The sequence below is a fragment of the Parambassis ranga genome, chromosome 18, assembly GCF_900634625.1.
Source record: "Parambassis ranga chromosome 18, fParRan2.1, whole genome shotgun sequence".
Classification (NCBI taxonomy): domain Eukaryota; kingdom Metazoa; phylum Chordata; class Actinopteri; family Ambassidae; genus Parambassis; species Parambassis ranga.
In genome coordinates this window covers 8,879,200-9,103,855 of record NC_041038.1, presented here as the reverse complement: position 1 = coordinate 9,103,855, position 224,656 = coordinate 8,879,200, and the positions used below count along the sequence as shown (strand labels likewise).

At 42.0% G+C, this 224,656-nt stretch overlaps 21 protein-coding genes and 2 pseudogenes across 37 annotated transcripts in view; 10 read left to right on the top strand and 13 right to left on the bottom strand.

The window, feature by feature from the left end:
- The first annotated feature begins 6,016 nt into the window (after positions 1–6,016).
- On the top strand, positions 6,017–15,417 carry polr2a (RNA polymerase II subunit A). Its single transcript, XM_028429126.1, has 29 exons — positions 6,017–6,343; positions 7,067–7,199; positions 7,291–7,427; positions 7,516–7,689; positions 7,769–8,050; positions 8,153–8,314; positions 8,393–8,613; positions 8,693–8,825; positions 8,910–9,034; positions 9,130–9,340; positions 9,429–9,638; positions 9,709–9,877; positions 9,965–10,059; positions 10,151–10,354; positions 10,440–10,662; positions 10,749–10,932; positions 11,022–11,193; positions 11,278–11,383; positions 11,654–11,859; positions 11,951–12,214; positions 12,286–12,493; positions 12,583–12,683; positions 12,766–12,870; positions 12,957–13,139; positions 13,237–13,440; positions 13,525–13,711; positions 13,795–13,908; positions 13,996–14,145; positions 14,267–15,417. The coding sequence occupies exons 1-29, from the start codon at positions 6,257–6,259 to the stop codon at positions 15,415–15,417; spliced, it is 5,901 nt and encodes a 1,966-aa protein (XP_028284927.1). The 5' UTR covers positions 6,017–6,256.
- A 3,326-nt stretch (positions 15,418–18,743) lies between these two features.
- Positions 18,744–25,858, top strand: capgb (capping protein (actin filament), gelsolin-like b). The gene is made up of 9 exons (XM_028429172.1): positions 18,744–18,900; positions 22,146–22,339; positions 23,594–23,748; positions 23,932–24,090; positions 24,175–24,324; positions 24,407–24,493; positions 24,705–24,837; positions 25,292–25,383; positions 25,551–25,858. Exons 2-9 carry the CDS (start codon positions 22,147–22,149, stop codon positions 25,614–25,616), a joined length of 1,035 nt encoding a protein of 344 aa, XP_028284973.1. The 5' UTR covers positions 18,744–18,900; position 22,146; the 3' UTR covers positions 25,617–25,858.
- A 350-nt stretch (positions 25,859–26,208) lies between these two features.
- On the top strand, positions 26,209–30,597 carry LOC114450788 (E3 ubiquitin-protein ligase TRIM39). 2 transcript variants are annotated; one of them, XM_028429174.1, is made up of 10 exons: positions 26,209–26,282; positions 26,842–26,895; positions 27,084–27,238; positions 27,321–27,419; positions 28,031–28,162; positions 28,245–28,370; positions 28,461–28,589; positions 29,120–29,198; positions 29,295–29,321; positions 29,397–30,597. In XM_028429174.1, the coding sequence occupies exons 2-10, from the start codon at positions 26,862–26,864 to the stop codon at positions 29,927–29,929; spliced, it is 1,314 nt and encodes a 437-aa protein (XP_028284975.1). In that variant the 5' UTR covers positions 26,209–26,282; positions 26,842–26,861; the 3' UTR covers positions 29,930–30,597. The 2 variants fall into 2 exon arrangements, with proteins under 2 accessions (XP_028284975.1, XP_028284974.1); XM_028429173.1 differs by having other exon boundaries at positions 28,028–28,162.
- On the bottom strand, positions 30,321–32,754 carry LOC114450801 (CD209 antigen-like protein C). 2 transcript variants are annotated; one of them, XM_028429191.1, is made up of 6 exons: positions 32,610–32,754; positions 31,825–31,926; positions 31,576–31,695; positions 31,301–31,485; positions 31,011–31,135; positions 30,321–30,474 (listed from the first exon to the last, which is right to left on the bottom strand). In XM_028429191.1, exons 1-6 carry the CDS (start codon positions 32,719–32,721, stop codon positions 30,357–30,359), a joined length of 762 nt encoding a protein of 253 aa, XP_028284992.1. In that variant the 5' UTR covers positions 32,722–32,754; the 3' UTR covers positions 30,321–30,356. The 2 variants fall into 2 exon arrangements, with proteins under 2 accessions (XP_028284992.1, XP_028284993.1); XM_028429192.1 differs by having other exon boundaries at positions 31,301–31,461.
- Positions 32,755–33,176: 422 nt separating this feature from the next.
- Positions 33,177–38,088, bottom strand: LOC114450771 (fibronectin). Of its 2 annotated transcripts, none has more exons than XM_028429146.1 (12): positions 37,387–38,088; positions 37,253–37,289; positions 36,844–36,944; positions 35,693–36,527; positions 35,358–35,609; positions 34,964–35,209; positions 34,715–34,838; positions 34,508–34,641; positions 34,161–34,415; positions 33,749–34,012; positions 33,509–33,606; positions 33,177–33,402 (listed from the first exon to the last, which is right to left on the bottom strand). In XM_028429146.1, exons 1-12 carry the CDS (start codon positions 37,405–37,407, stop codon positions 33,319–33,321), a joined length of 2,451 nt encoding a protein of 816 aa, XP_028284947.1. In that variant the 5' UTR covers positions 37,408–38,088; the 3' UTR covers positions 33,177–33,318. The 2 variants fall into 2 exon arrangements, with proteins under 2 accessions (XP_028284947.1, XP_028284948.1); XM_028429147.1 differs by having other exon boundaries at positions 37,253–37,294; positions 37,387–37,419.
- Positions 38,089–38,222: 134 nt separating this feature from the next.
- Positions 38,223–41,909, bottom strand: tp53 (tumor protein p53). Its single transcript, XM_028429176.1, has 10 exons — positions 41,799–41,909; positions 41,624–41,702; positions 41,314–41,502; positions 40,117–40,291; positions 39,902–40,014; positions 39,671–39,780; positions 39,458–39,576; positions 39,290–39,378; positions 39,140–39,210; positions 38,223–38,555 (listed from the first exon to the last, which is right to left on the bottom strand). The coding sequence occupies exons 1-10, from the start codon at positions 41,864–41,866 to the stop codon at positions 38,471–38,473; spliced, it is 1,098 nt and encodes a 365-aa protein (XP_028284977.1). The 5' UTR covers positions 41,867–41,909; the 3' UTR covers positions 38,223–38,470.
- Positions 41,910–46,376: 4,467 nt separating this feature from the next.
- LOC114450784 (solute carrier family 2, facilitated glucose transporter member 1-like) lies at positions 46,377–54,337 on the top strand. Its single transcript, XM_028429167.1, has 11 exons — positions 46,377–46,674; positions 48,007–48,102; positions 49,327–49,487; positions 50,437–50,561; positions 50,685–50,800; positions 50,878–51,040; positions 51,136–51,323; positions 51,477–51,581; positions 52,030–52,131; positions 52,211–52,414; positions 52,502–54,337. The coding sequence occupies exons 1-11, from the start codon at positions 46,642–46,644 to the stop codon at positions 52,730–52,732; spliced, it is 1,524 nt and encodes a 507-aa protein (XP_028284968.1). The 5' UTR covers positions 46,377–46,641; the 3' UTR covers positions 52,733–54,337.
- A 3-nt stretch (positions 54,338–54,340) lies between these two features.
- LOC114450792 (Y-box-binding protein 2-B-like) lies at positions 54,341–57,751 on the bottom strand. 2 transcript variants are annotated; one of them, XM_028429178.1, is made up of 11 exons: positions 57,609–57,751; positions 57,121–57,204; positions 56,955–57,018; positions 56,524–56,557; positions 56,360–56,449; positions 56,029–56,271; positions 55,865–55,953; positions 55,586–55,796; positions 55,365–55,493; positions 55,216–55,289; positions 54,341–54,985 (listed from the first exon to the last, which is right to left on the bottom strand). In XM_028429178.1, the coding sequence occupies exons 1-10, from the start codon at positions 57,685–57,687 to the stop codon at positions 55,254–55,256; spliced, it is 1,059 nt and encodes a 352-aa protein (XP_028284979.1). In that variant the 5' UTR covers positions 57,688–57,751; the 3' UTR covers positions 54,341–54,985; positions 55,216–55,253. The 2 variants fall into 2 exon arrangements, with proteins under 2 accessions (XP_028284979.1, XP_028284980.1); XM_028429179.1 differs by lacking the exon at positions 57,121–57,204.
- Positions 57,752–59,522: 1,771 nt separating this feature from the next.
- On the top strand, positions 59,523–65,124 carry LOC114450807 (eukaryotic translation initiation factor 5A-1). 2 transcript variants are annotated; one of them, XM_028429200.1, is made up of 6 exons: positions 59,523–59,926; positions 61,846–62,015; positions 62,334–62,438; positions 63,351–63,482; positions 63,633–63,705; positions 64,580–65,124. In XM_028429200.1, exons 2-5 carry the CDS (start codon positions 61,848–61,850, stop codon positions 63,693–63,695), a joined length of 468 nt encoding a protein of 155 aa, XP_028285001.1. In that variant the 5' UTR covers positions 59,523–59,926; positions 61,846–61,847; the 3' UTR covers positions 63,696–63,705; positions 64,580–65,124. The 2 variants fall into 2 exon arrangements, with proteins under 2 accessions (XP_028285001.1, XP_028285000.1); XM_028429199.1 differs by having other exon boundaries at positions 59,525–59,926; positions 61,843–62,015.
- Positions 65,125–66,967: 1,843 nt separating this feature from the next.
- gps2 (G protein pathway suppressor 2) lies at positions 66,968–69,976 on the bottom strand. The gene is made up of 11 exons (XM_028429183.1): positions 69,802–69,976; positions 69,319–69,436; positions 69,096–69,205; positions 68,878–68,990; positions 68,703–68,782; positions 68,540–68,619; positions 68,266–68,437; positions 68,114–68,197; positions 67,956–68,032; positions 67,757–67,852; positions 66,968–67,543 (listed from the first exon to the last, which is right to left on the bottom strand). Exons 2-11 carry the CDS (start codon positions 69,410–69,412, stop codon positions 67,451–67,453), a joined length of 999 nt encoding a protein of 332 aa, XP_028284984.1. The 5' UTR covers positions 69,413–69,436; positions 69,802–69,976; the 3' UTR covers positions 66,968–67,450.
- Positions 69,977–70,650: 674 nt separating this feature from the next.
- On the bottom strand, positions 70,651–73,339 carry gabarapb (GABA(A) receptor-associated protein b). Its single transcript, XM_028429201.1, has 4 exons — positions 73,112–73,339; positions 71,764–71,842; positions 71,553–71,671; positions 70,651–71,434 (listed from the first exon to the last, which is right to left on the bottom strand). The coding sequence occupies exons 1-4, from the start codon at positions 73,199–73,201 to the stop codon at positions 71,354–71,356; spliced, it is 369 nt and encodes a 122-aa protein (XP_028285002.1). The 5' UTR covers positions 73,202–73,339; the 3' UTR covers positions 70,651–71,353.
- A 1,486-nt stretch (positions 73,340–74,825) lies between these two features.
- Positions 74,826–83,030, bottom strand: LOC114450802 (CTD nuclear envelope phosphatase 1A). Its single transcript, XM_028429193.1, has 8 exons — positions 82,293–83,030; positions 79,477–79,543; positions 77,426–77,544; positions 77,265–77,336; positions 76,970–77,086; positions 76,759–76,870; positions 76,188–76,272; positions 74,826–76,053 (listed from the first exon to the last, which is right to left on the bottom strand). The coding sequence occupies exons 1-8, from the start codon at positions 82,407–82,409 to the stop codon at positions 75,993–75,995; spliced, it is 750 nt and encodes a 249-aa protein (XP_028284994.1). The 5' UTR covers positions 82,410–83,030; the 3' UTR covers positions 74,826–75,992.
- A 353-nt stretch (positions 83,031–83,383) lies between these two features.
- elp5 (elongator acetyltransferase complex subunit 5) lies at positions 83,384–88,032 on the bottom strand. Of its 5 annotated transcripts, none has more exons than XM_028429189.1 (9): positions 87,897–88,032; positions 85,703–85,817; positions 85,557–85,617; positions 85,364–85,444; positions 85,027–85,232; positions 84,733–84,908; positions 84,557–84,652; positions 84,357–84,457; positions 83,384–84,266 (listed from the first exon to the last, which is right to left on the bottom strand). In XM_028429189.1, the coding sequence occupies exons 2-9, from the start codon at positions 85,755–85,757 to the stop codon at positions 84,158–84,160; spliced, it is 885 nt and encodes a 294-aa protein (XP_028284990.1). In that variant the 5' UTR covers positions 85,758–85,817; positions 87,897–88,032; the 3' UTR covers positions 83,384–84,157. The 5 variants fall into 5 exon arrangements, with proteins under 5 accessions (XP_028284990.1, XP_028284988.1, XP_028284989.1 ...); XM_028429187.1 differs by lacking the exon at positions 87,897–88,032 and adding an exon at positions 87,495–87,624; XM_028429188.1 differs by lacking the exon at positions 87,897–88,032 and adding an exon at positions 87,411–87,535.
- phf23b (PHD finger protein 23b) lies at positions 86,194–89,745 on the top strand. Of its 2 annotated transcripts, none has more exons than XM_028429181.1 (5): positions 86,194–86,712; positions 87,926–87,957; positions 88,061–88,153; positions 88,243–88,855; positions 88,948–89,745. In XM_028429181.1, the coding sequence occupies exons 1-5, from the start codon at positions 86,685–86,687 to the stop codon at positions 89,139–89,141; spliced, it is 960 nt and encodes a 319-aa protein (XP_028284982.1). In that variant the 5' UTR covers positions 86,194–86,684; the 3' UTR covers positions 89,142–89,745. The 2 variants fall into 2 exon arrangements, with proteins under 2 accessions (XP_028284982.1, XP_028284981.1); XM_028429180.1 differs by lacking the exon at positions 86,194–86,712 and adding an exon at positions 87,475–87,633.
- A 5,282-nt stretch (positions 89,746–95,027) lies between these two features.
- On the top strand, positions 95,028–101,116 carry LOC114450798 (phospholipid scramblase 1-like). 2 transcript variants are annotated; one of them, XM_028429184.1, is made up of 8 exons: positions 95,028–95,404; positions 95,862–95,950; positions 97,432–97,715; positions 98,247–98,289; positions 98,412–98,632; positions 99,930–100,091; positions 100,471–100,632; positions 100,717–101,116. In XM_028429184.1, the coding sequence occupies exons 2-8, from the start codon at positions 95,938–95,940 to the stop codon at positions 100,774–100,776; spliced, it is 945 nt and encodes a 314-aa protein (XP_028284985.1). In that variant the 5' UTR covers positions 95,028–95,404; positions 95,862–95,937; the 3' UTR covers positions 100,777–101,116. The 2 variants fall into 2 exon arrangements, with proteins under 2 accessions (XP_028284985.1, XP_028284986.1); XM_028429185.1 differs by lacking the exons at positions 95,028–95,404; positions 95,862–95,950 and adding an exon at positions 96,774–97,359.
- Positions 101,117–102,794: 1,678 nt separating this feature from the next.
- tnk1 (tyrosine kinase, non-receptor, 1) lies at positions 102,795–109,742 on the bottom strand. Of its 3 annotated transcripts, none has more exons than XM_028429152.1 (15): positions 109,477–109,742; positions 109,282–109,372; positions 107,597–107,775; positions 106,938–107,008; positions 106,660–106,851; positions 106,432–106,584; positions 106,074–106,351; positions 105,867–105,993; positions 105,596–105,742; positions 105,422–105,516; positions 104,872–105,156; positions 104,654–104,718; positions 103,739–104,181; positions 103,564–103,659; positions 102,795–103,121 (listed from the first exon to the last, which is right to left on the bottom strand). In XM_028429152.1, the coding sequence occupies exons 3-15, from the start codon at positions 107,757–107,759 to the stop codon at positions 102,945–102,947; spliced, it is 2,292 nt and encodes a 763-aa protein (XP_028284953.1). In that variant the 5' UTR covers positions 107,760–107,775; positions 109,282–109,372; positions 109,477–109,742; the 3' UTR covers positions 102,795–102,944. The 3 variants fall into 3 exon arrangements, with proteins under 3 accessions (XP_028284953.1, XP_028284951.1, XP_028284952.1); XM_028429150.1 differs by having other exon boundaries at positions 108,989–109,372; positions 109,477–109,741; XM_028429151.1 differs by having other exon boundaries at positions 109,282–109,742.
- Positions 109,329–128,961, top strand: trmt44 (tRNA methyltransferase 44 homolog). Of its 4 annotated transcripts, XR_003672140.1 has the most exons (14): positions 109,329–109,399; positions 109,712–111,293; positions 111,366–111,483; positions 111,581–111,800; positions 111,876–111,944; positions 112,295–112,402; positions 113,031–113,102; positions 113,785–113,891; positions 114,186–114,369; positions 115,053–115,401; positions 120,096–120,212; positions 120,863–121,146; positions 121,283–121,314; positions 121,354–121,648. XR_003672140.1 is itself a non-coding variant. In XM_028429160.1 (13 exons), exons 2-12 carry the CDS (start codon positions 110,957–110,959, stop codon positions 121,096–121,098), a joined length of 1,917 nt encoding a protein of 638 aa, XP_028284961.1. In that variant the 5' UTR covers positions 109,329–109,399; positions 109,712–110,956; the 3' UTR covers positions 121,099–121,146; positions 128,868–128,961. The 4 variants fall into 4 exon arrangements, 3 of the variants coding, with proteins under 3 accessions (XP_028284961.1, XP_028284960.1, XP_028284959.1); XM_028429160.1 differs by lacking the exons at positions 121,283–121,314; positions 121,354–121,648 and adding an exon at positions 128,868–128,961; XM_028429159.1 differs by having other exon boundaries at positions 121,283–121,648.
- A 6,396-nt stretch (positions 128,962–135,357) lies between these two features.
- On the top strand, positions 135,358–140,341 carry LOC114450795 (G-protein coupled receptor 26-like; annotated as a pseudogene).
- Positions 140,342–142,131: 1,790 nt separating this feature from the next.
- Positions 142,132–147,254, top strand: LOC114450777 (carboxypeptidase Z-like). The gene is given in 12 exon segments (XM_028429156.1): positions 142,132–142,280; positions 142,282–142,294; positions 142,754–142,783; positions 143,133–143,507; positions 144,258–144,479; positions 144,556–144,791; positions 144,908–145,069; positions 145,169–145,327; positions 145,748–145,883; positions 145,982–146,121; positions 146,196–146,295; positions 146,366–147,254. Coding segments are annotated over 12 exon segments (1,992 nt in total). The 5' UTR covers positions 142,132–142,220; the 3' UTR covers positions 146,725–147,254.
- Positions 147,255–170,516: 23,262 nt separating this feature from the next.
- LOC114451216 (homeobox protein HMX2-like) lies at positions 170,517–171,487 on the bottom strand. The gene is made up of 2 exons (XM_028429794.1): positions 171,277–171,487; positions 170,517–171,040 (listed from the first exon to the last, which is right to left on the bottom strand). Exons 1-2 carry the CDS (start codon positions 171,485–171,487, stop codon positions 170,517–170,519), a joined length of 735 nt encoding a protein of 244 aa, XP_028285595.1.
- A 1,307-nt stretch (positions 171,488–172,794) lies between these two features.
- On the bottom strand, positions 172,795–174,358 carry LOC114451215 (homeobox protein HMX1 pseudogene; annotated as a pseudogene).
- A 21,305-nt stretch (positions 174,359–195,663) lies between these two features.
- LOC114450973 (alpha-2 adrenergic receptor-like) lies at positions 195,664–196,954 on the bottom strand. The gene is given in 2 exon segments (XM_028429443.1): positions 195,664–195,939; positions 195,941–196,954. Coding segments are annotated over 2 exon segments (1,290 nt in total).
- A 20,866-nt stretch (positions 196,955–217,820) lies between these two features.
- LOC114451214 (protein Dok-7-like) overlaps positions 217,821–224,656 on the bottom strand; it is an 18,809-nt gene continuing 11,973 nt past the window's right edge. Inside the window, exons 9-10 of the mRNA XM_028429792.1 lie at positions 221,237–221,416; positions 217,821–219,069 (exon numbers count right to left, since the gene is read on the bottom strand). Coding sequence (XP_028285593.1) covers positions 218,933–219,069; positions 221,237–221,416 — 317 coding nt within the window. The 3' untranslated portion in view covers positions 217,821–218,932. The remainder of the gene's footprint in view (positions 219,070–221,236; positions 221,417–224,656) is intronic.

Here is a 224,656-nt window from a genome sequence, read left to right as displayed (position 1 = left end):
AATACTGCACCTCTCTTTCCTGCAAGACAACACGGAAAGCCTGAAACATACACAGCACTCGTGGGGCTGTGCTCAGCAGATGTCCTCAACCTGCATGCTGCAAAGTTTGTTCCATAATGAAAGCAAGGGGAGGATTCATTGGGTTAGGGTTTGTTGACAAGTTATGTTCGACAATTATATAGCTGTGCTAGATGTGCCTGGTAAAACTGGTAAAAAAAAACCTGGTAAAAGTCTGAGAGGCCTACTTCAGTAACCTGAAGTGGACGCACCACCAAGCTTAACAAGTATGTTTGTGTGAGTGGTTTGCTGAGTCACATGAACTGTCCCTGAGTGCACGGGAGATAAAATGCTAAAAACAAGGTGGATTTAGCTGGGTGTGGGCCACATAAGAGAGTTACAGCGTGCAGTCAATTTGCAGTTTGATATGCAATAAACCACTGGCAAAATGTGGTTGTGTAACAGGAAAGGAAAAAGCGGAGGAGAGGAGGAAGAGCGGGTTTGGAGAGTGGACGTTGCCAAAGGAGACTAGAAAGGATAGGTGGAAAATCATCTGGGAGGGGTGCCTGATACGGTGTGGAGAAGGGAGGGGTGGACGGCTGGTTTTTCCACTGAGGGAGAGAGAGAGAGAGAGAGAGAGAGAGAGAGGACGGCTAAATCAAATTAATTAGCTCCTTCATCTCCAGGCAGCTACTCAGGCATGCTCTACTGGCAAAGAGAGACAGTTGGAGGGAGAGGGGGCTGCAGGCATAGGAGAATAGGAGCAAGCAAGATAGGACATGGTGGAGGGGTGAAAAGCCTGCTGTGTATGTGTGCCATTCAGGACGACGGGCAACAGAAAGGGAGGGGTGCGCATAATTCTCTGATAAGCATAAGGGTTGTTTTGCTGGAGCGGCTGCTCGGCCATGAGAGGAGGAGGAGGAGGAGGAGGAGGAAGTGGCTGCATGTTGGCTGACGCTGTGTGCTGCTGCGCTTCGGGGCGACGGTACTTCCTGTTTCTAGACAGTCTGTATTTTGCGTGCACTGTAAACAACCCTGCTTTTCTGCACGCCTCTTTAAATAGAACACAGGCACTTCAATCAGAGCCGCCACGCAAAAAATCGGAAGCTGAGAAAAGAAAGAGTTTTAGAGTTAACATGAGGCATAAACACGTATCCTGTGATCAAAAAAAAAACACACAATAACTCACAAACTGTTGCACAGAAGGAGAGCGGGGAAGAAGAAAGCGAGGCAGATGGTAAGAGGCAATGGCATTTTGCCAGGGGAAGCACAACAGCAGCAGACGAGAAATACAAAACTGAGAAAAGAGATACGTTCAGGGAACATGTGGCCATCTCTGTGGCTTTGCGTGTTTGTCAGGATGGAGCAGGAAGAACGAAATACAAAGACATTAAAGCAATCATGTGAGTACAAGGGTGGACTGTACCAAAGCTGATTCACTGTGAAAAGCATATAAAAAGAAGCGTCCCTAAAGCTTAACAATGAGCAGGATGAGAATGATTGTGAACAAAATATGCTGGATGGCAAAGGGGAGCAGAAGAGACCAGTGCCAGGGGTCAAAACCTTGAAAGAAGAGAGCAGTGGACAGCTCGGTGAGGCAGTGTCGCCCAGACAAGACTTGGCTGCACTGTGAGAACCCAAGATTAGCACTAAGCCGATTGCAACGCGAGGTGGGATCAGGAGCAATTAATTTAGCACCCAGATAGTTCCAGGAAGAGACTGAAAGAACCTTAACAAAAACACAGATCTCCCGCAAAACTTTGTGTGTCCTCTATGAGTCAAACACAAGCTGACTTAACATTCCTACTTCCACTGTTTTTCTAAAAATGAGCCACCTGGTGAATGAAAAATCCAGCAGACGAGAATCTGGAAGGCTTGAAAGAGTATTTTGGTGATAAAAGAAAGATGAAGAAGCTTGGCAGGGCCTGACACCAGCCAACACAAACACCCGAAGAACAGGACATTCTCTTGTGGACAGAAACGGGCCGGCCTGTTCCAATAGGCCTGCAGCGGAACATGCCTCTGATCATGCGTCACCCATTTATATTAGAAACACGACATCATGGTGCATAACTTAGGAGGGAATACCATTTAAAGGTGATTAATATCACTATGTATGCATACATGCACTTCAGTTGTCCACGCAACACAGAAAAGTTATGACTGGACTAAAAACATCTATTTTATGCTTAACAGGGATGTCTGAAAAGCAGTGCAGCCTTCGGGACATGTTGCTTCCTTTTCAGTGTGTGGAGGAAGTTATCCATAAGTTATTTTGTTTGAGGAGGGGAGTAAGTTAGTAACCAGAGAGTAATTCTGGTTCAAGCTTTTTGATTGTACATCAGACCGCTTCTACTGACATGCTCAGCATCTGCCTGTACCTCTGCCTTCCTTCTGGTTCACCTACCTCATTGTGCTACAAAGTCCCCTCCTCTAACCAACCCCTGAAAACACACACACTCACCAGACAACAGCTCCCCCTAGATACACGAATCTTCACCCCTCACAGAAATGAACTCCTGTGTAACACAAGGTCACTACACTGACAGCAGCCAAATCAAACAAACCAATACAAACTGTAACACAAAAAAAATTCCAAGGCTGAAATGACATCTTAGATAACTATAACTATAGCCATAATGGATTTAAGATTTTATATATGAATTACAATTGACTAGAATAAAAAATCTGACCAATTAAATTAGCAGAACATACCGACATTAAAGCAACTCTAAAAATATTAGCTTAAACAGCAGACTTGGGACAATTTTAAGCTAAATTTAGGCATCAAAAGCCCTAAAATTAAGTATCATTTCACAAATTTCAAGGGCTTTTTAGAGTAACAATCAACATTAAATAAACTTAGAAAATGTATTATGCAATAAATACGGTTAAGACGGAAGAAATCTTGCTTCATTTAAAGAAAAGCAGCAACAGAGAAATGTAATTAAATATATTAATCAGGTATTTACTGACAAAAAAAACATCAGAAGTAAAAGTGCTAATTACACAAAACAGCTGTTTTTTTAATGCATTACCTGTATCTATAATGATTATCTTTAACTAATATCTAGACAATTTATAATTACTTTATCCAAATACCCCTTCTTGCCAAAACTCCCTTCTAAAATAGAAACAAATTGCAAAACAAACACTCACATTAAGAGTTCAAGGAAGTCAAATTTAGACATTTAGTGTTGGTGATAAATGAATTCATCTCACACCAAGTCTCTCTGCACTAACCTCCTTTGACCAGTAGAGGGAGCACGACAGTCTTCTGAGAGCCACTTCTGCATTGAAAATGTGGTTGTGCAATGTCTTTGCAATGCTGATCATTCTCACTATAAGCCAGAGGAGGGTGCCAACTGGTCAATAATGAATCCTTTGTATAGTCATGGTATAGCATGGCACATGGTGAACAAAGTGATGTACTGTCACATTATTTTTCTGTCATTCCTACCTGGCTGCTTTATTTAAAGAACTGAAAATGTTACGACCCATCTGGACACCGCAGATGTGGCATCTACCCTTTCTCCTGAGCTCCAGTGCCGCTTTCCTCCAATAGACCTGTCAAAATAAAACACATGGTGGCACAGACTGGTAACAGCTGAGAAACCCATCCTAACAATGTCTATGACATGACTGTGTTACAGAATCAAAAGGGATTTTTAACAATTGTCAAAAATATATATATAAAAAAAAAACACACACACACTCCATCATTGTGTTTCAGTGTCTTTATTTAAACAACAGGCAGTAAAAAAAGTGTAATACAACATGACATAATTGTTCAAATGTTGGCCACTGTAAGAGACTTATTACTTGTAACAAGCTAAACAGATTGAGATTATGTAATCTGTGTGGCTTTTACTTCCATTTCCTTGATACATAATTCACAAAAGACCAACAGATATTTTAGCACCTCACACTTTACCAATATACTACGGATGCAATTGGACATTTTACGTTTATGGCTCTCAAAATATAAGCAGTGTAACGTTTTCTTTGTGTCCAAATCTTACTTGGTTACAGTGAACTGTGTAACAAGGCATTTCCTAGTCCCCATGTAATTGTGATTAATACATAAACAATAGCCCCCAGACTTTAAATTAGCATCCAGTGAGGGTGGTACGCTATTCTTGTTGTCAATACAACATTAATACTTAACCTGTTTTCTCCCTGTAACAGACTAAAATGCACGTAGTTAGCTACCAAAATGGTTTCAACTTCCATAGACCGACGCAGACTAATGAAATCCCCCATCTAGCAAACTTCTCGGCAGTTTCGATAATCAACGACTTATCACACTGAAATGAAATGAAAGTTCAAATATTCATATAGCTCTTAAGTTTGCCACGGACCTCGACGTTTTTAAATAATTAGTAGTTGTCTGGCTTGTTAAGTTAGCCAACAAGAATATTCCAGACTCCATCTTTCCTCGTTAACAACAAGAAGCCTATCACCGCCATGTTGAGCGCTAACAAGAACAAGCATGCTAGCTTTAATAGCTTTAGGTAAACTCCCCAAGTGTATCATTATAATACATAAGAGTAAATTTCCACTGTAAAATAACACATGTAAAACTCAACCACATCACTGAGTTGTTCATTTTTTCATTAACCGACCGGCAGCTAACTTTTAAGCTAACGTTTTGTCCTACTGACGTACAAGGCTAAACCAGCAGGATACTTTGTTCTAAACAAAAGATATATTGTAAACCTAATGTATCGATAAGTCAGTCCTGCTTACACAGAATCAATACTGCTATCAAAGCTACAGCAGATATATGCTCATTAAACTGGATAGAAGGTATAAAATATGTCTCATCGACAGGAAACATACTGTCGGCGATTAAGCTAACAGGATCATCGGTTGAAATTCTAAAGAAAGAACGCCAAATATGAACATTAGCATTAAAATAGGATCGACTAGCTTATGAGCGAGTAATAATCACGACTCCGTGGTGTAATTCCAATTGGTGGCGAATTCAATAAATCGACATATAATGTTAACTAACCGCCAAAACCTTAGCATTTCGGGCTGCTTAAGAAACGTGGCCTGCACCAATGTTTAGCTTTTTAACAAAAATACAAAAAATTCCCCAACAATACAACAACCCAAACAAACACAAATCACACAAACAACATGCGTATGTAAAAACAGTCAAGTTCCGCAACACAACGAACACGAAATCAACAGTCAAGGCTTTCCCGAGACTTTCCTATAAGGGGTGCGGGAAATCCAGTTCTCCAACCGGCCATCCTTCGCAGTCGAGTCCGAGGCTTCCAAAAAAGTCCCAGTGATGCAAAAATCCACTTGACAAAAGGGGAAAAGGTCGACATATTCCTAAAAGGTCTCGAAAAATAATCCACTATATAACACTTTGAAATTAAAATATAACGTGTTTCGACAATTATCTCCTGTTTATTCAAAGACCTCAATAGGCCTCAGCTCTGAACCTCTTTTCTTAGAGTCCAGGCTGATCCAGAGCGAGACGAACGAGGGAACAGAGATTTTTTTTATTTTTGCTCTGAGGGAAGAAAACCACATCGGCCACATTCGGCAAATATCGGAAAAGGGGCGGGTTTTGTTGAAATTATTCTAAGAAGGTTCGTTTCTTCGCAGCCATTGGTCGTCTACGTTGTTCTACTACATATTAATGAGGAGAAGGACGAATCCAGGCTTTTTGAATTAAATATTTATAAGTTGTAAGCAAAATACACTTCGCACCGCCCATTCTTTTTTATTACAGCCAATAGAAATTATTTCTGATTAAATCAGCGCCCGCCTTTAGTTTTAATTCGTTGAAAAACTAAACGTGCGCTCTGATTGGCTGTACGTATGACTAAATTAGTTATTCATGTGGCGGTCTTGAATGGCCAATGAGCGTTTTACTACAGAGATCCATGTCCCACCCTCCGAAGACCCAGTCCTTGCCTTTGTGGGTATGTAGCCCCGTAGTAGGCACTCAGTCTATATAACCTGGCGTTGGGCAAGTGAAAGCTCAGAAGCGCTGAGAGCGCTCCAGAGTGTAGATCAGAAAAAGGGAGGGGAACAGTCGGTCGCCGGGTTACATAGGACCAAAACATAAATAATTGTATTCAAAAGGCAACCGACAACAGAGGTCCCTGGAATATCGCCTTCGGAGACTTTCCGGTCACCGTTGGCGGCCTGACCAGAGTCGTGGTGGCAATTTAAAGGCTGTTCCTGCTCACAAAGCGGCGTGCCGAGGAAGGACGCGTCTCTTTGAATAGACAGGATGCACGGACCGCCCTCCGGCGACAGCGCATGCCCATTGCGCACGATCAAGAGAGTTCAATTCGGCATCATCAGCCCAGATGAGCTTGTAGGTTTTCTTTTTGGGGAGTGGGGATTTTTGTATTAATTCTCTGTCGGATCACACAATACTCTTACAGTGTACTGACTAATCGTGTAGATTAATATGTATAGCAAAAGACATGGTTCAGCTTACAACGAGGGAATCTTGCTGTTAGCCTAGCCTAGCTAGCTGTAGCAGGCTGGAGCTTGAGCTAACTAGCATGTTGCAGGAAGTTTGAAAAACTTAAAGCACAACATTAACTAAGCGAATCCTTGATATCACATGAATTAAACCCCCCTTTTATTTATGCAACGTCACACTTAGGCCCACTAGTAAGTGAAGATTTTGATTTTGTAGCTCTATGTCATGTACAGCCGATGCAACTTTTTGATTCTGATAGCGATGTACGCAATGGCCCGTTTTAACGGAAAATAAAGATGCATTTAATAAACGCAGCAATGCATGATTTCAAACTGAGACTGGCTGTTTATACCTCTACCAGATTTACGGCATGTAGTTGAATATTAGATCCAAAAAGGATATGAATGTCCTTTTTATGCTATACTGAAGTTATTTTGCACCGAATCATAATTTATACACGTTACACAATTGTTAATCAAACTTAGATATTTTGCATTTACTGAATTTTGTTTATTACTAGATGGGTGGATGAGTCACTTTTTTTTTTAAAGCAATTTTACATATTTTTTTTGCCACAAGTTTTTGATGTTTTAGCACCTTTCTCTTCAGAAACGGATGTCAGTCACAGAAGGGGGAATCAAATACCCCGAAACAACAGAAGGGGGGCGCCCTAAACTTAGTGGCCTCATGGATCCAAGACAAGGAGTGATAGAACGAAGTGGAAGATGTCAGACCTGTGCAGGTACAGAGTTATGTCAGGATATATTATTAATCAGTTATTGCCATCTTAAGTCATCACCTCATGTTTATATGTGTTTTTTTTACTCCCTCAGGCAACATGACAGAGTGCCCAGGCCATTTTGGGCACATAGAACTAGTAAAGCCTGTTTTCCACGTCTGCTTCATAACGAAGATAATGAAGGTTCTTCGATGTGTTTGCTTCTTCTGCTCCAAACTATTAGTGGATTCAGTAAGTTATATACTGTAAACTGCTATATCTTAATATTTGTTGATGGTTTTTGCAGCTTGGATGCTTAAATGTCTCTTTTCACTTCTAGAACAATCCCAAAATCAAAGACATCCTGGGCAAATCTAAAGGGCAGCCTAGGAAGCGTTTGACCCATGTGTATGAGTTGTGCAAGGGAAAAAATATCTGTGAAGGAGGAGAGGAGATGGACAACAAATTTGGAATGGAACAGCAGGAGACAGAGGAGGACATCAGCAAGGAGAAGGTACGCAGGGTTTTTCGTCTTGTGAAAGACATCTTTAGACGGCTTTAGCGCTCATGTTTTTGCTCTGCGCCTCACTCAGGGCCACGGTGGCTGCGGACGCTACCAGCCACGCATCAGACGCTCCGGGTTGGAGCTGTATGCTGAGTGGAAGCACGTCAACGAGGACTCGCAGGAGAAGAAAATCTTGCTGAGTCCTGAGCGTGTGCACGAAATCTTCAAGCGCATTGCAGATGAAGAAGACATCATCTTGGGTATGGACCCCAAGTTTGCCCGACCAGAATGGATGATTGTAACCGTGCTGCCTGTGCCTCCGCTGGCTGTGAGGCCTGCTGTTGTTATGCAGGGCTCTGCTCGCAACCAGGTAAAGTAATATCATCCTGACTTAATGTGTTAATGTTAATAGATGTGTTAAATCTATGTGTGCCTGGGCCTCATAAAAATGAATTAACTTCTGTTTTTAAAGGATGACTTGACTCACAAGCTTGCCGACATTGTGAAGATCAACAATCAGCTGAGAAGAAACGAGCAAAGTGGTGCAGCTGCTCACGTCATTGCTGAAGACGTGAAGCTGCTTCAGTTTCATGTTGCAACAATGGTTGACAATGAATTGCCTGGCCTGCCAAGGGTACGTGTGCACCAATGATATATTTCGACTCGGAATTTTTTTTCTTGTTGCTAAATTGAAACTCCTTTTCCCTCTCAGGCAATGCAAAAGTCTGGCCGTCCTCTCAAATCCATAAAGCAGCGTCTAAAGGGGAAAGAGGGGCGAGTGCGAGGTAACCTGATGGGGAAGCGTGTGGACTTCTCAGCACGAACCGTCATCACCCCAGACCCCAATCTACAGATTGACCAAGTGGGTGTACCACGATCCATCGCTGCCAACATGACCTTCCCAGAAATCGTCACTCCCTTCAATATTGACAGGTAGCGTATATCTGATAAAACTGTTCTCTAAAATCATTTTAATGTCCACTAATTCTTTTTTTTCGGTGACATGTATTAGATTGCAAGAGTTGGTGAGAAGAGGCAACAGCCAGTATCCTGGAGCAAAATACATCATCCGAGATAATGGAGACAGAATTGACCTGCGATTTCACCCTAAACCAAGTGACCTTCATCTGCAAATTGGCTACAAGGCAAGATATTAAAATCAGTATGAATAGGTAGCATATGTATATATAGTACTATAAACATGATTTGACCTATATTTCTCTGTGCAGGTGGAAAGACACATGTGTGACGGCGACATCGTCATCTTCAACCGGCAGCCCACACTACATAAAATGTCCATGATGGGGCACAGGGTTCGGATCCTGCCGTGGTCCACATTTCGACTCAACCTTAGGTACTAAATGAAGACAAGGTCTTGCAAAATATTTTTCCCTAAATACTGAACGTATTGTCCGATCTCCAACGTCACATTCTCTTGTCTCCATCCAGTGTCACCACCCCCTACAATGCTGACTTTGATGGGGATGAAATGAACCTCCACCTGCCGCAGTCCCTCGAGACAAAGGCAGAGATCCAGGAGTTGGCCATGGTGCCGCGTATGATTGTCACCCCACAGTCAAACAGGCCCGTCATGGGTATTGTGCAGGACACCCTCACAGCTGTGCGCAAATTCACCAAAAGAGATGTCTTCTTAGAGAGGGTAAGGATGCTGTTAAATCACCAGCAGCTCCTGATGCCATTTTCTGCAAAGGAAAGCATGCTAAATGCTAATGTTTTCTTCCTCACAGGGTGAAGTGATGAACCTCCTCATGTTCCTGTCCACATGGGACGGAAAGATGCCTCAGCCAGCCATCCTCAAGCCGCGCCCCCTGTGGACAGGCAAGCAGATCTTCAGCCTTATCATTCCAGGACACATTAACGTGATCCGCACTCACAGCACCCACCCTGATGATGAAGACAGCGGCCCCTACAAGCACATTTCACCTGGTGACACCAAGGTACGAAGCCCAGAGTGTAGATTTAAAGAATCAGAAAATGACCGCAGGCTGACGATGAGTTCTCTCATAGGTGATAGTAGAGAACGGTGAGCTGATCATGGGCATCCTATGTAAGAAGTCTCTGGGAACCTCAGCTGGCTCCCTTGTACACATCTCCTACCTGGAGATGGGCCATGACATCACCAGACTGTTCTATTCCAACATTCAGACTGTGGTTAACAACTGGCTGCTCATTGAGGGTAAGAAATCCATAAATGTTGAAACATTTTCCAGTACTTGGGCAATGAATCTTAGTCTTAATAAATGACACTGTGTTATGTTAACAGGTCACTCTATTGGTATTGGTGACTCTATTGCTGATGCCAAGACATACCTCGACATCCAGAACACCATTAAGAAAGCCAAACAGGATGTGATAGAAGTAAGAACAAGATCTGAATGATTCTTCATCCCAGTTTGGTAAAAAAAAAAACCTCAAAAAAACATTTCCTATGTGTTTTTGTAACCTCCAGGTCATTGAGAAAGCTCACAACAACGAGCTGGAGCCGACCCCTGGTAACACCCTGAGGCAGACCTTTGAGAATCAGGTGAACCGCATCCTGAACGATGCTCGTGACAAAACTGGATCCTCTGCCCAGAAGTCTCTGTCTGAGTACAACAACTTCAAGTCCATGGTGGTGGCTGGATCTAAGGGCTCAAAGATTAACATCTCACAGGTAAAAAACAAAAAACAAAAGACATTACATCACTTTAGACAACTTGAGTTTAGGTCACCTGACTTAATTTTTCTCTCTTATCCAGGTTATTGCTGTGGTCGGGCAACAGAACGTGGAGGGTAAACGAATCCCCTTCGGCTTCAAACACCGCACTCTGCCTCACTTCATTAAGGATGACTACGGTCCTGAGAGCAGAGGCTTCGTGGAGAACTCCTACCTGGCTGGGCTGACACCAACAGAGTTCTTCTTCCACGCCATGGGAGGCAGAGAAGGTCTGATCGACACGGCTGTGAAGACAGCTGAGACTGGTGAGTGCAGGCAGCCTGTACAAGGAAACTGGCAGAGTTGTCTAGTTTAATTTGTTCCAAGACTCAAAAAAAAATTCACCTTCCAGGCTACATCCAGCGTCGTCTGATCAAATCTATGGAGTCTGTGATGGTGAAGTACGACGGCACAGTGCGGAACTCAATTAACCAGGTGGTACAGCTGCGCTATGGCGAGGACGGCCTTGCAGGAGAGAATGTCGAGTTCCAAAACCTGGCGACTCTGAAGCCCTCAAACAAGGCCTTTGAAAAGAAGTAAGTCGCACACAGTTGAATCACATTATTTATTGAATCGTTTCTTCTAGACACTGTTTTAACTTGTCTCTTATCGTGTGTCCCTCTAGGTTCAAGTTTGATTGCACCAATGAGCGAGCACTGAGGCGGACACTTCAGGAGGACGTGGTGAAAGAGGTGATGACTAATGCCCATGTGCAGAGCGCCTTGGAGAGGGAGTTTGAGAAAATGAGGGAGGACCGGGAGATCCTGAGAGCCATTTTCCCCACTGGAGACAGCAAGGTGCGCAATCACACCCCCGCTCTTCAACTGTTTCTTAATGTACACTGAAATTAAAATACTCATCTTTTCTACGCCTGCCTGCAGGTGGTGCTGCCATGCAACCTGGCCAGAATGATCTGGAACGCTCAGAAGATCTTCCGCATCAACCCTCGGACCCCAACAGACCTGAATCCTCTAAGAGTGGTGGAAGGTGAGTTGCCGCTCCTTTCTTACTCACTTTTCAGAGTTTCAGCTCAGCTGTAGAATTACAGCTAAGACGTTATAGCCTGTCCTCAGGTGCTCCTCAAAGCCTTTTAAAGCCGCCTGGTGAATCCTGCCTGTTATGTAACAGTAGATCAGTTTTGGCTGCCTTTTTTTTTCTTTTAGAGAGAGAGATTAAAGTATCGTGAGGAGGAAAGGTTAACCCACTGTTGGCTCCCTGTAGCTTTGGCTAAAATTTGAGTCTTTTTTGGGTCCTCAGGCACTCACGAGCTCAGCAGGAAGCTGGTGATTGTGAACGGCGATGACCCTCTGAGTAGGCAGGCCCAGCAGAATGCCACTCTGCTCTTCAACATCCATTTGCGCTCCACGCTCTGCTCCAAACGCATGACCGAGGAGTTCCGCCTTTCTACTGAGGCTTTCGACTGGCTCCTGGGAGAGATCGAGACCAAGTTCAACCAGTCCATTGTACGTTTTTATTATCCACATTTGTTACTTCAAAGCCGTTAGAATCGCTGAAGTTTTTTTTAAAAAAAAACACATTTTCTTCCTCTCTCAGGCTCACCCTGGTGAAATGGTGGGTGCTCTGGCTGCTCAGTCCCTGGGAGAGCCAGCCACCCAGATGACCCTGAACACCTTTCACTATGCTGGTGTGTCAGCTAAGAACGTCACCCTTGGTGTGCCCCGTCTGAAGGAGTTGATCAACATCTCAAAGAGGCCCAAGACGCCCTCGTTGACGGTTTTCCTGCTGGGTCAGGCGGCACGCGACGCCGAGAGGGCGAAAGACATCCTCTGTCGACTGGAGCACACCACCCTACGAAAAGTGAGTAAAACTCTCCTAATTTAGCGTTCACGTTTTACAAACCGGACGTATAAACAAACCATGTCTTTCAGGTGACCGCAAACACCGCCATATACTACGACCCCAACCCACAAAACACAGTGGTGGCCGAGGACCAGGAGTGGGTGAACGTGTACTACGAGATGCCGGACTTTGACGTGACGCGTATTTCACCGTGGCTGCTGCGCATCGAGCTTGACCGCAAGCACATGACCGATCGCAAGCTGACTATGGAGCAGATTGCAGAGAAGATCAACGCAGGTGTGTTGTGTACACACTTTTGTTGTTCAGTGTTTCAACAGGGAAAAAAAGTACGTTTCTCTTACGAGGTTGAGGTTTGTCTTTGCAAGGTTTCGGAGATGATCTGAACTGCATCTTCAATGACGACAACGCTGAGAAGCTCGTGTTGAGGATCAGAATCATGAACAGCGATGAGAATAAGTTCCAAGAGGTAAGCTATTATATTATACCATCAGCAATTAATGCACTGCTGTCAGTTTTCATTTTAAAATGACACGATATTCTTTTTCTAGGATGAAGAGGTGGTGGACAAGATGGACGACGATGTGTTCCTGAGGTGCATCGAGTCCAACATGCTGACGGACATGACTCTGCAGGGCATCGAGCAGATCAGCAAGGTAACGGCGTCAACATTCATTTATACATTCATATCGGATAAGCCTGCCTGTGGCCACGAATCAAAGGTCAAACTCTTCTCCCTCAGGTGTACATGCACTTGCCCCAGACTGACAATAAGAAGAAGATCATCATCACAGAGGACGGTGAGTTCAAGGCCCTGCAGGAGTGGATCCTCGAGACAGACGGCGTCAGCCTCATGAGAGTGCTCAGCGAGAAAGACGTGGACCCTGTCAGGACCACCTCTAACGACATCGTGGAGATCTTCACAGTAAGGAAACCTTAAAAAACACCAGCACAACTTCAGGTAGTCTTTTTTTTTTCTCTTTCTCCTTGACATTTATTCTCGTCTGTTCTCGTCTGTGTAGGTCTTGGGTATTGAGGCTGTGCGAAAGGCGCTGGAGAGGGAGTTGTACCATGTCATCTCCTTTGACGGTTCCTATGTGAACTACCGTCACTTGGCTCTGCTCTGCGACACCATGACCTCCCGCGGTCACCTGATGGCCATCACGCGTCATGGCATCAACCGTCAAGACACAGGACCGCTCATGAAGTGTTCCTTTGAGGAGACGGTACGAGAATAATCCGTTTATCCCCCCCCATCAGGTGACTTTTTCCTTTTCGCAGTTTTTTTTATATTGCAATCCTTCTTCCAGGTGGATGTGTTGATGGAGGCGTCCTCCCATGGTGAGGTCGATCCCATGAAGGGAGTGTCGGAGAACATCATGCTCGGCCAGCTCGCCCCAGCAGGGACGGGCTGCTTTGACCTTCTGCTGGATGCTGAGAAGTGCAAATACGGCATGGAGATCCCCACAAACATTCCAGGCATCAGCGTGGCTGGACGTAAGTGGAGGAATGATTGATTATGATGAATAACCAATGGAGGAACTTTTGGTATTCATGCCTTTTTTTTTTTAAATTTGCAGCCACTGGAATGTTCTTTGGCACGGTGCCGAGCCCCATGAGTGGCATGTCTCCTGCCATGACACCCTGGAACACAGGAGCCACTCCAGCCTATGGCGCCTGGTCCCCCAGCGTTGGTGAGTAAATGCCATTGTTGTTTTGTCTCCACGTCTCCCTTTTGTTTATCTTCGCTCACGCAGATTTGCTGCTTTTCTTTTCTGCAGGAAGTGGCATGACTCCTGGAGCTGCAGGTTTCTCTCCCAGCGCAGCATCAGATGCAAGCGGCTTCTCTCCGGGTTACTCCCCGGCCTGGTCCCCCACTCCTGGGTCTCCAGGATCTCCGGGACCTGCCAGCCCATACATTCCATCTCCAGGTTAGACACGTCAGACATAATTCAGTTCAAATTTAAATGCAGAAGCTTTCAGCATTCGCACCCATGAAAATGGATCCCCGAGTGTTTTTCCTGCCGTTAAGTCTCTTGTTTCCTTCCTTAGGTGGAGCCATGTCACCAAACTACTCACCCACCTCCCCTGCTTACGAGCCCCGCTCTCCAGGCGGCTACACCCCGCAGAGCCCGGGCTATTCCCCAACATCCCCCTCCTACTCCCCCACCTCTCCCTCTTACTCCCCCACCAGTCCCAACTACAGCCCGACATCTCCTTCTTACTCACCCACCTCGCCCAGTTACTCACCCACTTCTCCTTCGTACTCACCCACTTCTCCTTCTTACTCTCCAACTTCGCCCTCCTACTCCCCCACCTCTCCATCTTACTCCCCCACCTCTCCATCCTACTCTCCCACCTCGCCAAGCTACAGCCCGACATCACCAAGCTACAGCCCGACATCTCCCAGCTATTCACCCACTTCCCCTTCATACTCGCCTACCTCACCTTCTTACTCTCCAACATCTCCATCTTACTCCCCCACCTCCCCCTCGTACTCTCCCACCTCTCCTTCCTACTCGCCGACCAGCCCAAGCTACAGCCCTACATCACCAAACTACACCCCCACCTCACCCAGCTATTCACCGACTTCTCCCTCTTACTCCCCGACGTCACCCTCTTACTCTCCAACATCCCCCAACTACACCCCGACCAGTCCCAACTACTCTCCCACCTCTCCCTCATACTCCCCCACCTCTCCATCCTACTCCCCCTCCAGTCCACGTTACACCCCACAGTCGCCCACCTACACACCCAGCTCGCCCTCATACAGTCCAAGCTCGCCCTCCTACTCCCCCACCTCACCCAAATACACCCCGACTTCACCTTCATACAGCCCCAGTTCCCCGGAGTACACCCCCACCTCCCCCAAATACTCCCCCACCTCACCAAAGTACTCCCCGACATCGCCGAAGTATTCGCCCACTTCTCCCACTTACTCCCCAACGACTCCGAAATACAGCCCCACCTCTCCTACCTACTCTCCCACTTCCCCCACCTACACCCCCACCAGCCCCAAATATTCTCCAACCTCGCCTACTTACTCCCCAACTTCACCCAAGTACTCCCCTACCTCTCCTACGTATTCTCCAACTAGCCCCAAAGGCTCCACATACAGCCCAACCTCCCCCGGATACAGCCCCACTTCACCCACCTACAGCCCGGCCATCAGCCCCGACGATAGCGACGAGGAGAACAACTGATGAGCCAAGAAGACGGGGAGGGAGCTGAAGAAACATACTCGTTGTTTGACAACTGAAGGACAGTACCCTTTAACTAGCTTGAGGTGGCGGAGTGTCAAGCCTATGTGGGGTTGGTCCCAACTGTGATTTTTTTTTTTTTATCTCAACCTTGGGACATGTCCCTTCACCTTTACCTACCCCCCTCCTGAAAATGCCCAAAACCATTATGTGAAAGACTTGAACTGCTTTGCCTGAAGGAAAAAAAGGCTGCCTTTTGAAATAGTTTTTTTTAATTCTGAAATGGGGTGTTGAAGCAAAACTAAGAGGGAATGAAAAAGGAGAGGAAGATCTGGTGAACAGTCCCTTTTTAACTTTATAACATACTGCAGCCAGTCTCTCTCTCTCACTCGTGTATATATATTTCCAACAGATTTTCTGGAAAGTGGATTATATTCATCACTAAAGAAAAACATGGCAGCAAGGCCCAGATGCTATTTACTTCATATTTCACACAGATGTTGCTGCTTTTTGTAACAGTACAGTGGAAATATGAGAGAGAAACTGGACTGCGGTAGAAAGACGTCTCCCCCCTCTGAACATTGATACTATATAGGTACCCTCCCCTCTTCCTCCTTCACACCCCATAGACCTGAAAGATGTCATTAAAAAAAAAACACCCACCAGCATCCTCTTGTCCTCTTACGATTTTTGAAGACTTGTGCATCAAAAGCAAAAAAAAAAACTTTTCCAAAAAAAAAATGTTTTCCCTTCACTGGCTGGGAATTTAAAGATTTCTATTAAAATAGTCAGAATGATGATTCTGTCTTTAATTTTGAATCTAGGAGGAAATGGGGCACTTGTGGATGAGGGATACTAGTTTTGCTTTTGTCATCCTTTGCATGAGTAGCACATGTTCATATGTTTTAATCAAGCGTTAGGTTGAATTGTTTTTCAGATCCCTCCCACTTCTTACTAATCGTCGTCCCATTTCTGATAGCTGACAGATTTATTTGGACTGTTCAGTTTAATTTAAGATTTAAAAAGAACTATTCTGTGTGAATATGAATAGAGAAAACATTTAATTTTTTTTTGGCTTTTCTCTTGTTTGCTTTTGGTGACTTTGTAAACCTGTTTGCAGGAGGCTCGTGTTTATAACTGTGGATGAAGGGGCAGGGGACGGAGGGGAGTACAATGTTTTTAATTTCCATCCCTTATTTCCTCCAGTTTTTTGCTTGCGACGGCGGACATTTTGCACGCCGTCACCCCGTGGAGACTTTATTTCAAAAGTAGCTCAGTGTTACGCTCGGTGTTGCCTTTTTCTTCACAAGAGTGAAAATTTACCAGAGATCGTCCAAAGAAACAACACTTTTGGCCTCTCTTTAAAAAACAAAAAACAAAAACCCAACCCACTACATTAGTTTGTCATGATTCCTCTATGTCTGTATACCTGATCTCTTTCAGAGTTTATCGCTCTAGCTGTGTCTCCTCCCTCTTCCCCTCTTCATCCACAAGTGATCCTCATTTCTGAAACCAGTGTTTTTTTGTTTTTGTTTTTTCTACCAGTGTATGTACCTGTGATGAGGGGAATCAAGGGAGGGGCGGGGGGATAGGTACTGGATCTGACTGGGAGTCCTGAAGACATTAAAACATCTACTTTTGTGAAACACTGCTTCCCAGTTAGCTTTGAATTGAAAGGACGGCACCTTCTGGCCTTCTTCTAACATAAAGCAGGTATGGTAAATGCACTTAGTAAATATATGCGGTGGACTCTAGACATAATATTTTATCCACTATAATTTGCATCCAATCCTGTTGTCTTAACTGTGTGCTGCGGTCCCGTCAATTCAAGCCGGTGTCAGGACTCCCAAGCTGAATGAATGTCTGAGTGTGTGTGTGTGTGTGTGTGTCTGAGGGCGATGCAGGGTTTCAAACTGAGAAGAGACCTTACATGTATGGGCAAAGGAAGGTTTAACTTAAAAGTTGCCACTGTATAGAAATCAAGTCATTATCTCATTCTATGTATCTTTGTTCTGTTTGTTTTTTGACTTGGAAAAAAAATGAATAAAAGTTTTACTATATTCACGTCTTATTGTCTTATTTTTAATATACTGAATAAACATAGTGCTATGTTTTCTACAATTTGTAGAATATTAGAATTTTTTGCAGATATAGAGTAGTATGAGGACGTTAAGATCATTTAAGGGCAACAGATTTTTGATGTTTTATTTAGACCAGCACACAAAAAACACCAAAATGCAAAGTCTATGAAAGCAATCAATCACTGCTGTGGACCATAAATTCAGATGCCTCCAGGGGGCGCTCTTTGCTCAGCTGACAGGAAGTGAATCCGTGGAAGTCACGTGTGTGTGAAATCTTCTGGAGGGGAGAAAAAAAACAGGTAAACTATTGAAAACTGAAACTTTGTCAGAGAATCTTCAGATTTATCTAAACTTTACTTCATCTGATGACACTGGTGAAGCTAAACACAATGACAGAGGTGAGGACAAATGTAAATGTGAACAAACATATTAGCATCTTACTCCAAAAACCAAGGAAAAATGACACCGGTGGTATCCATGCTAGTTTAGCTTACCTCTGTGTGTGTTGTATTCTGGCAGGTATACCTGCAATTACTCTCACTGCCAGAAGGGGGAGACAAAGGAACCTCATGATATCATTACTTTTTTACTTAAAATACCCATGTATTTTAATGCATTATGGTGTAAATTTCAGACTCCATCTTTTTGTTCGAGTCATCCTATAATTTAGAAAATACAGAAAAGAATTTAAGACGCAAAATTATCACTTCCATGCAGCCACTTATCAGGAAGGCAGTAAAATCTGTGTCCATAGGTCTGTGCACAGATAAGTGGTCGTACCTGTTTCATAAGGAGGAGATCCCTCAGCATCGTGGAAAGGATGAGTCACACTCTGACTTCATACACGTCAAACTGCTGTATCATTATCTATGGGTGTGTTTGACTGGGAGACTCTATTTATCACTAATATCTGTGTTTGGGTCAGTTGCTTTGGTGATATTTTACCAACCACGGTCAAGCTGATGTTGAATCATTCGGCAGGTCACTGAGGTTAAAAATGTAAAGATGTCTGTGTTTAGGCTGCTGTTGATAATTATGCCTGAAGGAAATAATGTTTTTCTTTTCATGTTTCTGACAGATTGATGAGGGTTTGCAGACTAATCTGCACCTCTGCTCTGCTCTGCTCTGCCTGCACTGTAGGCCCTGATTCAGTCAAGTTTCTGTTGTTTTTTTTTTGTTCTTTTGTGGTTGAGTCAGAGGGCGGGTTAAAGCCTGCCACAGACAGAGCCAGGAAACATTGTGTGTGTGTGTCTGTGTGTCGGAGAGAGAGAGAGAGAGAGAGAGAGAGAGAGAGAGAGAGAGAGAGAGAAGGAATTTGTGTGTTTAAAACTTGTTGCTCCTTGCATCACTTCTTCTCTCTCCACTCTCTTCTCAGTTGTGTCCCAGCACTGAATCACTCTCCAAGGTAAGTCCTAACCCGAATCTCTTTTTTTGTTACTTATTCTTTATGGATATTTTTTTCTTGTTTGTTCATCACATTCCTCCTCCTGAACTTTAGCTGAGGAATGAACAATGACTCTTTTCACTTCAGCCGGTCTGTTTTTCATACAAACATATTCTCCTCACTGTCATCCTGTTATCAGCAGAGATGGAATACACACACAGTTGTAACTTTGGTTTACACCGTGGCACTCCTGACACATCATTTTATTGCAGTTTTTAAACCACTTCCTGGAAGTAAGGGTGGGGCAATAAAACAGCCTCTAACCTGTAGCACAGTTCAGACACATAAGCTGGTTAAAGAGCCACTTTTTTAACATGTGTTTTACCTTAAAGATGCTATATGTAAGATTTGTATGCATATCAGGAGAGGAAGCCACCTTTAATTTATAAAAAAACATCCAGGATTTATCTAGCTTGCTGTTTAGAGATCATTGTATCTGATCATGTTTTATCAGCTAATGTCATAAAGTAAGTGTATCTACTGACCTAGCGGCCCAGCCTCTCACATTCGTGATACTATATTTCCTCTTTGTTTCTCGACCCTCTCGGTTTCTCCCAGTCGTCATCCTTCTGTCTTGATTTCAGTTTAATAAACGTACAGTGCACACACACACACTATGCACGCTGATCATCACTGACAGATCGCCCTCCACGCCTGCCACTCTGTGTGCCCACATATCGTCTGCTCTCATATTTCTGTCTGCTTAACAACGCATGAATGACTGATAGGTTCAGCGACCCCTGCAGCCAGTCGGTGACCTTCTAAACTCTGTTCTCTCTGTCTGTCGGCCATCGTTCTCCATCCAACCAGACGCCACATGACGCTCCAGTAGACAAGGTCAAAAAGGGCATCTTTGTTATCGTCTAACCTCCTGAGCGGCTTCTGTTTGTGAAACCTTTGAGTTTTACTCTTATTACTCAGCTTGTTTCCTAAATATAAACGGCCTTGATTGGATAATATGTAAAAACTTCACACTTCTATATTATTATAGGTTTGTGCTGACAGCTCTGACAGCTTGTAAGTGGACCTCAATTAATTGAACATTAAAGCTACAGTGTGGGAAGTTTGTCTCCCCCTGCTGGCAGTGACAGAAATTACACAGACGCTTTATGTTCTCTTCATTCAGTCAATGTGATGTATGTCAACATATCAGTGTGTCAGTGCGCGAATGTCTTTATAGAAACCACATTTTGGTGTGCTGCAAAATACAGATTAAATAGAGATTAATCTGGCGCCGATCGTCTTAGCCAGAACCGTCTGAACTTGTTTTGGTTTGGCTTGAGCTCTTTTCAACAAGGTACAGCAACATTAAGTTGTGTAATGCCATCTGTGGAAAAAAATGGGCAGAACTTTAACTCACCAGTTCAACAAACAAAGACCTAGTGATTTGAATTATGGACTTTAGGAGTGGTGGTGGTGCAAGGAAGGAAACAATGGACATGTCTGTAATAGACGGTCCTCCCTCTTGTTTGTTGCTTCAGCTCCAGGGTACGCAGGGACAGAGCTAGAGGTAGGGAATGAGTGGAAAGATGAAGGAGCTGGCACTGCCTCTAATTATCGGCCTGGTGTTTAGCTTTAGCCAGGAACCAGGAACCCGACTCTGCTCCCCTTACCCCCCCACCACCACCACCACCATGCAGCGTCCTATCCGCAGGCCACAGGTAGGCTTTCATCACTCCGGCTCCTGTTACCTTCCACATATACGCTAACCAGGGCCAGGTGAGCTCAAACACTCCTCCTCACCAGACCTCTCGACACACAAACACACACTCCAGTGGACACACAGAATGGAGCCGGAGTCAGACAGCATGCCGGAGGTACCAGAGGAGATCATACAGTTAAGTGGACCGGGCCTCTTTTTTTTGTGCCTCCTTATTTACTCTTAGAGCTGCTGTCCAAGCATTGTAACCTTAACCTGAGGGCCTCTGCATGTGCCGCCTCTCTGTTTCCTCTCCCCCCTCTGCGCTCAGATATTCACTTCACTGCACCGTCACTCTCTCTCTCTCTCTGGCTGCTTTGGTCTATATAATGTTGTGTAAAATTATTTTCAGATCAGACAGAGTGAAGAGAGAAAAACTTAAAAACCAAAAAAGGAAGAGGAAGTGCTGCTGAAACCCCGTGTGACTGACCACAATGCAGATCATCATTTCCTGTCGCCTAACGACTAATTTTAACACAGAAAGTTTCCCATCAGCGGATCAGAGTTCTCAGTCGACTGTTATCTCTTGAATCAAGCTAATTATCTGTCATCCTGTCTCAGTCATGGTTGCTGCATTCCTGGAAACATCACAGTGAAATTTGAACATAAAGTCCTCGTTTATATAACGAGGATGGCTTTTGAAGAAAGTGTGTTAAAGGCTCCACCTGTGTTATGTTTTGTTTAACACTGCGATGTTTAACTGTACGGCTTTTAGAGATTACTGCTGACAAAGCTGTGCTGAGGTTACGGTATGATTTAATACGTGGAAGTAGTAAACATTGCATGAAATCAATCAATTTCATGCACATGTTTGATCAAAAATATACATCATCCTCATCCTCAAGTTTTTGAAAATTTTAAATTTAGAGAAGTTGAAGCATTCACTGCAACAACGTGCTCTGTGAAAATACATTTTTTTTTGCTATTTTTATAGACCACACAATTTTTATGCTTACATTCTATTTTTTTATGTATAAAATGCCTGGAAAGAAAAAATCAGAGAAAGCCACTGTGACCAGCCACCAGGGGCTTTTCTACAACTTCTACAACAAGAGGACACAGTTGTGTTTGTTCTCACACTTATGTGAAAATGTTGCATTGTTTCACTTCCTGTGTGACTGGGTGGGAAAAAGGCACAGATACCATGTTGGTTTGTCTTTATCTAGGACATGAACCAGCTTGCATATAGCCATGCCTAGTTTTGAACATTGACACTTGTGTGTTGTGTGTGTGTGTGTGTGTGTTAGCGCAGCATGGGGTTGTGTTGCATAAAAAGTGATGTAACCCCTGGTTTTGTGTCAAGTCTAAGTGTAATTGCACTCAGCACATTCTCATATCTTAAAGGGTCTGTGCTTTGTTGGTGGAGAGTAGCCGACTACTCCCAAAGCCCGTTGCACATCATTTCCTCTTTCTGCAAACGTGTTCCTTTTTTTTTTTTTGTTGACTGGATTGGGACTGATTCAGAGGGTTATTTTAATGTCTGTCCTTTTCTTTTTTCTCTGTGCAGTATGCTCCACTTCCAGGCAGCACCAGGTCAGTTTGGCCCAGAGGTCCGGCAGCCAGGTCTCTATGTGTGGAGGGTAGAAAAGATGAAGGCGGTGCAGCTGGACCGCTCAGAGGTGGGAGCGTTCTATAATGGAGACTCCTATCTGGTGCTGGAGAACCGTGGCGACCAGGGGACCGACCTCCATATGTGGATCGGTGAGAGACTGGAACACACATCAATTATGGGAGAACAGGAGCTGATGAGGGGGCGATGAGCTCATAACATGTTTCACAACACAATGGAGACAAACTGGCAGCAATGTGGTGTGTTTTTGTGCGAGCTGAATCCCACTATTCAGATCAACAGAACATACAGGGGAGCAGTGACGAGGAAACACATGTTAGCCAGCAGCCAGTGTAGCATACCTTAAAGTTAGCATGGTGGTTGCCATCTCCATAAAGAAGGACTGTAGATCCTCATATCACTTCATCCATAGCTGCAGATTAGTCTGAGATGGATCGTTTTTCAGTATTGTAGCCCAGCAAGGTAACTATTTAGCAGGACAGCAGGATTAAATTAGACGATCTAGTCTGCTCCTGTCGCCTAGCAACCTACAGCTGATGCATGAACATCTAAAAGTTCATTGGTTTCAATGGTTTATCTGTTGCACCATTTGTTTAACAGGAAAATGAAGGATTAATTTGTTGCAATTGCTCATCATTATTGGCCTAGAAACCACCGAACCAAGACACAACTCAAATCTGACTCTGATCTTTTTACCGGAGGCCGTTCAGGGTCCTCATGAATAAGCAGAACATACAGTCAGGCATGGACAACCAGGAGCAAAAGGAGATCTTTGGTTTTTTAATAAGGGGATAATCTGAGGACAAGATAATCTGATTAAAAGTGACATGAGTCCAAACTTAACCATGACCCCACTTGGAGAAAAAGAATGGACGCTTCTCCTGTTTCAATTCTACTCAGTCCAGCAAAAGAGCTTCACCATTGTCCGGTTCTTACTACACACCTCAGTACTGCCAGTAACCCTCCCACAAACAGCAATGACACATGAGACACAGGGCTGACCTGCTGCATCACAGCATGAGCAGAGAGAGGGACGGAGGCAGGACGAGGAAAAAAGATGTCCCCAAGGGGAAACGGGGATGGTTTTTGAGCAGGGCTCATTAAAAATGCAGGAGGACTGTTACAGTACTCAAATGTGGCTGTTGTTTCCAGCATGTATCCGGTGCTTAGGTAACACTAAGCTGATTGTCACAGCTTGGAGAGCGTTCTCTTTGCTCAAGCATGCATCTCTGACCTCCTCCCCCCTCCTCTACAGTCGATGAACCCTTTGTGTGTCCCTTAAGAACTCATAGAACGTCTTTCCTAGGAGGAAGATTTAAATGTTTTACAGTGCTTCTTTCATGTTTTGTTCTTTTTCTTTTTTTCCTTCGACAAATCTCTCACAGGTGAGAAGTCGTCCCGGGACGAGCAGGTAGCCTGTGCCATGCTGGCCACCCAGCTGGACAACTTTCTAGGTGGCGACCCTGTTCAGCACCGGCAGGTTCAGGGCTTTGAGACACCTGAGTTCATGGAGCTCTTCCCCAGAGGGGTCAGCTACAAGGTGGGGAGTGAGAACAAGATCTGGTTCTGGAGGATTCAGAGAGCCTCTTTAGAGCTAACAAACTAATAAATGAACTTGTAACTTTTGAATGCAGTTGCCTTCAAACATGAATGCATCTCACATCTTTTTACCACTGTCATCCAGTTTCAGTTTCAGTAGTTATCATGGATGTTTCTCTCACAGGAGGGTGGTGTTGAGTCGGGCTTCAGGAGGCCTCAGGGCAGCGGGACTGTTCACAGGTTGTACCAGATCAAAGGAAAACGCAACATCCGTGCCAAGGAGGTGGAGCTGTCCTGGAAGAGCTTCAACAAGGGGGACTGCTTCATCCTCGACCTCGGAGATGTGAGAAAGAAACATGTTCAGGAACAAACAAACAAATCTATGGAATGTGATGTGCGCAAACTAAACACTTGTTGACTCTTTCAGACTATCGTGTCCTGGATCGGATCGCAGGCCAACATCTTTGAGAAGCAGAAAGTACGTGAGATCGCCTCGCTGATCCGAGACACGGACAGACATGGCAAGGCTCGTATCGTGGACACCAACGAGGGGGACGAACCCGAGGAGATGGTGAAGGTAGATACAAACATGTATAATATAATGATTGATTCTAAACCACGTGAAGAAATGCACAGATTTGGATGTATTGTGTTTGCAGGTCTTGGGACAGATGCCTGCGTTGGCAGAGAGCACGCCAGAGGAGGACAGCAAAGCAGACGCTTCCAACTCTGCCTCACTCTACAAGGTTCATCGTCTATCACCACCACCTCACCTGACTTCCTACATTTTTTTTCTAATAGTGGGCGGGGTTTAAGAGGCAGTGCTATGATGATAAATTTAGATTAGTGCAGTGGTACTAGTCTCACCCAGGTGTAAATAGACACCTCCACATTGACATTTTAAAGCACCAATGTGTGTTTGTTTCTAAAAACTCAAAGTGTACCGTTGCTCCTCAGGTGTCCGATGCGACGGGCTCCATGACGACGACCAAAGTGTCGGAGAAGAGCCCGTTTGCCAAAGAGCTGCTAGTTCGTGACGACTGCTTCATCCTGGATAACGGCGCCAACGGAAAGATCTTTGTCTGGAAAGGTGAAAAAACTGGTGCTTTGATCTGTAAACACCTGATTCTCATACTGAGAGGGAGGTGTTAGTTGTTAGAAGTCACACATAATCAATAACTAATTTAATTATATTAGCAAAATATAATGACTGATGGAATGTCATAGTTAGAGATGAGTTAGAGATGAGTTAGAGATTGCGTCTCGCAATTTCCCCATTGTGGGACTAATAAAGGTTTCTTAATCTTAAATTCAGACCTGTTTCCTCCTCCTCTTTGGCGACACCTGTGGTGATAAGAGGTAACTGCAGGTGTAATTGTCTGCAGCTTTGAGGGGAAATATTTCCACAGACACTATCAAATATGAAATAAATATTTTTATATTTATTTTTTTGCAGTCTTGTTTTTGTTTGCGTGGTGAACAGAAAACATCACAACAATAATTTAGCCGTGACACTAATCTGACATTTATTGATCTCTCATTAGGTAATGGAGCTAACGCTGAGGAGAAGCGGGTTGCCCTGCAGATGGCAGACAACTTCATTGAAAAAATGAACTACCCCAGGATGAAAACACAGGTACCACTTATAACTGAGATTAAACATTACAGATCATAAATCTGATACGGCCTCTTATGTAAACTGTTATATCCGCACCATATTACAGCAGCTTTTTATGAATTTAATTGATCACTGGCAGATGTGGATGACGGTTATTGTAAAGGTTTTTTTTTGTGTTGGTGCAGGTGGAAATTCTGCCTCAGGGGAAGGAGACCATCATCTTCAAGCAGTTCTTCAACAACTGGAACTAAACAAAGGCGCTGTTTTTTATATGTATTTACATGTACATATGTTTGTATGGCACCACGCTGCAGCTTGCTTTGGTAGAATCAGAGACGTGATGCCACTTTTATATTAAAAAAAAGTTTCTTGTGGTGAGAGCATAAAGAAAAATAAAAGTAAATAAAATGAATTTGATTTTTTTTTACATTTGTTCAAAAGTGTCACAGATTTGCCTGCAATTGAAAATAAAACAGAATTTTATTGAAAATTGTGTTGGAGTTGGTTTGATTTTTCTTAATTATGCTTTTACCACACCTACTATAACTTTCATATAACCTTTATAATCATATCAACGGCCTGCAAAAAATTATCACAATATAACTGACAAAATTCTGATTGCTTTAAAATCATATTTAAATAACTCTAAGTTTATCATGTTTTAAGGCCCTCACACTTACACAAACATATTTCAGTCTGTGCGTCATTCTCACAAATATCCAGCAGTTGTAAAAGCTGCTCTCCCGCTGACTGAACAGCAGGCAGTGTGCAGTGTGTCATGTCAGAAAGTTTCCTTCGCCATAAAAAGTCCAAAGATCAGGGAGACGGGGAGAGACAAATAGATTGGACGGACTGCAGAGGTTGTCCAGTCTTCTCCACCTGCAGAGCTGCACCTTCAGCGCTCCATCTGACAAACGGTACTGTGACAGACTCTATATGATTATTGATTATTTTAAATCTTCGAATATGTGTTTATATCTGTTATTTTATTTTATTTTATTTTATTTTATTTTATTTTATTTTATTTTAAAGATTAGGCTTGAATGTATATCCATATTTGTAAATTCTAAACAAATAAAACTATTTTATTATTATTTGAAATAATGTTAAATATTACATAAAAATATATCCCATGTAATATTATACTAGCCCCATGTATTTTAAAGCTTGAATATAATATATACAGGGCCGGCCCAAGCATTTATGGGCCCCTAAGCAAAATTTCATACCACCACCTCAGCATCAGATGCTTCATCATCCTATAGGCTGCACTGTGTGTAATACACGCTACTGAATGTGTAATATCATCTCGTTTGTATTAATTAATGTTATTTTTTTAAATATAAAATAAATATTTTATCATCGACTTTTGGTGCTCTTGGGGGCCCTAAGCGACAGCATATTTCACATATGCCTTGGGCCGGCCCTGCATATATACATTGTGTAATATACATCCTTTATGTGTGTTCCATACAGTAAGGAGTGAGGAAATCACTATGGAAAAGAAAAGTATCCTAAAGCCTGAAAAAAGTAGGTGTTTTTATATTTTCACATAGTCACTGCCACCTTTACACACACATGTTTTATCATCACCAGCCTTTACAGCCCTGCAGAGGGCTGATAATGGATCCTTATAAATACCAACACCACACCACCAATCATACTGAGAATCAAAGTAGGTGGTTTATTTATAATAATCATGTTAACCCACGCTGTAGGGGTGAGCATACTGCTGAAGGCCGAGGACAGCAGCACCACCCAGAGCAGCTCCATCGGGGCCGTACGCTGGACCCTTCCTGATGAGAGCGTCCAGACTCACAGCTCGGCCCCCAGCAGGCAGACCCCCCCGAGCTACCTCACGAAACACTCACAGGTAAAATCCACATTTAAACACTTTTCTCCTGTTGCTGTGTTGTGTGTTTGTGTGTGTCTGTAACCTGTTGTGTCTCCTGCAGCAACACCCTCGTCAGAACAACCTGAAGGATCTCCGCAGCCTGCAGGAGTGTGTGCAGTTCATCCAGCACTGGAAGGAGCAGGTGGACCAAGTCTGCAAGGTAGGATGGGGAAGAATGAGGAAAAACATTTTAATGGGGGCAAACAAAAAGTATCCATGTTTAAGAATTGAGTGCCAACTCAAGTGAAAATGTTTAATTAAAGTGAGGCTGGATTTATGACCTGCTGCACAGATCGGATAATCGTTCCTATCGGATTGACAGTTGCGTGTCAATGCAGAAACGGAAGATGGGGTCAATAGGGCGGGAAGGAACTGATAGGATTTATTTACAGCCTGGTTTCCCACAATCAGGTGGAGCATCAGTCACAGTGGAGCATTAACCTTTTCAGATCAGCATAGAGTTGTTATCAGCGGGGAATTAGCTTTAGCTGGTTTAGCTCACTTTCGATCACCTCTACGTAAACAAGGTTGCACTGTAAACCAAATACTCAAATCTCTGTAAAATAAGTTAATTAACATGAACTACTCTTAGAAAAAAGTCACTTAAAAATGTATTGTTGAAGTAAAAGCTTTTTATTATTATTTTTAATGCACTTTTAAATAAGTTACATTGTGTAAAATACTTTTTCGCCAGCCACCTTTTGGTAACATGTTTTCCATGAGACCATCGCACTCGGATTTATATCTAATGGACTGATATGTCTCCAGCAGGGCAGCAGTGACCCTGAAGAAGGCCTCAGCACAAAAGAGAGCCAGAGATCAGACCAGCGTACAGAGCGTAGTCTGGAGGAGAGCAGGAAACTGATCCTGGAGTGGGCCGAAGAACTCCGCCACGTTGATAAGGTCAAGACTTACTCCTGTTGACATATATAGAGGATTTTATACTTATAATCTAAATACTTAATCACTAAATCTGCATCTTTAGCTCCTGAAAGTGAACCCCTGGCCCTCTGAGAGTCGAGAGGATGAAAGTAAAGATGACAAATATGCCAGTGAGGACGCCCAGATGAGGATCATGGAGTGGGCAAAGGAGCTGCAGAAGGCAATTGAGGTGAGGAGTCTTTTCAGCCAACTAGAAACAGAAAGTGTGCCAGAAAGTGACTCCAAATCTCACATCTGACATGTGTCTTTATATTTGCAGAGCTGTGGAGTGCCAAGTGAGGAGCTGGGCAGGGTGCTGCGTCTGCTCACCCTAAAGAAGAAAAAGCTTGTGAAGCTGCTGCCTCTGCTGGAGTTCATCACCTGGTCTCTGCTTAAGAAAGACAGCACGGTGAGTCCATGCTGGCTCAAAACGTCACCCAGTAAATGAAATAGAAAGCATTGTAACTTATCAGAATTCCCTGGTTGCTCTGATAACCAGAGGTGAAGCTGTAAAGCACAGTTGGCAGAGCAGATGTTAATATTTGATGCCATGCAGCCTGGACATGAGCGGGTTATAAAAGGATTTGTTATGTGTGTATGTTACGTGCGATATGAGTGAACCCTGCCCTTGCGTGCAATGCATCAATAAATAAACTCAGTGATTGAGTTTATACAACTGCCCTGATTACCAAGAGCATCTAAAGTCTGTGATGATTGACAGTAAAGAATCCACAGACAATTTATCACCCTGTTCGCTGATGATGCAGTGCTCTACATGCTAGAGCGGATCCCCTTCAGAATGTGTGCACACCCATGACCATTTAAGATTTAGTTACCGTAGTTTAAAAGAAGAGCTTTTTGTCAGCTAGCCGTATTAGCCATACTGCTAATTAACAGTGTGAGGCCTCCATCTGAGTCTGTCAAATGTTTCTTTTTCAGAGAATGATTCCACAGTTATGGTTACTGGCAAAGCAAAGGACCTGGACAGCAGGAATTCCAAGATACATCCCCAACTCAGGTGTGGATTTTTTAAACATGTAAACAAGAGTAAAATGATTCATTTAAACCTGCTGTTGTTGCCTGTTATAATAATTCTGTGTGTCTCTGCTTCCAGTGTGGAGTTGGATTTGCAGTGCAGGAGGTAAAATCAGCTTATATGACAGAAAACCACCAAACGGTGACAGCTGATTTATCTTTTTTTTTTTTTGCCTGACAGCTGATGTGATTCTGGACCCCATGACCAACCATCCTTGGCTGCTACTCTCAGACGACCAGCGTAAAGTCCAGGAGGGCCACACGGAGTCCGACCCGCCTTACAGTTCCCAGCGTTTTGACAGCTGGCCCTGCGTGCTGGCCTGGGAGGGATACGGCAGCGGCCGCCACTACTGGGAGGTGGACATAGCCAACAACGGCTACTGGCGCATTGGACTAACGTCTGCTGATTCTAAACGCATTGGGCGTTTCCCCATGACCCCAAAGCAGGGCTACTGGGTCCTGTGGCGCAGCACCAACCAATTCTACGCTTGCAGCAAGCCTGAGACGCTGCTCCCCATCGGCCTTGTGCCCCGTCGGATAGGGATCTACTTAGACTACGAGGAAGGTCAGATCTCCTTCTACAACGCAGAGACCAAGTCGCACATCTACACCTTCACCGGAAGCTTCAGAGGGAAGCTGTACCCTCTGTTCGCCCCTATGGACGGCCGCACACTCATGACCGTCATCCAGCCACACAAAATCTCAACAAACTGAGGAAATGACATCAGAAAGTTTCTATGAATGTTACTTAAAAAAAATGTATACTGACTCATACTGACTTTGGACAGCAAGTGATGACCATAAGGGCTAACAGCTGTTTTTACGCCACAATAAAACACAATTTTGAGTAAAAACTTTTATTTTGAAATTTAAAAATTTGAAGAATTTATTGTCCAAAATTGAAGCTGGATATGCTAAAAAAAATGTCCTATTACAATTTTACATTTACAAGGGTGTAAAGATGTGCGTATGCAAACACGTGTTCATTTATCTTTCAGCTATGCACAGAGTAGATTTTATATATATGAATAATAGTAATTTATTGATGTATCACACTTCATAACATGTATTTCAGACAGAAGCTTGTGCTGTTATTCTGTTTTAGTCAGTGATTTGCCAGCTGATGTGTGTGAGCTGCCTGTCAGGAGGCTCTCTTGCAAACCCAGGGTCCATAAGCCTCACAGTCAGCAGCAAAGACGCTCCCATCTCCCCTCAGGTCTGCACAGTCCCTGTGATCAGCATCCCACTGGACCTCCAACCTTTAAAACACACACACAGAGAGAGAGAGAGAGAGTGAGAGAGAAAAGTTGTGTTATTGTATATATTGTATGTATATGTATATATATGCAATAATGTTGTAATAAACCAAATCTAGACCTAAATATTTTGAGGTTTAAGTAATTTTTTATGGTAATTCTATGAATTAAAGTGTATCACTTGGTATTCTAATGGTTAACAAATTAATATAATCTAAAACAATAATCAAAATGTCTAGTTTTTTTTTTACTAATTTGTATACTTCATTTTGAATATTTAAAAATATATTGTATTTTATTTCATACAGTGTTTTTGTTTTATTAATTGTATCAACAAATAAACCTACTGCTTCACAGTAACGTCTCAAACATTGATTTTTAAAGGACCACTTTGTTGTATTCCAGTGACATCTAGTGGTGAGGTTCAGATTGCAGTCCATGGTAGTGGCTCAGTCTAGAGCCAGTGTTCACAGGAGGTGGAGATTAAAACTTTTCCACCAGCAAGTCAGAAAGCACCCTGTAGTAGATAGGGGACTTACGGCATGTAGTGCTGGACGTCTGTCCCGTCCTCCCATAGCCACTGACCCTCCTGCTTGGTGTCTGTCAGTCCCACCCACAGGAAAGGAACCTGGGAAAACTTCAACATCTCTCCTTGAATAAAATCCTGTGGTGGAAGCATTCTTTATGTGTTTAATTGTTGGGCAACTATGGAAATGAATAAGTAGTTTTACGTTAACAGACAGCTTTTCTTGTTATTACGTCTGTCTCTTTCTTTTTTGTGGGGTTTCTCCACAATAGGAGGAACAGTTGTTTTCTACAGTGCAGTTACCATCTCTGCAGAGTCTCTGATTATCGCCAGGCTGCTGTTGTGTTGCTGGCAGAACTCAGTGCTCTCATTCCACTGACGATTTTCCTGCAGTCCAGATGAGAAGAAGTAGCAGTGACCGCCCCACCAGAGCCAACCGTCAGGACACAAACGGCACCTGGAGTCTTCCACGCAGAGATCCCACAAACCTTTGGTTAATACTGGTTTCATGAGAGCTTCGCCTGTAACATCTCGTCCACACAAAAAACAACCCAAAACTTGCAGCGAGTTTGAATCACCTTGAGTGACAGTGTGAAGCATCAGGTTGAGATCATGGCGCTCTTTGTGGCACTGCTCCAGCAACTCCGTCCCAGATACTATAGAGGACTGATCCACTTTGGGCGCAGCTGTCCATGTGACTGACAAATGCAACCGTTCAATCATCAGCTGAGAAGGCTATGCAATGCAGTAATAATGTTCTGCAACTGTGTGTGCTGCATATATTTATATTATTTATCAACATGTATATTTGACACTTCTGTACTCACCAAATAAAATGAAGAATATGAATATTCCTATAATCACTGATATTGTTGCCATGGTAACAGTAATCCCAGGTGTCAGATGACAACGTTGACAATATCCTGTATCTGTAAGGGGTAAAAAAAAAAAAGGTTATGTAGATGTGTACATTACTTTTTGACTTTCAAATTCATATTAATATTGTCACAGTCTTTCATCCATAATTTTAGCCTAAGTACTTAAAGAACACTCTGCTTATTTAAAGGTAGGGTAGGAGATTTCATTCTGATGCACTTTTTGTTAAATTAGTGTAACTTCTCTTTACAATCTGATAGCAACCGATTAGTTCAGCAGTTTCACATTAAAATGAAGAATATGAATCATCTGTGGAAGCTATAAAACGCTAAAAACATCAGCCAATCCTCCGGGTGGACCCTGCATGGAGTATTGGCTGGTTGTCACTCTCTTCCTGCTCTGCGCGCACCAGAGAGGTACGTGCATGATGGCCGAAGTCACAGACCTGCAGCTCGTCTTCTGGTAATGCGCGTCCATGTGATTGGGAGGCGTGGCTTCGGGGTGAGCTCCGAGAGAAAGGGGCATGTGTTTACTTTTGAAATCTGGCTGACTCTCACTGAGTTTTCAAAATCTCCTACCCTACCTTTAAAGCTCCATCTGTTAGTTTTCACCTTCTGACACTCATTAAGATAAAACTACAGCTTTGCTTGTTGTTAATCTGTCCAGTAGGTGCCTTCCTGCCCTCAACTTATGACACAACCCACATAATAAACAATAGTTCTCCTTAGAAGCCAACCTGTCAGTGTCTCCCTCTTGGCATCGTCCTCTTGGCGTCCCAGTGATGAATCCATGCTGCTGCTGCATGTTCTTTCACATCTGCTGTTTTTCTTGATTTGACATATTCTCATTTTCACACATTTAACCACTCCACCCCTTCCTCATAGTCTCTTCATTGCAGGAGAATGAAAATAAAACATTTAAAAAAGGGAAACTGGCAGCTGGGTGTTAACGCCACCATGTCAGAGACGGTTATAGGTGTTACATAATATGCTGTTAGTTGTACAGTGTGTTCAGGCTGCCGGCTCAAACCTGAATCTGATAACGCCTCTGTCCGTTTTTGTTGTTTTTTTTACGTGACTTTTGTGTTTGTAACTGCTGACCTGACCTCATCTCGTCAGGTCAGGGTGATCCTTGCTTTATTATTGATAAAAGCAGCAAAACTGCATTTTTCTTCCAAGTTTCTTTATTTTTTTTGTCTGCGCTGTACATACATACATTTTATTTGTTTTATTAATGATAAATTAGACATCTTTACCTTGTTAGAAGTATACAAGAAGAATACATTTATGTATGATAAGCCATCTAAATTCAATTATCATTCTGCAGCTTAACATTCTCTATTCTTAATACACTCTAACTAATAAAAGAAGTTGCTGATAAACATCTAAAATATCTGTCAAACACACCTTCACCAGTACAATCTGGATACAAACAACTTAATGAAATCACACTGTGTCTGTGGGCCTTGTCACGTTTTGGAACTTCCAAGAAACATCGCCTCCGAGTTTTGTTTGAAAATGAGCCCTCCACTGCAAAAAAAAAAAAATCTTTTTTTGTTTTTTTTTTTTTTTTTAAACCACATCTCCCTCCACTTCACCTTCTGTCTCATTACATTAACCTCCCTGATACACCTACCTGTTTAAACAAATTTTCTCTTGTGGTCCGGCTGTCACAGAGGAGAGCGGTCGAAGAGGAACACAGAACTGACAGAGTGACTTCCCTTTCGTCTGGTTCTGTGGGACAAACAGACAAACAGAGTGGTGTGGTGTTATCAGCAAGCTAGAAAAGCATACACTCCACTCATTTTACATTTTTCAGATTTGCATGTGTGTAAATACTGTCCACAGTGCTCTGTTAGTTAGCGGAGAGTCTCACCTGTATAAGCGCTCACTGTTGTCGGATTACTCCGCAGGTCACCTGCCCATGTAGACACTTCAAACGTGTAATTGCTCCCTGATTTCAAACTTTCAAATTTATAAATGGTGCCTGTTACAGTAGTATTCCGAGCAATGTTCCAGAAGCTGGAGGAAATAGTGACAAAGTATGTGGTGCTTCCAGCATTCTTAGGGGGTTCCCACTCAAAAGTGATTGTGTTTTTAGTGGTATTAATGGCTTTGGCGCTTCTAGGCTGAAGAGGGGCTGAAAACAAAGACAGAGAGAAAACGATCAGATCATCATCATGAAACATAAACTGAGAGTGTCACGTTTTAAAATTGAACAATTACAAAGATCAATATAATGATAATAAATGACCACATTATCAAATACATGTATAAAAGCAGCTCACTGGTAAATTTAGAGCTCTCCACAGGAAACCCTTTGATCCCTCCGCTCACAGCGGTGACAATGACAGTGTAGTAGGCTGCGGTCTTCAGACCCGTGAATTTATAATCATTCTCTGTAACATTTTTTTCACACTCCACTGCTTCATTCCACTTGACCTTCACATTGAAATATATGTGAATAGCATTAGGAAAGCTCCAGGAGGCTGCGATTGAGTTACTCTCTGAAGTCAAAGTCAAGTTTTCAACTTTTCCCGGGGCTATGTAGAGGAGACACAGAGTGAGTTTCAACACAGCATTAAACAGTTTCTGTTTGTGGCAAACAAAAAACAAAAACTAACTAAAGAATTACCAGTGTAGCCATGGATGGTTTGGTTCTCTCCGTTCTGCTCGTCGTGGTTCCGTGCTGCCACAATGAAGGTTATGTTGGTGGCCATCTGCAGCCCGGACACTTTAAACTCAGGTCTATTCGTCATATTGAAAGTTCTGCCAAAAAGAGAATCAGTTACTGATCTGGCAAGAGCTTTTATATATGAATTCATCACAAAAATATACATACAGGTTTCCTCCGTTTATTGTCCACACCACATAATCTTTGACTCCCCCTATGGGTTGATCCCATGTAAGGCACAGTGACACGTCTGTGTAATTAGACACTTTGAGGTTGGACACTTTACCAGGCTCTGAAAGGGAACAAACAGCCGTTAGATGGTGCTTCTGATTTTGCCTGTGCTGATCTGAGCACACTTCCTGTTTCAAGTTCAGTATCACTAAACAACACGATCTGTTATCTGCGATATGCACTCACTGGTATACACTGTGATGTAACTTTCTTCACTACAGGTAGAATTGTCCTCTACTGCTGAGATGACAGTGAAGGTGTAATTGCTTCCAGGTGTCAAGCCACTAACGTCCACACGCTCCACATAGGTTTTAATCTCCTTATCGTACTTAACAAAATAGAAACCCAGGTTTCCAAGCGGTTTGTCCCAGCTCAGAGAGACAGATGTGTCTGTCACATTGCTGTATGAGAGGTTTGCGACTTTGTTAGGTTCTGCAAAAAAAAGGAGACATAAACAGAGTTACAATTAGGTGTTGACGCTAATAAACTACTGCTCTGACACCCCCATACCCCCTGTACTAATACTATACATACTAATACTAATACTAATACAATTTGAGGGCAGCCAGCTGACACTCACTGGTGTAGAAGGTGACATTCCCTGGGGTGAGATCTCTCTCACACTTTACGGGGATCACCTGGACTTTGTACTGGGTTCCTGGTTTCAAATTGAAAAGGTCACAGGTCAGATTAGGGCGCTGCTGGTATTCCACCGTGTCGTTCGGATTGACCGCAATACGGTAATGGCTGATGCCATCACCAGCAGACTCCCACTTCAGGGTGGCGTTGTTTGCAGTCACCAGGGTCATGGTGACATTGCTGTAGAAACGATCTGAAAAGGAGAAGATGGAAGACACGTAAAAGAAGGTAAATAGATCCATCGCTATGATGGCAGGCCTTTACCGACAGTCCTACCTTCGTAACAAATAAAGGGCAGCACCTCCAAACAGTTCTTTTCAACCCAAGGCCCAAAGCTGAGCATCGCCACACAAGAATCTTCAATGTAATTGTCTTCGGCCTCTGGGACGTCTGGTGTCGGCATAGGTGAGCGTGAACATGTTGCTTCTATCGGCAGTTCTGTTGTCGTGTAGGGAGTGGCCGTGGTGAATGACGTTGTACTGTTTGTGCGAGGTCGTAAAGTTGTCGTGCTGTTAGTGTTGTTGGAGTTAACAAACGAAGTGAAGTCTGTCACATTTTGAGCTGTGAAGTCAGTGAAGTCGGTTAGATCAGTTAAGTCGGTTGTGTTGGGTATGTCGGTTGTGTTTGTAGTTGTGCTTGAATTGGTGATATTCGGTCTGTTTTGGGTTGTTGTAAATTGTGTGTATCTGGTGGTGAAGCTCGACATAGTCGGGGTTGGTTTTGCTGGACAGGTGCAGGAACAGCTGCAGCAGTCACTCTTTGGGATGGTGGATTTGAACACTGGCCAACCAGGGTACCAGTTCTGGAAGGCAAGAGGATCACCATTGGCCCATAGAGTCCAGGACATAGTACGGGAGCTGGTTGAATTGCTAGTGGTGTTCCTGGTCGAGTTGTTCATTAAGTAGCTGTTGGAGCTCCAGGTAAAGTTGCCGTTGGAGCTCCAGGTAAAGTTGCTGGTGGCGTAGTTGGTGGTATTGCTGGTGGAATTGCCCGTGGAGTTGGTTTTGGGAATGATGGTCTTGCGAAGGCCGATCCAGTGGTCGGAGCTGATCCTATTGGCGATGGCCTGGCTGTTTTCAGGGGTCAGAGTCACCAGCTCTTTGAAGCAGACCTGACAGGACGAGGAAGCTTCCAGTCAGTCTTTGACAGGTGAATCAACGGTCAGAAAGCAGCAGAAGAAGTACCCGGCGTCCAACTCAGGACGGACTTTGTCACCATGGTAACCAAGTATACAGCAGAAAAACCAATCGTAGGTGTGATGCTACTAACGCATAGCTGTGGGAATCCTATTAAGATTTCTCCGTTTACTCTTAGCAGGGACACAAATGAGTGGATTTCGGTTTCACGATGGCATCAAAGATACCACCAGTACTCACAAAGGCTAAGGTCTACTTCCACTCATACAACCTAGCACTCGGGTGTTGTACCTGGCAGTGGTTCCTGGCGTCGTTCCAGGTGAGATTCATGTTTGGAATAAAGTACTGTCGCTCTGCGGTGCTGTGCAGTAACATCAGAGCCGAGGAGAGGCCTACAGACAGGAGGCAGGAGTCTGAGTATGTGTCCACCAGAGGTTCATCTTAAACCAGGAAGCAGTGCCGGTGTTTTTATATCTTCAGATTTGCATTTAACAACAGGATTAATAAATGCAAATCAAATGTTATTTTTTAGAGTTTAACAACTGACTTCAAAACATGTTGGAAACAGAATCTCACAAGCAGCTACATACATTTTATATTTATTTTTTATTCTAGTTTCCTGAGGCTTCAGTTGAGGCAGACAATTGACATAAAAGAGGGATAAATGTTGATCATCTAATCCAGAAAAATAAATACTTACCCCAACAGATTAACACAAACATTTTCTGAAGCATAGGCTGCACTGAAACAAAAACAACCACAGACTGAACACAGGATCATTTTTAACACTTAAATGTGTAAAAAAGAAACATAATGTAATGTGCCGTCACTCACCCTAGTTAAGAGATGCTTCATCTGCCCGTGAACGGAAGGAAATGACCTGTTAACCCTGTTGCATGATCATATAATACTTCATAGGCACAGCACATTTGACTGGCATCACAAGGCTCCATTGATTCAGAGAAACACCCCCACCTTCACAGACAGCCTGTTCTCCACCCACGCTCCCAACATGCAAAGTGATAAACATTTGTGTGATACAAGACACATTTATTTGTGGCTTAACGCTCTGACATAAATGCAAATACAAAAGCCATGAAAAAATGACAAAAATATAGAAACAAACTTCTTATATAAAAAAAACTAAAGTTCTAAAATAATCTATAAAGATACAGAAACATAAAAACATAGTTTTATGCATAACATGCAGGCAGTGTAAAAACAAGTGGTCTTGGCGTGGGACAGTAATTGGTCACATTGACGTGAAGTGCTGATCATACGTCATCTATGCTGGGAAACTTTTTTAAAAAAGTCACAGTGACAGTTGGACCCTGAAATTTAATGGTGTATATAATAATCCATATACATGAAGGGGGTTTGGGCTCAATAACACAAAATTCTATTTTACATCAGGAAACATTGACACACTGTTGTGTATAAAAATTATGGGGTAACATGTTATTGGGGTGATCCAGCCAGCCCCATCAGCTACTAAAGCTAGTCTGAAAAAAAAAAATCCTGACATACATGTTTACAGCTTGTTGAGACAAGAAAATAGGATTTCTTAATACCATGAGCATTAATATTGCTTTACTTTAATCTTTAATTTTATGCAATGTTTAACAGACTTGGCCATAATTCCCAACAGACACACAAAGAACGGATTATTATAAAAAAAAATCATCAAAAAGGAAACCAGTGTCTGAACAGGGAAGTAAACATTTTTTCAAGTTTTATATGTGTTTTTTTTTTTTAAACTGGCAGTTTCTTGTTAATGATATAAAATCCCCACCCACATACACCTCATTTGCAGCTAGACAGCAAAAAAAATAAGAACAGGCAGAACTTTTAAACGATGATTTTGAGGCGAGAGGTGATTTGCTGTTCTTAGGTGGAAAAACAAAAAAAGATGCGATCTTTAATCGCTGTCAGAGCCTCTTTGCATCAGTCGCTTCCCAGTTGTCGGGGCAGGGTGGGCCTCCAGCTTGACTTTAGATCTTTTGCTGGAGTGACAAAAACACAGTCAGGAAAAAAGGTCAAACATGTTCTATTAAAGGTAGGGTAGGAGATTTCATTCTGATGCACTTTGTTAAATTAGTGCAACTTCTCTTTACAATCCGATAGCAACTGATTAATTCGGCAGTTTCGCATTAAAACGAAGAATATGAATCATCTGTGGAAGCTATAAAACACTTTGGGCTTCGGGGTGAGCTCCGAGAGATAGGGGCGTGTGTTTACTTTCAAAATCTGGCTAACTATATATATTTTCAAAATCTCCTACCCTACCTTTAAAATGTGAATTCAACTCTGTTTCTGAAACAACCGTTCAAACACAAATTTATACACATCTTTAATAAAATATTACAGCTGATTTCATCACTAACGTAACGAGTTACAGGGACACTATCATTGGGTTGTGTAAGCTTGACCTCCTCACCAACACTTTTATGATGCAGCAATAAACATAAACGCAGTACAAGGACACACATTTCCTTGGCGTGCATGCAGAGCAGGTTTAACAACCACACACAGCGACCTCTAGTGCTGGTTTAAGAGACACTGGATACTGTTAAAGGGAACACCTTACCCTTCTTTATCCAATAGCTCAAGACCGTCATTGATCTTCTTCAGCATCTCGAATCTTTCTTTTCCTTTGATCTAAGAGGAGAAAATAATGTTATTCAAAGACTTTAAGAAACCTTGTGAAAGCTGTGTAAATGTACGTAGGCTTACTTACATGGAGGACAAAAACTTCTTTGTCTTCCTCATCTGCGCTGGAGGAAGATTTCATTTTCTTGCTCGTTTCAGTGACAGTCGGTGCACTTTCTAAGAAGAAGAAAAAGGAAATTAACAAGGAAACCAAAGCAAAAGATGAGACATTAAATATAGACGTGCAAAACCCTACTTCGCTTTTTGGTCTGTTTTGTGCCGCTTGGTGTTTTATTGTCCTCCTCAGTTTTCCTGTCCCTGCCTGGGCAGGCACAGATCCGGACCTCAAAACACATCCTTCCCAGCACAAGTCCCCTAGAAAAACAAATGGTCAGCAGTAAGAGTTAAAAGGCTGCAAAACTATCGCCACAATATAGGACATTGTAAACACCCACATGTAGTTACTTACTCCAGACTTTCAAGGGTCAGGATGGTCAGAATGGGCCTGCGGTTCATGCCACCCATGCAAGAACTATTGCACATGAAGCTGAGGAGGACGGTGGTCATCTCAGAGCCAGGCTGAACCAGGACAAGAGTTGGTATTTCATTTTAGACAACATTTTGATAACAACATTCAATTTAAGCAATAAATAGTATTGTGCTTTGTCAGCAACACAAAATAAAAGTGTGCCGATCATACCTGTGGGGGCTCGTAGGGGACGGTCACACTCTGCCTTTTTGTGTGCAGATCCTCGTAATACTGAGCCCTCTGGCTGCCTTCCACTCTAATAAGATGGCTGCGATGCTCCGCAGCTGAACAGAAGACACGGCAGCAAAAAAATTTGTATTAAAAAAAACTGCATTATTACATGATGTAGTAAAAAAAAGTTCTTAGTAGTAAAGAAAAGTTCTTACTGTCTTCGTTCTGGTGATGGGGACATCTGCGGACTACATCCGCCACATGTTCGGTCTTCTTATAGACTGCTGTGGCTCTGAGAACAGAACCCTGAGGAGGCTCTTTGCTCACCAGCACTTCAATAGGAGTGGTCTTTGCCAGCTGGCAATAGAGCTTGTTGAGAATCTCAGAGAACTAAAAGGAAGCACAAATGAAAACCTGTTTAGTCTATTAGCTTATAATAAAAAAAACACTATTCTATAACTACTCTTTAAAAAAAAATCAAAATAATTACATGTTGAGATCTCCATTAACCACGAGGACAAAATCAACTGAGTGAAAATTTATTTTACCTTTCTTTCTTTTTTTTAACCCTTCCTGTGCTGACGGAAGACACTGCAGGAACATGTCCCGTCATGTCAGCGCTGCGCTTTACAACCAGATAGCACTGCTCTCAGACCAGACCACAAGCTGCAGAGGGGGGTGGGAGTATCAGGGATGACCACCCTAACCTCAACAGGCCTAACCAACCACACTGCACTGCTGGGTGACTCAGCGCAGAAACACAAATGCCATTGGCTCATCGGAAAGACTGACTGAGTCCAGAACTTAAAATTTAGCGAATCGTCACAATGAATAAGATTCCACATGAACGCCGCCACAACAGATTAGAATGAATGGATTTGTGAACGCAGCTGCAAAGGTACGTGATTTTATCACTTATTCAGAGAATTATTGGTATTTGGTTTTACTTGAGGTAGTTTTGTGGGTAAAGATGAGACCACCTGTGAAATGAATATTAAAACTTAAACGTTTCAAAAGCTTAAATAAACTTCTGTTCTGTCAAAATGTAATTTTCTGAGTAAAAATAACCAACAGGAGCAAAGTTTCTAGATTAAAATGACTGAAAATGTGCTTGAATTGTGCTATACATACAAGACCGTGCTGAATTCCTTTGTCTGAAGCAAAGGACTGACGCAGCAGACCTCTCGCTCCTGCCATGTTTGGTTGCACTATCAATCCAAGTTTTAAACATTTGAGCAAAACGTTTGATATCAATTGTACAGTAAACACATATCTCTATTAGGAGGAATGTTTATAATTATTCAATTAAAGACAATGCCTGATTAATACACTCTTGAAAATTGTATGCAATCCATATTGTTGATAAAATAAAACACATAAGGAATTTTGTAGGCAGACAAATGTAAACTTACAGTGGAAGTGACAGACTTGGCTGTGCCAGACTTCTGAAAGCGAAGCTGGAAGCCATATTCCCCTGGGTAGTCAGTGGTAACGGGGACGGTGGAGGACGGAGGGGTGACGCCATCTTTAGGCGACACCTCTGCGGGTAGCTCAAACAGATTCTCATCAAACCCGTCAGCCAGCACCTGCTCATTCATAAACTGAAAAAGGAGGGACACAAATACATTCAAACTGCAGATCCTACCATACGACTATTTAATCTTTAACAGAATGTTCTTTGCAGCAATTCAGTTTAATGTTTCTTGGCGCGGACCGACTTACCAGCATCATGTCTCCCTCTGGCCTCCATGTGTCGCTTTCATTAACCTGATTTGGTATGGTGGATATTGGGGGAGTTTGTCTGCAAAATAAAATTAAAAAAAAAAGGAGCTTGTTACCTTTTTGAGACTAAACTGACATTTTCTTACACTCTTATCCATTGTGAAAAGTCACTTACACACTCTCCCACAGCGCACTGAAGGTGTCCTGGCTCAGCTGTAGACCTTCAAAACCCTGTTGGTCCATCCTGACCTGCCCTCCTTTCCGGGTTGAGAGAAAATGAGGAAGACCTGAGAAGCAGGAGTGTGGGGATACACAGGAAGCCAGGACATTGAGACAGCGAAGGTAAATAAAGCCGACAATTAGTCAAAAGCTTCACAAATCACACATTTGACAAATTAAAGTTTCGAACACTAACATGATTGTTGTTTTTGAAAAATGGTAAATTACACTAAAAACATTTGAAAGAGCTTGAAAACGTACACAAAAATACATATTAATTACAAGAATTCAAGAAAAATAGAAAAAGTTTGAATCAGGAGATTAAACGTAAGAAAAAACAGAAAGGCTGAGATATGTATTGTGAAGTCTAGTCAGAAGTAATCAACGCAAAGAATTAAAACACATAAAAACACCCATAAATATTTAACCCATGCAAATTAAGCAGCGCTAAACTTTAAAATTTAGTTGCAGCCACACAGGAAATGAGAGTTCGTCGAGTTCAAAACAAGGCCTTTTCACTCAAACTGTGCTAGCTAGCTGCTAGCCTTTGCAGCTACCGCTAATAAAACACACATTTCTAGTTAACACCTCAAACATTTATAGTTTAAAAGAGAAGTCCGTGAATTACTTTTATCGACCAACGAGGCGGCACGGGGGGGAAAAAAATCAAAGCAACATGCTAACGCTAGCTGTCGTCCATTTTCTGTCGCGACGAAGGCCCTCACTAATTGAATGAAACTAGCTGCAATTTGACGTCAATGACTCAGCAAACACACATTAAAGTGCACACGAAATATGCTTACACATAAATATCCACCGACTGTGTAACAATACATCAGTCCGCAGACGTACAGTTTCTAGCTAAACTACGCCCTAGCTCAACAAGCTAATTACGTTAGCGCGACGTTTTGGAGTCTGACCGACAAATGTTAGCTAGCTAAACAGTCGCAAAACTTTCCTAATCGTACAAATAAGTGTCTTTTGCACGTTTGGTTTCACGCAGGTTGCATGTGTGAAAACGCAGATACCTTAGTAAGTCCGGCTGCCGCTCTCCAAACGAGATGAGTCACAGATAACAACAGAAGAAACGGACTGAAGCTGTCGAAAAAGCCAAAATATTTTGAGACGAACACGGAGCACGTTGTTGTTTTGGGGATTCCCACAAAAAGGAGAATGGGAGGGGCCGCTTTTATCGCCATTGATCCCAGCCAACCAGAGAGCAGCTCTGCTCTCCTGATTTTATCCAATGCAACACACATTCGCTTCTCTGTGAGCTGCACAGCCGAATCACAACGAGTGATGCGTTCACGGCTGTGGGAAATAAGGCAATTTAAGAGCGACCGTACAAAACAATAGAATAGACAGGTTACAATTGGACTTACAAAGCACAAATCTAATTCTAACTTAGTTTTTAGGGATTTGACAAGATTGTTTGCTATTTTTTTATTTAGATATTTGCCAAATCTAAGACAAATACTAGATTGTAACAATTATTGCTGCTGTAGTACTATACTAATCAACAAAAACAGTAATTGTGCATTGAATTTCAGCTTACTTCCAGTCATTAAGCACATTAAGAACAATTACAGTGCGAAGTGAAAACACCTGCAGCAGCAGTGAAGTTTGACTTTGATTTGTGAACCCTGCTCACCCCATTTACATTTACACTGTGCACAGATTTGGATTGTGTACAGTTAATTCAGCAGTTTAACTACTTTAGAACCCTAAAATTATTTCATGATCTGCTCTAATAGGCTGAATGAGTTAAACTATCACCACTGAGGTGAACTCCAGCACACAGCTGCGTGCAGCCATTTGTGTCACGCTGCTGATTTTCTTGTCATGAACTGGAGTCCCATCCAAAGAGTACTACGCATTAAATGTTGGTGCTTGTCCATCTTTCAGAGCGCCACTTTTGGAATATGCGGCTGTTTGACCTTTGAATGAATGGGGCCAATGAGTACGCTCTGAACTTGAGCCAGATAGGTCCTATATATGGATGCTGTACAATAGTAAGTCTAACAGGAGCGGGGCAGAATGGGAAAGAGAATTTCCACAACAATTTTTAATTCTAATATGATTCTGTGAGTTCATATTTGATTAATGTGGATGTGACTTTTTAAACTTGCTTGTGATTTTGTGAGGACATTATACTGTTCAATAGTCAGTCTATTTCAGGGGTGTCAAACTCAAATTGATCAGGGGCCACTCCATACCTTGTGGTCCTCCTGTAACTTTAAGTAAACAATAGCTTCCTCCCAGCCTTTTCTTTAAGTTGAGTTAAACTTCAATTTAACGTCACCAAGAGCTCTACCGTCTCTACAGTCCCCGGGTTTACACCTCTCTGGTCTCTCTATCACGCAGAGAGTTCGCCCCAATATGCGCAGATACAGACACACTTACATCCACACATGGCAGGTGCGTAAATACGCATGACTCTCTCTCCCTCTCTCTCTTTGAATAAACGTGATAAGGTTGCACTTATCACTCACTACTATTGGTACTCACCACGAAACTGACTGTATGAAGAAATATGTTGCTAAGATGTTAAGCTCCTCTGCAGCTCTGTTTCTCGTTCTCCCTCTCTGATCCTTCTGTTCTCCGTGTTAATTTGAGTATTTACACTTGAGATTATTTTCCTTTAGGACGCCTAAAATGTTTGTAGTAGTAGTAATGTTTGGGTAGTTTAAATTTGTATGAAAAATTTAAATCTTACATTTACAAAAAAGATTTGGGCCGGATCAGAACGTTACTGCGGGCCTGATTTGGCCCGTGGGCCTTGAGTTTGACACATGTGGTCTATTTCTATGTTGTTGTCTCATGATCACGCTGTGTGATGCTAGGTGGAGCTAGAGTGACTTTTTATTTTCTGAAGATGCCATTAGGTTTTTTTGTCAACAGTATTTCAGGATTTAAAAAAAAAGGCATATGAAACTATCAGTCTATTGATAAATAAAAATAAATATTTATGTTAATTTATGCGCATCATGGGGTGTGCAGAAGGGAAATTATTATTACAGTTAAAACCAGCAAATGATAAAAAATAAATTCCCTCATACTGGAGATATTATGTGCACTAAAAATAGTATTTATATAGTAAAGCTTGGCAGTGATGTTTGTTTCTAAAGTTTTTGAACATATACATTTTACATTTTCTCCCAACAAACAGCTGGTTTGGGTGGACGATGCTCCCTGTGCTCCAAATGTGACCATCAACACCTGTCAGCCGTCACATGACTTTATTCACAGTGTCATGATTTTAAACCAGGTGACCCCACCAATCACACACACATCACACACAGGTCATTACAAGGAGGAATGATACTTACACCCATCTGGACAGTGACAGAGGACAGTCACATGTTGTTTGCGTCACCGTGGTGGTGTGATGTTTTGGGTCAGACAGCGGATTTGGGGACAACACAGGTGGCATTTTGAGCAGTTTTTGTTACTGAGTAGGGGTCTTTGCTGAGGGCAGGTTGTGAGTGTCTGTACTTGACGTTCTTGGCTCTGTCTGTATGAATTCATGTGATACTTTTTGGAAACATTATCTTGTCTGTATCCCCCCCTGGTTGCGTATATAAAACCCTTTAACTGGCAGGGGCTCCTCGCCACTGTTCTGAAGGTGTAGAGTTTCTCTACATTTAGTTAGACTCACACATGACTGTGCTTGGGGCCCTAGCGTTGGATGAGGGGTGTCGGGTTCTCCGAGTATGAGGACAGCAACAGGCAAAGGCAGAATAGGGGAGAGTGGCGTGAGGTGGGGGTGTGTCCGCAAGGAGAGGCCGTGATTCACTTTATTATGGGGGGGTCTGGAGTAGATATTTTCCTACTGAGGACTTAGTGATTTGTACTCCTCCCGCCCATCCCACCACACACCCCCTTTAGTCCCGTCCCCAAACTTCCCCTGACCCGCACTGCTAACTCAGGTGGCCCGGCCCAAATTTAGGGCCCACCTGTTGTCCGATGAGATTAGGCTTTGTTGTGTGCAACAGATAGTGGACAGGGAGGGTTTGTGCAAGAGCGAGCGGGGATGGTGTGTGACCTCTTTGGCATGTGATCTGAAATAGAAAGGGATTTGTGACGGACAATGGCAAAGGGAGAGACGAGCCCCTCTTTTGCTGAGAAATGTTGAGTCACTCTGGGTTTGCCTGACGTTCTTGTTTGTATATTTATTCATGTCTCAGATTTAATTGCAAGTTTTGCGCTTTATGAAGAAGAAAGAAATGTAAGCGGGTCAGTTCTCACACTGGCTTGTGGACATCATGTAACACTGCTCATAAAAGTGGGCTTTATAACCAAATTTGGCCCTTTGGAGCCCCAGAGACTGATGAATGATTGTTGATACAAAGAGGAATCTTAAAATGTAATCACACCTCTTATGATTCAGTGCTTCACACAACAATAAAAACCAGACACCCTTAGCATTGCACAGCATGGTCTCCCCCCTTCAACCAATAGTAATATGATCAAGTGAGCCTCCTGCTTGTGTCTTGACCTCTGTTGCAGGAACTCAAGATCAGTCCTTAACGCTCCCAACCCCTCTCCTTTAAACGAAAGAGAGAGAGAGAGTGAGAGAGAGAGAGAGGGAAAAAGAGGCGTGCACGTGGGTGTGCTGCTGTCACTATCCCAGCTGGACGGAGAACACAAACTTCAAAAGAAGGGAGGACAACCTGCGGGACAGGACACAGCCGACAGATCACTTTCGGCTTGTGGATTTATTTTGTTTTTGGTGCTTTAACGTTCACGCTGGGGGTTGGCCTTCATTCCCACCTGGAGTTCTTGAGGTCGCCGCAGCCATGCCAGCTGGGTTTCAGCAACTCGGAGGGGAGGTTGGTGGTCACATGTGAAGAGTTTAAAAAGCGAGTGTGTGTTTTATGAATTAGCTGTTGATTTGAAGCTTACATAACGTGAAGGATGTGAGTTTACACTGAGCTTGACCTGGTTGAGGTTGCACACTTTACTGTGTGTCAATTTGTCAATGCTAAAAAACAATACACGGAAGATAAAAAAGAAGTGTAAGCAGAACAGTCAATGTATAAAATAAAATGACCTTCAAATACCTGCGTATACAACTCAGGGCTCTGGCCACCTATTCAGCAGTTTGACTGGTTCCTTTTTGCCACCCCTTACAAACAAAAGCGGTGTCTAATCCTCACTACACCTCTTTCTGAGAAACCATTTCCAAGCATCTATTTCCATGTAAAGCAGTTGTTCTTATATGTATCATCAATGGATCAGTAATTAAAAAGCATATTGTAATTCTTGATCAGATTACTGTGTGTTCTGGTGACATAAAAATGAAGCATATCTAGGCTGAACCTTTACCTTTTCTGCAAGGACACACACACACACACACACACTTACACTTTTGTTTTGGTTGGTGAATACTAAACAGCACTTTGATAGAGACTCAACAAAGCAAGGTCAAGACGCACTACTCAGACAACATACGTTTAAAAATTTAAAAAGGAAATTATACTGTTGCATTGGCTGGATTTAAACAAAAATGCAAATGTCTACAGGTTGATATATAAAAATGTTAACAATGCATCAGGTGTATGCTCTGATTTCTTCGCAATACAAACCTTTTTTTTTGTACACATATGAAATTAACCATTAAAGCTTGTTTCCCTGTTCAGGAAGTGACACTGGCTTTTTATCCAGCAGTTTTTAAAAAAGGCTTTATAAGCTCAAATTTGACACTTCACTAGCATAAAAACCACCCCACTCCTTTAGTCTTTTAACGCTTAATGGGTGGCCCCTTATCTGGTATGGATTGAACACACTTTGTTTGAGGGGAAGCCACATTTCTCCAAGGACATCTTGTCTGTCAGAGTGGAGACAGGTGCTGCTGGCTTGATGAGAAACTCTTCAGGGTGGGCGCCTGAACTTTAGCAGTAAAGTAGCCTGGACGGGACCAAAGAGAATCTTCTCTCATCAGGATAACAGTTTTATATATATATATATATATTTAGTTGGTGTTAGTAGAGCAGGGACATGTAGTGTAATTGAATACAGGCTGTCCAGTTAAGCTCTCGTACTATTTGCCATTATTACAAGACACTTCTCAGATATACTCACTGTTCTGAAAATAGATGCCAGCTCTCATTGTGTGTGTGTGTGTGTCTGTGTGTGTGTGTGTGTGTGTGTGTGCACCCCAGACGGTGACCGGAACCCTTGCTCTCTCAGTCTTCACTGCTGTTTTGGGATCTCTGGAGTTTGGCTACAACATCGGTGTAATTAATGCACCTCAGAAGGTAAAAATACAAAGAATTCATGCTAGGATAATATGTGAAACAACCTGGAAATAACATGTGTAACCGGTATGTTGAATAAAAGGAGAAAAACAGCATTAAAGGGGCAATATGTACATTTCAAAAATGAGGTTTTTTGTTTGGTTTCTGAGCCCAAATGTCCTTAACTTCCTGAGCCCAATGAGACTGTATGTTTATTTCTACTATTGCTAATCTTTGCTACAGAACAGAAATAATCCAATAACCAACCTGCATGACCAGGCCTCCAGCGCTAAACATCACCTGCTGTCATTAAGCCAGCTCAGACCTACACATGAATATGCAGCTGTGCTGGTCTACAGCATTGAATATGTCCACTATAAAGGCTCAGATGCTGGCAATTTCTGTTGGTTATGATCTTATTCCCACATAAAAATCCTTTGTCCAAGCACATTTTATGCTAAGCTAAAATGAGCTTAAACCATTGTTGAGTTTCATTCATGCAAGTACATAAATTAGTACCTGCTGCTCAGCATGGTAACTTCTTTGACAGCTGTTTTTCTTTATATTCTGTTTACTGACAATCTTACAAACTGCACCTGCAGTTGAAGTGCTGGTGTAATATGCAGGTTGCTGATGCAGTGATATTTAACCAAACATAAATAATAAGCACATTTCCTGATTTAATTTGACACCATAACAACCTTCCCCTGCTGATAGTGTTCAGAAAATAAACGTGTGAGGTGGAAAGCTGTGCACATGATTCTGTGAAGCCATCCAAATAAATGTCAGATGATTCCATTTAAAAGAGGAGAATGTAATAGTAGAGAATCTATATAACAGATGCAGGAAGGAAGGGATTGTCTGCTGTGCACACATATAGATCCTTCAAACACAAACACTGCATGTACTGTACTGTACTGTAATGTAATGTATATATAGATGGAGGCACATGACGTTAAAAACGTGACTTGCTCTCGCCATAAAACGTGTCACTGCTCATGTTCCAGACACATCTGATGTTCCGGTGTGGCGCTACAGCACGGAAAAAATGCATCCAGTATGATTTACAAGTGCCTAACTACCACAAGCATCACAGTGTGTTACAGGACATCACAAAACCGCCGCTTAAATTACACATATCAATGTCACGCCATACTGAACAGGGTGCCTGAAGCATTAACAGTCAGTCAGGGACATGAGTAACATAGAGGTCGGGTAATAACGGTTTCTTTGCACCCCCTGCAGATTATTGAGGAGGACTACAACGCCACATGGCATCACCGGTACGGAGAGTCCATCCCCACAGGGACCCTCACCTCCCTCTGGTCACTGTCTGTGGCCATCTTCTCCATCGGGGGCATGCTGTCCTCATTCTGTGTGGGGTTTGTCTCTGAGTGGCTGGGCAGGTAGGAGAGCTCACGCTTGATGTCTTCATTTTAAAACAAAAGTTTGCCTGATGAACCCCATGTGTCACAAAAACAATCCAGCATGGACCCCAACATTCATTCAAGGGAAACTCCGTCCAGAATGTCACTCGTCGACCCAGTTTCCTGCTGTAAAATGAGCCGGGATTGCAAACTGGACAGCTTCCCCTGTCTGAAAGGGGAGCTGAAGTAGCACTGGGCCAGGAGAAGGTGTAGGCCAGAGTGGGTTGTAGGGGTGCACTCAGAACAAGGTCTTCCTAAAAAAAGCCTCTACCAGCTGGCACCAGAGCTGCTGTGACCTCAGAGGTCAACGTGATTTAGATGCAGCTCCTGTGTCCTGTAAGCACAGATGTTAACTGTAGATCTGATTGTTTTTTGGGTGAATCATATCAATTTTGAACATAATTACATCCTCATTCTGTCTGGAGACACAAAAAATAAGCAGTTCATGTTTGCAGCCCCTTATGATGTCAAAAGGGGAAAAGTCTGGGATCGTTCAAACATGCATTTGTTCTGCTGCATCATTTTGGACAAAGTTCTCATGATGCACAGTCAACTTTTAGAAATGGGCGGGGCCAGAAGCAGCATTTAAAGCTACAGACAACTCGTGTATTATAGCATGTTAGAATGAATGACCTGTCTTTTGAATATTGGTCATAAAAGTACTCAAATTAAAACAGAAATTGCATAAACTTCAAACTAACACATTTGCTGAACTCTTCTTTCTGTGTTGTCTGTGTGTTTTTATAACATTTTGCACCATAAATAAAAAGGACTACATACTGTTTCCAGTGCCACTAAAACCTTCAGTGTCTCTGCATGTTGCTGCCCTCTGGTGGCTGAAATATACCTGCATGTCATGGTGATTTCCACACAGTAATGATGGAGTATATATAACATGTGAGTAACTCCAATGATGCCTTTCTTCTAGGAGGAAAGCCATGCTCATAAACAACCTGTTTGCCTTCATTGGTGGGAGTCTGATGGGAATGTCAAAGCTGTGTCGCTCCTTTGAAATGATGATCCTTGGACGCTTCGTCATCGGTGCCTACTGTGGTGAGGGCATAATTTAGTATCTAACTAACCTAAAAATCACAGAATGACACATTGTTTGCCTGTTTCCAGCTGATGTCTTGCCTGATTTTTTTTGTCTTTCTTCCTGGTGTTTCCTCTCTGCAGGGTTGGCCTCCGGTTTGACACCCATGTATGTTGGTGAGATAGCACCTACAAGTCTTAGAGGGGCACTGGGCACACTGCACCAACTGGCTATAGTCACTGGTATTCTCATAGCACAGGTAGGCCGCTAGTAGATGTCTTTAGGTCATCTCTTGGCCTTCAACCGACAATCCTGTCTTTAAATCATTAATTGCAGGTCCTCGGTCTGGAGTCGTTACTCGGCAGTGAGCACTTGTGGCCCGTCCTGCTGGGTTTAACTGTTGTGCCGACTGTACTTCAGATGGCCCTGCTGCCCTTTTGCCCCGAGAGCCCCCGATTCCTCTACATTGTGCGATGTAAGGAGCACCACGCCAAGAGCGGTGAGTGACACAAACCACACAAACTGGATTAATGTCCTTTAAATAAAGCAGTACAGATGAAGCTAATGATCCAGTATTTTTCCCCTTTTGCACAGGCCTGAGGAGGTTAACAGGGAGGCAGGAGGTGGGTGACATCCTAGCAGAGATGAAGGAGGAGAAGAGGAGGATGGACATGGAGAGGAAGGTGTCCATCCCAGAGCTCTTTCGCTCCACGCTTTACCGTCAGCCCATCATCGTCTCCATCCTCCTGCAGCTCTCTCAGCAGCTGTCTGGGGTCAATGCAGTGAGTCAAGGGTTCTATTTATGGTGACTGACACACAGCTAAAAACGTTACATCTATCGCAGTGAGATCATTGTGGCTTAAATATATACATAATCATCTTGCAAATCATCCAGATCAGTGCAGTTTATACTGATCTGTTTGCCCCTTTGGCAGATTTTCTACTACTCCACCAGTATTTTCATGAAGGCAGGAGTCCAGAGTCCAGTTTACGCCACCATAGGAGCTGGAGTGGTAAACTGTGCTTTCACTGTGGTCTCGGTAAGACATGTCTTCATTTCTTTCACACGCTCCTCCATTACTACACTCAAAAGTGGTAAATCCTTTGTGAATCTACTTTGATAAAGTCTACAGGCCAAACATGTGCCACAGCATTGTCTCTATTACTGTTTAACACGTTTATCAAAGAGTAAATAAGAGGAAGCAGGTCACCCTTTTTTTCTGCCTTTCCAGTACTCTTGAATCCAAGTAGGCCAAGTTTGGTTTGGCAGGTCAAGATTTTTCAATGTCATTAAATAGGGCATGGAGGAAGCATGATTTTAGTCAGCTGGTCTACTAGTTAGAAAACATACCTTCAAACTAACATGTCATGAACATAATTTTACTTCCTCAGTATTTTTCTGACAAAGCGAACTAAAATGAGACAAGAGACAAGGTTGCTACGGAGGAAAGCAGCTTGGCTGTTACCATGTTTGCTTCTTATTCCCAGCTCTTCCTGGTAGAAAGGATGGGTCGGCGGACGCTCCACATGCTAGGATTGGGAGGCATGTGCATCTGCGCCATCATCATGACCACGGCCCTGGCTTTACTCGTGAGTGATCCAATGATCCAGTGTTGTGGGCGCACCAGTCTTCACAAACCTCTGACTCCTCTGTTCTTCCACCTGACAGGACAGCATTCCTTGGATGAGCTACATCAGCATGCTGTCTATCTTCGGCTTTGTGGCCTTCTTTGAGGTCGGCCCGGGTCCAATCCCCTGGTTCTTTGTAGCTGAGCTGTTCTCTCAGGGTCCGAGGCCGGCTGCCATGGCTGTGGCGGGTTGTTCCAACTGGACCGCCAACTTCATCATTGGCATGTGCTTCCAATATGTTGCTGTGAGTTACCTTCCAAAGATACAATCAAAGATTAGCTCTTATTCCACTCCTCATCACCTCATGACCTTTCTCCTCTCTGTCCCTCAGGATCTTTGCGGGCCATACGTCTTCCTGATCTTCGCTGCCCTCCTCCTCTTCTTCCTCATCTTCACATTCTTCCGGGTGCCAGAGACGCGGGGCAAGACCTTCGACCAGATCGCGGCCAACTTCCACCAGCACTCGGCAGGAGGGCTGATGGACATGGACATGAATATAGACATGGACAGGGACAAACACTGCACAGAGTTGGACTACTTGGGGGACGAAAGCATCAACTGAAGAGTGAATAGTAGGGGTGGAACGGTTCACAAAATCCACGGTTCGGTTTGTATCACGGTTCTGTGGTCACGGTTTTGGGTTCGGTTCGGTTTACACTGTTGAGGTTTAACCCTGGAAAAACCATAGATGACCACTATATTGCAAAAAGTATTCACTCATCCATCCAAATAATTGAATTCAGAAATTTCCTCATTACCAAATAAGTTACAAAGGGTGGGCTGACATCATATGAAACCCTATGGATTAAAAATGTGGCTTAAGTTTATATGTGTGTAAAGATAGTTAAGCTTCAGAGAGATGCTCCAACTCCTCAGTAAGAAAAGTAGCTATTGGCTGTCCCACTACATGACGTCATTGCATAATTAAAAGTGTTCGAATTACCAATGTTTTTTTGAATTTTGCCATTGAAACATGCTAATTACATCCTGTTCTGTAAGCCATGACAGGACCAGCAGCAGCTTTGTGCAAGATTGGACGCAGAGTGGTGTGGGTCTCATCTGTGCTCTGACTGCAGAACGACAGGTGCTTTCACATTAGTCTCCAAAATTCATCAGAGAAAGCTGCTAGATTTGTCGCTAGTTACTTGTGAGAAAAAAAAATATTTGAAAAGTCACCAAGTTGCACATGTCCAGAACCGAACAAAACACACCCTGAACCGTGACACATGTACCGAAAAGTTATGATTTTTTTTTTTTTGCTGAACCGCCCAATGCCTACTGAATAGTGGAGAAAAGTCAACCATGAACTGTACGTACTGGCCTGACTCAGACCTTTGTATTTTATTCTGACCTGTATATTGAGGTCTATTCGTTAAGATTGTGGTGCCAAAGCAGTGTTAAAAAGTGTGTGACATATTGAGGTGTTTTGGCATTTGATTAAGGTTAAGAATTCAGGCTATAAAAACTAAGCAGCACATAAGAACGATACTGTATGTCTGGACTGCCAGTGTGGCAGGGTTTGATTCCATGGTGATGCACACGGTTGCCATATTGACAGACGGAGGTGGAGAGACTTTGGAATTCCTGCACTTTACAAAAACAAAGACATCCAAAGTTTCTAGGAACAGAAACAGTAGGATAAACAGGCATGAAGGTTTTAAATGAAGATGGGAACACATGGCATGCCTATTTTTACGATTTAGTCTCAATACTTCTAAATATGAGATGCCAGCTGTCTAATCATGTGTGTTCCCAGCTTTAAGTGTTTTTTTTTTCCTTTTTCCTAATCATTGCACAATCTGCAGAAATGCTACTTTTAAGAGAATCTATTTTGGTACTTTAACGTGTATATAAAGTGTGATGCTTGGTTGTTGATGTTTAAAAAAAAAAAAAAGGTATGAGGGTCTAAACGTTACAAATCTTGATGCACTCCAGCTGGCGTTTGGTTTTGTAAACAAAGGCTCCATATACTGTACCGAAGTGAGACGTGCAATCACAAGTGTAGATGACTGTCTATTTTTAAATACTGGTGTGTATCACTTTTTAAGATCTGTAATTTATATTGAGTGAATATTGATGCTGTGGTCAAGTACTGTAAATAATGTTACTGAGAACACCTGAACGCCTTCATTAAAATTTATGAAGTCAAGGAGAAATAAGACCTAAATCCTGAGATTTGCAAACATGATTTATTAATTGGCGTTTTAAGTACTGACATTGCACATAATCCCCTCCAAAAAGGAAAAAAAAAGCACACACAAATAAGAACAACAAAAGAAATAAAGGTTTTCTTCTTCAATCCATCCTCAACTGAGGAGATGAAGGGAGTTAGCTTGTTTCAAGAAGAGACTGAGGTGACAACTAAACGGACTCCCATAATGCAACACCACCAACTGCACATCTGCTTGGGGTTCCCTCTTCAACCAAATTAAAAAGCAAAATAAACAAGGCTGATTCCTCTATATAAACGCTCTAATCTGCCCCATCTGGTTAATTAAAGAAAATTTGTTTCTAATCAAGGGAGGTTGGAATAACTGGGCTTCCAAGCAGACCGTCCATTCTTTCCCAATTTTTCTTTTTTTTTCTCTTTTTTTTTTAAGTCTAAATATGTACCCACCACCCACCCGTTTCCCTTTTCCTTTCTTTTCACCAACCCCATCCCATCCCCCTCTCCGAATGTCCGAAGACAAGACGAAGGCGGGAAGAGGAGGTCTGAGGGATGACCGAAAGAGAGCGTGGGTTGGAGGATGGGGGGGGGGGCAGGGGGGAGTGCAGTGCATGTGTTCCGAAATGTCCAGTCCTCCAACCCAAAGACCTAAGAAACACAAAACAAAGAAATAAAAAAATGTACAGGCACAGGGACACAAACGACACCTGAAACGAGGATTTTCCCCTTGAACTCCTGCCTTCCTAAAGTCTCAATATAAAGACATCCATGAAATCTATTCGCCTAAACAGCCTATTAATGTCCATCATGTGGCACAAGAAGTGTAACCCTACACCCTCATGTGTCCACCGTTGCACTACTTCAGTGTGGGCTCCCACCTCTTGCCAAGGGTCATGGGACTGTCCTCTCACGGACGTCACTCAGTCTGTGCTGGGACTGTTGTGGCAGCTGCCTGCAGAAGGAAAGGAAACAGGACGTGTGTCAATGTGACAGAAAAACCAGATGATTAAGTGTTTCAGCGCCTTACCTCAGATGATTTTGGCGTTTTAGGAGACATTTTGGGGGATGACTTCGGTGATTTTGATGCAGATTTCATTTCGGTTGATTTTGTCTGAGGCGGGGTACCAGGCTCTGACGCAGACTTTTCTGCATCATTCTTCAATAAGTGCAGAACAGGTGTCAAAAACACATCGTTATCTATCAGAAATCATTCATCTGCTGTAGTTCCCTTCTTGCACCCTCACATACTTTTGAGGTGGAGGACTCTGAGTTTCTTTGCCTGCGTCTTCTTGTCTGGCGTCGCTGTTTCTGGCCTTGGTCCTCAGCTCCCTCTCCATTGGTCTGTGGGCCCTCGGAGGCCTCCGTCTGTTTCACCTCACCCTGGTCGTGACCGTCCTCTGGAGCAGCCATCTCCTGGCCATCTTTAGACTGATCAGAAGGTGGGCGAGGGCGGAAAGGTCTGAAGGTAAGGGAAAGAGGATTAGAAAGTTCCCTAATTTAAAGAAACAAATGCTTTTGCCAAATTACCTGCGATATCTCCGCCAGAATCTACGGCGAGGCGGCCGCTGTGTCTGGTCACCCTCGATGTTTTCATCCTTCTGCTCTCCATTTTCACCCTGATACAGGGAAAAGTATAGATTTTAACTTCGACAAAGAACCTCCCCTTTCGCCAACAAATGAATGTTGCTTACATCTTGCGCCTCTGGCCGTGGCCTACGCGGCCGACGGCGGCGCTGCTGAGGCCTAGCTCCGCCATTCTCCCCTGATCCGTCGGCCTCAGGAGCAGGGGCTTGTCCATCAGCTAGCTTGTCCTGGTCACTGGGCCGAGGGCTGCGAGGGAAGAACCGTCGACGGAAACGTCGTTTGTTGGGTGCATAGCGGCTACCTTTAACCGGAACACCGCCCGGTCCGGTTACATTGGCTGCTTCTGAGCCCTGCGAGGAGCCATTGACACCCACCATGATAGTGGACTGATACAGCAGTATCTAAACAACATATGTACAAACATTCTACAGTTTTTACCTTGGCTGACTCCATCACATCAAACTCCACAACTTCCCCATCTCCTACGCTGCGGAGGAACTTCCTAGGATTGTTCTTCTTGATCGCCGTCTGAGGAGAGGAGTTCAGGATCACAGAAGGCGGCACCATCAAACAACAGAAACATGAACGGCTGCTAGTCTTACCTGATGAACAAATACATCTTCTTTGGTGTCATTTCTGTGAGAAGAGGTGAACATTGCAAACTTTGAACAAGCTTATCAATACAAGGATTCCAGACAATGTGTGCAAAGAAGAGGAAAGTGGGGAGAAATTATAGCATTACATAGGGAGAAACATATGCTTAATGCCTCAGTTTATCAGAATTTAATCTCACTTTGAAGCCTCTGAACATCCATTTGCAGTATCAATTTTTTTAATTAGGCAACAATCACAGTGCTTTCTGGGAGTTTTTCTACCTTTTGGACAAAAAAAGAAACTCATTTTAACTTTTTTCTGTTCTTATGGCAAAGATTTGAAACATTTTCAGACAAATCTTGTAAAGGAAAAAGTCTTTTGAGTAATAAAATGTCCCCTTTTATTTATGGAAATCAGTAAAATAATATTTTAAATTTACCTGTTTATGAAGCCATATCCATTACGCACATTGAACCACTTCACTGTGCCTTGGACTGACGTGGCTGCAACAACACATGAGCACATATTTGAATATATGTAATCACAGAAAAACACCTCACTTACAGCCATTCAAAGAGCACAACAGTTATCTTTATCTTGCTTACAGGTGAATGGGAGTTCCGTGTTATCAATCATTAACAATAAGACTTTGAAACCAGGTCTGCACTGTAGGTCACGAGGGAGGAGTCCTAAACAACAATGTGTTAAAAAGTGGGTTAAAAAAATAAATAAAATAAAATTCAATAAATGCTGATACGAGACCTGCGCGAGTAGTTTCATTTAAACTACCTGTTTAATTGTCTCGTTCACAAGAAAATGATTTGCAGCTGTGCGCGCAACAGCTGATAAACAGCATATGTAGGTCACGCAGTGAAAGGGTTAACTTTGTGTTAACTCTCACACAAAACTAAAACGTGTTACTGTCAATACAGAAATGTGACTTCAAAGTTAAAACCACGCAGCACGTGTTGACTAAAAGTCCCGACATTTTCACTCATCTTCACGTGTCAGTTCAAATCCTCCAGGTGAACCACACACACACACACACACACACACACACACACACATCACCTGGAGCTCCTGTAACACCCACCTATAACTTTCCTCTCTGGCTGCGGTTTGTCTTCCACCGGGGCCGGTGGTGGAGCGCTGTGCGCCTCGGCGTCACTCATGCTTGCTTTTCGGATTACTACACTTCCACTCCCGGTCAACCCACCCTCCCAACTAAATTTTTATCCCGACATGCCCTCGGGTCGCCGGGCGGAAGATGCGCCCTCATTGGTTTGACAAGAACGCGAACTGGGCTCTGATTGGCCGCGTCACGTCGGCAATTGGGAGGGAAAAATGGACAGGTGGAGGACAGGTAAGGCTGAGAGAGGACGGGAAGTGTTAGGTGCAGCAAAATGACCGCTATTCAGTGGGAATTAGTTCTTCGTGTAACACATAAACTCTAAAAAACATGATTTAATGCTGAACTATTGATTAAGTGACTATTGATTTACGTGATTGGTTCTAAATGACAGGTTGGTGCTGGTTGCACATATTGTCACGATGTCTCATGATCCCACGTATTAGCTCAGATTTCTATTTTTGTAAGTGAAGCTAAATTCCCAAAAAATCCTAATATTTTGATACAACCGAGAAAAAAAGAAAAAACACAATACTATAATACTAATAGTATATAAAGAAATAATTATATGGAAGAATACACTGTGGTCAAAATACTGTATATTAAAAACACAGCATCAGTCCTTTAAATATAACATACATTATACACTATGGAACATTATGCTAATGGTATAAAATCACTTTCTGTTTCTTTCATGGTTGAAATATGAAAGAAAAAAAGTCTTGTAAAAATAGATCAGTATTTTCCCATTGAGATATCATAACGTAATATAAGGTTTAAACGTGACAAAGTGTTATTTTTGTTTACTTCTTTTACTTTTTATTCCCACCTGTTGAATCACTAATAAGAGGAGCGCTGCTTCCAGCCAGTAGGGGGCAGCACAGGTTGTGATTTGATAACCTACATGATCTTTTGAGTTTTAACGTGACTGGATGAGCTGTCCGCGCATGTTTCACTGACATTTTATATAAAAACTCTTCATCCTGATAATATTGTTACTACAATGGCTGACTTTTTTGTTTTAATTCTTCTGTGAACTTACACGACAGAAATAGGTTAATTGCATTTTAATGTTAACTACGCCTTTAACTGCAGCCCAGGAGTCGCAGGACTCCAGTTTCACCGCACTAAATTTAACCTTGCAGCTCTAAAGTCTGCCAAGTTCAGCGAAACCATTCACTGTGCAGGGAGGCCACGGGTCTCTGGACACAAAGAAAGACTCTAATTAGAAGTGTGATTAGCAGCAGAGGGAATCGCAAGCTGCTGGGACTCTGTGGATTAAGTTTTCAGTGATGCAGGGTAAAGAGATACGTGGAGCTGCTTTAAGGTCCTGTATACATCCCGATCTATACTTTCACTATACAGTGCGTGCATTTGAAGGCATTGGGAGTATAAACAGATAAACAGTGCGCTGTGCGCATTTTCAAAATGTTTGTTAATATTTTATATATGACAGAAAACTTGTGAAGTTAAATGGCAAAAAAGGGCGAAGTAAATAAAAGTAAAAAAGCGCAGCATGGAGCGCTGGAACCAAAAGGCTGCGCATGCGCAGAACTCGCTAAATTGCCGAGGTTGGTTTTATAGGCATTTACAATGAAGTCAGCATCATCCAGCATTAAGTTAGCGAGCAAAGAACCGGAACACACAATACTCCGCCTTCAGTATAAAAGCATGTCGTTGTGTTTATTATAGGACAGAAAAAAATTGACATTAAACGTCAAATAGTTCATAACATCATTAATAATTATAATATTATTTTCCGTCTCCATGGCAACTGTAAATTCCATCCTTTTGGTATTTTATTTTTATTGTGTATTAAAGTGATAATATGAGGTTTTATTGAGGCTTTTATTGTGACAGTTCTAGGAGTAAGTGCTGCAGCTGTCTAATGTTTTTTCATGTCCTGACAGCGGTGAGGAGCTGGATGAGGGAGAGACTAGAGAAGGTGGACTATAGGGTACAGACAGTACACATACACAGCGGGGTTCAGGGTTCTGGTTCTTTTCGGCCCGGCGGCTGACTTTACCTCTGTGCGAGGTTTAACTACAATCTGGACCACAGAGGCGAGGAAGAGGAGAGGCGAGTGGAATGACAGAGTAGGAATAAAAAAAGAGAGAGAGAAAGAAAGGGGGGAAAAAAGGGAGCGACATCCCAAAACAACCAAGGAGGAAAACAGAACCCGGCCAGGCGACCCGTTAGCACGGATCCAGAGAGGCAAAGAGGAGGAGGAGGAATTAAAGGGAGACTCGGTACCACAGCAGAGGAGACCCATTATCAGTAGGGTGAGTTCCTTATCAAAACATCCAATAGACGGGGCGTGTTTGCGCCTGAGCAGACGAGTTATCCTATGCACATGTCTGTCTGGAGCTATATTCCCTGTTAAACCCCCACAGCGAGGCACAAACTGCGGGCTGTTCCAGCGGAGGACCCCCGCATCCCCTAAGCTAACTTGTCACGTCCTAAAGGGGAGCTCCGCGCTCGCCTGTTAGCTAACATGGAAAACTACCCGACGCCCCCTGCGCTGTTTTCTTCTTAAGTTTTTACCACATGCTTGCATTTCATTTTTGTAATTGTGTTTTTTTTTTTGCACTAAGCTCGGTTAAAGTGGCTGATATCATCTCCTCGGAGCGCCGCTGCGCGCCGTAGCCATCACGAGTATTAGCTTAGTCATTATTCTACACGAACGGGCCAAAAAAATTTCCGTGTCTGTGGGCGTGTTACCGACCCACAGGAGGGGCCGGCGTCCACACACCAAGTCCACGTTAATGCTAAAGAGGGTTTGCGTGCGTTTAAATGATGCCGTTTTCGCCCCGGGAGCTTGGAGGGCCTCGGCCTCTGTGCAGTCAGTGCGCATGGATGCGGGGACACCGACCGCGGACGGGCCGTGGCACGCTCCGTGCGCACTAGGCCGCACCGCAGTCTGTTCAACACTGCGGACACACTCTCTGTAACAGCCTGACCACGGTGGGGCTGAGTTTATTTCGGTTTACAGCCTAAGAGGTTCCTGTCAAGTCAGTGACGCCGGCTTGAAATTTGATTTATGGCTTATTAGCGCGGATTAACGTCCCTGATCTAACACCAGGTGACCATCCCTCCTAATTGAGCACTTAGTGCGCACACCGTTATCAGATATGAGTGAGCTGTATAGCGGTGAAGTGGCAGCTGTGTACTCGTGGCAGCACCGCCAGCACAGCACGGCGCTTTAAAAAAGTTTGACGCACAGTTTCCTCCAAAACACTGATAATTAAAGTTAAACTCACTCACTTTTATATGTGTGTCTGTTTTGTACAGTAGAACTTTTTTTGTGTTGCCTTAGTGTAATAGAGGTGACAGCTCTCACTTTTGACTTTCTCACTTTAAGGGATTCCCATATATTTATATAAATATTAGCCATTGCATTCAAGCCCTCCATTAAATGAGGTACGTCTGTTTATTTCATTATTATTCTAGAGTTTTAAAACTGGTGTCTAACATCAAATGTAACCACAGCAACGGAGACAAAGTCTCTGTGCCCACATTTATGAAGCCACTTACAAACTGCATGTGCTGCAAAAGCAAAACATCGACTCAGTATTTGTCTCCAAAATAATACACAGACACCTAAACGTGTGTCATAATTAGGGATGTCCCGATCTGATCACGTGATTGGAAATCGGGCCCGATTACGTGATTTCAGACTCGATCGGAATCGGACATTACCTCCCGATCAGGACTCGAATATATGTTTATTAGGACTCTCAAAGTTAACGCCTTCTGTGCAGGGTGGTTCTGTGTGCGCAAGAGGTCCTAGTTCGAGACCTCGATGAGTCGCTGCGTCTGTGAAATCTCCTAGCGTGTCTGGACACACACACACACACACACACACACACACACACACACACACACACACACACACGTACACACACGTTTTGCTAGGATCGGATCGGGACTCGGTATCTGCAGATACTCAAAATCAAATGACTTGGACTCGGACTCGAGGGCAAAAAAACCTGATCGGGACATCCCTAGTCATAACACATATTTGTATGTACACATTGGTAGAGTTTGTGTAATTACCCTCCCTGCCAGAAGGGGGAGACAGAATGTCTGTGCTGTAGCTTTAAATCAGAATATCAAACATACCTAAATGAAACAGGTGGATAAGTCTTATTTTCTGTATGTATATCTGAACCTGTTTCCTGTGTCTTGGCTTCTGCAGCAGGCATGGCAGATGCAGAGCTGGACTTCACGACCGGTGATGCTGGGGCATCCGCCACCTACCCCATGCAGTGCTCTGCCCTGCGCAAGAATGGTTTTGTTGTGCTGAAAGGTCGACCCTGCAAGATTGTCGAGATGTCCACCTCCAAGACCGGCAAGCACGGCCACGCTAAGGTCAGTCAAGGGACCAGGACTGCAAAATTTAATGATTTGAAAACACTTTCAAATATAGTGCTGCTGAGACTGTGAATTATCACTGTGCTTCCATCCATTCTCCTCCTGAAGCAGACACAAGGTCACTCACATTAATATTAATGCACATTAATGGACACTTCAAGGTTGTACAAAAACATTAATGTGCCTCTGTTAGGTTACTGTGCCAATTCTAAAGATTCACTTTAAGTAGTTTGTGTGTTTATATTTGTTAAACATGGCATTGATACCCATTGTAACCGGCCTCTCTCATTGTGTGTCCCTGTGCTGCTGGTGCAGGTTCACTTGGTTGGAATCGACATCTTCTCTGGTAAGAAGTATGAAGATATTTGTCCCTCCACCCACAACATGGACGTCCCAAACATCAAGAGAATGGATTACCAGGTGAGACGGATGATGAGTGGTTATAGTTTATGTAGAACCTGCTCTCAAGCACAACAAATGTCCACACATGAAAAAGGAGTTCTCATATCTAGCATGAAATTTTGATTTGATTATGAGGAATGTATTATTTGGCCCTTACTGGGAAATGATGGTCATGATACCACAGTGATAAACACAAGTATGCTTTGGTGTCTAATAAGCAGAGGACATTTGGATAATTGTGCATGGCTGCTGGGGGACGGTTAGCAGTCGGAAGGCTATTTATAAAAGCAGCAAGATTATTGTATAATGGAGCATTCCTTCAGTGAGAAAAGATTTACAGACAAGAGAGAAAAAGAGAGCCAACATGCCATGTTTATCAGAACAGGAGATATGAATCTGAATTTGACTGTGAGCCCGTTATTGTACTTCATGTACACATAGAACACTGCACAGAGCGATCAACTTTTTACTGTCTTCCAGCTCATTGTTTTGGTGTTCAGGCCACAGTGTGACTGTTTTGCTTCAGTCTCAGCGCTCTTAGTTTGTTTGATGTTCTGCTATAAACCAGATGAGTGTTTGTTTGCTCCACTATCAGTGTGGAGACTGGGGAGAACCTGATATGTTGCCAGAGAAGTTGTCACTCGTAGCTTTCCAAACTGAGAATGGTGCAGGATTTCCTGCAGAAGGGAAACCATTTAGTCCCTGGTGCCCCTCATACACTCATGTCAGGAAGTCATTCACATTGACTAAGCGGATCACCCCACACACACACATACATTTACACAGCATCATCTTGCTGAAGTGTAATAGTGGAGATGCTTTGTAATGATGCCGGGCAGAGCAGGAACAGGAACAGGAAAAAAGCCCTAAGTGAATCACAACTAGCTACACGCTGACTCTTCACTGTTCACTTGTATCTCCTTCTTCAAGCTGATTGGGATCCAAGATGGCTACCTGTCCCTGCTCCAGGACAGCGGAGAGGTGAGAGAGGACCTGAAGATCCCTGAAGGGGACCTCGGGAAAGAGATAGAGAGCAAGCACGAAGCCGGAGAGGAGATCCTGGTGAGTGATGATGCCTCACTTCTATGGTGTCAGTAGGTTTAAGCAAGTGCAGCTGAGATAACTCTCCCATCTAATAGTGTGAAGCAGTTCATCGCCTGTGAGCATTGTTGCTGTTTAGTGAACCACCATGCTCTGATGCTCCTCCTCCAGATCACTGTTCTAAATGCAATGGATGAAGAAGCTGCGATTGGCATCAAAGCCTTGGGTAAATAAGCCACTGCAGGTAAATACAGAGCTACAGCTGTTTCCCCTCCTCTACACAACTACCGCCTGACCCAAGCCTGCCTGAAGAGGAGTGCATGTTTGTCATGTAAAAAAAAAAAAAATGCGTGTGTGTTTGGGTGTTACACCACCAGTCACTAGCATGTGTTTATGCCAGTGCAGTGTGTGTGTGAGAGACATCATGTACAATGGAGAAAAGGGGAAGGCAACTCCAATGTTTGACTCCAAAGGTTTAATGTTAGTGTTATTTACAGTTATGCATCTCCACCATACTGGAAATATCACTGTTTTTCATTTTAACGCATTACATAATTATAATTTTATGTAGATACATGTTTGAACTGGATGTATTAGCAAAGGTTTAAGATTTAAAATCGACAAAATCCAGTGACATTTTAGACTGCATGAAGTTACTGAGCAGAGTGCCACTGTGGATTTGCCTGCCCCTCCATATACTTTTAATTCCATCTTAACACTATTACGAACATGTGTATCATTCTTATGTAGCATTGAAATAATCCACTTTATTATTTAGGGAGCAATGTTATCATTCGTTCTGTGAGTCGCACTTCATTTTACAGCCTAGCCAGTCAGTTCCTGTATTTCTTTGCTCTTAAGGAGGTTTTCTTGTTATTGTTCTTATGCACTTTTTTTGGGCCGCGACTCACCTGCACACTGTGGGCTGTAGAATAAAGTGTCCACAAAAGATATGTTTAAATCTGTTGGGTGTTCTCAGATTTCTCCTGCAAAGCCTAGTTAAAGCACCTTTTTATTTTTTATTTTTTTTTTAAATATATTTCTCTTGTGCTTACTTTCTCTAATCCTTCCTGGACTTTTCTTTCTCCTTCTTTTTCCCCCTTGTAATTCTGTTTCAGGGGCAATCGTGATGCACTGGACCTGAGGGGAAAGGAGGGGATATTGCCTCGTCAATGCTATTCTCCCTCTCTTTTCTTTTCTTTTTTTCATACTCTACCCCCTCTTCACTCTTGTTTTTTTTTTTTTAACTCTCATTTGGGCTCAGTTTAAACATTTTAATAAGTAATTGGAAAATATCAAACTGTTAAATGCACACAGGATAAAACCACATCAGAGTCTGGATGTAGTGGAAGGATTGAGGTCTACAAATACAATAGAGTGTAGCTACCTTCCTTCAGGGGAAAGCTGTTAATAATGTCACAAATGTTTTGTTTTTATATAAATAAATATATATATATATGTTCCCGATTTATCAAGGGCTTCAACTCTAGATCTGCATTGTTCTGTTGAGGCTTGTTCAGTGTTTCGCCATACAGGGGGTGAATACAGGATTTTGTATTTCTCTATGGCACCGTTCTTTTAGCAGTTGATCTGAACAAGCCCCCCTCCTTCTGCTGTTTATCACCTGAAACTTGTCTATTAAACAAAGGTTACCAACATGGCACACCAAGGTTCAGTTGTTTCTTTTTTTTGCATCAAAATGTGTCAAAGAGAAACAAGACCCTGCTCAGGAACATTCTCACATACACTCAACAAAAATATAAACGCAACACTTTTGTTTTTGCTCCCATGTTTCATGAGATGGACTTGAAGATCTAAACTTCATTCCAGATACACAATATTACCATTCCTCTCAAACATTGTTCACAAATCTGTCTAAATGTGTGATAGTGAGCACTTCTGCTTTGCTGAGATAATCCATCCCACCTCACAGGTGTGCCACATCAAGATGCTGATCTGACATCATGATTAGTGCACAGGTGTACCTCAAACTGCCCACAATAAAAGGCCACCCTGAAATGTGCATTTTGTTTCTGCTTTATTGGCGGTCTGGGGACTCAGAACCAGTCAGTATCTGGTGTGACCACCATTTGCCTCATGCAGTGCAACACATCTTCTTCGCATAGAGTTTATCAGATTGTCTATTGTGGCCTGTGGAATGTTGGTCCACTCCTCTTCAATGGCTGTGCGAAGTTGCTGGATATTAGTGGGAACTGGTGCACGCTGTCGTATACGCCGGTCAAGCACATCCCAAACATGTTCAATGGGTGACATGTCCGGTGAGTATGCTGGCCATGCAAGAACTGGGACATTTTCAGCTTCCAAGAATTGTGTACAGATCCTTGCAACATGGGGCCGTGCATTATCTTGCTGAAACATGAGGTGATGTTCATGGATGTATGGCACAACAATGGGCCTCAGGATCTCATCACGGTATCTCTGTGCATTCAAAATGCCATCAATAAAATGCACCTGTGTTCTTCGTCCATAACAGATGCCTGCCCATACCATGACCCCACCACCACCATGGGCCACTCGATCCACAACATTGACATCAGCAAAGCGCTCACCCACACGACGCCACACACGCTGTCTGCCATCTGCCCTGAACAATGTAAACCGAGATTCATCCGTGAAGAGAACACCTCTCCAACGTGCTAGACGCCATCGAATGTGAGCATTTGCCCACTCAAGTCTGTTACGGCGACGATCTGGAGTCAGGTTAAGACCCCGATGAGGACGACGAGCATGCAGTTGAGCTTCCCTGAGACGGTTTCTGACAGTTTGTGCAGAAATTGTTTGGTTATGCAAACCAATTGTTTCAGCAGCTGTCTGAGTGGCTGGTCTCAGACGATCTCGGAGGTGAACCTGCTGGATGTGGAGGTCCTGGGCTGGTGTGGTTACTCGTGGTCTGCGGTTGTGAGGCCGGTTGGATGTACTGCCATATTCTCTGAAACGCCTTTGGAGACGGCTTATGGTGGAGAAATGAACATTCAATGCACGAGCAACAGATCTGGTTGACATTCCTGCTGTCAGCATGCCAATTGCACGCTCCCTCAATGCTTGTGGCATCTGTGGCATTTTGCTGTGAGACAAAACTGCACATTTCAGGGTGGCCTTTTATTGTGGGCAGTTTGAGGTACACCTGTGCACTAATCATGATGTCAGATCAGCATCTTGATGTGGCACACCTGTGAGGTGGGATGGATTATCTCAGCAAAGCAGAAGTGCTCACTATCACACATTTAGACAGATTTGTGAACAATGTTTGAGAGGAATGGTAATATTGTGTATCTGGAATGAAGTTTAGATCTTCAAGTCCATCTCATGAAACATGGGAGCAAAAACAAAAGTGTTGCATTTATATTTTTGTTGAGTGTATTTAAACATCTGCTGTTCAGAGATATTATTATTATTATTATGATTAACTTTTGGCATTCTTCCTTTTGTTTTTATATGGTTGGTTCAAAGAGCAGTATGTCTCCAAACAAACATGACACAAACTGTTGGATGTGGCTTATTGTTTATTTAGCAACATTTAAGCAATTGCTTAAAATTAGACCAGACAATGCGAAACACTGGAGAGGCTCCATTTTGCTAGAAATTGCAAAAAATAGTTTTTCCGTTAAGCCCGAGCGTAAGCTGTAGTAGTGCGTGACCGTATTGAGTTAATCCACATGCTAAATGCTCCTGAATGTTGTGATGATGCATTCTGACTTTATACAAGTTATTAACACTTTGTGCACATGAGCACCTCCATCTTAGTTCCACAGTAGGAACAAGTAAGAAGCTATTTTACAAATTAACATTCGAAACAGAAGCGCATGAGTCGAAACAAAGCTCGTAAGAAAAAATCCTATACAAGGAAAAAACAAATTATACAGCATAATGCAGTCTAATTTGTGTTTTGATGTCAGTCCATTACACGTTGAACAGGATTTCCAGAATCTCAAGTGAAGCAGTGAAATCTCTGAAGGTTTGGCTGTGAGTTACTTGCCATGGTGGTAGAACCTTTGGCTGCTCTGGCTGTGTGGCAGGAAGCTGTGGCGAGGAGCACCCTGGGGGGAGCTCTGGAATGGGGCCTGGTGATGGAGAGAGGGACGGAACATTAGAACAAAAACACAAGCCAGTGTTTTCTGCCCTTAGTAAAGTAACAAGATGGTAAAAGCTTTGGCCTCTGGGTGGCACCAGAGGAAACGTTGCATGGTCCCTTTTGTCACGGACTCCTTAAAGGAGCTGAGTGGAGCGAAACGGTAGGAAAAAAATGAGGAGATGTGATTGTTTTATTAGGTCACCTTTGCAGAAGGGATCTGAACTGTCATTGATGGGGTGGGGAGTAGGCCTGGAGCAGAGGGATGCATGGCTGGGGGGTGCATTGGCCTCAAAGCTCCCTGAGAAAATAACAGGAAAAAGAACAAACAAACAAATGAGGTGTAAAAAAAACAGAGCAGGTAGGCTGTTACAGTCCAGTTGCTGTTAAGACTTTGCTCTTACTGCATCAGTGAAGCCAGACTGCTGGTTGGCGTGCTCCAGCTGCTTCTGCAGGGGAATTCCTGCTCCAGGGATGTATCCTACGAGGGAAACACATCAATAATTCTTGGAGGTGTTTGGCAAATGAATACCTGTTTACAAAGACAGTTACAGTGACTTACCTGGCTGGGAGGTGAAGTGGCTGTGAACAGGGTAACCAGCCTGCTGGTGAGGCAGGTACTGCATGGCTTGAAAAGCAGAAGCACCTGTGGGAGATTGATTAAATTATTAATATGAACTTTCTCATTCCAATTTGTAACTAAAAGTTATTTACCTCTGATCTGAGAGCTGCTTGCAAAGCTAACTGGTACAGAGGGTCCAGGGGCGTAGGTGGAGGGATGCTGAGCCTGAGTCACTCCATAGGGCTCGTGGACCCCTTGGCCTCCACTGAACTGTCCATGCTCTGCTGAGCCTGAACTGAACCCAGGTGTCTGATAATGACGTGCCTACAATATCACGAGGTGCAGATATAAGTACTTACACATTAACATGGTACGCAAAGAGTAGTCTGTGGATAGTTTATGACAACACAATAGTTCTTTACTTACAGGGATCACAGCGGCTGGAAACAGCTGTTTGCTACGTTCTCCAAGCAGGGCACCAGGTCGACTGTGACTGACTGGACTTCCTGAGACAAGAAGACAAAACAGAAAAATTATCCAATTAATAATAAGACAAGGATAATTACAATTTCCACCAAACAATTAATACCTTGAATACTGAGGAGGTGCTGTCCCGAATGCATGGGCAGACTGGGTTGGTAGCTGGCAGACGTCAGTGTTGTGATGTCACTAAAAAGAAGGACAGGAGGCCACACAAATGTAACTACGTAAAATCTACGTAAGTATAATAGCAGGCTAAATAAAAATAAATAAAAAAACACTACCTCTGTTCCTTCCTGCGCCTCTTTTCCTCCTCGTGGAGAACTTTCTTGAGCTGCAAAAAGAGCTGATGCTTCTCTTCTTGGAGGCCTTGAAGTTTTTCTCCCATCTTCATCACCTGTTAAATTCACATTATAGAAATGAATCACAGTATGAGTGAAACACATCGGCACGCACTTATTTTACTTATCACAAAGCAGAAACAGAAATGCAGTTTTCTAACTTGTTCTTTGGTTTCCTCCAAGGACATCCTCTCTTCAATCTCTTTTGTCCTCTTTCTCTCCTCCTCTTCTTTCATTTTCTGCTCCATCATTTTGTCCACCTCTTCCTCCTCTGAAAAAATATCGTAATGATGACAATAATGTGTAAAAACAAGGTGTATTTATACTCACGAACAAATATTTGGTAGTAAATCTGTTTACATCGCCACCCAGTGACAGACAAACCTTGTCTCTTGCGCTCCCTCTCCCTCATGATGTGTTTGTGGAGGGCTCTGGCCATCGCGTTGGACAGCTTAGGTCTCTCCAGCAGGGCAGGCATGGTGACAGGCAGTGGAGGGGCCAGCTGGTGTGGGCAGAAATATCAGTTGTAAGAGGCGTTACTGTGTGGTATGGTGCTTTCGCGTACTACACATGTCTTCACTGGAAATACCTCAAATGGTACGCTCACAGGCCTAGCTAACTAGCTGCTACGGGCTAACTGCTTAGGTAGCATATTTAGCAGTACACCCGATGGCTAAGAGCATGTTAATCATAATTTGTCACTTTAGTATCTAACATAAAGATTTATACATGTCAAATGTGTAAACCACTGTCAAGAATATTTAAACACAGCCCTAAACAAACCCTTAGCTAGCTGCTAAATGCTTCGCTACGCTACGTATTTTATGGGTTGTTTCCTGTCGCAGTGATAAAATTCAAAAAGCTTACTTTTATTGATTTGTGGGTCGTTTAATAAGAATCTAACCGTCTTGCGGTTTTCAATTTGAGGCGATGAGGCTGTGTCTGGAAGCAGCTAAAGAAGCTAGATGCAAAACTTCTCCCTGAAAAATAAACAGACGACTTCGGCCCGGTTGATAATGTTGCACTTCCGGCAAAGCGTTGAACTATGGGAATTGAAGTTTCTCCGTGGTTTTTGTGAAAGCTTGATTTTGTAAGCACACGCTATGAAATCCCTCCGTTTCCTTTCAATTTCTTAAATTAGGACGTAGCTCTTGTGTAATTTATTACATTTTCATACACATTGCACTACAAATACTTATATATTGTTCTACAGACTTTCATAACCTGATCTTTAATCGCTGCATTGTATTTTACTGTGTAGATATTGCGACATGTTCAGACTTTCACTTACTTAAAAGAAGCTGGTTGAAAAAGCAAATCTTACATTTAAGTCAAACAACCCTCTGTCACAAGAATCCTTGTGTGGCCCTCAATGACTTTGCAAAGCTTGTGTTATCTGAGCAGCCATAGAAACTATGAATCAACCTTAGCAAACATGGAAACATTTCTAGAGAGGCTCAACTAAACCACTTGTTTGTGGCTTTGCATGTTATGCAGGATGTATCATCCTCATGACAAAGAAAGAAAATTGTAATTTTTACTGTCCTGTGACCAAATGATCTGAGTACTAAAAAAAAAAAAAGACAAGAAGCACGCATAGCTTTTCATCACATTTTATCATGTATGGTCATGAGTGGAGAGAAAGAGCCAGTAATGCAGCTGTATACAGAGTTCAAATCGCATTTTTTTTTAAAAAAAAAAGAAGACGACAAACTTAAAAAAAAGAAAGAAAATTGCACTCAGCTTTACAATACCTTTAGAAAGTAAGCCATCTAAAATTAACAATAACAACAATAATCATAGTAGCAGTCAACATAATAGTCTTACCACTGAAAGCAGGGGATGATTACGTCTGAATTCTATTAAACTCCATGATAAGGTCAGATATGGGACATGACGGTGAACAAAAACTAGTCGCTTTAGTTTTTTTTGTAGGAAGACAACTGCTGCAAAACAGTTATCCTTTACTAACAAAATTTTTTATATTCATAACCTATACTTAACACACTTGCAATTCAACAAAACAGAACAACCCATAATTATGCTCATTGTCAATAGGAGCTGATTTGAACTCAAACATTATGCCTTACTTCCCTTAACCCTGGACTAATAGTTCTAACATCAATATTTTATCTTTTTCAGTAAAGTATGATTAATGATGATACTAGAAAAACAACTGGCCATGAGACCACTTAACCAGAGTCGCTACTGAAAAGAAAAGCGGAGGCAAATACAATTCAGACTGCAGAATAATAAAGACATAACTCGAAGGGAATAGGGTGATGTATGGGTGGTAAAAGTGCATTTGACATATTTACTCTGGGAAGTCTAGGCTGCTGAGCTGGATTTAATATTTAAATGAATGAATGGTGGAGGTCTCAGAAAGGTGGGTAGTGGCTGAAGGGGGATGGTGGTGGGATCAGATTTCCCTTTGGCTGTTCCCATACACGCTCTCATCACTGTAGGCAATGTAGAGGAAAAAGTCCTCTTCGTGATGCTCCTGAGAAATACAGTGGGGGGGGGGGGGGGGGGGGGGGGTTATTGTGGCATTAAAAATGTATTTAACAGAGAAACACACTACTTAAAACACAGTGTGAGAGAAGGTCTGAAACTCGTACCTGGTACAAGAGTCCCATGGTGGCTGAGGTGGGTGGAATGACGTTGTTTACAAAGAAGAATAGAGCATCCTCAGCTCGCAAGTGGATTCTTTTCCGGATGAGGAAGTAAAACTGGCCCACTGATAAAAAAAAGAGCACAAATAATGTAGATGTGACATGTAAATGTTTCTTAGTCTATAGTCAGTGACAGTTCACATGAGGTGATGTTTACCTGTCAGGTCGGAGGGGACAAGGTATTTCTTCTTGTCCAGATCTCCTATTCTGGCTTTGGGGGCTTTCTCCACAATTACCTGAAACAAACAAAAATAAACCACACCAATGACATTTTGCTAAAGAAAGAAAGAAGGTTGTGTTTTGTTTTCTTCAGAAAAAGGATCTGAGAATAGTCAGTCAAGCACGGTCTGAAATATATTTGACCTTCATTTGAACAGTGTTATAATGACTAAAAAGAGTTACGGGAAAACCAGTGTGTTTGTACGTGGTAGGGAGCACACAAATAAAACTGTGAAGTTACTTCTCTTCAGTTTCAAAACAGGATGTTTAAAATGCTATCCACACAGCAGTAAGCAGCCATATAGTACCACAGGCCTTAAATGAGAAAGACAAAGGGCAGAAATTGAGTTGTATTCTGATGGTTTAGTAATCGTTTGACATTATCGTCTGATTTTTAGTTGAGTCACTAACAATTATTATTATGTTTGAATGTTAAACTGCATACGAGAAAACATTTTTATGCCTTGGCCTCTGGAAACATTCAATTATATATTGACTAAATAGATTAAAAGTAAAACACTGTAATAAAAATCAATAATTTATTTAGATGCACATAATATCTATAAACGTGAACAAACAGTAGCTGGTTATGTAAGAGAAGTGTGTCACACCTTGTATTAAATATGTGACAAAATAGAAGACAGGAATTTTCTACCAGCTTTGACCGAGTCAGTCCTGTTAGGTCAGTTCCGTGTCGCAAATCCAAAGGTTGTGGACTACACAATCAATCTCCAACGGCCAGAGCGATGTAAACAGCTGCCCTGTTTGTTGACGCTAACTATTTTAAGGTACACTGCTGCTAGTATTTCAACAAATAGCGTGAAACTACACCCAGCTCCCCCGTCCAGACCACAGCCTGTACGCAGTCTTTCACAATTACTACCATCGCTGATATTGTGTTCATTCTAAACCAACGATTTTAATTTTGAGTTTTATATGACACTGTATTTAAAATAAGAACAAACGGGACAATTACAACATACACATTAAAACACATAACAATGATTGGCCTGTTCGGAGCGGCCCTATTTTTTTTGTTGGTTAACCTCTAGCGTCGTTAGCTAGCTACATGAAGTGCTGTTTACTAACGTGGCAGTCAATTGTGAGTAAAACGAACGACAATCACATTTAGTTACAATTTGACCACACAATTGTACTTGGATTTTAAGTGCGTATTAGATGTTACAATTAGCCAGTGGCTCATAATAATTTGAGATTAGAATCATCAAAGAAGCTACTCGCCAAAGTGCTAACAACATATATCGAAGCTAGCGTTAGCTACTTACTGGTACCCTATCGGGATACTTCTTCCTTATTTTCTCGCCTTCAGACCGCCTTTTCTCAAAAGGGTGCTCTTCTTTGTACTGAAACTTCATCGTTAAAAGAGATGACAGACAAACGCGTCGGTCACTCCTGGGTTGTACGATAGCGGTTTTTTCTCAAGGTACGACTCAAATCGCTGACACACTAACACAAACGATGCTAACTAGCTTTAGCTCGCCCCAGCTGTTTTCCTAGTGCGACTGCGGCGGAAGGATACAATAACAACATGACGTAGAAGAGAGTCTGATTTGTATGGTGTACTTCCTAGTGTTTTAAAACACACCGACGGCGATCGTATAGCGATACTCGATATTTATTAAAATAAAAACCTTCAGCTGTGATATTGAAGATTTTTAAAGTGTTTTAAAAAATATGATGCAATTTTCTGTGGGTCTATTTTATTTTTATCACCCGCTGCGCATGGAGACGTAAGGCGGAGTAGTGACGAGGCATCTGTCCTTGTCATATGACCGAGGCCCTGTAGTTTGGGGCTGGAGAGAGAAACCAAAAACATGCACATGTATCTGTATATTTCAGGCTTTTACAAGTCTGCGGCAATTTAAGCACGGACCAGAACCATTTATCTGAATATATTTGATAGCGCCAGTCAGTGTATTCACTAATAATAACTAATTCGACATGAAGTAATTACATTTAAAAGTGAAATAACATTTATTTAGGTCTCATAATCTTATCAATTTTATATGTAGATCACTGACATATTTTAGACAAGTTGCTACCGTTTCAGTTGCATGTGACCTACAGCTCCATGACTCACACCTAAGCTCATGTGATACCTCTGTGCTTCCTTGTCCTATGTTGTTTTGTTTAGTGTAAGGTGACAGAGGCAGACTGTGTGAACCTAAAAAATCCATGATGTGCTCACACATTCTGAACTTTGACTGAGATAAATGTAAAAGGGGACAAAAGACTTCCTCATTCCAAGTTAAATGTTGATGAATGTATGTAAAGTCAGATACATGCCTGTGTGGGCTTTCTTGATTAGGAGATAGCATACCTGGGGAGGGGTGGGAGGAGAATGCAGTCCTCGCTGGAACTGTTGACAGATGGGAGGTGGCTGGTGGGAGCGAAAGCCAGTCTAACCTTATGGACTTTTGATTTGAGGTGTAACCCATTATCAGGACGAAGCAGGAATCAAAAACCAACACCTGAAATACTACCAGTTTACTCCTGACAAACCAGAGCATGATATCATTGATTCATGTTTGCCGTGCTAAAAATGCTTAAAAAATAGACAAACTCTATCTGCTAATAAAAATCATGGTTGAAACCTTAAGTTCATCTAAACTTCGTAAAGACGTCATGAAGAAATACATAAAAAAAGTTGAATGATCTGAATGATTAAAATAAAATTTTCTACAAATTTACAACAGTGATAAATAAAATAAACACAAATATTACATAATGCTGCATTGATAAAAGATGACAGAACTATTTAAAGGATATTCTAGTTTACAAAAACAAAATAAGGTTAGTTTGTTGTTGACATTGCAGTTTCCTGTTACACCACAAGGTGGAAGCAGATTATAAGCCAAAGTGTTTTGACCCATTTCTCATCCCAGTGCAGTTAAGACAGTCGGCAGGCTGCAGGATGTTACAGCTTAACCACAAGCGGCAGAATTATTTGCGTTAAAAGAAAACAAGGTGAATAGTAACTGGTCGATACTGACAAGTGTTTTATTAGTAACACAGACCTGGAGACAGAGCCAATAAGAAGCCGCTGTGAGCCTTGAAAAGACTGACATTGTTCAGAAGGCATTTAAAGATGGAGGGTCTAATAGTTGAACCCATACAGTAAGGAGAGTGAGTAAAAACAGAAATGGGGAAGAGGCTGCAAATTTGAAATACAAAACCAACTGCAACAAAAACAGAAGGGGGGGGGGGGATTAAGTGCAATTCCTGTAAGATGAAATCAGGATGGCATCAAATGGCAAAAAAGAAGGGGGAGAGCAAAAAGTCATGGTATGCAGAAGTAATATTATCATATATGGTAACAGGGAAACAATCAGATATGGAAAGGCGGCACGGCAGTCCACATGTCGTTACAAGCCATTTTTTTTCTCACAACTGTTTTGCTCAAGTCTTTATCACTGAGTCCCATGGGGAGTTTTAGGGAAATAAATGGTGGAGGGGAAAGGAACTTGTTGGGCTGTTTGTCCAGAAAAATGCCTGTGCATGGTGTGTTGCAAGCAAAAGAAGAAAAAAATAAAATAAAAAAGGTACCTCAGAATCAATAAATCACCGCTGGGATATGAAGACAATCTAAAAAGGGGCATTTTTCTATTTTCCCCTACTCCGAGAGGTTAAGACAGTAAATGGATGAGTTGTCAGTTGCAGTACAATGTCTGGTGATGATGGAGCATAAGAAGAAATAATAATGCAGAATTGTCTCTGTTGCTTTGCTGATTCTCCTCTTTCCCTCCCTCCCAATCTTCAAAAAGTTTAAAAAGGACTAACCAACCCAGCAAGCATACTCCAACTCATGGACACAAGCTCACCTCCATACGCACACAGTCAGTATCAGGAGCGATAAGGCAGAGAGGCTCCGTTTTGTTTTGGAAAAAAAAAAAAAATACAAATAAAGAATCAAGAAGGAAAAAAACAAGCTGGCTCCCACTCCCTCCCCAGTAGTTTCTGGACTCTGGTGATCCTCATACTGTTCATCCCGTGTTAGGCGGTCGCCCCAACCCTCATCTCCTCAGGACATGCCTGAGAGGCTCAGAGAGGGCTGGTGGGTCGTCTGAGTGGGAATGGAGGGCAGGATGGAAGCCAGCAGAGAAGGAGAGGCTGGTCAACAAGCCCCATCCCTCTCAATTCATCCAATCACCAGAGTCGGTGCTGGTGGAGGTTTCGACTGAGGACGGAGCGGACATCAGCAGTGAACCTGTAAGAAAGGAAAAACGAGGATATTTTGCCACTAGAAACAGGTCCATCGTGTTAACAAAGTACTTCAATTCAGGATGCATGCCTGCAATTCTAAAATAAGGGGCAAAGGCTGAGTTGGTGAGACTGTTTCACCTTAGTGCATCCAGCATAGGCAGCAAGTTGAGAAGTGCTGTGTCACTAGGGTCGCTGAACCAGGACTTGATGGGTATTGCATTGTCTGGAGGGAAGAAAACAAGCAGTCAGTCGTGTCAGAGAAATGGACATGGTGGCGATTTTACAAAGGCCTTGTTAAACACACAAATAGAACACAGTAGACGGCAACATTTAAGCTCTAAAATGTTTAACTCATGACCACAACCCTCTTTAGTGCTGATGTGTGTAATGCAATACTGTATAATGTGTCACTTAGTAGAGGCAGAGGTCAATTGTGTTTGGGTGTATGATTCTGCATGCATATTTCATGCGCTTAACCCTGATGCTTCCTTTTAAAGGTACGTACACAGCGCATAGCCAAAAAGACACAGGTGGAACTAATAACATCAGCCATTAGCTGATCAGATACGCCTGCGATTGACACAAATCTCTGCTCTTAATAATTCTTGCTGTTTGTGCACATGCATAGGCACATATAGCCCATGTAGATTCCATTAAAAACACAAGGTTTGGAACTTGATGTTTATTAAAGTAAAAGGTAAAGTCTTACCTGGGTGGCTACGATAAGCACCAGGCGAGTTGTCCAGGATAACAATACTGGACAGGTCATTGTGTACTACAGACAGGTCTTTAATATAACTACCTAGATCCAATGTACAGTGCTGTCAAAGGGCAAAACATCATATAAAGTCAGACACCAATGAAAGGGAGAGAGAAATAATACATATGTAAAACGGTTTAAATGCCATTTACAGCAGTACCTGTCTGTAGTATCTGCGTTTCAGAATGTTTCTGTTGTTGTCCAACTTGTCTGCCACTGCTGAGCCATAGATCTCCATACTGGCTGTAAAAACCACCAGCTCATACCACTGGCTCACCTGTGTACACACCACAAACACAATAACATAAGAACACATGTTCAGTAAGTCACGGAAGACAAAACAAATAGGTTTTCTGACACCAGGTGGAGCGATGAATGGCCTAAGACATGATAGAAGGTGAGCAGTGGAGGCGTGTTTGCTTCTATATAGAGCAGGCTGTTCGACTGACACTTACCACTTCTAAAAAAAAGTCAACATGTGGCCTTTTATGTACGAAAAATCTGACTGGGTGCTTATCAATGACGACCTGCAGGGAAGAAGGAACAGAAGTTAATTAGGACAAAGCCGTACTTAGACTCATACATGTTCATACGGTTTGTGTCTGATCGCTTGTACTTTGAGGATGAAGTCTGGCGGCGTGCCAGGTCTCACTGTGGGCCGGAGGACCCCGTCATGGTGAGAGTGGATCAGCGTCTCATCCAGGTCCAGAACTAGAATCTTCCTCTTTACTGCATCTGGAGTTTAATGCACAATGCAGATATTTTTAACCACAGGAAATCATTACAGCCTGCCAGTAATCAAATTATTTTCAGTGTATTAGTGACAAAACTAATCTTTTTCCTGGTCTTCAGACAGCAAAGTACACGGAGAGGCTCTGAGTCACACGATTTTCTTATGGCAAATGGCTTCTTGGGACCACTTTTACTTTAAGTTAAAAGTTTGTATTAAGGATACTTAATCTTATTGCAGATTCTTGCACATAAAAACCACATAAATGAGTCTGTGCCTATACAGCAGTAAAGGCTATGATATAAAAGCAGTCAGATCAGTTACTTAAAGAGTATAGACTCCTTTATTCCTTTGCAAATACATCTAACTGATCTTATACAGTAACACCCTAATATTGTAGTTTACTTGGACACAGTGTTATTTTTCGACTTCAGGGCCTTTGAGTGAATGTGGATCACACCTCTACATACAACGACAGTCCGCCAGGGACTACTAGTCGGACCCATGTCCGCCAGGGACTAGTCGGACCCAAGAGGCCAAACAGTTCTCTTCTACTTTCCTTATGACAAATATTATTAACTACGGCCACCTGCTGTTATAGAGACTTATTTCCTTCCATACAGGTAAAAAGAACTTCACACTCGCTCATGCTACATCCTCATTGGCCGCTGAGGTGCATTCAAGTGCACTTTAGTGGTCAAGACACAAGCAACATGTGGTGGTGTTAGCCTTTGTTGCTGCTGGTTCTTTGATGTCTGCCTAGTCTGTCTGGGCCTTTAGGGCAATGAGATGCAAACATATAAGGATCTTGTTTGGCACTGTTGCTTTACCTCTATCTCCATCAGATTATAGCAACCATTTGCACCAAATGAATGTAAAGGAATTCACTGGAGACTGGAGATCTCCAGCTGAGGTCAGTGAAGTGAGTGAGACACAAGTAAAGTAGATCTGAAATACAATCCTTCCTCTAAGTCTAGAGTGTGTGCTGTTGAATGAGCTCTGTGCAGATGGGAAGGAAAGTTCATTCAGAGCACAGACCAGTCCATGCGGGTGTATGTGTTCGCACTTTCTTTTCACCTACACAACACAAACATGTACATCACAAAAGTCTTTTTTGTAAACATGACTGTGTTAAAAGTAAACTTGTATTTATCAATAATAAAACAATAATTCTTATGCAAATATTTCTAGCTTCTTATTTACTGAGCAGCTGACTCAGCGGCTCACCATATCAGTCAGTCTTTTAATTTTAGCATTGTGGTCAAATATTCTAGACTATTAACACCATTTTTATATCCAGCATGACTGTTACTTATTGTTATGACTGTATCCATCTAAAATCCCACATTTATAGGTGTGAAAAGCAATTACATTTGCTCCCACTGCACCACATGCTTTTCATGCAACATAGTTTTGGCTTTTTTCCTTTGTAAGGATGTCAGTAATGAACTCATCTCTCTAAACCAAATACCTGACAAGCAAAAACGCTCTCTGTTGTTATGCTATTAAAATGTACACAATAGTCAACCAATGTAGCACAACAGGTTTAGCCGAACAATTGAGCAGGAAAACACACACTGTATCTGTGGTCTCCTCATCCACCCGAGTTAAGCTATAACCCAAATCTCATGACACATACACGATGGTTTGTGACAGCATGTTTAAATGCATAACAAGATGGTGCACAGTTTTTAAAATGTGCATTAAGGGCTGGCCATTTTTTAATAGATAAGGGAATGTTTGTGAACAATCACTTCCTACTTGACAAACTGGTTTGACCTAATTTTAATTTTTTAGAAAACAAATATGTTGAGATAGTGTTGCCATTTCATGCTACCACACACACACACACACAAAAACTGGTAAAAGCACAAAAAATAAATCATGTTACAGAGGTCAGGTCAGATCATTTAGCATGAAAACAAATGTTTACTCACTGAGTCTGTTTCTGGAGATGGGTGACAGAGGCAAAGTGTCGTATCGCACCGTCTGATACTGGATTATCTGCAAAGAATATAGAACAGTGAGGCACTGCTCAACAGATCCTGCTAAAACATGGAGATATGGTGCATTAACTGGACCATGACAAGCTGCACTTTACAAATGCTAGGACAGATTTGTGTGATTTTACATTAGATGATACATTTTGGCATTGCTAAAGAGTTCTTTTGGACAATACATTCTTGGGAAACCAGATAGAAAGGAAGCAGAGGGAGACACCACACTGAAATAATGAAGCTGTCTGTGTCCACCCTGCGGCTCTCTCTCTAACTTTTCTTGCCCTGCTCCGATCAGAATGACTACAGTCAGACAGGATCCTTCCCAGTGGCACTCATGCCCAGGGGCTCTGCACTTTTCTTCACAGGCCTATTTTTATCACTCCCCCCCCCAGCTGTCAGTGGGTGTCAGCGGAGCATGGGGCACACATAGAAAGGGAGCTTTGCAGGGTGACTTTGACAGAGCCTGGGCTGCTCCTGAGCTTTGGACAGGGCCTCCCTCTGTGTGCCCTCCCTCTGCTGCTTGGCAGAGTGAGCTTGGGGGAAGCCTATTGGTGGCAGCAGCTGCTGGGCACCACAGGGGGACCTCACCCTCTGCAGCTCCCTGCACCTCTAAGAATGTCCATCTGGACCCTTGCCCTTCAGGTTCAGTCTTTTACTTCCAGACCTTAGACAACTAGGGATGGTACGATACCAGTTTTTCATGTCCAATACCGATAACACAAAATTTAATATCTACCGATACTGATTCTAATCCGACACCTTTTTCTAGTCTTTTTTAAAAAGTGTTAAATAATATATTTATATGGATTCCTACACACTAGTTTGTTCCTACAAGTTAAGCTAAACATTTGCATGATATTTTACATGATACTGGACTCAAAGATTGTTTTTTGAACCATCCAGGGGACCGGTTGCCTAGATTCAAACTCCTGGAAATGAGAATGACCTGGATGAAAGAGACATCCACAGACCATAAAGTTTTATTGTCCGATATCCAATCCTGAAATTACCGATGCTGAATATCGGATCGGTACAACAAACCTATAAACCATCCTTTCTGCTTTCCCAGCCTCACCAACAATCCTGGAATAAGCACATAGGAAATGACTATATTTACTATATTTAAATTGTTACAGAGCTTAAGTTTACATATTCAGACTTGAATATGCTTGTGGTTTGGTTAACAAATAGCTTGAATTTTAATAAAATGAATGAAGCTAATTTAGGACATCTTTGTCTTTTAGAAGTGACACTTAAACCATGAAACAGCTGCAGATTTATTTTGACGACTGATCATTTGTGCTGATTGCCTCTTTGTTTCAGCTACCTTTGGCTACAAGCTGTCACTGTAACATGCCGGATAACAAGCAGAACCATTATGCAACGTATCAGTGCGTTTAATAAACAACTCTCTCCCTCTCTCATCACTTGTTGACACAGAGTAGCGTGCATAGGATTATGACCGGAGCCCTATACTCATAATCCAATAAGGGTTTATTGATCCAAGGTTTTTGGTCATCCTATGTATTGTGGCCTGTTTCACAGACGGTAACAGAGAAAGTTATTATTTGATTCACAAGGCATTCAAGCCGTCTCTTGATCACTGTGTTTTAAAGGTAATAAATAGGTTACAGCTTGAAATCCTCTGTTCAAATGTTTTCATTGATACACCTGTCGTGTCTATCCACAGCATCACCTACAGTGCAATGGTTGTGTCGTTTAGCTCTCCCCAGATCATGACACTGTTTCAGTGCATCACAGGCTGTAAACAACAGAGCTAAACTGTGAGTGAGAATGAGAGAAACGGAGGGAGAGTGAGAGGGAGAGGGAACAGTACACTCTCTGTGCTGACATAATCCCTCTCACTTCAGCCATAACATGGTCTGAACTACTCACTCTCAGGGCCTGCTGACAACTCGCAAGTGTTTCTACCACACAATAAACTGCGGACAAACGGCAAGATTATTACAACACACAGGGCACTGATCCAAGCTTTGTTGGTTTGATACAGAGCTAGAGTCGAAGTCCACTCATATTACACCACATATGCATGTCTATTAACGACTCAACAACACCTGCGTGTATGACTAAGTTACAAGCAGGCAGATAAATGCCATGTTTATTGTGGAGATGTCTGTGGGCAATTGAAGGTAACCTGCAGGCTCGTACAAATGGCACCTTAAAGTTTCCACTTTTCACTAGAGACAGTATTTGTATCCATTTATAGATCATCTGCAACAATTTGATAACTGATCACCTAATATCATTTAGGTTTGAGATTTCAGACAATGATAAAGAAAAGCTCTAACAATTTGACCATGGTTGATTCACCATCTGGCAATCTGATTGATTAGAATAACAAATTAGTGATCATATGCAGCAGTTTCACTTTGAAATTGGCAATGCCTGACTAATTTAGGTGCAACATCCTGTGCAAAACGTCTTCTGTTGCAAATGTGCAACACTTTCAATTAGTTGTGTACTTTTTAACACTGATGCAGCTATCTTTGTCCAAAAGCAATAGATTTTATATGAATGTTAATTCACAGGGAGTCTTCTCAGGTACCTTATTTTGTTCACACAATTAACGGATTATTAGCAAAAGCATCATGGTAGACGCACATAATGTGCATCCAGGTCGGAAACAAAGGTAATCTGGCTCTCTGAGACTCTTATTTAAGAACACAGCAACGTGAATACTTGTCACAGACACACAAGGACCAACATTAAACATCTTCTAGAGCTCTTCTCACCGTTCGTAGGTGCTTCCTGAGGATGTACATGATGAAGCCCCATATTCTGGACGTTACACCGAGAAAGGTGCGGATGCCAAGTAAACACTGCCGGGTCTTCAGCATGTTGACGAGCATGCAAAGACCCCCACAGAAACTCAACTGCAATCCTCAGCTGTTAACACGCTTTTGAACCAAGCTGCTGTGGTAATTCCTGGAGAGAACTTGCTTGCTTACAGAGTCAAAATCCGTCTGTAGCTACACAGCCACCAAACTAGCAATTCAAATTAACAAGAGGCCAAGCAAACGTGTGAGTACCTCGCTCTGCACACTTGTGGCACAATTAGCTTCAAATTGAGTGCATTCGCAACGTAACGGTGACACAAAAACGTGGACGTGGTCAAAAGAAAAGCCGCTGCACGACTACTGCTGCTGTATGGACCTTAGCACGCAGCTCGTTGACAAGCTAGCTCCAGAGCTAGCCGTATGTGTGTACTAACTACCGTTAGCTACTAGCGACCAAGCTACCGCTAGCTCGACAGGGTGACCACCTTGAACCTAGGACAAAAATACCCCAAAAAAGCTGGGGGTCCGTTCGTTGACAAGCACCGGTTCAACGTGACTTTAGTCTGTGCAGCTTTAGAAGAGAGGCGGTTTTACAAAAGTTCCCCAAAGTCTAACCGGTCCGGTTAAAATCAGTTTGTAGTCCAGTGGAAATCCGGAATGAAACTGCGAGCCGCCATCGCCGCCTTGCCGTCACTTCCGCGACGAGCTCTGTGGTTGCGCGCAGCACGTCCACGTGGAAAGAAAACAAACAGACGTGGACGAGCAAGTGTGTGTCCGCCAGTTAGCAATCACATTATATTGTAGTCATAACATTATCTTTTAAATGCCAAGCTACCTAATTAGTGGCTCCAGCTAAGTTTTATACACACACACACACGTCACTTCTGGTAAGACATTTTGTGTGCATAAAGTTAAATTCAATTTGTTCTCATGCTGACTATCGCTTAATTGGTACCAATAAATCCAATATGACTGGTTCCATGTTGTAAAACAATACATGAAAAGAAATAATAGGATGTCTGAATTCTTTTACAGGCACTTTATTTTTACATTTATTATTTGTAAAAGAATGTCAATTGTGTTATGACATAATAAACCAAAACTATTATCATTTAAAATGAGACCATTTTAATTTATTGATACCAAAAGGGCTGTGACACCCAATTACTCCAAAGAAGTAAATATATCTCCTTTGCTTCTATTAATAATCTATATATAAAACAGTCTCATTGAAAACTAATATGTATAAAGTACAAGTTATGGACATTGTACTAAATGAAACACAAGTATTTTATAAATATGCAATCCATTTTTAAAGGATATACTCCACCAATATTTTACATAAAAATTCCAAAGGTGATGTAACTAATGAAATTCACTACATATCACCAATGAATCAGTATGTCAGGTGAAACATACACAGGTACCAAGATGTTATACAAAAAAATCTGTTATTTTGTTGGATGTTTTTGTTCCTTCTAACACATAATCATCTGTGCGGCAAAAAATCCATCACATGCCTGAGCCACTCAAGAGGAGCAAAGAAAGTAACAACAGCAGAACTTTCTGTGTCAACATCAGACATCATGTGCATATCTGGTGAGCTCAGAGGATGGTTTTGGAATCAATGATTTTGTCAGCAGTGGTGCAAGAGACCACGATGGATGTGATGAAAACGCAGTATGTGCTAATTGTGTGCCTAATGCTACAACAATGTTTTCAAGGTAAAACCGTAGAAGTAGGTGATTCACAATGCGAGGTCTGCAATGGCAAGCATGTCATAAAACATGGATCTCCTGCGCCTTGAGTTGGCTTGAACCCTACACGTCAAGATCATCATCAGGGTCCTCCTGGTCATAGTCGTCGTTAGCATCAGGTTCATACAAGATTCGTCCTGAACCCAGGCCTGAATGAAGCAGTGCTGTTTTCCTGTTGAACCGAGAAAAAGACAGCATTTAGAAATGTAATACATGGAAAAAAAAAACGCTAGTGAAACATGTGTTTTAAATAGTTTCTGACTTCTCTTTGCTGAAGACAAATGGAAGTGCCAGTTTTTCTCTGGCCTCGCGTTCTGTGTCAGACAGTCGAAGGTTGAAGGTCAAGTTAGCTGTTGGGTCAGTCTACAGAAACACATACAAAAAGGAACGTTTTTACTCCAGCTCTCTTTACTCTGTTCATCTGCATTTAGTGTGCAGGTATTACACATGTTTACAGTTTACCTGTTGCTCTTCAGGCTCAGGTTGTTTGTGTCCAAGATGGCTGGGCTTGCCCTGAACAGAGACTGTTAGATCCTCTTTGATGCTGAATATCTCCTCCTAAACACACACACACACAAAACTGAATATATAACAGTGCACAAACATGAAATTATCCTTCTATTAAAAAAACAACTTACATCATGCATTACTTTCCCTGATTTGGAGCGCTTTGTTATTTTTGCCACTGCTTCATCACCCTTCATTCCAGATGCCACAGAGATGACTGAAGTAGCCAAGTGACAGACACTTCCCACAGTTCCTCTCTGATGCATATCTGCATGGAGCAGACCAATAATTCCTCTTACAGCTCCCCCTAATGAAAACACAGAAAATAACGGTTAAAAAGAAGTGCTTGACATCTGAAAAGACATCTAGTAAACTCCATAAAAAAATCACATATTGATTAATCTATGAGGAACATAGTTTATCACCTTTTTTAAGCTGCAGAAGAGTCTTGCAGACAGCAGGTGGACTCACATGTCTCAAAATCCATGACAGAGAGTCAATTACTAATGTAGGTGGTTTGGATGTTTGCTTAACCAGGTGTGCAAGGTCTGCCAAAGAGAACTGGTGAACTGTGAAAGCTGGCTGCTCGCTCCACCCAAGGGGATCCGAATAAGCATTGTGGAAGTGTAGCCTAAGGAATAAAAGATCAGATGTGTAACAGCCATTTAACCTAATTTCATTTTTTTATGATTTTACCCAAACATTTCAGCAGCATCACTTTAGTTTCTGTTGATCAAATTATTACATTAACACTTATCTTACCTCTGAGCATATGGCGTTTTCAGTCCATCTTTGAGCTCTTCTTCACTGATCTCAAAGCCAAGGACATGGACAACTTCCTCCCTAAACTCATAATATAAGGCAGATTTGTATAGTAATTTGGGGGAAAATATTACCTAGACACATTAGGTAACAGTGCATATATAGTCAAACAGTCAACATCAGCTTTTAATACCTGTTTAACGCGGCACTGATGAAGCTCTTCAGGAGGTGTCGTCCAGAATAACTACAAGAATCTAGTCATAAATATATAAATTACACATCTAGATTATCACTTTCAACCATAATATCTTAACATGACAAAACTTTGAAAACGTTTACCTTGAATTATTAGAAACCCTCCACTCTCGGTGCCTTGTAGCAGTTCAGACAGCATTGTAAAAACTATGGAAGACCCAGGTAGCTTTAGCTACTTAGCATGCTTCTGATTCGCCACCTATTTAACGACAATAAAACAAGGACGTACAGTAGTAATTTAACAGATAACAAACGACATGTGTTGAAAGCTGAAAATAAATGTCTAAAGTCGCTTGGGGCTATCTTCTACATAGAATAAAGCGTTCGCTGCCCGGTATGTCCAACGTGTTTCGTTCGGTAGCATGTTTGGGTTGTTCAGACGATAAAACTTCATATCCCAGAGTTCTAGTTACTTCTTTTTTGCCAGGTGACGGGAAATGTAGTTTTAAAAAATATCCGAACTTGCGTCTGTGTATGTGTAAACTGCTACGCAACGGCCTACGTTACCCAACATGCATCACGACAGACACTCCACTGGCAGCCTCAAGATGCTTCTGCCGCGCACGGAGAAGACCGTGCAGAATATAACTCTAGTCGTTTTGTATGCGGACAGCGCAGAAAAGAAAAACTTCGTCTAAGAAGTTTCCATTATGGATCTACAATTATTACGGCCTCGTTTTTAATTCCAGTTTGGATTTCTGGTCAAATTCTGTACGGATGGTTATATAAATTCATTTAAGACGCGCTTAAAGTGCAGCACGTTAAACGACAGGAATTAGTATTTTGTCAGGCTAATAGTGTGGCGACAGTGCAGAGGTGGTTCTCTTCTGGTACGTTAGCCCTTTTTTACGGATACGCATCGAGGTTCTACAACAACTTTGACCCGCAGTGGAGTGTTTTTAAAGGAAGAGTCTTCGCTACTCTGCACCCTTGGCTATCTCTGGCTAAAGTTCCCCGGCGGTAAGGTGCAGCCACGCCGGGGGAGAGCATAGACAGAGCGACGGCCGTTACTCTCCGGCTAGCTCGCCTTCTGGTTCTTGGATCGAGGCCTTGACGGCTGGCGACAATGCTCGACATAATGTCTGAACACCAAGGTAGGTTTCTTTATTAATAACTAAGTGTCATTAAACATATCATTCCAAAGTGATGGCAATCTGCTCATTGTTGAAAACTGTCGTTTTGGGAGCATTGCGGTAGCTATCGCAACGTAAGTCATGGCTAACGTCTATGTTACGTCTGGTTGCGTATGCTGTATTAATAGTATGGTTCGCTCCTGACAAGCCCTTTTCTTGTTGCTAAACTGTCGTTAAAGTTGTGTTAAAGATAAGATCTTAAGATTTCTGGTGATCTTGCGCTAACCTAACGTTATCGCATTTATAGCACCATTCGGTTAGCTTGCTAGTTGCTTAACGCGCCGAAGCAGCTAGCTTAAAGTCAATAGCTGTAGATCCAACGTTAGCCGACCGCTAACACCAAAGCCTCTGAGTTTTAAGCAAAGAATATCTCAATTGTCAGGTACAAAAACAATTTTAACTTCAGTTCAAACTTTAGTGCCTCCAACCACGACACGCCCGATTAAACAGCTATACGTTGCTAGCAGGAAGCTAACTTGGCTAGTGAGCCTCCCACTTTTATTTGAGGAACGCTAGCGTGATTTGATAACAGTTAATTATTTGAACAATCCAACTCCCACAAGTACCAAACACAGACAGCTAGCAACGTGCAGCTGTGCTCGTAAGCTGAAGTTTAGAAACTCACTACTTCAAGCTATATTTCCGTCAGGGCTACATACTGCCTCACGCGTTGTTAGCTTCCACTCTTCATGTCAGCTAACGTTAGCAGGCATCAGACAATTTAAAAATAAGTAAAAGCTTGCCATCCAACATAGCCCATGAATTAGCCGTCTCATGACTCGATGGACACTCGATGTACGTCTGATGCCGAGGATTTATTTAAAGTTCTTCTTGGTAATCAAGTGACACCGGTTGCTAGAGGATGCCGACAACTAGCACTCGGTGACTAACATGTTTACTTTTCCGAAATGGTCCTCATTTTTTTTTTGCTTTGATTGGCTAATTTCACGTAACTGTATAAACACGTTACTTAAATAAGATCAGCATGCTCATCGCTAATAATCCTGATTATGTTATTGAGCTGTGTTAGCAAGCTAGCCCTAGCATTAGTCCACTAGTTGCTCAATAGACCCCTAGGCAACAGTACCCTTGTGTTGGTATTGATAAAGTGATAAATTAAACAAAAGTTGACACTTGTGACTTACAGATGTTTGTTTTTTTTTCCTGATTCCAGATTCACTGTTGACGTGTAAAACGGAACCTCTGGTGAGTACTTTGTAATGTTATTCTGATTGGCTTATTCAGTTGCTTTCTGTTGTGACATGTCTGCAGTTGCTCTGTTTCAAACAAAGACATGTGTTTTCTCTAGCCCCCAGAGAGGAAAAAGAGGACTGTGGAGGACTTCAACAAGTTCTGTAGCTTTGTACTGGCTTATGCTGGTTACATCCCCAGCCCAAAGGAGGTAAGCAGCTTTCAATGTCACAGTCGATATTGGAAAGTACATTAACACCTAAGGAAGAGGGACTAAAAGGGTTTCTCCTTATCCTGCAGGAAAGTTCATGGTCCCCAACATCATCCAGCTCGGCGCACAGTTCAGGGCTTTCGGCAGACGGAGGTGGCGGCAGCAGCTCCATGGCCAACACGTGGGCGGACGGAAGCTCCGACATCCACACCATCCACACGTTTGTCCGCAAAGCTCGAGCTAATAAGGGCAAAAGTATTCGTCGCATCCACTCTGACAGTACTCTGCTGGACAAAATGCGCCTTAAAGACTCCTTGTATGAGAGCCAGGCCAGCTCAAAGGCAGAGCGCAAGAAGGACAAAAAACTGAAAAAGCTGTCACTGGGTTCTGCCATGACGGCGGCAGACAGCGGCAGCAGCGAAGGCGAGAAAAGAGCCCGCATCAAACGCAGTAAAAACTCAAAACAGCCAAAACCTAAGAAGCTCAAGAGTTCAGTTGCTCACAACGAGATGGACTCTGAGGCACATGATACACACGGCGAGATGCGAGCTGGCAGGGAGGAGCTGACGGCGCACGGGGGCTCCACCTCGAGCATGCAGGGCTTAGGGAAGATGCAGCCAGATGAATCCATGAGGGAAGCAGAGATGAGCTCCAGCGAGGGCGAAACCTGGATCGCTGACGAAGACATTATGGTGGAGTCAGGTAAGACATTGTCCTCCTTAGTTTATTCTCAACCAAACTGCTTCCTCTGCTTTCATAAACAACAACTGATTGTTTCTTTTGTGTTTACGCAGGGGACGATTCGTGGGACTTGATCACCTGTTACTGCGGGAAGCCATTCGCAGGACGGCCGATGATCGAGTGCAACCAGTGCAGCATATGGGTACATTTGTCGTGCGCTAAGATCAAGAAGTCAAACGTTCCCGACATCTTTTACTGCCACAAGTGCAGGGACATGCGGCGGTCGGGACACAAAAAGGACACCTAGACATAAAGAGGACATACAAGGAGCACTCGGCCTGTTTTCGTTTTTTTTTTTTTTCTCCCCCGTTCTGTTTTCTTTTTCTGTCCTCTTGACACTTAACTTTCTTTGATGCCTACAGCCAAGACGGCCTAAATTATCACCCAGATGGCAACTGTATTGTCAGTGTGTAGAATTTTTGTTGACAATCACAACCGTTCTTTTTTTTTTTTTTTTTTTTTGTATCCTTCACGTTTTTTTCGTTCTCTTTGGCTACTGTGAAGAACTGGACAAGAAGGCAACAGTTGAGAATCATTTATTTGTTGCTAATTAATCGCTACATTAATTGGGATTGTTGTACACATACATTTACTCTCATACATTTGAAGGTGCATTTTGTAAATTATTTCTTGAGGGGAAAATGACAAATCACATTTCCTTCTGAAGTAGTACTATTCTCGATTTTAACTCGATGAAATATTGACACATCGAGAGACATTTAGATTCAGATGGAAAGTGTCACATGTTGTAATGCTTAGACTGGCAGCTTATTTTGTTTATCGAACTCTGACCACTTATTTTTGAGTTCTTTTTTCGGCTCGTCAGTGGTGATCACTGATGTTTAAAAATGCAGAGGTCTCACTCCTTGAGGGGGGGAAACGAATAATCTGCTTAGATTTATTAGTTTGCATCTTAGTTACACACAATTCTTTCAGCTGTGCACTTTTTAAAATATCAAATCCTACTTCCACTGCATACATAAGTGGAATCCGAATATGATGGTTGACAGATGGTTAAATCTGTATTTGGCTGTGTACATTCTTACGTTTCTCACTGTTTGTTTGGCCCGATAATCATTGGTAGCCATTTACCATGAACAACATTTACATTTGAATTTTTTTTGTTTTATGTGTTTTATCAAGTCATCTGATATGAGCGGGGACGTTGCTGTAATACAACTGGTTACAGTGCTTTACAAAGTGGCTCGGCGGCTTGTTTATGAATGGTTGTAAAATATTTGTTTTTCTATTTCATATAACTTTTTTTTTTTAGCTTTCTGAGAAGCGGGATTAGAGATGGCACCCGCGTCAGAGAAAGGACATAAGATTGTCTCACATCGAGAACAAAGTTGTAGTGTACAGAAGAATAAGTTTGAGGCTGCGTAGGTTGTGGCATTTTGTTCATGTTATTTGGTTTTTACCATGCGCTCTTCTTTCTTTTTATTTTTTTGTGGGAGAGTCGTTAAGTCTCCAGTAGCAGTTGCACTCTCTATACAACTTCAATTCTGTGTACATATCCTTTGATGTTCTTTGACAACTGAAAATACCCAAGCAAATTATATATTTTCTGCAGTCTGTAATTATTTTCTTTAATTGTAGCTTGAAAAATAAAAAGTCTTTGGGAACACAGAGGTTGTATTTTTTTTTTTGAATGATTTATTAGCACACAGCAAAAGTGTTTGTCATGTTTGTCTTCCACCACTAGGGGGAGGTGGTTGACCTGCACTGTCAGGTATGAGACCATGAATAAATATCAGGATATACAAGGTTTACAGGGGGAAAAAGTCTTTTCCTCAGTTCCTGTAGTCTTCTCTGTAGACGTCTGGCTCATCCTGCAGAACAAATATAAACACTCAGTGATCACATTCTAAGAAGGTCTTTGTGAATTATTAATGCAGCTTCATTGTTGTGCACTAATATGGAAAACATGGGCAAGTCATGCATGTAGCCGAAAGTAGAAGTCAATCGATGAAATTTAAGCATTTTAATACATAGTACTGCACATCACAGCTGTACCATGCTCACATACTATGTTATCATGCCAGAGTATTGTTGCTCACCTTTCGATTTCGCAAACTGGACATTTGGAAACCACCAATGGAGTCAAGAGGAGCGACTTTCCTCCTGTAGAAGCAGCAAATACACAATATTTAATACACCTAATTTCTTAGATTGACCTGTATTGATCAGCTGAATGTAAAATCTGCAACAATAGTGTACTCAAAGCATAATACTACCGCCTTACCTCTTCTCGTTGACTTTACGGTTGTACTGGAACTGACTCTGGCGCTGACGTTGGACAGAAATGTGTTCTGTTGGAGCCATAAAAGCCTCAGAGTGAGAGTGTTCCCTGCCCGTCTTCACTGCATCCCCAACAGAAAGGTCGCTCGAATCCGAACTATGGGACAGGCGGGAGAACACCTCTTGGTCCAGCCAGTTGACCTCCTGAGGGCAGGGATCACATCTTTAAGACTAAATGCTGGCTTGTAGTGTATGATGATAATACTGATTTAAGTGAAGGCTCACCCTTTTGTTTCTGCTTCGTATGACTGCAGCAGATAGCTCTTCCAGCAGCATGTAAACAGCCAGGAAAAATAGCACACATCTGGAGCAAAGCATCTGAACAGAGGGAAACATCCACAGTCAGTTTCTGATTTAATGTCACAGAAGAGAGAGAGAGAGGAGTTCAGAAGAAAACCACACACTCACCTTAAATCCGTTGTTTTCTCAGTGGAGTTCTGTCCTCAAAGATCCTCTGTGTCTCTGCTCTGTGGAGCAGTGTGGAGGCTATTTGTAGGCTTGCATCCAGGGTGGGTTTATATTGTGTTTAGGCCGTGTGTGTGTGTGTGTGTGTGTCCTCAGACATGCTGGTTACATCCGTTGCTTTGCTGCCCAGCGTGGTCATCATTAGTGTCAAACTTCCAATGCCTCACATGAGAGATTCTGAGTGCTGACAACATGCCTTGACACACCTACATGCATGTACACACACACATCGTTTCACCCCCCCCCCCCCCCCTCTTCCACTTTCCTTGCAGGCGACAGGGACAGATAGGCGCACGATAAGGCATCTTTGTGGAGGATGTTGCTGTTTACAGGTTTTACCCTCAGACTGGACTAAGCTGGTTTTTAACTGTTCATTTAATAATGAAAATAAAAACTTATGGTACAAGTACATAATCATTATATTAATATTGGGCCCACAATATCATTCAAAGAAAAAAATCTTAAAATAAAACAAACAGTACATAATATGTAAATTCCCCAGACGTTGTTATTGTCATGGTGATCTCCAAACTTTTGCACATTATTAATAAAATAATAAAACTCATTTTGTCAATGTGTCATTTTATCATTTTATCACTTATAACACATAATTATTATGATACAATTATAGGACATATTGTATTTATTGTCAAATTATTCATGTTGTAAAATGATTAGGTAATAAAAGTTCCTTCCCAAAATAAGAGTGTGAATAAGTTTGTGTAATTTGTCCATGATTTTTTTAGGTCTCAATAATAAAAGAATAATATTAATAATTGTCTTAAAATATGTTGATATTGTATATTATGTGTATGCCCATGTACAATTAAATATAAAATCTTAAATTTGTGCCCAATTGTTTAATTGTACGTCACTTGTATTTGTTAAGGTGGACAGATCTTTGCAACAAATAGGCCACATTAAGCTCATAATTTAGTTTTTTTTTGACATTTTTCATTATTCTTGTGCAGCATATTGCATTAATTTGTGTAGTAGTATTCATTCAGCTCTGGGTTAAAAGTGCAGCCTGAACTCTCAAAGTGCAAAAGAAAGTTCATTTAAAAGACTTCGTATAGCAAAATATTTTAAAAACTAAGTAACAAAGCAGTTCACAGACTGCTTCTCAATTAATACAATATACTACTTCAATAATCAATCAAGAAGATGTGTTTAAGTTTCAAAGAAGGAAAGCACACACACACACACACACAGATCACAGATCGTATCAGCACCCCATTGTGTGTTGTATTCTGCTTCGCCCGACTTCACAAGCAGATTGCCACCCAATCCAGACCACACACACACACACTCCACCCCTCCTGCCCACTGCCCTATGTCTCCAGAAACCAAAACAGAGGGCAGACAGTGGAGCTGGGATGGATGGAGAGATTGTCAGAGGACGGGGTGGGGGGTAGTACTCGGACGGTATGCGCGTTCAGACACGTTTTCACTTCTCCTCATTTTCCGCCCTGTCCTAATTAACTCTATTTTGGGACACTGAGGCTCAGTGAACATAGAGCTAGTGCTGATAGATCAGGCGTGCATAAATAAACCACGGCAAGGCTGACAGCATGTCAACAGGGGCAGAGGCCAGATAGGCTGCACTGATTACCTCCATTATCAGGGACAGGCCTCATTAGGGGCTTCTAGATGGGTGTGTGTGTGTGTTTGTGTGTGTATCACCTCCTAGATGACAAAATGTGAGAGAATTCCTCAAAATACAGGTTATAATAAAAGGTTAGGATGTTGACCTTTGTTTTGAGGCAGAATTAAGATGAATTAAATGTAATGTTTTGTATTTTAATTAGAAAATAATTCAATTGTACAGCATGTTATTGTACTCAACTATCTGCTGATGTCTGTTTTTCTGCATATGTATGTATGTATGTATGTGTAAGTTTGTGTGTGTGTGTTTGTGTGTGTTCGTGCGAGCCAAATAACTTCCTCTAAGCCCCGCCCCCCTCCCCATGCCCTATAAGTATCAGGCATCACAGCAAGTGCCAAATATAACCTCACAGAGTCGTGTGTGAGCATTGACAGGAATGATGAGCAGGGTAAAAACAAACATGTAGGATTTTTGACAGAGCTTGTGGAGCAGTAAAACAACAACAACTAAAGGTTTCTGTGTGCTGCTGATCATTCACCCACAATGACGTGGGGGAATTTATGTGGTCGTTGTTGTCTCACTGTATGGCCCGTCGTCTCCTGGCAGCTCTGCTATGCACACCGTGGCTGTACAGCGTTCGTTCTCCTCATGGTGGATTCATTAACGTTACCATCATCATTCTACCTTGGGCAGCAGTGGCTCAGTGGTAGAGCAGGCTTATCCAATAACCAGAAGGTTGGTGGTTCGATCCCAACTCCTCCCTAGTCATTGTTGTGTCTCTTTGGGCAAGTCACTTTTACCCACACTGCTTCCAGTGCACTCACTCTTTCCCTGATGGGATTATTAAAGTATTTCAAAATTCAAAAATTCAAAATTACATCAGCCTAATAGCATATCTGCCTATCTAGATGGTGTTACAACATGAGTTAGGCGAGAGAGGCCTTTAACTGCGTAGAGGTTAACCCTTCAATGTTCATCCTTAGGAAAAAAGCAATGAATTTTTTGTATTTTTCATTACCATTAGCGAATCCTCAGTTAGCTGTTGTAGCTTTAGCTGCTATGCAATATTATTTTATTTAACAAGTATATTTTTAGTTTTAATTAATGTCAAGTTGGTGGTTTATGTAATTTAATCGGAGGAATGAGTGGAAAGAAGCTAACAAGCATTCAAGAGCTTGACTCAGGGTAACTGGACTTTTAAAGAGCTCCTCGGTGATGTTTCGCCAACCAGCATCAGGAGCTTCTTCAAAGGACTCTGACAAGTCCAGCTGTCCTGCTTTAAGCTCCTGAATGAAAAGAGACCTGACAAGCTAACAAGGGCATTTTTTTTAAAACCACAAACAGCAGGCATGCAAACTAGAATTTACAATTCAAAGGGTTGAAGTGACTTAACTGGACATGTAGAGTTTTCTTAAAGATGTTTCTATAACAGATGTTAAAGGACCGGAGCCTCCTCAGAAAATAGAAGTCATCCTTCCAGGTCAATCTTCATCAACATCAACATAGAATTTACAATAATGTCCCATTAAATGCTAACAGTGCTTTGAAATAGATTTTAGAGGACAATTCTGCTCATATTTCACTTTGTGTTTGTTGTATTTACTGTGTGAAGCATCTACACAAGTCACTTTCTAATTTAGACGACATTTTCCTTATAATAATGCAATGTATGAGGGTGTTTGTGTGTGTTTGGCGCCCCCTGCTGGCCCGTGCTGACTCCATATTTTCACAGAAACTCCTCCCTCCTGCAGCTGCGTTCCACTGATAAAAAAAAACAACATGGTATCATATTTATGGTGAAAACTCACACATGCAAGACTGAGAGAGCAAAAGGAAGGACGAAAAACACATTTTAAAGACGTAAAGACACTTTATGTTTGGATGTTAATACACGGAAGGATTATAAAAGGTCGTTCTGGGACCAAAAGGGGAGGAGGATGTCTAAAAAAAAAATGATGGGAGGGCGAAGTGACGGCAACAGCGCGGACTAACAGGTTAAGAAGAAGACGACCACACAAAAAAAGAAAAAGAAGAAGAAGAAAAAAGCGTCTCATTGGCTTCGTGGATCTTTGATTGTTATTGGTTTACGCGTTCACTCTTGGAGCAGGGACAGAGGAGAAGACAGAGCCACTAGAGAGGTGAGATTTATGTTTGTATGTTTGTACTTCGCGAAGCAAGGATTGGCGTGTTTTGTCAGAGCGAGGAAGAGAGAGAGAGAGAGAGAGGAGTGAGATAGGGCAGGAGGGATGCCAGACTTCAGACTTGTATGAAGGATGTGCGCAGTTTGGTCTCCATGAACAGATTTTTTTTATTATTCAGGAGTAGGAGATGATTTCAACGAGCTGCCCCTCTTTCCTCTGCTGCCACACCCACATTTATGTCCTCACATCTCAATCATGCTGCATCAGGGACAAAAGAGCCATCACTCTGACCACAGCAGTGATGTGGAAATAAAGAAAGACACATGATGATTTGTTTCACTGATCTGTGGCCTTTGTGTGTGTGTGTGTGTTTCCATGTACTTGTATTTCCACCCCCTCCTTCCTCTCCTCCTCCTCCTCCTCCTCTTCCTCCCTTTCCCTTTCATTCCCTCAGACTCCCTGGAAGTTGTGCACCAGGAAGTTTGACCCTCTTTTTCACTGTGCGGGGAAGTTTCAGCCAGTTGCGTGCCATGTCTGCCCCGGGTAAGTGGCTGCATAGTTTCATTTTCACACAGTCTTTACACACACACACACACACACACACACACACACACACACACATGAATATTAGGCTCTTGCAACTCAAATGTTTCCATGAAGACCTTCCTATCGCAGGCTTTCCACAGAGTATGGCCTTGCAGTGAATGAGCACCTTGTCCCTGCCCCTAGATTCCACCACTAACCTTGGTGAAATTAGATCCTCCCCTAGGTGGTGACATTTGAAAGAAATTCCTTCAACGCATGCCTGAAAACATCTCTGATGTTGATTGCTGCACGCTCCTTCCTTTGGATGGATAGAAAGCAGACGTTGGGAGGTGAAAGGTGCTGCTGTGTGCTTCCATTAAGTAGATAAAGGAATGTGGGAAGAGGCAGAGCATCAACAAAAAAATAAATAAATAAAAAAATATAGAACAACGTCGGCCATTTCCTCTCTGTGACACAAAATGATTGTTTTTCTTTTTGTTTATTTGTTTATGTGTTGTATCAAACTGAAATATGGCCTTTAAGAAGAAAAGCTGCCTAGCTGTCAGAAACCAGTTTGGTCAGCTGTTATAGACCCAGCGTGGCAGTGACTCAGTGTCCTTTACATTCAAACACACAATCTGGGGTGTGTAGAAGTTGTGGAACACAATACAAAGCTCAGGAGGATTAGCCCACAGATGTATGTCTCCAGTCTGTTGTTTAAATTTGGACACACTTATGGCAAACAATCTTTTTATTCTGTGTGCAGTTATAAAACCACCACGTCACAGCCTGGCTGGATTGTCGTGAAAAGGTGAGGCAACAGGCTAGCTTAGGCTGTATGTGACGGCAGCTACCAGTTACTCCACATGCGCAAAGTGTGCTCTTAATTATACACCATTTAAAGTCTTGGTTAATCTACAAGTGATGAATTCTTTGAAACGTTGCCCTGATACAGCCGTCATGAGCGAGGAAATGAGCTATTGATACTAAAACTAAAAATGTTTAGATCATTGGCTAATTTGTCTGTGGAATTAGTTGGAGCCACCCTCCAGTGGCCATCCGAGGAACTGCAAACGACTGTGTGTCGTGTTTCAGAAATATCTAGTTAGCGAAAAAGTGCTTCTTTCTTTGAAAAAATATGAATCATCCACGTTGAACTAAACAACCAACAGACAGATCTTTTTGCAAAAAAAGGCTAATTTTCATAAAAAATGTAAAACCAATGAGCTCTGTTTCCGTGTGACCTGTAAATGATTTCTTCCTGCTCTGTGGTTCAGCCTGTGAGTAGGTTATAATCAGAGAAAGGAGGGATGATCCACAGTAAACATATAAACTCTTCTACACACACTTATGAGCACAGAGCACCTGCTGTTAGCCACACACACACACACATCGCCAGGATACGAGCTTAACAGCAGGAAGCAGCTGTAAGGCACAGGCATGGGAATTTTTTGTGTTTATTCCATGTTTTTCTGGTTATAACTAAATGTTTTTTCCAGGTTACTCTGCTCCTCATCAGCCGCCCTACCCCATGGCTCAGCACGGCGGCCAGCCTGTAGCACCTTATCCATACCCCGGGTATGGAGACGCCAGTCAGGCTCCTCCACCAGGATTCAACATGGGCTACAATCCTGGGGCTCCTCCTGTCATGTATCAGCCAGGACCGGCTCCACATCAGGGGCCGGAGTACGGTGGACCTCCTGGAGGAATTGCCCCGGCTCCTGTTGGAGCTCCAGCTGCGGTTCCTGTCGGAGTTCCGCCGGGTCTGGAGTACCTCACACAGGTAAGCAAGCTGTGGGTGGTGAATAAGGAGTTAGTCGGTGTGCACTTTCCATGCTCATGCCTTCACTTCAGGAATGTGTGAGTCAGTGACTTCTGCCCTCCTACCTTTCCTGTATTGTGTAAGCTACTACATGGGGGGTGTGTACCAGTCCTTTTTTCTAGTTTCTCATTATCAGTCACATGTATTTTTCTGAAGTAAAAATGTGTCATCATATCAGACTTCTGCTTTTTTGTACTTTTAAATCTTATCTATTCAGTGGAGACGATTCAGATCCAGTCAGCCTTTTAAAAATTGCAAAGATCAAACTAATCAAACTAATTAGTTGTCTATTTTATAGATGCAATGAATTACATACCTTTAGGCTTTGTTTAGACAAAATAAAAAATAATTGGTTTATACACTACAGCCTGTCAGCACAGAGATAACAGGTGGTTTTATGGAAATTTATGAGGGAGGCTGCTTTGCATTGCAAACTGTTGAAATGTGTTGGCACGTTTTCATTTTTTCTCGCTTCCTCTTATGTTGTTCCAGATTGACCAGATCCTGATACATCAAAAAGTTGAACTCCTGGAAGGTATGACACATGACCCACCCTCAATGAGAGCTTTGAATGTGTCGGTATAAATCGTACGAACACAAGTGTCCTTGGGACTTCTTTATCTGTACTGCAATTCATCATTTTCCTTGCCTACTCAGCGATCATCGGCTTCGAGACTAACAACCAGTATGAGATAAAGAACAGTCTGGGCCAAAAGATCTACCACGCCAAGGAGAAGAATGACTGCTGCACCAGGAACTGCTGCGGTTCCCTGCGCAGCTTCGACATGAAGATTAAGGACAACATGGACAGGGAGGTTATCCGTCTCATACGGCCTTTCCGCTGCGTCTCCTGCTGGTGTCCCTGCTGCCTGCAAGAGGTCTGTGTCTTGTATTTGGAACTAACAGAATCACAGAGTGTCAAAATAAGTTGTTAATAGCCTCATATTGTATTGATTTATACTTAAGGTTCAAAGATAACACATGAGCCTTTATTACTTTTAGTTAATATTTAACTGTATTGTGTGAGGATGTCCTAAGTCCTTTTCATGCCTGCATAATATTTTGGGGGTAGAGGTCCTTTTTTAAAAACAACACAAAAGGACAAGTAGCTGTATAGTATAGTAAGTTAGTTGCAGGTCATCTAATGGCCACTTGAGGGTGGCTCCAAATGTGAGTCAATTTTACAACAGAAATAAACATGTTTATCGACTGGTACAAAAGTAGATCTGCTTTCCACAGGACACTGCCACCAAGTGGCAGACGACTACAACAGGTAGACATGCGTCTGTCGGCAAGTTGCACAAAATATGTATTAATCCACAGATGAAAATAGTCCCTGAGAAGTGTACACTACAGCTAGCAACAATGGCTAAAAACCAAATGTCCAGCTTGTTTACCAAAAGGCTGAATCACTTTATTAATAAACATTAAAGACAGTCGTTCTTTATTACTTACTATTCTTTTCTATTATGAATGTGTGTGGGTGTGTGTTGCTCTCAGGACTGAGAAAAGCCCTTTGAACCTGGCAGTGTGTTTATCCAGTAACAATGACCTCGACACTCTGGATAAAGTCTAGACACATTTGAAGTGGGTATTTTTGTGCCACAGCCTAGAATGAAAGCCGCAACTTTCTCAAAAGAGCCTGGTTAACTTTGAATGGGGAAACCTTGTAGTGCCTAAAAGGCTGCAGCCTCACTGCTCTCAGTGGCTGATAGTTTGGGGCCCCTGTCTTTCTTCTCTTCTTGCGCTAGTTGCCGAGTGGTGAATCGAAGTCAGGCAGAGGTTGTTAGGAGCATGAATGGCCCTTTGTCTTTGTGAACCATCTCCTAGACTCCCTGATCCTCTGCCATCCTCCCCCCTGAGACCTTTCCCCTCCCTCCCTCCCTCCCTCCCGGTTTAATCACATTGTTAGCAGCCTGTCTACAGTGCATTCCCATTGGCCTGAGCCCAGGCTGATGCTCTCACATACTGCAGCTCTCTGTTTACTGCCCAGACACCATGTGAGATGTATTACCTTTGTTATGTGGTTTTACAATGGAGCAGTCAGTCTCACTTATCGCTCCCGCTGTCCCATGTGATACATATTTATTTATAGTCATCAGTGTCAAGGAATGAGGTCAAGCTTTCTAATTTTGTGTAGCATCTAACAAAGTATGTGACCCCCCCCCCCAACAGATGGAGGTCCAGGCTCCACCAGGCACCACCGTAGGGTACATCAAACAGGACTGGCACCCGTTCCTGCCCAAATTTTCTATCCAGGGGCCCAACAAGGAGACGGTGATGAAATTGGAGGGACCCTGCTTCGCCTGCAACTGCTGTGGCGACGTCAACTTTGAGGTGAGCACAAAGGATTGTGTTCTTGGTTGGATTGTTTTAGCCAAAAATGTCTAAATGTGGTGTTATCTGGACTGAAACTAGATGTTTTTGGCAACGTCTAGCAGAAATTTCTGAGTTAATTGGCTCACAGGAATAGTTTGACATTTTGGGAAATGTCATTATGCTATTTATTGGAGTTCAGTGAGAAGGTCAACACCACTCTCACGGTTTTAATTTCTGTCCATTAAAGGTTCTGTATGTTTATTTATTGCTTGTTGTGGCCAATGTATGAACGGATTATAATCTCAAGTTTTCAAAGTTTGCTTTCAAGTTAGCATTATTCATATTTTCAGTCAGTAATGATAAGATCATGTTGTGTTGTCGTGAACTTGTTTTGCAGCTGAAAGGGCTCGATGGCGACAAACCCATCGGTCGCATCAGCAAGCAGTGGAGCGGCCTTTTGAAGGAAGTCTTCACCGACACTGATAACTTTGGCATCCAGTTCCCGCTGGACCTGGACGTGAAGATGAAGGCTGTGCTCATGGGGGCCTGCTTCCTCATTGTGAGTCCCTGATATTAGTGAACACATTTTTTTTTATCATGTAAAAAGTTGCTGAATGTGATTATTTGATTCTCTGCTTTGCAGGATTTCATGTTCTTTGAGAAGGTCGGAGAGGCTAACCAGCGCAGCTCCGTGTTTTCATAACAGGGAAAAGAGGAGGAGGGGAGACGACAACAGTGAGCATGAGCGCCTTGTCCTGCTGTGCATCAGCTTTGTTTGTGTGTTTGGTCACTGCGCTGGTCCCACGTTCAGTTTATACACATATACAAATTAACATTTTGTCTTTCCCTGGATACCAAGTTTGGTAAATGGCATTTCCAATTCATGTTTGTCAGATGTTGATATTATAACACATTTACTAAAGCTTTGTGAATAAGTGGAGGTATATGTAGCGCAAGTGCAATACTATTGTGGATGTAGAAGCTGGTATTTTGTGTTTAAGTATATTCAGGTCTGAAGTTTAAATAGATTTCCCAATTACCAATTACTTTTGGGTTTTTTTATTTAGTCCTAGTTGTTAAATGTTAGCATGTAATCACACTAAACTTTGCATGGTAAACATCAGGGTAAACATTAGCCTAGCCAACGTTAGCATTTAGCCTGAAGGAATATGGTAAAATAAAGGCAAAAAATTAGAAAATATATAAACATATATATGTAAAAATTTTAATTTAGCTCGTATGAGGTGGTGGTTTCTAAGACAGTATTTCCCAAACTTTTTCTCCATATTGCCTTTTCACAAAGCCTACTGTGTCCTCAACTCCACTGTACATAACACTCTTTTTAGTGTGGTTTATAAGTTGCCATGGAAACTCGCTCCACAGCCGAACCTCGCCCTTCAGTATCTCTGGCTACCACTGTGACGGCTGAACACTGCCAATGTAGAGAGAGTTAGAGAGAGGGAGAGAAAGAGAGAATGTAAGAGGAAGAGAAAGGAAATAAAAAAGGAGAAGTTGAGGTCAGTGAATGTTCATCTGACCTACAAATGTCAAAAAATTGTGTGGATCTGAATGTGTTCCTGACGTTCATCTCAATACTGTTGTTAATACTGGAGGGTTAATGTTTGCTGTTGAATGCACTTCTCTGCTCTGTATAACATGGGTGTGCTTCCTGTGAGGTCAAACACCACACCGCTGCTTTCTGTCACTAACACAATGTGTCTTATTTCCTATGCGTATATGCAATTACAAGTTAGCAGACCTGTGATAAAGGAAACAATAGCCAAAGATTGAACAGTGCACTTCACTTACAGTTTCGATGCTTTTTTTGTTTTGTACAAGTTGCTGCACCTGTTTCTGTCTCTAGCAACAGACTTTTGTATATTTTTGTCTTTTTTTTTCAGGAACAAAACATATTTCAGAAAAAATAAAACCAAAAACTCAGTTTTTGCCTCTGTTGTTGTCTTGTGTTATTCCGCTTCCATCCAGGAAAGTCCAGAGGAAAGGCGCTCGGGAATCAGTTTAAATACAGAACATCTGGCTTCATTTGGAAAAAATGATCTCAGCTGCAGAGGAAAAATCAGATCTGTAACACAATGGTTCAAACAAAGTCCAGCTCCAATGATAAAGGGCTTTATTGGTGTCACTGCCAGTGTCATCTTAGTCGTACCTGCCTATTTATCTGTCATAAAAAGACTGTCCTACATAAGAGGAAAGAAAAGAAGACGGCACGGTGATCAGAGAATTGATACCTTACTGCTCCATCTGCTGGAAGCATGTGAGAAATAGATGAAAAATATTCAAGAGCATGTCTGCACATGTCCATCCGTTCCTCCTGGGAGAAGCTTCATAAGTTAATCCTCCCATAAAGTGTAAATCTGTGGTTTGTGTTGTGCAGGAATCAACAAGATGTCATATAAGTGGCTTATCCGGCTTGTCATTGTGAACATTTTGGAATATGTTCACACTGGCGTTTTAAAGAAACAACAATTAACTTGATATTTCTTCATACTAGTGTCAATATTTCCCACAATGCAACTTCAGTGCTGAAGAATAATTGCTATTTGTAGTATGAAAACTCACAGGAAATAAATGTGGTGGACTTTCTCAATAAAACAGGGATGACTTTATATGTTTACATGGGAATTCATCAAGTTTATTCAACAAAACATTATCAAATACAGTATGTACAAGTTCATCGAGACACTAGATGTATTTGCATGCAACACATTATCCGGCAACATGCTGGATAATTATTTTTAAAGTATAAAAAAACAGTTTTACACTTCATTATTTATTTACTTTCATATGCTGCAGTCCTATTGATGAACAACAAAAAGTCATAAAGATAAAACTACTTGGCTAAAATGTCCTTTAGACTCGTCGCTCTGCACTGACCACGGGTCGCTCCCGCTCGCCTGGGATGAGCCTGTCATCCCGGGACCATCGGATCAGGTACCGGCTGGCCAGTTGCAGGTTCCACTGGTACCGATTAAGGATTTTTACGCAGTCCTCTTTGGAGCAGAGGCTCAATGAGTACAGCTGCTCCAACTGTGGAGACAAAAACCAGCAAGAAGACGTCATAACACTGTTGAAGCTCACATAAAACTTGAGGTCAAACTGCTTTCTAAAGGGGGCCAGGTCATGTAAATGGTGCCTGTATGGACGGTGCCATGTATAGCCTGACATTTGCACTGCCCTCAATGTAAGCTTGGAGGCCACATGGCTGTGAGTGGGGTTGTGGGTGAGCTGTAAATAATCTATTTTTGCTTTGAAGGGAATGAAGCTAACTGAGAAAATAAAAAAATAAAGGGACAGTTCACACATAAATCACATGTTTTGTGCGTACTGTACCTTTAAATGACCCAATGTAACCAAATTGAAACAGCTAATCATTTACATGTTTCCTGTAAAGCAGGAAGTAAAGGAGGCACAGTGTGCTCTGGTTGTTCGGCTCCAACACCATGAAAAATACCACTAAGGATGGTCCGACCTTGAGCTGTTGCTCCGCCCTCACTGGGTTCCATTCGTTCCGCTGGAGTGCATTATGAACCTCTTCAATGGTCACTCCGTGTACTGCCTCCATCACCTGAACACAGCACGGAGTCTTCTAATCCAGTTCAATGTTTCATGAAGGGGTAAAAAGCATCATACAGTGAGACACTTACCTCTGATATGAGACTGTCTCTTATGTTCTGAGGCGTTTTCTCTCTTCTCTCTCTGTTGTCTGTGTACTCGTCCAGCTGTGGCGTAGAGCGTGCCAACTGTGCCATTTTTGCCAGGTTGGAGCCTGTGATGCTGCCTTGATGAGGTGTGGGCTGAGGTTGAGGTTGTACAGGCATCTGCGGAGGCCACATGGTGCCAGACACCGGTTGGGTAGTAGGTCTTCTCTGGACCTTCATGTTCAAGCGTTTCAGGTTGGGGGGTGGCGGCCTGGGAGGTGGGGCGATGCTGGCCTCGCTGAAGCGTCGGGGATCCTGCTGCGACACCACGCTGCGAGCTGCCATCACAGGAGGCATGAGTCTGCCCTGCTGATCCACTCTGACCATCCCCACTGTGTGAGCCCGCGGCCGATGTCCACTCAGGACGGACTCCAGGCTCCGAGACATGCCTGAAGACACAGAGCAACAATTTATGAATGCAGTTAAGTGTTACACTACAAACCAGGCAAGTTCTTTTGCAAGCTTCCTATTTAAGCCAACAGGGGGCAGACTGGAGAAATGTGAAGTGAAGTACAGTACTTTCTAACCAACAATACAACAATAAGTAAAAATATCACATTCGATCAAGAAATCAAAAGAATTGTGTCAAATTAAATTTATTTTTGTTTTATTTTATTTTATTTATTTTATTTTTATTAATTTTCTATAAATATTTTAATAGATGAAGATCCAACAACAAAGATTAGCCAATAGACATATATTGTTATACTTAAAATGAATATTGTAATTGTTTTTGCAGGATATTTATTATAAAATTCTGATAATCCCAAACAGATTTTGTCATCATATAAAGGTATACAGCAGGTTACCAGAAAAGAGAAGAAAATTAATTAAATGATCCAATTCATCTTTGGTTCCTACCTGCCATTTTCTGCAGGTTGGATCCCTCCTTCTCCCTGGCTTGGCTGGGCCGCCAGCTGCCGCTGCTGCACAACAGTAAACACATGAGAGTTAGAGAATGCATTGACTGACCGCAGGTGAAGCTTCACTGCTGCGCCACCACCACCACAACAACAACAACAAAACTTTGATCAGTGATTATTAACTGCAACAGTAAATGTGGTAAATGGTTCACTGACTCTTCCAGGCTCTCCGGTGTTCCCCAGCAGCGGTCGGGGTGGATGTCTCCGTGCCCGGTGTGCTGCAGGCTGCCCTTCAGTGGGGGTGAGATGAGGGCAGGGCTTCCAGGGATGTTAGGTCCAGAGTTAATGGAAGGAGTGGGAACAGGAGGAGGAGAAACAACAACAGCAACAGCAGCAGCAGCAGCAGCAGCAGGTGAGAGTGGTGGTGCAGTGAGCGTTGCGGGAAACCATCCGACTGCCAGCGTCCTCTGGTTCTGACCTCGCCACTCACTCAGCTCCAGACTGGAAAAGAAAGAGGGAGAAGATCTGGTTAGAAAGCCAAACAGAGGAAGTGATAAAACCACTGAAAGTCATCTTAAACACAGATTTGTTTGATTAAATAAACACCATGAAAGAAATAGCTGCGAGACTCATTCATCAAACAAAGCAGGAGGACTAGAGCTGGAATGCACTTTTGTGTGGGCTGATTTAAACCCATTTGATCCGAACAAAGGCCTATTATGCTGCCTGAACTTCTTTCTTATTAACCCGCCCTCCTCTCACCCACCCGTGGTCGATGACGGTCACAAGGTCGTTGGCCACAAGTGTGAGTTTTCGGGATTCAGAGAAGTCTCTTGTTGCTTGCACCTCTGCTGGTTTAGCCTGCAGAGGAAGAAAGAGACATGAGGAAAAAATAGACAAACAAAGCATGATTTCAAGACTCTGATAGGTGCTCACATACTTCTGACACCATGGTGGTGAGCTGGGTAAAGCTGGGTCTGTCAACAGGGTTGCAGGCCCAGCACTTCCTCATGATGGCGTACAGTTCTTGAGGGCAGTCTGGCGGCTTCTCCAGACGCTCACCCTCTCGCTCCACGCGCCACAGAATCTGGAGAATGTAAAATGTCAGCGATGCTAAAGCTCTGAGTCACAAAGACACCGTAAGGGTGGGGACACACATTCCAAAGACGCAGAGGCACGTGTACAACAACATCATGCTGACAAGCCTTTACCTGCCGGCCCGAGAGACCGAACCACGGCTCCTCACAGTACGTGAACATCTCCCACAGGGTGACACCAAGCATCCAGACATCTGAGGAGTGGGAAAAAGAGCCGATACGAAGACTCTCTGGTGCACACCTGCAAGAAACAAAAGAAGGATGGATAAGAATTTGAAGTGTTATTACTTCAGGAGCACCTCCTGCTTAAACAGCTCCTACCATGCGAACGGGATCCTCCTGTGTGCTGACATGACGTAGTGATCCCTCTCTTGGCTCAGGCCTCGCATCAGACCAAAGTCCCCGATCTTCACCATCTCCCTGGATGCCAGCAGCACATTTCTGGCAGCCAGGTCTCTGTGAATGAACCTCCTCGTCTCCAAGTACTCCATTCCTGCCACAATCTGGGTGGCGAAGAGCCAGAGGCGGAGCAGCGGGTACTCATACTGACGAGAGCGCAGGATGTCGTAGAGCGAACCCAAGGGGGCCAATTCTGTTACCTAGAGAAAGACACACAGAGTTTACCCCAGCTCATAAACACATCACTGTTAGAAAACACTGACTCATCATATCTGCTTACCATCTTGAGTGGCTGTGTGAGCACCACACCGTAGAGGCGTATGATGTTTGGGTGGTCTAAGGATTGCATGGTGGTCACTTCCTGGAGGAAGTCCGTCAGCGTGTCCGTCTGCCTTGACAAACTGCTCCTCAGTGATTTCACTGCGACAGGCAGCTGAGGATAGGTACACAAAGAGGGTCAGAGATGCAACAGGTGTCACAGAAGTATCAAAGAAAGATCGTCTTTTACCACTCTTCCAGTAGGTGTGTGCCACTCTCCCCTCTTCACCACCCCGAAGGATCCAGAGCCCAACTTCTCTCCCAAGATCAGCTCACTGTCTTGGATTAAAGATGGAAGGGCCCGGCTGCCGCCCTCCTGGCCCTGACCGGAGCCGCCTCCGCTCCACTGCTCCCCCCCATCCAGACTACGGCCGCTGAACACCTGTGCAGATTGATAAATAAATCATTAAAAAAAAAAAGGAAAGCAACTCTGGTTGCTGATGTAGAACTGTAGAACTGTTTTCAGACCTTGGTCATCCACGAGCGTGGACGTGAGGAGGTTTTGTAGCGCTTCAGAGCATCCCACAATCTTCTTTGTGCTAATATAAAAGAAAAAGTCATTAATATCTCTGCACACACACAGGAGTGCTTAAAGGAAACATCCCACACAAAAGACTTTAAACAAAAGATTAAACATAGCCACTTTAATTTAGCAGGTCAGCTGTGCAGATGACACTCTGGTATTTGGTAACTGAATACATCTCTGGGCCCTGAGACGGCATAACAATACGTTATTTTTATGTATGTACAGAATGTGCAAGCTAAAATGTAATATATGAGTTTATAAGAAAGATTCTCTCTATATGTAAAATCAGTTCATTCCTCATCTCTAAAAACGTGTTAGCAAACTAAAATTGTAGCTAGTGTTAGCTAGTGAGCTAATTTAGTCGTTTTTTATTAAAAATTACATAAAAAAAAACATATTGTAATTTTTTCTCAAACTATTAATGCAAATATATCTATCAATAATATAAATTTATTGATTAGGTAAACAGTGTCAGTTTATCAGAATCCAAATTCCTATATTTATCCCCGAGTGGGGATCCCCCCCCCCCCTCCGCCCTCTCTGTTGATTTCCCCACAGTGTGAATGATCAAAGGATCGAACGATCGAACGATCAGCCTCACCGGGTTTGCTGATGCCTATCTGCTCCAGGTCGGCCTCCTTGACGTAGGCGAAGTGCTCGATGCGGGTGATGTTGAGGCCATCTCTGACTCGCAAGTAGAACTTCTCCAACTGGACGTCAGCCAGGAGTTGGTACAGCCACTGAGTGTCCTGGTCCATCAGCATGACCCGGCCGACCCGCCTGTGGAGGTCAAAGGTTCAAAATGCAGAACATTACCACTTTATAGATGCACAACCAAACCCATTCCTCCCCCCCAGGTTACCAGGGAGACCTTTGGAATGAGCTGCTGGTGGGGCATAGCTGAATTTGTATGCAGCTTTTTATGCAAATGTAGTAACATTAGAGCAGGAAAGACAACAAGCAGACGCTGTAAAGTGAAAAAGAGACAGGTGGGAGAAAGAGCTCCTGATCATGAAGTGGGGACTTGAAGACCTTTGACTCATACTGAACCACAACAACCCTGCAGAGACTCCTGCAGCACTGTGAACAGCTGAGAGGTGGAAACATTAGCTTGTTGGTGGTTTAGGGCCACCAGTCAGACCGGATCCTCCTCTCACAGTATTTATGTAACTACTGAAGTGATACTGTGTGTTGAAACAGCAGCATGGCTTTGAATACTGAGTGCTCGCAGAAGCAGATTGCTGCTCTGAGTGGTTTAAGCTCCCTGTTTGTTAAAAAAGTAAAATAAAAGTAAAACTCAGCGGATTCTTTCCTTTCCTACTGTCAAGAGTTATAGTGCCATAAATCAGCTGCTTATCAGCACACCAGGCCCGGCAGGTATGAGTCAGGGAACATTCTCCCTGTCAGCTAAGCTAGGAAGAAAAAAAAATTAAACACAAAGTCTCAGATGATTAAGAAACCAAATACATCAGGAGCGTAACCAGCCCAGGCTTGCTCCAATTAGTATGTGCAGCTAAAGCTGTGTATGCATGAGGCAAAATTCAATAACACACAAGCAGCCCTGTGGTCGTCTTCTCTCTATGTACACAGTGATGAATCTTTAACCTGCACAGCTACTGAAAAAGCCTCTCAGCGTGATGGCATGTGTGACCAGCACTCTCCTATTTATTTAATGTCTTCATGTGGCTGATCAGTCACCTGTAAAACAGGCCCACATCAGTACATCTGCATCTGTTTACACTGCTTCCTCTGGCTAAGATCAATCAAGCAATTGATCACAGAGCAGGCTGCATACTTCCTGTCACAGCTGAATAATGGGGAAAAAAAGAGATTGTATAGATATGTAATGTAGTTTAATGGAATCTTATGCAGCCTACAGGTCATGATTTGTAAATAAACCCCGAAGAAATGAAGTGTAGAAAACAAATGATCATTTAATGATTCTTTCGGACATTATTTCCACAGTCTGACATAAATAATCTGCGATATTTACCGTTAATCGAAACGATTCAGTCCTCCGGTTTGTTGACAGCTAGTTTTTAATCACACACACGCCCGGAAACAAGTGATCCATGTCGGCTTTGAAACCTCCAGCAGGCAGCGACGTCCACGGAGGGTTTCCACGCAAATCTCAATCCTGTCTGAAAACTCCTGTTTTCCACCACCTCTCCTCTAAAAGTCACCATGCGATAGATCCAAGGTTTTCCCACCTCATAATAATCCACCCGCGGTCTGTATTTTTTTTTGTTGGATCTTTGGTGTCCCAGCGCTGTTAGTGTCATGTACCTGTGTGTTTCTGCTCCTCAGTCTCCGCCTCCGCTTCAGGACCACACCTCTTCCTCAGTAATCTCACCTGAGCTTTCACCAGGAGGGAAACCTGCAGAGAGACCAGTCACCAGCAGAGGTAACAAACAACCAGCACTATGAGGCCATGAACTGGTATACTGATAACTGGTATTTGAATAACAATAAAGTCATCACCTTCATTTACAGCACATTACATTTTGCTTTGTTGCTGCTACAATGCTATTTGTTTATTGATTGTCTGCTGTGCTAATTATAGCCTGAAAAACACATTATTAATTTTCCCCTTTTGGTCATAATTCCATGTGACTCAGATGAAACTTGCCATGAGCAATGAGTCAAAGAGCGGTAAATGGATTTCTGTCTCTGTCCTTTTTTTTTTCTTTCCTCCATTTGTAATGCTGCTAAACAGGTCTGACGGGATTTTAACCCAACAAGTGGCTGTTCATTTGACTGCAAATCAGGCAGCACAGTGGAGGACGCACTGCCTGAACTTTGCACTTCCTGGTACAGTATCACTTAGACATAGTCACTCCTCCCTGCCTGAGTTACTCAACACACACAAAGGATTTCAGGCTTTGAAAGGACCCTGAGGAGCGGCCTCAGAGAGGTCTGTTTTCTTTTCTTTCATGCACTTAAAACTGGCCGAGGAGTCAAACCGGTGGTGTGATGACTGAGAGTGACCTGGAGTATGTTGGTTTTCATCACATGTTATGGATTTAACCCACAATACAACTAATAACAAACACAATTGATGACTAAGTGATGAATTAAATGAGCAAGTCACAACTGAAGTCATCCTTAACCTACTGGATGGGTATTTAGACAACAACCAGGATCAGCTCCAGGGCCAATAAGAAATGTGTGGAATGGAGGTTTACATTTTACAGTTGTCTCCAAACACAGACAGTTTCTTAGTGTCAGTTTACAGTTTGTGTTTTGTAAGTGAGAGACAGGCCTGGCTGAGTTTGAATCACTGTGGCTATGTGAATTAGCAGAGAGAAACATGATAACTCTCACACGCATATATGAGGCATACGAACCGCTCCTGCCTCAGGGATGGGTCGTGTCTGTAAATATCCACTCTGTCAATTGTTGTTAAGTTATAGTGCCGCTTATGAAATGAATGAAAGAGGAACAAAAGGGACAAGATACATGAAAGATGACAGAAGAATAATGAGTACAACACTAAGGAACTTTTTATTAATTTAAAAGTTGGCTATTATTATTATGCTATACTATTTTATTATTATTGACAACTTAGATAAGTAAGAAAAATAAGCCAAAACAAAACACAACAAAGCAGACAAATCAAAATTAAACCTGGTGTATAAAATAAAAGAATCAGATTGTTCTGCTGATTTATTCCAAATAGTGACAACAGCGCCCTCTACTGCTTGACTGTGATATTGCTTCTTTGGAGCCTGTATACGTCATCACACGGCGACACATCAGTATCAAAAAATGATAAAGAAGCCGCATATCTGATATTTAGGCTCAAGAACAATTCGGCAAACTATTCTAAGCCGTTTAGAATCCAATTTTTCACAGACGATCTTTTTTTTTATATATTTAACATAGACATTTGAAAACACAAACCACCGGAACTCCCTCCAGTGATCGTAAACACATGGCTCGCCACGTCTGATGCTCAAGTATGCCAAAACTCTGCGCTGTAAAGTTTCCAGGAGAGTGTAAGACTCTCCCTGAAGGTTTTTGGTCAGCTGTGGACGTCTGGGTAAAGAAACCTCATGTTGTCAATAAGCGTCTTTGTGGAGTTAAAGAGACAGAGAGCAAAGATGTGGACAGAGGGGAGCTGCTGCGGCTCCTGGGTAACACTGAAGTCTGTGAAGATGTCTTACTCTTCCTGAACAGCGAGCTTTCACCTGCACAAACACACGCACAGGACAAACCCTGGTCCTCCAGTGTTAGGACATTTATTCCTAAAGTCAACTCCTATGGGACAAACCAGCACAAAGAAGTTCTACTGAAAGGTGAGAGCTTGGTTTAAATTAAAGTCTGTATCAGTTCTGTACCCTTTAAAGCCACGTTTTTGTTTTCTGCAGACTTTGACAGGCAACGTGTGACATTTATTCCATTTGAGGAGGATGCTGAAGGGAAAGTGTCTCTAAAGAAGGGCAATATTTATCAGATTCAACTCTGCAGTCAGGACTGTGAGGAGTGGTGAGTCTCAAAAAGGTCATATGCACCAGTGAGATTCATATCTTTGTTTATGTCCTACTTCTTAGCCCTTTACAGAGGACTCCTGTCTAATCTGCAGGGTTTTGGAGCTGCATGTGCTTTCCACAGATTTATGGGTGTCCGATGGTGTTGCTTATCCGAAGCTGCCCTGGCTGTCCTCTGATCTGCTGCCTAAACTGGTGCGCTGGGCGACTGAGTGCAAGAGCAGCGAGTTCAGGAGCACCTTGTCTCTGCTGCCAGTGGAGAAGTACAGCGTCATGTACCAGCAGCTGAAGGAGAAGTACAAGGCTATGGTGAAGGTGAGGAAAGGGGGATGCTGTGAGCAGTGTCAAAGGTGAAATAAGGTGATGTGATGTTTTTTTTTTCCTCTCCAGGTTTGGCCTGAGGTTACCGACCCTGAGAAGTTTGTGTATGAGGATGTTGCTATTGCTACATATCTCCTGGTGAGTTCAAAGAAGCTTTGTATTGTTGAGCTCAGTTATTTTTGTGAGTCAGATGGAATAGTGTAATGCTTGAATTCTTCTTGAAGGCCACTTTATGTGGTTTGCAGACACGCCCATACCTGTACATGTAGGTAAACACAACTCTTATGTTGTTGTCAGCTAAAGCTGGGTCAATCAATGTGAGTGTAAAAAATGGTTTTGACCCAGTGAATCAATCCATATGTCATGCTAGAGGCAGATGAAAAGGTGTCCGCACCAGCAGGTATCGCACTGTAGATGTAGCTTGGATTTTACTACGTTGATCGAAAGCTCCCTGACTATGTGCTAAGTGTCTGTTGCTCTGGCTGCAGGTGCTGTGGGCCGAGGAGAGAGCTGAGAAGAGTCTGACCGACAAACAGTCCTTTGTGGATCTCGGCTGTGGAAACGGGCTTCTGGTTCATATACTGACAAATGAAGGGGCAAGTTTTACAAATCAATATAAGTGATGACCAAAATCATCAGTAGTTTGAATGGAGATCGCTTTATTTACCATTTAGGCTAGTCCAAACATGGGCAAAGAAGAAAAATGTGGGTGGATCTGAGGGGTGTAGGTGAAGTTTAGGGAGTGTGAGAGTGTCCAATCCAAACAATGAGCAGGACATTTTATCATGGACGTCAATGGGAGGTGACTCAGTTTTACAGCTGGCCTCAAGTGGGACTCTTGAGTAGTGTAGTTTGTGATGCTTCTGCAATCTGGTTGATTTAGTGTGAAACAATCTTTTATATATATATATATATATATATATATATATATATATATATATATACACTGCTCATTTAATGTTACAATTAACAAGGATGTCATTTTGGTCGACCTCCTAAATGCCCTGACCTTAAACGCTGTCTTCTTCACAGCCCATCTTGGCAGCTTAATCAATGACATGGGGGCTGAGTCCAAGTGAGGGCGGGGGGGGTGGGATGGCCATGTCTTTAGATTTGTTAGATCTACAGCAGTGTGACGCCGATTGAAATTACACAGAGTGGTCAGGGTGTGAATGAGTCCGAAAGGCAATTATCAGATGACTGTCATGCTGTGTTGTGTTGCAGCACCCAGGAAAGGGCATCGATGTTCGGAGGAGGAGGATCTGGGACATGTATGGTCCACAGACTCAGCTGGAGGTGAGCATAAAGACTGAGCGTAAACATGTTCAGGTTTTTAGTCATCGCATGCTCAGTCTGCAGATGCCCTCATGACCCTTAAATGCATTTTTGACCATAACACACCTTGTAAACACCACATCATTGATGTATATTTTCAGTTTTTTATCTTTTACGTTTTCGTTTAAAAAGGGCTTAATGTAAAAACGTGTTTTTCAGTCATGAAGCTACAGAAACGCTACGACCACACAGGAGGTTAATGCTGAATTCATACACACAGCTCTTTGCTATCTGCCTTCTGGCTTCTGATGCTCATTTGGCAACAAGCTGTTGACTGCTTCCATTTCAAGTCATCTATTATTGACTGATTTTCAGCAGAGCGGATGTGGCAGAACAATCTTTTTGGGCCCCCCCGGGGCCGCTGTACTCAGTCAAAATAAAAAAAAAACAAAAAAACAAAAAAAAGAACCTCCGAACCTCACAGGCTTCTCTGCGTTTATAAGTTATGAAAGGGTTTACATAAATTCTTGGTCTAAAATATCATTTGTTGAACTGTTTCTTAACACCTATTGTGGTTAAGTATGATAAAAGTTTGAGCAGATAAGAAAGTTTTCCATTAAGTGATTGTGAATTAAATCATGCCTGTGTGCATCTTCCCCCGCTCTAAGGAGCTCTTGTGCTTTTTGGGTCTTTGCTATTTCAGGAAAAGGCAATTACTCCCAGCGAGAGCTTCTTATTTCCGGGTACAGACTGGCTGATTGGGAACCACTCGGACGAGCTCACACCGTGGATCCCTGTTATAGCAGCCAGGCGAGTCATCAGCAGACACAATCACTCTTTGCTGCTCGAGTGCCAGCTGATCTCTCAGATTCAGAATAACATTATGGGCAGGGGGGGATGATGTGTGAATATGTGTGTTTGTCACCATGTAAATGTGTTGTTATTGAAGCGGCCACCTGATGGCGATGTTGAGCCTGAGGTGAGAAATCTGCTTTCCCCTGTGTGCGACTAACTACCTCATTGCTTCCAGTTTCACAATGTTACAAAATAAACGTCTGTGACGCATTAAATAAAATAATGATGTTTCCTTTTTTTAAATTGCAGGTCGTCTTACTCCAGCCGCTACTTTGTCCTCCCTTGCTGTTTCTTTGACTTCTGTGGAAAATACCAGAGACGCCAGAGTAAGAAGTCTCAGTATAAGGAATACATCGACTTCATCACTGAGGTCAGCCAAGTCTGTGGCTTCAACACGGAGGAGGACTGCCTAAGAATACCGTCCACCAAAAGGGTAGGAGGTCTAAGATATTAGGCAACTGCAGTAAAGAAATATGAGTTGTCTCGGCCTTCGTTCATCCTCTAAAATCATGTCTCTGAGGACTAGCTGAGCTTCTCCTGACTTCTCATTTTTATCCGATTCTGCTATCAAAGTCCAAGTGAAAAGAACACATCTTTAGAATAGGTACAAAAAATGGTCAAAATTAATAAGCAGCAGTCCCCAAGATGTTTTTATTTTTATTTTCTATTCAAATTCTGGAGCCTACATTTCCCAGAATGCCACAGTAAGCAACCATATCTTCAAATTTTACACCCACAATAGATTGTTTTGGTAATAAATCTACCACAATAATTCCTAACACACATAAGACTATGACACAGTGGATGGTTAAGAAATGAAGTCAGCTGTGTGTCTTGGCCTCCTCTCTAGTTGGGCTTTTTTAGTGTGGACAAACATAAATAAATCACGTCTTTAGCGTCTTCTGAGGGAGGTTTGTTTCAGAGCCAGAAGCAATTAATAGCTGATTTAACATAAAAAAGCCAAATGTTACATTTTTTCTTAAATCCGCACATATATCCGGCATTATGTGTGTCATTTTGACATGTTTTCTTAACAGAGTGTTGTCACTTTTTGAGTTTTTCCCCTTCCAGACACCCATGGGAGTCATTCTGGCATCCTTCTTCTTCATCCTGCAGGTGTGTCTGATTGGAAAGTCAAGAAGCTATCTGCCACCCGACGAGGCTGAGGCAGAGCAGCGCAGATCTCATTACATCCAGAGCCGCCAGACTGCCTGTGGGGTCGCGGTTCAAAGGTCAGACACCAGAAAAGACATGGACTGTTGCCATGGGAACACAGACAGTGACGGGGCCCCCGGGTACTCTTGGGGAGCCGGGTTCCAGCCCCGAGACAGGGTTGAAATGGTTCGAAACTGTGCGACTCTCTCGCGGGACTTCGTTGACGGCGTCGTCCTGCAGGTTGCAACCGTTCTTCTGGGAATGACCGTGGCTGACAGCGGAGGCTCCAGCAGTGAGTGGAACCAAGGAGGTAAACGAGCAAAACATCAACAGTCCCCATAAAAAGAGATAAACAAAATAAACAAACAGGTCTTCTGTTTTAAAGATACCAGGCTAATGGTTACAAAACAGATTTTTTTAACATTTGTGTAGCTAATATTGTCATTTATGACATGTATAAGGTACTATATCTGTTAAAAAATGAACATGGCCTACAAGATAAGAAAGAAAAGTGCTAACACTGATGCTAAGTAGCATAATTAAGAGACGGTGATTGTCTTTCTGTGTGGCTAAGCTAACTAGCTGTTCTTGACAGGTTTGTCGGGACAGCATATTTTCTAAAATGAATAACTTCACAACATCTAGTGGTGTGAAATAATCTGTGCTCACATACACTTCTCTGGTCCGAGTTAATTGACTTTGACAGGATTTGCAGCTTGTCTCCTAAACGAGCGTGGCAGTGGAGGAACCCCATGTGACCCAGATACATACTGATACAGAATATTGTTTCCAAACTGTATCTGATGGACACATCTGTGAATCTGTGTATTTAATACCCCGTTCACACTGGGGAAAAAAATCTGGTTGAAGCAGAATTCCTGTCCAGATGTGTTTTTTTTCTGAGTGTGAACACCTCGAATCCGGCAGTATCCAGTTTGATTTCAATCATCGGCTCAAATGTGGCTCAGGTGTGAACGCAAATGTGGCTAGCGAATCCGGCTAGCGGCGTGCTACTTCCGGTTCACGGGGCTCGACACGGGACAAAAAAACGCACGACGCATGCGCACACTCGGTCCTACCGGGGCCTGAATGGACTCTGTATATTACGAGGCGCCACGTAGTGGTTTGGAGGACCGCAAACACGCTGGATGAAGCCGGATTGAGTGCGGACACAAGTGTGTGCTAGCCAGATTTGAAAATAGGTCTGAACGCATCCAGCTTAAAGGCTGTCTGGGCTCAATCCTACTCTAGCTGGAATGACTTTCCCCAGTGTGAACGGGGCCTTAAAGGCAGCAATAACCAACCAGTGGCTTGCCAGGCTCCGCCCACCACACTCTGACAGTGCATTGCTGGAAGGTGCTTCATTGGATGCCAAATTAATACACACCCCCTTAGTGCAGAATGAGTCATCAACATTGTTTGTTGAACACCTGCAAAACCACCTTTTTTTGTCGTTGTTGGCACTTGTGCACGTGATGGTATATAATTTTTTTGTATGTGTCACAATTTGCTGTCATTTTGCCCGGATTGTTCTTCCTTTGTAGGGCAGCACAGTCGTAACCCGACACCTCCAAAGCAACACAAATGAATCATGTCTCACATTTTTCGTCAGTACCTTAAAATATATTTCTCACTCCGTTGTGGCACGTCGGCATCGCCTGCCGCCTGAACCGCCCGTCTCTTATCGTCCTATCTAAACCTCCACCTCGCTCATCACCACCCTGTCCCCCTCTCGGCATCAGTCAGCGGGGCCTCATGACACCACGCGACGCCCCTTTTGAACTCTGCACCTCACCCTCCGCCAGCTACTTCCTGCACTGCACGCCACACACACGCACACCACATCACACCGCCCACGCATCACCTTTGTCAGTGTCTCGGCTCCCCTGCTGCCACTCTCACACACACACACACACACACACACACACACACACACACACAATACGAATGAGATAAGGACATGAAGACTACTATGATTAAAAACAGAAAATTCCCTGTCAGGGTGTCAGAGCTGAAATTAGAGGTAAAAACATGAGGGAGGGCGAATAAGGGGAGACTGTAACTCTGTATAGAGATGACTGGATGAATAATGCACCACCGCCTATGATTTATGCATGAGTATGCATTTGTATTGAGGTATTCCTAGCAGTTATCTGCTGTGTAAGAACAAAGGGTAAAATCAGGATGAGACGGCCTATGGTGAACGGATCAGGAAGGGCCTCAGTGTCATCGGAAGGGCTATGGTATTTAGTTTCATGTCATTTTTAATGCATTTTTGAAGACTAAGCACACTTTTTGATATATTTTTATACATATTTTTATAGTAAAGTAAATTCGATAATAGGGCTTCTTTTGTAATTTGTCTCTAATTTTAAGCTATAAAAATACATTTTATTTATCTTCGAAACTAAAATATACAATACGCGTCTCTGTATGTGAAAGTGATAAGAAAGTCCTTAAAGTAGCTCTGCACGCTGTTGATATCTCTTGATATCTGTGCTCTGAATTGGATCTCAGTAGTGTGTTGACGCGTGAAGCCGTCGACTGTAACTTTCAAGCGCATTGCTAATTCATGCATGCTGCTCTGCTGACTGGGCTCACGTAGTTATGTAACCGTGCTGAGGCTGACAATGTGTGTGCAGCTGTACATCCGACATGCGTTTTATTCTGCCACGCTGAGCGTCGACTCGGTAAAAGCTCCTTTGTGCAGATCAGAAACAGCTTGCCTGGAAGGGGCGGGTGGGTGAGAGCGAGTGCAGTTATTAACAGGTGAAAGCCTCCCATCACACTTTATGTGCCTCAGACAGAATATCTGCAGCTCTCATTAGTCTGCTTTCTACTAAACTGAACCGATTAGGTTTCTGTAAACTGGGTTTTCTGACTAAACCTATTTATATATTGATCATAATGGAAATGGAAGCATTTTGTATTTTGTATTTTAGAGAATAAATACAACATTGGTAAGGGTTAGTATAGTAAAGTAAAATTATAAATTCTATTGCAGGTACTCTCCCACTGTCTAGTATATTGACTTGGTACAGCATATTCACCCTGGTTTTGTTTAATCTAAGTTGCTCACATAATATCTGTCATTGTGTATAAACAAAATCCAGAAACTATTGGCTACAAGAACCAGTTACTGGGGCTCAGAAGCTGCAAGTAAACACACCGTACTACCACCTAGCATGTTTCCTTTATGTCGGAGATTAGCGGAAATGCCTCTCCACACCAGCAGGTGGCAGTATTTTAGACTGCGGTTATGTTTTTTGGATTGGTTGATCTGCTGTTTCTTCATCGCAGATTTCATTTTCACTGTAAAATTATGTGTATCCATTGTTTTTTTTTTAGTTTTGTTGGTACATTTTTTGTCTTGTGCGCTGGTTTGCTTAGCTGAATGACCGATCCTTTCTCCAACTGCCTCTCCTGCGTATGTTCCAGTTGCTTGTTTGTTGTTTCCCAATGTTGGCCTAAACTTTTTTACGAACTTTTTCTCACTTGTGTGTGAGTCCTATAAAGGGTTAAACAAATCACTACTTCATGGCCAAAGGAAAAACAAAACCATGTTGTGTAATCTTGTGACCTCCCCTGAAAGTAATTGGCGAATAAATAATACAAGCAATCACGTCTTCCAGCTGAGCTTCGGCTTAAAGTTGTTTTATCCGCCACTCACCAGTTTCTGCACTAATTTTTCTGCAATCAGGCTGATTCTGAATTGGCTTAAGCAGCAACAACAATCCTCCACAACAAGCAATCAATCCTGGCACAAGGGGGGACTTTCAGCTTTAAACAAGTCCAACTGTACGTCATGCCAAGCCATTAATAATCGTCTGCGGCTGGTCTTAGTCCAAACAGAATCTGCTCCGTCAATACCGTCCTTCTCCTATTAATCCCCATTAACATCGGGGGCCGTAAAGGGCAGCTCTAAACGGTGTATTGATATTATATTAAGACCTGGAGCTCCCTGGCGTCTGAGCTATAGGCTGACGGTCTGCCCGGTTTCACACTCTCGAGTTTGGCTGTGCAAGTGTCTGCAAATGTGGGAGTGTGTTGCATATTTTTTGGATTAGCTCAGCAACTTGACTATCTAAATTTAGGATGTTTTCGGGTGGACAATATGTTTTTTATTATTATTTTCAGTGGCAGGAAAGACAACTATCATAGTTACTGAATTTTAATCAGAGGCGGTGCGTGTTTTTATTTATTTTTTTTAATCATATTCAATAATCTCTACACCAACAGGGATTTCCTGAAGTGAAATTTGGTGCACAAGTATGATGATGAAGATGTCTGCAGATTTAGGTCAAATATTGTTATGAAGCAGCACAAAAGGAGCATTAGAAATCATGTGGCATGTCCCTCCAATATGTCGGAGAAATGAGGAGGAAGATTTGTATAAACCAAAGGTCAGCACTGATTGAATTCTCCTCTGTGGAGGGAGGGGAAAGGGCAAAGCCAGAAATACCAGAAATCACATGAAACAGAGCAAAAGGTGGAGTGCTGTGAACACAAAGGGTGTAAGTCATTCATCTGCTTACAGCCTGCTAAGCTTGTATATTTCAGTGACCCTCCTCTTTTTGTTTGGCTCTGAAAAATCGTGTTCCAGTTAGGAGGAGGGCGACGACCATGACTCACGCTCTCAAGCGGCAGTTGGGAGAAGCAGCAGTGAAATGCACGTCGCTTGCTCTGACAGCTTGTCGGAGCAGCTTTAATTGAGCACACTTCACAGCCCTGACTAACACTGAAAGACAGTGACTGAAGTGTTTTTTTCCTCTCTACTTATACAGCATTGATCACCTTCTCTCTGCCGCTCTGTAAAGCAGCTTCTAACATCGACTCGGGCCAATCAGCTGCTTCTTTCCTGGTCTAAAATGGCAGATAAAAATGAATTCTGTGCATGCCTGAAGCAGCGTGTTAATATATTGATGGATGTAACGTCGATAGACCTCCTCCTGCTTCTTTGTTGCTCTTTATCTTTCATCCTTTTTTTTTCCACCTCCTCTTCAGGCAGCCTTTCTGTGAGCGAGGTCGCCGGGCTGCTGGAGCAGGAAACCCTGCAGCTCCTGAAGAAAGAGTGTGGAGGCCTTCAGACGCTCCTAAAGAACAACCATCAAGTCTTTAGAGGTAGTTCGACAGCACACTTCTAAACAGTCATGAGGACTTTTTGTAGTTTTAAATGTCACATTATATTCCCAAGTCTCTTCCCAAGGTGTCTTGTCACAAATTCTGTATTCTTCCAGCGAGATTGTTTATGCGTCTGTAGCTTAAATATGAATGTCCTGCTGCTGGCCACGCCCCTTTTCTGACAGAGCACTGTGTCACGGATGTGGTGAAAATGGAGTACACTGTCCGACAATGCCATTGTGGTCAAAACACACCCGTTCCTGAAGATTTGTGGGTCTTCACACCTTTAAACTTTATATCGCAGCAGAGCATATTGGTTGTCTTGGTAGCCTGGTGGTTGGCGGTGCCTTCATTTCCTGTCATAGCTCCACTGTAATCTAATAAAAGGTGCACACCCCTCCCCTTCACCCTAAAAAAACCAAGCAATTTTCTAACTTATGTTCTGATGATTTAAGCAGGAGAGTTTTCTTAGCATGCTCAAACTGTCACTCGGCTATTATTGTCTTGCAGAAAACCGGCAGGTTGTTTACTTCAGGGAGCGTCAATGCCTGAAATATATTCTCTACTCTGGTGCTGAACAGGGAAAAGATGTATTTGTAACTTTATTTTTAAAGATATTGTATCGCTGCCTCTCTCTGTCTCTCTCTCAGTGGAAGGAGGGAGAGTCTACATAAGAGACGGGAGGGACAGGAAGTCCTCAAAGACAGATGCCAAGAGAAAGCCTGTCGCTCCCGGTGCCCTGAAGACTCGTCTCTGCTGGTTTCACACGCATCATCCTCAAGGCTGCCCCCTGCAGGCAGAGGACTGCGCCTTCGCCCACGGACCAGATGACCTCCGACCCTCAACCAGACCTCTGAAGAAGTTAAAACAAAACAATGCCTTTTGATTGGATTTCTGTGGGCAGTGGAGTTCAGCAGCGGGAACTCGAAGCAGCGTGAGTTTTATTGATGCATCTTTACCTCATTTCTGGGAATCACAGAATGTGACGGTTCCTGGTATAGTTTCAGTTGGTAAGGTTTCACGTTTAATTTAAAAGACTCCTTTATCTTTCTTTCAATCTTTTTAACAAGCCGGCTTTATGGAACCTTTTCGACTGTATCAAGTGGATTTAAGCTGCATCTTTATTTATCTAAAGATTACCGTGGATTTTCCAAACATCCAACTTTACTTTCCTCTGGTGCATCAAAACTCTTAAAAGCGTCTACTTCACTTCTTTCACCTCACATGCACTTTGAGGTTCACAGACAGGGCGGCGGATAAAGGCCGGACAGCGTTTGAACAAAGTAAATGTTAGCAGTATGAATTATTTGTTGGCAGCGGTGGAGGGGTGAGCCGTGAGTCCTCCCCCTTCTAGATGGGTGCTGTGCCATCATCCCGTGGCTCAAATGTCAGAGACAGCAAGGCCCTCCCGGGGGGACTGCAGCAACACAAAGAGACGAGCATCTCAGGTTGTTCATGTGACAAAAAAATCAAATCATTGATGTACTGAAGACAACTTTGCAGTCAAATAAAGACTTGGTATGTTGATGACATCATTTCTGTCAGATTTCTGCCATTTCCGGTGTCCTTGTTCCAAAGTCGATGGGTTTTTGAACATGATTTAGTTTGATGTTGTAATACGGTGTGTGTGGCCAGCACAAGCTTTTAAGTCTATGACATGCAATAACTCAACATTAATATGACACTAATGGTTTTTACCATCAGTGTCTTAAGATGGCTAAAAGTTGCTAAATAAGACTTCAAGACATTTGAAGTCATTGGTCAGCACATGCCAAGCATGCTAAGACTGTGGTGTAGGTGTAGTTTAAAGCTTATTTGCCAATGGAAGAAGTATGAGTTTTCCCCGTCTTTGACCGTCTTCTCTCGGCCTTTTCCTCAACATATGATTGAAATGTCCCTTTAAAAGCCAATTACGTCCAATCAGCTGGCCGTTGGAGCATTGGAGCGGCACTAAAACCTGCATTCTGTGCTGCTCTGAAGACAAAAATCCATACTGTGCTTAATAGGGACATCCTAAGGTTAGTTACATATTAGCACACTTGATGCCCACATGCTCTCTGGAGCTCAGCGGCTGTGTCGCGGAATATTGATGAAGATGTACATGCATTCCATCGTCGTGACCATGGGAAGGAAGAGAAGGAATCTGTGATAATTTTCTAATGAAAGGCCATTTTGATATAAGCGACGGTTCGACTGTGTGTTTGTGTTGTGACAGACAGCACTCTGTCATTATGTGCAGAGCTATGTGTGGGTTTAAATGGCCTGTTTTAAACATTTCTTCTTCTCCTGCCCAACCCCCACCCCCCAGTGTCATTACACTTCCTGGATGCAATCACTTCATGGAAATACTCCAAGTCTGCAAAGATCATCCGATCCAATTGACCCGCTGCCCTATATTTAACTGCTGTGGAGTGTGATGTGTGGAGCGGAGGCGTCCACCTGCCTCTTCCCCTGCCACACACGCGCGCACACACACACACACACACACACACACACACACACACACTTGCAGATGCTGTAGCCGTGACCTTTTGCCTTCTGACCGCTGCTGTTGAATAAGCCAGCTTTATTGCTGTGTTTATGCCACAACACTGCCCTGGAGACCAGAGGAGGAGATCCAAAGCAGACCCATACTTCATAGGAAGCCTGCTGAAGCATGCATCATTGAGCCAAAAACCAAATCTGATATCTTAGCTCAGAACATGTGTACACATGGTTTAATTATTGATTTAGTTAAACAGAGAAAATTACATGTTGTAAGACCTCCTCTGCTGCTGTTTGTGCACACACTCACCTTATTCGCTAACATGTAGCGAATGTTAGCGAATGGTCAATTGTTCATGATGCATTAAGTTGCTATTTTTAATGAATGTTGGGATTAATGTTAGAATTTCGGTTAGGTTTTCTAAAAAATTAGAATAAAGTACAATTTCCTCCATTAAACGCCACTTTCAGTTTTGTTGAGGAAAAAAATGACACAGCGTTGGCTGATTTCAGAGCAAACCGGGTACTAAACTTTATTTTATACCTTTTAATATAAAGTGTGACTACATGCTGGTCCTCTCAGCTCCAAAAAGGGAAGCACTTAAAACACCATTTCACAGATTTTAGTCGCATCTCAAGGTTTTTCTCGGCGCTTTGGGTTTGCTCGGTTGGCATGGAGATGATGATTTTTACCCGGCAGCTGTTAGGATTTAGAGTGCTGTAAAGTTTTAGACTTCTTTCCCCCTTTAAAAGCAAAGTGTATCTGTTAATTCTTGACATTGGAAATTGTAGTTAAAAAACACACACTCCAGTCTCAGTTTTGATTTTTTTTTGGAGCTTTTAACCACATGTGTAGAAACCAGTCATGCAGGAGAGTAGGGTTGTGTGTGTCTACATGGTTTCCAGAAAGCAGATTGCTGGGGTCGTTCCAGTGGCAAACTATGCAAAATATGTAAACAAACGGTTTCCTTTGAAAGATAAAGGACACTGAACAGTAGCCCCATGTCTTTCTCACGTTTCTTTGCAACAATTAGGATTATTCTTATCCATATATGACTCTGTCCTCGTAGTGTTTGGACGATGTCCATCAACTCTGAGGAATAAATCAAGAGATGGTTAAGGTAAACAAAGGAGAACACAGCCCAAAAAAATACTCCACACGTCTGAAATCTAGGTCGTGGAGAAGTGGCTGCATCTTTTTGCCTAAGCCATCAACTTTTCCTGTGTTTCCCTCATGCTTTATTCATGGTGGCACCATGGGGGCTCCATGTAAGGCAGCGTCTCTCAGACATTATTTGGGATGAACAGAAGTCTCCCTCAGCAAAGCGAACCAAGTAGGACTCTGATGGTGACAGCTGTCACAGCCATGAATTCCTTTGTTTGACTGTGGATGCCTTAGAAAAGCCTCCTTTTCCCCTCAGTTTTATTTTATTTGTGAGTTTTATGCAGAGATAGGAGTGTTTACATTATTTTTGGGCCAGTACTTGTGTAAGGATTGGGAGGCTTTCACTCTCCTCGGATGGTCTCTGTGTGTCTCACTATCTGCATTGGAAGTTGTTGTATGTGCTTTTAATTTGAAGGATGTGCTCCAGCATGAGCCTGTAACTTCTTTTTTTTAACATTATCTGTAACTAGTTGTAACAATATAACATCAGAAATGACACTCACATACAGTAGGTTGTTAGCTTGTTAGCCAATGCTAATGTGTGCTCACTAAACTATAGATAATCTCCTCATATCCCTTATCATTGCTAATGGTAGTAATACATGTAGATGGCTGTTTTTATTATAATGATCAGCTTTAGCTCCACGTGTCTCCCATCTGATGTTATTTAAGCTGCTGCATTAATATTCAGCATCTCTCCATAAAAACTGGGTGACTCATGTGACTAAGTCACACCGTGGGAGAACAGCTTACTCATCCCAGACGACTCTGACCTGTGATTATAAATTAACAAGATTAACAAGATATCCAGGGTGATTTGTTGTGATGATGTCATGTGATGTGTGTGCTAATGTGCTGAAGTGGAGGAAGGCTGGTAGACATTTTTTTTTTTACACTGCTTGTTCATTTGGTTGCTGGTTGTCAGTTTGTTTACAGAAACATGTATACCGCTGAAGTCTCTGCTCATTTTGATTCGTCACAAATGTTTTATATTATAATTTCAATACATTAGAGAACAATACTTCCCTAGTCATAGTCACAATAACTCTTAACGCAGGGCATGCATCAATCTGTAATCTGGTTAAAACTGTTTCCATGGCTACATTTTTAAAATCCTGGTGTGATGAGATTGCATAAAAGTCATGTTATGTTTAGATTTTGCTTTGCAGTCTTGATATATGATGCATAAAATGTGCTTGAAGGGCAGTTTTCCTGGATATCGTACCACATTTAGTATTTTTAAGAAGAACTTTTCTGACAAAAAAAAATGATTTTCCAACTGACTCCATGTGCCTAAAATCCTCTTCCACTTCTAGCTATGATAAGATAATATTTCATCCTTAAATCAATATGTCAAAGCTGACCCGTGGATGGTCACAGCAGATAAAGTGTGTATTTACTCCCTCAGAGCATCACACCGTACCTGCTTTGGCTCCCCTTGCACACTCCTCATCACCTGAGTTACTCAGGCCTGCTTGAGGTGCAGAGATAAGAGGGTTTACCTCTGCAGCTGGTGCTCCATGGCTCTGTCTGGCACCGTGTGAACTACCCTCCACCCCCACAGTGAGGGTGGGGTGTGTTTTGACATTTTTCACCATTCAACATGTACTTTATTTGAAATTTAAGAAGTTTAAGTGTCGTGCCATCGACGGCGGACAGCCGCCAAGCGTGGATGGCGCTTCTTCTTCTCAACACATAGAGCTGGAAATACACAATACACATGCAGGCCATGCCATGGCGTCTACCCAACATACACATACAGTTAAAATTAGAACACAGCAAGTGCTTTGCTGAAAATATGAAGATACTGGACCCTCTGCTCAAACTCTTCTGTTCATTTTATTTTATACAATCTTCACTGTGAGGTTTATATATACAGTATATAGAAAAAAAAGCTGTGATGATTTAAATTTGAAGCTTATCCACTGAATATTTGATGAAATGCTAATATAACCCTTGCAGAATGTGTATTCCCACTCTCCCAGACAGCCCCTCCCTTCACTGCTCATCAGATCAATATGTAGATTTTGTCTTATCAGATTATACCCAGTGTTATCTGAGGACACTAAATTAAAAAAAAAAAATCTTTAATCGCTCTATTTTTGTTATATTTGTTTCTTTTTGAATGCTGTGTGTACACTCTGGTTAAAGGGACAGTCTGCGCCTTGATGAATATTGATAGAGTGATGGTTTCGTGTTGCTGCTGATGGATGAACACACGTGTGTTAGACATAAAGTCCTGTAGCACTTGATCTAATCTGGTCATTTAACTACTGTAGTGCTGAACTGTACTGTATCTTTTTTTCCCCATGGGACAATAGTACATTCAATTTCTGTTTCCAGTAAACATGATGCAACCTAATATGAAAAGAGCGGCTTTTAGTGAGACATCACACCTTTAGCTGATGATCATGTGAAAGTGCTGTGAGCATCCAGTCCCCGCGACACGACTCGCCTTCACAAACTGATGTATAAAAAAAAAAAAAAAAAAAAAAAGGAAAATGTATCTGACCAACATAAGAGCAGCTCGGATGTGAAGTGAAAATAGGGGGTTACCACAGAGGCAGACCAGGGAGGGGGTGTCGTTACCATGGGCGACAGGCCGGGGTGACCCAGATGGCACAAAAGCAGCTGAGCCTACTTGGCTACTGTGCTTTGACAGATGCGCTTAAGTCTGTCTGATATGATCAAGAAAAAGCCGCTGATGCACCGTTAACCAGACGTATCTTGTCAAGTCACGGTCTCACTGAAGATGAAGATCAGTTGTCCACTCCATACTGAAACATTACACAATAATTTAAATTGTACGTGAAAACCAAAAACTACTGTTAATTGTGCACATTTGATTGGATGTAAACCGTAAAAACATGAGGCAGCTCACCACACACACGGCTGCCTTTGACCAATATACACACATCTGATGAAGATTTTATACCAACACATCCAACAACACAAATGTTTCATTGCCATAAACTCCTAAAAGAACATGATCATTTATGTGCGATAGTGGAAGATGTTGATGTCAGCCATGAGTTCTGCTGCTTTCCGCCGCCATCTTGGCACTGTGGCTTCAAAAAAGAACCGAGAGGTTGAGCATGAGTGGAGCTGAAGCTTATGCTGGTTATACTTCTGCTGTAAAGTTGAACATTTTAACATGGAGGTCTTTGGGATTGACTCACTTTTAGAGTCACCCTCAAGTGGCCATTCGAGGTACTGCAATATTTGGTTTCATTTTTATTTTCCTGTTGCTTTTTTCCAAGAGTTTTTGAAGATGTTTCGCCACTCCCCCCGATGATGACTATGACCTGAATGAATGAGAGCATCCACAGATATATTTTTCCTGTTGCCGATAGTGACTCGCATCTATTCATCATCCATTTATTCTGAATATAGGGTTTTACTGGCAGGTGAGCTATACGCTAGCTGTCTACAGAGCTGTTTGTGATGGCTGCTGTTGAATCCACAGCTCTCTGAGAATAATTTTTTATATGCTTCTGTACTTTCTTATGTGCACACAGAGCCATTTTGTTCTCCCTACAGCTGTGGTATGCTAAGCCAAATTACCTTCTGAACTTAATGCATAGACATGAGATCGATCTTCTCATTTAAGTCTTTAAGAAAGCAATAAAGCTCATTTCCAAAGTGCTCAGTCAGACCGTGGACACTAAGGTTCCAGCTATACTTTAAGCTTGGTATCTTTGTGTCACTGTGACAGGATTTTAGTGTTTTTGGGGCAAAAATCTGGTAAAAAAATCAGAACACTCATCTCTGAACCTTTAATGTGAGGCAGCATTATGTGAACCAGCACACACGTCCACATTTCAAACAAGCATGTGCTTTGAACTGGGCTTCCTCAATCTAATCACACTTTGACAGGAGTGTTTAGTAGCCTCCTCTGTGCTTTTAAAGGCTCCCTCCGCCTCCCCAGAGAGGCTGAGAGTGGGCGACGCCTGCTGAAAATAGAACTCGTCGAGAAAGGACGAATCAACGCTGCACCTTATGCTTAATTAAAGATTAACGAGAAATTGCTTGCTGGTGTGGAGGTTTCTCAAAGCCTCGCTTTACTTCTCTGATTAGGGTTATGTAACACTTGTTAATACTGCATGGGCCAAGCTAAAAAAAAAAGTCATGGCATCTGCCAGTGTGGCATCAATCCCGTCATGACAAGCGACAAAATTTTACACCGCGGCGTTGCCAGCGTAATGATTAATTGGCTGCTCCCAGCTGTGAAATCAGTTAAATCATACTGATTATTGCAACGTGATTCTGAATTAATGATGAACCCCACATGAAGGGGCGGAGCTCCATTTGTCATCTCTTAGTTTGAAGCTTTGATAAATTAATTTTTGGACTGATACAGAACAAGAGCCCCCTGCTGTCTTTTAACTCAGTTAAAATTATTCCATAAAAACCCAAGAGGACGTCAAATGAGAGTCTTGGCTCAGGAGAAGTTTTATTTCATAGCAGGAAAGGTGAATAGTTACCAACACAAAAACTGAAGTTTAGTCATAAAAAATAAAATAAAAAAAAAAATAAAAATTTTTTTGTCATCCAAAACTTTGTAATTCTATCAGAAAAAAATACAAAACATAGGGAATAAATGCAAATACAGAATAATATTTAAATAACAATAAATACATATTTTAGATTACATTAGTAAAAAAGGTAAACATTAAGTGATGGCTATGTTAACTGTATTTATTGTGCATTTAATAGCATTTTATTTATTAAATTATTCATATTTCCATATTTATTTATATCATGCATAACTAAGATTACTTACCTCAAATCATTTCCACTGTTATTAACACAAAATGTATTTAACACTATCAGTTACTTTCTCTATTGTTTCTATTGCTGTTTTTTTTAGCAGCTTATTTCGCCTCAATTTGTTATTTGTGTTAAATATTTAAGCACCCTGTGTTCTAGACTCAAGCAGAATCACAATATTAGCGTCCCAATTTTCAAATAATATTTATCAGTTTTTTCTTTCTCTTTGTCCTCAGTGGAGACTGAGTTATGACACAACAAGAATGCAGAACTTTAGAAAGAGTCTACAAAAAGCTGCAGGGATTCCCCCCAGATATCATTTCATCAAAGGATCCTAAGTGGTGAGTAAGTTGGCTGCTGTATTTCAATTTCACCTTCTAAAACATGCATTGAACAATACGGTGGGGTAAAAACACAATGTTTGTCTGCTGTATGTTGATCTAAGACCATATGTGATGGGTCAGCTGGCATGTGTTCAGGATGCAGAAACTGAAATACAGTTTAAATGAAAGAAAATAGACCAAAATGGAGGTCTGCGTGAGCCTCAAGTGGCCATATAAGGAACTGCAGTTTTTACCACTTTTTATAAATATAAATCCAAAGATAGCATTTTGTCATCATTTTTACAACATGGAAAATAGAAATATAGATAGATAATCAAAAGAAATGTGTATAAGAAACATATCTTTTCGGGATGGGAATTATTGCCATGGTAACTTCAGAGACCTAAACCACGATCTGCTCCTAATCCTAAGGATGTCATTTTGTCCCCAAATATGGATTCCAGCCCTATTTATGGACATAGCAAATGGGAATAGTTGTAGAAGAAGGAAATATTACACACACGCCTTCATGTAAACTATGCACCTGTTAAATCTTATTGAATCACCGCCTCTGCTGTGACACACACAGCGGCTGTCCCGGCCCGGATCCGGGCGTGCAGTCGCCTCTTTCCTCGCTTGGCCATTCGTGACTCATGCGACTTGTTTAGAATGACTCACTGCAGTCCACACCTTTGAGAGCATCCAAGCCTGGAAATGCCTTGAAGGATGGTTGAAGCAGATGTTTTTTTTTTTATATATTCAGCCTGATCTGGGGGCGTCTTGTCCTTAAGGCTAAAAGGTGGTGGTAAAGGTTAGACGAGGAGGAGTGAGAGTAAAAATACACAGGCAGGACAAACTGCTACCTCTGGAGATTTAGCTCCGAATCTGTATGTGTGAGCAAGGAGAGAGAAGGAAGTAGAGAGAAATGAGTGAGTCAATGCTCAGACTGTGTGTGTGTGTGTTATGGTAAGAGGCTGGGGCACCAGAGGACAGCTGGCGGAATATACATCTTATAATATATTCACTGGAAGTGCAAAAAAAAAAATCACCTCACACTTCTGAAGCTGTTTCCACAAACTGTAAAAAGACTTCCTTAGAGATGATGATGGAACTCTTTCTCTGTGTTTGAACACTGATAGAGTCACATGTGGACGCACCGTCAGTGTCACATGTGAAGATAAAGGTAGTTTTTTGTCACGTGAAAGACATTCGTTAGAGAGAAAGAGACGATTTCAAGTGTCCTAGTTAGAAGTGCAACTCTGAAGGTGACTAATGGTAGAAAATAAACACCACTGGAGTCACAGTGGTACCTTCTGTGTTTGATATGTGCTAAGTAACGGGTAGTTTATGCCTTTATTTTGTCAAACTACCCACTGAGTTCACTGATTTAAACCTCTGTAGGTATTTTCGTTGTATTTCTGTGTTTGTTTGTGAATACTTGCAGTGCAATATGTTGTCAAACAGATGAAGTTTTGTGTTTGTATGCCTTTTCTCAAGTTAGGCGTTAGAAGCAGACACACTTAAATAGAAGCCCGTTGTTCTACTTGTGCTGTAATACACTGCCACACTGTTAAAGATTTTATATGCATTAGCGCAGCTCTAACGTCTGCATCGTTTCTAAAGGGCCTGTAAAAGGCTTGTTAAGTAAGTGTTTTCTTCACCACTGTGCCTGCACGTTTTTACGAGCCTCTTTTCTTTGCTGCAGTGCCTTTAATGCACCGTCACGTGCCTGCTGGCCTGCTCTGCCTGACCGCTGCCTGTCACCTAATGATAATGAATATCTGCTTGTTGGGCTCCCAGGCTCACTGTCAATCCGTTCCACTCGGACTCGGGTTACACTGTGTGCGCCTCCTGCCAACAAAGACAGACAGACTTCCTGGTTTGTTCAGTTGCTGTTGGTTGCGCTCAGGCTGCGGTTGCCATAACAGTGTGTTTGTGACCCTGTGGTCAAAACCAAATCAAAGGAATGCTCTTTAAATCCAAGGCAAACACTTTGATCCACTGCTGCACCATCCTTCCTACAGCAAGGCGCTGTAACATATTTATAAAGAAAGCTTTTGACTGTATGAAAGGATTGATGAAGAGATCAATAAATGGGCAGGGCATTTCCTACTGGGTCATTAATAAAACACTAAAGGAGTCCTTTCAAATCTGGCTTTTTGTCCTCATTGGGTCAAAGCAATCTATTTATGCTGCTTCCTCACCCCTGCTATCTGTCCACTGCTTTAGGTCTCCAGATAAAAGGGGGCTCATTGTGAACAAAGTGAAGGGTTTGACAGAGCTTTGGTCACCTGCAGAGGACCAAAAACACTCAGGTCTGATAACACAGGGACCACTTAAGAGATATGAGGAAGAATTTCACTGTAAAGCCAATCATTGTGCACACCAGCATCCTGTTGCATAGATACTGTGGATAAAAAAAAATAACAATAATCATTTTTCACATGTTTTGTTTGATGTGTTATTTATATAAATAAAAGATAACGGTGCCTTTATAATCTCCATCAACAACGATAACAGCCCCCATGTAAGTGATATTTACATCCACAATGAGAGCATGTGCTGCCAGAGATGGTACGATAACTTCTCAGGCTGAGGTGTTGCTATGGGAACGTGACTCATCACAAGTCTTCCTGCTTTACCTGTAGCAGCTGCACAGCATTCATGAAAGCTATTTCATGCTCCTTTTGTTTGCCAACCAGCCTCCATTTTCAATAACATATCATATCAGATGTCTGGCAGAACACAATGAAACGCAACTGCTAAAAAAGCTTCTGTTGCAGGATAGAAGTTTATTTATGGACTTTAGACACACGACTTTGAACCTGAGCAGACTGATTGAATCGTAAACAGTGAGTCAATCAATAACATTAGGGCATGTGCGAGACTTCCTGCTGGAAAATTGGTGATTCATAAGTTCATGGCCAAAGCTCTGATACGACCCCCTCACAACTGGGATGTAGAAGGAGCTCAGTGGTCCTTAAGACCTTCACAAAGAGGAGATCCAAATGCTCTGCTATGGGTTTGAAAGCAGCAAACAGATCAAATAAACAGATACAATTCTATGAAACCGCAGACACAAAACATCCATGTGTCTGTGCAACAGTGTATTGTAAGTGCCGTCAGTTGTCACAGCTGGTCAGACCAAAAAAAAACACACACATGGCAGATGTTTGAGTTCAGTTTTGTTTCTTGTGGCGCTTCAGGTGTGTTGTCATACACTGAGGAGTGTGGAGGAGGACCATCTGTCACAGCACTACTAACCCTGTAAACAAAATCCTGAGCTGTCATTCACAGCACGCCCACGTCTTTTTTATCCTCACTGGCTACTTCCCAGCAGGCTGCGCTGCTGAAGGTAGAGCATGCTGGCATCAGAGCAGGCTCGTAGCTCGTAGCTGGTGGGATGCTCAGAAAACCCTGCATTATGATGCCTGAAGGCTGAAGGTTGCTTCAGGTGAATATAAAGATCAATCAGTTTTAGTATTGCTAACCTTAAGGTCAAATATTGATCAGTGCGTTATGGATCATTTCAGTGTGAATGTGAGCATGGCAGCCTGTAAAGGTTAATGACTGCTGACCTGAACACCCTATATGTATCTTCATCCTTATACTGACTCAATATGAGCTGACCTTTGACATAATAACAATATGGGTTAAAGTTCAGACCGAGTTATGTGGAGACAAAAATAAAAAGTGTCTACATCTATAATTAGTGTAGGAAATAAAGGGATCGAAGGGTCGAGGAACTGCACTATATTGATCTCATGCTCACTGCACTGAAAACCTGCACACTGACTACGCTATTAATGTGCACACCTGCAAGGCAACTGAAGAGTGAGACAAGCTGACGAAGTGAGCGCTTAATTAGGACCCGCGCAGTCCAATTTTTCAAAGCACTGCAAAAAAACTACATTGATATCCTTCCTTCTATGTAAGGGTGGACCAAATTGATTATCGTTATGATAATAAACAGACCTTGAGAAAGTAGAAGAATTTATTGATTTTTGGAGCAGTCAACAGTAGCAGAATTTTGTCAAATGCTGCTATTTAGCTCCATCAGGACTCGATAATAAAACCAAGGCCGCTGACTTCCAAGAAAAGACTTTAAAGATGGAAAGTCTTTCATTTTGATGGTATGTTTTGGAAAATTTGTTCGCTCTGTGAATATTTCAGAGGTTGAACAGGGCAGCAGGGACCTGTGCAGCACTTCAGACTCTTATTCTGCGAACCTGTCCAAAGGATTCATGTTATCCACCACTGTATCTTGTGCTGTGACAGTCTGAGACAACCGTTATCTAATGCATGACCCGAGATCCTCCTCTCCTCCCTTCCTGTCCTCAGGCTCTGTTCTGTTCTCTAGGGACACTGTAAAGCAGTGAATTAAAAAAAAAGGCTCCCAGCACAGGTACAGATCTGAGTGACTTTACAGGTACCTTTAGGGCCACAGGGGGACCTAAGGACTGTGCGCTGAGAGCACACATCTCAGGCACTTGTGGCCTGGATGTAGAATTGTATGAAGGTCACACAGTGTTACGTAAGATTATGGTTTACAGTTGAAATAAGTACACTTTCAGAGAAGTCTTTGTTGTGAGGCTGAGGTCGTGAGATGCCAACAAAAATTCAGTTTAACGCTCAAGTTTCTTAGTTGCAGTCTGCTTTCACTGCTTTCACCTGGTTGCTCTATTTGTGCTCTAAAATCTCCTCATGGTTTAATTTCAGCTTGAAAATGCCACACATGAGCCAGATCCAACATTCTGACATGACTTAAATAAGCCTGTTTGTCCTCTGCGATGCGTCACACTTCAACATGTTCAATATTTTACTAGCATGGTCTGCAGAGGGAAACATGATCATTTATGGTTATGCCAAAGAGATTCTCTTTCAGTGGCTCATGGCTCCACTCACACAACCCACCTCTTTGCTCATTGTGGGACTAACCAGGAGGACAATGAGGACCGCTAGCTTCACAACCTGAGGGTGACATCGTGGAGGATTTTTCCATCCCAGTCTATGGGCTTAGACTTTAGTATACTCTACCTACAAAACTAGCCATGTGTTTTTATACTTTAAACGTACCTATTATTTTTGTTTTAGTTGCTTAAAACCAAACCTAGACATTTTTTGTTTTTATATTTTAGGATTAATTCGTGCAGCAGCTTTTCTTCTCTTCTTCATCTCCTCCCTTCCCACCAATGCTTGATCTGACTCATAATCAATTGCAATTTGTTGTGTTTAGCCTCATCCTTTTCCATTTTATTTACAATCTGAACTAGCTGATTGTCTGATGGCTGATGATGAGCTGATATCTCGAATGAATTTGTGGAGGACACCTTGAAACCTGTGTGGCTGATTCTGGACACACATGAAAGCCTTTGTGTAAAAGCAATCTCATTGTGGCTCTATAACGCTGTGTTCAGTGCTTCACTCTGATACATCAGTTAGGTAATACACCGGCACTGAGAGTTATATTGGAGGTGACACCCCATCAGGCCTATAAATAGCTTTGCACTTTTCCCCCAGGAGCCCAGCTGTAGCTTTCTCCCGGGCATTTGATCACTTGTTTGTAGGAGAACTGACATCACCCGCTGCTGCTTTGTCTCTCTGACTTCTTCTTGACTCCTGCACACAAACAACCTGCACCCAAACTCACACACCCTGGCTGTTGGAGTAGCTTCATTACAGCTGGAATACATTACGCAAAAAGAGTTTCATCAGCAGCTGAAGCAGCCGCTTCAGAGACAGTTTGCTTCAGAGTTTCCTTAAGCTACATTCAATGATGACTCACCTAATCACTTTAAACACTCAACAGTGATCACTATGAACGCGGCCTGGTGTAAAGTGAATTTTCTGATACTGTATCACTCTTAAATAAATAAACCAGTGCGCTTAATTGGAGGGGATGATGATTTCAGGCACAAGCAAGTGGGACAAACAAGTGGGAGTATGAAGCAAAAGAGAAAAAAAAAGCATATAAAGCACCCCTGCAGGCTGCGTCTGACCCCAGTGAGTCACTGTCTGCACGAGGCTTCTCCAAAACTGGGCATGACTCAGTGCTAACATCGCTGAAGTGCACTTCTGCTGTTGGCTAGTACGTTACTCTAGTTTGGATTGGGAGGCATTTTAACGCTCAGTGTTCCAAGCTATGAATTAATAACATCTATAACAGTTATAGATGGTTTGTTCCTCTTTTTGCATTAGTTTTAGTTGCCAGGTTGTGAAAAATCCCTCAAACTAAGTTATATTTCATATATTATATAACTACTGCCTTTATTAATGTTAATTATGAAAACTTAGACCCCATTGGAAGAACTTTGAGGTGGCCAGCATACAAGAGAAAACCTTTTTTTCTTGTGTTTATCCACCAATTAAAGTTGCTAAAGAACAACTTCAAGTCATATTTACAGCAGGAATCAGTGTGGAAACCTTAATTTATTATCCAATTAGGAAGAAAGATAACGAATGTCCCCTGCAGGGATTTAGGGAACATTTTAGTAATAAATTGCGCAACAAATTTTTAAACAATAAGTCAATAAATATTCAAAAAGGTGTAAAAAGTTAGGGGGTTCATGTCGCTGCTGCTCACTAACAAACTGTGATTTTATTCTGACTGCAGCATTCTCTCCAATTGTCAGGCCTGTTGTATATTTTTACATACCGGACACACAAATTATGACACTACACACATTCTGCGTGGGGATATAAATAATTCATTTCAGGAAAAGGATCTATTTGCCTCGTGTCTCACGCGTGTGCACCTGGTGCCATTTGGTCACGGCAGATGCGTCTCCAATTATCCCGGAGCGCACCGCCGGGTTCCTCTGCGCCCCTCTTCTTCCTTTTTTTTGCCTCCACTCAGATTTGGAGCAAGGCCTGATCGATGCAGTCGAAAGAGGAAAGTCACGCGTGAAAAATTTATCTGGAGTCATACTAAGGTCAACAGTGCGGGAAACGCTTACAGCATATTAGGGGACAAGGGTGTGTGTGCGTGTTGGGATGCTTTGTGCGCCGAGCAGCGCTTCTTCTTGGTGTGTTATGTAAAAGTCAGTCCTCAGTACCGATCCCTGATCTGGTGCTCGCAGATGCCACGCGCGCCCTTGCCTCACTCTGCCACGCTGTTCTCGCGCACTCGTGTTTGGATGTTGATGGGAGATACTCGGTAAGTTTGAAGCAGAGGGGAGATGGTAGCGGCTGCTGCGCGGTTCAGCACGCTGGATAGCGCTCCGGGAAGTTGGAGAGGACGGCGGCGCGCGGACGCACGAGGATTTCACTAGAATCTGTGGATGGTTCTTGGGGGTCATGAGCGACCATGGTTGATCTCAAGTGGATCTCAGGTAACCAGAGCGCGGACTTTCTGGAGTGAGACATGGACTTTGCTGAAATCATTTTCGCTTTGTTCATCGTCGTGGTCGCGGTCATCTCGTTGTTGTCAAACTTGTTGGTGCTGCTATGTTTCGTCCACAGCACCGAGATACGCCGGCAGGTGCCCGGTGTTTTCACCATGAACTTGTCCTTCTGCAACATTCTCATCACGGTCCTGAACATGCCGGCCACTTTGGTGGGGATTATCAGGAGGCAGCAGCCCTTTGGAGATTGTGTTTGCCACACCGTGAGCTTTCTGGAGACTTTTCTGACTGCAAACACCATGCTGAGCATGGCGGCTCTCAGCATAGACCGGTGGATAGCGGTGGTGTTCCCACTCAGTTACTCCACTAAATGCGCTACAAGGACGCGCTGATCATGGTGGGATACTCCTGGCTGCACTCCTTCACCTTCTCCCTCACAGCGCTGCTCTTCTCCTGGTCGACTACAGCGAGGTTTACGCGTCCTGCACCCTGAAGCAGAGCGACGAGGGCAGCGACAGGATTAAGTTCACAGTCTTCACCATCGTTTTCCACGCCACCAGCTTCATGCTGTCCCTGCTCATCTTATGTTTCACCTACCTGAAGGTGCTGAAAGTCGCCAGGTTTCACTGCAAGAGGATTGACATAATCACAATGCAGACTCTGTTCCTGCTGGTCGACATTCACCCCAGGTACTTCAGCTCATGCCTGTGTCTGTTATGTCATTGTATGATGTATAATTTGACCAAAAACCTAAATGTCTGTTGCTGTTTTCAGTGTGAAACAAAGATGTTTAACTGAGCAAAGGAGGAGAAAGCAGAGAGCCACAAAGAAGATCAGCATCTTCATCGGCTCATTTATCATCTGCTTTGCTCCTTATGTAATTACAAGGTAAGTCAACACAATAAAACTCAGCCCCCGCTCATCTAATATAATACAACTCACTGTGATAAAAATCATCTCTGCATCAGTATGACACCAATACAAAACAGAGCTGTCACAGCATTAGATAACACGTCGCGCTGCCCATAATTTTAATGATCATTTCTGTGACGCCTCATTATTCACCTGAACAGCACGTTACCCTGCTGCTTCCAGTGAAACACACACAACCACAGATGCAGGAGACAAAGAGGAGGAAGGGCTTCATTGGCCCCTTAGACCTGCCAGATGTGGTGCTGATGCTGATCCATCTGTGGTGGTGTGTTCACATACAGGCAGGAAAACAGGTGGAATAACCTCTGACCTCACCACTGCCGATGATTACTGCACATATGTTTTATGATGTATGCGTAAATGAGCATTTAACACATCATGAACTGGAATAGTCTTCTTATAGTTGAGCCTGCTGAACATAAGGGACATTAAAATCATCTGCATCATAAATTTCAACTGATCCTGCAACAGCTTCTATATTAATCTATGTTAATCAAAGGAAGGTTTGATTTAATTAACCAATTAAATATGTTGATATTTAATGGTTTAATTGACGCATCCATGTCCACATGTGTTCTTCTTTTACACTTTTCCATCTGTCATGTGCTTAAATTGATGTAATGTGGCACAAAAAAGGTGTAATATTTTATAAAGTTTAAAGCACATCTAGCATTAGTTGCACTTTTGACTAATGTTCTTTTCATTGTACTGTAATGAAGATTATTAAAATAGCTGAGTTTTTGTTTTTTAGAATTTTATTTTTATTTTAGATACAATACAACATTTTTAAGCTTGGGAAACAATTAAATTCATTTTCTGTACATTTTATAGACTATAAAGGAAATTGTGTGGGGTGAATTTATATGTTTGGCCTTAATTTAACCAGGTAAACAGGTGTCTGTTAATTGTCATACAGTCCCTAATGTGCCTGAGTTTTCAGAACTCACCAGCAAAAAGCACCAACGTGCTTTCTTCAGTCATATATTTCTGCTGATGCCCTTCAGGTTGGCCGAGCCTCCTCCCTTCGTGGACATCAACCGCCACTGGGGAATCATCAGTAAGTGCCTGACATACAGCAAGGCTGCATCTGACCCCTTTGCCTACTCCCTCCTGCTGTCAACAGTACAAAAAAGTCCTGGTTACCGTCGTCAACAGGCTGCTTCGCCGTGACCTGTACCCTTCATCTGGCCATAACAGCTCTTTAGACACGGAGAACGACTACTGTCTACAGAGGATCAGCTAATGCCAAATGCACAGACACGACAGATACACACTACAATACAGGCCAAAAATAAAGGTTTCCTCTTGAAAGAAGGTGGGCAGTGGAGGAGAAGAATGAAGAGAGCAAGAGGACAGGATATTGTTAGGAAGGGAAAAGAGGGGGACATGATGTGGGTGGAGGGCGGAAAAAGAGCAACAATAAGGAAGATAGTGGGTGGAGGAGAATGGAAAGATGGTAATGAGGGGAGGATGGACCGGCAAAAAGATGAAGGAGACTGGTGAGGGAAGACAGACGGAGAGCGACGGGAACAATGTGGAGACACTGGCCTCAGACAGTATTGGTAAACAGAGGATGTGTGATTCATCAGCGAGCCACACAAACCGCACACACACACACACACACAGATCAGACCAATCAATTTCATGGAATCAGTCATGGGCTCAGATTAATCCCACACTGAAGGACCACACAGCTGGAGATGAGCCCTTCCTTCATGTAAAAAGTGGCCTTTTGTACCGTACCATCCACTTTCTAATCAGTTGCTCTCACACAGACAGGAGCCAATAGAAAGCGCAAAGACAGGTGGACTCTTCTGGGTGATTGGTGAACGGTGGACCCGACACAGCTGCTGCACATTATTGCCATGTTCTGTTAGCGACCGTGTTAGACTACTTTGCAGTGTCTTGTCAGTCACTGAATATTGATGCACTTTGTCTACTTCTCTCAGAGCTACTATAGTTACAGGAGCCAAAGGCAATTAACATTTACACCATCATTTAAAGGACAAGTCAGGTGACAGATGTATTTTTGATGCTGTCAACAAGTTCCATGAAAAGACAAGTGTGTGAAATATTTCTCACATCCTCACCCTGCCATTTATTTTTTTTGGATGTGTGGGCTAATGATGTGTTTGAGTTGTGTCCAACTTGTCGCACCCCCTTTTTTGATCGTGTTAAACAGGTCATTCCAAATGCTCCTCTCCTTGTTTTTTTTCAGTCTACTGCCATTTGTTGGTGTGGACAGTCATTTCTTCTCACGCAGGTGCAGAGTGTACATGCTAGCTGTTGGTTGTAGTCTTTGCGATGTGTTCAAATACAACTTTTTATTACCAGTTGACCGTCTCTGTTGGTGCTAGTTATTTGGTATCAGTTTAAAGTGTCTGGGACTTTAAAGCTGCAGTATTGGACTTGAATACATTGTTCTTAACATTCAAGCCTTTGCCATAAATAATACAAAATTAGCTTAGCAGCAGCAGGTACATCTCTCTGTATATTTCTCTGTATACAGGTGTGTTTTATTCAGGTGTCTAGGGAGACATACCTGCCATGGTGTAACAGTAGAAAGCCATTTTTAGGGTCCGTAGTTCAGAAATTGAAATCTGCCCTCAGTGCAGAAAAGCCACACCAATGTTAATCTGTTAGCAAGCTAGTCTCTCAGATTAAAAAAAAAAAATGTACACAGACAGTAGGAGGTGAGCTGGTGCATAAACAAAGAACCAGTTTGTGTAATTACTCTCTTGGCCTGAAGGGGGAGACAAACGTTCTGCACAGTAGCTTTAACCACTCTACCACCTGACTACAAAGGGAAATTGCTTCATTTTTTAACATGAGTTATTCATTTTGTTGATATTTTCATGGGTTTTGCTGACAGTAAGAAAGTATCGCACCGGATTTGCCCTTTAAAGTGCGAGTTTGTAATTGAATGTACTCGGTATCTCACTTATTAACTGAAAATGCATTTGTACGACTGTGCTTCGTTTTGCAACGTTGGTTGAAGAATAATGTTTCTATGGATATTTACACGATGTTATTATATATTTTGCACTGTACAGGAACCTTTGATTTGTCTAGATAAATGGGGAGCAACGTGATGTAGCATAGGAATGGTTTCAAAGTGCTTTAAAACACACTGTTTGGTGTTTGTGCCAGATTTGAATAATCTATGTCAGCTGTTCTATAGAATAGCCTGCTTTAAAAAAACAGTTTATTTGGATGTATTTTACTCACATGTATTTTTTCCTCCTGTGAGCCACTTGCTGTTCTTTGGCAGTGTGACTAGCTATTAGTGGTATTTGTGCAATAAAAGCTGTCAATTATAACCTATTAAAATACGAATGTTTTCATAGTATTGTTGAATCTGGATGATAAATGCATGGATAGGGAAATCTTAAAAAAGTTAACCTCATTTCACACCTGTGTGTGCGTCACACTGTGCTACATCTATCATGGCTCTAATATATCTTAGATGGTGCTAAGCAGCATATAAAAAGACTGGTGTGTCGTAAACAACCTCTGTAGCTGCAGCATTAGTGTAATTTAAGAGTAGGGTCAAAGGTCCGGTTTGTAAATTAGTTTACTCTGGTTTAATTGTATGCATGGAAACAGAACCAGCGGTCATTATTTGCTGCATCAAGTGAAGGGAATCTCACAGCCTTCTCTGAATTCAAGCAGCTCCAGCTAAAGCAGCTCAACACTGTACCCAAGCCAGGGCCAGACTATTTTAGCACCTCTTAATTAACCCCAATCATCAGAACTCGATAAAGGAGAAACCGGTAATTAAAACTGCTCAAATGGAAAATGTATGCAGAGGAAATATGTGTCAGAGCTGCTCAGGTTTAAGAGGACTGAGTCCTGAGTGAGTGGTTGAAAATATATTTTATATGCCAGTGGAGCAAAATCAGAGCTATCAGAGGGTAAACAAACCACAGACCCACGACTCCAACTGAATATTAGCCTACTGTCCTTAAAATCTGTTCAGTTTGTCTGTAGGATGAGCCACAGAGGCTCAACAATGTGTGCTTGCCAGCAATGACTTCACTTTCAAAATGTCTTTAAAGCTTAATCTTAACACCTCCAAATATATATAATGCATTATTTTTCTCACCATACCTGCAGATGGTAGAATTTTGCCTTGTAATGTATGATGAATAATATTTTTTATGATGATGATAGGATGAAGAGGAGATGAATCAATTTAGACACCTTTTCTTCATCACCACTTCCCACAGAGACATTTGATCAAAATCTGTCCTTGCAGGCACATGCATGCTTCCATTGAGGGTTATCTCTCCCATAGGGCTCGTCATTTCCGTTAAGTTTCTGGGCCATGCAGTAATTTGCATAATACATGACCATGTTAAGGATCTAATCAATATTCCTGATTTAGCTGAAGGATACAGTAGTATTTTTTATTATAACTCCACACTGTCCCCTGCCTGCTTGCCTGCCTGCATGATGAATAATCTGGCCTCCTATTATACAAATTTGATCCAGCTTAAAGAAGAGATTAGCAGAATAAGTAACACATGCTCATAACAACATTATGTGTGATAAAGCTATCAGCATGCCAACGTAGGATGTACAGCTAATGTATAAAACTTAAATGGATCAATCAAAAATCCATTTAATCAAAATCTGGATTTAAGTTTTATTATTAGTTTCAGCTACAGAAATTAAGACCTTGTTTCAACCTCTATATAAACATAAAGATCAAACTGACTCTGCTCTTGTTTTTGACTTTAATATTCCCACAATTTGCCCTATATCTGTGAAAAAGCTGCATCCTGTTTCCATGCGCATGTCCCACTTCACCTCCCAGACATTCCTTTGTAACTTGAGAGCTGGGCCGTAATGTTGTAATAAAGCCGCTTACAGGGGAACTTCTGAGGGAATTTCTGCAGACTTGGGAAATTTACACACACACACACACACCCACCCTCTGGCTGAGTGTGTGAGGGTGCCACATCGAAATGGAATATAGTGTCAGAAAATGCTGCTGATCCTGCTGCAGATGTTGGTTCTCGTGTCTTGTGCTCCTCCACAGTGTGACCCCAGGATTTCGAGGTGAAGTTTTATGTGATTACATAGTTTATGTTTGATGTTTGCATGTGGACCTGCTGTATGAACTGAACATGACATCTGTCATATATATATCCTGTGGGCTTTTTCTAGGATCTCATGTTATGCTGTAAACGTAAAGATACATGTTTGTCTGTAACTTTTTAGAAACTTAAAGATGATTATAGAGCTGATTAGACCCTTGGCATGTGGCTTGTCAAGTGGTTTTAATACTCTACATGAAGGCATGCTTTTCAACTTTAATGAGCAATGTGTAAAAATGTGAATCCTCCAGTGACTTTATGAAACTTTGCAGACTGACAGGCATTTTAGAAAGCCAGTGAAGCGAGACAGACTTTGATCAAGCAGATATTTTGTAGGCCACATCAGAGCAATTACAGGAACCAGTCTGCCATCTAGTGGCAGTTGCCGGCTAATGACATTGCTGCTGTTGTTGTCTTTCAGGGCTGTGCAGGCCTACAGTGGAAGAAAAACGTAAGTTCCCCCTGAGATTAAAGGAAAAATTGTGTCATGTACGGTATGTGCTGTGTTTTAGTTGAGATAAAATCATCTGTGTTTTTCACAACAACAAGGATGAGATCATAAATTATACTGGGTGTAGACTTAATGGAATCTGGCCCAAAAGCCATTGGGGTATTTTTAGATGATCTATTGCAGCATGAATTATTCAAATTCTAATTTCCAGAGATAATAGAAACATTTAGCATTAGATGACCGAGGACAGCACAGTGAGGCTTGTGATTAAGTGCTGTGACAGATGGAGATCTTGATCCTGCAAAATAAGACATTCCTCACTCTCATAATCAATCACTTTCCCCTTTAGCCAAATGCACAGATGTGGCGCTGTCCTACTGCGAAGACATGGCCTACGCTCAGACAATGTTCCCCAATATACTCGGCCACAAGACCCGTGAGGATGCCGAGGCCGGAGCCGAGTACTTGCTGATAAGCGTGGTCGAGTCCCTGCTGGGCGGTCAGTGTAACCCTGAGATTCGCATGCTGGGCTGCTCTGTGTTGGCCCCACGCTGCGAGAAGGCGATGGTACTGAAGCCCTGTCGCAGCACGTGTGAGGCTGTGCGCAAAAAGTGCAGTCACGCTTTTGATGGTATAGAGATGGCCTGGCCCTACTTCTTGGACTGTGATCGCTTCTTTGTCAGCGACCAGGAGGGGTGCTATGACCCACTGGAGGGCCTCGGAGGTGAGAAATCAGTGCAGTGTCCTCACTGTCACCTTATCTGTGGCTTATTTCATCTCTTTGTTTCCACCTGAAAGAGAAAGTCTTCTGTGAGCATCTGGTCTGCACACATCTGGCTTTCCTCAAACTGCTTTACTTTCTCCACATAAACCCCCACTGAAACCTGGTCCCGTGGCCGATATTTATGTGTTTTCATTAGCACTAAGCAGTAAAGTAAAGCAACAAAGAGTGTGTCAGTGTTCTCCAAAAATAATGGTTGTAAATTGCTAAAGTCAAAAAAGACAATGCTGCTGCTTACAGCACCATCATGTGTGAACCAGATGAGCAGCAGGAACTTCTGCACACAAGGAAACGATTTGAGCGTACCACAAAAAAATGAGGTGCACTGTAAAGGGTTTTATCTTCTTAGAATGTGGTTCAGATTTGTGGCAGCAGCTGTAAATGTCAGACATACTGTCTACGTAACGTAGTCAATAAAGGACGCTGTCATATGATTGACATGCTCAGGCTAAAACTCCAGTACACAGCTGATGACACAGCTGATTCCTTGAAACTCTCTGTTGCCATTGACGATCTGTGGCCTGTTTTAGGCTTCTTATATACATATCGCAGCTGAATGTGTAGTTTAAGAACTCGTACTGGCTTCTGTGGATCATCCTTCCATCTTAGGCCAATAAACATTCCAGCATACATGAACATGTGCAGCATCTTGAAAAGCGACCAGTCAGTGTCTGATGTTTTTCTTTACAGAAGAGCAGCAACTAGAGCCCCTTGACCTCATGGAAGTGCCTCCTTCAGATTCTGCCACAGCGCTGCAGTTCACCTATCACTCCAACGCTCAGATGATCAGCATCTTAAAGAAGACTGAGGAACAATGCTCGGACATCGCCAAAACCTACAGCATCGGTCGCAGCATGGAAGGAAAGGAGCTGCTTGTCATCGAGTTCTCAAACAATCCTGGAGAACATGAATTGCGTGAGTACTGTGAGGTTGATCTGGGTAAACTGTGCCTCCTCTGTTCTTACTGGTGTGGTTAAATATTAAATTGCAGTTGAGCCGGAGATGAAGTACATCGCCAACATGCATGGAAATGAGGTCCTGGGGCGCCAGCTGCTCATCTATTTGGCTCAGTACTTGTGCTTAGAGTATCTGCAGGGCAATGAGCGCATCCAGACACTCATCAACACCACCCGCATCCACATCCTTCCCTCCATGAACCCTGATGGATACGAGGTGGCTGTGGTTGGAGTCAGTGACAACAACTACGGTGATGAGGAGGAGGAGGAGGTGAGTTTTCATGTATGCTCTTAATACTGGCTGATATATTGGTCTGTCAGTGTTATTACCTGGTATCATAGATAGATATTTGGACATAATTCAGAACAACATGCCCTAATCTTCAGGCTCGCACATATGAGTCCTGGAACATCGGCCGGAACAATGCCCAGAACCTCGACCTGAACAGAAACTTCCCAGACTTGACGTCCATTGTTTACAGCCGGCGCAGAAAGAAGGGCTACCGCACCGATCACGTCCCTATCCCAGACTATTACTGGTTTGGTAAGGTACAGTATGAATCCTCATCCATTTATGTCAGTCAGTTATAGTTCATGTCCTTCTGTGTGCCAACCTTAGGTCGCTAATCAATAAGTTCTGCAATACAGGTTGCACCGGAGACGTATGCAGTCATGAAGTGGATCCGCTCCATCCCATTTGTGCTCTCGGCTAACTTCCATGAGGGGGACCTGGTGGTGTCTTACCCTTATGATATGTCCAAACATCCACTGGAGCATAACATGTTCTCCCCGACACCAGACGATAAGGTAACCAGTTGATGAAGATTCTCAGTCATCCAGGTCATCATACGTAGAGAAGATTGAAGCAAGGCGCCTGGACTTGTAGAGTTTTCTTGTAGAGTTTCAAGAAAACTCTACAAGTCCAGACGCCTTGCTTCAGTCTTCTCTACATAAGGTAACCAGGTTCCTTCAGACACAAATGAAGGGGAAATAAAGCATTGTTTTTGTTCAGGCCAAATGAACATGTGTATAGCTCAGCCATGTCCTTGTATTTAACAACCACAGCAGAGGAGGGTGATGCAGACAGTTATCATTTATGTGCTGGGGGCTACACAACCCCTGTCTGAAACAATAATAATAAAAACAGGAAGAAGGCAGGGTCAAGTGAGTCACAGATTTGTCCAAAAAAACAGAATATTTTATTTAAATTGACCTTTTTTTTTGTAGGTTTTTAAATATCTTGCAGGAATATATGCACACACCCATGAAAGAATGTCCAATGAGAACGCACGGTGCGGGCCGTCTCACACTCACAGCCAGAGAGGCATCATCAATGGAGCGCAGTGGTCCAGCTTTGCAGGCGGTGAGTTGGAAAAGCAATATCTGTATAATATAGGACCACTAGAGGGCGCTGAAAGACTAGTTAAAAATGCAGAGTGTGTTCTTATTGTGTCTGCTTAGGTATGCAGGATTTCAACTATCTTCACACTAACTGTTTTGAGGTGACAGTGGAGCTGGGTTGTGATAAATTCCCACCCGAAGAGGAGCTTTTTATGGCCTGGCACGAAAACCATGAAGCTTTACTCACATTCATGGAGGCAGTAAGACATTTTATCAGTCGCTTGATAAGTTAAACCAGGCAGTTTGTTTGTGAATGACTTGTGTTGTTCTTCAGGCCCACCGTGGTATCAAAGGTATCGTTAAAGATGAGGAGGGTAAAGCGATAAAAGGTGCCAGGATATCAGTCAGAGGAATACGGCATGACATCACCACAGGTAATATCTGTTGATAAATGGAATAAGAATAATATAAGTCCAAACACTCAGTCTCCTCCTCTTTACGCAGCTGAAAATGGAGACTACTGGCGCCTCCTCACCCCTGGCATCCACATAATAAGCGCTTCTGCCAAGGGCTATGCCAGAGCTACCAAGAAAGTCCATCTGCCCCCACACATGAAGACAGCAGGCCGGGTGGACTTTGTGTTGACCAAAGCCCCTCTAGAGTCTGACACACAGGAAGAGGAGGACACCATCCCGTCCATGGGCACTTATGAGCGATTTGACCCCTTTAACCAGTACGAACGCTACAGCTCGATGGCCGCCGTGACTCAGAACCATGAGGAGAGAGCAGAGAAGCCCTGGTGGTGGAACTACTTTGTCCTGCCAGGAGGACTTCCTCCCACCTGGCTGCTCAAAAAATATTAAATCTTTAACAAGGAACACAACAGCATACAAACAAACCTATCTACCATGTAATAAATTTGCACAGTTTTACTCACTTTTATGCTTTGTCTGATCACGATAGGCTGAATAAAGGTTTTTGTTTTAAGGCAGGGTTACAGCAGAAGTACAGAAAGTAATTCATCTTGATGTTCAGTCTGGAGGTGGCCACTAGAGGGCAGGCTGAAACAACATCTGGCCTATTTACTCCAATCATGCACTCAGCAATATGTAACAAATATCTGCATAAAGCTGTGCAGAAGGGTTCATTGTATTGCAGTTATTTTTTTATCAATTAAACTGTGGTTAAAAAAAAGTTAATGTTGACAAAATCTGCATCACACAGTTTTTAATATTTCATCAAACAAATCTTTAACCTTAAATTATTTTTTTTTATACTTCAGTGCTTCAATATTGTCTTAAATTATGACGGTGGCATTCACACTGTACCCTGAGTAAGTTTGATCGAAATGTTCTGGCAAAAATTTTAATATAAACTATATAAACATATAAAACAAAATATTTGTTCACAGTTAAGTACATCTTTTTAATTTACTCCACGTCCTGTCAACTAGTACTTTTAAAATAAAAAAAACTGCAGAAAATATGATATTTGTAACTTTTTTTTTCACCTTAAACAGCCATAAAGTTGCAGTGCAGCTGAGAGAAAGCGAGCTCTCTAACCACAAGTTTGTAAGTGTCAAATGAGAGATGAGGAAAATAACATGAACATGTACACTGTGGAACTTTGGTTAGTATATAAAGGATATTTTAGCCACACATATTACATCTGAGTCTCCCTGTACCAGTGTCAGAGTTAAATGAATGAGTAAGAGGATAAGAATGAGCTGGCCTGCTGGATGGGACAGGAACTACGAATAAAGGAAGAAAAGAATAACATCACAGGTTCACAGAGAAAAATGGACACAATGAAAAGTAGCACAAATAAAGCGTGCAAGAGCGCAACCGGCCCCGGGGTCCAGTGAAGTCCCAAATCCTCTATAAACAAAACATCTCTTAAGATTTTTTTTTAAGTAAGGTCATAAAAGAAGCATGGGAAAAGCAATTTAGCCCCAGATAAAGGTCGAGGAATAGCTTTAGTGAATCATAGAGAAAAGTCTACTTAGTGAACTACTTGACCCATGACAAGTCAGTGAAAAAAATACCAGGCTTCTCTGGGGATTTACAAAACACAAACACATGATTTGGCACCAAACTCGGTCAGCCAAACAAGAGAGAGAGAGAGAGAGAGAGAGAGAAAGAGAAAGCTCCACCTACAGCAGATACTTCACACTGTGCCAGTATCACATAGTGTGGAGAGACTGTCAGATTCTATATGATTTATTATCATGTGAGCACTGCGCATGGTAGCACCTGACCTGGGCGTGAAAAATGTCTATATGGACAAATTTGATAGTTCAGTTTGGCTCAGCCTGTGGTAGACAAACTTGCTGCTTATTAAAATAAACAATGCTAAGTTCAGTGCCTTTAATTAGATTCAACACAGCTCATGTTCCACTGCACTTTTGGTGTCTAATCCAGCCATATTTTCCTCTTTCACAGTATCCACATACTGTTCAGGATCCGAATTTTGCTACCTAGTTACTCTCTTCTTCTCTTTTGGCTGTACATTCACTCCATTATTCTGTTTATAGTTTGTATGTATAATTCATTTGTCTTGATTTGATGATTTTCTACCACCCACAATCTCTAACAAGGTGTAAAATAAGGCGGTCTGTATGAGGTGATGGCTTGTCCCGTGAAGGATTGATCCTGTTTGGTTTTCTGAGGGCAGTTCCTGGAGTCGCCCATGTCAGGTCGGGTGCTGGGTCACCAATTACTTGGTGAGGCTGAGAAAGTAGCAAAGAGCTGCCCGGAGCTGCCACGTTGTGTTTGCATCACGCTGCTGGCGAGTAGGTGAGTAACGCCTCATTTCAGTTCAGTGAACCTGCTCTCTGTTCTCAGAGGGGCTTTAATATGCTTATGTCTGTCCTGGAGAGCGGCTTGTAGCATATGGATGTGCTGCCAGCTCAGCACATCCATATGCTGACATGTGTCAAAAAGTTGTGTGATATAGCACAATGTGCCAGAACATGCCAGATGGTCTTGAAAAGAAATGCAGAAAACAAAAAGACAAATGTCCATAAATGACATTTCCATTTCTTCACCTGATCTCTGCGACAGGTGAACACTTGGGAAAATATCTAATAGAAGATTACACTGATGCCACAGAAAGCAGCTCATTTTAGAAAGGACGACCAGCTCACATTTTCTACAGAGAAAAATACTTTTTTATCTCTTTTCATTTGTTCATTTTAGCCAGTTTAAAAGTCCATCCATCACTGCTGTCTCTCTCTGGATGTAACTGTATTCACAGTGTAACCACGCCTTGCCAGAACTCCCATAATTGCAAAAACAGCATTTCATTTCCTAATAATGGCTCAATGTCAAGTCCAATTCAGTCTGCTTGTTAAGCAGCGGCAATTACCGAATCGTACATGTGCAGACAACTCCTCCAGTGGGTGATAATAAGCCACTTTCTTTGTTACAAACCCTGAACAAACTCGAGGGGGAACACGTGAAGCAAAGATAATACGAGCAGTCGAGCGTGAGCGTATACAAAACCCCACCAATCAGTCCTGTAGAAAACCCCTCAGCTATGACAGAAGCAGGTCCAAGTAGGTTAAGGTGATTCCACTTTAATAGTGACGGGATCCCGAACCACAACACAAGATAACAATAGAACTTACAGCTGCTCGTCTGTGAAAGTCACTTCCTTTTGAAAATAAGAGGCTGTGTCCGGGTTGACTGGCCGCTGGTGTTTATGAACTTGGGAGGCACGCTGAGGATTTGCAGGTTTCTTTGTGGCGTTTTTCTGTTGGTTTGTTTGGGGTTTCTCCTTCAGCGTGACAGTCAGAGGTCACCCTACAACAGGGCCACACAGGCTCTAATCTGGCCCGCAGACTCCGGATAAAGAAGTGTGTTTGTTGACATGTTCCTCTTGTGTTCATTTGTTTTGGTTTATTTCTGATTTCGCTCGGATACTCCTTTACACTGAGGGATCAAAGATCTGCGAAGAGATGGTCACATCATGGGCCGTCGCCTGGTGGCACAGAAGCAGCACAGACCATTTAAGGTGTTGTTTTGAATTATGTTAAGTTCTCTAAAGGCACTATCAAAATGACTCACTCACATCTGTCATTCCTTCCTGAAATAAACATTAAATTAGTATTAATTGTCATATTTTTACTATTTTCTGTTGCAATGACAGTCATTGCATCAATGTTGTTCTTCGGCACAAGATCTGTAGGACGAGGAGAAACAGAGCACCTCACAGCAGCTGCCAGGAAGGTGCCAATGAATCAAAGGTCTGTGTGAACATCAGCACTTGTCTGCAGAGTAAGCAACAACCCTAAGTCTCACAGTGATGGTACTAATTATCACTACTCCCAGGCCCTTAAAAGAACCTGTGTATATGTATCTGGCGCCCACCTGTGGTCACAGTTACACAGTGCATGTCAAACAGGTTTGAGGGTGGAACTTGTGACCTAGGTTGAAAATGATTTAGAAATATGGGACAATTTTGCCTCACAAGATGTTTAATACAATACAATAATAACAATAATATATGAAACTCAGCCTCATGGGAGAGTCTGAAGAAAGTCTGAAGCAACACATACATTATAAAGGAGCAGCTCTGTACTGCAATACATTTACATTTCTCCCGTTACACAAGATGATTTATTCTACTGGGATAATCAGAGCACGTACAGTCATTTTATTATTGTACAGTTCTGACACATGAGGAAATTTTTTTTTAGATAATCCCACAAACTCTTGGACATAACATGACCTGGTCGAATGACAGCATCCACAGACTTTGTGGTATAAGGTATATATATATAAAAAGGTGGTGCCCTTATTATGAAAGAGTGGTTAAACAAATGGCTAATTGTATTAAGTTCAGAAATAAAATAATAAAAAAATAAGATGGATTTTATTTGCATAAATTTAATTTGAAGCCTTAATTAGCATGTGTTCACGCCCACCTGTCCAGGAAGTGACAGTGATCCAGGAAGTAAATCATTCTCTTTCAGGAAATAAGACCCTTTTATGTAAATGTTGAGACAACATTATAATCCCAAAATATAATCCTAATCTCTGACACATTTTCAGCACTTCCATTCACCATAAGGTCAGGAAAGTCATCATTATTAACCACATTTTAAGCTGTTATTGTCACTACACAATTTACATGCAGGTATCTTTCCTTCAGGTTCCTCTCCAGTCCAGTAGGTGGCGGTAATGCACCTTGCAAGTTGGCTGCCAACTGCCAATAAACTGAGAAGAAGAAGAAGAAGAAGAAGAAGAAGAAGAGCTGCTTTTTGCAGGTGTCTCCTGATATCACAGGTAAGAATATTTGTTCTTGTTTTGTTGTTTTTGTTTTTAGGGAAAGTCGTGTGTTTTGGTTTGAACATGCTAACAAGCACACGGTTAGCATGGCTGCGTCAGTTGTTTGCTGTGGTTTGGTGAGAAGCTGCAGGACTCTCACTGTTGAGTGGAGCACATGTGGACTTTAATTGATTGATTTTATCACCTGTGCAGAATCAGAGGGGTCTTCTCACATACACTTACTGTGATGTGCTTCTGGTTTATGGCTAGTTATGCTAAAGCACATGCTTGATCTACAGAGAGGATGACTACAAACTGTATGCTATGCTAGCAGGTTCTGACATATAAAACCTCCATGTAGGCTACTTGTCCCTTTCATGCACTGTAATGATTATACTTTTTGATATGTCCACTCTGGAGAGTTCAGCTTTAATATTTCATTTTAAGGCCAGTGTCTGTGTAATATTGTGCAGTGTGTGCAGTTTATCCATTTCTAAATGTAACTTATCTGAGTTTAACATAATAATGTCTTTTCCACTACCTCAAATTAGCAACAGCCCCCAAGATTAATTAAGGAGACACGTTCAGTTTAACCCTTTAAACCTACAAAATTTCACTGTTATTTCACATATAGATATTCTATATAAGGGAACATAGGAATATTTCATGTCTACATACCAGGGTTGTGCGAATTTAATGAATGAATTAGAATTTTAATCGACTCCACCTTACAGGATGTTGATTTAAATTTGAATCGCAGGAAGTAGAATTAAAGTCATTGCACTTTAGAGAAATTCATGTGATACCTTTAACATACATTTTTCTTCCAAATGGGAGTACAGGCTCTAACATTAAGCATATATTCCCTTAATGTTGAATAATTGGCAAGATCTTCGTTTCAAAGTAATAACATGAAACAATGTTTTGGTAAAATAGGCTAAAGTAGGCTAATGTACAGGGTAACGTTGTTGCATCTAAAGGCCTAAATATTTGGACAGCCATTTTGAAGACTTGGATAGAGCAAGGTATTCTGGGAAATGAAGTGCTGTCCAATTATTTCCCACAATTTGAAAGTTATTATATTTTTAACAATCCGTTTAATACAGTATGTTTTAATGTTAATTGGTTTTTACCAAAATAAAGTATTGTTTACATAAAGTCCATACAATAATATGTGTATGAAATTCCTCTTGTAATATATACCATTGGGCCTCATTGTTAAATATATCTTAATTACGGATTTCTTTGAATTTCATGGAATTCCAATTCTACTTCCTGTAATTTGAGTTTAAATTGATATTCCACTTCCTGTTTGTGATCTCGATTCAGTTCTGAATTTTGTACAACCCTGCTACATACACTGTATATCTAGGGAATCATTTGCTTTGTCTTTGCCTTTTTTAGGTATGATTTAAAATAATCTCTCTTGGCAACAATATTAAATACTAATGTTAACATAGTTAAAGTCAACTCTGGAAATGCCCCTTATGTGAGCTATTCTCAGCAAAGCTCCGTCTAGACACGGCCAAATTTAAGGCCAGAATAAAACATAAAGCACAATTGAAATAAGTGTTCTTGATCTTAATGCACATTATCGCCGTGTCCCAGGGACAAAACACTTAAGTCAGTCATGAAGAAGAGAAAGCCTGAGGGCTCTTTAGGCTGGGTACATGTCCGTGATGCACCCAGCTACTTTAACTGTCATGCAGCAATATCTCAGAGCCTTCGCTGAGTGCACTGATGCTTGGCTTAAGCCATTTAGCAGCGCCCTGGTTAACTGAAACCGACAAAACTTCTGATTCCAGCCTGATCTTGGAATAACACCCCTGGCAATTGTGAAGCTGTCCTCGCCCATTTCATCCGGCACGCTCCCACAACTGCGTTTGTAGCTGACACAAATGCAGAGGAAGATGCTTTATGATGTTACAACTGTTGCCCAGAGAATTAATTTAAAAGGAAAACATTAAAAAGGAAAATCAGATCTGGCTGACAGTTGGAGAAGGAAAAAAAAAAAAAGACTTGCCGTTGCTTGAAGACAGTGCCGGACTAAAGGGCGCAGAAGAGCCGTAACATGAATAAAATACGATGGCATTTGGCCACTTGAAGCTAGTGGGTGCTCACAAAGGGTAAAATGTTGGATGACTGCAGACTTGCTCTTTGCGCAAAGTAGTTGCCCAGCATCATGCAGAGCAACAACCCTGGGTGATAGGATGTTTACAGCTGAGTAGGGATGTTAACACTGGCCATGTTAGAAGTCAAATTTGCTCATGACACCGCACAAAATTTCACAAAATGTTACCGTGTTGGCGGAGCAAAGAAAATATGAGTTGAACACCCAGGCGGGCAGCTTCTGTGTAATCCTCTAGCTTTTGACAGATGGATGCAACACAAGAAAAAAAAAATCTACTGTGTAACCTGAAGCTAAACGCAGCATAAGTAGATACTATGGTAATGTAACTCTGAAATAGAAGTTTTTTAGAGTTACATATAAATACTGTTTTGTGTCCTTCCCTCTCCTAGCGTCTCTTCTTCACCATTGCAGCCAACAAATCTGTGAAAACTGGGCTTCTACTGCATGTTTGGGAGATGCTCATACCCAGGCTAGCCTGTCCTTCCCAAGAATTAGAAGTATTAGTATCGGAATCCACCTAGCAGTGCACCCTCTTGTGGTCGCGTGAATTGAGGAATGTGAAGTTTCTGTTCAGGTCCACGTTGGTCTGTGCATGATTCCACCTGGAATAAGATGAATGCTATGCTACCATGGAGCCTAAAGCTAAGATGGCGAACTAATGATAACTATAAATATCTGCACGTACTATGTTATATAGAGAACTTCGGTGGGTTTTTGAATGGGTTGTGGTTAACACAAACTCACAATAGTGTTATCTTTGGACATTTGAGTTTGTAGTTTACTTCCTGTGATAATAAAAAGAGAGAGATGGAAAAAATACAATGACTTGTTGTCGAGGGAACCTGTGAGATGCTACATATTTTTGTCATCCCTGCTGTACTATGTTTTAGTTATATAGACATATTTGCAGTGACCAAAACCAGCTTGACCAGTGTTCACTCTGAGACTTTTTAATAACTTCTCATGGTATTTTTCAGATGGAGTTTGCTCACTTGTCATCGAATGACCTGCAGCTTTCACAGCGAGAGGTCAAAGTTCCAGCTACACGGACAGCTGGATGAAGACAACAGCTGAGGGATACCCTGAGATGCAGTTTAAACTTGTGAGTGAAACATCTTTTTTGTTTTTTCTTGAAATACTGTGAACCTGAGACTGAAATGCCTCCGTATGACTGTATTGTATCAGTGTACCTGTGCTGATGTATTGCTCCATGTTATTTGTGGCAGCCAGCAGATATCAGACAGCAGCAGCACAATCGGGCAATTTGTAAAACAAATGCACCTCAGAAAGGCCAGCGTTTCCTTTATAGCATGCTAACAAGTTAATTAAGCATAGTCCTGTGCACATGAACTTTAAGCTTGTATCAGTAGTCAAAAGAGATCTGCTGTTAGCTGCACTGAGCTAATTATGTGATGATAAATCTCCTATGGCATGAGGTAATTTCTCCGTGCTCTTTTAAAGATAGTAGAGGATATGGCAGATAACTGCTTGAAGCCTTTGCGAGTCAGCAGCGGCTAAGCTAAATGTGGCAGCAAGTGTCAGGCCAAATCAATACACGCTTCCCAGGATTCCTTTGGTGCCATAATCCAGGCTGTGGTGGGCACTGACCCTGGGGAGGCCCGGCCTCTTGTTTTCCTGCCCTGTTTTTTCAAAAGCAGCTGCACTTATGGATATGACAGAATTGAGCACAAGCTAATTACCTTAAAAAAAGAGAGCAGACTCTGAGCTATAAACCTCTTAGCTCATAACTGAGGCATGTTAGAGCCTCGCTTACCATCACTGGGCAGGTAGAACGCCCTTAGGAGCTGAAATACGCCGGTTTTTGCCTGAAAAGCTGAACTCGCTGTGCAAATGCACTCTTAATGGGCGATTTATGCGTCAAATATTCCCTTTGGATACGCAGTTATGGTCAACCATTTCACCTCAGTAATTCATGACTTAAATGGTATGAACTGCATTTTGCTGGGATACTTCTTTGAGAGGGAGGCCCCTGGTGTCTTCCAGCTGATTTCACACATCCCATTAAGTCATAATCTTGTATTATTTGCCTTAAAATAACAAGACATAATCCTGGCATCAGGCTAATCAGCCATGAAATTGTGGAATCTCTGACTAACTGGATTGCATAGCAGCCAGCTTTCTGCAGGGGTGTCCAATGGTAACATAATATATATAATGGTACTATTCATTCACTGCAGGTGAGTTTTGCTAAAGCAATGTCTCCTCGGATGATTTAATCCAAGGATAAGGAGCTGGGGGTGTGTGGAGGACGATTTCCAGAACATCACATCTTCTCCTTCAAAAGCGCTACTCTCACTTGCTCCATCAGCCAGTCATTAAAAATGTAAAATTAGCGTTTTCTAAAGTGGAACATGATTCTGTTCTGTGCTCAGGAAGCAGCGAAGCGTGAAGCTTGCATTTGAAATGCATTTGGTCATCCCCCTGGCAACAGGGAAGGAAAAGGTGCATTGAGTGAAATGAGAGCAGATTGCTTTTATTCTTTATTTAGAGAGTTATTCTAGACACTGAGTCACAGATGCCCCGCTATTGTGAAAATCCTTTCGTGCTCAATTGAGGCTGTTGGTAGAAAATGTTGAAGGCTTGGGTCTCTGTGGAGAAGAATGAAAAGCAATCATGGATTTTTTTTGTTTTTTATTCTTTACAAACAGATTTAGGTAGTTGACATTATGTTCCTCTGGAGGCAGTCAACCAGAGGTACAAAAACAAATATTTCACCATAACATACAGTAAATAGAGAATTTGTTGCTGTCAATTTTTTCTCTTTGCCCATATAAATGAAATGGGCAAGCAAACAGTTACTAGCTGTATGTATGTGCATTTGCTAACAGGCAGGATCCCTTATTCTCACCCACACTAATGTTTGGCCGTGGGCTGTGGCCATACACTTAAAAGTACTCGTATTAACATGTTCCGGATGTGTAATGTGTTCCATATTGCTGATTTCCTGCACAAACAGTGCGTCCTGTTGCTTCAGGATGTACTCACGTTGTCTTTGTGTACATGCATGCTAATGTTAGTGGGCAATATTAGCTAAACATACATGTAGCTTAGGTTTGGGTTGCACAGGATACTGCAGTGCCAGTCTGCACAGCCCTGACATAGCTAAGGAGCAACGTTACACTGCTTGTCCAGCAAAGAACTCCGACAAGCTTATTTTTAGCCGTTAGCATTGCATCAGATTACCATAGACTACCACTTATACATATACTTACCAAGCTCAGACTGATGTAAAAGAAAAATATGTCACAAGGTCCCTTTTTAAAGTTCTTTTTCCTACATAATAATAAAGTACTTTGTGTGGTTTCCCATGGTTTTATCTTCCTAAAGCTCCTACCGTGGAACTTTTAAGCAACTTTCTCACTGAGGATTTAAAGGCACAAATCATTTCCCCTTCTTGTCATCATCAATCATAATTACACAACATTTTCTTCACCTTGGATCAATTTGTGCCATTGAGATCAAACACTGGTGTTAATAGGCACCCAGATTTCTTTAAAGTTAATCTATATCATGTGGTGTAGGCGCTGGTCTTTTCAAGCCCCATGTCAGCTCACGCTGTATATTAGTTGCCACTGACGCAGCCTCTCCCTGCAGCTAAAATGTAAATATGGTCTTGCGTCCCATCTGTCGAGTTCGTAGCCTTCTCGGTCAGTCAGCTATGAAAACGTTTAAATAAAAACAATGCATGTGAGCTTCGCTGAACAGAAACTAATATTTCACGTGGGACATTTGCATGATAAAAGGATCTGCTTTTTAAATGTGGCCGCTCGCTTAATCACTATTGACAAGTGAACACACTCTAATCATCATTGTTCCAGTCACAACACAAACTGGGTCTTCAAAGGTTTCACCCTGGTGTAATTACACCAAATTACTCTCACCAGTGGAGTCAGTCACAGGCTCTGTTTTCAGCCCGTAAACAGGATGTTGGAAAATGTTATGAGTGAAGCTGGAGTCATGGGAGGAAATAGAGAACCAAATCATGCCAGTCATACCAGACAAAAGTGGACAGATTTGACTCAAGACGGCTGAAAGCCATTTGTGTTTTTACTGGTTTTGTAACTAGCTACCTTGCTAACATGGCAAACAGATGTGATGAGTTCCATCAGTGACACTTTCACTGCATTCTGAGGCAAGTTCATCTTCATACATCAGGCATGTGTTGTCGAGATTGTGTAATTGCTTTCACTGCCAGAAGGGGGCGACGTAGAGTGTTTGCAGTGTAGTTTTAATGTGAAACAACCAGAGATAAACACAACATAAACAGCCGGGTATAGTTTGTTTTTCTTGTGTTCAAACGAGATCAAACATTCAAACAATGACTCCTCACCCACTTATACCACATTACATGAATTTTATTAAACGGGTCACAGTGCTCAAAAGGCATTAGCATGTTGCTGCCCAGGAGGTGTAACACTATAGTGTTGGGAAACACTGTAAGAAACGGGCTGCTCCAGATGAAAGGGCGTGAGCCCATCGTCGTCCCTTACATGATGTGTTTGTAGTTAGTTTCTTACCCCCATGGTCTGTAGTTTAAGCACCCTGTCACTTTAAACTAGCGTGATCTGAAATCTTGCTGGGTGACCGCTAAGAATGCTAATGCCTTGAGAGCTGTATCCTTTGGCTGCTTTGGCCCAAATCAAACCCAGAGATACATGAAGGGGCGGCAGCCCTACCCGCTTGTAAAGGGGCTGGTAATGTAATCCTTCAACAAGTTTGTGTGGATCCCAGTGTTTGTAATGGGGGGCCTGACACTCCAAACACACAAGTCATTCCCAATGCTAACATTAGGGAATCCATGTGACGCTTGCTGATGCTCGGGACCACAGATATGGTCTCAGCTGGTAGATCTGTGCTTGTTTACTTGTTGGTGGAATGGGGTGGAGACATATTGACATATTGAAAACCCTGAAGCTGAAAATGATGCATTCATGTCTGAAGTATCACTCATCTTGGCCCAACAGTTGGCCGCTGACAGGAGAATGACAGTAGATGAATATCGTCATCAATCGGCCGAATTAAGTGAAATTTGGCACGTCTGAGGATCTCTAATGGCACACTAGTTGGGAAACACAGCTCTACCAGGCAAACTATGTGACCACACCTGTCATTTTAAATCTTAATGTCATCTAAAAAGGACAGTAAAACAATGACTCCTCATGCAGTTTTCACAGCCAGCCCCTAGAGGGCTGCGAGGTGAACTGCAGCTTGTAGCACTTGCTACAAATCTTTCAGCCCTGGAAGTTGCTGCTTGTTTCTGCCCTACTTAAGCTGTTAGCATAGCTTCCTACTCTCCCTCTCCTTCCCCCTTGTTCTTCTCAGTTTGTGAAATGTTCATTTATGCATTATTTATAAAGACTTTGTGAGTTAGAGGCACAGCTCAACACTATTGACCATTATCCCTCAACTGTGATCAGCCTCTGCTTGCTGGTGTGGAGCAGTCTAGCTGTCCTGAGAAGCCAGGAAGCCAGGGTGGCTGGGTGGAGTAGGAAGGAAATCTAGTCCAAGACATAAGTCATGCAATTCACCACTGTCCGGTATACATTTCTAACTTGGCAGCACATCATCTGGGAGACTGTCACAGTTGACCAGAGTCAATATTGCACAAAGGTAGCTGCGTCCATGTGCCAACAGTGGGCACCATAGAGCCACATTTTGTGTTGTGACACCTTTTCTGTATTAAGATTTTTGCCTTTCATTGTTGTTGTCATTCTATAAATTGGAGACAACTGTTGAGATATATAGAAGACATTTTCCATAATGCCATTTAACTGACTTGATTAATTTAGCATGTGTTAAAGTATTCATGAGCAGCCAGGCTGAGCTTGGGCCCCATTTTGAAGCTATATACCACTTGACGTTGTGAACAGCCTTAACATGACAGCCGAGCCTCTTACAGAGGATTCACATATACAGCTGAAAACATTATTGTCCTGTTTGCATTGGCTCTTGGCAAGAAAAAAAAAAAGTCTGTCAGAACAGCTTTACTGTTTTACAGCTCAGAGGAAACACAATACATTTTACGCATCTGATTGTCACTGTTTATCAGTATCACTGTAATTTTTCCAGTTGTGCCCAAAAAATGATGAAGCATGGATGCGGTGTTTACGACACCAGTGATCAATCAGGAAGATTATGTGTTTTTTGGCTTGCAGCTGGCCATAGGACTCGGAAAATATAATAAAAAAACAGACTGCCCCCTTTTCACAGCCTTATTTGTCCTTTCACTGTTGGTAACTTTGACAAAGGTTTAGCTGATATGCCCACATCATTAGCAGCCCATCCTCTTATAAATAACCTGTTATAAAAGCCTCACTCTTGATATCTCCCCCTATCCCAATGATGAATAACTGGTTTCTAATTTCCAAATGTGTGGGCGTTTAATGAGGCCTAAGACATTTTATTGTCCCACTATAATGCTGTCTACAAAATGGTGCGCTGCCGAGTGTAATCATGCAACGCTATCTGGCACAGACACTCTCTGGCGGCAACGAGGCAAAACCTGCAGCCCAGAACTGCTCCACTTAAAGGCGGCTGATGTGAGAGGAGCAGACAGGCGAGAGTGGAGGGCCCTCCAGTCATGCAAAATGCAAAAGAAATATGACTTTATTACAGCTCCCTAATGGTGACATAACAATCTGTTCAGCCACTTCCTTCCAAATCTCCAAGCATTTGGGGAGAGTGCTTCAGACTAGCAGATAGGATGGCTCAGACAATCCCTCTATATGAGTGAGTTTAAACAAAATGTATGCTGAAATAAGGGTTTGGCCAGCTCCTCTGTGATGACTGTTTGTTTATTTTTTATTTGTTCTTCATGTCTGAACAATAAAAGTCCTGTAAGGACTGTAAGGAGCTGTAGTCTTTGATCACATAAGAGCAAATGTTCTGTGTATGTAATAGTTCTCACGCGACGCCTAGCATCAGAGTCCTATTTGTTTCTGCATTGTTTAGCATGGAAGCTAGCTATGCCATGACTGTTGTTTTATTGACGAATCAGATGGTGACATTGAGGAATTGTTTTTGTTTACAGAACAGTACAGAATGAGTTACCATCTTTTTTTTGTCATATCCTACTTTTCCAGGAAATAGCAAACTCTGAAATACCATTAAGAATACCTACAGAACAACTTTTGGGCCATATAGAGGATGTATACTGTGAGAAGTATTATTTACATTATCTACATTTACATGTAACCATTTAGAAATAATATTAAAACCAAGCGGCAACCTTTGGGTCTCAGACTTGAAGCTCATGCGGAAGTGTCAAAACTTGTAGTTCACGCTGCAACCACTGGGTGCTGGCTCCAGAAGCGAGTCATTTCCCATAGACGCCCATGTTAAAATGGCCGACTTCACAGCAGAAATGAACATGTTTACAGCCTGGTACAAAAAAACCATTCTGGTCTCAAATAAGTTCTCTTCTAGTGTCAATTGTACAGGGGGTGAATTTTTTTACAAGTCACTGGTTTTAATTATATTCAGACTTAAAATTACGCATAATTATGGGCGTTGCCGGTTGAGTTTCCTGCTTCCACGATCGCCCGCCCCCCTAAACTCCGCTCGTGCTCCCCCTCTTTGTCTATATTTGGAGTTTTGGTGGACGTGACGCTGCCAACATGGCGGCGGTCTGAGCGTCCCGGAACCTCCCACTGAGCCTCAAAACGGCTCTTCAGAAACAAACGGGTGATGTCACGGAAGCTCTGTCCATAGTTTTTACTGTCAATGATTAAAACACATTTAAAAATACACAAGGGCTGAGATTAGCACAACTTTTGCAAAGTTGCATTAGCATGCTGTGCATGAGAAACACTGACCAATCTGCCATATGCCAAGCTAGGCTTAGCTAAGTGAATTGATGGGGTTCTTACCCCTAGAGGAAAAAAGCGAGGAAAGAATTGCTGGATATTGTTTGGTTCTGACAATTCAGTCTATTGATGTTCTGAAAGAATATGCAAATGCGTGAAAAAAAAATATATTGATACAAACTCCAACCAAGTGTTTAACTCCTGATGAAGTGAAGCACAGATCCTGGGCATGATCCTTTCAGGACAACAGTACTGTATGTCCACTGTTTGATACATTTTTAACCAGGAACATTTTGCAGCTATCTATTTGTGGATTTAAGGGATAAATAAAATAAACACAATCTTCCTGTTTTCTCTTTTGTAGGCTTGTGGAATTAAAGTGGTGAATAATACATGGCTGAAAGCATCCGTGTCTCTGGGCTACGTCTATTTTCCTGGACACCAGGGGATCCAGAGGTAAGTTAGCGAAGATATGTCGCAAACGGATGCTGCCTACATTCACCTCAGCACTCACCTGTTTTAAAAAGCACTCTTTGCTGCAGACAAAGAAATAGGTAAACTTTTAGTGACTCTCTGAAGTCACAAGAGTTTGAAAAGTTACTGAAAATACCATCAGATTTGTACAGAAATGTAGCTTTATTTTTATTTTAGCGTAATTTCTGTGACCTATAATATATTTTTCTTAGCTTCGATATACAAAAGATAGAACGTTTCATAGACGCTTCATGAAATGTAGTACTTTTTGACAGACAAGTGGATTGATGTAGACTCATGTTGACAGCCTGAAGTGGCTGTGAACTGTGACCCTTGCAGCACCATCATTCATCCCATCTGATGAGTGATGTCGACAACCGTGTTAATAGCGGTTTGGATAGCAGATGACAGGCTGTACAAGGAGTCTTCTGAGCATCAGATTATGATGTTGATGAGAGTTTGACCGCAGGCTGCTGTCATGAATGATCCATATGTCAGTGGAAATATGCAGCAAAAAGATATGTTCAAGCCCCGATGCCAATTTATTTTTTATTTTTTTGAAATAACATGTGAAAATAGTGGCGTTTACTCTACTCATGAGCAATTAAGTGAACATTCAGTTCTGTTGCACCATCTGTATCTGCATATCCCTGAGTCACTGGATTTGTTTCAGATGAGCAGTTTGAACAGAAAGAGCCGGACTGTTACAAATTGTGTTTCATTTGGGACTCTATCGAGGGCCAAAGAGCTGGTGAACGGGTCAGAGCTCTGGCACCGAGGCAGTATCACTGTTCAGCTCTTATGTGACCAGTGCTGCTTCAGAAAGCACTGCGTATAGAGTGGAGTGAGGAGCTGTTCATTAGTTTGTCCCTATGGAACATTACCTCAAATCGGGTCACACTCATTGCGTGCAGATGTCCTGCGCTGAGGCTTTCGGTGGGTTTTACACTGAGATAATCTCAGTCAGGAGAGAAGAAGGCTTTGGTTAGGTTTAGGAAAATGTTCCGTATGTTAACTATGTTTCAGGAAGCCTTTGGCAGGTGTAAATAGTATTATTGACTTGTCTGTCGTGCCATACATGCTGGTGTAAATAGCATTGTTGGCTACGGACACTTGTAAGCTAAGACCATCTGACTTACAAGGTACAAATAAACAGACTATGCACATATAGTTGCATGCCACCTGATAGTTAGCAATTATCTTTAAGAAGTTAGCAGCTAATAAGGCAGATGTTTGCCTGAGGGCACTGGTGTTGCAGTTTTGACTAATGCAAAATGTTTGATTAAGACAGACTTTTGGTATGTGTGTTTGAGATGCTCATATTTTAGCTTCTGTAAATGAAAATTCAGCTTTTGAATTTAGTGTTGTTGTTTTTTTCTCAGCAGCTGGGAGCTAATGACACTCATGGCAGCCATATGTAATGGTTTTAACTTCAGCGCTGTTGAAGAGCCGAAGGTGCATCTACCTGGCAGGCTGCCACTCAGGCTATTAGCTCACAATCCAATGATCTCTGTTGAGGGAGTAGTTGTCCTTTTCACTGCATCAACTGCAGCCCGACTTGTGTTCCACTCAGTCACTGATTGCTCAGTGATATGTGTGTTTACAGATGATAAATTCCCATGACTGGGCTGTTGCACTTGTGATTTCGGGCTGTCACAGTGGATGAGTTGAGCGATGCACAGCTGCTCGGCCCTCGGGGAGAGAGCTGGGCTGGGAGCACACGCTGCCAATTCAGAGGCAGGCTAAATGGTTGCAGTGCAGGATTATTACATTTTTGTGGTGAAAGATGTAGGTCAGGCTATCGTCCCTGTCGCCAATTGCTCGGAAGAGGCGGGTAAATGAACAGGAAATACACCAGCTGTCATTTAGCTGTCATGTTGTTGACACTACTTTCCTATATTGAGTCAGCAATTTCTTTACCACCTCTGTTATCTGATGCTTATTCACATATGTGTGGTAATGTGTGTGAGCTGTACTGGAAATAATTTTTAGCTCAGTGTGGCTATGATGCAGAAACCCTTAGGGAAGGAAAATGAACCTCAACAACTGCAGTTCCTCCAATGACCACTCGAGGGTGGCTCCTTGGTGTTGTTCACCATCCTGATCTTAGCTGAAAGACAACATTATTATTGAACATCTGTTGATCAGAAAAAGAATCCCTGCGGACTGCGTAGGAAATTGATATGTCTGCATTCACACTCACATGTAATCCAGTGAAAGCATTCACAGACTCTGTGCCTCCCTGTTTCATGTTCGTCACTGTAGCTTTTTTCCAATTCAGTCGATAGGCTTCCATTAAGAGGGGGTAGGCTGTCAAAGCAACCTGTGACCCCCCCCCCCCCCCTTTTGGAGCCCACTAGCCTGTGATGTACGTATCAATATGAATTTCATCCCTTTGTACCCATCAGCTGCAATTCCCAATGTCCATTAGTCTCAAGTATCTGTTTCCTCCAACTTGTACTATTGATCTCAGTGTGTCTTCTGTTCAGAGCACAAAGGACTGGGCCAGCTTCATCACCGTTTCCTTATGTTCTGTTTTATTAAATGATTTCATAACCCTCTCCCTCTTTCTGAATGACACTCGTAGTTTCCACACATCTGACCCTGGGTCAGATGACCTTATGAGCCACTGGCGGCTCATAAGGTCAGACTTTTTTATCTTAGAGGTCACAATGACATGAACTGTCGTTGTCACACACACACAAAACATCACAGCAAATCTAGACGCACAGTATGGTCTCATGTCCCAGGAGACGACGTTTCTCACACATTTGCTATAAGTATATATTTATATAGAACGAGAAGATGATAGAATAAAAAGAAAGTCAGGGAATGCACTATTATTGCACAAATATAATAAAACAACATACTGTGTGCATGATGTTTACACCAGATAAATTATCCAGATATGTATGTAGAGTGCATTATTGACTTTTTTTTGCCATGCTAGACCTTTTAACTTTAATTTTTTAGAGAAAAATACAGATGTTTCCACAGCTCCGAGACAATACCTCATTATTTAAAAATGAAAAACAAAAATTAATCTGATACATCAAAAGTGTACAAACAGAAATAAATGCAAACATTAGTGGTCTTCATGCTGCCTCAACTTGCTTCCTCCCCTCTGTGCATCGAGCATTTCCAAAGTGTGAAGCGCGTAATGCTGACATATGGCTGCTCTCCACTGGTGTGACATATTTGCCACTAGGGGGGAGGATTTGGCAGTGAGATTAGATATTCCTTGACACAGTAGACCAGTCTCTGTGAGAGGAAGATAGATGACCTTTGGCTTTATTTATGTCGTCGCCACTCGTGCAGGACCTTTTCATCAGATACGGTCATTGTAATCCCCGAGCCCCCATTCACTTTACAGAGGCACTCTGTCACTGCAGACCACTAAAGTCGACGAAATTAATGGATCAATAAGCCCTCTGAAAGCCTGGCGGGAGGGTCCAGATCCCTCTGGTCACTATCAAGTTGCAAGTCATAATGAATGGGGTGTTGTTTATGTTGTAAAGTGCAACGTCACCCGGTCCTTTGAACAAACCAGCCTCAGAGTCTGAGCTTAGTGCACCATTGGAGAAAGAATTCAGGGATGTGGTGAGGACAAAGTGAAATGAGACATCTATTTATCAATGCACATTTGGGTCTATACATTGTAACAAATAATTTTATAATAATAGTCGAGTCTTCGTAGGTCAGTTTTTGTGGAAACTCTTCCAGCTGCTTGTATTCATGGTCTATACCTCAGTATAATTTATTAGCATTGATTTAGCATTCATAATGATGGTTCAGTGGGTCACTCTTGATTACTTGCCTTTAGTATAAAGCTATATTTTTTTGTAATAATGCACCTTCTTTGTGCTCAGTCTGCAGTTTTAGTGTCTTTCAGCTCATTGTTTTTGTTTCCCAGACCAGTTAGCAATTAGCAGAGGCTCATTTATCAGAGATGTTCCCCAGAATCATTCATGTTCCAGCACAACAGCTCTGAACACGTAGCAATCACATTACCCAGTGTTAGCAATCCTTGTCTTTACATTTCTCTATAGCAACATATTCACTGAAGTTGCACACTGTTGTGTGAACAGAAATGAGACACAAAAAGAGAGAAGTGTGGTAATAAACCAATGTTGATGTAAGTTTCAGCCATCTTGGATTTTGAGGTTGGAGCTGCCATCGTTGCGTGGTGTTGGATAGCTTTTTGGTGAAGTCTTGAATTCCAACACTGTGTTTTGTTGCGTTGAATTCCTCAAATGTGATGCCAAATGATGCAGAGCTGGATTTGTAAATGGGCAACATTCTGCTAATATGCTATTAGCATTTTTGCTGTTATAAGCTGCTATCATTGTGTGCTAACGTGCCCCACAAACATGATTGTTTACTATTGTTTTTATAACTGAACATATATCGCTCAATGTATTCAGTACTCTCTGTCATCGATCGATCAATTACTCATGCTTTTACTTTGAAATGTAGTCTTTTACTTAGGAATCATTGCATAGAAGTTGCATTACTTTTTTTAAGTTGTGTATCTCACCCTCTGTGGTATTATTTTACAGCAGTTACAGCTCAGTTCTGATTCAGCGCTTTCACACGTTAAACTCACACTTGGGCTGGAACTGATGCAGGCACTATCTCCAGGCAGCTTTAACAGTAATTGGTAGTCATTATAAATCCCATCTGAGAGTGCACAAAGAGAGCTCACGGCAAAACAGGCCTGTTTCTCCAGCGCACAGAGCGGCCTGTGGTGTGAACACAGATTAATAGCTCATTATCAGGGTTATTAAACGACTATTTGGTGTCTGGTTACAAACAGGGCCGGTGGTGGATGTTTGATGTGGAAATCTCAATCAAAGTTGTCACTCCGGGTTAAAGAGATGAAACTGGATATGACAACATGTCGGCCCGCGTGAGACGAAGACAGCGTGACGATCCTTTAGCTAACACACAAACAAGCGAGGCGACCAGTTCAAAAATGAATGTACGACTTTAACTTTGGCCAAACTTAATCAAGATCTTTGAACACATTACTGATGGTAAAGTGAGGCCTTAGCAGTTGGGTCACATCTCTGTATTTGCATGCGAGTAGCATGGGAGGAACTCCCACCGCAGTCATTCAGTGGGACCACATGATCACTTACAATTTGGGATCAGTGATTTCAAACAATGGTGTTCGGCATTCATACGCTTAATGCAGAATTGAAACCATGTGCGGAGCAGCTCACTGATGGTCAGGCTGGAGAAACGTGCCGACAGCTCTCGATGGCCTTGAGGTGCACATCAGTCTCAGAATAACTCAGCCAAACTCTGTGTCTGTAAGAAAAACGCTCTCCACTGGCAGTTAGTCAATCGCATGTATTAAACTACCTCCCAATCCTCGGCAGTCATTGATAGCCCTAAAATGAGTGCACATGGAGTCTTGGCGTTGGCTTGTCTTTTTGATCAGGTCGAGATTTTAATGGATTTTTCCTCGCCTCTGACAGACGAGGCTGTGGGCTTTCTGCACGCGGGGTCATTTGAACCTTGTGGCTGCAGAGCAGAGTGCTGAGACACAAAGAGCCAACGCTGCGTTCACAAGTGTCCGACAGCGGGAGAGTCAGGAAGTCTGGCGACTGTAAACCCCACCCGACCCCCACACCACCAAAACCACCCCCTCCTACACGCACACCCATCTCTCAGGCGCACTCCAGGACACGCCAAGTGGGCACTTACACACACACACAAATCTCCACTATTACACTTGTGGGGACATTTGGAGAGATTACATTAATTCTCTGCCACATGTTCGGCACCAAACTTTATGCTAACCTTTGCTTAATTACAGTTTAACACCAAAAACTTTTACCATAAATAACTGCTATATAAATACTGTAACTAATACTAACACCTGGAAACTCTACCATAACCATAAAATAATAAAAATAAATTCATACATTTTAAAACTAAATCTGGAAGCTCACAATAAGTAATAGTGAAAATAATTGTGATTTAATATACTAGTTTACATCAATGTTTTTGTTGATGTTGATACACACAATCATCTGTATGATCAATCAGCATAATATAGCCTAATTTTATATAAAACTAGCTACAACTTTTGGCCTGTGATTATATGTTTTTAGTAATCCAAGTGTAAAATTAAAGCTCATTTTATTTAAATGGAGCTGTACACACTGTGATTGTATCTATAGTTGATTTTTTTTTTTCAACTCGCTTATTTAATTGGTTGGAAAATAGTTTTCATAAAAAATGGTTATCTGCACTCTAACTATAATAAATTGGTGTAAAGAAACTAATGAGCTGTGTTTTGGGACCAAACGTTGTCACATTTTTGGGCAGTGATGTCACACATGTTGACTTTTCAATAACAAAGACACACATGTAGTATTGTTCATGTCCAATGTAATAGTCTGATAAAAGTTTACAGTTGCTGTAAGGATGTGGAAGAATCAGTGATAAACATAGTTTACTTTTTCTATACTACTTTAAATAATCATTGAAAACATGATCCTGTAAATACACAAGAAATCTGTTTAGAACACAAGTGTAAATTAAATCCCAACTCTGTGATATTAAAGGCTTAACTTAACTGTAAATATGTTCAAATTATATTGTATAAAGTGCAGGTTTCAAAAACAAATTCTCATCATTTGATGGCACTATAAAACAGCACCTCAGTTTAAATTACCTAACATGCTCATGTAAAACAGAAAATTCTGACATTTTTTAAACAAAACGTTTAAAAACGGAGCCTTACTTTAACACCAGACCTCCTTATTTTCCTTTATGCATTAACTTCCCTCTTCTTTGTGGGAAAGATGCGATACAGTACGACTCAACATGCAAAGGTAGACAGGAATTTAGCAGAGAAAACAACAGATTTGCAGGCAGACTAAGTGGGTGAGTGAACAGGTTAACAGCGATGGGGCCATGAATGGCTGTGACAGGGAGAAAGCAGCGAGAGGCTCCAGCACTGAAGGGGGAAGTGACCCGGAAACAGTGAGTAAGTGCAGCTTGCTGGGCCCTTTAGGAAAAAATCTCTCCAGAAGCACTGATGCAAGTCTACCTAAATACACATTTCTCTTATTCCTCTCGCTCTTTCCTGCAGAGGTGCATTACTGAGCTACACTCATGCGCTCTAACGGCAAAGAAAAACAGATAGTGGGGGGACCCGTTTGTCACCTATGAGCTAGAAAACTCCAGGTGATGCTTTATTCCTAGATTTCCAGGCCTTTAAATAAATAAATAAAGCTAATTAATAACAATATTATTACTTGATCAGCTTACTCTGGCTACGAAATGGTTGTGTGTGTGTGTGTGTGTGTGTTTCATGGTCAGATTTACTTTTCTCACAGTGTGTAACTTTCAGTTTATTTTTCTGCTGCCATATAAAATCCCATTTTAAAAGCTAATGTGTTGAAAATCAGGATTAGTATGAAATACAGTCCAGTAGACCTTTTTGTAGTGTACAATTGACACATCAGCCATCCAAACTCACAGTACACTCCTTCTCTAAAGTCCTACGATTATCTTCCTTCCTGATACAATAATGAGTTTTATGTGTTTCACTGCGAGGTGCTGAAATCCAGGGAGCAAAAACTTCCTACCCCAATTAGATCATCTGTTATATTTGTGACTTTGTGTATTTTCTTATGATCTAGTGACGTTTACACAAGTTTGCTTGTCTCCTTTTTTCTTCCTTTTCTCTCATAAATCTTAATATAAATTACAGACACTGAAGATCAGCAGATATTTTAGTTTATATTAGGACATTTTATATGAAAAAATAGAAGATAATATGTTAGTGGTTCAAATGTTCACTTTAGTTTAATTCTAATACAGAATTATGTCTAATCATTCAAATGAGGACAATTTTTTTTTTCTGCTAAAAATCAACAATCAGGAATTTTGACTGCACACTGATTAGAACTGGATACATGATGACTCAAGATTTAGCCATATGTTCTATGTTATGAGGACTTTTGGGGAAGAGTTCTTCTATTACATTTTATTTTAGGTCAACAGCGATATTTTACTGTTTCAATCTGCAAACAAATTAATAAACCATTAAAGAATTTCACAATAAAATAAGTACTTTTCATAAAAAGTAAAGGGTTTTTTAACAAGTTTGCATAAATTTTACACACCTAACGGTCTCCCTGGTACTGAGAGCATGCAGACGGATGCAGCTTTTAAAGAGGCCTGGGAACTGGTCATGACCCCTCTGTTCTCTGGTCATCTTTATGTTAAAGAGAAAGGACAGGAAAAAATGATGCATTGATTTAAATGTGACACCTTAAAATTACAGAAGTCTTCAACAAAAATGTGAAGTTATTATGACTGAAAGCGGAGAAAGTTCACTGTTAAGTTTTTAGTTTGCGGTTTCAGGAGAAAAACTCTACAGTAAACAATAACTCCTAACCTACTAACTTTTTTTTAATGCACATAAAAATGAGTTTGCTTTTTCAAACCACTTTGCCCTTTCATTTTAAGTCAACAAACCTTTTACAAAATGCAGATATTCTACTTTTTATTGCAAAATCAGATATAACTGTGCTCACAGTTTAACAGTCTTATGAAAGGTCAAGTGAAAACAACAACAATAAGGCCATATAAATACAAAATGAAATGTTTCTCCACAGAATTTCATGAGCACAAAAAAGACACAAAAAGTATTGTTGCGGGGTAAAATGGCTGCTGCAGCATTAACGCACTGTACATTCATTCAGATGACATTACTGCGCAAAGTAAAACTGCTCAGAGGGTTTTTGATGCATGCGTATTTTATTTTTTTTCTATAGGAATTTAAAAATAATTATAATATTAAGGACAAAAAGTGGCACATGCATGACTTGGATTATTTGATATGTTGACAATAAAGTTTGGGGATTTATAAAAAAAAAGTGTCAGGCCTATCTAATGCCGCACAGGGAGCGTCCACCACACACAGGAACTCAACAGTCTGCATCAAACAGGCCAAAATATTTGCCAGTGTTGGAGAAGTAGATGTAAGGCGCAGCGTTTGCACTCGGGTACATGACAGGGAAAGGCATGGGTAACAAACATCCGCCCAGCAGGCTGCTGTCTTTGTAAAAAGTCGGTGATTGCACGTTTTTTGCCGCCTCTGAGAAGTGCTCCGCGGCCAGCGGGCCCTCCATATCCGTGGATAGCTGTCTCTTCAGCTTGTTGCGGCGGTTCTGAAACCAGATTTTGACCTGCGTCTCGGTGAGCTGCAGGGAGCTGGCGAGGCACGCTCTCTCCGAGCTGCTCAGATACCTCTTCATGTCAAAGGTCGCCTCCAGCTGAAATATCTGTCTCTTGGAGAAGATGGTGCGCGTCTTCTTCTTGACCATGGCTTTGGTGTCCGCTGAGCTCTGCTGCTGCTGCTGATCGGACGCGTCCTCGGCGCTGTGCGCGCTCTGCGCCGCGGGACAGGAGGCTGCGGTCAGCGGCTGCGCGTCTCTGACTCTGGGCCTCACTGTGAATGGACAAAACGTGCTTTGATGCAGCAGTAAAGGCAAACACTTGTTTTTTTTTTTTCTGCGTACAAACACGCGGAGAAGCTGCACAGTATTTCGTGCAAACTTTATAGTGACCTCCAGTCCGCGCCACCAGCCCTTACATTTCATTAAAGGTATGTCAATAAACAAAATTCTCTTCAAAAGTTCTCCAATTCTTTAAAAGATCATTAAATAAGTACTCATGGAGGGTTACCTGTTTCCTCTGACGCGCTGTCGTGCCTCCTCCGGACGTCCCACACCTCCTGATACCGCGCCTGAAAATCGTTTTTACATCCTCTCTGCTCCTTCGAGCCGCCAAAGTCCGCGCCGTCCTGCTGCTTCAGGTTGAGGATGCTGTCTATGGTGAACGTCAAACACGCGCTCCGACTCGGGGCATGAGCCTCTTTGCTCATATTTCCCAGCATTTCATTCGTCGCTCCTCCGAGATTCCCCAGACACGCCGGCGGACACTCCGAGCACCATTGCTCCTCTGCTGCGACTAGCGCGCAGAGGAGCCGGTGAGCCGTAATTCAACGACCCGGAAGACTGCGGTTTAGCAGCTTTTGATTGGTGAGGTTGAGGGGCAGATGAGGGCGGGATGCAGATTTACGCCTGGCTGCCATATTGTTGCTTTAAACACGTTTTTTCACGTTTTGTCATCTGAATTTATGCGCAAAGAGAGCTTGTAAACACTGGAGTTTGGCTCATTCTTGGATCACTTGATGTCCTGGGGTCCAACAGTGAGACTTTACAATGTCTCATTCAGACAGCCCTCTAACACAACGACCTCTTAATTCCTCACAAATAAGGAGTGTAAACAAAATAATTTGTGCATATTTTATTTACATGTGAACATACAGCAAGTGTACAAAAGTCAGTATTAAAATCCTCTTTAAAAAAAAAAAGCACCCGAAATATCTCGATGATCTACATTTTGTAGTCATATTGTGCATATATAATATCATGAAGTTGCGTGAATGAATTTAAATAACTGAAAAAATCAAGTGGGAGTTTGTGAAGTGATGTTTAGGAAAGGATTTAAGTTATGTGGCTTAAATCTTTTCTACTTTGAGACAAATGTCCGAAGAATATCTTTCTCTGTGTGATCAGTTAAAACATCATCATCATTGTTGACTTTCACAGTTGTGCTCGGCTTCTTTTTGACCATCACCTGCTAATCATGTAACCCCCTCATTTGATCCAGTACACGTGGATCATTTCTATGTGCCCTGTGAGTAAAAATAAACTACAGTAAGTGACCCTGTGTGAAACGAAGCCTTGAGGTCAAAGGGCAGCTTAAGTCATCCAACATTATCCATCACAGTCACCAGTTAGCACCATGTTGTAACAATGACTCAATAAATTGGGGAAAAAAATGGAGTAGACTTACAATTAGAAATGATATTGCTCAATCAGCCTGTAGAGGCTTATTTTAAATCAGCCTGGTTCCAGCTGACAGTGTAGGAGTAGCATGTCAACTCTTCTAGTGAGTTGTTACAACAGGTTTTGTGGTTTTGGTGTATTATTTCACCCTCTGCCCATAGCGTGCCATTAAACAGTGTGTAATTACACACAAAATGTGCCTCAAGTGTTGTTCTATTTACACACAATTCCTTGGTAAAACAGAAAAAGTCATTTCTGACTTCACACAGTGCCAAACTGAAGAGTGAACATGTTGCAGCATCTTTATTGGATTCATTGAGTCACAGGCTTTGTGTGTCTCTTCTTAAAGTCACACCAGCCCGCTCATCTGTGGTGTTAAAAAGGACACCGGATGTGTGAAATGACCAGTCAGTGGATAGCTGATAGAATTAGAGAAGCCAGCTGCTACCGGCGGCGTCATGTGAGGAAGGCTGGTGAGCGTAGCCGGCGTGGTGACATTCTCGCAGTACAGCACGGGAACTCTGACGACCCTCTGGGCAGCATAGGGGATGGTGGTCGCAGCAGTGGTGACGCTGCTAGCCTCCATGTCCGCAGTGATCTGCCGCTTCCACTTGTTCCTGCGGTTTTGGAACCAGATCTTCACCTGAGTCTCGGTCAGGTGCAGCGAGGCGGCCAGCCCGGCTCTCTCCGAGCTGCTCAGGTAACGCTTGAGGTCAAAGGTGGACTCCAGCTGGAACACCTGACTCCGGCTGAACACCGTGCGCGTCTTCTTCTTTCGCATCACTTTCACATCACCTGATAAGAATATATAATGTTTGTATTTTTACTTTTATCCTGGATAATCAACCAAAACATAACCACATCTTCCCTCTTCACCTATCTGGGATATTATCATCCCATTTAGTAGTTTCTTATCAGTTGTTATCATCTGATCATCACCTAATCTAATGACCACTGGCCGGATTACTCAAAAGAGTTCCTATACTATATATGTATGGGAACGATGTGTGATGATAACAACACCATTAGACACCACTGGTCCTGCCAGCCTCTTATGAGCCTATAAAATCTCGTCTTATTGCTGCAGGCGCATGCGTGATGCAGAATGCTCGGAAATGTGTGGCTGCACCTCACCTGTGTCACAGCTGTCCTCACGAGAGACGCAGGAGGAGCGCGTGTCTTCCTCTTCCCTGTCATCCGTCAAACTCTCGTCCCCCTTTTCCTCCGGTCCATCGTTCTCCTCCTCCTCCTCCTCCTGTCCCGCTAAACTGGGAGAATCCCGATCGCTGTCTGCGCGGTCTGTGTGTTCATCCCTGAAGCTGGTCTTGTATAGCGGACCTGAAAAAAAGAAGGAAAACCAGCGTATAAGTGATCTGCTGTGCGCGTTCATGACCTCTGCCTCTCCAAGACTGTAAATAAGCACCAACTGTGCGCTGTTTGAAGACTGAGGCTGCTCTGTTAGACCCGGACTTTGTTGGCTGATAAGAGTTGGGTTGTTTTACGCACGGAGGAGGTAACGGTGCTCCCGACCGTTTATCCTCTGAAACACTAGAGCAGCTGCTGTTAGGTGTTATGTTATGATTTGTGTTATTACAGCAAGGAAAGCCACCACATCTCCGCCAGAGCCAGAGAAGCCTGGAACAAGCGGACGGTCAGAACTCACTTCTTGCGCTGCTGTATTCTCCGCTTGGAAACGTTCCGCTCCATGTCAACACCTCACTGCCGCTCAGACGCCTCGTTTCCAGCCCGGGATAGATCACCGGGCTGTGTACGGTAACTTTGACTCCCGGAGCCTCCACCCGCTCCCCGGCTGAAGCCCCTCTGTCTGCAGTTCCCAGCAAATTCTCAATGTAAAAAGATGAACCTCTCGTCGGAGGATTTAACTTCGACCCCGGTATTTTATCGTCCAACATGTTCCCTTTCTTACGCTTCTTTAAAAACCCTCCACACGCAGAATGTATCAAATCATTCCATAGAAAGCTTCATGTCCCTCATCCGCTCTGCGTAAACCATCCCGGCGCATTCCACGAGAGGACACCCTGATCCAGACAGCGAAATTCAGTCTTTGGTCTGATTACTCCAGGAGGAAAACAAAAGACGCCAGACAGTCTCTTACTCTTCAGAGCCCCTCTTGTAGGCTGTGTGATAGTCTGCCTTAGGGGACCGCAGAGATGCTGTATTTAGGTCAATTAGGGAGCAAACCTCAGCAGAGATACACGGTGTTGTCCTGAGGGCTGGAGATGAAGAGAGAGCTTCATGCAGAATGGCACAGTACCGCCTATTGGTTACATTTGTGTATGCACATTTTACTGTCAGCCCAGGCCCTCAATTCTGCGCCATAACGACCAATGAAAACAAACAAAAAATATTTTTTTACCCATGAAATTGCTACTTTTGTTTGTTTTTTTTTGTTTAAATTACACGGATGCTCCATATGTTCTCTTTAATGAAGGGCAACAAACATTTTTTTATTTTATTTTTTTCCTCATTTGTCAAGACAAAAATTGGGGTAAAGGTCTAGACAACCGGTAAAAAAAAGTATTTTAAAAAGGGACCTATTATTGTTATATAGTTATTATTAAACAAAACAGATGTTTGTCCATAAAGGCCAGATTAAACCGAGTTTATTAATCTGCAGAAAACCAGAAAAACGTGCGTAATGGCTCTTTATATGGACCGATATTAGCCAAGTCAAAATAATAGTTTTTTTTTTATTAGATTTAAATCTGATTATTGTAGTGAAACATCTTTCACCTTGTATGTTCCCACATTTTTTTTAACATATGAACTTGTTTATAGTAATAGGTTATCTGAATTTCCTGCACACAACAATGACATTTAAATAACTCCTGCTGTTTTTCTTTTTAAAACCCACGTGGTAAACATTAAATTGTTTTTATATATTTAAAGGCTATGGCTACCCAGCACCACTTGTGTCCTAACCCCCTGAAAAGGTCTGTTTATGTTCCCATGATTGGTCAAACCTCCAAGAAAAACTAGATTTTTATTGTTTTTAGGTATCGTTTGCAATCATGTGTCCCAAAATTAGCCACAGAGGCATCAGTCTGGATTTTGGAGTGATAATATTGTTATTCTCCCTCCACTAGATTTAAAGGACTTCTCTGTAGCAATACATTTTTGCCCAAATTACTCACTTTCATACAGTCTGGGACAGAAATATTTCACCACGGTTTAGGCAATCTTTCCAATGCCTTGTGAAGTCCAGATTATCCATGGAGAAATAATGTATCTTTCACCGAGAGAGGCCCTGAATGCCTAAAGACTGACAGCTTACAATGAGTTAATTAGTGCTGAAAGTGGAAAATGTTTAGCCAGGAAACTGAACAGTGGAGTAAACCAGCACTGCGTTTGCAGTGCTATAATAGGATTTAAAAAGAAAAGCTTACTTTCATCTGTAAGCAGCCTCAGAACATTCCAGCCTGCATGCTGATCAACTTTTTAACAAATAAAAGAAAGAACACAACACCACAGTCAAGTGTGAACACAGAAATAAACTGTCATGGCCTGTGATCAGACACACAACAGTTCTCCTTTCTGCCACTCAACTGACTTTATAAAAGCCTCTTTGCAAGTATTAGCTCAGCAGGCTAATACTCTGCTCATAACAAAACACCTCCACAGATGGTAAAAGTGAAATGTCTGTGTGGAGGGTTAAAAGTGTCCAAAAGTAATTAAAACTAAAATTAACTTCTTCTTCTGTTGTTTTTTTTTAAATGTCAAAATTAATATATTTGAAAGAAATTACACAGAGGATGAAGACACTCTTCACCACTGTGACTGTGTCCCTGTGTTTTTATCACATTAAATTTACTGTGACCAAAGGAAAAAAAAACTGTCATCACTTTATTTAATTTCTGCTGAGCCTGACCTCTGATTGGTGCAGAGAGGATGATGTTTAAATGAAGCCCCGCCCACTTTAAACCAGCAACAAAATCCAAGGATACAGAGTAGAGTTTTTAGAAAAGAAGCTTTTAAATGATAGAAAAGTCTGTGAGCAGCTGAGATTTTTTTTTAAATCAATGTAAAAAATGTATATATATATATATATATATATATATATATATATATATTTTAGGTTATTATGTTTTTTTTTAATTCAGAGCACGATTCATTTTTAGATTTGCTTTTAGATTCTGTCAGGAAATAAAATACATTATTTTTTAATAGGCATTGTAGTTTTATTTTGTATTTTTCCCTCTTTGCTTTGTGTAGTTAAATGTATTTTTTGTAAGCACACAGGTCTGTGTGTCTGATAATGTGTTGTTTCTTCAGTCATCATCATACTTATCCTGGACTCTTTTGAAATTCTGTGTATAAACAAAAAACACTCAGCATCTGAGTGTGTAGGTGAATGGGAAGGTGTGGTTATTTAAATGTGCAAAAAAAAACATGATCAGCTCGGAGGTCACTGCAAAATGCAAAATGATCTCATCTAACTTCCCGTCCCGTCTCTTGTGAAGCACAGTGTTCAAGATCTCTTAATTAAAGACAGCACTGCAGCCTTAACCCCTAAATTACCTGCTAGAAACAATGAAAAGTGTCTGATGGTAAAAAAAGACATAAATATAGACAAAAATAGTTCATTAATAAAAAGCACATAAAAGTAGCTGTCATGCCTGTTGTAGTGTACATGAAGTGTAATTAATGTGGGTGTTGCAAAGTGCAGCTAAAATCTACATTTATTGTGTAAAAAGATCATTGTATGTCTGTGTAAAAAAAAATCTAAGTGCTGTGCCTAATCAATTTTCTCATTTTCATATCATCATATTGCTTTTCAAACAATATAAAATCCTCTATAAACAGACAAAAATCATGAAATGTTACTTGTTTGGAGCAAGACAGAAACTGTGCAGAACAGATTATTGGATTATAATCCTCATCACTGCTGCTTTATTTCCATAATTCAGGGCAGGAATATTGACATCCTGTTACGGATCCTCGCTGTCGTTTCTCCTGCCACCATAATGGGCCAGTGTGTCGACGCGAGCTGTTGAGGTCAAAGCCATGGCCCAGAATGTCAGAGTGTATGTGAGGTCAGAAAGGTCCAGACATCTTAGGTCGGCCCTCACAGAGTCGGTCAAGCAGAAGGCCCCTTTATGCCACATCGAGCGTGGACTTATTGACGAATCTGTCTCCCGCTGCCCTCCTCACACAGTCCTCCATTTATTTCTCCCTCTTCTTTCCTGCTTGAAGCGCTGCCCATCAGATGAGGCTTTAAACATGGAGTTGGTGTCAGAGGGGTCAGCGCCGCGCCCTGCGTGAAAACAGACCTCAGGGCTCCCGCTGACACTTATCAGAAATGCTTCTTAATCTGCGTTTTATACCTGCTCAGAAACTCCAAAAAGAACACTCCAGATTACACCCATTGAAACTGACACATACTTCTCCTGCCTAATCCCTATTAGCCCTCAGCTCAGTGCACCCCGAGCCTCCGATTCATTCTGGCATTCTGGGAGCTGTTTGCTTTATTACTGCGAAAGCTTTCGCAGCCTCGCACAACAAAACCTGTTAACAAAAATGACCGGGGTTTGAATTTCATGTCAGGAAAGCCCAAAAGCAAAGACCGGCTGAAATAAACTATTGATGGCTGTTTGTTTAACCCTTGTATGGCAAATTAACCCCTGTTAGAGCCAGCTTGTCAGTTCAGCACAAAGGAGGAAAACGCTTGATATTTTAAACACATTGCAGACTGCAGCCACACATAGTCTGGCAGAAAAATGTTATCTATAACCAGGTTTGTGCTTAATTTTCATTCACTTAAAGTCTGTTTTTAGTGCTGTCTTTAGGAAAAGAGAACATAATGGAGCTTTAATGCATGCAGGAAACACTCCTGATGGAACACAAGGCCCTCTGCAACACTCTGCAGCCATCAGATCAATGAGAGCACAGCTTCCTCTCTTAAGTATTCAGCAGTGCCAGTAACCTCAGGTCAAATGTAGATGCAGCAATTGAAGAAAAACTTGTAGATAAATGTTTGAGGCTTTTAAAACTTCTCCAAAACTTAATGGATTCCTAAAAATAGAGAAGTTTTTTCTTAGATAGTGCCCTGTGTGAACTCCATCTGACCCTCCTGAGGTTCAGGTTGTTTCCACAAACTTGAATAAGTCTGTTTGCTGTGGGGGAGGAAAAAAAAAACAGGAGACATGGAGTTGAAGACCCTCACATACACAGGAATATATCGCGTGAGAGAAAAGCCGTGCTCGCTGAAAGGTAGCAGCTGACTGCTGTGGAGAGAGTGCACTGCCCCCCGAGGTCAAAGCACTTCTGTCATATTAGCTTATACACAGGGTCCATATTTTTTAATAAATCATGCCCCTGAAGGATAGCTGGGAGTACACAGGCTATTAGAGCAGCAGGCGGAGGGCTTCCTCCAACTTCACCTATAATGAGGGAACTGTGAGGGCCTCCAACATACAAAGTGTGAGTGGAGTATTAAGACTACCTGATTACACATTATAATCATTATTATTATTCATCACAATCCTGCCAAACTTTAAACTTTGACACTTTGAAAAGTAAACAAATATGGAAAAATGAAATGACATTGTAAACATGAAAAAAGTCAGAAAAACAGCAGGAAAAAAAAAATCGAAATTATTATAAATAAAATGTTAATAATAATAATAATAATATTCCAATAACATTATTATTATTATTATTATTATTATTATTATTATTATTATTATTATTATTATTATTATTATTATTATTATTATATAAAAATGCAACGATTCACCCTATATTTATTGTTTTGAAAAGAACTTTCTAAGAGTTTTATTTTTTGTGTTTTGTCCACTTTCTCTTTCCGTAAACTTGCGCTGACTTATTAAACATACATGCAGAGGGGCAGGGCAAAGGGAAAAGGCCGGAGCGGCATGAAAGATGAAAGAGTCCATAATGTGTGCCTGCAGGACAGATTTCCACACGAAGTCCTCTTTTCCCTCCTCTTGTCACGCAAGTCCGTCTCCTCAACCCACGGCTGATGCTGTCCTGGGAATCCACCCCGCAACCTCCACTCAAGACAGATGTTTTTTTACATTTTGATTTTTTTTAAGTCGCTGGTTTTTGGTCGGTAAAAGCATGTTTGTGGTTTTTTTTTCTAATATTTGGAATATTCAGCCGTGATTCCTCAACAGCAGCTTTTAAACAAAACAAACGGCTGTGCGGCATAAAAGTAAAGAAAATATATGAAATTAAAAACGAACAAAACATTTTGATCTTTTAATTTTTTTTTATGCGTAAAAGTTTATTTAAAGTTCACTTTATTTACGTTTGCATGCATTGAATCATTTAAAGACAATTGTGACCCTGTCAATTTTACAGGAGTAAAGTGATTGTGTGAATCTTGTTCATTGTATTTGTATAATTTGGTCTGTTCTGTAGCCTGTAGGCCTAAACCATCGAAAAAACATCGTCATTATCGTTATTATTTTTAAAACTTCCTGCGTCACACCCGCCTCACGTGGGCCTACACAGCGAAAGATTGCGTATTTAAATTAATTTAAGAAGATTTTCATATAGGAAAAAATAAAAACAAACTTTTATCAGTCAGCCGCTTGGTCCGTCTTTACGCATGAGGACAGGAAAGTTCTTGTGACGTAATAATTTGAATCTGTATATATGCAGTTTCTAATTTTCTGAGCTGGATGCGTTATTGCTGACAGTCATAAAGAAAGACTTGGGTTTGGGGTTCAGCATAAGAGGCAAAAACATGCTGTTGTTTTTTTAATACATTTAATTTCTTTAAGAATTTGTTTGTGCAGTTACAACTAACCTGCTTATGTGTAAACTATTTAAATAGATTTTACATTATGACTCTTTTTACGCAGTTTTTGCAACTTAACTTCTCATAAGACGGTTCAATTGGCAGGAAATTTTATTTTGAAAAACTTTTTTTTAAAACCATTACTTTGACAGTTTTTTCTTTTATTTTTGCAAACTGGTGTTAAGGGTTTTTGAAAATTGTGAAATCACATTTTTATAAAGAATAATAACATTTCTATTTAAATTTAAAGAATAATTCAACTTCTATTTAAATAAAACGTTTATCACAAGTCATCACACTGTTGCTGCCTCAGCTCTGCTGTTAGTTCTTCATCATCTCCTCAGTATGAGTGCTTTTTGCTAAACAAGCCAAATATTCTGCTTAAAACTGAATTTCAGGGGAACAGTTGAAGTTCGTGACATAGATGTGCTCAGAGTTGGAATAAACGAGGCCTTTCAGAGTCAGCGTGAGCTAATGATTTTAATTCTGTGACAGAAGAAGGTTTGAAGCCTGGAGCTGTAAACACCCAACTTCATCTGGTGCCTGTTCATGACGCTCACATCACATTATTCTGGCTTCTGCCAGGACATGATGAAGAGAAACAGAGACCCTTACTGAGGAAAAGAAATCACATATTTAGGCTGTGAGACTGGTTTTGTGCCTCCATTATGGAAATAATTATTCAGTATTTTGTATTATTTATATAATAAACAGCTGAAAAATATTAATACAAACCAGAAAAGCTTCAGAATAAGTTCACACCATATGCAACCTTCTCAAAATCAGTCAAGTTTAGACTGGATTGTAAGTGTTGCAGTTTGTTACCATTATTAATCAGCTGAGGGCAGCAGAGCCCATCAGAATAAGGAAAGACGTAGACGTACATATAGGATCATATAGAATAGTATATGGAGTCTGTAAATAATTTGTCATGTTAACAGTCCACAGTTCTCCTACAGGTTAGAAACTTCATTCCGAGTGGTGACAAACGCTGACATTTATTTTGAAAGGACACACTTGCTGCTGAGGTCATGTTTTGTAATGGCAGTGTGTTGTCACTAGATGGCAGTGTTACACTTAGTGAGGCATAGCTTTCCCCCAAGAGAGACGCTTCTTTAATATTAAGTCCTACTCTTCCACCCAAACATATTATATATATATATGCATTAATTATGAGAGTGAGGGATGATCAATAACTTCATGGCTTAAGGTAGAAGAGGGATGCAGTTATGTGCACACATACTCCTCCTGATTTATCAACTTCTTTTGCAGGATGGGCGAGTGAGAGGTCGCTTGCCATTTTGATAGTGAGGGTTGCTGTGGAACTCTTTAATGACCTCCAATATGAACATTTCTACCAAGCAGCATTCTTTTAGCTCAGGCTGCACACTTATCAATCAACCCTTTATAAATAGCCGTAGCTGCAGTACAGTAGCTGTCTCCTATAAGTCTCTGTGTTGAGTTTATTTTCCCTGAGAGGCTGCAACAAAGCCTTAGTGCTGTCCAACAGCCAATCAGGAGGAAGCTCATTAATGGATCATTTACTGGAAGAAAGTCTCACCAGTCAGAGAACAGAATTACATTATTATCTGTTACCTGGATTATTATTAGTATTATTATGTCTGTGTGCTGAAAATGTCTAAGGCAAGTAAGTGGACATTACATTTCATGGGACAAAATAATCATCATTGTCCTCAAGGACGAGGTAATAGCCGGGGGGAGGATACTTCAGTTTAATATGGCAGCTGTGAGATGGTGGCTCTGAACCTTGCCCTCTCTCTCTCTCTCTCTCTCTCTCTCTCTCAGTAATAGCAACACTTTTCTATCAGCTGTACCGGCAGCACTCCCCTTTGATCCCAGGGCCATCATCTTGATGCAGACCCTTACTGATCAAGCTTTCTTGTAAGCTAGAGACCTTTGGATGTTTCTATTGTTTCTCAAATCTCAGCAATGGTTACAAATTGGTGCAGAATGTCTCAGGATCTCTCTTTAAAATGGCAGATTGTCCTTTGAGATATGCTGAATCTGAACACTGAGTTTCAGGACCTGGTTAGTTGACACTCTAAACATTTGGATCGTGTTGTGGAGAACGGACACATTCCTGGTCTGCGGGAATCATCTTCTTGTTTCTAACTGCCATGATTGAACTCAGCAGTCTTCACCAAGCTGTGCCTCCACCCTCCACTGTTTGCCGCTGTGTCCCCCTGGACCTCCTTAGGTGATAAGACCTTGAGACTAAGATAGCTGACAACTGCTTCAGACAGATATTGACTTCCAACCGAGTTGAGATTTTTGCCTGGAGGCATAATTTAATTTGCTCAAGGCCTCCTTTCTTTGCTGTAAATCCATGTTATTGTATTTTAAATCAATACGTCAGTGTATAGATTGTTCCTAAATCTTCCTTCACCTGAGGCCAGCGAGGTCTGCAAACCTCTGAGCTGTCATTGGAATCAGACAAAAGACAAATTGGCCAGTTTGTATTGCGAGTGCACTTGTCTCCGTGGTTCCTGTGCTGAAAATTAAGACAAGCACAAGTCGGTGCCAAATTATGCATGGCCGGCTGGAGCCGTGCAGCACACACGTCTGAGGCCGAGGCTGGGTCTGCGTCGTCCTCCTGCGCCTGATGTACGGCTTAATTCATTACAGGCAGACAGAGGGCTCCTACACATGCACGGCTTCTCTGTCCACAGCCTGTCAAATCAAATTAGTCCTTCAGAGGAGCTCAGACAGGGGAATATCGCCTGTCACAGGGTACTCCTGTGCACACACACACAGAAAAAAATAATTAACTGCAGGAGGCCATCTCTAGTAAGAGAAAAACACTTCCATCATAATGCAAATTAGTGAGCTTTCATATCAACAAGAGTCTAAAAATCAGTGTGCGGGTGGCATGGGCTCTGCGGAGAGGCTTTTCCTGGGAGTCCAGTTAGAGGCGGTCGTCATTTGCATCGCCTCCAGCAGTCTTGTCTTCTTCAGAATTAGAAAATCATTTCATTCTCCGACGTAAGATGTCTTATTTAAGAAGACACAGACACGCAGAGCTGCCTCTACAGATTTACCGACCTCGTACACGAGCATTTCTGAGTCAGCACAGTACGTGCTGTAAAGGTTTGCATACCACAAATGATTGAATTTGACAGGCAATAATATTTAATCTAATCTTTGAGGGCTTTTCTAACAGTGTGCTCTCTTTGTAATCTATTCAGGATGTCACAACGAGCTGCAGAGCATTCTATATTTCTCACCAAAAAGGTTTGACCCTGAGGCTATAACCTTAAATCAAAAACAAATATTCTACCACAAAAAGAACCAAGAGTAGAAAAGCAAAGCTGCAATGCTGTACATATAATACAACCCCTACTTAAAAAAAAGAACAGTAAGTCCTCCTCTTGCTTCAGTACAGTGTCAAACTACTTTCTACCTCCTTTGCTACCTAAGATAGCATGCTAAGCAGCATGCACGGACATATGTGATGATGGAATTGATAACCAATCATACACAAATGTCTAAAAACATTTAAACAACTGCTGAAGAATCAATTAAAGTAGCTAGCAGGGAAGCTAGTTTGCATGTGAAAGCAGCAATGCAGCAAAGATGGTGTGGTGCCATTTAGCATCTTGTTAGCAGCCTTTTGAAAACCTGGCGAGCTTGTCCTAAACACAATCAGTTTTATTAAAAAAGACTTATACTGTGATCTATAGTGAAATGGAACGTTCCTAACACGCCTGATGGTCATTTCACTTTCCTCCATTCACGACACAATGTCTTTAGCCACCTTATTAGCTTCCCAGGTGGTGCATGCAGCCTGACCGTGTGTCTCACTCTTGGCGTTTCCTTGCTAATGGTGAAGACTGATCTGCCAGCTGCAGACACCTCCCACCCTCCAGAACCCAGACTACTGGCTTTACCAGAGCAGGGAGGCCGCAGGTGTCCAACGTACCTGTCACAGACTTAATCACTGGCACTCATTAATGTCAGTGAAGACTTCTGTTTCCACCTGGGACTGTGTGTGTGTGTGTGTTTTTTTCTTCTATGGAGGAGACAGCTACAGTACAGAGGCTGTTTTAGTCTTGTAAGGACAAAGCGGCATCTGATTTCTGCCAAGCAAATCTCCTGAGCTGCTCACATTCACAATTTTAAATTAAAATCATGCCATATTTGCAATTTAAATCTGCACCGAATCTGCGAATCGTAATCAGTTTAATGCATAATATTAAAGTTTTAAACACATTCCTTCTTGGCACCCGGGTTTCATTCAATCAGTCCACCCCTACTGAGACCTTGACTTGTTCTTATCTGTGCGGCTAAATAATTTATTAGTGCCCTCCTATCCTGACACCACCAGCGTGTGTGTGTGTGTCCATTATATTATGCATGAGGTAAAGATATACACTGAGAAACGATGACATTGTGAATTAAGCTGCACCTGAAACAAGTGCTGCAAATTGTTAAGCTTTAAAAAGATGTCAACATCTCTGACGATTATATTATAATGTGAAAGTCCTATCAGCCGTTTTGTTAGGCTAACCCTCCTGGTTTGACCTTTGCAGGAAGCACTCATTGAGGAGGGAGGATTTACAAAGATAACAGCCACAAGTGAGGCAGGTGCTGAAATAATAGCTGTCCTCCAGAGACTAGGAGCAAAGTAAAATCCCTGACAATGGGCTTTTCTGTGCTGCAGCAGAGCTCTTAAAGGGATGCTTTCCTCAGAACTGTCAGATTTGAGGGTTGTACACAAGCACACAGCCGAGTCTCTTGTCTCTTAATCTCTATGTGAGAAAGTGAAGGTAATCATCAGCTGCTGCACTCACCTTCGGCGAATCAGCTTGTAGCAGCAAAATGACATTGGCTTTATTGACGGAGAGAGCGGCCCAATCATCTGATGGCATCGATGATAACGGGAATGCCATTGATCCGCCTAAAGAAGACGACTCATTCAAGCTGAGAGAGAACATAAAGTTGTAACATCATAGCAGGGAATTTCTATCATGCCCCATGTCAGCATGTAACACTAGCTGGTGTTTTCCCCTCTGTTTATGGCTCTTGTCTATTTTTAGGGGATTATTTTCTCATAATGGTTTGCTGGTGAAGTAACTGGAGATGCCGTCAGAATGGTTTTAAATCAGGGAAATGTGATTTCAGGCTGCAAATTGCTGCTATTCTCGGTGAGCTCAAGGTTGGCCTGTGCTTTATCGGGCTGCTCAGAAGCACTCCAAGATATGTTTTCTTTGAATATTAGACTAAAGTCAAGACTGGGAGGTTAAGGTTTTACTGTGCAATCTGTTGACGTTTTTATTTTACAGAAGAGAGCATTCATCGCCTGTAAAGTCATATTGTTTTGTGGGTTTACCATACTGTGTGGTGCTGATGAAGGACTGCCTATCCCTGTCCTCAGCTTGAACTCCAAACAATCTAGTCAGTCATTTAAGCTGTAAAATAAGCGCCATATAACACATGCCGAATGTGCCTATTTGTCCCAATTTCCAACTTATCTCACAAGTCTGGTTTCTAACTTAGACCGTCTGAAGGATCTCATCAACTCCCCCACCTCCCCTCACCACATATAATGACTGTATTTAACTACAGAGCATAAAGTTTAGCACTCCTGGTTAATCCAAATACAGGCAAAGTGGCTTCAGCGCCTGAGCTCCTCAGCGTCCCTGTCCATTATTATCCATAGATAGCGTTAATACATCAAGCCATCAAGCCATTTCCCACTTGGCCGTGTTGGAAGCCACATTCTGTTTCCAGCATCATGTGACCTGTCTACAGTGGCTCTCTTGTTGATAAACAGAGCTTTGTAGGTCATGATTAGGGGATTCATTTGTCTCGCCCACTCCGTCTGCTAAGTTTCAGCCTTCAAAGTAATTAAGGAGCTGTGAAACACCGAATGCTAGATGGCCTCAGGGGGGGTGTCATGCATTCACTAACAGCATGGCCAATGCCTTCCATATGCACCATCTAAGCTGTGCAGATTTGTTGCTTCCTTCATGGGAGTCATTGTGTAAATTAAAGTCGATTTTGTAATTATTCTTTAAAAAAAATAAATGATCTTATAATTATCTGAACACCTTTGTTCCTGTATTGAATAACCTCCGCTCTTCATCATACGAATGTGCAGTAGATAAAGATCTTCTAGTGTCAAGAGCGGTCATTGCTTTTTTTTTTTTTGCCCCCTCTCCTGCTGTCACCTTGGCTCGGCCTTAAAAAGAAGAGTTTTCTGACTTCAAAAGCTTCCTGCACACAGATGTCACACACAGGGAAATTTGGCTTTTTCTTTCAATGATTTATGACAGCGAGCAGGTGGAGCCTGCAGTGAGGGGGAACTCACAAAGCTGTGGGATGTGCATACAATTTTGGAACTACAAATGTGTGGTAGGTGTGCGATGAAAAGGCACAGCAGGGATTTTCCAATTGTTCCCTGACTGACAGCTAATCACGAGTCCCTTTCAGAGGACAAGAAAATGTATTCTTTTTAGAGAGTCAGAAATACTACTTTATTATCTTCGCTGCCTTCTGCCGCAGCGTGGGCGAAATAAGGAAACACTGCAGATGGAATTAACCACAGACACAGACGGAGTCTTTTTATTATCCAGTTGAAATGTAAAAATAGTCCACTATAAAAAAAGATTAGGTTAGTTAGAATTAATCCTTGGAGGACATTTGTATTGCATGATCAAGAATATAATATGACCATTAGCACCATTAATTACATACACAGTACAATGTTTACATTTCTGTGGAGGACCAGAACTGCCCAAAAAAAAAAAAAAAGTTTTAAGGAATAAATTAATATGGCAATAAGAAAAGCACTGAAGAAATGTAAATAAATAAATGAAGGAATTAATTAATATAAAAATATGTTTATTTACATATTTATTTGTGTTTGTATGTCCTATTTAGGCATCCATTTTTAATTAATTTTCACATGTGCTAATTTTTGATTTGTTTTGTTTATGTATTTTTACAGTTTGTCCTGCATATTTGTGCCCATATACTTTTGAAGAAGGCCCTCATTCAAAGTGTGTCAGAGTCACATTTTGGATTATTTATTTATTTGATTTTTTTCTTTATATTCTTCTGTATTATGACCTTTTCTTCAATAGTTTGTTTTAATATTTGTTATCTGTTTTATCACTGTTTTACAGTGATAAGGCGGTATTTGTGGCGAGTCTTGTCCGACTGTTTTCACATGCAGTTGTGGACATGACCACAAGGGGGGGGGGGGGGGGGGGGGGGTACATGGATCCAAGAGTTTTACAAATAAGGCTAGGACTGTTGTTTTCTTAGTGAGGGCCATGTACAAATCAAATGGTTATTTTGCATTTGCATTGATATTTCAGTATAAACATGTCGCCCTCTCAGTTCTCTCCTGCTGCACTTATTCAGCTTGTCAGATCACAGATGCTGTGATTTCAGTAATCGCCAAATGTGGCAGTTTAGACTGATGGTGTGACCTCAGTATGCACTTGTGTAATCTTCCATAGACTGCAGACTTGCAGCCATTCCTCAAAACCCCATAGATTCATGAGCGTTAACTCACATGTGATGACAGGTCTATTCAGGTACTCCATTGACATCAATGCACCAACAACACAACAAAAATCTCCTCCGAATGAAAACCAAACATTTACACTTTAAAATTGATTATTCTTTTAATATAACAGGATGCTCTGCTGGTTTCCCTGATGGCCCGGCCTGTAATATACATCCTGATTTTCAATTTTTGGGTGGAGCAAGTTGATTCGATAGCTGTAATTCTTAATGGAAGATGAGCACTCTGATGCCTGTGTGGTGCCGAATGACGGCACTCTATTAACTTAAAATCTCAGGCTTGCCCCCGGGCAGGCCGAAGCCCCATTAATGCAGAAAGCAATGGATTGGCAAAACTGCTGCATCCACAGTTCCTCTTTGCTCCCATCAGATTTCAGACCCAAAGTCAATTAGTTTGAGCTTTGAGTCGAGGAATTTAGTTTGAAATTATTGCACACATACACAGTTGAAAAGAAGTTAACATGCTAATAGAACTGGCTGCTTTAACATTATTATTATTTATATATTGGACTAGTCGTCCTTCTGTTTGCACAAAGTAGGTCACTACAGCTGAAGCAGTGAACCTGCAGGTGCTGCAACAATCCACAGTTAAGTGGAGTAAGGAAAGACTTCAGTCTCTGTGTGGGTGACTAAAGGGGGCACTCTGATGGAGGCTTACATCCTAAACTTTTGTTCACATGAGAGAGAAGCCCTGTCACAATTTAGTAATGTGGTTGTAAAGCCATTAAAACTTAGAAAGGAGCTCATTTAGAAGGCTGATGTTAAAAGCTGATGTTAAAAGCTGTTGGATACTGTAGGCTGTTCAGTAGCCGATCTGGGGCTGCTTGTGCTGGGATGTATCTGGGCCATCGAGGATCCAGCCTGCAATGGAAGTCTGATTGAGATAAAAATAAGATTATTTTTGAATAAAAGCTGTAAATGTATGTAGATGTAAATGTATAAATCATGTAGGGTTATTTTTTTCCTCCTTTGTGCCTCCTGTAGACTGCATGTTGTCAAATTGGTTATTATAGATAACTGATTGGTTTAAGCAATGGTCAAAAGGTTTTGGTTTTCACTGTCCTCAGGTGGGCAAATTTAATTCAGGAAGCAGATTCAAGGAGCTTCACTTTAAAAATGCATTCCTGCCTCCAGGCACAATGAACACACACACATTTGCTACCAAGGGATGAGTAAGGGTGACAGGTGAAGAGCTGCATTTCTATCTAGTGATGTATTACAGAGCTGGAGCAGGGCTCTCATGCATTGATCGGGAGACACGCAATTCAACAAGTTCACACGCCACACATGACGTATCACACGCGGAGAAATGATTAACTTTGCCGCACAGAAATTCCTATAAAACGAGTCAAAGAGCGATGGCTGTGCTCTCCTACAGCTGTCTGGAATTAGCGACCTATCGGGCAATCAGAAAATAGAATTTCTCAACCAATCAGAAAATACCACCGCTGTTCAAGGGGCCCATGTGGGGTTATAAGTGTCTTTCTTTATTTAATTGGTCTGTTTTTTGTTTGTTTTAGCTCTGCCTTTCTAAACAATGTATTTAATATAGCAGAGTTTGTTGTTTTTTCAAGAAGCACGTGAGAAACGTGAGAGCCCTGAGCTGGAGGGGGATGACACCAAACATGTTTGTAAATGAGATATGGAGTCCTGAATTTGTATTGATTTGTTTGTGCTGTCGGGCTAAAGGTCCAATTCTCTGAACAATAGCTGTAGCTGAACAATACAAAGAACAACCCACGCCTATTTACAATATACAGTTGTTCTGCCCTGTAAATATGAGGAAAAAAAGTCCCATTATATATGATAAAAGACAGATCTGTTCCTAATTATCACCACGTTCACACTGTGCCTGAAGCTTAGAGTTCCAGGCTATAATTATAATTATGAATTACATTTAATAATAAAAGGTCTTACAACATTGTTGGACATGGTTACCATGGCAAAAATAAATAGCTTATTAAATATGATTGGATTTGAAGAGCTGTAAGTTTTGAAAGAGATTTGTAATGCAGAAGAGTCATTCTCAGCCATGTCTTTGCCTTCATGCGTTCCCCCTGAGGATGGATGAGCTGATGACTGAGAGAAGGACTGTTTGAAGGTCTGCCTCTTGTTTACTGTGAACACAAGATATTAAAAACAGGGCTACCGAATAAGTATCTGGAGTCACTGTGATGCACAGCAAGAGTTTAGACTTATCACCTGTGTAAATACATTCTGCATCTTGTGGTGGTAATATATGATTTTTACATGTCTGCCTTGCGTTTTTTTAACTATATGGCAGTTTATTTATTTAATGCAATTTAGCTGAACATATAGCCAGCAAGCAAAACATTTAACAGCTATAGAATTAGAAATTTTAGCAGCTATCGAGAGTTCTTCTTTGGATGAAGCTGAGGCAATCTTTATGCTTTGAAGCCACTTTGGTTGTCGTATTACACAACTGTATGCGCACGTGTTAGCTGGTTAGCATTGCTAATCTTCATGCACAGTATATTTACATCTTAGATGTAAATATCACTTCTAGGGATGGCCCGATCAGGTTTTTTTGCCCTTGAGTGTGAGTCCGAATCATTTGAGTGTCTGCCGATGCAGCGGCTCATTGAGGTCTCGAACCTTGGACCTCTCGCACCAAAGACAACCGTCATACCCCTACACTACAAGACACAGAGCCACCCTGCACAGAAGGCGTTAACTTTGACAGCCCTGATAAATATATATCCGAGTCCTGATCGGGAGGTGACGTCCGTTTTCGATCGAGTCTGAAATCACGTAATCGGCCCCGATTTCCGATCACGTGATCGGATCGGGACATCGCTAGTCACTTCTGTTATTTCTTTGACATATTCATTTTTTTAAGCTAGAATCGTACAAATTGTACTTTTTAATTACTGTGTACTTTTCAGAATGTTGCAAAAGACTAAGCTCATTTTTAAGCAGTTGAAACACTGATTTGATCTGAGGTGATAATCGGAGCTGTTTCGTGGGTTTCCAGATGAGTCATTCTGATCAGGGGGCGACGGAGAGAGCTCAGCTATGAGAGAGTTGGTGAGCTGTGTCTGAGGTGCGCTCCATCTTTATGTATGACAGCCACGCTGTGATGTATGACTGGCTAAAGTCAACAGGCTAATTCATCACAGAAGATTCAGGTGCTGATGCTTGTTCAGTGAACCCCAGTACAATGCTAGAAAGTGCACAGTGCTCCTATAAATCACACAGCAGAGTCCATGCATTCTAAACACAGAATGCTTTATTTTTATTTAAGATGTTCTGTCCTCAGTCTCCACAGACAGATTAGGTTTTTTAAATTTTATCCCGTCATGCTCCAAAGACTAAAAATCCACAAAAACTAGTTTTGTAAAGTAAACACATACATTTGGATGAAACTTTTTTTTTGAAGCAGCTCAGCCACCACATAGCTTTTTTTTTGGACAGTGTACTGTTGCAATCTCATGATAGCCTGCCCATATTTTCTCACTGCTGGGGTCTGATGTCTGGCAGAAAATTGAAGCCAGTCAGGTGTGGCAGCGTCGTATCCACCAGACTCTGAGGCCTTTCATCTCTCAGAAAATTTGCCAGGTCTAATAATGAGACAGTAGAGACCTCATGTGCTTCTCGTGACTCAGACAGATGTTATTTTCAACAAGTGTATTTAGAGAGCAACAAAAAATAATTTCCCTGACTAAACAACTCAATATGTTTGAAACTTGATTTACTTTTTATCTGCATATATATATATATATATATATATATATATATATATATATATATATATATATATATATATATATATATATATATATATATATATATATATATATATATATATAACTGTTCCATGTCACAGGATATCTGTGTTATTCTTTAATTTGCAGATAAAAAGGGGAGGATGACATCTGTCAAAAGATGCTGTAACACTCGGAGCTCTTGTTCAAAAATGAATGATCAGACAAAGAGCTCCAGGCACAGACATGCTTTCGCATTTTCTGCTCATTGCAGTAAGCAGAGAGGCCGTTTTCATCTTCACTTGCTGTTTGTTCAGGTGTTTTCTAAGGAAGTGCCAACATCACCTGTGAATTTCTGCTGTGAGGGACTAATAAAGGATTATCTTCTCTTCTCTTATCTTACGTACATTATCCTACAGACGTACAGCAGATGGATGTAGTTCAGCCTGTGAAGCTTTCTATAGTCTAGTCCTGGGAGCTGTTTTCATTTCCCATTCTTCATCTTCTTTGGAGTCATTTTTATTAATAATTTGTGTAACGGGATCGGAGTGACACAAGCTAGCTTATTGACAAGCAGCGGGTGACACGTTAAAATTAGGCAAACATCTTCTCCTAACAGGCTTCCTCACACCTGTCCCAACCTGAACAGATATCACGTGCACTGATTCATATGACCACACATGGACGCTCTGCTACCCCAACACTGATTGTTTGAATCCCACTAAACATTTGACCACTACCACTGTTTTCCCACTCAAGACACAAGGAAGGCTTCGGAAAACTAAGTCAATAAGTTATAAGTTTGTGGATCATTCTAATGGAACTCTGTGGTTAGTTTTGCTTCAGAAGTTTTTTGTGTCTTTCAGCACATTGTGTTGGTTCGTACTCTTTATGTCACATTGAGCAGCAGGCAGACATTTATTGATTAGGTGGGAACATAGTGGATCCTCAGCTACTTATATTTTCTTTAGGACGGTGAATATCAGACATACATTTATTTAGACATGAAACTTGTTATTTTATAAACTGACTGGTTCATTATGGAATCATTTGAATTAATTTTTTATACTGTTTAACGGGTTTAGAAACACATTTTTATCGTGAAACTTGTTTTTCAAGTGTGTCACTGGCTGCACTGACACAAAAAAATCGCTTTTTCCAGTGCCACGCCACAGAATCTCAGCACCACTAAATCACAGCAATCGATCCCTGAACCCATTAAACCACTTCATGTTTTTAGATTTTTGAGAACCTCTGAGGTTAATGTGCAGCCAGATTCATTTTCTTTATCCCAGTGAAGAGGACTGTGTCCTTACTGGGCCTATAAATCCGAGACAAACCAGCACTGTTAATGTGATTCATCCTTCTTTGACCTTATGAAGAGAAACATTTAGCATTTAGTACAAAAACGAGCATAAAGTGACCTTTTTTGTTATTTCAAAGTAATAAAAGTGCTTTGGCTGGTGGCAGTTTGGATAAATAGCCTCTGTTCTACTGTTCTAATGACTTATTAGTGAATTATGTTTCATTATACAATAACCAGGCTGTTGACAGAGATATATTAGCCTGCCATCCTTCATCGACTCCTTTACACCTCCCTCTTTATTCAAACAATTACACAGACGGGGACGCTGAATTCTTCGTGCATTTTTTCGGACATTAATCTTCAGCGGCTGCCAACGTTCATTGGAACAACAGCAGATGGGCTTGTAACCCGTTACAAATGGCTTTTGGCTGCACACACTGAGCCACAGCAGAGAAGTAGGAGGGAAACAGGAGTTTGGTGTAGAGAATTCAGTTTCACCTCAGTCTGGCCCACAGGGGCTTTGGGGAATATTAGATTATGATGCTGCCAGAACCAACATCAAACCTGTTGAGCTGTGAAAGGTCACCAACACCCGGAATCAGGCATGGCTGCAGTCTATTAGAGTGACCCCGCCATGGCGTCCTCATCCATTTTACACTCATAACTTTAATAATGTGTCACCATCCTGGTAAAGAGTGAAAACGAGCAGTTTGGTTGTCACCAGTCAGTGGCTGATTGTCGCATTTTTCTAATTAGGATGCTGTTTACACCAAAGCTTTGTGCAACACGTTGAAACTAAATGTCAGCTCTCACCGGCTCTGTGTAAATGACGGTTTTCTCTTTCACCTCATAAACATGTTAAATTTGACAGAGCCACTGAAGTCTTCTAATCTAAATGCATTTGTATAATTACTCTCTCTGCCAGAAGGGGGCGACAAAAAGTCCTGCACTGCAGCTTTAAAACACACAAAACATCAAATCTAAAACATAAACAACAACAACATTTGAGGACTTTACATTAGAACCAATGACAGGTGTGACATCACAACAACAAGCAGGTCACTTCTTCATCTTTTATTTTTGCACGACAGCAGACAGCTTAAGCAGAGGAAAGATGTATACTGCACTTGGCAAAATATTAATCCAAAATCAGCAAAAAGAAAAAAAAACAGAGGTAGTTTATTGAAAAATGAATGAATTTATATGCAACACTTCAATAAATCAGTTATTTGCAGCCACTCTGACAATAATGACCTTGTTTGCACATCATAAAACATAACCTTATAATCTGCAGCCCTTATAATCTGCAGCCCGGTGACTAAGGCTGTGTGGGGGTTTATTTTGCTGTTCTACCTTGATGTTGATCAACCAGGTAACACTAAAAGAGGCCGTTTACAGCAGAAATAATCAAACATATCAAAGCTAACAGCATTAGGATAAACAGACATAATGGCAGAAGCATAATTCTACATCATATTTGTCATCAGGTTTTCCTGCAACAGCTCTCATTTTCTTGTCAAGTGTTGCTAGTTTAAGCCTGTCAGGCCTGTAAAAGTGTATAAATAACACAAAAGGAGCCTAGATTAGCTAAAACCACCAGGCTTCAGAGGGCCAAAGTACTCCAGGTGTGCAGGGTATGAAGTGTTTTTCATCAAAATTGAATTGAAGCACAACTTCACATAATTTTTCATTCGTAATCCTAAAGGAATGGTGGAAATGCTGTGGTTCACCTTCTGGCTGTCTGTCTTCTAAGAGAAGATCAATACTAGTTTCATGCCTGTTGAGTACCTGTAGATACTTTTCCACTGCAGGAACAAATAGGCCATTTATTACCAGAAGTTCTTTAAAGGAGCTCTTTCAGGGCTGTTTTTGGAGAGAACATCTACCGACTGTTGTAGCACTGAAAACTGTGAGGAGAGCACTGACACACTGACACAAGTCCAGCAATAGCAACACAAAGACTCTCAGAACAAAGAGGCAAGATGTGGAAAACTAAAGTGAAAATAATCTGTTGGATTATTAGGGTGTGGATTAAGAAACATTGATGTATCCTGCTTGTTTTTATGTTAATGTGAACGCACAGCCTTGCATTCCTGCAGGAGCTATTTTAGGGCAGCATACAGTTTTGTGCATGTTTACACTGCTGGAACTTCACCACCTTATTCTGAGAATATTTCTGAACACACAGACCAGGGCTTGATTTGGATTGGTTAATCTCATCGTCTCTGTTTCATTGTGGTTAACCCCCCCCGCAGTGAAAACATGCCTATATGATGCCAAGGCCTTTTTATATATGATTTATTTTCATAATATCTGCTTAACACCTCTGAGGAACATGCTATTTTGTGCAACATAGTTTATTATGCAGCAGCTTGGCTTAATATTTAAAGATATTAGAGAAATGTTAATCTTCTTATGTCAGAAAGAAAGTGCAGAGTTTTAATTTAACATCCAAAAATATGAAGCTGCTGTCCCAGACAAGAATCCCCCTGTCACATTAAAACCTTCTTTCTGTCAGTTTGTGCTTAGTTCTTGCATATTATTAAATTATTGTGTTAAGTTAAATTACCACAGAGCAAATATGTCAAAAATGAGACAACTGAGCTGGACTGTTGGGCCCAGTAACCGTCCCCTGGCGGATAAATCGGCCGTGTGTGCATCTTTTGTGGGGTTTTCTCAATAATAATAATACACTATTAAAGTGTTACAGCAGACTTCAGTAGAAGAAGGTTGGTGCTGAAAAAATAATAAAAGCCTGTAATGGAAACGGTTCACTGCTGTGGCTGAAATACAACAGGACAATGAGACGGTGGCAACACAACAGATTGTCTCAGTGATGCTTCACATCTAAAAGGACTTCTTCCACGACTTGCAGAGGATCTTGTGGAAGGCGTGTCTAAAGTCCCGGTTGAAGATGGTGTAAATGGCCGGGTTGAGGGAGCTGTTACAGTAGCCAATCCAGAAGAAGAATTTAAAGAGCGGGTCAGGGATCTTACAGGAGTCTCTGCACACACCATACAGGCTGTAGCTAAAGAAGAAGGGGAACCAACACACCACAAACACCCCCATGACCACAGCCAGGACGAATGTAAACCTCTTCTCTCTGGCCTGAGAGACCTTTTTTTCTGGCTATGGAGCTCCGGCGACGTTTCCTCCTGGAGGCGAACAGGTCAATGGATTTGTTACTGACCCTGGAGATGCGAGTGGAGAGGGAGCTTTTCTTTTGGCCAGCCCTCTTGGCTCTCTGAGAGTCCTGCTGCTGCTGCGGTTTCTGACCTTTGCCCTCTGAGGAGGAGCTCTCCTCCATGTCAGCATCCTCAGTCTGCTGGCCGATGGTGACGGTGCGTTGGCTGGGTGTGGGCGGACAGTCACCATTCTCCCTCTCTCCGTGAAAAGGGGAGGTGGCTTTGCTCAGTCCATTCTCAGTTTGTGTAACACCATCTGGCCGCGGGTTCTTTCCCGACATGCTTCTGGTTCTGGTTTTGGCCACCTGGTATATTCTGATGTACACCAGGATCATAATTAAGCAGGGAGCAAAGAAGGACGCGATGCTGGAGGAGAGAATGTACCAAGTGTCATCATTCAGCTCGCACTGGGGCTGAGAGCTCATATCATTGTTGCTTTCAATAGAAATGAGCGGCGGGGAGGAGATGAAGGCAGATATGAGCCACACGATCAGGATGATGCACTTGACGCGTTTAGGAGTCCGCTTCAGGTTGTACTCTACAGCCTGCGTAACGGACCAGTACCGGTCCAGGCTTATTGCGCACAGATGCACAATAGACGAGGTACAGAACAAAACATCCAAAGCGAGATAAATACCGCACCAAACTTTTCCAAAATACCAGTAGCCCATAAGTTCATTCGCCAGAGAAAACGGCATCACTAAAGTGGCGACCAGGATGTCCGCGGTGGCCAGAGACACCAGGAAAAGGTTTTGGGGTGCTTTCAGCGCTCTGCTCGTCAACACAGCAATAACCACCAGAATATTTCCAACAACGGTAAAGAGAATGAGAAAACTTACAAGAGCAGCAATGCCTGCTATCGCTGCTAAAGAATATCCACTGTCCAGGCTCCAGGAGGAATTCAAGTGGACCACCGTGAACACGTCCACTCCGCTGGCGTTAAACGAATCCATCCCGGCTTGTGTGCGCTTTACGCATATATCCAAGACTGGGTGAGTGTTGGCATGGATTCACATAAAGCTCCTCAAACGACAGGAGAGTCCACAAAAACAACGTCCGCGGCTAATTTACAAATCTGACGACATGGATACGCGCGCGCACACAGAGGGTCCCCACCTTGGAGCCTGTTGATCAGGTGCATGTCAGGATAACTTACAAAAACAACACTAAACTAAACCCATACACCTGGTTAGAGCCTCATCATGAGCCCCCTGTTTGTCAGGAGTTGAGTGGCGTCCAGCCGCAGCTCTCCCTCCTCCTTCAGCATGGTGCGCTCTCGCTCCTAATGATGCCCCATGTGTTGTTCTCATAAAACCCCCCCACTGCTGCCCCGCCCCCGGCACACAGCGGCATTTTTTTTATGTTGTGGGAATATGATCAGGCTGCCCAGATAATCTGAATTTCCAATTTATGACATTTCAGTTTTTACTCTGCAACTCCAAAGTAAGGTTAAAAAGTCATGGATTCTTAAGAGAAGCGCGACTATTCATGTGCCAAAATAACATAAAAAAACTAGAGGTCAGTCACAATAAAGTGCTACTGAAAGCTGTTCAAGGGAAGTCTGTAACCATAACGCAATCTCTCTCTCTCTCTCTCTCTCTCTCTCTCTGTGTGTGGCAGCAGATCATAAAAGAGGAGAGTAGTGAGTCGAATGATTTCTGAGCTCATCAGACACACACAAGCTGTGTAAATCAAGTGTAGATGATGGATTGGGTTCCTTACACATCTTCACACCCACATTTTCAGGCACACACACACACAGAGAGAGACGCAGGGCTGAGTCATCTCAAACATCTGGCAGTACAGTTGGAAGATGAACAGCATGTGTTCTACTGTGTTAACAGGTTGAAAATGACACCTGCAGATGTGTCAGTGCTTTAACGTCTCTATTATGCTGGCACAAGCTCCAGGTCAATAATGTTTAGTCATAAATATTGATGCAATATAAGAAAATGTGAGTTTTACAGCTCACCTTTACCAAAATATCAATAAAAGTGTCTGAAATTCACACGATAAACTGTATTCTAGGGCACCGAGTGGTCAAATCTGCAGCAACATTTCCTATAAAAATCAGCAATATGTACATGCACGAACAGTGCAGCAGTCCTCAACATAAAAGATCGTGTCACAAAAGGACTTCAGTGTAGAAGCTGCGTATTGTATTTGTTAGATACCTTAAGAAGCCATCTGAATAAAGTGAGGTGCGATGGTTTAAGTCAAGGCTGCACAGAGGTTTCAGGCTAAACATGGTTTTTAAAAATCAGAGTGCAGAACATACAGTTAGCCTTACAGTGGCTTTTGATGCAGGATTATGAGGAAATATGTGCTTCAGATTCTCTCACCACAGAATTTAATGCAAACTATTGTCATCTGTTATGTAACACAGTAGAAAGAACCTGTATCAGTCTATGTTACCTATAATTATAGTTAATTGCTGATCTCTGTGTAAAGCTCCACTGTGGAACGGTTGTCACAGTAATGACACAAACTAGTGCATATGTACATACTTGTATTTTCACTTTCAGTACACAAGGCATGCATGCAGTACACACTATGACACCACAATATGGCGGCTTGAACGTCACATGGTTGGTGCCATATTTATTTGATGGTATGTAACGACATGACATTTGTGTTCTGCTGTTGTTTAACGTTGTCTCATGCTGTGTTAGCAGCCTAGTTGTGTGACATGTTTTCCTCTGTGCAAAGGATTGTGTGGAATATGTGGTAAGCTAACGCTGCTTGTCCTCCCTAAGATTCCCATTTACTTCAATGATAATAAAAAAAACATGGTGAAGATAAACAGTTTGATTGGTTGGTATTGATACAATCATCCAGCTTTTTACAGCTCAGCAGGGCATTGGTGTCTGTCGCAGAGGGAGGTGAGAGCATGACTCACTGTCTTAGCTCATCCTGGTAGCACCTTGTCCAGGGAGTTGAACCCGTGACCTTTTAGTCGCTGTCACCTTCCTCAAACAGCTTTCACACAAGCCTGAGTTCACTCCCACAAATTTGTCATATCAGTGCAAAGACTTATCTTCACTGCCTAACCTGCAGGACAGATCCCAGCCTGACATTTTGCTTCCTGTAAGGATCCACTCACGCTGTCAGTGTCCGTATGAATATTACAACACTTCACCTATGTTGTTGTGTTTATTTCTAAATTATTGATTGGAAGCTGTGTATTCTATCTTGTGAAATACCAATCACACCGTGCCTTAAAAACAGCTGCACATTCTAGGTTTTATTTTGAAGCCACATGACGCACACCATTTACTCAGAAGATTACAGTGTGTTATTATGTGGAAATGGTGCTGCGGAGGAGGAGGAGGAGGAGGTGGAGGAGGGTCGTCAGGTAGCAGTGACCTGCAGGGTTTAAGATGTGTAGAGTGGACAGGAGATGAGATGAGATGAGATGACAGATGTCAAAGACGATTCATGTTTGTCTAAAGTACTCTGTGATGATGGGTGGTGGAGGTGGAGGTGGTGGGGTTCTCTTTGCTTTCAGCTGCTGCTCTTATTGTTCATAACAGTCAGTGTGTATCACCAGAAACATTAGCATTTCTCTGAAAGCTCTGACTCAAAGTCTGAGAGCAGAAATTGTTGAAAAGAAAAACTAGCACTTAATCCTGCAATAGAGCTAGCAATTTGATATTTACAGCCTGAGTTGATCCACAGCAACACCGTGTTGATGTTAACGCACAAGTCCCCCTTCCACAAGCAGCATTTCTGCTTCCATATGTCGTTCAGTTTATTGTCCAGGGAGCAGACAGTGGAGAGGACAATGTACTTCTGACCAGAATAACTAACTCCCAGCTCTAAGTGCAATTTGGTATTCTAGTACACTGAAATACAGCAGAAAATGAACGTATGCAAGTGCAATTTTTGTAATTACAGAACATTTAATACACTTTTAATGAAGTATAATTTCATAAACTATACCAAAAATGTGTTAATAATAAACTTGAATTAGTGCTTTTGCCTTAAATGACCACAAAGCATATTCAGTTTAACAATAAGTGCACTAAAATGCAACTTTTTGTGTTGCATAATTTACATTCTTTTTTAGTATATTTTTACATTAAATGCAAAAGATCCATTCAATTCAGAAATCCTGATTTAATATACGATTCTACAGCCATATTGGCGAATCGCAGAACATGCCGCTTGTGTAAATCTGACATAAACCAGCCTTTTAAAAACATTTATAATCAGTGGAAACATTCAGCTGCATTAATGATGCTGTAAATGTTGAAATGAAGTAACACGCTGAATAATGCTGCTGAGTAACTCCTCTCAGGCTGCCCCTCTGAATTGTTACTTTTACTGCTGAAAATTTACTGGTTCAATTAGTCGCTGGCCTCACACGCGTCATTGCTCTTATTAAGTGCACTACAACTCTTCTTCATTGGATTTCCATCAGCAGCCTGACATCGGAGGCTTTCACTGAGAGGGAGGTGCATGGATTTTTTGGCTGTCTCTTAGATTGTAACTGACGGCAGACACAATGAGCAGATAGAGTCGTGTCACTTCGAAGGCATGTGTGAAGAGCATCTTTTAGTGAACACCAAGAAGATTACAGGCTGACACCAGAGCAGAAAAATCTGTCGCACCTGCAGGACAGGAGATAAAAAAATGTATATTTGGAGAGCATTAACAACATCTGATGCACTGATCACTGTCTGTGTGCTTAAAACCCACCTCCAGACTGCTTAAAAGTAAAAGAGCAGAAGAAGAAGATTATTAATTCAGTAAAAAAGTTTCAAACCGACACATGTTTGAATTCAATGACTTCCTCCAGCAAACATATATCTCACAACACCACAGTCTTTCTAAGGAACTTTACTTATTTATCACCGTACGCATCCATAAGTCAGAGCAGACTGTGAGTACAGTGCGCCATCCTTCAGTAATGAACCCAGTCGTAATGATCAACGAGCCGCCTGCCTGCCAGCATATAAAACTAATAAGTAATGAGCAATTTAATGCATCATTGGAGTGTATTCAGCATTGCTCTGTACTTTGAAGGGCATTTAATGAGACCGGTGCCAGTTATGGGTCGCTGATGATCCAGAATTGCGTTGGTCCCCCCCCCCCCCCCCAAGTGTCCAGTCTCATGCGTGTTCCAAGGCACAGGATCTAATGATCTGAAAATAACTAGTGGGATAATAGTTTTTTAGTGATTAAATTGATTTCAAACTTTGTAAAGTCCACCAAGTTGAACTTTAAGCAGTTTTTTCTCATATTGTTTTAGGCTGTGTGTGCACTTCTTATAAATATGAGGTGTATATGTCCAGTGTTGCTGCCTGCAGGGCTGAGAGATGAAGCCCATGTGGATGCGATGATGTCAACATGGTGAGTCAGAACCTGTGGGGGTCATCATGGGCCATAGTTAAATACAGTCTGTCTGTAATATGGAAGGAGGTTGGGGTGGATGAATGGGTGGAGAAAATATTAAACATTCAAACAGATTATTGTTTTAAACCACAACACTGTTTTTATTCGTCACTACCTTTCGAACATTTTCTCGCCTACCATCATGACAAGTTCCAACCCTAACCTGCGACTACTTCACACAACCACAAGAGGGGGCATAGCTACACATACGTCACTCCTCTTCAATCTTGTTGAATCTATTCAAGTGACTACTGCTGTTGTTTGCTTGGCTGATCTGTGGCACAAAGTTTGTGCTGTATAACCTGAGTAAGAGGTACTTTAAAGTACTTTACGTTTCTTCTCATTCACCCATTCACACACACCAAGCTGCGGATAGTATCTAAAAGTGTAGCAACTCTTGGAAGCAGGGAACTAAAAACAGATCATACATCACCCAAATGTGTGGCCGTAATGTTTTGGAGGACACTTACATTTTCAGCGGCTTCATTATGACAGTAGCTTGTTTTCAATTTTATTTTTATTCCTAGTAAGAATGAGGAGGTCAATATCTTCCCATTGTCCATCACGGTCCTCTGGCAGAGGGAGAGCACTACATAAAATGAACAGTGCCCTCATTAGAAGTGGAATGACAGTGCAGTCATGTCTCAGAGTGCCTGCAGCCAGCCTGCCTGACGCAGCGTCAGTCATCACACGTCATCTCCAAAGATTGATAACTTAACAGAGAGCATTCATCATCATCCATCATGTCCGCATGGCTGATGTTAGACAGCTTCAGTGGATATAATTTCACAAGCTAACGGCGCTAATTTCGAATTTGCAAATGTTTAATCACATCCATAAAGTAACAGTCACTTAGTTTGATGGAACTTTTTTTATATCATAACATAGCATTTAGCATATAGCATTAAGGTTTTAGTTTAATGACCTAAGTTTTGTTTTGTTTTGGGTGGAGATGGGGGCTATACTCCACATATACATCCATCTTTATAGTGCTTATTATGCCAGTTTAAGCTAATTGCTCAAACATTTGTCCGTGATTTGCATTGGTTCCTTGTGTTGTCCCTTTATAGTAAAAATAAAAAGCAAAGAAGTGAAAGCCTGAGTTAATAATTCTTGATGTTTCATCCTCAGCCAGCCCTCCTACCATAAACATGTCATGGCTGACCAATAGTGAGAAAGTATTCTGTAAATTATAGTGTGGAGTCTTTGAACACAAAGATGAATTTTGGCTTTTTTTTTCTGGAATTTCTATGAAACCCAATAATATAATCCATTTGCATAACAAGGAACATGAATAAGTCTGTGTGTGAACACTGAATGCAACCTCAGCCACTGAACCCATGTCTGACAGCTCTCTGCTTTGTTATGATAAATTATAAATCATATTTGTTTGAGGATGTGCAGATGGGTGTCAATGGGTTTCTTGTTGGGATGTACATTAGTTAATAGCTGTTTTTTTCTCCCCGTCTCCTCCCATTGTGTTCAAGTGGAGCAGTTCAAGCCAGTTGAGTTTTGATAAATTAGTTTTTGTACTTTTCTCTGATTCAAAAGACGGCCGTGATTATCAGTGTATTATTCATGTCTATTCTAATTCAATCAAACAGATACAAACTGACCTTTTCACAGCGTGAGTCATGATGTATGAGTAACACAGCGTATGAAGGAGCTTTGGGGGCACCTCAGGCGTCAGTGTTTAGTAACAGCGCCTCACTTTCATGTCCCTACATTCTGTATTTCCTCTGTATCATTTCTTCCTATAATCACTGACCTTCACAGATCAACTTAATACAGTGTGATGAAAACAAGGCACGGAGTGATGCTAAAAGAGGTCTCAAAGCAATGAATAAAACACAATATTATCATTTCTTTTTGCCCTTATATCCACCAACAAGCAGCACTGAGTGAATGATCAGGTGCAGATAGTGTGTTTTTATATATATCTTAGAGGGACAGTTGCCATATGTGCTGTCGACTTTACCGTCATGACCTTCTGAAACGTTCATGTCTGTCATCTTAGACTATGCACAGCATGGGAGCCAAGGCTAACAAGTGCTTCTTGAAAAGCTGTCTTTGTGTGATGAGAATATCAATGTGGGTTCTTCAGAGAACAATGAAAATGGATATATATATAGATCACAGCCTTATTTAAAGAGATAAACATCCTGCAGGTAATTCTAAGGATTTTTGTTTGTTGATGATAATAATGTAAAATCTACCGCGGTTTATCACTGCATCCTTCTGTGTAACGTTATTGTTTAATTTACTCTAGAAGTTCTAATTAATCTTATTTCTAGCTGCTCAATGCATCTGTTTTCTGAAAAGAAATAATGCATTAATCTACCCACATATCAAGCACTAATCAGCAAACAAAATTAGCAGCTAGCCGTTGAAGAAAACTCCTCATTTCTGCCATAGACTGCATGTAACTATGGATGGAGGGTTATGGTCTGAAGAGCTGCCGCTATTTTGGCAGCGTCCACAGTGCTAATCCAAAGAGGCCACAGGTAAAACTGCAGGTTTTGACATCTGTGCGTGACCCTTTGAAAGTTTGCCTCCTGGTCCCCATCATGCACGATGGATAGACACCTGCAGGACTGCATGCTCTGTGCCCCGTCTACACCTTTTAGCTGCACGTTGTTTTGAATTGTTTGTGGCAGGGTCCAACATTTCAGTGCTTGTTTTAAACTGCCTGCACATAAATACGATAACGGCTAATGCTAACCAGCTCTTCCTGCTGCGCTGCTGGAGAAGATTCCTGGTGTGGGTTTCATGGAGAAGCAGTCAGAGTGTATTTGTCACAGATCTTCTAGCAGTGGCTTAGTTTTAAATATTACACGGAGAACCCACAGTGAGCTGTGTCAGCAAACACCGTGCCGCTGAGTCAGGACTGAGTCCAAGACGGTGCATAATTTAAGAGACACGTATGTACATGTAATGCAGAATAGTCTTTCTGTATTTCTATTAACTATTAACTGACATTTCAGGGAGTCAACAGCGATCTTCAGTTTTGAGCCTGGCCTTTCCATGGCTTGACATTTATCCCACACTTGATTGGTTGAAGAAGTCTTCTTTTACCCTCTTATGCACTCCTATTCCTTGTCTCTTTCAATTAGGGACTCTGCCCTTAGGGCTGCCTGGAAAACCCTGTAAGGCTTTAAAGCCTCTTGCGAGGCCTCACAAAGGGCACAGATTTGAAATTCATGGCATTTCTGCCTGCATGAGAAGCCTTTAACATGCAGCTGTATGGGCAAATCATTCAGGGCATAAGAAAAGACACAGTTGACACAGACTCGCAGGATGTGTGCACAGTAATAATGTATACGCGGTTTCATCTTGAAACCTCCGAAGCTTATCAGCGTGTTTGGTTTTAATTAAATTCAGAGATGTAATGCATTCCGAACACACAAGTGTGATGATTCATAACAAATCAACTAATAATCAACTGAGTGTGTTCCTCTCTCTTATCAGTCCTTAGGCAAGTGGAATAAATTTGTCCTCATCAAGAGGTTTTCATGAAAAGATGGATTTCTCCAAAGTCAGGAGCTGAGGTGACGAGGCTGAAAGTATGAGAATGAATGACCTAAATACTCATGTCAGTGGGAACAATTCATCCTTCTTGCTCAGTATCTCTTGAGGTGAAAATCCCTGTTCTCTCCTCTATGGGCTCCTGTGATGTTGATTCCTCATCCCTTAATGGCTGTTGATGTGATTACTTGTAAATATGATTCATAGCATGTCTCCTAATTATAAATGTATTTGTCTCCTGGAGTCAATTAACAGAGCTTTTAACCCAGTCTTCGCTGGTAAATCTGTAGTGACGCAACTGCAATCAAATTCTAATTTACATCTGCAGAGGAGCAACGCTAGGCGCCAGGCGACGAGTCAAAGATCCATTAGCTGTCACTTTCTGGGTCTTTTATTATTATTATCAAAGTGAGCTGTTGTTTTGCGTAGAGGGAATTGAATTTGTGGAGCGACTCTGTTGCCTTTCATGGCCAGTGATGGGGGGGGGGGGGGAGCACGTCCGCCCGCACATGCGCCTTTTCTCTGCTCGCTGAAGTGATTTGAGCAAGCGGCTTACGGCGGCTAAAGCAGATAGAGTTGTGAGACATCAGAGGGGCGGCGGTGATTCATTATTTCATTTTCACGCAGCGTCAGACATTATTTACACAGATGGTTCAGGAGATCCACTGATGTATGGCATGGCTGAGCCGCTCAAAGCCCAATGAACTGATGCAAAGCTGGCAGCCTTGTTTGCATTACCCTCTGTTCATGACCGCAGAGGGAAGAATATTGTCAGGGTACAACACTGGCCGGCCCATCTTAAATTATTTTAAAGGAACCATCTTGTCTCTGCATAACCCACCCTCAATAATGACCAACCCAAGGCCTGTAAAGGTGACTTAAAGTGGAGAGTAGCTTCATGACAGCATTGTTAAAAAGCTTACCTGTGTAACAATATGATGTATTTCTTCATGTCCAAATGTGACATGCTCTTTCAGCAGACAGGGAAAAAAGCACTGTGACCCTTTAGGGTCGGGCAGCTTTTCCAAATCATCAGTGTCTGTCCGAAACTGCTGACAAAACTCTGAAGCGTGCAGCAGAGTGTTTCAAGCCTGCACAGTCAGCCCATTATCACAGACAAGTGCATTAAGATGAATCTGTTATCAGCTCTGAGCTTTAGGGGGAAATCCAGTTGTCTTCATCGGAATGAACTGCTGGATGTAATCAGTGAAAAGATTCAAAGTAAGAAGAAATAATTCAACTGAAAAAGGTAAAAATGATGGAAAAATGTGCTGTTACTTATTAACGATTGTTCCTCCACGGTGGGCTGTGGATGCTAACGGTGGAAAAAACTGTGATAAAAGCACATTTACTGATTCACAGTGTGTCATCACTTTGATGCCTTTTTAGTTGCATACACATTAACAAATATGACAACATTGAATACTTGTAGTGTAAAGTCCTAGGTAAGAATGATTTCTATGTTACACCTCACCTGCTACCTTGGCTACGTTGCAGAAATGGAAGCTAACACCCTCTAATTTTGAAACCTTGTAAACATGGCTGCACCACACAAATCACCCTGACAACCTGTTGCTTTTCATCACTAATGGCATTCAACGATGCGAGTGAAAACCATCTGACCACATGCAGAACTGCATTTTCATCTCCATTTTATTCACTCGCCTCACTCGTAGCTAATCTGTGGATGATGTTCTGGGCTTCTGATTGTGTTTGGATCCCATTTCATGCCCTATGGATTGAAATGATGAAGTAGTGTGATCCTGAAGCTGCCTCATGATAGCCTAAAGTCCAGTCTGGATCTGTAGTTAATGGAGTCTAATCGAGGGGGTGAAGTTCACATTTCATGTAACCAAGACCAGACTGCCCAAAGAGCTCTCAATGGATCTGTGTAACACACAAACTCCAGCAGACATTCATCATTTTTCTGGCTGTTGATATGATGAATTATGCAGCTGAGGTTTGAATGGCATGATAGGCAAGACTGCACTGTATGAAAGGAAGGGTTTAATTCTACATTAACCCTTCAAACACAAAATGGCACCCCTTCTGTTTTTTATAGTTTTCCTATGGGGAGTTCTTGGAGCTGGTGTATCAGAGTAGACATGAGGTCTGTTAATTGGTATCGAATTTAGTTTAAATTCATGATAATTTTGAGGATTATATTGTATTTAGAGTAAAAACAATAAATGTTGTTGGAGGCTGAGTTTGTGCAAACAGGTTGCTGGGGTTTTGAAGGTGGAGACAAAGTGAGGCAGGCGTGTGAGCTAGTAATTTATTTTAACAAAAGAAAAGCTCCCTGTCAAAATGAATCTTTCCTCCTTTATCTCCCTGTTTTTTTTCTTACGTCACCCTCTGAGAGGGTCAGATCCACCCCCATGATGTTCGAAACCCTCCCTGGTACAAACAGCAGTTACATTTAAGTGCTAAACCATGTCTGGCTGAAGATAAGTCACACCACTAAGCCGGAGGATCAACAGTCGAGAGCTTTTTCTTCCTGTCTTGCAGAAGGGACAAGTGTCCATCTGCTCTCTGCTGGCTTTGAATGGAGTCGCCTCTCTTTCTCCAAAGATTAAAAACATCAAAAGTTTTTGGCTAACATGTCGAGGACCCAGACTGTTTTCAGAACTTCGCACGCCTCCTACAAGCCTTCCAGAGTTTTCCCCCTCTGTGACATTTAGGTTATATGTTTGGAGAAAATACATATTATGCATGCAAATGAATGTGTCTCAGTGCTGGCACCGTAAATGTGCAGAAGTACCTGGTGAATGCCCAGAATGAAAACACCCTGCAGTCTGATTCCTAATAAGCTTCAGCCTTTTGCTCACTTCAGCATCAGTAATCCCCGAGCATAACCAAATCCCTCCAAGCTGATGCACATTCAGTATTTCCCTGATGTCCCTTGTCTTGACTCGGCTGCTCTCATGTCTGCCTGAAGTGCTCTTGAGAGATGGCTTGGGTTAAAAGCAGGTCAGAGGTCATTCTTTGAAGACCTGGTACATCTGTGCCCGTCCCCGGACACCCCTCCAACCTGCCATGACGACTGCCGCTTTAAACGCTCTCCTGCTGTTTCGTGGTTATCACTACCTGCTGAACAAAGGACAAGAAAAGGATACATCATTTGCATCCTGGACACAAGGGAGCCTCCGTGCACTAAAGTCATTTCTGCACCGCCGGCTCTAGCCGTGGTGGTGCCCTAGGCGAGAATTTCATTGTACCTGTTCATCATTCATTTATTCGTTTGTATCAACCTTATTTTTGAACTACCAGCAGGTGGTGCCCTAGGCGACTGCCTATGCCCAGAGCTGGCTCTGCTACAGAGAATTCACACATTAAAGTGTATGAAAATTGACTTTTTGGAGCCACCCTCAAGTGGCCAATCTAGGAACTGCAGCTTTTGGCACTTTTCAGCCACTTGTTTATTTAATCCTTAAATACAATCATACTACTATCATTGCAATACAGATACAGTCAGAAGGTATTCTGTTGTATTTTGTGGTGTGTATTTCTGGATGATGCTAAACAACCTTGTTAATCTTTCTTCAGGTGACAGAAGTGCCAACTCGATGGCAGCATTAGTTTAGTTTAGGTGCCTTGCTGAAAGAAGCTTCTGTGCATGTAGTTCCACGTTCTCTGTGTTAATTTGCATTCAGCTATTCTCTGCACTTGGCCTCTAACAGTGTTCACCTTGAGCTGTGGCACAAAAGGATAATAAGCATGAGATAACTGTTGCGTAATAGTGTCATTTTTTTTAAGTGGAAAAGCACAGTTCACACTTTTGACTCCAGTTTAATGAGACTCTGCACACATTTTCCAGTTACAAGTATCATTGTCACTTTCATTCTCACTTTTTAAAATGACCTTTAAGTAGTTCTGAATGGTTGTTAATAAGGTACAGAAAATACCGAAAGTTTATGTCTACGTATATAGTCTATATTTGTTGCTGTTTTTGATGAGTCACAGACATTTTCGTATAGTGACACCTGTGGCCATTTGGTGAATAGCAAGTAAAACGTTTAATGAGACAAATATGTACATGACTCCTTTATCCTCTTATGACGGGTAAAAACGAAATTAAGAGCAGGTAAAATCAAAACAGCTTGTGGTGTCAGAGGGGCTAATTGTAATTTGTAGGAGTCCCCAGATTATGTCCTATCACCAGTTGATGGATTGACGTTGAACGATGTGAAATTTCCTAGCAGGACTTTGGTTTCCAGTTACCAAGTGGAGCAAATGAGACCCCTGAATCAGACATTCTGACATTATGTAAATACAGAAAAAGACTTCTCCGCTGTTACTCACTGATGCAGATGGCTCCTGATTGCTGTGGACAGATTGCCTCTACCCATCAGCACCCTTGCCTTTTGAGAGGCCCATACCAGCCACATCATCACGTGTTAAGGCACAGTCTCCAGTGATGGTTTCCTGGCCCAGAGTGGGGACAGCCATATTGATTCTGTGCCCGTCTTCAATCCATTATCAAACCACTATCAAGACAGCCAGGAAGACTGTGGTTATCTGATTTCCTATTGTATAAGCTGATTAGAAAACAGCCCCCAAACTCTACAATTATAATAGTCTCCGTGTCAATGTGTTCTGACACCTGGACAGCTTTTAATGGACTTTTCAGTTCGACACACACACACACACACCTGTAAGCTGGTGTTGTTTTCTGGTATTGTTGATTGCAGATCATAGCAGTAAGTGACTCCTATATGCCTGCAGCCTGGTGTTTTAATTACACAAGTTGGATAATTACTTTATAATGACTTTGCCTTCTCTTTGCTCTCTTTGTAGTTATATTTCTCTAACGAAGCACTTTCCATAGTTTGGACTATTTCCCTGAAGTGTATCCACACCAAAAATCAAAGTGTTCTGTGTGATTGTAGCTGCAGGTCCTTCTTAGAAAATCGTTTGTTTAGTCCTGCTCTGCTCTCACAAAGAATATGAAAATCAACATGTTAAAGAAAGAACTTTCTCTGTCCTGTGGATTGATTGGTGGATGGAGCTACTTCATGATGTCTCAGACGACATGCACGGTGTTTATAATGACATGTATAAGTTAATGTATGATCATTGATAAGCTGGCATTTAAAATGTCATCGGCTTCAGCTTCACTGTAACATATATAAGTCAATTCTGGGGTCCATAGACCTCCATTATAGTTTAATTTTGTAATCTCTCATGGATCGTCAGCCATGTGGGTCTGCAGTAAACACCCATTATACCCAATGAGGGGGTATCTTATTGTCTTTGTTGTTCCAGTTACCGGGTACTCATGGGAGTGTTCATTTATCACTGACTGAAAGAGGTGCCATCTCCTTGTGTAGGTCCAGATCTGTTAGAGGTGGCGTGCTGTGAGGACTCCCACTCATCCTCTTGTGTGCAGGCGAGGAGAAATTGAAAAGCTAACAGTGATATGTTACATGGTGTTACTGTATATTTACCTCCATTTATGCTTCATTCTGTTTCCAGCTAAAGAAACAGTTTATTTCAGGATTGTTTTGAAGCAGTTCTCTTACACACCATTAACTTGTCCATTACTTCCAATTGTGTTCGGTAATGGCCTGCTGTTGTAATGTTGTGTCTTACTGAGGGGACAGAAATAGAACCAAAGTCCCATTGAAGACTAAACCTTGAACACTCAAATTACATTTGTGATAGACTCTGTCAGTGTCAAAATAAATTGCTATTAAATGCAATAAAGGAGGATTTGAGTTGCATTTGCTGCTGGAGATTTTAGGCAAACAGAGCCGGGATATCAAACACCACCCTGAGAGAGGGATCAATGGTTGGTTCAGGTTTTAGCAGAGCAGCAGAATGAGATACCAGTCTTGCATTTTAAGCAGACAATGGTGCAGAAAAAAACTTGGTGTGTTAGAGCTTCACTGCTGGATTAGAAGTGTCATGGAAATGTTGTCAGATTTGTACAGGAGCATTACAGTATCTGCACACACCCACAGATAATCTCACCAACGTTTTGCTGAGCAATGGTTCCCTGTTTTCTCAGCAGCTGAAAACTTGTGACTCATTTCCAAAATGTCAAGTCTCTCTGGGTGTGTGATGAGTGTCTCATTTGATTCTGTCTCCAGGAGCGTATCAAAGGTTTCATCTCCACACAGATGTGCAGGGATCCCCATTCAGGTTACGGAAAAGCCCAGCGGTGCAGGAAGAAGACATTAACCTAACGAACTCCTCTGCAAAAGGTAGACACTTAAGGTAGACACTTAAACCAAGGATGAAATATCTCTTTAATCTTTTGGTTATAATTCATATTATTATATCAGTTTTATGCAGAGATAGTCTTAACATAAAGGTCTGATGATGATGATGCGTTTCGTATGCCCTCTAAAAAGACCAGACATAATGTCTCTGTACAGATCCCTCTCCTGATAGTGCTGTGTTCCACGTTTATTCACCTCATCATATCTGCGGATGCTCACACAGATCAGACAGACCACCTCATTTCACACAGGGCCTTTAAGCTCCACAGGGCAGATCACATACAAAGCAGAGGAATGTCCTTACCACCCCTCTGACCTGCAGTGGGATTCATTAAAATGCAATTACACAAGCATATTGATTAGTGCAGCATATGGAAGATTTTACTGCATTATTGTCCCTTAAGATTTTTTTATGGGTTTTTTTCCACCATTACAATAGTGGACAGTGGAGACAGATGGAAAGCAATGAGCAATGGGGACATGTCGGATACAAGCCTGTGGCACTGCCGTCCAGTGTGTGTCAGCAGAAATTAATATAATACTCATACTTAAAACCAGCTCTTTCACATCTGCACAGACACAGGCGGCTGCCAGATCATCATGTTTCTTCCATGGTTCAGACGTCAGTCCATTGAATGGGCATCCATTTTTGCTAGCTACGGTCTTGAAGATGAGCTGTGGGTAATGAAAAAACACATCTCGCTGCCCCCTTGTGGTCATTTACATAAGCACACGCTGCTTTCTCTGCTTAAACCTGTCACCACGGCAACATAGAAAGTCAGAAGAAAGAAAGTCACTGTGTTGCTGAAACATAACTGGCGAACGATGGTGAGAAGAGGCAGAAGGAACGGGAACCAACTGTTGGGTAGAAGAAGCCTCTAAGAGTGATAACTACCATTCAATGGGACTGATAACAAGTGATGTTAACAGCTGAAGCGAGTGGTTTCCATAGAAGAACTTTTTTTTTGTTTTTCTTAATGTCATAGAAATGTCATAGATTAATTGATGGATATTCAGTTGGTTGCAATCTGCAACTCCACCATTAGAGGCCACTAAAGTCCACATTGTGGTCCTTTAAGGTCCAAGAAACAAAGATGACAAGAAGTCAAAAGTACAAAATGTATCTGCATTCAGTTTTTTAAAATCTTAGTTCACAAAAACTTCACTCCCACTTTGAAAACTCAGACTTATAATTCCTGATTCAAACGGCTCTAAATGAAGTCACTGTTTGTTCTAATGACAGGAAGCAGCTGCAATAAAAAAAACAAATGTACGTAATGTCAATCACACATAAAACGAAACCACAGGACTCAGAGAGCGAGAAGAAATTAGCCTGATTGGTGCACAGGCTCCTCCCATCCTTTTTGAATACGCCGTAACCTTCCAAAAATCAGCAAGTCATTTAAAGGGTGGTTTGTATCGTGCTGTGTCGAGTCACACTGAGTCACAGAGCTGTGACTGTGATAATTATTCTGCATTTAAAGCAACTTTTCTGATGCATTTCTGGCAACAAACAGAGAGAGTTCAGCAGTCTGAAGACAAGGGAAGTTAGTGTGGAGAAGTAAAAATATCAAAAACATCATGCTGTGATCCCGTTTTATAACACTGGAGAAAATTAGAAAGGTGGACACACACTGGAGACGTGCTTTAGTGGTGAGAAAATGATGTCACTAAGTGGATTGTTGTTTTTCTCAGAGCCACTTCACTGCTTTTGTTGTTTTGCTCTTCTAAGTAACAGTCATCCGATGAGCATCGATTTATAAGGCTCGAGTGTTTCTGTTGGGCTCGTCGTTCCCTGTTGTTAAGAACAAGTCTCCCCATTTGGTGCGTTATGTAACTCACACCCAAACAAAACGTACTACGGCTGGCTGGATGTGCCACACAGAGGTCAGGCCGCGGTGTGGTTTACTAGAATATTCTCACATCTCGTACACAGTGTTGGTTCATTTCACACAATAACAAGCTTTGATATGTTGGGCATACATTATGTAGCAGCATTTTTCTGCCACAGCTATAAGTCAAAGCATTAGAGACACATTTTCAGCCCGCGGCAGCTTAACTGCTGACGTGACGTCAAGAAATGAGAGACGGAATTTGCTTCACTTATGACAGATAAAGCTGCCGTTTGTGAGGTGATTACATCCAAATGTGCTTTATGATGCAGCATCATCGGGATCATTCAGCCTCCACAAAATCATCACAAACACCTTCTTTTAATCATTCTGTCATATTTAAGGGCTGTGGAAGTGTCACTGTCTGTGGTTAGATTAAGTTTTGAATAGTCTGCTTTTGTCTAGCTTTGGTACATATATGTTGGTTTTAGCTTAGTTTTTGATATATGTGACTGATTATCCTTGAACTTCCTATTTTATTTTGAAAGTCTTGTGTTTCCTTGTGTGTCTCTGTGTCACTCACTCTCTACTCCGTACTCCCCATATGGGGAGTTCAATGTAGGGCACCACATAGTGAACTCATTAGGAGGACATTTTGGACCTTTTGGACACTACAAAAATAATAAAACAAACACAACGGGTCATAGTACATTCGTTATATTCTTTTAGTTTCTCTGCATATGGGTCCTCCTTTTCCTTCTGAGTTGATACTGAATAGTGGACAAGTTGGTCGATTTCACGAGTAAAATTACCTGTGTTCAAACAGCTAGCGCCCTCCTGTGGATGTGTATATACAATGCATGTAAAAGAAAATGTTTAAGATGGAACACGCAGCAATGAAAATGGAGAAGCTTGTAGCAGATGTTTGATGTTTGATGTTGATAGAGCTTAGGGTAGCGTTTCATCATCAGTTTTCAAAGAGGAGGGCTGTCCAATAGCCCACAGAGGAAGTCCACTTGCTGTAGTTGCTATAGTCTGAGTCTTGTGTTCAGTGTAGTATTTGGCAGTGACATCCTGCAGAGGTAATGATGATGTGTGTCCCAAGCTGTCTTTAAGTCCTCCTGAACACCTGGAATATTGGATTTTTATTAAACTCTAACATCATTATTGCAAATTAAAATACAGGATTATCAGCATATGAGCACATTTGAAATTATGAAAGCATCTGGAAGCAGAGCAGCTGAAGGCTGCATAGAGAGAGGAGGGGAAAAAATAAAAACAAGATTAAAGCATTTCCTCTTGAGATGCCTCGTGGGCAGTGGCTGCAAGAGGCTCTTTGTGTGTTTGTGTGAGACATTAGGGGTCATAATCGAGTTGGGCTGAACGAGGCCAAAGACCAGGCCCGATGACCAGAGCAGAAAGGTCAGCGGCTGGAGTTTATTGGGTTGGCGTTTGGAAATGCTACTAAACCCTGGAGGCTTTGACCATTTGCAACAAATCACTTCCGACAGATAAACCGATCAGCTGCTATTTGTGGATGCATAACATTTACTTACAAGCTTGTAGGTTCAAACATTATGAGCTGAGATCATAGTTCATCCAGACTCAACACTACCAACCAGAAAACAAACATTTGTGGTTTTTCTGTGACCCCGTCCTGTTCCTCGGAGACGTACAGTACCTCTACAGTCTGATCTGACCTTTGTTATGTCAGGAACTCAAGGCCGACGAAGCCATTTAATCTACAAATGACTAATCTGTGTGTCCTTTATGCTCTGGCAGACACCACCTGCAGAACATATGTGCTCTAATCCAATCTACAGCTATGCACTACTCACATTGAGAATTGATTGAAATGACATAATATCATGTGGCAAGAAGGACGATTAGCAGATCAATAGTCTGTGGATGTAGTACTTTGAGTCAAATTAATAGTTTTGTGTTAGATGAATTGAATTAACCTTTTTGGTCGACACAGTAAAGGACGCAGAGGTTGTTGTAATTACGTCAGGAGTTACATGACTTCAGTCAGTCGGTCATGGTCAGGTTGTTTTAGTACAGCAGGTGCAGACAGTAATACATCTTACAATTAGTTGTTTATCACACAAAAAAAACAAAGAATGATGCCATTCTACTAGGGGGCGCTCAGGAACTAGTCCTCTATGAAGAGTGGTTAATGAAGCTAAAAATGATTTTCACTTCCTTCTAAACAAACAAAACAAAATCAAAACATGATGAAAATGGTCCTAATAGTCCATTTTTGGGCTTCAGCTTTATAGGGCCCTTATCATCGTGGACTCTCTGAGGTTAGCGGCCTACATTTTTGAATGTTTCCACAGCTGTAGTTTAAACTTTTGCTCCTTTCAGCACTGTTTTAGTCTCTACCAAAACAGATGCTACCTCTAAATACGTCACTGTGTGCTTGTCCTATTTTGAATTAAAGAAACACTGTGATGGTGCACACAAAGCCTTCCCCTAAACACTATAAAAGAATCTTACTTTTTCTTAAAGACACATAGTTTACAGAAGACATGGGATAAAAGATCAAGTTGTGCTAATTTGACAGAGCTCGGGCAAGCTACAAAATGTATTTAATATTCCCGAAGAATTATGAATGCACTTCTAGGCAGCCTGAACACAACCCTTCCTCCCAGCGCCTGCCTGCATAATTTATGATCTCCTTGCTTTGAATCCTGTGAAGGGACATCAGTGATGAAGGACCAAAAAGCAGAGGGGAAGGGGGTGGGGGGTGAAAATGACCTTGCATGAATATTTAAAACAAGCCGAGTTGTTTAAATTTGTTTTCTGACAAGTAAATATAAGATTGACAAAGCAAAGCAGGCAGTTTGATTTGCAAGTACCGATTACTTATTCAGTAGATGTAATTTTCTTGGAGGCGGAGAAGCAGAGTTCAGATAATTGGATCAGTACAAAGAACACACAACTGGATCTACACACTGGATGGGTTCTCTGAACCCAAGTAGAAATCGTAGCAAAACGCCCATCTTACACTGATGATTCTGCTGATTCAGCATCTTAAATCGCACCGTGTGGCGATACACAATGAAAGCACAACAGTCCCACTTTGCCCATTTTTCTTGCCTAGCATGACAAATCCAGACAATACCTGTAGGCATTTTACCTTTAATAATAATAACCTCAGATTTTGCGGACAGGCTGGAAATCAAAGGCCACATTGGGCCATGTGAGGACACTAGTTGTTGTTAAGACTTCATATTCGTCAGTTGGAATCTTCAGGGAGGCTGGAGTTACTCTTGAGTGTCTCCAGCTCTGGTGGACAGATGGTGGTCTGTGCTGTATTCACTGTTCGTCCTCACAGTGGGAGATTAAAACTGCTGTTTTTTTCTTTGAAAGCAGGCTTTGCAATTGCACACAAGCCGCCTGTGGATTTGCATAGTTCATTAAACTACTGCCACTAGCTTCTCAATGGCATTAACATTCATTATTTTATGTCAATATTTGAATGCAAAGACAGTTAATTATGCTTTATTCCTCTGCTCTCTCTCTCTCTCCGGATGAATTTTGTGAGTAAATGAGTTTCGCTGTGCCGTATGGTGTCGTTCCAGGTCAGTGGAGTTAACGTCCGTGGTGTGAGCGACTGTATGAGGTGTCGGGGAGGATGCTGTCACTCTGAGAGCTGGCATCACCTTGAAAATGTGCGAAACAGGAATATCCCTTCCTGTTAATAATCTCTGTTAATGTAGGACCTTTACAGCCTGGCCTGCACCACACAATGAAAATAATGTGTGTGTCTTCCAGAGCCAACAACACCGACAAGATCCTTTCCAGGAACAGACACAGAAAGTTTGCCAGCACTGGTTCAACAAAGGGACAAGACAAATGTCTACTGCAAGGTAAGGGTCATCCTGCACAGCACAGCACAAGTAACTTCCCAAAACTTTGCCGGCTCCAAAAACTTTCTCCGGCAGTGTTTCGATAAAACACTCAACTCAATACTGCAAAACAAGCATATTTTTGTAGCAGTGTGACTAAGAGGAGGCCACTCATATGCGGAGTGATTTTAGTAACACCATTGTTGCACCTTCTCACTCGTCTCGCAGCCGGCTGTCATCATCATCTACCTCACCCTTCTGTTTATGTTATATATGAGCTGAATACTCCCAGCAGGTGCACCTTACATCATGCTTTGTGCAGAAAACAGATTGGCTTGTGTTGCTCTCTGTGTGGAGACATGCACCAACATGCTGATGTGTTTTGTTCCTCAGTGAAGACACAACAGAAAAGTTGAATGCTGATTGGTTTAGACAGGTAAAGACAGGAAGAAGAAAAAAAAAAACACACAATGGATACATGATATATGTAAAGTCACGCGTAGCAGCACAGTGCTAACTAAAACATGAAAGAGAATTTCGCTAGCTAGATGGGAAGCTAAATTCAACCAAATAAATCGACAAGAAGCACAACAAGCTGCCAGGAAAGTAGTGTCCATGTTGGTTTTTGTCCATGTTAGCCCTGCCTCTCACCTGTTGGTACCTGGGACAGGCTCCACCCCCCTCTGTGATGTTGTACAGTCTGTACAGTGCATGGTGTTAGGTTTGGTTTTCATTATAAACAGTATAAACATGGAAAAGATGTTGCAGTGCGTGACATGTTATTCACAATATTTAGCTATCTCTGCTTTAATGCACAGTCACCCTTACACACATGTCTTTTTTGTTTTAAGCACCCAGTTTATTGGTTTGTTGTGTTTTTGCATTTTCTTGTTAAATGTAAAATTGTAGTCCTGGATTTTTTTTAATAATGGCGACAAATTACCTGCTCACATGTAGACTTCAGGCACAAATGAGAACAGACAGATCTGTTATGAGGCTGCTTTATAGAATATGGTACCAAACTGTTTTACAACTGTACACGGGGGAGGGAAAAAAATCCCACATATGTATAATCTACTGTAGTTCTAGAAAAAAACAACACATCAAAGCTGAAGCTGTAATTATAAATAATTTACATGAAATAACCAGCGCTGTAGGAAGCAGCACCATCCTTGAACTCTTCCCTTTACTGTACATTCACATCCTCACATGTACACACAACGTGTCATATCTGTCAATATGATGGATACAGCAACTCTACAAAATACAAACTTTTTGGTAGTATTTGCGATAAAATGCCAATATGCACACACACGATAAGGAATAATAGTTAAAAGGACTGTTTTAACAACAATCTTTAGTTGTTGCATTATTAATGAGTTAATCTTATTACATAGGAACTACAAAGTAGAAAAACATGGTGGCATAATTAACCAAAGTCACTGCGCACTGTGGAAATGTTACTCATCCTGCTTTTACGGGGTCTTACAGTCTGAAATTTCCCACAAAATTTGAATATATTGAGAAGACTGAGTGTGAAATAACTCACTAATGAGCTCCACATGAGAATAAAGATCGTTGATGCTTCCTCTCCTGCCAACGCACTCTTTCGTCCTCCTAAACAAGGACAAAATGAGACATATTGCGTGTTATTAGGGATGGCCCGGGTGAGCTGTAAAAATGCCGCTGCTCTGGGAGGGTTTATCGGGGCCGGTGACTCAGCTCAGAACTGGCACATCTTCCCCCGAGTTTGCCCGAGGCTCCAAGACTGACATGATGCCATTTAATAAGATGCCCGAGTTCACAAAGGAGATCACGACCGAAATGTTGCTCTTGATTTCCTGCCAAATCTTTGTGAGGAAGCTCCAGCTTCAGGCTGTTTGTGACCACAGAGGCAAGTCTCAATCTAAGAAAGTGGACAGATGACATTCTGGGAATTCTTCACGTGTGAACGGGCAGGAAGCAGCTTCTAAAGATGGAACAGGATGGAGGAGGAATCCCACCATAAGTCCGTCAGTGACGTCTCTTTTGAGTTGATGTAGGAGGCTGATGTCGGGCGAAAACATCCTGCTGAGTTACACATTTCAACGAAGGATCCGTCAATGTGGCGTCCCCTTTCTTCTCAGCTCCAGAGTGTGCAGGCCCTCCTGCCGACCCAGAGCGTGCTGCGTGCCGACTTTGTGTGCCGTCTCCGTGGCAGTGATGTCGATCTGGGCGTACTTGGTGCAGGTCTTTCCTGTCAACACACAACAGTAGACACTTTAACTTCATCAGACGTCGATGTCTATTTAATATGAATCCCTGAAACTTTATTATATTTGTTTTACAGCAGCACACTGTCTGAGAGGAGTACACCTTGTTGTGATGTGCCATTGTCAGGGTTGCTAGGTGACACAAAAAGCCTGTTTCTAGATGTTGTGCTAAGCAAGCATAAAGCTAGGCTAATCACTCTCTCGTTATCCCTCTATAGACTGAGCTAGGCTTCGTCTAAGGAAAAAAATATCTGCTAAAAAAACACTCTCTGATCTCACTGATCAACCTGTTGCATGTTTAATTCTGCTTTGAGTATTTTTGCTAAGCTAAGCTAACTGGCTAAATGTTGGTGTTGGTGTCAACTACATCCCAAAAATAATCAGATTATTGTAGCTGTTAATAGCAATAATCCAAATAATAATTTGGAGGTCATTCTTGTAGGATGTGATAATAAAAACCGCCGCTGAATCATCTTTAAAGCATATTTATATATTTTAGTTTTTGACAAGTGCTGCAGACGTCCAAACAAAAATGACAACAGAGTTCAGAGTGAAGTGGATCTTTGCCCTCGCTGCCAGTTTGATTGCTGAAAGGTTGTCACTATCATGACACAAACCTAAAAAAAATATATATTTTTTCCATCACGACGCGTCTTTCATAAACATATTGTGAGTATTATTGTAATTTGATGCCTTTTTTTGTGCGACAATCAAATCAAGTGTCATGCCTGAATATGACGGCTACCATCTTTTCAATGTCTCCTGCTTAAATTATGCGCGTTATCGGCTCATATAGTGGAGCAAATCTAAACCTAACAATGCATCAATAGTCCCAAGAGGACGAGGAAGACGAGGGGGGTCCCATTAGTGCCAGCTGTGATCTGCATGACCCGTGACCCCCTTCCAGTGGCGTGATGGGACACCCCTCCTCCCAGGTGACAGATTAATGAGGACGCATGCCAGGATATAAACTGTAATGCTGACATTAGACATTAACCCCGCTGATGTCGGAGCTCCAACGTCCTCGTATTCCTGAGGGCAGTGACGCTAACAGCCGACTTGTCTGTCAATTACAGCTCACAGCCGCGTCTCCAATGACAAAGACTCAGCTGTCTTTTACTGAGACCAGAGGAAATGATCTTAATCGTTTGTTAGCGATTCCTGTAACTCCGAGATAAAATAAAATAAAAATAACAGGCAAATTATGTATCTGCAGCGACTTTTCATCAACAATTTTCTGACCTCCTGCCCCCTCCTGATGTAGCCATCAGAAATGCTCTAAGTGGCAGTCATTTGTGGGTTAAATGACTGCAGCAGTCATACATATCATTGGCAGCAACATAAATATGACTTCTTGACACCCGGGAAAAAAGGTCATTCAGCCAATTAGGGTTCATCCTCTGTGGACCACGAATGTGTGTACAAAACTGCATGAAAGGAGGGTTTGCTGGAAATCTGTGGCTGAGTTGGAAGAGCTGCAGTAGATACAAACCATTGACAGTAAAAACTATGGACAGAGCTTCCGTGACATTACCCGTTTGTTTCTGAAGAGCCGTTTTGAGGCTCAGTGGGAGGCTCCGGGACGTGCTCACCGCCGCCATGTTGGCAGCGTCACGTCCGCCAAAACTCCAAATATGGACAAAGAGGGGGAGCACGTGCGGAGATTAAGGGGGCGGGCGATTGTGGAAGCAGGAAACTCGCACTGTGATACATTAACCGGCTGTCGATCAAGCGGCAACGCCCATAATTATGCGTAATTCTAAGTCCAAATAAAATTAAAATGAGTGAGTTGCACAAAAATTCACCCCCGTACAATTGACACTAGAAGAGAACCTATCATTTGAGACCAGAGTGGTTTTTTGTACCAGGCTGTAAACATGTTCATTCCTGCTGTGAAGTCGGGCATTTTAACATGGGAGTCTATGGGAAATTACTCGCTTTTAGAGCCAGCCCCCAGTGGTTGCGGCGTGAATTACAAGTTTTGACACTTCCACACGGGCTTCACGTTTGAGCCCCGGAGGTTGCCGCTTGATACAAACCCACCACCCAGGTGTTCTGTTTACAGCTCTGCTGATGAACCCTGAGACTACTTCTTTATTTCACCCTGAATGCTCCTTTAAACTCTCTGTCATCGTTCTTTAAAACACTCACTCTGAGCTGGTAGATGTGTGACTGTCCCTCTGGCTCCGTGGCCCGGCTCCTGCAGCTCCAGCTCCATGTAGTTGAGCTCTTTCTTTGATGTGGGACTGACGGGAATATTCACATATGTTACACCTTCGCTCCGAGGTCGTTCAGCAGGTGGTGCTTCCGGAGGGAAAACAAACACTGCCCCTAAACATGAAAAGAGTACATTTTTGGTCAGGCGCTGTTTTTAACTTTTCTATGGAACTTTTTTTTTTTTTTTTTTTAAATCCCAGCAAGTAATTTATCCTGCTGACAAGATCTGGCTGTGTGGGTGCAGCCTGATAGCTCACGTTGCATCTCCATGCCTCCATTGTTTTCCAAAAACTATTGAAAACGCATAAAGGGAGCCGGGTTGGTTCATCACAATGAACATGGCCGCTGTATTTATAGATCCACCTCTGTTTTCTCCCTTATAATGAAAAAACTATCCCTTTAATGCAGTGGTGTGGCTCTTTTTGATAGATTTGAGATGACAATGGATCACACAGAGAAACACTCTCCCACACACACACAGTGTATCTGTGAGTTCTTGGGCTTGTTGATAATAGTGAAATATTACCATTTGTTTGGCCTTAATTAAAATGAGCATAATAAAGAAATCATAGATAAGACGGGGACTATATCATTATAACTTTAATCAAATGCTAGATTTCACCTCCAGGCTGAGCAGCTCCTCAAGCTACAGCACTTATCTACAGCCTAATGTTAATTAGATGCAGACACCCAGAATGAAGTAACCACACTTTGTAAAGGATGAGTGGTTATACTGGATCACAGTGAATTTACCCCCAGAGGCTAATTACACCTAATTAGATTCCCAGAAATAAGTTATAGTATAGATTACTGTCCATTTGTGCTTTAGGGAAGTCTCTTTCAATTCCACCTATCAAGCAATATTAATGTGAAACTCCATATCCACATGTTTAAGTATAAAAATGGCTTCATTTTTTTTTTACTTTTCACCTGATTAAGAGCAGCTTCTGTGACTTCACACACTCAGCAGAAATAGGGTGTTAAATAAAACTAACAAGAAACGTCAGATTCGCAGGTTATATTGCCCAAAGTGCACTGTCCAAGTAATTCATTGCTCCTGATATATAGTATCCAGTGACAACGACCTTATCTGCCATAAGGATGAAAGGTCCACTTTCTGACTGTGGAAATGCTTTGTAGCTTTTAGTGATGCAGGACAGCTGCATTAAAATGTGCATATTTCAGCGCTGTGACACGGACCATCCAGCGTCTTTTTTTTTTTATCTGCAAAGCTGCAAAGATAGCTGCAACCTTCACAGACAGGGAAACGTACATTCAAGGATATCTTGAAATTTGCACAACTTGAATACTGATGCATAAAGGAAGAGACTTGTTTTTCTGAATAATGATTTATAAATGCTTATTTGTATGTAAATGATTTCATTTAATCTAAACAGTCAATAGTTGCAGCTCTAATAATGATGATCTTCGCCTGTGAACATTTATTGTTCTGACTGTCTGTTGCTGTGAGCGTGCTGATGTTTGAAGATTAATATGTGTGACTTCCATCTTCTGTCAGATGTTGACAGGCTGTTTCACAGCTAGAAACAGGCACACTAATGAAAGACCATAGTCAGTAAAATCAAATGCAACACTCAGCATCGTGTTTTGTTGTGTCATACAACACGTTTGGAGAATGCTATTGACTCTTCCTAAATAGGAGCAGGCAGCGGCCATTACTCGCCCGTCAGACACGTCAACCACAGGGGACTCTCATACAATCAGTGAGAAGCCATTAGACGCCAGCAGAGTCTCGGCGGGTGCAGCCTTCGGCAACGTCTAACCTAATTGATCAGACAACAACCAGCCCTTGCAGTAGCGTGGTGTTTTATAATGGCTGCCATTACAAACGGTGGGTTTTGAAACTGTTCAGTAATACACTCTGCAGAGCCCTCCAGGGCAGGAGGCAGGCGGCACCTGGAGGAGCTCGCTGACCCTAAACTCAAACTCAACTGCTTTTCAAGGGCCTGGTGACAGCTGTGTCTTCAGGGTGAGCACTGTTAGCAGGTTACTGTAGCAGGCAGATGGAAACGTGTGCAGGCAAAACACCTAAAGCTTTGTACAGAGCCTGGAGACTCCACCCAGCTGGCAAACTGAGGTGCCTGAAGCCCCTCAAAAGGCTCCTCTCAATATGAAGGAGCAGCAGAGGTGGTGAGAGTGGAGTCTAGACCCTGCTACACTGATGTATCCCTGCCTTAGCTAACAGCTAACAGCAGCTATCTCATGGTTCCTTTTTCCATGAATAACACTATTGCCTTCACCAGAAACGTAGCATGTCACCCTTTACCTGCATCTCACACTCAGCCCTCACTATGGTGGACAGCTTTGTCCACAGACCAGAGCAGAGAGTTAGGGTTGCTTGTTACTTACCCTTAGCTCTATTACAGATGTGCATGGACCACCATGATGGAAAAAGACTGGCCACTCGAAAATGAGAACCAGTTGAAACCTGTAGCCAGAAGTTCTCATTCTTGAAATACTGATAATAACAGTTACAGCTAAATGATAGGTTACTACTTTCTCTCTCACACCTCCATGCTTTGCCTTTATCAAAGAAGCTCTCTACAGGCTGACTGCTGCAGGCTAGCTGCTACCTGCGTGGGAGAGGGTGGTGAGTGTATAGTCATTAACAGGATACACTGGTAGTGCAGATACAATATGTAAGCAGTACTATATTTTGTAGAAGCCACTGAGAAAGTGGGATTATAGGAGGAGAGTTTAGAGCCATGTGTTAGTCATTAAAGTCTGCATTTATTCTGAAGGCTGCTTTCATTTAAAGCATAATCTGCCACTGCCAGATTATGACGGACATGTTTAGTTGTCATTCCACAATGGCGGTCCTAGATTGGACGACAATTTGTTCATGACAACAGTCATCGTGTGACCTACCGCTCCAAATTAAGCCAATCAGAATGAGGTTTGATGCACTTGTTGATGATGATGATGCAAGTTGATGCATCTCTGTTTTTTTATTTACTTATTTAATGAAGAAATTTTCAGCCAATATCTTCCATAGTTTGTTTTATTTAACTGACACGCAGCTTTAATATAAGAACCTTTTAATCGTTCTAATCTTAATCTCAATTGAGTCTGCATGTGCACATAAAGTTCTGCACCCAGTAACTGCCTGCTGACGCTGGATGACGGTGAAGATGACATGGGAGTCGTCTGTGTGTGTGCGCGTACATGAACATGACTGATGGGTTTGGTGCCACTCTGTGACAGCTGCAGGGACTTTGTCGAGCAGGTGTGCATTAGACTGAGGGCATGTTTCCTGCTGTAGGATGCTTAAGTGGCCAAACGTCCCCTGACAACTGTCCTCTCACCTCACATCAGGGCAGGTAGCCCGTCACA

Bases quoted from the DNA above. Each gene is read 5' to 3' on its own strand.
- polr2a (XM_028429126.1), top strand. From the start codon at position 6,257: ATGCACGGACCGCCCTCCGGCGACAGCGCATGCCCATTGCGCACGATC. The intron at 12,494-12,582 runs GTGTGTTGTGTA...TGTCTTTGCAAG, and splicing joins TGCAGAGAAGATCAACGCAG to GTTTCGGAGATGATCTGAAC. The intron at 14,146-14,266 runs GTTAGACACGTC...TTCCTTCCTTAG, and splicing joins CCCATACATTCCATCTCCAG to GTGGAGCCATGTCACCAAAC.
- capgb (XM_028429172.1), top strand. From the start codon at position 22,147: ATGCTCCACTTCCAGGCAGCACCAGGTCAGTTTGGCCCAGAGGTCCGG. The intron at 23,749-23,931 runs GTGGGGAGTGAG...TTTCTCTCACAG, and splicing joins CCAGAGGGGTCAGCTACAAG to GAGGGTGGTGTTGAGTCGGG. The intron at 25,384-25,550 runs GTACCACTTATA...GTGTTGGTGCAG, and splicing joins ACCCCAGGATGAAAACACAG to GTGGAAATTCTGCCTCAGGG.
- LOC114450788 (XM_028429173.1), top strand. From the start codon at position 26,862: ATGGAAAAGAAAAGTATCCTAAAGCCTGAAAAAA. The intron at 27,239-27,320 runs GTAAAATCCACA...TGTCTCCTGCAG, and splicing joins ACCTCACGAAACACTCACAG to CAACACCCTCGTCAGAACAA. The intron at 29,322-29,396 runs GTAAAATCAGCT...TTTGCCTGACAG, and splicing joins TTGGATTTGCAGTGCAGGAG to CTGATGTGATTCTGGACCCC.
- LOC114450801 (XM_028429191.1), bottom strand. From the start codon at position 32,721: ATGAGAATATGTCAAATCAAGAAAAACAGCAGATGTGAAAGAACATGC. The intron at 31,486-31,575 runs GTGATTCAAACT...TATTAACCAAAG, and splicing joins GCTTCACACTGTCACTCAAG to GTTTGTGGGATCTCTGCGTG. The intron at 30,475-31,010 runs GTAAGTCCCCTA...TGTGTTTTAAAG, and splicing joins GACGTCCAGCACTACATGCC to GTTGGAGGTCCAGTGGGATG.
- LOC114450771 (XM_028429146.1), bottom strand. From the start codon at position 37,407: ATGAAGCATCTCTTAACTAGG. The intron at 35,610-35,692 runs GTAGGACTGTCG...TCTCCTTTTCAG, and splicing joins GCCCTTTATTTGTTACGAAG to ATCGTTTCTACAGCAATGTC. The intron at 34,013-34,160 runs GTGAGCTGCTTT...CTTTGTTTTCAG, and splicing joins GGAGAGCTCTAAATTTACCA to CCCCTCTTCAGCCTAGAAGC.
- tp53 (XM_028429176.1), bottom strand. From the start codon at position 41,866: ATGGACCAACAGGGTTTTGAAGGTCTACAGCTGAGCCAGGACACCTTC. The intron at 41,503-41,623 runs GTAAGTCGGTCC...CTCCTTTTTCAG, and splicing joins CAGAGGGAGACATGATGCTG to TTTATGAATGAGCAGGTGCT. The intron at 40,292-41,313 runs GTAAGTTTACAT...GCTTCCTTTTAG, and splicing joins CCAAGTCTGTCACTTCCACT to TTCTCTGAGATTCTCAACAA.
- LOC114450784 (XM_028429167.1), top strand. From the start codon at position 46,642: ATGCCAGCTGGGTTTCAGCAACTCGGAGGGGAG. The intron at 48,103-49,326 runs GTAAAAATACAA...CACCCCCTGCAG, and splicing joins TAATTAATGCACCTCAGAAG to ATTATTGAGGAGGACTACAA. The intron at 51,324-51,476 runs GTGAGTCAAGGG...CCCCTTTGGCAG, and splicing joins AGCTGTCTGGGGTCAATGCA to ATTTTCTACTACTCCACCAG.
- LOC114450792 (XM_028429178.1), bottom strand. From the start codon at position 57,687: ATGAGTGACGCCGAGGCGCACAGCGCTCCACCACCGGCCCCGGTGGAA. The intron at 55,797-55,864 runs GTAATTTGGCAA...CCTTACCTTCAG, and splicing joins TTCTGGCGGAGATATCGCAG to ACCTTTCCGCCCTCGCCCAC. The intron at 55,494-55,585 runs GTATGTGAGGGT...CACTTATTGAAG, and splicing joins CAGAGTCCTCCACCTCAAAA to AATGATGCAGAAAAGTCTGC.
- LOC114450807 (XM_028429200.1), top strand. From the start codon at position 61,848: ATGGCAGATGCAGAGCTGGACTTCACGACCGGTGATGCTGGGGCATCC. The intron at 62,016-62,333 runs GTCAGTCAAGGG...CTGCTGGTGCAG, and splicing joins GCAAGCACGGCCACGCTAAG to GTTCACTTGGTTGGAATCGA. The intron at 63,483-63,632 runs GTGAGTGATGAT...CTCCTCCTCCAG, and splicing joins AAGCCGGAGAGGAGATCCTG to ATCACTGTTCTAAATGCAAT.
- gps2 (XM_028429183.1), bottom strand. From the start codon at position 69,412: ATGCCTGCCCTGCTGGAGAGACCTAAGCTGTCCAACGCGATGGCCAGA. The intron at 69,206-69,318 runs GTTTGTCTGTCA...ATATTTTTTCAG, and splicing joins GAGGGAGCGCAAGAGACAAG to AGGAGGAAGAGGTGGACAAA. The intron at 68,991-69,095 runs GTTAGAAAACTG...TGAATTTAACAG, and splicing joins TGGAGGAAACCAAAGAACAA to GTGATGAAGATGGGAGAAAA.
- gabarapb (XM_028429201.1), bottom strand. From the start codon at position 73,201: ATGAAGTTTCAGTACAAAGAAGAGCACCCTTTTGAGAAAAGGCGGTCT. The intron at 71,843-73,111 runs GTAAGTAGCTAA...TGTTTGTTTCAG, and splicing joins AGTATCCCGATAGGGTACCA to GTAATTGTGGAGAAAGCCCC. The intron at 71,672-71,763 runs GTAAACATCACC...TTTTTTTATCAG, and splicing joins TGTCCCCTCCGACCTGACAG to TGGGCCAGTTTTACTTCCTC.
- LOC114450802 (XM_028429193.1), bottom strand. From the start codon at position 82,409: ATGCTCGTCAACATGCTGAAGACCCGGCAGTGTTTACTTGGCATCCGC. The intron at 77,545-79,476 runs GTGAGTAAACAT...ATTAAACTCCAG, and splicing joins CATCTCCAGAAACAGACTCA to ATGCAGTAAAGAGGAAGATT. The intron at 76,273-76,758 runs GTAAGACTTTAC...TCTTCCCTCCAG, and splicing joins TGCTTATCGTAGCCACCCAG to ACAATGCAATACCCATCAAG.
- elp5 (XM_028429189.1), bottom strand. From the start codon at position 85,757: ATGCTGTCTGAACTGCTACAAGGCACCGAGAGTGGAGGGTTTCTAATA. The intron at 84,653-84,732 runs GTAAGTTGTTTT...GTGTGTGTTTAG, and splicing joins CAGGGAAAGTAATGCATGAT to GAGGAGATATTCAGCATCAA. The intron at 84,458-84,556 runs GTAAACTGTAAA...GTGTTTCTGTAG, and splicing joins CTGAGCCTGAAGAGCAACAG to ACTGACCCAACAGCTAACTT.
- phf23b (XM_028429180.1), top strand. From the start codon at position 87,534: ATGGACACTCGATGTACGTCTGATGCCGAGGATTTATTTAAAGTTCTT. The intron at 87,958-88,060 runs GTGAGTACTTTG...TGTTTTCTCTAG, and splicing joins CGTGTAAAACGGAACCTCTG to CCCCCAGAGAGGAAAAAGAG. The intron at 88,154-88,242 runs GTAAGCAGCTTT...CTTATCCTGCAG, and splicing joins ACATCCCCAGCCCAAAGGAG to GAAAGTTCATGGTCCCCAAC.
- LOC114450798 (XM_028429184.1), top strand. The intron at 97,716-98,246 runs GTAAGCAAGCTG...ATGTTGTTCCAG, and splicing joins GTCTGGAGTACCTCACACAG to ATTGACCAGATCCTGATACA. The intron at 100,092-100,470 runs GTGAGCACAAAG...CTTGTTTTGCAG, and splicing joins GTGGCGACGTCAACTTTGAG to CTGAAAGGGCTCGATGGCGA.
- tnk1 (XM_028429151.1), bottom strand. From the start codon at position 107,759: ATGCTGATGGACCAGGACACTCAGTGGCTGTACCAACTCCTGGCTGAC. The intron at 105,517-105,595 runs GTATGTGAGCAC...CTTCCTCTGCAG, and splicing joins TCACCACCATGGTGTCAGAA to GCTAAACCAGCAGAGGTGCA. The intron at 103,122-103,563 runs GTCGGACCATCC...TTGTCTCCACAG, and splicing joins GGGCGGAGCAACAGCTCAAG to TTGGAGCAGCTGTACTCATT.
- trmt44 (XM_028429160.1), top strand. From the start codon at position 110,957: ATGCCAAAACTCTGCGCTGTAAAGTTTCCAGGAGAGTGTAAGACTCTC. The intron at 111,801-111,875 runs GTGAGGAAAGGG...TTTCCTCTCCAG, and splicing joins AGTACAAGGCTATGGTGAAG to GTTTGGCCTGAGGTTACCGA. The intron at 120,213-120,862 runs GTAGTTCGACAG...TCTCTCTCTCAG, and splicing joins CAACCATCAAGTCTTTAGAG to TGGAAGGAGGGAGAGTCTAC.
- LOC114451216 (XM_028429794.1), bottom strand. From the start codon at position 171,487: ATGCTGGGAAATATGAGCAAAGAGGCTCATGCCCCGAGTCGGAGCGCG. The intron at 171,041-171,276 runs GTAACCCTCCAT...GTCCATTCACAG, and splicing joins CAGCGCGTCAGAGGAAACAG to TGAGGCCCAGAGTCAGAGAC.